At 40.8% G+C, this 204,652-nt stretch overlaps 1 protein-coding gene across 3 annotated transcripts; it reads left to right on the top strand.

Annotated features, from left to right (window-relative positions):
* Positions 1–24,644: 24,644 nt before the first annotated feature.
* Positions 24,645–145,974, top strand: LOC123647634 (cyclic AMP-responsive element-binding protein 5). 3 transcript variants are annotated; one of them, XM_045565246.1, is made up of 8 exons: positions 24,665–24,855; positions 52,600–52,726; positions 58,115–58,225; positions 131,415–131,738; positions 136,001–136,228; positions 144,078–144,186; positions 144,765–144,793; positions 145,095–145,181. In XM_045565246.1, the coding sequence occupies exons 1-7, from the start codon at positions 24,809–24,811 to the stop codon at positions 144,767–144,769; spliced, it is 951 nt and encodes a 316-aa protein (XP_045421202.1). In that variant the 5' UTR covers positions 24,665–24,808; the 3' UTR covers positions 144,770–144,793; positions 145,095–145,181. The 3 variants fall into 3 exon arrangements, with proteins under 3 accessions (XP_045421199.1, XP_045421202.1, XP_045421201.1); XM_045565243.1 differs by lacking the exon at positions 144,765–144,793 and having other exon boundaries at positions 24,645–24,855; positions 145,095–145,974; XM_045565245.1 differs by having other exon boundaries at positions 144,765–145,974.
* Positions 145,975–204,652: the final 58,678 nt, after the last annotated feature.

Below are 204,652 nucleotides of genomic sequence, written 5' to 3' on the forward strand. Positions count from 1 at the left end.
GTTAATACTCATAGTATCCTTGGCAGAAGGAGCTGGAAACCAAGTTATAGAAATATACAACTTTTTGTGACAACATCTTTTGCAATGATTTTTAGTTTTTAAGTGCCTCCTAATTTAAACACACAAGAAATCTGTTTCAGTATAGATTAGATGAAGTTGAATTAAATTTCCAGTGTGATTTTGATACCGCTAGTGAATGATTAGCTTAAAATGCAAAAATGAAGTACAAATACAGTGGTTCAAGAGAGAAGACCAATTTCATATACCTACCCCGCCTCTTTACCTCCCCTTGACATAAGAAATAGAAATAAGAGAAGAAAGCTCAAGGGTCTAAAAAAAATAAGAAAAAATACACACACACATACACATAATACTATAATAGCACTGGGAAATGACCATGGGTGTCATTATTGGATCAGAAACTTTGAGGATTTTCTAGAAGACATGACCAGAACAGTGGAGAGAAAGGTAGAGGAAACTGCTGTCCAAAATACTAGGAGCAAGTGGTTTTTTTTCCCCAGGGCCCTCTCAGCCATATTCCAAATTTCAAGTCAATAATTCAAAGAGCAGGAGTAGCCTTGGAATGAAAATTTATTTAAAAACATCATTCAAATGAGTTGAGATTACTGACATTCCCCCTTTTGCTCTGTAAATGATGTGGGTTTTTTTTGTGTGTGTGTCCTCATGACAATACCAAAAATGTGCTATGCATAGAATAGCATAACTATTATGGCTTATAGCTTATCTATAAAAATAAAAAGAAAATTCTGTAAGTTAAAAAAAAACAAAACAGGTTACCAATAAGAGAATGGAATTCAGAATGGCCTCGAATGTCCCATCAGCAACACTAATTGCTAGAAATCAAAGAACAATTGTCCTCAAAAAACTGAGGGGAAATTATTTTGAACCTAGAATTCTATACCCAGCCAAACTATTATTTATTCATCCAACAATTTTTTTTGAGCACCTACTATGAGTTAGGCATTCTGTTATTCAGAGGAGGTATCATGGTGAACGAAAACAGAGTTAGTCATTACCCTCTCAGGGCTGATAATCTACTTGGGAAAGTAGAGATAAATAATCACCCAAACAAATGCAAAATTACAAACAGAAATAAATTCCACCATCTAGTAGTGCCCACACTGACTTGGAGATAAAATATTATCTTATTAAAAACAGAAATCTTATAGTAAAAAATGCTAGAGAACTTTGTTTAATGTTTCCTAAATTTATTTAAATGTGGGATTGGGCTTCTCCTCTTCTCCTTCTCCCTCTCTTTCTTCTCCTCATTCTTATTCTTACATCAATGTTCTGTGGAACTTGTTCCCCACAACCCACTCTGGGAAGTGCTGGATTCCAGAGGAAAAAGCCATCCTCCTCAGTGCTGCTTCAAGGTTTTTCACCATCTGACCCCAGCTTACATTTTCCCTCTATTCTCCCCACGAACCTTTCCCTTAGCCATTCTCCATGGCTTGCCAGGCCTTGAACATTCCAGACACTTTGGCAATTCCTTGTCGTCTTCAGTTCAGTATTCCCTGTCTGAATACATTTCAGCATTCATTCACTAAGCACTTACTGAGCTCTTTCCCTGGGTGTGGAGGGATGGGGAATGAAAACATGGCCCTTATGTCAAGGATCTCAGTGTCTCCTGTTTCTGGTGTTTTTCTCCATAGCCTCCAAACCCTAGTTCCGATGTTACCTCCTCAGTAAAGCCTTATTCAATTGCTTCCTTCCCCCTAACCCCATTGCCAGTTGCCCTTTCCCGTTACAGCCTACTACACTCCCATAGCATTCATCATATCATGATTATTTATGACTTGTGTGTATCACTCATGCTGGATGCTCAGTGTTTCTTGAATTTATGTAATGACTAGGGATAAAGATTTCTCCATAAATATTCCCTATTTCATTTCCCCACCCACCCTCCCCACCCTTCTGGCTCCCATGGAGCCCAGTCTCCATGTCAACATGTCAAGAGGGAAACTGCTTCTCCCTCTTTCTGCACAAAATCAAAATTTTCTCTACACGTCATCTGTTTTTCTCTGGGCCATTTGCATGTTTGCTAGCATAAATTACTTACTGGGTTTAGAGGCTAAACTTTATAGATAAAGTTCCCTCTCTTTACTGAAAGAGTCACAAAATTCAGGAAAGCTCTGATATTTTCTGAATTTTATTTTTCACTCATGTAAGCAACAGCTGATTGGTTTTTCAGGTTTATTCTGACTGTTTTTTTTAGCCTTACAGGACACTCATTCACTTGAGTGGTGGGGGATGGGCAGGGGAGTCCTTCCCTTGTATTAATGCTTACAAAAAAGTTGAAATCTAATATACATTATTTTCAAGGGGAAGATAATGAGGATTTAATATGAAAGCTGCAGACAACTTGTAAACATTATAAATGACAACTGTTTTTCCTGTAACCATCGGCAAGCGCACCAGCTGTGGAGGAAACTGACAAGCTGTACTTGGGCAGAAACATCATGTCACAGGGAAACGCAGTTCTTTGTTTGGATCTGTTTCCTATGAGTGTGTTTCATATTAGGTCTGAGCATGCCAGCTCCTGGGACAAGGTGGCTGCCCTTAGTGAGCAGCAGAAAAATATGCTGCTCTTCTAGCTGCCTAGACCTGATGATCCAAAGAACTTTGTAAAATCACTGCAAGAGAAGACAAAAGGAAGCAAGCAGAAGAAAAGCCAGGACATTCCTGTGATGATCTAATGGGTTGAAATGGCACTTTACCATCCAGGGTCAGCCACCAACACCTTGATTTAAAAGGTGAGAAAAAAACCTAATGTGGTTTGGACGAGACGTTGAAGGGGCCTGGGCTTTTATGAGGCAGAGGCATCCGAGTCCTTGCGAAGTTCTAACGGTAAGAGACTTCACCAGGTGGCTTCACCCCAGCTCAGGACTGTATTTTATGTTACCGCCAGGAGTTCCAAACGTGATGTGGGTTAAGTGCGCTCTCTCGTGCTTGCCTCGGCAGGAAATGGCGGTGGTTAAACTTGGCCCTCTCAAACCTGTGCAAGCAGGGCTGCTGATTTTTGCTCCTTACAGTAAGTCTTTGAGGGCCAAACCATAAAGCTGACTTGTCATCTCTCTCTGAAAAGTTTGATTTAAGTACCTACCTGCGGATGCTGCACCCCCAACCCCCAACTCCATCTCCCCCCAACACACAGACACCAACACAGCAGCCCTGAGGACACGACTGAGAATATGCTGTGAGATGTCTGAGGGGGCTTATCTAGAGCCTTCTGCCCTGGACAAATTCTGTCTCTGTCTGTGTGTCATTAGGGAGCCTTTGGTTTATGAGTTAGCCATTATCTGCCCATTTCGCTTCACCATCAGGTTCACTATTCAATACTCACTGATGGCGGCAGAGGACAATATATGTGAGGGTGTCGATATAGTTGAAAGATTAAAATTTCTCCTAATACTATTATAAAATCCTCTTCTCAGGTGTGTCAATAGAGTGGATATATTACCTGGAGGACTCTCTCTCCCTTTGTGAGTGAAGGCTGAAGAAGTCTCTAAGGCAAGATGGGACTGTAAATCTCTAGTCTAAGATTCCATTTTTATATTTGCCATTTGGAACCTTCTCTGGTTTCTACACTGAGGTACGAGAGAGACTGAAAGCCTGTTTTCATATGGCCACCTGATTTGTTTCCCCATGTATTTCTAGTATTCGTTTTCCTTCTAGGAATTTAATTGTAGATAGATAGAAAGATGTGTGCTTGTGTTCATTTAGTCTATCCTCTTCTCTTATTTGCTCATAAAAAACGTGTTCTACTACACCTTGACTCGTACTTCTTCATGTGCTTTAGCACTATAGGTACTTCTGTTTTATTGAATGAGGGCTTGATAATTACTATTTCTTCCCAAGTGCGGGCTAAATTCTTTCGAGGGAGAGTGTTTACAAAGTCTCTCAAACTTAGCACACAGAATTACCTGGAAAGCAATTATGCAGATTCCTGGGCCCCACCCTCCCAGAGATTCTGATTTGTAGATCTGGAGTGGGGTCCAGGAATTTGCATTTCTAAAAGCTGATGCTGCTGGTCCCAGGACTTCAACTAAGAGCTGCACAACCCTAGAAAACCATTATACCGGACTTTTCTGCTTACTTAGCTTCTAATATCTGTCCTTCTGTGAGCTATCAACCTAGCCATGAAAAACATGCTGAACCGGTGATCTTGTTCATAGAGGTGGAATTAGCATTCTTGTTTCCCAGCTATGTATCAACTCAAGGAGCATGGAGCTAATTCAGCCCTTCAAGTAAAATTTGATATTTTAGATTCCAAATCTTTTCCAGTTTCAATTCCTTCCAAAACAGTTAAAATAGTGTTTGTCTAAGGGAAGATGAAAAGTACTACCAGTCACTTTTTTCCTTCCTTCTTTCCTTTCCTCCCCCTGACCTCCCTCCACCCCCGCCCCCTTCTTCTTTCCTTCCTTTCTTCCTCCAAGGGCAAGGGTTTGAGTAAAATGACTTTTCCTATTTTATTCTTCTGACTCCTCTTGTGCCTGCCATGTTTCCATCATAGTTCCCATGCTCCTAGGGAAAGGGTAGCAGTTGAGCTGGAAGACATGATGCCTGCGTGTTTAATATTTCCTCAAATGTGATAATTGGTGATTTTCCTGAGGTATGCCACAACAGACTGTTTCAGCATGCAGTTGGTTTTTATATTCCAAACATCCACCAAGATTCGTAAAAGATTAGGAACAGAGCTCTTCTAGTCTGCATTAATGCTTTTCCACAACAAAAATGGACGGCCCTTTCAGGTGGGAGAAGGGAGATTAATACCCTGGAAAAGCACAAAGGGGAGGAAAAGAGTTTTAGAGAGAGTGTATTCTCCCAGGAGTCACAGAACAGGTACACATAATGAGGGTTCTAGAAGGAAGACATACCTAAGTATGTCAGGGAAGTCTGTGATCTCAGGCTGTTAAATGTTACCCATCCCTTTCTGGCTGTCATAATTCAAAACTATGGTGACAATGTGGTAGTTATGAGCCAAGTGGTAATCATGCCTTTGTCCAAAAGGCTAAGAAAAAGACGAAAGCTGGGAAAGATCAGAGAGCGTATTGGGTTGAGACAAGGAGGTTATCTCATTTTTCCATGGAAGCGTCACGAAATACCTAGGTTGGCCTCTGCCGCTGGATAATGAATTTCAGTTAAGGAGAATGGGGCAGGGGCAAGGACGTGTGTGGGGAGGTGCAGGGGTGAAGGAGAGTGGGGACCGGTGGGCAAGGTTGCCTAGCTCTCCTGCAGCCCAGCTAAAAGGGCCACGCAGAGTTACATTAAACCTGATTGGAAAACTCTGCTCAATACATTAAAGAAACAACTTGCAGAAACATCTACCTCCCTTCCTTCCTCCCTCAAACAGTAATGAGTCCAAATTGCTAATAAAACATAAAAACCCAGAGATGTTGTGCATGGGCCATTTTTCTGAGCTGGTTATTTTTTATGTCAGTTTTCCCACAGCTGTGAGCATGCTATAACTATCAACTTACCAAATGCCCTAGTTTAAATGAAACTTAAAAGAATGTATTTAGGAACTTTATAAAGAAAGTGGGGGGGAAACACAGACAGGCAAGATCTATCAATTTTTTTTTCTCTTGGTTAGAAAGAGGAATTTGGAAGGATGGTGGGGGGTGTAGAGGGATGGCTTGAGCCAGTAAGTTTTAGCAAACAGTAGTTGAGAGAATAGATAGAAGATTTATTCATCTTCTTGCAAAGCAAAGCCATTATTAAAAGATCACATTCAGTCTGGATGGAAAGCAAGGCAGAGGTGTCTGGTAGAAACTTATGCACCACATTGGGGACACAAAGTAACATCTGAGGTTAACTTATGCAAGGAGAATTAAGAAGCAAGTCTAAAGCACAAGGAAGAATGAAGAGTGTTTCTGACCCTAAATATGTACAAAATCCCATGTAAAAGTCATTCCACCCATAGTGGATCAAATGGTCTAAAGAATCTACTTTTTGCTGTCTTTTTTCAGTTCATCTCTCAAAAAATAGCAAACATTCTCATTTGAAATATGCGAATGTTAAGTTAGGAGTGATTGCCAAACGTTTGGATAATAAATAAGAAACGCATGTGGTGAAGATGAAACTTGCATGTTATACCCAGAATTAGAAATGGAGTTCCGTCACTCTGTGGCCCGGCAGCGTCAGTCAAGCTACAAAACACCTTGGGGATATTTAGTGTTCTGTGCCCACCCCTTATAAATGTATATGAGTCAATATCCCCAATGAGTAATATGGCTGGCAGCCATACCACCTTCATCTAAGCTCTCATAAGCTGAGCAGGGTTGGGCTGGGTCCGTGTTCTTCTGCGAGACCTCCAAAGAAACCCTGGAGGTGTCAGCGATGATTCAGTGGGTAGTTCCCTGCCTTGAGTCAGTCCCAAATCACTTTCCTTTTCTGGCGTTAACGGGTCCTTTACATATGCAGGTGCAGCTTTTTTGAGAACCAGTCCAAAGCCTGCTTGCTTTGAAAAAAAAAAATTTTTTTTTAATTTAAAATAAAAGGCAAGGGAGGGGTAGCCCAAAGAAAGGGAAGAGGAAAAGGAAGAGTGGAGCAGAAACAGAAGAGAACTGATCCATTGCAGGCCAAATCCCATTGCAACAAACTCAAAACGATTCCCCTAATTATTTGATTATATTGAAGTTTACTTGTCACAAATTTTGCTTGGATTGAATGAGTTATCAGCAACAAGATTTGAGGATCCTATTTTTTTGTGAAGAGTGAAACCAGGACTGATGCTCTTGGAGTCGTGTAGAAAGTTCTGACTTGCCCTTGAACAAACTACTCTAAACAAATCCAAAAGATAGGCCCCTTCAAAAAATTCTCAGATGCATACTGTCCCTGTGTGGGGCTGTCAGTCCCACTGTGAGCACTGGAATGGCAAAATCAGAATTATCAAGGGTACTATTTCTTGCTGTGAGTGTGTTCTTGTAAGTGCTTACTCTTCCTATGTAGTTGCTTGAAACTGCCATCAAGTTTTGTTTTTGACAATTAAAATGCTACTCTGATTCTTTGGAAAGCTGCTGTTTTGAGGGGGTTCCAATTCTTAGAGATATAGAATGTTCTGAGGTTTTGAAATCAAAAGAACTTGTTAATGTGTAAGAGAAACTGTGTGGTATATTTCCTTTCTTCAATGAAACATGTTTAGCCTGCTCATATCCTTTTTAAACCAAGGATATGAATAAATCTGCCCAAATATTTTCTTTGGGATAGGAATCATTCTCTAAGTAGCTCCCATTAGATGACGTTTTCTAAAAAAATGGAAGGAAGAAAAGAAAAAGATGAAACAGTTAAAAAAAACCTTCTTGCTGTTATGTAGAAGAATTTGTTCTGTTTATTTGTAAACTTGCAAAATATTTCTAAGTTTGCAAATAAAATAAACGTTTTTCAATACCACTGTTTTTGAAGTCACATCCAGCCTGGCTCCCTAAAATGACAAAACCCAGGAAACAAAAACAAATATCTGTTCGATGGACTTGAAATTAGTTCACATTTATATTTTTAGTTGAGGCATGTGTTGGACTTATAAAAAACTGCAAGTGGTAAATATTTGGTTCTTACTGACAAATTTTTCTAAACTCTTGCTTTGCCTTTAAAAAAAGAGAATATTTACATTTTATAATATAATTAAGGGTTTGAAAAGTGCATGTCTGCCTTGTAGTCACATTTAGTTAACAATACATTTCTTGCTTAATTTCCCCAGCCTTGAATGCTGCCTGGTCATATACAAAAATCAAACGTTTTCATACAAATGTTTTCCTAAAATGCTCTATAGTCAGGGTGTATCACATTTAAGTCTCTATTAAACTCTGCTTGTTTCACAACTCATTATTGTGAGGATATGTAAAGAAACTTCATGAAGTTTCCCTTCCCAGGTTTAACGCATGATCTCACTTTATCCTGTTCAGTTTTTATTAAATTTCTTTGCTAACTTAATGCTGAAAGATATATAAGAAAACCAATTAAAAAGTATAGCATTTTTTTCAATTGAAGAAAAAAAAAATCAGCACTCTGCATTCAGAATATGAAGGGTCATATATTCTTTTCCATGGTCTGAGTTTTGTAAACATGCCTTGATATGTTGAAGTTTATTTTTCATTTTTTTTTTTTTTTTTGAGACAGAGTCTCACTCTGTTGCCCGGGCTAGAGTGCCATGGTGTCAGCTTAGCTCACAGCAACCTCAAACTCCTGGGCTCAAGCAATCCTACTGCCTTAGCCTCCCGAATAGCTGGGACTACAGGCATGCGCCACCATGCCCGGCTAATTTTTCTATGTATATTTTTAGCTGTCCAGATAATTTCTTTCTATTTTTAGTAGAGACAGGGTCTCGCTCTTGCTCAGGCTGGTCTCGAACTCCTGAGCTCAAACGATCCGCCCGCCTCGGCCTCCCAGAGTGCTAGGATTACAGGCGTGAGCCACTGCACCCGGCCTGTTTTTCATTTTTTAGGAATTATTTTTATTATATCCATTTAACTATATAGAAGTCTATTATAATTATGCAAATGTAAGTGTAGATTTATAAAACTACAAAAGAATTGCTATAGTCAATGATACATATTTCCCCTTAAAGTTTATGCTACAGAGGGGAGGAGAGAAGAAGGGAAGAGAAATTAAAAAAAAAAAGTTTATGCTACAAAAAAAAATGACTGATTTAATCTTTACTGTAGTAAGGGTGGAGGAAATACATACAAATATCAAAACAAAATAAGATTATGATGAGTTAGGTTTTTCTATAAACAGAGTGTGGGTGAAAACAGGTTTTATTCCAGTGAAAGTAATGGGGAATATTACAGGTAGGAAATAACCAACTCTTTTTATATTGTTGACCTGATATGATTTCAGTCTATATCAGGATCAAACTATATCGTGATGCCTTAAGCATTCTATGGCATTGGGTTTTCCAGTGGGTGAGAGTGTGGAGTTTCTTTTCAAATTCCCTGAGATGCTCCATCCAGGGACTGCTGTCTCCTCCCTCCTTCAGAGACCAGGGCCCTCCCGCTGACCCTCCGTCCCATCCCTCGCCCTTTCACTCTGCCCTGATGCCCCAGGTGGTGGTGTCTTTCCCAATATGTCGCACGAGAAATGCACCAATGCTATGCTTCAGAAATTCTTGGGCAAGAAAGCACACATCTGGCTTGTGGAACCAAGAATGCCTTCTCAAAGTAGAAGCATTTCAAGTTGAGGGAGCAGCATGAACGAGGCTGTGGCTGTGGGAAGGTCGGCATACACTGAGAGAAAGCAAACATGTCCATTTTGGCTCTATCCAAACTTTACAGGGTACATGTAGGGGAATAGTGGCAGATGGCTCTAGAAATACAGGATGCGACCAAATAACCGAACAATACTTATGTTGGTTAGAATTGAGAGCTTGTTTTTGAGCAAGGGAATAAAGCGATTAAAACGCCACTCTGTTTGTGTCCTGGACTGGTTCCTAGAATAGAAAAGAAGCTAGTGAAAAAACAAACCTGATAGAATCCAAATAAAGTCTGTAGTTTAGTTCATAGTATTATACCGATGTTAATTTCTTAGTTTTGGTAAATGAACCACGGTTATGTAAGACGTTACCATTAGGGGAAGCTGGTGGAGGACATACAGGAACTCTTTGCAACTCTTCTGAAAATCGGAAGTTATTTCAAAATAAAAAGAAACAACAACAACAAAACGCCACCGTGGGACTCTATCTCCAATGCTGGACCATCACATCAAGGGCATCAGGGGACAGTTTGGCTGGTTTTTACAACGGTGGCGACAAGCCAAGATCGTAGAAGTAAAGCATTTGTTGTTTTACTGTAAGCTCTGGAAGTCTGTTTCCTGTGTCAAGAATCTTTGTTTCTGTAATTTCACCTGCTCCTGGGGTCTGCTTCTTCCTGTGCCTTGCCATGAGGATGTAGCTCTCAACTGGAAGCCAAGGGCTGCTCTGGCTACAGCAAGGGGAGCCCCAGCTACTCTGGGCTTCTTTTCTTGTTTTCTATACTACTTCTCCTGCTATCACCATCCCTCTTGACAGCTTTCTGAATGTTCTCTGCCACATGCAAGAGAAAGTAAAATGCTTTTAAGCCCAGTTGGAACATAATCTGAAAAATGCTTGAGGCAGTCCCTCTTACCCTTGGGGAATATTTTCCAAGACCCCCAGAGGATGCTTGAGACTGTGGATAGTTGGGGACCCTATACAGACTATGTTTTTTCCCATACATACATGCCTGCGATAAAGTTTAACGTATTAGGTATAAATCAGGCACAGTAAGAGATTAACTATAACTATTAATAAAATAGAACAGTTATAGCAATATACTGTAATAACAGTTATGTGAACATGGTCTCTCTCTCTCTCTCAGAATAATCTATGTTATTGTGCTCCCCTATTTTCTGACTGCGCTTGACTGCAGCTAACCGAAACTGCAGAAAGCCAAACCGTGGATGAGGCAGGACGACGGTATTTGAGTTCACTCCCTTTTAGCAGGTGATTTTCAGTTTATCTCTCCATTTAGACCACTTACCTGAATTTGGGATACTGTGTTTCTATCATTAGAAATATATTCTGTAGTCATTAATGCAGACTAAGAGAAGCTGACACTTTACCCCAAAATAATATAAACAAATTTCATCCACGAATACTTACATACAAAGAATAGAGTATAAGGAAATATGCAGCTTATATGAGGTAATTAAGTTTGTTTTTAATTCCGCATATCTCCCATATGCCATCTAAAAAGCCCGAGGCTATAAATCAATTCAAGTCAAAACAACAAAGTTCGCTAATATAAAAGTTTATAGGCGTGTGCACATCTGTACCGTGTGCATGTATTCTTCCCACCCCTCTATAGCAGGAGGCTTGCTGATGAAGTTACAATTACATTTTCCCTGACAATCTATTATCAAAAAGTGTGTACTAAGTTGGTTGAGTTATTTAGTGACATTTATTGTGAAATGAAGTCAGTCACTTCCCATTTATAAATGTGTTTCCTGCTCACTGTGGTCCCTTCTCAGAAAACTGAGGTTCTCTTATGACTTGCTTTAGCATAAGCACGATTTTGGGTGTCTCGGGCCAGTCTTAGATGTTGCTAGTTTCAACATCTAAGCTCAACCAGAAAACAGTGATCCTGATTTTTCAGACTGGGGAGAAGCGAGAGAGTTTTGGCTTTTTTCTCTGTCTCAGATACCTCTTCTAAAATTCTGGTGGGACTTGGGTTACTTAGTTGCCAGTCAACACGCAAAGGTTAAAACCAAATAGAGAAGCCAAGAGAGAAGAATTAAGTCTTTCAGTTCTTACTTGGTTTGTTTAGTGGCATCAAAGAGAAAGCAACAGGGTGTGGTGGATTAGTGTGAACACATCAATCAACTGCCCAAGTTTGTGACTGGACTCTGTTACGTGCCATCTGTGTGACCTTGGGCAAGTTACTTAACCTCTCTGAGCTTTTATTTCCTCATCTGTAAAAGAAAGATAAGAATAGCAGCCAGATTTACTCGTAGAATTTAGTGAGACATTACAGAGTCACTCTTAGCACTTGCTTGTCATTTAGTAAGGACTTACTAATTAGATTTTATCTTTATTGTAATAATTATTATTATACTTTCTTACCTCCAAAGTTTCAACCATGTATGTACTTAATGCCACTGAGCTGTACACCTAAAAGGGTTAAAATGGTAAATGTGCTACGTATACTTTATCACAATGAGTACAAAAAAAATTGTACTAAATCACCTTAGCCAACCAAATACAAAAATCAGGCCAGGTGCGGTGGCTCACGCCGGTAATCCCAGCACCCTGGGAGGGCAAGGCAGGAGGATTGCTTGAGCTCAGAAGTTTGAGACCAGCCTGGAGCAAGAGTGAAACCCTGTCTACTAAAAATAGAAAAAAAAAATAGCTGGGCATGATGGTGCATGCTTATAGTCCCAACTACTCTGTAGGCTGAGGCAGGAGGATTGCTTGAGCCCAGGAGTTTGAGGTTGCAGTGAGCTACAGTGATGCCACTGCACTCTACCTGGGGTGACAGAGGGAGACTCTGTCTCAAAAAAAAAATAATAATAATAAAATAAATAAAAATCACTTTCCAAAATAAAATAACACACATTCAAGAGACCAGACAAGGAGACCAGTTATATTATAGAAAAAAACACTGGGCTAGATATCAAAAAACCTGGGATCTAGTTAATAACTCTGCGTTCTTGACCAAGTCATTACACCTTTCTGACCTCAGCTTTCTCCTTGAGAAAAGTTTTAGGAGAATTAAATGAGGTAACGGATTGCTTTGTAACATGTATAAATTGGTATTACTGTGGCCAGAGTCCCTCTTTATCTGCTTCTAAGAACAGATCCAGGATGTTGTAGAGAACTGCAGAAAAAATGTCCTGTTCATAATGCATTTATTTGGTTACAAAAACATCAGGGCATTTAATAATGTACTATGAAATAGGCTCTGACAAACTCTGATTGACAGAGACTGGCTGTCTTGACCCGGTTAACGGGAAATGCCCTGGGTCCCAGCCCCACAGCTCACAGATTGTGCAGGTTCACAGCTTCTACTGCCAAGAGCCCAAAGCCAAGAATGAATCTGGGGAAATCACCCAGTGAGAGGCTCCCCCACAATCCAGAGATACCAGGCCGCCCAGTGGTGTACTAGAAAGAGCTCTGAAATCGGCATAAGGGGGTCTGGGGTGATTTTGAGTAAGCCCCTTAACTTCTTAGCAATTCAGTACCAGCAAAATGAAAGAATTTAGACTTTAAAATCCTCGTGCTCTAATATTCTGTAAGATTGTGTTAACAAAGTATTTTGAAGATTTGGGGTCGTTTTTCTGTTCTTTCCCCCTAAACTTGAAATAACCGTTGTAGCATTTGGCCCCTTGGATGATCTTGGTCTCCTGAACCCCAGAAACCACCTACCCCCTACCTTACTTCCCTCTGTTGCCCTTTCTAAGTCAGCACAGGCCATCTTCAGAGGAGGGGCAGATTTATTTAGACCCCATGCCACTACTGTTTAGAAAAATTTGGATTTATCCAGAACAAGATAAGGATTTTCATAAGCACCCACAATTTCACTTTTAAATTTCAAAGTTTGTTATTTGACATCTTAAATTTGGGGTGGTGAATTCCTCATATCTCTCCATTTGTTTTTCACCCAGGGCCTCCTGGGTCTAATACAATGGCCAACATCACACATTCCAAAACGACCTCCCCATTTTAAACCTGTCCCGGGGTACCTGTTTTCACAGATGGAGAAAAATCTAGAAAACATCTATTCTTGTTGTCTGCTGGAAAGCAGCTCTTAGGACCTACTGGGCAGCCCACATACCCAAACCACCCTGGGGCCATCTCAAAATGAGACACGTCATAGAAGTTTTAAAATCACATACATTAATAAAGTTTATTGTTTTAAAACCTGCTTTATGATTTTCTTTTTAATTTTACTCTCTTACTAACCTTAGAAACAAAAGAAGGTCTACATCTAATACCCATGGGTAATTTTAATTTTATCATTTTTGCCAAGTCTCAAAAGTAGTAATGAATAAAGCAGAGCCCTTGTTGACATGAAGTTTATCTCTTGCTAATGAAAAGTACGTATATTTATTTGGGCCCCCAAGAACATCGACTGTAAGAGGGAAAGGTGCCCGGGTAGCAGGGTACTTAAAAGCATCTGGCCTCAGGAAAAATGTTTTTAAAGCTCTTTGTCTTTTGTTGCTTGCAAATAAGATCTTCAGATTTTCTGCATTACCAGAGTTTCTTTCTGGATGTTTTCACGGTGGGGGGAAAGGGTGGAGTGTTTGCAAGAAGGTGGGAGGAGAGAGAGCCATTTTCTCTCCCAGCTGAGAGTGAGCTGCCTTTTGATCTTTCTCGGAGGCAGAACAAGCCACAGCAGCCACTGAGTAGGTAATTTCTAACAAATTCGATCTTCTGGTTGATCTGCAGTGACTGCTGTACTTACACTGACTTCCAGGACCCCCTCCTGTCACCCTTCCTGGTCTTTCTCCCATCTCATGGCTAATCCTTCCCTGCCCAGCTCTTACTGTAAGAGTATCCTACATGACTCAGTTCTGAGACTCACCCACTCTATGGCTTTAAAGACAGTCAATCAGAATTGATTCCCACTGGATGTCATTCAGCTTTGACCTCCCTGCTGAGCTTGGGTGTGCCTATCCCTCTGCCCTCCTGATTCCTGCATCTGTACATGCCTCAAATGTATTAATACCATGTCCAGAGCAGAACTCCTGACCCTCCAAAGTCATATGTAATCCCAGTCTTCATCATCACAGTTAATAGCAACAGCATTTACCCACTCAATCAGGTCAAAGATGCAGAGTCATCCTGGAGTCTGCCTTTTCCTAGCTCCATAGTGCTGCTGGCTCTGTCCTCTTCTCGCCCACGTTCTTCTGGTACCAGCCTCCATCACTACTCATCCAGACTATTGCAAAATCTCTGAACTGTTCCCTAAACTTGAATTCTTTCCCTCTGACAATCCGTGGTCCACCATATAGCAGTTAATACAATCTTCTTAAAATAAGAATTGCATTATGCTAGTCCCTTCTTTAGACTTTCCAATGGCTTCTCTCAGCAATTAAAATAAAACAGAGACTCTTTATGGTGTGACTTGCAAGATTCCACCTGCCTCTCCCAGGTTATCTCTTTACCTCCTTCTTCTCCTTCCCTCCACTGCCTTCTGTGGTTCCATGCGTGGAGCGCAGAAATTCCCTTCCTGCTTTTTACGCAGGTTGTCCTCTGGACACACGTCTTCCCCAGATCTACACGTGGCTCCTTCTCACTGGTCAAATCTCAGGTAAAATGTCATCCCTTTGGAGAGGACTTTCCTGAAAACTCTATCTAAAATACTTTGCCACACCCAACACTCCATGTCATCACCACGTTTTATTTTCTTTGCAGCAATTATCACTAACCAAAATTATTTATTTGCTTGTTTGCTTGTTTGTTATCTCTTTCTACCCACTGGAATGTTGGCTCCTTGAGGTCTGAGATCGTATTTGTTTTGTTTTCTGTTGTGTCTCTGAAACCAAGGACTCAGCAGCATCCTTGTGCCAAATTGCTTTCCCTACTATCTTCTGTCCTGGTGTCTCAAAGACCATCATAAGAACTTACGACTTTGGTTTTCCTTGAGTTCTCTGCATATACACTGGGGAAAATTTGCCTTTATCAGTTTAAGTCTTTTGTGAGATGACTTGAAATCAGTAAGAACAAAAGGCAATGTAGAGAGAGGGAAAGGGGGGATGAGAAAGAAACAAAAGGATCTCAATTTTGCTGAGGTTTGGCCGGGCCAAGAGATATCAGGTAACACCAAATAGCCTGTGTTAAAACAACAGAAACTTTAACAAATTAAGACGGAACTGCCTCAGACTGAGTTATAGGGCCTTCTAGGCTCACAACCACCAAACCTTGCAAAATGGTGCTACCCTAGGCAACTGTGCAGCGGGAATACTATTTCAGTTTGTGATAAAGGCACACATGTGCTCATGCACACAACAGCAACACAGATTTGAGATGAGGAGGACTCTGGGTTTGCCTATAAGAAGTTAACACCAGGGACATTTTCCCACCAAATAGAAAAGGCAATTTACTGGCAATTATAGATTATTTATTTCTGAAAGTACCCAGAACTTTAAAGAGGATTACTGCCCCCAAACGATTTCATTCAGAGATTTGTGTCATTAATATTATAATAATCAATATCTTTTCATTCTCCAAATCTTGGAGGCTCTCCTCTTCTGTCAACACAAAGCTTCTCTGAGTAACAGGGATGTAAAAACTGTAACAAATGTCAGAATGAGAGGGGCTTGGTAGCCCTAGGCTAGAAGCGAGTAAGTGACCAAAGAATTGCATAGGAGGCCTGTTTGCTTTTGTTGTAAGCATCATTATTTTTCATGTTCACTGACTGCTGCCTCCTCCCCTGTATCTACACATGGATTAATGCATTATTATTATTATTATTTCCCCGGACATTCAGCACCTACCAAGGTTTTTCGTTTTGTATATTCCCTGGGCTTGTGTGTGGGGTGTCTGTTTCAATAACTGCTTCTGTAATACTGTGACATTATTAATATGACAAAGGGTTGGTCAAACAGAAATTCTATAAGGAGTATCATTGTAATTCAGACACTTAATTCCCACTTAGCAATAGATGCAGCCCTTGATGACTCACGGTCGTGATCCTCATTCTCCTCCATCGCTCACTCTTGTTGTTGGGTCTGTGGATAGACGGGTACTTTCTCCGCCCAAGTACTGCGGCACTTCATAAGGTTAAAAATTAAAGACTTTTGAAAACATTCTTAACATCCTTTGGGAAGCGTGGTGGATAAAGAGCCCCAGAGAAAGAAACCCAGTGCAGAACTCTGTGGCATTCATTAGCATCCAGAGCCAGGACCGCTGTCGATGTTCAACTAAAGTTCAAGAAAATAACCAAGTTATGCCCGAGTTGTGGACTAGTACCCTGCAACAGACCCCTCAGTTACCACTACGATTCCTTCCCCCTCCCCATTGCACTCTCCCTGTGATTGTCACCTTAGGAGACTAGGAATATTGCAAAATAAACATCTGGAAACCTTGATAGTAAACAGAGAAGACAAATGTCTTGCAAAACTAGCCACAGGTCAGGAAACCCTAATCTTATCAGGGGTCCTGGAGCCCACAGTCCCATAGACTGCTCAGATGGTGGTGTTACTGTGAACACGTATGTTTTCTTTCCATCCATTGTAGGCATCCTGTTTTGGAAAAGCCACTCACTATAGCCAATTTTTAAAGGTTTGATCATTTTAGGACAGCTCACTCTATACTTTTTGCCTTAAAAAATAAGTGGTGAAAGGAAAGCACAGCTCCTTTAGAGCACAAACAGCAGAGAAAATATACGTGTATTTATATTTATTTTCATTTACTTCTTCGATTAAATTTATTTATTTCTAAAATTTCTATGGCCATAAGATGACCACCTGGAATTCAGTCTTTCTTGAAGTGTGGCCTGTGGATCACTAGCATCAAAATCTCTAAGGAGTTTTTGCTTAAAAATATATATTCTTGGGCTCTACCTCAACCTGCACGATCTCTAAGGTAATACCTAGAAATGTACATTTTAATCTCTTCCCCAGAGATTTTTAGGCACACCTGTGAGAACCACCATGCGAGAAAAAGGCCTGTGTCTGATGGTTAGAGTGCCAGGCCGTGGGTCAGCCTTCAAGGCATTGAGAAGCTTTTTTTTTAAAGATAAATATTGTAGAAGAGAGATTTATTTCTATGTGCCTGGTTTTCTTTACCTATAAAAGAGCATAGATTGAAGTTCAATACAAAAAAGGACATGCTTTTTCTCTTGGGGGTTTTAATCTGGGGTCCATCATTAAAAGGAGGAGTCACAGTTTTCATTAGATTCTCAAGGAGAATTATTGCCCAAGAAACAGATGTTCCAATACCAGCTTAAAAACATGCTTTCCAGTTTGGGTGTTAAAAGAAAGGAACTGGGCACTGGGATTGGCCCAGACCCTGCTTGAATCTCACTTTCCTTCCCGTTTCTATTAATGAAGGAGGAATTCTCAAGTTTGTGAAGAATGAGGAATTTAGCATCTTTTACTCCCAAATCTAAAGAACCCCTTGGACATCATAATATGTACTTTCCCTCTTATAGGAATAGAGAAGACCAGACTAAGTTATTTATAAATCATATAGTGCTACACTTCTAGAAAGACAGAAACTTATATCAATGCATTTGAAAGAGTCACTATGATCATTTTCTTAAAGTTTAGAGGTAAATTTCAGCATTGGGCAGGATTAACTGCACCTTTCTATCTGGGATTCTGGTGTAAATACAGAAACCACAGTCATGTACGGGCCTGAGAGGGACAGTAGAATGTGGAAGTGGGTTTGGAAACCAAAATATTATGTCAGCAGTTTTCTCTTTCATTTATTCTCCCTTATCAAAACCAACTTTTTAACTCAGGGGCCCGGTTAATAAAAACATAGATAATTTCATTTAGAAGGCCCAAGAGCTTCATGTTTGGGGTTTAAAAAAAAAAAAGAAAGAAAAAACTTCTTCTCATCCCCTCCAGGCAAAAGTGTTGCAGGGCTAATTCTCCTCACAGAAACCCTCTTAATAAACCAGTGCTGGTGAACTTCTCTGCTCAGTGTAAGGGAAGGTCAGTTATTAAACACACACCAAGCTGGAATCTCTGTGAAAAGAAATGAAACCACAAGCACAATTCCCTCATTTAAGCCTGCCTTTTTATTTTTAATACCTTCAAAACCTCTTCGAATTCATTCTTACTTTTGTAGCTTTTTTTTTTTCATGGAAACATGTTTAATAATGCAAACAGCCAGCAGAGTATATTTTCAGGGATATCATTCAGAAAAGTAAGTAATCCTTTTCAGAAGCCCTTTTTGTGCAATTGCAAAGTATTTGCAGGGGTTGAGAAGCGAATAGAAGACACTGTAGTGCTTTGAATTTATAATGTGCAAAGGGACAGCATTTTTCACTGATTATAAAAGTCTCTGTGAACTGCTTTTCTGGATAAAAAGTGATGGTCGGGTTCCGGGAGGCGCACATTTTCCCCCACATGTAATGGGCACACCCGCCGAGAAAGAGGGAGCCTCGGAAACCCGAGGCAGCCGGGGCAGAGCTGTGGGTGTTGACTTGGCAGGGTTGGCTCAGAGTGTGGCCCCAGATGGGACCAGGGTGTGAAGGGGAGGGAGCAAAGGCTGGGTGAGTGGTGTGAGGCCATCTTATGACCCCAGGGAGGGAAGCAACCCTCTGTATTTCCTACTTTTTGATTTCATGCCTCTACGCCAATCTTCATCCCTTGGAAAATCTCTCTGATCAGAATCGTGAAGCTCATAGATGTTCTTCTTCCCACATTTGCCATGTTGATTGCCGGGACCGGGAACATTGCTTGCTTCTGGGCACTTGGATTAATCCAGGTCACGAGGAAAACCTGGATCATAAAAGGTATTAGTGCATGGGTACAAAACAGCAAGGTGAGGTGTTGTGGTCACATCCCTGACTTTGGTATCAGCAGACTTTTAGTTCAAATCTCAGCTCATAGTGGCTAGTGATCATATCACATGCATGTCTTATAATACAAAACAAAGAAAAAATACTACTTTTCATAAATTCTTACAGACAGGATATGGATATAGAAGGCTGTAATCTTGATGTTTCACATAAACAACAACTATAGTGGGGAAAAAAGGAAAAAATAGAATGGAATACTGAAAGACATGCAATTGTGAAGAAGGGAAGATTGATAAAAGGTGGCACTTCCAAGGAAGAGTCCAGTGTGGTGCAGGCATCATCCTCCATGCCCCTACCTGGCCAGGTAGGCCCAGAGCTTCACCTGGTATTATGCTACTAATCCTACCAGTGCTGATGAAGACACAGAGAGTAGTAAGTCACCACTCGCAAGGGCCTGGACTGGGGGGGACAAATGAGACCCCTGTGGCCCAGCAGTTTAGGGGGAGCTCATCTCAGGGTTGGACAATGGCCGAGCTGCCCCTGAGAGTGACAGCCTCCTTAAATTCTGCACCCCACACACCTCACTTGCTTCAACCTGGACTGGCCCGGTCACCACCCTTGGTCTAAGGGGAAAGTGGGAATTTGTCAGGTTACCTTCTTTAACAAGGTTCCCCACATAGCCTGCGAGAAAGGCCGATTTCTGTCTCTTCATCTCTCCCACCGCTCCCAACCACAACTGCTCTGAGCCATCCTGGTCTTGGCTCCACTCAACACCAGAACATGAAGTCAGTGCAGTCCGACAACATCATTGGTTCTGATCCTATATCAATTTCTACCTATAAAACTTTGGACTTCTTGTCCATTGCCATTTTTAATGTTTTTTTTTATTTTAATTTTTTAATTCTTTTTTTTTTAGACCCAGGGTCTTGCTCTGTCACCCAGGCTGGAATGTAGTAGCACCATCATAGCTCACTGCAGCCTTGAACTCCTGAGCCCAAGTGATCCTCCTGCCTCAGCCTGCTGAGTAGCTGGGACTACAGGTGTACACTACCATGCTTGGATAATTTTTCTTTATTGCTTTTCTAGAGATGAGGTTACTCCATGTTGCCCAAGCTGGTCTCCAACTGTTGGCCTCAAATGATCCTCCTCCCTTGGCCTCCCGAGTTGCTGGAATTATAGGTGTGAATCACTGTGCCCAGCCTCAGGCACATTTCTTGAGGACCTACTATGTGTGGGCCAGGTGCTAGGTGCTAAGAGTGTGGAGATCAATAGTCACCGTCTCTGCCCCTTAAGAAGCTAATAGCTACAGTGGGGGACAAGCATGAAAATAAGTATTTTCCATAATTGGCTTATTGCTGGCATAGAATCTGGTCCAGGGTGCTAAGACAGCACAGAGAAATGGGCACTCCTACTCCAGCCTGGCCGATCATGGAAAAGATAATGCCTGAGCTGAGGATTGTATTCATTCATTCTGTCATTCATTTATTCAGTAAATAGTCATTAAGTGTCAACTGCCTTTCAGACATTGTGATAGGTTTGAGTGATACATTAACACCCACATTTTAAGGATGAAGTAGAAGGTAGGGGAAAAAAAAACCCCAACAACTATGAATAGGCAGAGTCGATGATAATATTTTAGTGCTAATCAAAGGGCTCTCATAACCTCATAGTACCTATTCCTAAGGCTTCCTGCTGCCTCCATATTAGAGATTCATTCCTTTGTCTTCAATACATTCGGCACTGCCACATGAGTGAACTGCAAATAGATCTGGACACAGGAAAGGCCAGTGAGATGCCTGAGGGAACAGTGAGGAGCCAGGGTTGGGACATAGGAGTTGCAGTAGGTACAAGACCAAGGACAGACCACTCCCTCGTCTTCTCCCTGGGAATGTGTGGGGCTAAGTTTAGCAGGCCCGACAATCTGAGCCGACTAATCCTGCTTGCACATGGTTCAGGATATATGCTACACCCGGTCACCCAAACAGCCCCTCAGCCTCTGTCCACTGTGAAAACACGGGACACCCAAGTTGAAGGGAATGTTGAATGACACCATGTGGGTGAGCAGTGGTCTGTGACCGGAAGGTTCGCTGGAAGCAATTTGCAAAGGAGGCCTTAGAAAACCACCTGGATGGTTATTGTAAATTAAAAAAGGAAGAGATGCCACTTTTTTTCTGAATAATTCTTAATACTAGGTTTATGGCTGGGTACATGTGATAGTCATTACAGCTTATTTAACTCTGAAATTATCTGGCCCCTCAAACTCCACTGGGACCGTAGGAGTCATGGGTTAAATTTTAAAAACCATGTCTGAAAGAAGATGATATGCTTTTCCTGGAGGAAAATAAATTCAGACTTAAAAATCAGCTCTCTCTAGGAAGGATCGGTATCGTTTCTTATATTTGCTGTGTTTTCCATGATGTGTCTGAGCTCAGAAATTCACCCAGGCACACAAAAAAGTCTCCTCTAGTCAGCCGGTGGGCCCTTCAGTCCCTGCAATCCAAGTCGTGCCTTTTCTATTGGGTTGTTTTGGAGATAATCCAAAAGCATTCCAAACTCTGAGCTCAAATCTCAGAGGTTTCCACTTCTTTGGAGCCGAACATTTCATCAGGAGCTGAGAGTATGTGAGTTACACCAAACATCTGCGAGTACCCACCACCCTCTCCCCAAGGATGACACGCTCCGCGAAGGAGGGTGTTGTAAGCATTCCTGAGCAAGCCAGCTAATCTGGAGGCCTAGCCTATTGGCCGGGGGCTACTTCTAAGAAGGCTCCCACTGGAATTACAGCATCTTACAACTTCTATCTGCAAAGCCCCCTTCTTCAGAGGGGCAGCTAGGACATAGAGGGACGGGGGATGGGGGGTGTGAGGCAACACGAAGGCCAAATGGGTGATAAGGAAGCCCCTGAGTTGGAGGGGAATTTCCTTTTGGGAACAGAATATTCTCTCTCATTAGAGAGAGAAGGGAGGAAATTTAAGTTTTTAAGTCCGAATTTATTTTCCTCCAGGAAAAGCATATCATCTTCTTTCAGACATCGTTTTTAAAATGGAAGGAAAATGGGAAAGCGGGGTTTTTTTCGAGTGGGGAGACACTTAGCAGCCTGTGAAACGCCTGATCTGGAAGTGGCAGAGGGAATACTTATGTTCCAGCCAACAAGTGCAAATGTAAATATTCAGACCCTTGAACTCTGAAATTGATTTCAACTCAGGCCGGCACTCCAAAGAGGTTTTACTGGGATGTCAATGTGTCCTGGCACATCGGTGGCTTAATGGCATCATCATCACCACGAGGTGCAGTCAGACATTCTGGGTCCTTGGAGTCTGTCTGGCTTCTAGAAGCACCAGACCCACTGGCCAGGCCACATCACTCCCTGATCAGAAGCACACATGCCACCTTCGAACCTCTTGGTCCCTTTCTCCTCCAGGCAGGACCGGTGGTGCTGGCATGTCTCCTTGGAGGTCTGTGCCCGGCTTTAGCCAAAGCTATCATCTCCTCTTACCGAGCAAGGAAAGGAAAGCTGCCTTTACATAATCTTTACCTACAGCACAGGGCCTTTTGCCGACCTCACTGAAAAACACCTAGAGCCTGTTATCTCAGGGCTTAACCCAGCCCCTGTGATGTGGTCTAAGAAAAATCCTAGGGAGAGCATTTTCCCATTGAGTTTACAGGAAGATGTAAATTTGGAAAACTCCACCACATATCCATTTTGATATATACCGAACATAAAGAAAACGGCGAAATAGGAAAACTAAGGTTGGGGGAGTTCTGTGGGGAGTGGAGAAGGGAAAGTGAAGGCCCTTAGCTTGATAGTGACCAAGATGGTCAATGGCTCATTTCACAAGGAGAAAGTTTATGCAAAATCTTGTTGACCTGCCTTGAAGTGTAAAGGCTTATAGGAGCTATTGAAAATTTTGTTTCATTTATTCCCTGCGGCAGGAGAAAAATCAATGGCTGCTCGGCGAGTCAGACGTAAATGAGTTATACAGGCCTCTGACATGGCGGACCAAACTTTATAACAACCACATTTGCCGCTGTCAGGCCACGGGCTTCAGTGGCGCCAGCTGTAATTATGGCTGATCACCTCTAATTCAGAGCTGCCTGCCTTGATAAAGGTGTCACTGGGAGGCAGGGTGGCATCAATTGAGGATGTCATGCCAGAGGGCAGCCTGCTGGAGAAAGCTCTCCCCTCCACCATCAGGCATTTTAACTCTTCACCCTGAGTCCGGTGATACTCCCCAAAGCTGTGATTTAAATTCCAGCGGATGCAGATTAACATCCCTGACCTCCAGCAGCAGATATCTTTAAAAGAGATGTCTCCAAAAACAGAGTTTAGAAGTCAAGATCCTCTCTGCTTTGCAACATGCAAAGAGACAGATATTTGTATCATCTACCTGATTCACTGGCCACAGAGCAATTAAGGGCAATCGACTGCAGCAAAAGCTGTGATCATTTCTGAAAAAAAAAAAAAAAATTGCAACCCCATGCCTTTCTTCTGCTTTTGTGGCATTTAAGAAAAAAATCCTAGTGAACTTCCCATTTTTTAAAATTACTTTTTTCTTTTTGAAGGAGACGCGAAGGGTGAGGGGAAATAGAAAAGCGAGAGAAGATGGGGTTAAAAAGTCCTGCTAATAAAGCAGCTGAGTGTCTAGACTGTTCTAGGTAGAGTCCTGCGTAGGGAGGTGTGAAGGGATGGGTAGAATTCAGCAATTACAAGGGCTTCGCTGTCATTTGTGAAGGATAATGTTTGACTGCCCCCACCCACTGCCCCCTCCCCCAGGGGCTGTTTCTCCCAGCTCTGTAATTAACGAACAGACACGCAGGGTTGGTTCTCCCTGTATCCTCTTTAAACTCGCAGACAGCCCCACCCGCACCAGCACGCCCCTCCAGCAAGTTGAGGAAGGGGTAGCCCATCTTTCGTTTTGTGGGGGAACATATTTTTATTCCCTCCTCTTTGGACGGTTCACCTGAGAGCAGGGTGCTAATCTCATCTCGGAAAGGCAAGCTTTGTGTTTTGCGGCCAGGGCCCTTCTCCTTTAGCACAGAAAGGAACGGCCAGCAGGGGCCGGCGGAGAAGTGACTGTGATTTCACAGCCCTTGATGGCTCCAGACACGGGCGCGTGTTTGGACCAGAAGTGGTTTTGCCCTTGCTGACAGGGAGGTCAGATGCGAGAACTCTCTGGAGGGGTGGTGGTTGGCACTCGGCAACAGAAAATCCCATCCAGCTCCAGGAAAAAAGGGCCTTGGGCAATGGAAACCCTGTCACCTGGTTCTGAACGAAAGCCCGGGCTGCTCACCCGTGTTGGTTTTTCAGACTCAGTCCTTCCAACCTGCTCTCTCGCTCCCTGCTCCTCCACCTCTACACGTGTCTCAGCATTATTTCCCGTTCTCCAAACACTTTTTTCTAACCAGCATTTTTTGTCGTTGTTGTTATCAGAACCAGTGGACCCCTGCCTGCAGAAGTCCCTGTCCCTCCCTGAGCTCTCCGGTGGCAGCTGTAGGGCCATCCCCGGCGGCACTGTTTCCCCTTCTGTTTACCCGTTTCTAAGGGCAATTGCACCAGGCAGGCTCCCTGAGCCTGGAACTCGGCCTGGGGCTGTTTTGGTTACATTGAAGTTTTTGCTTCAGTTCTGCCAGATTTAAATGGTGACTTCACTAGCACTGAGCTAAAAAGGAGAAGGGGGAGGAGGGCGAGCCCAGGAGAAAGAGCGATCGAGCCGGAGGGAGAGAGCCAGAGCTGGGCGCAAGAGAAGGGCCAGCACATTACATCATCGCTTGGCCTGGAATCAAATGGGAAGGATATGACTCACTCAAGCTAGTTAAGCTTTGGCTCAAATTCTACACACACTCATTCCAGAGCTCTCATGTTCTGCACCTCAGGAGGGAATTCAGCCTCAGTGATGTCCATGAGGTTTGTTTTTAATTTTATTTTCTTTTTCCTGATTTTATAGACTTTTTTGCCCCTGCTGCCTTCTGCTCTCGAATCTTCGCCTTCCTCCTCCTCCTCTTCCCTTTCTCCCCCTTCTCCCCTTTCTGCCTGTCTTTGTTTCTCCTCTTCTTCCTTCTCCTCTTCCCCCAGCCCCTCCGCTGCTGCTCCTCTTCTTGCCCGAGGAGGCATTTCTTTTCACTTTGGTCAGAGTTTTTGTTCTAGTACAGAGACCTGAAAGAGTTGAACAGAGGCCGGTTGGGCGCAAAAAAAAAAAAAAAAAAGCGGAGCAAACCGAAGCAACAGAAGCAAAAGGGCCACAAATAAAAAGCAAAGCGAGAAGGAGCAAACTCGGGCGAAGTTTCTTAGCTGCGGTGTCGCTCCTAATCGGAGGAGACAGGGAGAGAGTTAAAATGCAGGAACCAATCGCTTGAATGGTGATGTAATGCAAGAACTGCAGGGTAGTTAAGTAATGTGAGAGCCAGGGGGTCAGGGTTGCAAAGCATTTACCTGCTCTCAAGGGGTTTTCAGTTTATTATCAATTGCAGTGACTGTAACTGGCTTCAGACTGCAATCTCTAATTATTCACAGACGCCCCTTTTTTATCTTTTATTATTAAAAGTAAAACTATATTATGGTATTTTAAAATAACATGATATTATCACAGCTGTATATTATTTTCCACCAAGATTCTTTCTCTCTCTTTTTTTAAATGGCTCAAAACGGTTGTCTTTTCATGAAAGGTTGAAGTGATGGTGGGAGTGTGGGTGGGGGGTGGTTTTTGAGTGAATTGCACATGACTGGGAAACTGTGTGTGTGTTGTATGAAGAGTTGTATGAAGAGTTAATGATCGTGCTGTATTATTAAGCATATATACTGTAGGTTTTGAAAGTAATATGTGATCCTGAAAAGTAGTTACAATCTTTCACCCATGATTTCGACTAAGGTAACAGCGGTTGTGCATTTGCTGGAGAATTTTAACTTTCTGTTGTTCTACATAACAATGATTCCAGTGCTACCTTTAAGACTGCCATGTTCTTGAATGGATTTTAAGATCCTGTGTTTCCGTAGTGGAAGCAGTGATAAAAACTTCATGATTGAGTTGTCTTAGAAACGGTTAATAGTTGCGAGTAAGGAATTAATGCTAAAATACACAGAGAGAGGAGCAGATGATGGTGTTCTTAATGTGTATCCAGAGAGAGACAGATTTTTATGCTTTGAAAATTATTACCACATTTCTGCGTGTTTCATAAAGTAGATTTAGGATTGCGATGCACTGCCTGCGTTGAGTGCTTTCTGAAACCGTCCAGCATTATTAGACGACTATAAACCGAAGCCCTGTAGGAGAGGACAAGCCCAGCATCCCCGCACTCTGCGTATTCCAGAACTTCTCTGGGGCTTCCTCTGTCCCTGTCATCGTACAGCTGGATGCAGAGTGAGGCTTGGGGCACATACCAGAAAGGTGTTTATGTTTATTTATTTAACGCATGTTTTGGATGTAATTAATCATGACTTTATGGATTTTCTCTCCTCCCTATTTTTTGGGCAGAAGTCAAAGAGGGAAGGGGTGAGGGGTAGTGATTTTTTGGAGGAAAGAGCATGATGTGGTGGGAAGGCCTGAGTGCTAATCCGGATGCTTGACCTTGGGCAAATCACTTAAACCATCTGGGTTCACTGGAAAGCGAGGGGAAAGACAAGGTGGGCTCTAAGCTCCTCCCCACCACGGGGAATCAATCTCAGATGATCTCAGAAGTCCCTTTCCACTCGAAAGTTCTATGTCTGGGTCTGTGTTCTATACAAAATTTTGCTAAAGGGTATTTGGCATAGCTTTTCAGAGAAAAGTGCATTTTAAATTCAAGATGAATTAGTGCCTGAAAAAAAAAAATGAATGGGGAGGGTGAAGAGAAGCATATCTTTCCTTACTTTGAAGTTTTTTGTTTGTTTGTTTTTGCTTTTTGGCATGAAGATTGCTTATGTGGTGGAATTCTTCGTTTTCAAATGCCACCTGTGAGGAGGCCTCTGTGAGATGTAATTACCTAGGTGAGCCTGTCAGAAACAGTGGCAGAGCAGACGAGGGAGACTTGACCTGTCCAATAAACTTCCCTAAAAGGTCCCGCACGTCCTTCAGATCCACAAAACGCTGCTAAAAAGGCAGGAGGTGTAGATCCTCATGCTTCAGTCGCACGAGTGGTGCAGAACGGTATTTGTACTGAATTTAATTCTTCCAAAAGATGGCATGACTACTTAATATGTTTCTATAATTTTAACATAAACTCAAGTTTTTAAATGAGATTTAAGGCTACATTTTAAAACCTCCAAAGGTCCTGAAAGGCAAAACTGTATGTGCTTGTTAGAAAGATAATTTTCCCAGACAATACTCCTATTCTTCAGCCAAATTCCAGGGTAGTAGCCTTAACATGAGGTATATAGTTATGTACCTGGGGTGGTAGCATTATTGTAAAGTATGTATTTATGTGTTTTGGGGCCCCGCTTAATTGCAATAGGGAAAGACTGTAGCTATGCCTATCTGTGGGGACAAATTACCCAGAGCTGAAACGAAACCAGTGGTGAAGATTATTAGTCATTGTGCATAGTTTGGTGAGTGCCAAGTGTGTGCTTGGGACTCTTCAGGAATAAAGAGGGCATGATTTCTTTTTTTGGAGCATTACAATTTATGTCCGCTTGGCTCCAAGTTGTTCACCCATAATCAGAATTGCCCTGCTTGTGACTGTCAGAGAAAGGCCCAGAGCACGAGCCCGGCTGTGTCCTCTCTGTGCCAGCTGCAATACCAGGTTGCACTTATATGGTCTCAGTGCATCACAGTTACCCAGGATAGTCCAGAGGGGTTAAAATCATTAATTCCACTGTTTGGTGACTATTTTGGTTTTTTTGGGGAGGGGTGTATTTTGATTGTTTTTTATTTGAAATTTTTATTCAGATAATTGTAGATCTGTATGCATTTCTAAGAAATAATATGGAGAGATCCCACATACCCTTTACCCAGTTACCCCCAATGGTAACATCTTGCAAAACTACAGCATGATACCACAACCGGGATATCAACGTGGATACAATCCATTGATCTTATTCAGCCTTCCTCAGTTGTACTTGTCCTCGGCTTGTGTGTGTGTTGTGTTTGTCAGTGTGAAAATTCAGGGTCAGACCTGTCAAAGTGCATACAAGCTCTGGCGCCTTGAGTCTAGCTAACCATCCCTGACAAACTTCCCATCACGGTCATGACTTGATAAAGGAAGGGGCCTAATGCCTTTGCCCGTCCATCGAAGTCACCAAATGCCCAGTTGGGCAATCCTGGTTGACATTGTCTGTGTTTTACATGTCCTTAGGGGCGGCATTGCCTTATGCCGGGGTCCCTGGGGCCATGCTTTGTATGTGAGCAGGTAAAGGACAAGTCATGGCTTTGACAGCTCAGCAGAAGAGGCACAAATCCCTCTGTCTGCCAGGCACAGAGCAGAGTAGTGCCGGCTGACCAGGCCTGAGTGTCACTGTAAGTCAGTGCTGAACTTACATTCTGTGTTTTCTCCCTGCCATGGTTCTTTTGGTGGACACATCTATGACATGAAAGAAGGCCATGACATCAGGGAAACTGGCATCTATTGATCAGAGAAGTAGTGTGAGGTCTCCTGAAAAAAGTGTGGCCTTTGGGGTCAAAAAGGCCTGGGTTCAAGTCACACTTCTACTTACTGGCTGTGTGACTTTGGTAAGCCGCTTCCCCTCTCTGCGCCACGGTTTCTATCTTCTCTGTAAGATGAGGATAACCAGACCTACTGTGCAGCTGTTGTAAGGGGCGGAGGTAGTGTTCTGAGGCCCCTGGCATATAGTGAGGTGACAGGGAAGCAATCTTAGGGCTGCTGTCATTGAGGATGGCAGCACAGGATTCTCCTGGCAGCAGTCACAGCTGCAGGTGCAGCCTCCCTGACTCTAACTGGGCTTCTCGTTCCCAGCTCAAGGCCTCTTCTTTCCCCAGCCTCTCTTCTGGTAACACCTTCATTCTTTTCAGAAAAGTGAGCAGGTCTGAACTCTCATCAGGTACTAGAAAAGGAGAAGTAAAAGGACCATTTTGATCAAAGTGAGGTGAGGACTACTACTGATTAAAATGCCAAATTTCCTGTGGCCTGGGTGGAGGGAAGGATACAAGACAATAGCGTTTGGGAAAAGGACCCTTGAGTGCCTGTTAGTGCCCAACTGGAGCTTTGTGAATGAGGAAATGGAGTGAAGTGGGGGTGAGTGAATTCAGTCATGAGAACTAGAAGTTTCTGTTTGCAATAGCATATGTGTGTAACACACATCTGTAGTTGCATGGAGCTATCTTTTAAACTTACTGCCTCCCTCTTGCATATCTTTTCTCATGGTAAAAAGTGGTGTTTTGGAGACTGAAGAGAAAAGGGACTTCCAAGGTGGCAAGTGGAAGAGTTAGGATGGCAGCTGGTGGAACCATACAACATCGGTGGGGCCCAAGAGGCACATGAAGGGTTCCATGTTGGGATCCCCAAATCTAAGCTGGAAAAGGGCCCAAGGGTGTCTCACGGTATGAGATAAAAGCCTTGTCTCGGGTTTTACTTAGTGAGCATTGGTCAGGAAGGCCAGGTCAACATTAAGAGGCAGAAATTAGTGTAGACTTAGAATGAGCCCTGTCATGTGCCTGGCAGAAAATAAGGTGGGAAAATCTGGAACTGTACTTAAAGAAAGAAAAGCTGTGACGTAAAGCACTGGTTTCTCAATTCTGCTCCCTTTTTGTTTGGTTTTCATGGGGTTCTGACCTTCTAAGGGGACTCCTTGTGCACTGGGCTGCAGAAAGATGTGAGTCCAAGAACCTGAGCAGGCAGTGGCAGCACAGGGATGCGGGGAGTAGCCAAGAGGGAGAAGGACGATGGGGGGCATTGATAAATGTGGCCAGGCCAGTAAACATTCTGTGGTCCAAATTTCAGTTTGTGATTTTTAAACGACTTTGCTGACCTGATTACAATGTATGCTATAAGACTGGGTGCTTTCAGACGCGTGTTATTTCATGAGTTTTGGTTACAATAAGAGCAATTCCTTGATGACTTACACACTTGAAAACTGAAATTGACTTGACTTAGCACTCCAAAGTCCAGTGCATAGTGCACAAACACTTTAAAACAAGTCCATACATCTTTCTTTCCTGTACCTACACTGGCAGGAGAGCTTATTTAATGATTGATGAGGCAACACTGCACCCGAGAAGAATTAATCAATAGTTATTATTATGGAGAGTGGGACGGTAGTTATGCAAGAGCCAAGACCCGTCCAGCTAGCAACAAAGCCTGCCTTTCTCTTCACGTGATACCAAAAATTAAATTTTACCTTATAATTTTTTTCTTTTCCATCTGAATGATTGAAATGGAACTGGATGTGTCCGAAAAATCAGAGCCTAGAAAAAACAATAATAGGGCTCCAAATGAGTGCCAAGGTATCTATTAATACATAGACTCAATCATTCATCTTCATGGGGAAACAGGGCCCAGAGACTATTGTGTAAGCTGGGATGCCTACCATAGAGTTACTGTGTTTTAGGAGCCCAGGAACTTTTTATTTTTTAAAACAAAAATTTTGAATTGAAGTCATGTTAGGCTGAATCCATGCACTGAGATGGCAAAAAGGCCAGCTGGCCCCTCGTGCAGCCTTTTGGACCTGTCTGCCCACTTGGCTCTGCCCCTCTGCCCTCAGTGGAGCCCATATCACTGCTAAAGGAAGGTCTGCAAAACAAGCTGTTTTGCAAGAGGGGGAGTCTAACTACTCGTAATCGATGTGGCCTGATCTGATTGTGCCGTAAGCTAAGTTGCTTCATCTATGAGAGTCTATCATGAGAGTGTAATGTACTCAGCGTAGTAAGTGTTCAGTAAATGCTGATTATTTAATAATGGAACTAGTTGACTGTTTTTGGAAGTCTGAATATATTTGGGGCATCAATAATGTGAGAAATACTGTCATTTAACAGTTCCTTCCAGGAAAGGTAAACTGAGTCACACAATGTAGGTGAGGCCCTGAGCAGGTGGGGAAGTGAAGAGGGAATCATACCACTGGCTGTACATGACCATTTCCTCACTGGTCAGAAAATGAGGTTTAACACCTCACTCTGAATTAATGTAGTTTGTTTCAGCATCAAGAAAAGCCAGGTCTTTTTTTCACTCCTTTTTAGTTAAGTAGTAGATTTTTTTTTTTTAGATGGCATAAAGTAATTTTTCTTTTTTGTCTGCCTCTCCTTGACCTTATTTATCATAATACTTCTGTCGTCTCAGCAACACTTTGCAATAAAGGGCTGATCCCATTTAATTCCTCTGAAATTAATCATAATAACAGCAATTATAATAAACCCATTTAGTATAAATGTAGATGTAAATTGCTCTTGTGTTGCATTTTCGCCTTTAGTTTTGTTCTCACCAGCATCCACACTGATACGGAGTATGCAGTGGCCTCTCTATAGCCAGATTATTTTTCTGAATTCAGATCTTGCCCTAGCTCAGTACATGGCTGCTTTTGCCATTTCCTTCCTCCAAGGGCAAAGAGGAAGCTCCAGTGTACAGGTCACAGGGAACGTCATTTGATCTGGATTTGCTGTCACCATCTGGAACTTCCTTAGCAGTAGAATAATAATCTTATCATTCTTAATGCATTGACAAGGTAGGAACCTTAGAGATCATTCGGCCCAACCCTCTCATCTTATAGATTCAGAAATCAAGGCCACCCCAAAATGTGAAGAGGGTTATTCCATATCATAAAACCACTTGGTGGCAGAGCCTAGACCAAGCTCTAAGGCAGTAAGGAGCACATTTCTGCCCTGCCGGGCCAGTGGGCTTCCTGGTGCCAGGAACTCGTTCTTTTTGCTCAAGCTAGTGCTCCTCAGTCCTCTTTGAAGCTCCGGCTCCTGGGGATAGTGGGGTGGAAAGGGTGAAAAGAGAGATTTAGATGCGCAGGGGCACACAGGAGCTCCCAGCAGGCCTTGGAGAAGCTGGGAGTCATTCAGCTCTGGCTGTGCAAAGACTCCACCGTCTGGTCTGGAGGGAGGGCTTGGGAGGCAGATGGCTTAGCTTGCTCTCTGCTTCCAGCCATAAGCCCCCTGGTGTCTAGTTAGCAGTGGAGCATGCTGTCCCTAGGCCCAGAAGTCCTGGGCCATAAATGCGCCCGGATAACCGTCCTGGAGTCAAGCCCTCTGCTTCCCACCTCTCTCTTCTTTTCTCCCTCTCCCCGCATGAGCCCTAGCTACCCCCAGTGCATGTCCGATGAGGACAGAGCTTGGAAGCTGCCCCAGAACCAGCACCCACCCACCTGCAGGATGTGACCTCTGGGCTCCAAAACGCGCTGCTTCCTCCCTCTTGCTCCCCACCTAGGGAACAGTTTTAGACCACAATTCCCAAACAGCCCCACTTTGCACTTTAATCCCAAAGAGACTCTAGCACTTTGTGACCACAGAAAACTTGTCACTTCATTACATGATTCTGAAAAAAGAGAGCAAAGGGTAATTCATAGTTGTTTCAATGACTTTGCATCCTTCCCATGGAGGCAGCTTTCAGCTGTTAGGCACAAAGGACGCCGGCCTGCTCTGACATCTGACAGTGCCACGGAGCAGCGTTTTTCATAATGCTGTATCACAAGATCCTTCACAGCCAGTTAACCCAATTAATCTTCCCACAGTCGTTACCCAGGTGCCGGACTATTCGGCTTGCTGGGAGTCTCGAAAGCTCTGTTGTGTAGAGATGAACTATTGTGCCTCCCGACCTTGAAAGGATGTTTCTAACTAATTAATGATTGTTAAGTGCTTGGAAAATGCGATTTGGAACTATTCTGTGCTCGTATGTCTGAATCTTCAACTGTGCAGTTGCACTGAACGCAAGTCAGAAATCACTCGTGTCATTTGTAAATCACAGGACAGTGAATATGACCCATTCTTTTGTCAACTACTTATCTGTCCCCCTCCCTCCCACCTCCACTTTTTCTTATCCGTTTCTCTCAAGCCACCCTCGGTGGAACAGGCCACAGTTTTGTGGGATTTCCTCCTGGAGGTGGGAACAGTCATGTTGGGTGTTTCCAGCTGTGTGATATTTAAAAAGGCAAATTGAAAACTGCTATTGGCTGAACTATCAGTAAACAAAACATGGTTTTCTGTATGGTAAAGTAGTTTTGAAACTTTTTTGATATGAGCAACAGTGAAAAATGTATTTTATATTATAGCCCAGCACAAATATGTGTGTGTATATATATGTATACATCATATATATGTACACATATATGTAGTTTTTATGAAACAATACTTAATTTTCACTGTGTATAACATTTCTTGGCTATCTTATTTGTTAGATACCTATTCATTTTTCTAAAATACTGATGACATTAGATTAAACTCATTTCACTAATTTCTCATCAACTGGCCCCCTAATGAATTGCAACCAGACGTCGAAAAGCACTGGTGTAGAGGAAAGGTCGCTGGGATGTTGGGCAGGGGTCAGGAGGCCTGGGTTGTATTCCCAGCTCTGCCCCAACTCCAAGATTCCTTCCCTCGACCTCCACGTCCTCATATAAAATCAAGGTATTTGCTTCAAACTAAATGCACCCTCGGAGTACTTTGCTAAAAGTCCTCGAGTGCAGAAGCCCAGGATGGAAAACATATCTCCTCCCCTAAGTCATCCCCACTGCCACCCAGGGGTTCTTGGAACAAAATCCAGATACTATTGGACTATAGATTTCATGAATCCCTTCTAGTTCTGGCATTTGTTGATCATTTTATTTCCTAGCAATAGATTCATCTAATGAAATGCAACAGGTTTCATTTCTTTTGATTCTGAGCGGGGAATGTCAATGGGAAGCTCCAGAATCAATGGGAATTTTTGCCACAAGGCCATATAGTTCTTTTCTGCCTCAGCCTTATAGTTTGTTCTTAGGCCTCACGGAATTGGCTTCCTCAGGGAAAGAATGAGTTTGAAAGGTCTCTGGTAGATGTGTGAGAAGGCAGAATGAGGACCTTTATTCATGTCATTGTGTCGGCTGTTTTCATGCCCCCTAAATTCAGCAGGTTCCTGATTTTTTACACAGCTCAAATCATTTGGCTTACAGCTGGTAAAATACAATTTTCTGGTTCTCAGAAAGAAAGGCTTTTCAGCCTTATAAAAAGAGAAGCTCATAAGACTTCATGAACATCAAATGGCTCTTACAAAACACCATTTTGATGAGTTAAGTGTAAATGAATCAGAAACATACGGATTAAATTTCCCTTGAAAGACACATGGGTTTAAGAATTAAGAGGGGAAAGTGCTTGGCAAGATGGATTTCAGGTTTGTGCCAAACCTCAAAATGTTTGAAAAATGGTTTGAGACATTTTTACTGAACGCAAAATGCCACGGAGTTCCCCTGTCCCCAGACATAATAGTGAATCTTTTTGACAACAACTATATGACAAGAAAAGAGGCCTGTGGGGCTTAGCCACTTTCTCAGGTCTTTAATACTCCCTGCCCTCAAAAAAAAACACACTTACATGGCTAAGAGAACTGTCTGATGGACAAACTAAAATTTCAAGTCAGGCAATTACCAGAAAATAACCCCACAACTCAAAAATACATGGATCTCCCCACCCCATAGTATCCAGAGTCAATTATACCATTTTTGACTATTTTGTATTATTCATTGTAGAGTGGAATAATACACTCTAGGGATGTGCAGTATTTGATATATTTTATTCATTGGTGTCTAGATCAATGCACGGTTATTCTAGTCATTTGTCTGACATTATAATGCCAACCTCTTTGGAAAAGGAAAAAAAATCTGCTAAAAGCAAACAGATTGGAGAGAAATATTCTTTGTGTTGTTAAAAAAGTCACAGTAGGGAAATGCTGTATATTGTGGAGGCAGGGCATGGACTGAGGTTTTCAAGTTGCTGGGACTGGTCCTGGAAACTCGAATTCTGTTATAGTGTTTCTGTTTAATAAGCTCTATTATTACTCAGCAGCAACATAGTGAGGATCCATGGAGTAATTATCTTATGAACATTGTGCATCGTATGTATTAAATGCCCTCCAATTATTTTTTACTAGCTATTCCTGACAAAAGCAGGCTGACACTTTTATAGCCTCATTTTTCATATGCAAAAGCACAGAAGCGGTGGGTTTTGAGTGAGCTACACACAGTAAGTGAGGGAGAGAGCTGGGCCAGGATGCCTGGGGCTGGGCCATTCACTCTGTGATGCTACCTTGTCTCGTACCCTCACACATTTTCATATTTCAGCCAGGATGGCCAAGGTTTGCTCTCTTCCTTCCTTCCTTCCTTCCTTCCTTCCTTCCTTCCTTCCTTCCTTCCTTCCTTCCTTCCTTCCTTCCTTCCTTCCTTCCTTCTTTTCTTCCTCCCTCCTTCCCTCCCTCTATTTTCCTTTGAAAGAAAGGGTGCATTCAGTGACTGCCAATATTGGTTTAGAAACCAGGGGACGACAATATACTTTATCAAAAGGTTTCAAGTCAAAATAGACTAAAAAAAAATCCGCTATCTTTAAATCTATATGTTTTAACTCTATGCTGGCAGTCATAGGAAAATCTATTTATTCTCTTGTTAGAGCAGAATTCTACACAGAACTTGGAAGTAGGAACTTGCTCTTTAGGAACCAAAATTAATTTGTTGCAAAAGAAGTACCTAAAAGAGAGAGTAAAAGTTACACAAAACTCAGAAAAGTATTTTCAGTACTTCCCGTGAAAACAGTGCATAACAGTGATCGTTCAAACCTACCTCCCCACCCTACCTCATCTTATGCCTGTCTGTATTTATTGAGCTCAAAATGAGAATAAATGAAAACTAGAAATACTGGAGAGAAAAATCAGTTTTACTAACTTTCCGTCCTGGAAAAGGCTTAAGAATCAGAACAAGTAGGGCCAAATTCTGGTCCCATTTTTACCTTGTCCAGAGCAGTCTAATATAGAACAATAGAGCCAAGAAAAGCTCGTTTGATTCTGAAAAATACTGAGTCCTGTGCCCAAGAGCTCCCAGTGCTTCTCTCCCACTTACCCCAATATCTTTTTCTTTGATTTCATTGCTTCCTAATGCAAAAATAATCAAAGTCATGCAGGACAGTTTATCAAATAGTTCTCCTAATTTGTAGCTTAGCCACCTACCTGAAATACTGGAAAATCGGTTTAAAAAATTCTAAATATGTATAGTTCCCAATTTGCCATCTACACGGGGATTGATCACCTGAATGGGATGCACATCAGATAATCTATATTTCTAGAAAGGGTTGTTATCATCCAAAGAGATTGTCTGACAGTAGTTATTTAATAGCTTTGTTAACATACTTTAACAACCTGCCTTGCACCGACAGCTAACTCTGCTTGGAGCCCCTACCACCAACACGGCCCTCCCCACACACGTACACTTGCACGCACACATAGGCGTGCATGTGTGTGCCTGCCATGCGGGGCTCACGTCTCATCTTTCCTGGAACAATCCAGGAGTCTGCTCTTCTAGGACCCCTCCCCTGGAACCTCCAGGGTATTAGATATCACTTTGGGGCGGGGAGTGTCTCCCATTACACCTTGTGCTGACTTCTTTGCCGGTCTGTCTTAAATGGATGATAACTTTCTTAAGGGCAGAAATGATCTTTTATTCACACTGAGCTCCCAGCATAGTTCCTGAAACATAGCGAAGCTGAGTACACGTTTGAAAAAGTAAACTTAAAAAAAAATAATTTTAGTCTTGTTTCTATTGGATCGCATTTTTATTAAAGCCACGAAAAATTAGGTGGGTCTAAAATTGTGCCCCCGCAGGCTGTCTGGGTTCTTAGTCCTCGCAGAAAATGTGAGGAGTAAAACACAGGGGAGTTTGTGCCCAGATGATGAGCTCCCTGCTTGCTTTCAACTTTCTCCCCTAACCTATGTTTATCTTGATGGTCTTATTTATATCTATTTCCTTTCGATAAAAATAGAAGCTCCAAAAAGCGGATTTACCACACGAGGGATGATACTTTTAACTGTGGCCTAAGTTTCACAGATGTAGTTAAGATGTTGCCCTGCGTGTGGGCATCCAGCTAGATGCTCATTTTCTGAGTCATCTGACTCCTGAGTTTTCACTTTTTTAACAGTATAATTAAGATAGGTTCCCAGGGATTAAAAACAAAAAAACAAAAAACCAACCCACCAACCCCGTGAGTAAAGCAGACAGTCTATATGTTGAGACCCATATAAGGAGATCTGCGGGCACCTGCCCAAATTGAGAGAAGCATTAAGAGCTATTCAAAACCTACTGAAATGTCAACACACTTTTGAAAAGGGTCCATTAGGGATGCAAATGTGCGGCTCCCTGATTATGATAAGCGCTGGAAAGAAAACAGTGAAACCCATTAGGAGGTTTTAAGAACTGGGATTTGAAAAGTGGGGAAGACAAGTCTAGTTTCTGCTAGGGCTGGGTTCCATTCCCCAGCCCTTCTCTACCAATAATTCTGATGATTTAAATGCCCCCCCCAAAACCTATTTTGGACAAAGCCAATTAACTCATTTGTAAATGGGCCAACTTTGAAATTCCATCTGTGTCAGATAAAATTCATTTTAATAAGATTCATTCTTTGGGTTACAAATGGTGACTCACTTCTGTAAAGGATCTGATATTAGAGATTCACTTTAGGCTTTTGATGTGTTTGGGTTTGTTCCTGCACTTTTTCTTAAAAAAAGTTCATTCTAATTTAAAATGTATAATTCTTACTACATACTTTTCTACAAATCAGCTCACACTAGGGGCCTATTTCTATTTAATAATCACGTAGGGCTCTTCTGTGAAAAACCATCTACTCGGAAAAACACTTCGAATTCTGGCTGCCTGAGCTGTTCACATGTGACATCAAATGATATTCATAGTAACGGATAAATTGGAGCATAATTTTTGTGTAATCGCTCTAAATATAAAAAAAACGCAATTGATTTTTTTCATTTTGCTTGATCTGGAAGGAATTGTATCAATTTCCAGGACGTCATAAAACAAAATATTTAAAATATGTTTCAGATAATAAAAAAAAGAGAAATACTTAACTTAATAAAGATGTGGAATTCATTTATGAAGACATACACTGGCTGAGGACCAATAGGCCAAGCAGTTTGCCAGAAATTTGCTGTAGACAGTCATTCTTGGACGTTCACCCTCCGCCCCACCACTCTGAAGCCCACTCCATATTAAGCAAATGAATTCTCTCAGCCATACTGGACTTTGAAATCACTGATTTCGTTTACTTTGTTTTTGAGTGAAAAAACAGAAGATCTTTTTTTCCAGTTTTCTTACTTATAAGGCAAGCATTCCCATGGCACTTATAACTATAGCCTCTTTCTGCCTTATTTTAATTAAAGAGCTTTGCACAGCATATATAGTCGATCCTTGGGAACTCTACATAAAAGTTTTGGTTTGTGATCATTCTGGAGAGCTTCAACAATTGAAACCATTGGCAAAAATGGAAAACACTTAACTATCCTAAAAACGGTTGAAATATTTCAGTGCTAACCTAAAGCAGGAATCCTAAGCCCTGGAAAGAACATTTGGCATTTTCACTTTTGTGCTTGTCAAGAGAAATAGCCTCAGGCTTCAGAAAGGCAGATCTATTACCAATAGCATGTAGGCAAACACTGGTGCTCACTTATGTTAGATCAATCCTCTTAACTTCTCGAGACCTTTCCAGCTATATTATGGTGTCTCTTTTTCCCTTCTCCATCCGAATGGAGAAGCATGCTCCACAAAGTAAGCACCCATTTTCCCAATGATCAAAAGAAATCAGAATGACTTTACCTCTGGCAGTCGAAAGATGTATCCCTCTTGCCTTCAGGGAGGTTTGAGTCTAATAGGGGAGATGGACACCAACCAACCAACCATACCTATAGACATATTATTAGAATTAGCATAAGCCGGGCGCAGTGGAGCATGCCTGTAGTCCCAACTACTCAGGAGGCTGAGGCAGGAGGATGGCCTGAGCCCAGGAATTTAAGGTTATGATCACGCCACTGCACTCCAGCCTGGGCAACAGAGCGAAACCCTGTCTCTAAAAAAATAAATTAAATTAAATAAAAGGAGACCTACAGGATGAATGAAAATTGTTCAACAAAAGAGGAGATGGCTAAGCATTCCGGGCAGAGACCAAATGATGTATCAAGGTCCTGGGGTAGGAAAGAGTGTGGCACCTTCTAGGAAATGAATGGAAGCCAGGGTAGGTGGAACATATTAAGCCAGGTAGAAAATAGCACAACAGGCATCAAAGAGGTAGAACATTTAAAAGATGCTTTAAAAAAAAATCCTAAATGCTAAGGAAAGCCATGGAAGAATGTTAAGCAGGAAAATCTCATGACCAGATCTTCGGTTCATGAAGATCATTCTGGCAGCAAGGCAGAGGTTGGCATGGAGAGGAGCACAACTGGAGGCAGAAACTGTTAGAAGAAAACAAGTGAGAGAAGAAAGTATCTTGGACTAGGATCTTGGTAGTGGGGATGGAGCCAAGTGGATAGGTTCCAGGTCTATTTTGGGGGTGGAATGAATAGAACCTGTTGAATGATTAGAAGTACAAAGTGAAGAATCTCAGAGTTAATGCCTGGATTCTACTAATTCACTTCTACCAAATATATTTGAGGAGATATAGGACACTTTCTAGGGAAAAGAATCTAATGACGGAGCACTGTATTAGGGTTCTCCAGGGAAATAGACCAATAGGAAACATATATATGTTTTATTATAAGCAATTGGCTCACTAGATTGTGGAGGCTGGAGACCCAGGTGGTATAAATTCCAGTCAGAGGCTGAAGGCCTGAGAGCCAAGAGCACCAGTGATGTTAGTCCTAGACCAAGGGCAGGAGAAAACCTATGTCCCAGCTCAAGCAATCAGGAAGAGAGAGAGAATTCAACCTTCCTCCACCTTTTTGTTCTATTTGGGCCCTCAGTGGGTTAGATAATGCCTGCCCACATTGAGGAAGACCAACTTCTTTACTCAGTCTGCAAGTCAAATGCGAATCTCTTCCAGGAACACCTTCACAGAAATAATGTTTAACCAGGTATCTGGGCAACCCGTCACCCAGTCAAGTTGACATAAAACTAACCATCGCAGGCACTGTAGACTGACTCATCCACAGAGCTCAACACAGGCACTTAAGGAATGTTATCTCAGCTATTCAGCAGGTAGGGTCAGGTAGTATCTACTACTAAGTAGTGAAAATGTTTTTCCTGGCAGCTCAAAACTTGGGAGGATTTTTGTCATTCTTAAAATGCCCAGTTTAGACCGAGTCCCAATGAGTCTGATGGAACCACAGTGAAAAGACAGAATGGCTTATTGGGAGACCTGTCCTACCTCTCTAAAAGATGTTATTCTGCTTAATAATAAATGACTCACTCTAGTGCACAAGAGAGTGAAAGCTTTATTTCACACTCATTTAAAAGATCATTGTTCGCATGTGAGAAAAAACTACCTCCTCTCCTACCCCTCAGGATTCCAAGATCCTGCCTTAATTTGCTAAACGTTACTTGCACTTGGAGACCACTGGAGCTTTTCTCTCGTTCAAGCAAAGGAATACACAAGAGAGGCCAGTGAGGAATCACTCGTCTGTTTGTGTCTGACTTTGAGGAAATTCTGCTCTTAACTGATGAGTTGCTTCCCCGAAATAAATAGTTCTGGAGTTCTCCATAAGTCTGGCTACCCACTCTTGATCATATCAACTCATCTAACTTTAGGGTTAAAAAGGTCCTTGAAGATCGTTGGTTCAGCCACTTCATTTTACACGTAAAGAATTAGAAACTCAGAGGCATTGAGGACATGGTCCCTTGAGGAGCGGAGGCAGTGGACACTCTTGCTGGGATATTCATGTTCAAAACCATTCCATGAAGGGCTCAGCTACTTCGCTTTATCATTTTATGATCTTCAGGTTGACACATCCTGAGAAAGGACCACTCGGCTTTTTTATTCAGGCAAGCAACTGTTTTTCAGGGTTCTGAGGAGAAACCAAGCTATCATCACAGACCAGTGAAGGGATCTCTTCGGGAACAGTTTCCTCCTGTGAACAAGCACAGTGTGGTGCATGTTCTTTAAATGTACTGCCAGTCACTTTCCATTTCTATTTATATTAGGGACTTACTGTCTATAGCTAAAATTGACATTTACTGTGCCCATAACCCTACCACAAATTAAAATCAGACCCCTCGTCCTTCTGAGGAATATGTCTATTAAGCTGTAGGAAGACATCTGAAATGATACCAAATTACATTTTAAACTTGAAACCCCAAATACCACATTTGTTTGTGAGTAGGAATAGGACTGTCTGGGGAATAATTTGAGAAACTGAGCAAGTCACTCTCTTTCGCAAAATGCAGGGCCACCAGGGAAGGAAAGAGTATGTTAGGAGAAACACTTTATATAAACCCCTGTGTGGCTTTTAACTAATCATTTAAACATAAACAAAATTTTCTTCAGAATGAACTTACAAGACAAATAAGCCCTTTAAAACTTCATTTTAAAGAACAGATACAGACATTTCAATTGTACTTATAAATACCCTGAGAAGAGGGTTGAGAGAAACATCAGAATAAAACAAGCCTATAAAAATGTAAACCTGGGTTCTAAGCTTTGACCCGGCTAATACAGGCAAAAATGTGTTTAGGACCAAAAATCTTAATGTCACTTTTGCCTTTTAGCATGTGGATGTCCGTGGGAGTGTGTGTGTGGTGGCTGCACTTAGGCAAATAGCATAGCCACAATCTCAATCTCAGAACCTAATGATGGAACCAACTCTGTCCACAGGGCAGTGGCTTCTTTGCTTGTGTGCCCTGTCCATGAGGAGCTTGGAACATAGAAAAGCTTGGTTGAAAAGGCCTTTGAGATCCTTGGATGCAAAGTACAAAGTAAATGCCAAGTATCATTATTATGAGCTTTATTGCTACTATTTTACTAAGTGTTTCAGATTCATATCAATTCAGCTTCATGGTAAGTGCTCTTACAGAGTGGGAGAACTTGAAAGGTAGCTCAGGGAAAGTTGCATAAGAGAGGGTGCAGAGTTTCCTAGAAACTCTACCTTTCCCCAGATACTCCTCACTCAAGGCTATGATAAGTTGACTGCCTCTGGAAATCAGGATAGTGTTTCAAGCTATCACACTCCTTAAAAAGGTGCCTGTCATGGATATGTCATGGGATTACAGCTGCCAGGAAATGAAAGACAGTGTATTATGAGGTAACCTCAGTAAGTCATTCAACAAACCTCTATGGGGCTCCTACCGTGTGCCGAGCTCAGTGCTCTCAAATGCTCTCCTCCCTGAGATAGTGGATACACCAGGATTCACAGTAATGGGAGAGACACCCAGACCCCTTGGAGAGCCTGGGTGTTTCTGGGTCTTTCCCCCCAACACTTCCCCCCCAAATTTAGAACAATATAGCTTTACTTACTAGTAATAATTTTATTTTCTACACCAGATTAATCATTTGTCATCTTCCAAGGACCAAGCACACTCAAAATATTCCCCCAAGTCGTCCTCACCCCACACCTGTGATGTGGGTATTACAGCCACGTTGTTTTTGCCAGTGAAAAAACAGAGAAGTTAAATGACTCACACAGATCACACACTCTTGGCGGTGGCAGAGCGAGAGGCCGCCCCAAGCCTGCGCCTTGCCAGCCACACAAGGCTGCTTTATTCGATTTCCTGGTTAATGATGGAAGTCACTATTATCTCTATCATTCCTGTCAGCCACTCTGACTGGAATAAGTGAAAATAATAGACCTAATTTAGGACTCTGAGAGCTCCGGCAGTTCCTCCTCCTCCTCCCACTCCTCTTCCTCCTCCCTAGAAATCAGAATCTGTTTTTTAAGAGCCTAATAAGAGGAAATTCCAAAACCCCAGTTAACCGTTTAATTGTTTTACACGATTCGTTCTCGGGAGATGTTCGTTTCTAACTTAAATCCCATGTGCTGCTGATTTATTGTTGTCCTTGTGCTCCAGTTGGGTTTGAAAGTAACTCGTGACCATTCTCAGCAGATAGTAATTTGGAACCTCGAAGATTATTATCATCTTCTCCCGGCCTTCTCTGTTGTGTCTTCTAAAGGCTAGAGAGTCCTTATCCCCTTCACTTTCCCCCTTAATTCTCCCCTTCTGGCCTTTCAGTATTTTCCTGTACTTCTCTGGAACCTTCTCCAAGCTCTCCACACCTTCCCCTGTCCCTCCCCCATGACATTCAGCCCTGGCCTGACAAGGATCCCTTAGACTCATCCTAGGTTTTGGCTATTTGATTACAGGGGTAATCAGCCTTTTGGCGAAGCTGAAGGGCTTACAGCAGGGGCTGAGATAGATAGAGTTTGTCGCTCTCCGTAAGGATGTAACCCAGTGAGGAGTTTGCTAAGCCTTGCGAGGCAATGCCTTTTCCCTTGTCTGCGTTTCCCTGGAGAACAAGTGATCTCTCAGCACTGCTGTTACTTTATCATTAAGAACAGAACTCGAGAAATCAGGATTTTAGCCGCCTGAGGTTGCATAGTCCGTGCATGTAGTCACAGCTGCTGAAAGCCACTCCCTCTGGACCACTGACACATCCCTCCCCTGCCAGGGTATCTGTGGAGCTAATAAATTCTAGCGCCGCCTTTTAAAGAGCTGAAATAATCCCAGCAAGTGGCTGGGTGGAGGAGCTCATAAATTTAGTCTCCCAGGAGAGATATTTGAAAATTGCCCAAGAGACCCTGCCTCTAGATTCAGGAAGAGGTGAGATAAAAGCATTAGTGAGGGCAATAGCGTGAGGAGCCTTGCAAAAGGCACAGATTGAGCAAGGGCTGCCTGGGTGATCCAATAGATTTTTTTCAAGAGTTCTGTTTTCGCTGAAGTCTCTTTGCGGCTGGAGCTGTCATCGTTCAGCTGCAAGATTCAGTTGTCTATTTGGAATGTAGGTATCGGAGGATGGTGCTATGCTAGGTATGATTCCACCACAAATGATTTGTTAAAAGGTGATAACTGACACGCTGGATGAAAAGCCAGGAGAAACCCAAACAGAATTGCTGACTTAGAGCTTGGGGTGGGGGTGGGGCTCCCCACTCGGCTGTCAGCTCAGGGATTTCTCTGCCTCCACTGAATACCCAGGCAAGGGCCTTCGTGAATGTTTTCATGAATTATTCATTTATGGTGAATGAATGCAAGCAGCAGTCGCATGTAAATGACAAGGCTCGTAATCAGAGGGCTACTTATTTGTCCTTAAGAGGCAGGAGGAAGCTTATTAACAACTCACAACAGGAAGAAATTTTACTTAGGGTTATGTCTCTATAATGATATTTTTTTTCCCCAGCCAGTCAGATATACAGCATTTATTTGAGCTGCATTCAAAATCATCTTTTCTTTTATCTTTTGATCTGCATTTACTTGCCTTTTCTAAATGTAACTTTATGAATAATTGATATAACTGAGAAGTTATTGGTTGATTGAAAACCCATCTCTTCATGTCTGTAAGTCTGACCCATGGCTAAAGCCAAACTGTTCAAGCATTTAGGGTCTTTTATAAAAGATCTTTAAAAAGAGCCTTTAGCTCTTTACAAGGAAAAAAAATATCAGATTTTGAAAACAGATTTTTTTTTTCTGATGATAGTGCATCAGAAACCAATTCAACTATGTTTTTGGTTAACAAATGAATCGGGCTGACTGCATGACTAATTCAGATTAATGATGCAGAAATCAGTCATTAAAGAAGCCAAAAAATTAAAGGTTGATTTAATGGTCTTAACAGAATGATCATAAATTTGGATCTCCCCTCCCATTACTGCTCTCTCTGTGTAAAACAGTTGAAAGCACTAGTAAACATCCCCTCCGCCTAAGTAGATGCAGCATATATGCTATAAAACCGAGCAAAGGCTCCAGAAGGATGCAGATCTGTTAGCCATATTACATTTTATTACTACTGTTGGCTTTCTCAAACCCAGGCTTTCATTTAAAGAAAAAGAAGTTATCATTTCTAACATATCAGACACTATATCTAATAAAATAAAGGCATCAGTAGTACAAAATTGATAAAAAGGAGGCCCAAATTTACCTTGTGTGGTAAATTTAATTTCCGACACCCCTGGTGATAATGATTCCAAAGTGCCCTTGTCAATATCAATAAGTCTGTGCAAAGCAGAAATGAGATGTTTAGTTGACCATGGTGTGGGTGTAACTGGTATCTCCTAGCGCAGAGCTCTGAGCATTGTAAAGTACAACCTTATTGCAGGGCAGACATCCAATTTTTAAAACATTAAATAGATTGGAGACAGATGAGTGTTCTTGAATTATTCTTGGCCTTTTCCTATGAAATGTCTAAAATATAATTTCAAAGGGAAATTAATTTAATTGATGCAAAAACAAATGGGTCTAGAACTCATCTGAAAGCTTGAGTTTAATTTAAGGAGCACTGATAAAAAGTACACATTACCTTAGGGGTAACCATTTATGCCTTTCAAGAACAGAAATGAGTTGTGTTAGGCTGTTAATGTAAATTGGAGTTTTACTTATGGCTTGTAAATCAATTAATTTCTTCTCATTAGTTAATGAATATAATCTAAACATGACTCTTGGAATGTCCATCGTCAGTAGAAGAGATCCTTGACATCTATGTTTTCATTAATTCAAGAAATATTTATTAAACACCTATTAGGTATCATGTACTCTCTAAAATTTCAATGTAGGCAGTACAAGGCAGACACAATCTCTGACTTATGAAGTTTATTGTCTAGTTGGGAGGAGAGACATTTAAAAATATTACTCAAAAATCACTGATGCATTGCTGGACTCTGTGGCAAGCACCTATATGCCCAGCTACTCTGGAGGCTGAGATGGGAGGATGGCTCAGAAGTTCAAGGCCAACCTGGACAACTTGCGAGACCCCATCTCTAAAAAAAACAAATCACTGATGAATTACAATCAGGAAGCTGATATGGTAAACTCCAAGAGACTATAGAACACATTTATTTTGTTTATCATTATATCCTCACCAACTGAAAATTTATAAATGAATTATTAATATTATACAAACAATCTAACTGGCCAAACTGGTTTTCCCTTCTAAAATGAGAGTGCAGGGAGCCTGACACATATTAGGTGTCTAATTGATCTTTGATGAGTGATTGATTGATTCATTGAATAATTAGTGATAAATGTTACTAGGGAAAAGTGTAGGGTATACTCAAAGCCCTCTGCAAAATCCCCAAGCTAGTGTGGTTGCCCAGAAAAGGTGGTGAGGATTACTTTCGTCAAGGCTCTGTGGCAGGAAGGAAGAGGATGCTTCCATGAAGGTGCAAGAATGTGCCAGGCCGTGGAGCTCTGTCCTGCTCTATCCCGGGGAGATGGCCTTACGGGTGTCGCTGATGGGCTGTAGCATTTGCTATTGGCACTAGCTTTTTAGAACAGAATGAGGGCTAGGGATGGGGCAGAGACATAGATACAAAGGCAAAACTCTCTTTCTGGACACCCCAAATGTCTGTGTCACCAAAGAAAATCAGGTGGGGAACAATTCTTGCAGGGAAATCCTGCCATCCCTTGAGCCTAAGAAAGCTTTGAAAGGGAGAATACACATTTTAACTAAATCTACTGGTATTTCCGCACCTTTTCTAGGGCTGTTTCTACTTCTTTGTCTCATTTGTTAAAAGGGAAAATATTGTCTTTGGCCCCCTGTCTTTAGGAGGTTGGCAGTAAGACTCCGTGCAGAGCGTGAGCTCATTCACAAAAACGACACAGGTAATGTGATGTCTTTAAATATGGGCCAGATAGCTTTCCTATTTTCCCAAGTATTACTTCTGTTGGATTTCTGTCATTGTTTTCAGGAAAAACAAGATACTGAGGACTGATTTCTGGGAACTAGTTTGGTTCCATTTTGAGGAAATATTTTCAAGGGGCTTTTCTGAGAAATAATTTTGAAATTCTGTAAAGTTGTGGGTGAGAGAAGTCCATATGCCCCTGTAGGAGGGTTTGGGAGTCTCAAGTTGATGGATTTTTAAAAAAATATCTTATGTATGCAGGGAGTGATGGACATTTTATATTTGTTAGGTTTTGGTTCTTTAATTAAAACTAAAGACTGGTGTTTAAGAGCAAGCTATAATTTCTTGACTGTAGTATGGTGATTAATCTGTTGTTTGATCACCATTTTAGAATAGTAATAATAACAAAGACAATAACAACTAATTTTTATTAGCATATTCAACATATTTAACATGGCCATTTTACAATTGAGTAAATGGAGACACAGAGATGCCAAGTAACTTGCCCAAGGTCACACAGCTAGGAAGTGGCAGAACTCAGATTCCAACCTAGGCAGTCAGCTCCTGAGCCCATGTTCTTCATTACTCCATTGTACAACGTAACTATTACCTGTGGAAGAAACTAAGTATATTGTCTTTCCATTTCACATTCTACTTGATTACCCTGACAATTTGCTTTCTTTACAAAAATACAAATTTTAAAATTTCACATCAGAGAAGAATGAGTAAATAAGCATTTTGCGTTAGAAATTGCTTTCTCTTAAGATTTAAGAGTTTATGTTTCTCTCTTTAGCATTTCAGTCTCCTCCTCCCAGACAAAAACTAGTTTGCCAAGATAGACCACAACACTTCATTTGAGAAGGTCCCAAGGAAGTACACGTTTCTTTTCATAAACAAATACAAGCACAGCGAGCAATGCTCTTTTTCTAATCTGTGTGAAAATACGCTGCATTTAAGTGAGAAAGAAGTGTGGGCCCCATGGAATGTAAAGTCTTTTTAATCAACTTCTCTTGCTTTTTAGGAACACCTTATATTTAGGGGTTAGTCATGTTTCAAATGTAGTCTTGATGTTAAGAGCTAAATGCTAGACTGGCTCAATTTCATTGAGTGTAGACGCTGAGCACCTACTGTGTGCCAGGTGCTGGGTTGAGTACTGTGGATGCTTCAGTGTGCAGTGAATGACACCCTTTATCATGGTGGAATTTATAGTCTACTTATATTAAGAACATCTCTTTTTTGAGTCCTAGAATCTGCATTTTAGAGCCTCAAGGGCTTTTGAGATAGCCTGTAGTCCGATCTGTTCATTAGACAGATGATGCAAAGGAGAATCCAAAAGTTAGTAAGGTCTTTTCTCCAGAGCCAGCAACTCTAATAGCAATGGCATCTGGATCTCCTGCTCCCTGAAGCTTTTCAGTTTTTTATTTTATTTTATTTTATTTTATTTTATTTTATTTTATTTTATTTTTTGAGACAGAGTCTCGTTTTGTTGCCCTGGCTAGAGTGAGTGCCGTGGCATCAGCCAGCTCACAGCAACCTCAAACTCCTGGGCTTAAGCGATCCTACTGCCTCAGCTTCCCAAGTAGCTGGGACTACATGCGCCACCATGCCCGGCTAATTTTTTCTATATATATTTTTTAGTTGGCCAGATAATTTCTTTCTATTTTTAGTAGAGACGGGGTCTCGCTCTTGCTCAGGCTGGTCTCGAACTCCTGACCTCGAGGGATCCATCTGCCTCGGCCTCCCAGAGTGCTAGGATTACAGGCGTGAGCCACTGCGCCCGGCCACTTTTCAGTTTTTTAAATTCTGTTCCCCATCAAGTCCTTATGTTAGTATTTTTTATCTTCTTCAGATTTCTTCAGTGTTTATGGTCTGCTTTCAATGCTAACATTGATCTTCCAATTTTCTTTTTTTCCTTTGGCAAATGAACTCTCCATTCAAACTCAGATCTTCTAATTTTCTAACCTAAGTTTTTCATCCTTGGCCTGATCGCATATGTGGCCGATCTGTCTGTCCTGAGAGTTTAGTGGATGATCCTGGGGTGCTGCAGATCTTCTGAAGCCCTGGGAGAGAAGAGCAGTGTGCAGAGACCCTCCTCAAACCTTCCAAACCGAAGCACTGGCCAGAAGATAGGCTTGCCCAGGGCCAAGGAAGACCCGCAGACACCGTTCAGGCTTTTCAGACACCCCTAGACTGGAAAACATCCTTTGGGAGGAAAAATGAGGGCATGAAATCGCTTGCTGTGGTACCTATCACTCTGTTAAGGACAGTGAAAACAGTCTGTCATCCTTGACATTTTAATTGAAAGAAAAGCTTACATAGATTTCAACCATAAGCAGTATGTTTATACAAGTGTATAAAGAGGAATAATCTGTCAAGTTGGAAAACTCTTAATGCTGCAGGACTCAGTGTAGTAATTGAACAATCCAACATGAGCTCACACATCTTACCTTGTTCCATGCCTCAATAATTTTTAGTAGAAATACTTTACCTAGAGGCATATGGTTATTAAAAAGGAGGCTTGGCTTGCTCAAAGTCTGGAATTATTAGCTCATGGCAACAAGCCTGCACTGGAGAAAGACTGTTGGGTCTTTGTTTTCACAACTTTACTGCAATTTGCCATCTTATTTTCAGAGTCTAACTGATGTGTTGTTTGGGAAATTTTGTTTTGTTCTCTTTTGAAGGAAGAAAACGTAATTTCACGTGGATGAGTGAATTCTCATGTTAGCAGTATTACAGTAATTTACTACTGCATACAAAGTCCAGGGAACATTGTGACCATCAAAGGAAATGAACTGTGAATTTATTTCAGCACAAAAAATCAATAGTAACGTAGTTAGGGGACCCATCAAGGTGTGATGGGGGAAGCCCTGTGTTGCAAGTTGAGTATAAGCCCTGTTCCCTGTCGTGACCCATGTGACCTTGGGCAAACTTAAATGTTTCTGAATTCAGCCTACTCCTGAGTAAAATGGGAATAATAGGACCTTCCTACCATATTGCATTGTTTCAAGTCACATAAAATTAGGGATGTAAATATACTTTGAATATATTAAATAATAATAATTCTTATTTCAATATACACAAAAGGAATTAGCCAATGCAATTATTCCAATACCAGTCTCGCTCCAATGATATGAATATGCTGGACAAATGATTTTTTCTTACACCTCACTATATCGATAATCACCTCAGTCTAGTCTTTTATATACCTAATGATGGGTAGATATAGTCATTTTACTTTTTACAGTTTTTGTAGTTTTAATGGTTCAAGCAAAAAGTTAAAAAACTCCATCAGTTTGGGGAAATAATTTGCAGAATCTGTGTAAAACAAACACCTCAAAATTATTCAGAATCCAAACATATATATCTCAAATGATCATTTTTCCCTCCAAGTATACATTGCTAATTAGTCTGATTGGTATCATTAGGAAATTATTGTTATAATCCCAAGGGAATTCAGTACTCAGAAAGGCTATCTTAGTGAGGGAATATTTGGTATTTTAAAATCTGATAGATCTATATAAGGTGTAGAAATAACTTAGCTAATAAGAGCATTGAATTACACGAAACATACCATTCCCAAAACTATGCTAAACAACTGGGAGTTTTCCATAGTTCTGGGAGGAATGAGAATTCATATTTTTGCATCTCCATTTGCATCACATTAAGTTGTTTAGTTGATTTTTTTTAAAAAAAGAATAGTTCAATAAAAACTGATAACCAAGATTATTTTTAACATGTCAGGTTAAAAGAGACTGAATGAAAATGATGATAACATATTGCCCTTTGTCCATCAGTATGATACCGCAAACCAACATAATAAAAAGAAATGTTTTTAGTTATCTTTTCCATAATAGTTTTTGCTTGTCCCTAACTGTCTATACTCAAAGCATTCCCGCTGGTGACTAGGGAAACAGGCATATGATAAAAAGCTGTATGTATGTATGTTTGTACATCTATTGAGCTTAGGTGATTACCTATATGTCGGGGTGCTCTCAGTGAATCTTCCTCAATATGAAACTAGGGAGTTCAGATTATTAATCTTGGATTTAGAGGAACTATTATTAAACTCTATATGCTTTGATATACAACTATTTTCTTTTCAATAAAGTTCCTAAACAAGACATTAAGACTGGAGGACATAAGCCAACATTGTCTGCTGGTTAAGCCCCATCCTATACCTATCTGACTCGAGTTACCCACCTCTGAAAGAGACCTTAAGACCCAGGGAAGTCACAACCTGCCATAGTATTTTGGAGCAATTGAAATCAGCAGTCTCCTGGAACTATAAAAAGCTAAAGGGCTTTCCGAGGTCCTGCTAGTCCTTATGGTCAATCCATACTCCTCTTGAGGTCACAGGAGCACATGCCAAGGAATACCCATAGTGCTTCATTTGCTTATCTGAAAACACTCATTTCATTGCTGTAAGCTACTTATATTAGCCTAGCTATGTATCTCCTCATACGCACGTCCTATTACTAGAACTGAGTGTCATTTGTGTGCACCCACGTCACCTCTGTGGAAAGGCTGTATATTTTTTTATATTTTCATATATACACCCTCCAGAGCTGATCATAAATCTTCACTGACTTTATGACTAATCCTATGATGTGTGACTGTGGGGTTAGCTCTATTTCTCCAGAAGAGCTCTGGGGCAAAAAGAGTGGAAAACTTCATCTTCTTGGGAATTCTAACAGCCATGCAAAGGAAGAACATGGCATTCTGTCTTCACATCAGTCCCCTACTTCTCCATAGGAGCCAAAGGAACTCCAAAGAAGCGGCTCCTTCTGCTACTCTGGTGGGGATCTAGACAGGGCTGTCCTTCCCTGGAGCTGGGGAAGGTGTTGGCTCGCACTGAGTGTCTCTGTCTGCAACCTCTGCCCAGCACTTAGCACGAGGGAGTCAAACTCACGCACGTGCTCCCTCTCTTTTTTAAGAAAATGCATTAATTCTGCAAGCACTAGTTTCTAGCATGACATGCAGGGTAAGGTTGTTGTAACGTGGAAGACTCATAGGTCCTTAGAGGTTTTTGTTTGTTTGTTCTGTTTTATTTGTTTGTTGTTAAGTCCTGAATTTAATGGTTTGACATTTATACAGCTCCCCAGAGCAAAAGCATCAGGAGACTGAGAATTTAGCTGGGGAGGTCATTTGTTTGCCATTTTTAATAAACACAAATAATTCCCTTCTTCCCTCAGCCCCACATTCCCTGGCTCATTAAGTCAATTTAAGGCCCTTAAATTTTTTTTTTTTTCTGCAAATTGAAGCAAAAGCTCAAACTCCGTACAGTACTCCCCCGAGGAGCGCTTACCCAAGTCCTACAGGTCAAGCCCAAATCAGTTTCTGTCAAACAGCCTAACACCTCGAGTTATTATGAAATGAGCCGTTGGTAATTGGAGGCTGAGCTCTGGACTTGCCCTGAGAAAGGCCAGCTGTGCCGCCGCCCTGAGATCCGGCTGCTTTGGTTTGTGTCCTGTCTTTGGTTTTTTTCCACTCATAGTGGAGAACTATGAAAAAAATCAAAAGGGATTTCTGTCGGGAATTCATGAATGAAGTTTACTCTGCAAATCCAGAGAGTGAAAGTGTACCCAGAGCAAAGCCAGGCAGGCTTCCAGGAAGAGGTGTTGGAGAGTGTGGCTAAAATAAATGTGCACAGCTCCCAGGCTCTAAGACACTCCAGAGGGCTGAGACTTCCAAGTAAACACAGGATTTCGCCATGAAGTCCCTTTCCTAAGATGTGGGGCTTGTAGGAGATCTACTGGCTTGTTTCTGTTGAACATCAGTTAGATAACAGAGGTCAGGAAATGAAGTGGAATTTGATGTATTAACTAGGAAGCAGCAAAGGAAGCCAGGCTGGTGTTTTATTTGTTATTATTTCCCTAATATCCTCAATTATGTGGCTCTCCCATCAGTGGATCCGATCTGCTGCACATGTGACAGTGTTGTCCTTGCTGTTCTGGACACTGGTGAAACAGACCCAGGGCATTAGGAATAATGTTTGTTTTCTTTTTCTTTGTCCCAGGCCTGTCCCAGGCTCTCTATCTTCTCTGCTACAGCTCCACAACAGACAGAGACAGCCCATGCCAGCCTCCATGCCCGGGACCCTGCCCAACCCTACCATGCCAGGATCTTCCGCTGTCCTGATGCCAGTAAGTGTATCTGTGTGTCTCTTAGTAACCTGCCACTTGCACTGAAGTCTGCCCTCTTGAAAGATGAAAGGAAGAGCTGAGATCTAAACTGAGAGAAGGCGAGTGCTTCTGCATGGAGGGCGGAGCTGTGCCGGTTTGCTTTGAGGGCCCCGTTGCCCATCCCTAGGTGCCTTGCTGGCTTTCCTGCCCTTCAGTGCTTTGCTGTGAGATAGGGTCCCATCTTCTTGCTGATGACAAGTGGGCCTGTGACACCCAGGAAATGGAATTAATTCAGGGAAACAGTGTTTTATAAGCACTCCAAAGTCTACAACTTGGGCTACATATAGATTGTCCCTAAATTGCCTGTGAGTGGTCTAGCCAGGACTCAGAGCAATAATTATAACAATAACCATACATAACAGCTGCTAACATGTATTCGTGTGTATCAGGTTCTATCAATCACGCTAGCAGCACTTACTGAGTGCTTTCCACATGCTGGTCACTTTCCAAGTGCTCTGTCAACACGTGAAACTATCCTACAAGGTAGGTCTACTGCTACCCCAATTTTTTGAACGAGGAAACTAAGGGAAGTCACTTGCTCGGCTGAGAAGCAAAGCAGCTGAGTTTTGAACCCAGGAATTCTGGCTCCAGAGTCCACTCTCTGAACCACGACATTACATTGCATTTTCTCCCTTCACTCTCACACCAAACCTGTGAGGTAGGGCACTGTTATACCCATTTTACAGATGAGAAAACTGAGGCACAGTGGTGGAGTAACTGAACTAAGATTACAGAGCTAGTAGGTGATAGAGTCAGGGTTTAAATCCAGAAAGTCTGACTCCTGCGTCTCCACTTATTATATAATGATAAACAATAAAAAACAGGAGATAAACGTAGAGGGGAGGTACAGACCATTCCAGAGGAAACCTTCCTCACCTTCCACAAGATCTTCTCCCTGCACTCTTCTCTGTCCTCCTTGACGTTGTGCTTGGCTGGGGTTATTATTCACAGGGCCACAGGAGTTCTCAAAAGCCCTTGAGGCAATGTGACAACTCAATTAAAATCCCCCCACAACAATATTAACAGTGTCTTGCAGAGCATTTTAGCATTTTAAGGAGTTGTCTATGTTGTTATTTCATTTTATCCTCACAGCAATCCTGCAGGGATACGGTAGCAGTAATTACTGATGTATTCATTTTACAGATTAAAAGCTAAAGAATAAGACATTGAAGGGAGTTGTCTCATGTCACACGGCTTGTGAGTGAAGAGTTGGGGCTGGAACCCACATCTCAACTCACACCAAGCAGCGCATGCATTGAGCGATTTGCTCCTTTATCTAAGTGTAGGCAGGGAAAAGAAGACACACACTTGGCTGACTCAGTTTAGAGAAGTGGACTTGTTTCCAAGTTAGAAACTGACTTGGCAACATTAGGCCAGAGGACAGATTGAGCTGATGGACTTTACCTGCCTTGTCTCCTTAGAGCCCTTTAGATGAAGGAGAAACAACACCATCAATGCAATTATCCCAGGTTTTATTCACCCCAACTGATTGCATGAAGACTTCCACCACAAGCTATCTTCGTTTAGGCTTTAAATTCCTCTTGTCCAAAATTAGTTTCTTTCAGAACTTCTATGCATTGTCTGGAAAAATACAACCCTTTTTTCCATTTGGCTAAACTGTGTACCATTCCCAAGGACAAAAATGAGACACTTGGGCTGAATGAGCCATCTCGTCGTACAGCTTGAGCTCTGTCAATGCCTCAGAGTAGAAACCAAGGTTCAGGTTCATGGTCTAGCACCGCCTCCACGGGAGTTCCCTAACCTACGTCAGTGCCATGTGTGGCTGCCACGACAGTAGGTGTCAGTCTGGAGCAGTGGCTCCCAACTGGGGCTGATTTTGTCCCCCCCGAGGAGATCTGGCAATATCTGGAGACACTGTTGGTTGTGACAACTAGGATGGGGGGTGGGTTCCAGTGTCTAGTGGGTAGAAGCAAGAGATGTTGCTACCCATCCTACAATGCACAGAGTAGCCCCCCGCAACGGAGGATTGTTTGGCCCAATATGTCAATATGGTGCCAATATGTGCTGAGATTGAGAATCCCCGGTCTTGAGTGACATGAATACAACTAACAATGATTAATACAAGATCTCTAAAAAGTATATCCTAAAAGTTCCAGGCTGTAGAAACCTGGGCCTTTTCTTCCTTATTGTCATGTCACCATCTCCCTTGCTATAACTTTGGCATTTCAGGCCTGGTCACAGGAGAGCCTCTTCCCCTAGAGTTCCTACCCTGGGAGACCAGGATTCCCTGGGTATGAAAGATAAGTCTATCTCTTTAGGGGAAGGTGAGATTCTTAACTGATTTGTAATGTATGCAGCCAGGCCACACATTTCACAAAGTCTAGATCTGAAACAAAATGATGTGTGGATTCATTCATCCATTCCAAAATTTTCTTGAGCACCTTCTATGTGCCAAGTACACTTCACCTAGGTTCTGGGGACATGCTGAAGAACATGGCAGGCCCTGCCTTCAAGGAGGTCACTAGGTTGTGATGTCTTATCTTGAAAGTCAAATACTTTGATAATTCGGGAATATGAGCACCCATTGATAATTACAAAAGTTCAGTGAACTACACACTCTCTAGCTTCTGTTTTCCAGTGTGTGAAAAAGATGAAAGCCTGTTGTTCTCCCTGCAATGCTAAATGTCCAGTATTCAGGCAGCCACTCCCAACTCGTAAAGCTGTGCTCATGGCGCAGACAGAGGCTTCCTCATGCAGAGCACCAAATAGTTGTTTTGAAGAGGCTCTTGCTGACACTCTGTGTCTATAAGCCAACAATCATTAAGATGAAAATGCAATTTTTTTTTTATGGATAGAGAAATCAGCCTGTTTAAAACCAGTATTTTGTGAGCCCAAAAAGTGGGAAGCGTTGCTGACACCAGATCCAGAAGCCGTGAGCAGGCTACTCTCATCTCTTTGTATAACTAGTAGCTTAGAAGACTCTGGACAATCATTTGTACTTCTGAAAGATCCTTTTTTGGAAAACTGAAAGCAAAAGCTCTTTGGCGCTTTGACTTCCCCTTCTGAGAGGGTCACCAATTGGAATAAGGGGTCAATCACCTCTCCTACCTACGGGGCTCTGGAAGCAGGGGTTATAAGGAATATGCATTTTTTTAGAGCAATGAAACTGTTAAATTCTTCATAACTTAACAATTAGAGTACCTGAATGTATTTAATGACAGTGAACTTAATGTACTTAATTTACAAATGGTTAAAATGAGCCGGGCATGCTGATGTGCATCTGTAGTCCCAGCTATTCAGGAGGCTGAGGTAGGAGGATTAGGCCCAGCGGTTGGCAGCTGCAGTGCGCTGTAATCATGTCTGGGAACAGCCACTGCTTTCCAGCCTGGGCAACATAGTGAGACCCCCATCTTGGAAAAAAAAAGTTAAAATGGTAAATTTTGTATTATGTATATTTTACCACCATTTAAAAAATAATTTAAGAAAGTTAGAGAGCCTAGGCTGTCTGGAGGTATAAGGGATACGTGGGAGTGAACATTTTATTTTGCTGACTTGGTAAGGCCTCAAAAAGTTGTACTGAAATACTCTGGAATGTACAGAAAATTGGCCTTCATTAGCTCCTCTGGAAACGGTTTCACACGTCCCCAGGCCTCATATGTCCCCAGGCCACCAGATGCTCAGCTAATTCAGGCCAGGGTGTGGCTGACAGTTCTTCACTGTCACAGGGAATATCCACCACTCAATGAAGAAGAAGACCTTAGTTAGCATCTCTACTAACCCGCAGATTAATGTCCTAATCACACCTCTGCCCCTGGGGCAGACACAACAGGAATTGCAGTCACAGAGTGTCAACAACGGAAGGGACCTTTAAGGGTCATTCAGTTCAGCTGTGACTCTCCAGCTTCACTCCTGTTTGTGAGATTTCTGCCCTCCACTCTTTGGACACCTCCAGTGACAAGGAACGCCATATGTTCCTTGACTCCCTAGGCTAACTTTGAGCAGAAACCTGGTTCCCTAAAATCTCCAACCATTGTTTTCATTTCCATCCTTTGGTAAATGGAAACACATTTGCATTAAAGAATCTATTTTTCTCCCCTGAGGAAAGTCTAATTATTTTTTTCTGTGTGATTTTAGTATTAAGTGTACTTGATTTAGTCTCCTTCTTTGAAAAGTGTTAATTTTCCACTAAATGGAAAATATTATTAATCAGGCACACCCTTCCTGGACCGAAGTAGAAATTTGGCTATATTTACTTCCTAATGGGATACCCTGGAGATGAAAATGTCAGAACTCAGTTCAGGTATCGGAATGATGTTCCTTCGAGACACGGTGGCAGGCCAGGGGAGGACACTGTGGGACCAAGTCAGTCGTTGGTGTGTCATATAAAATCCTTGGCTGTCGACTGCACCTGCCCAGAGGCCTCGTCCTGCTGCGAGGGGAGACTGGGAACTCCAGCCATGTAGAATCTCCACTAGGTTAACCAGGAAGAGATGTGCTGAATGTTGGCTCAAATACACAGCTGGAGCATTCTGATTATGGTTACAAGCTAGAGCCCCAGGAAGACCTGCCATATTTGAGAACATTGCTTTTAAAACTAATGTTGTTTGTTTTTTCTTACTACCCAAAAGAGTCATGTATATTGTATAAAATTTAGAGAGGAAAAAAAGTCATAGCCTGAGTTAATCATTTGGCATATTATATGTCCTTTCAGTATTTTTCTATGTATATATTACTATGCATATTTATTGCCTTAAAATGTGCATGATTAGTGGCAGTTGGAGTGTTTGCAAAAGTGGAAGAATTGGGTAATTTGGTTTGGAAATGATCTACCATGACAATGTAGTTCTCCTTGGCCTGGAACATCTTTCTCTTTTTTTCTTTTTTTTGAGACAAGAGTCTCACTCTGTCACCCCAACTACAGCGCAGTGGCATCATCATAGCTCACTGCAGCCTCAAACTCCTGAGCTCAAGCAATCCTCCTGCCTCAGACTCCTGAGTAGCTGGGACAACAAGCATGTGCCACCATGCCTGCCTAATTTTTTCTATTTTTATTAGAGACAGGGTCTCGCTCTGATCAGGTTGGTCTCCAACTCGTGACCTCAAGCGATCCTCCTGCTTTGGCCTCCCAGAGTGTTAGGATTACAGGCACGAGCCGCCGTGCAGGGCCCTGGAACATCTATAGAAGGCACAGCTTTGGATGACTCTTTGGTATGCTTGAGTTCAAGGCCCCGGAGTACATTGCTTACCATGCACCAAACCACAGACTTTTGAAATCAGTAGTTCTTCAAAGAAATGCTAAACAATCCACTTGAAAGAGAAGTGCAGCTTTGTCTATGACTTAGACTGCCGTTTTCAGACTTCTAATTCTGTTGCTTTCCTTTCTTTTAGATGGAGAGACAAATGTCAGTGAACTCCAGCATCATGGGGATGCAAGGTCCAAATCTCAGTAACCCCTGTGCTTCTCCCCAAGTCCAGCCAATGCACTCAGAAGCCAAAATGGTAAATAACAGTTATAATCATCCTTTCATTATTGCATGACTTTTTCTTTTGACTTCTACTCTGACTCCAGCATTTTGGTTAAGCCCAGTGGAGGGCTCTGTCTTTGCCTTGGTGAATAGGTCTTTCTGTAAAAAGGCAGTACAGAGATTGGCTCTCTCTTTGAGGATATTTGTTATAGACCCTTGGCGTCGGATAATCATGTAACAAGCATTGGATCATTGTGTGGTGTTAATAAAAGGGACATTTAGAAGTTTTAGGAGATCCATAGGAGGTGGGGTAAGATATGCCCAAGTATGTGTGAATATTTATTCATCATGTGAAACAACAAAAATAATCCAGAGCTTCTTTTTCTTCAAGGTAGTTTCAACGCTACTCTTCCTGTCCCCATAGCCATTAAAACAGATATTTGATTCTTAAGTACACACTGTTATGAAAATACTTTGTGTTTTTTGTTATATTTGTCAGATGTGATGTTGATTTGAAAGGATGAGAGCCTTATTTTCTTGCAACCCTTATTGAAATGCACAGCTTCAGGTGACAACCTTCAGTGACTTTTAACATATGATATCTGTGTGCAGTAAGGTCAGTCTTTCCAATCACAGTGATAGATTTATGCATATGTATTTTACTAAACATTAGTAAAAGCAATACATGCCTGCCTTTACAACATAAAGTTAACTTGCTGGTTATATTTAGTGGAGTTGCTTGAAGTAGGTCACTCAGTTTTCATACAGTTAAATTCTGACACCACAATTAGTAAGGTATCAGATGACTGCAGAGTGTACTACAGCACATTTCTTAGCATCTGATACTGGATAAGGATGGCTTTTGCTAGAAGTTGGAGATTCATCTGTTCTGCTGACTGGCTGCATTAGAGACTGTGTCTGATGGTTGGTATGAGGATGTTGTTGACAGTTCTGAAAGTTAGCCATCAATTCCTGTGCAGGGGTGGAGTCAGACCCAGTGACTTCCTTTTCAATGTCAGCAAGAGGTTTTTTTTTTTTTTTTGATGCCTGCTTTGGTCACTTTCTCTTGGAAACTTCACTCATTTGACTTGCAGTTTCTTGACTCAACGAATCAACTGAACTCCCAGTGTTGGCTACCTTGGGCAAATAAAATCTGTGGTCAAGAGAGTTCTCTTTGCTGTGCCACAATCCCTGTGACGTGCCAAATGGCACCAGCAGCTGCAGCAAAGCTCGTTAAATCTTTTTGGAATCAGCTAATATTTTTGCAACTCAAGCTCTGCAGAGCCAAACCAAATACTTGCTGGCAGAATAAAGTTCAAACTGGCATCTGTTTTGGAGACCAAAGTAATGCCATTTACCTTTTTTTTTTTAAAAAAAAAAGAAAGAAAGAAAAAGGAAAAGAAAAAAATGAACTGTGAAGGCACTTAAGAAAAAAACAAAATTAAGTTCTTCGTGTATACGAATAAATGCTCGGGTCTGGATCTGAGATAGTCCCTCAGATGGATTACTTCTGAATCTTATTTGTTTGAGAGTCCGTACCCTTTTGAGAGATCTTTCAGATAAATGTTAAGTGGATTCTAAAACATCATTCCAAGTCAAATTTTTCTGCCAATTGATTTTCGCTGGATTTTCTGCCACCACTTGACTCAGAAGTGTCCTATCTCTTTTCTTGGTGGCAAAGAAGGAAAATGCATCCAAAGGTAGTACAGGTTTATAAGCATTTATATGCATGCAATAAATCATATGATATGGTAAATTAATTGTGAATAATGTTAGCTGGAAACAAAGGGAGATGGTCTGAACTTATAAAAATCGTTTTACCCCCCAGAATGTTTGTTGAGTTAAATTTACTGAGCAGGCACATCCCTCTGCTGACTCATGTTCTAAGGGAATGACGATTTCCAGGCCTGTGGTGTCTGCACTAATGAACTCCATCACAGACTCGGGGCTCAGGAAATACAGCTATCCTCTCTGCCCCGAGCTCTCACCCCATCCCTGATATTGCCAATATGTTAATCCAAAGGGGAAAATGGTAGGAGTATTGGCCACTCACGTCTGGAAGAATAGCATTTAGCTTGGAAAAGCGTTAAGTAAGTGAATTTGAGCATGTCACTCAGCATCTCTGTTCTTATTCCACTTACTTTATTTACTGGAGAAACCAGTCCTTGCTTCTACTAACCATACAGTATTTTCTAGCAGCTTTGGGCTGCTCAGATGAAAAGTTTTTGTAAAATACAACGTAGTGAAGGGAGAAAAAAAAAACAAAAAGAAACCCTTCCCTGATTTTAATGTCAGCCAGAGCCTCCCCAGGTTTCTCTGAACTATGGGCTTTGTTGTTCTATGCCTAATTTTCTTCCTGTGTAAGACTGGAATGGATTCCAGATTTCAACTCAGACTCTTGTTTCACTGTTTTCAAGGACTTTTCCAAAGGTCACACACGGGCTATTGTGATGAATGCACTCTGCAGGGTGTGTTCTCAGAGCACACAAGTAACCAGAGAGCTACAAGGGAGGTGTTGCCCACACCAAAACACTGCAGACTTATTCTCCTGGGGACAGTGGTGTCAGAGTGTCCATTTCAAACTCCCTATTGGCCACTGACAAAAGCCGTCATCCTGAATCTCTGGTGAAACTTGGAGGTCTTGGAAGTGGACAAAAGCTTAAGACAGGATTGCTTTAAATGTGCAACATTGTTAGAAACTCTCTGACTAGTGACTGCCCATTAGAATGCGTCCTTTTACTTGCCCCAGATGGGTAATTTCTACTGTGGGAGAGAGCAAAATGGGTGTCCTTACCCAGCTCTGCAGTCCATTAATCTGGAACATCCTAAATCAAGAAGCACATGTGCTAATCTTTTGATTTAATGTATATTAGTATCAATGAACTGTAGCCACATCTGTCTAAGCTAGTTTTATCATAATCCTGACTGATTATAATTTAGTTTTCTGGATTCTTTTTCTGAAGAACTAAGCCAACAGACATATGGTTTCACGATTATACAAGTGCACATGCACATATTGGGTTTCGTTTGGAGGGGGTCGAAGCGGACTCAGAGCCCTGAGAGCCTTCCATCTTTCTAACCACCCGAAATAGTAGGCCCTTCCTTCCAGATTCCTGAGATCAGTGTGTGTCTTGGACGAAAGTGGGGTCTGCTAGAAAGAAATTCACTGGATACCTGGTGGACGTTGTTAACATTCACGGGGAAAGGGAGCAAAGGAGGGAGAAAGGGAGACTGAAATGGGAAAAGGGAGAAAGAAGGAGACAGAGGGCAGGGAAAGTGCAGGCTGCACTGGGCCACACGGCCAGTCTCTGCAGCATGCGGTGACTCTGTAGTGATGTGGTCATGGTGTTCTCAGACTTATGTAGATTTGTCTTCATTTCTATTTGTGGGAATGAGACCAATTCTATCTAGCTTTGAAAGAAGTTTCTGTTTGGGTTTAGAAGCTAAATAAGTGGCTGGGGACTTGTCCATACACCTGTCTAGTGTCTCACTAAGATGCAGTGGCTACTGCTATAAAGAAACTATTAAAATGAAAGATGGCATAGAAACAATTACTCGGGCAGGGCTCTGGCCGCTCCGCTCAGATTTCACCTTATGTTTGGACAGGGTTAGTGGAGGCTAGGGAGTATTGATACTAGGAAGAAGGTATGTACTGCTGTGACCTGATTTTGTCCTCAGGACAGCACTGTGATAGAGGTATCGTCCCCATTTTATAGCTGAGGCAACTGAGGCTACGAGAGGTTAAAAACTCACCCAGTGACATATCACTTAGCAAAGACTCTTTTAGACTCCAATGACAAAGCTTTTTGATGATAACATTGATGCTTTGGATAAAAAATATTATGTGGTTACCAGATGTCAGTAACCAGCAGATTAAGTCAAATTCTTTTGTGTTAATTGATATTTACATGCAAATGCGAGACAGGGATGGCAATGATAGTTTAGACCTCCAGATAACCTGGAAAAGAGGTGGAGTAGTTGGTAGTATTCCCTTTTGGTTTAACTTGAGCTCTGTAATCTCACGAACTGGTCCAGCCTCACTGCCTCTTTATCCAAACACATTTTCGTCTTGACCTTTCTTATGTTACATGTGTGTCTCCCTTACTTGATTAATTGGAAGCTCCTTGAAGATAATCCATGCATCTTGTAAGCTCCTTGTACTGCGAGAGGCCCCATGAGTGAGAACTGAATTTAATTGAGTTGAATTGAAATAACGGGAAGGAACCGAACCCTAGTAATGGAGACGAGGGTGGGACGGAATGTGTGGGAGCAAAGGTGGGGCTGAGAAGGAGAGAATAAAACCAGTCAAATCAGCCTGGAAAGAGTGGCTGAGTATATTCGATTTCTTGAAAAGATACCTAGAAACAACATCCATCATATTTTTTCCTTGACACAAAAAGCAGTATGTCTGTTCCTGAGAAAATAGAAGTTGGAGTATCATTGCCTTCCTTGGAACTAAAAATAATCAATACTAAATGCTGTTTCTTCCACGGTGACAAACTAGTCATGCTGTATTTTGGTCATTGATTGCCAATGCCTTGTCTATAGTTACGTCTGCAGTTCATTGAATAGATATATAACTATATGCACTAATGAATGAATGAATGAATGAATGAAGGCCTTTTAGAAATGGAGGCTACTTAGTGAATACCTTGTCCAAATCCCTGTTTTCACAAGTGAGGACATCAAGGCCCACTAAAGACTTAGGGGGATCAAGGCATCATTTCAACACAAAGCTGGGCCTTGAACTTGGGCCTTCACATTTCGACTCAGAGTTGTACTTTTCCTGGCAGCTGTCCTGGTACGTTCCTAACAGTGCTGCTGCCGCCTCACCGCTTCCTCCTCACAGACCGGCAGACAAGAGCTAGGGAGGTATAGTGAGCAATCCTTGGTTACGTATCCACTTTGTTTTGAATGTCAACCTGGGTGTGTTTGTGTTTGCCTTTCCCCTCCCTAATTATCGAGCTGGATAACTGTTTGCCTGCGGTGCCCCTTGGCCACCCACTGTCCTCTGTGATAAATCACAGAGGAGCCTGGCTCTGTGTGGAGTTGCCTAGAAAGTTCGTACACATGAAAGGACAGTCTCCAGGTAACATCTCTCTGGCACTCTTGAGACAGGCAGTGCTTCGATTTGCCTATTTGCTTAAATCATGCCCATTTTCACTTCCCAAAAGCCCAGGAATAAAAAGCAGTAAATGAGTAGCTGTCTGCTGCTCAGAAGCTTTGTGGCCAGCAAACGCTGTTGACTTTAAACGAGTGCTCATTAACTTTTGCATCGTGCCAGCAGCCACGTGCCTCTGTAGCCAGTGATCAAAACACGACAATGGACTGAATTAAGGTGACCAACTTTTTCAGAATCCTCCTCCCTCGCTGCTGTGAAAACCACTGTCCAATATGCAGATGAATAGGAATTGCGTAAGGTTCCATGACAACAGGAGCAACAATAACAATCTGCACTCTCTCTGACATGGATGACGCGTCTCATTTTAAAGGCAATTTGCCTTCTTAACAGACAATGGTAGAAAATAGTAATTGTCAACATGAATTAAGCACTTATGAGTGTGGTAGGAGCACCTTGCGATATATTCTCAATTAATCTTCGCAACAATCTGATGAAGTAGATACTAGTCTTCATCTTGTTTTACAAATGAATAAACTGAGAGGTTGGGTACCTTGTGGAAGAACACACAGCTGGTAAACTACGGTGTGAGATATGAACCCAGGCATTGGGCCCTTAACCATAGTGTTTCGCCCACAGTAAGAATGATCATCCTGAGTTTATATTAATAGAGCACTTTACAGATTGGAAAATGCTGCCATATGCATTGTCTCGTTGTAGCGTCATAGTAACCCCGTAGGGTCCACAGGAAAATATTACTATCCTCATTTTATAGACCCAGAGAAGTTAAGTGACTTTTCCAGCATCACTCAGTGGCATAAGTAGGCCCTGGGCCCAGGTCTTCTTTGATTTTTGTCCTGTTTCTACTGCATTATATGCTGTTGCTGGTGTTCCCATGGTAACTTACTCTGAATAAAAGCAGCCCTTTATAAAAACAAAGCTCAGTGGCATAAAGTAAGATGAGACTCAAATTAATAGCTCAGACCCAGCCACCTCTTGGCTTATACCTATTAAATTCTCTAGGCCTCATCAACTAAATACCAGAGAGAAGCTTTCTCTATATTTCTTTCTGGCCAAGTGCTGAATTTGAGTTAGCTATTACTAAGGCAACAACTTTGAGACTGGCACTTTGAGAGCTAATAGAAGCCCCAGCTCTTTTCTGTCGGCTGGAAGTATGACCTTTCAAATGCCATCCCCACGTTGCCCATTTAAACTGTAGAAAGTTTAATTTAGGAATATATCATGTCATTTTTAATAAAATGTAAATGACTAGATTATGAGATCATTGATAAGACCAACCATTTATTTATATTTCTACAGAAAAGAATAAGTTCCTACAGAGCTTATATTCCATGTGCTGATCAGAACCCCAAATACATGAGATTATATATTTGATTATATTCACCTTAGAAACAACAATTTGGAGAGTATCAATTGCCTATGAATCACCAAATTCCAAAGCAGGAAAGGAATGCAGGGATGATTGTAGCAAAATCCTTTCCTTGGAGAAGTTCAAGTTAATAGCTTGTCTAAGATCACAAAGCTAATGAGTAGAAGAAGGAGGATGAGAACTCGGATTCCTGATTTTCAAATGTGTTGCCCTTCACTCTCCATGTGCCAGTTGGGATGTGACAGGGAAAGCCATCAGCCAGTTGCTGTGACAGTGAACTGTTGAGGGGGTATCTCTTCAAGCATCTTCTGCCGAGTTTGGTTATGGAGGCAAAGTATATGCGAGTAAAGGGGGCCAGTTAGCTTTTCCTTTCTATGTCAACTGGGAATTGAAGCTAACCATCAGATTGCCCAAAGGACTGGGCCCAATTCTCTCTGATTCTTCCTGAGACTTGGTGGTCTTGACATGAGACCTCCAAGCTATTTTTGTGTGCCAGCCAGTGTATAAGTACATGCCAAGTATTTCATCCCTTGGCACCTAGTACTAACTGCCTTGATTTTTTTGCCTGCCACCAACCAAAATTCCCATGTCCCATCACTGTTTTCTCTGGGCCCTCGTCGATCTTACTTGCGCTTTCAGAGCTCTGTGTGGTGCCGGGTGTGGAGTGGTGACCGAGTCCCCTGCTCACATGGGCAAAGGGGGATTGAAATGCCTCTTTCCATTTGATCTCTTCTCTGGGCTCTACCCTCTCCACCCTCACAACTGGCTCCTCGTACACACACTCACACACTCTCCTAGGACTCATTGTCTTCCCAGTTGTCTTGCTTTCTCCTTCTGCCTGTATCCACCCTGTTTTGGTAACTATGGCAATAGGTGAAATACGATCCCAGTATTTGCTCACTGCCTCTGTCATCCAGCCCAGCACGCGCATTGTTGGGTCTTGTTTTTATGTTTGTTTAATGATCCCAAGCCTGAAGTCTAAGACGCATCTGCGCAAGGAAACTGCACATGGTCTGGGGCAGAACACCCCCCCCAATGAAGTTTTCAGGCATGTCTTTCTTATGTATTTGTGTACGTGTGTGTACACGTGTAGCCCTATCTGCTTTGGAACATTGTGCAAATAAGTTCAGCTATGTCAGAAAAGCCAGGAAAAAAAAAGGAAATTTAACAATCTTGTTACAGGGCAGTTTTGCTTTGCAGAGATATATTTTGGTCTTTTTCTTGGAATCTATGTAGCTTACACTTTCCAAGATTTTTGCCAGCACAGCTAATAACGAAAGTTTGCTTTGCACTTTGGGTTGATGACTGTGCCTTGATTTAGCTTTTTATGTGGGAAGTACAGAAGATCTGTGAGAAAATTCAAGCCTTGAGGGGCATAGAAGGTGGGGCATTTGGGTACACAGAGGAAGCAAAGTTTTCCTAAAGGTTTAGGCTTTTCCTAAAAAAATAAAAGAGAGAATTCAATCTTCAAGTCTAAAAGTAACAGAGAGTACATTTTCCCTGTTGATATCCTTCTAAAATTGCCTTTTTATCACCTATTAGCTTGAAAACTAACACCATCTAGCTGGATAGTGCTGTATGATTATTGTATTGCCTTAATATGAGTAAGAGGAATCATTAGATTCTCAGAATAGTTAAGTCCCAGACAATAAAGGCATACAGCAATTATTTTTATTTTGAAACTGTATATGCAGTCACCAGAACAGAAGACCTGTTCACAGAGGATGGGACTTTCATCTAACCGTGGCCTTGCGTTCCAGAGATTAAAAGTGCAACCAGAAAGGCAAGTCAGTAGCCTTGACTTCAGTATACAGCCAGGATCTGCAGTGTAAGGAGCTCACCTGGATAGAATTCAGGGTTGGCAAAGTGTTTCATTTGTATCCTTTCCTGGACCATCCTTCTCCCTTTCACCCCCACCACCCCTGCTCCCCCAACAGGAACATGCCACATCCGTATTTCTGGCCTTAGTCTGGTCCCAAGTCCCTTCCAGCCTGTTCTCCACTCATCTCTGCACACCATGATCACTCTCCAGAAGCCCCTCCCAGGAACCTAACATTTTTCTGAGCTTCTTGCAGTCTCTGGCTGCCTATCCCATCCAATTGCCTTTGCATACATCCCCCTTTGCCTCTGCAAACTCCATTCCTCCTTTTTGCAAGACTCAGCTCAAATGCACCTTCCTGTGAAGTCTTCTCACCTTCCCCAGGTGGACGGGAGCCACAGCTTCTGCTGGGGTCAACTCCACTTGCACCTTGTTTGTCTCTTCCTCATCGAGCTTCACTGTGTTGTCATTGCCTATGTACCTGCCTCCCTGCCAGCCAGGGGACTCCTTGAGAGCAGAGGCCAGTTTGATTCAGCTCCATCCGTGTCCCCAGTTTGGCATCTCTCCAGTGAGCGCTGGGTGCCAACGAAATGTTTGTTGATAGAATGAAGGGAGAAGTCTGATAAACTAATTTAGATGGAGCTGTTACTGTGATTTAATATGTCATCCCACGTTGTGGGCTGTTTGTTTTTTTTAAGTTCTAGGGAGACGATAAGACTTAAGTTAAATGATTTATTCACTAATGGTAGAATATAAGGACCCACGATATGTGGGTGGGAGAGAGATGTTTGAGCAGGTGTAAATTCTTCCCACAATTTCCCAGATCTCTGCATTGGTACCTGGGAGCTCTGCCAGCCATGGTCAAGTGCAGCTCTGCAGAGAAGTGCTGCATGAGACCGTGGAGCCCTCTGGGCCTGAAATGTGGCACCACCTGAAGGTGAGGTGGCCTTTTATCAGATGCTTTGACACTTCAGTATTGAAATCCTCTTGCTGCAGGCCCAAGACTTTAGTACTTCAAAAAAAAAAAAATAATACATAAGTTCATGGATTCCAATGCAGTTTTGGTTATAATTTATAGCAGCAAACTTTTGGGGCTATCTTAAAAGGAAAATTTTCTTTGTCTTTTTTCTCTGTTTATATATGTAATATATCAAAATTGGGTTCATACTAAATATAGTGTTTATATCCTGCTTTTTAAATTTTCATATTATACCGTGAGCATTTTCTCCTACCATTGTATTTTAATAATTGTATTAATATAATTTATCCTGTGGGTATCACATAAAAATCTAACTATTCCCTTATTTCTATTTCTGGATATTCAATTTTTTTTCCACTAGAAATAGCCGTTTGGTTATAAAAATAAAACAGACCAAAAAACTGATCTGAAACTATTTAATTACATCTTTAATTATTTCCTTAGGATAGATTTTAAGAATTAGAATTAAAAGACCAAAGGGAATAAATGCTTTAAAGATTTGGTATATATACTGCCAAATTTCTTAAAATTCATACTAAATTTTATTCATTCCTGTAATATAGGATGTTCATCTTACAGATTTTCAAAAGTATTAAGCATTATCATTTTTTAACAGAATCTCTGCCAATTTTTATTTGCGTTTCATACATTAGGAGCACTGTTGAACATCTTTTTCTGTATTTGCTGGCCTCTTGATTTTCTTCTTTGATAAATCTCTGTGTTTTAAGGCAACTTTTCTCAATTGGAGTTAGTACCAGAACCCAGGGCACTAATAATAAGGCAGATTGTCCTCCCTCTACTGCATTTTTCAAATTCTTAATTAATCAGCTCTGCCACCTTACTTTACTAATTATACTTTTGTTCTCTAAGACTAAATGCATACCTTAAAACATGGTTAGTAGTTTTTCTGTTTTTTTGTGGATTTGTTTGTTTGTTTGTTTTACATCACTTTTGCTTGGAAGCAGTGTTTTAAGTTTTTTTTTTCCCCTAACCTTAAGCTTTCTGATTTTTATAGTTATTTAATTTATTTATTACAAAAATATTGGCTTCCCTAGGAATATTAATATGGCTCTTCTACATTTTCTATGTTTACCTAACCAAACCTTTGTTTATTTAAGTATCTACCTAAGTATCTTAAATAAACCAAAGGTATGTGTTTGTGTCATTTACAATTTTCTGAGGTAGAATTATATGGATCCTACTCTTATCCTGTTTATAACACACTAACTTCTGACCATTTTCATTTCACTAATCTCTGTGTAAGTATATGGATTTATATTGGCTAAATGTTATCATCATTACTGGATGGTTAACTGTTGCTGATTCCATTCTCAAGCAAGAAAATTAAACAGAAAATATAAGCAGTTTAAGTCCCACAGGGTGATATTAATGGAACAGTAATTTAAAGTTGAGTGAGTCCTCTGACAACCAGATTATAACCTCCTTACTAGTGCCTAGGCTTCCTGAGGGGAGGGATCTGAAGGGCACGTCATTGCTACAAAATATCTATTTGTCAAATGAATGAATATGAGTAATTAATTATGTAATAATATCAAACATGCATTGAGAGCTGATCATGGGCCATGTTAGCGTGTGCTTACTGGGTGACCAAGGATTTGAACCTGGCTCTGGTTTCAGAGCCACATTCCTAGTGACTCTAAAGGAGGATCTGACCCTCACATGCTGGGTCTCTGCACTGGTCCCCTAAAAACAGCATGGTGACTAGATTCCAGTTGGGGTGGAAGCATGGCCACAGTGGCAATTACTCAGCCAACATTAATTATCAGTGTCAACTATGTACTTAGCCTCTTTTTCTTTTTGCAACAGTAAAAGGGTTTTTCCTGGCACTGTTGTGAATCCCCAAACCCATGCAGGTAACACACCATTCCCCTGCACCCAGGTGGACAAGCAGAGAGCAAAACCACATTGTAACCCTGGCCCTGGATGGAGGGCCAGACTGCCCCCCGCCCTGGTCCCTTGCAAAGCTTTGTAGCAAATGCAGCTCAAATCTGTACCCCAATAGAAGTTCAAGTTACTACAGGTCATGAAATTTGGGGATCATTTTTTAATATTTGAAACCATGAGTGTCAAACTGGAAACTATCAAGTCTCTGTATCCTTAATGATAATGTTAATAGTGACCACCAACTCGTATTTTAAGATCTACAGAACATTTTCACACCTTTCACCTAGACAACCAGGCTAGCCTCTTAGGGGAACCACAGCCTTAGACTGGAATTAAGAATAAGGTTGTTTATTGTTGCTGTTGTTGTTTTTTACTTTTTCTCTGTTTGAGAAACAGGGTAACACATTGATTGAAAACAAAAACATAGACTCAAACTGCCTGGCTTAAGATCTTAACTGCATGACCTTGTTGCTTCATCTCTCTGTTCCTCACTTAGCCATCTATAAAACGGGGACAATTTTTGAAGAGTAAATGAGGTAACACAGAGAGACCATTTAGCACATAGTAATTTCTCTCTATATATATTTTTCTTTCCTTTTTCCCCCCTGCTTTAAAGGATACTTCTCTTTCTTTTACTGGTTTAATTCATGTTGCCTAAAACATTCTTATACAAGGTTCATAATCTCAGAGAGGAGAAAATCGAAACTGAGAGATTAAATAACTTACTTTTGATCATTCAGCAAAGATATGGTAAAAATCTGTTCTAGAATTCAACTGCTAGTTTTGATTAATGGACTTAGTTATTGTGCCCTTTATAGAGACTTGGGTATAGAAACCCATGGGAGTTATACAGCTGTTATTTTGAATTCACCAATTAATTGAAATACATAAAGGTAAACACGACTCATAATTTTTTAGATAGTTAAAAACTTATTTTAGAAAACAAAGTTTAGTGCAGTGTATTTTCAAATTTTAAATACATGTTATTGTTTTGTGGCTTGTTAGTTCACAAACATATGCATACAAAAATGTATATAACATTAAATATTTTAATGTTGAAATATTAGGGCTAAAATTACACAGAAGACTAAGAGCTCACCAAGAAATATACATTAAATTCCATTACCTAAAATAGACTTTTACTGTGTCTGTACAAATTACTTTAAATTACACAAATATTTGGAATATGTCTAGCCCTGAGACTTAACTATCTATGTACCCTTAAATGACGTAAATAGTGCCATGCCAACTTTGGCATTTATTTTTTTCCAAAACACCTAGGATCATTTTTGGTTTGAATGAGAGCTTATGCTCTGCAAGTGTATTTGGGAGAAATGCTAGCAAAAGAGATAGAGTTCCCAGTATCTTGGGTGGAGGTGTATGGATCTCTGGGACGTGGTTAAATAGGCTCTTTGCCAACACACCCTTTGGAACAACCGTATCCATGATAACAGAGTGTGAAAACTTGATTATTTTCAAATCTGATGAATGAGTCCAGCTGTTCTGTAGACCAGTATGGGGTATGTGAGAACATGGGATCATAGTAAAAAGCACGTTTATCTCACTCCATCATTGCAATGAACTTTATCTCCTGGGAATTTCCTTAACAAGTGAATCTGGATAAAGTCATGGCTTAATGACCAGGGGGTCTACAACTGAGTTGTCCCTAAGTTCTGGTGAAGCAGAAGACAGGGTCTGAGTTTTTGAGGAAAGATAAGTTGCAAACCTGCCTATACTCCTTAGACACAGATCATTTATCACATCACCACCATTCATTTTTTAGTTCCCAGCTTCCTTTGTTCCAAGAGATCTGTTTTGTAAATTTATTGAATATGAAGAAATGTCTCAAGCAGTCCACTGAGCAATCAGTTCATTCATTCATCAAAAATCTTCATTGAGGACCTTCAAAATGCCAAAATTATACTCAGTTCTTGGAGATACACCTGTGAATAAGACATAACATAAGCCTTAGGAAATTACAGTCCAATGGGGAAATCAAGTAAATAAATAGACACCTAAGTATGCTGTGATGAATGTTATGATAAAGTCAAGTAAGAGCTAAGTGCCTAATCCTTCTTCATACCTATGGCAATGAGATCTCCAGAGTGGCTCTCCAGGAAGACTTCTCAGATGAGTCAAGGTCCTGGGCTCTCCAAAACAAAAGCCACTAGCCACATGTGGCTATTTAAATTTTAAATTTGTTAAAGTAAAAATAGAATTTAAAATTCAGTTCTGAGTCCCACTACCCACATTTCGAGTGCTCAGTAGGTCCATGTGGCTGCCATATTGGACAGCACAGATGAGAAACATGTCCATCAGCACAGAAATTTCTATTCAATAGCACTAGTTCAAGCCGATCTGAATGGTGGGAGGGGAAGGTTTTCCAGGGAAAAGAAACAGAATGAGGTGAAGCCTGGAGATAGTAGGAGAAAATAGCATGAGAATGTTATCTATAAAAGTTATTTTTTAAAATGTGTATTTATTTATTCAAGAAGCATTTTTTGATATATGCTACAGCTTATCCTTAGGCAGTGAGTTTTACAAAGATGCATAAGACACAGTCCTAGCTTATAAATAACGTGCATATATATGTGCAAGGTAGGGGTCATGACCAAAAAGGTATATGTGAGTTTAGAGGACAGACTGGTTACTTCAAGCATGAAGCAGAGACTCTGTGGAGAAGGAGAATTTGGAGGCAGCATCAGGCCAGTCTTCAGTCTCCATCAAGTTGTTGCTTGTGATCTGGGTCTCCCGAAGAACTACAAGGATTCAGACAGGGAGGTGGAGTTAAATTCTTTACCTTGGTTAAAAACAAAAATTCAAGTTTCCCAAAGTTCTTGCAGCATTAGGGTCCAGCAAGCAACTGGGAAGCTGAGGCTCTCCCCACTGGCATATTCATTAATGTCTTTCTACTAAGACTCCCCTTTATACAATAGAGATCTTATTCGGCTGTGCCAACTTACACGGAATAGTCTCTCTTCTAAATGGTGTTAGATGGATTAGTTTAGGGAAGCTTGAGCCAGATCTTGTTTGCATTAGGTGGCTGAAGAAAGGATTGGGGGTGGGGGTGTTAAGGATTATGCAAATCACTGGCTGATATGTAGGTTGGAGGCTGGAGACGTCTATAAAAGCAGCTTTTGTGCACCAAAAGGTGAAGGAACTAGGAAGCAGTTCTAGGTGAGTTATGGGGCAGATAACAGGCAGATCAGATGAAAATATCAGGAAACAACTGTGGACATATATAAATTGTATTCTCTGAATGGTAAAGTTCCAGGCAGATTTCTCAGTAGCAGAACTCTGTTTGGTGACCACTTTCCTTTTCTGTTTAATGTTTTTCCTCTCCTGGGAGTGTCTGCAAAGTGCAATTGAGGTCTTGCTTAGCACAAAAGCCACTTGGTCTTCCATTGCTAGGGTTATGATGTTCTTTGTTGTTTGGGAAAACTCAGTCACAGAAATCCTTTTTGAAGGAATTCTCCCAGTCATCCAGGAAGAGAAGGATTTAAAAGAATGACAGAGAAATATCTTCTTAACAAAAACTATGGTAATGTGTGCTGAGACTGAGGTTGACACTAGATACTTAGAAATTTGCAAATTCAAAAGAACATGTTTTATCTGAATACTATGTTTTTAGCTTTTCAGGACCCAAGAACCCGTTATGAACATATAAACATTATGGCCATGCAGGGATTTTTTTTTTTTTTTTAACACACTTGTTAAATTCACTGATTTAGTATAATAATTTAGTCTGCTGGACTGAAGGTTGTTGAGTTACCAAAAAGGTTGTGGACTTGAGTGTTGTTTAAAAGGTTTACAATGTTTACCCTAGAACTCCAAGGTAGATCGTCTGCAAACAATTCTATTAAAGGCAGTCCCGGACTCTCCCTCATGGGTGGTGTTCCCAAAGTGTGTTTAAAAGTCAGTCATTCAGAACTCAAAACACGGGTTTTCTCACAAGAAATGTCAGAGATGGTTACTTTCCCAGGGCTGCCCACAAAAGCCTTTTATTCCATAATATATCTGAAGGAGTCTCTACATGTGCTGACAGAAGAATGGAGTAGTATGGGACAGACATCCACCCCCCATCCCCATCCTACCATCCCCAAGGACAATGTTTTTTATTGGCTGTGGAAGCAGCCACCTGGAATTCAGGGATAAGGAAAGGAAACACATTTCTCTCTGAGGGGATTCTGTCCCTGAAACTATCCCTGGAACAGCCTTTTGTAGAATGAACATTCATCAGTCAAGATGCATTACTTTTAAGATAGCTCAATACCACTGGATTTAAGTGCATTTTGAACTTTCTCCTCTTTTATTCCTGTGAGCTCCATTATGGCTGTTCCCGCACCATTGCTGGATTTAGAAACCAGAAATGATGATCATGTGAGAGTAGAAATCAGGGTCCTGGGGATTCCTTGTTAGCAAGGGCCTGCATCTCCCACCAGCTTAAGATATGAACATTTCCATAGCCCTTAAAAATCACCACAGTGTGCTATTCTCATATTTAATCGCTACATTATAACTCTTTCATGTTTGAACAATTGATTCTTTTTAGCAGGGAACCCAGAGATAGGAATGAGGGAGATGATCTGTAGAAGGATTAAATGTACCCCCTGCAAGGGCTGAACTGATTGAAGCAATTCTCTATGCTTCATACTAGAAGGAGGGCAAGGCCTTCATCTCATGCTCATCACTAATAATGCCCACAGTGTCTGACATTTGTGCCTACCTCCAAACTGTATCTACAGTTCCTTAAAACATAAGTTATTACACACCAATCCTCATTCACCTACCATTCTATGCTTGGGAATTTTCCAACCAGTGCCACAGACTGTTGCTTTTGTGGTTTGTTTTGCTTTCTGTAAACGAGAGTTGAGACTTGGATGACAGTGTAGCCCGTGAGGTGTTATGTATGGCTCATTGTCCATAGTGATTCAAGGCTATTTTTGAAAAAAAGAAGAGGGAGAAGCCCTGGGGAAGTAGACTTTAGAAAACTTAGGAAACTATTAATTTATGTCTGTCTTGGTTTGTTAGAGCTACCATAACAAAGTACTGCAGACTGCCTGGCTTCAACAACAGAAATTTATTGTCTTGTAATTCTGGAAGTTGGAAGTCCACGATCAAGGTGTCAGCAGGGCTGGTTTCTTTGGAAGACTGAGGGGGAAGCATCTGTTCCAGGCCTCTCCCCCTGGCTTGTGGACAGCTGCCTTCTCCCTGGGTCTTCACAGCGTCTTCCCTCCGTGTGTGCCTGTGTCCTAATCTCCTCTTCTTAGGGGACATCAGTCATATTGGATGAGGACCCACCCTAATGACCTCACTTTACCTTAGTTGCCCCTTTGAAGGCCGTATCTCCAACTATAGTCACATTCTGACGTCCTGGGGGTTATGACTTCAACATAGGAATTTGGGTGGGGGGGAGGGGAGGAACATAATTCAGCACATAGCAGCTTTCTAAAGTAAATCTGAAGATTACTTAAATCTTAAAATCTTAAACAAAAAACCTGACCAGGACCCTATGATTTGCCTTTGCATAAGCCATTGGAAGTGCTGTGAGAATCTTTAAAGCCTGGCTGTGCTGGGTTGGCCTTCCCAATGAAGAGCTCTCCCTTCACAAATATAGTCGCTTGCAGATTGGTTCATTTCTGACACTGAAAGCAGGCAAGAGAGGTACCCAGGGTACAAGTTTAAGAAAGCTCTCACTCTCAGGGCTGGATGAATGCTGACTTTGCCCTTGACTCTCACAGTGAATATCTCCTTAGATCCTGTGCCCTGGGCATCTCTCTTGCTCCACCCTGATCCCAGCACTTCTGCAGAGGAAGGCGAAAGGTGTCCACATGTCAGTCCCATCATTCCTGCAACCACATTATGGCAAACACCTAGGACTCAAGTGTTCTCGCAAGTGGACTGAGTGTGATTGTTAACAGTGTTTGGGGGAAGGAATATAGGTCCTGAGGCATCATCTTGTTATTAGTGACAGTCACTGAACCAGGAATAGATTTTGAGGTCCTTGTGCCATATCTTTACATTTGTGGCTCAATGGGATGCTTGCTCTTATTGGGCCATATTCTCAGCCTTGGTGCTAGGTGATGCTAGATGACGACCTAGAGAATAGCCCAGAATTTGGGCAGGGGTCTCATGCCCTTCTTTGTAAGGCAGGCTCAGAATATGCTGCGGTCTTTGGTATTGTGTCAGTGCTGTGATCCTATTAGAAGTATCCAGCTGTTTTCTGAGAACTGAGCAGGCACAGGCATTCCTTACTGCAGCCGGTGGCTGTGGCCGTGAACTTTAGAAACCCGCTTCTGCCATAGCAGAGTGGATGATCCGCACCCCTGGAGCATGCTGCTGCTCTAGCAATGGGCTGGGGCTGTCTAGACAGGAGCGAGATTTCCTTCTTACCCCCTGCAGTGCAATACTGATATTTTCCTTCAAGAAGTGGCCTGAATAGAGGCAGGGAATGTTGCTGTTTTTTAAGAGACCAGCTAGAACAGCTGGCTTCAGGATTAACACTTTAGTGCTACATAGGACACTCTTGCTCCTTCCATTTGCCTAAGAACATGTGCTTCCTCCAAGAGCCTTCTCAATCCCTCTTGTAGGAAGTCCAGCTGGGTGTTTCTACTCACTATCCTCAGCTCAGCACCTTGGTGTGAATTTGCGGAGCCTGGCTAAACTTTTCCTCATTCTCAGGGGAAGATAAAAGCCATCTCTACTCTTCCATCTGACTATTAAAAATGTGGGGGCCAGGTGTGGTGGCTCACACCTGTAATCCTAGCACTCTGGGAGGCCAAAGCTCCAGGAGGATCACTTGAGGTTAGGAGTTCAAGACCAGCCTGAACAAGAGCGCGACCTTGTTTCTACCAAAAATAGAAAAATTAGCCAGGCATAGTGGTGCATGTCTATAGTGCCAGTTACTCAGGGGGCTGAGGCAGGAGGATCACCTGAGCCCAGGAGTTTGAGGCTGCAGTGAGCTACAATGACAACACTGTACTCTACCCAGGGTGACAAAGTGAGACTCTGTCTCAAAAAAAAAAAAAAAAGATTTCCTTTATAAGTTGATCTCCAAGGAGATCCAAAGCTAATTTTGCAAGGGGCCCCCTTTTTAGTGTTATATGAAAGGTTCATCATTAATATTAGCAAAAATAGATTCTATAATGACACGAGGGGAAAGAAATTTTGGTTCCAAGAGCAGCCTGCATGTAATTTTCTCATTCTCTCACTCCATGTAGAGCAACAAGAAAAATTACGTTCAACATGGCATCAGTCAATAGTGGCCAGTTTGAACACCATGCAGGGTACTTGCAGCTAAATTAAGTAATCTAAGACCTTGCTGCCGAAAGTGGGGTCCCTGGACCTGCAGCACCACCTGGAAGCTTGTCAGAAATGCAGAATCTCCAGCCCCAGCTCACACTTGCATTTTACAAAGACCCTCAGATGGTTCGTAGGTGCGTTAGATTGTGAGAAGCGCTGATCTTACGAACTGTTGAACCTGAGGAAGTTCTGGCCTAGGACAGGAATATTTGAATTACCTTCTCTATCCAAAAGCTGGTAACTAACTTTAGCTGTTGTCATCGAAGGTGGTCTTTCCTATCAAGTCCTTTTGCAGATGGTACCTGACTTATCCATTCTGTTGGAGACCCCTTCGGTTTCTAATGAAGCTTAATTGATTAGCTCTATTTGTGAAAAGCCCGGACCCTAATAAGCACACTCCCACTGGGCACACAACTAAATAGTTTATGAGGTAATTTGTATTTTAATGTCCTTCCTAATGAGCCCTTTCAGTAATGAAATCCCCTGAGAAAATGTTATTGGTTCACAGACATTTCTTAGGCTACCAGGGCAGGAAGGCTGATGGAGGTGGAAACATTAGGCTCTAGTATAGAAAATAGTTTTCATTTCAAAACAATTCACGTTCTTTTCTTTTTTTTTTCTTAAAAAAAAAAATATTTCAAATAAGGCTTCTTGTACCTTATTTTCTATACTCCTATCTTCTCAATTGTTGTCCATATTAGAGCCAAAACAGTCTCTAAGAGATTATTCAATTTAGTGGCAAGTGCTCTTCATGGTGTTCAAACTGACCTCTCCGGACTGATGCCACATTGAACATAATTTTTCTTGTGGCTGTACATGGAGTGAGGGGAGATGAGGCAGTTCTGGAACTCCTCAGCTCTGCAGGAGGTAAACCATATGAGGGCAGCCAATGTGTATACTCTTACAGGATCAAGAAAGGTGGTGAGGAAGAGAAAAAGGGCAACACAAATGCGTACACACAGCACCTGACTCGCCGTCCTTTCAAAGTCTCTATTTTAGATCTTCTCGGCAGCATCACTTCTGTGCTAGTTGATGGATGCATCCATCACTTCTCATTAAGGCTAAAGCCAAAAAGAATCCCGTAATGAGAAAACAGCATTTAGAACTGCAAAGTGGCTGAGCGACAAGACAGTCATCTGTAGCATGGCAGGATTCTGTCCGAAGGGAGTTCAGGCTAATTCCCTTTAAGTAAGGGAGGAAGCAGTGTCGTAGGGGTTTGCTGGCAGCTGTCTGGAACCCGTAATGATGAAAAGACTCACTTTTCTGCACCCAGGGCTGAGCAGAGTGTAGACACATGCATTCTTGAACCCTAATTTGAAGCCAGACAGTCAGGCAAGGAAGACCAGTCCCATTGTGTTTTTTCCAGTCTCTCCCTCTGAGGAAGCTGCAGACTGTGGGCTGGGCTGGCCAGGCTGACGCTGTGCCTGGGGCCCGTCCTGTAGATGATGGAGAGGCAGAGCTTGACCCTACTTTGCATAACACAAAGATCAAAGCCTTACAGCATGTACCAGATGATGAAAAACAGCCTTTGTTTACCAGTTTTGCCCTTTAATTTGTTAATGGCGCCCCTTCCCAGAAGGAGCACACTTTCTCTGCTGGGTGCAGGAGATGGAGCAGAATCCTGGAAAGAAGTCCTTGAGAAGCCCCTCTCCAGTCGCTGCTCATGGTGGTGTCTCTGTTCCCGTAGGAGAAAAGCCAGAGCGAAATGCCAGAGTCAATGAATGTATTCCAACCGGGCCTGTGGCCATGTGGCTGGCTTCACATTATGGTTTGTTACCTGATGGCTTTGGATAAGCAGGATAAATTGGCTTAATAGGCCATGAGTTTTAATAATATGTCTGTGGGTCACTAGGACCAGAGACAGTGTAAAGCTCAAGTGTAGTGTTTTTGTTTTCTTACAGGCAGGTCTGAGTTGTCTTCATGGTAGTCCGTGCAAGTCAGAATCTATACAAGCCAAATTTAGTGGCAAACCCCTTGATCTGTGGGCCTCTCAGGTTTTTATGAATGAGACAGGCAAATAAACATGCAGGACTCCTTTGAAATGCAGGTTGTAACTCTAGCTGTCATCCAGAGAAAGAACAACGCGTGTGAGCAGGGGAAAAGCTCTTTACTCAAAGCCAGAGTTAGTGACCTTGGGGACGGAGACTGCATTCTGAGTGTGACCCTCATAAAACTAGAGAGAATATGTCTAAGCCAAGGAGGATGAGTTACTAGAGCTCAGTGTTATGAAATGAGAAGAATCCCAGAGTTCCAGAGAGGAGTTTTCAAATGTTCTGGGCAGGCTTTGCAGGGACACCTTCGTCCTTGAGAAGTAAGACTTTAGTGTCCACGGAACCACTGACGCTGGAACGTGGCATTGGAGCATGACGCTGAGCAAGGAAGCCTCTACTCAGACTTGAGTTACCTGGTGCGTCCGTGTGAAGAGCAGCCCGAGTGGGCCCCAGCGTGCGATCAGGAATTTAGAGTGGTTTGTAGGTCTTGCCCGGCAGACAGTGAGCTTGTGTGCCGCTGTGAGATTCTACCTGGAAGGGCACTAAATGCAAGAGAGCAGGAAAATCTCTACGAGGCTTTAATTCCTGTGAGAGCTCCCAATGCCACAGCTGCTTTTGTGCAGAAACAAACAAAGCAACCAGAGAGCGGGTGGCTGTGATTTATTTATTTGATTTTCTTACTTAACAATCGATGAGGATTTAATGCTCTTGAAAAAGTTCAGCCTCCTAGTGAAGTTACCCTGAGCCAGTTGTAACTTTCCTAGTGGAAGAAAATTGGGAGGTGGGGGATTTGTAAGCAGAGCCCCAGCCTGGCCTTCTAAGGCACATACTCTAACCACTTATTCTCTGGGTGTTTTGGCGTCTATGAAAGCAGAGGCCTCAAAACAGGGTGGTAATTTCAGCAACTTCTCCAAACAACGTTCTGGGTGAGACAAGTCAGCTCCTTCCCATTTACTTATGAGTTAATTGGTGTTTAAACATGAGTCTCCGGGCCGGTGATTTATTTTAATAATATGTTAGCCCCTTGGCAGGCCCATGACTTCATGACTGCAGCAGTGGAGAAAGGGCACACCGCCCTGATGGATGTCTCCGTGCTACATGTGGCTGATTTACAAGGCGCTCCTGTGATCTGAGTCACTCTTGCCTCCTCTGCTGCAAGCCCACTGAGTGGCACCCAGCTGTCGGAGCGTCCACTGGCTTAAAGTGGCAGTTAAAAGAAGTGGGTGGGTTGAACACAACTAACTTACATGAAAGTATTCTTGAACAAGAAATTATTGGATACTGCAGATTGTGAGGCAGTTGTAGATTGGCCAAATCTGATCGGTTTCCATATGTTCATTGTCTGTTACCTTTATTAAAACAAAAGACTATGGATGCTGGTATTAAATCAGTCATCTGCATTTTATAGGTCTCACTACAACCATGTCCATAATGATGGAATCAGCTGACTTTTCAAGACAATCTTTAAGGTTATTTTGTGTTTATTGGGTTGCTAGGGGTACCTAATACATCAGTATGAACAGAAGAAGTGTTTAATGCAGTTGCCAGATTTTTGTGCAAGATAAATAGTTTTACATGTCTTAGAAGTAGATTCCAATTGGCCAAGAAGTTGGCCAAGAGCTGAAATTTGACATCATTCTTGGCAACTAATAGCTTTTTTAAAAAATATGCACAATATAAAAAAGTACACTATATCTTTTCTAGATGTAATATTAGGCTGCATATATAACTTTTAATAATAAATCAACGTAGGCAAATGATAAAATATATTTCCTGACTGTTGGTCTTAGCAATGGACAGCACTTCCAGTGGAAATAGACATTTTTTTCCTTTAGTTTTTTTTGGAAATATATGTGGTATGTATGTATGTTACAAAGCACAGCAATAGAACCAATAGCTGTGAACCCAGCACCCAGCCCTGGCACGAGAACATCAGCAGTCATTTCTGGATAAGTACCTCTCGCTAACCGATGGCACTGCTGGAGCTCCATCATCGGCCGTCATGCCTAACTACCTAAGTCTCCTTCCACAGTCCCTCCTCCTGCCCCACCCGTTAGGTCACCACTATCCCAAAATTTGTGTTTGTCATTCCTGGGCATCTAAAAAATAGTTTTATCACACATGTATGCATGTCTTAACAATATATAGTTTAATTTTGCTTGTTTTTGAGCTTTATATGAAGTGGCATATAGCATGGAGCTGTCTGGACTTGCTTTTTCCCTCAACATTATGAATTTCTTTTCTTTTCTTTTTTTTTTTTGGACAGAGTCTGGCTTTGTTGCCCAGGCTAGAGTGAGTGCCGTGGCGTCAGCCTAGCTCACAGCAACCTCAAACTCCTGGGCTTAAGCAATCCTCCTGCCTCAGCCTCCCGAGTAGCTGGGACTACAGGCATGCACCATCATGCCCAGCTAATTTTTTTTGTGTATACATTTTTAGTTGTCCAGATAATTTATTTCTATTTTTAGTAGAGACGGGGTCTCACTCTTGCTCAGGCTGGTCTCGAACTCCTGAGCTCAAACAATCCACCCGCCTCGGCCTCCCAGAGTGCTAGGATTACAGGCGTGAGCCACCGTGCCCGGCCAACATTATGAATTTGTAACAAGAAAATTTGGGGATCTCATTTTGAAGGCGAGGAGGGCTGTACACTAACCATCGTTAACCTGTACTATCGATACTTGATACACAAGAAATTTAAGAAATACATGTTGAGACTTAATGTGAGATATGTAATTCTTTTTTTATTAGAGTTAGCGGTGCTTGCAGTTTTGATACCTATTATAGTTTAATTAGTAAAAGAGGGTTAAAACATATGAATTAAGCCTTATTTTGATGTTTTTGTAATGTGATTAATTAAACCCAGAGAAGATATATTTTCTATGATACATTTACACCTAATTAGCATGTAATAATTGTCAAATTAGATATATATTAAATACTCATTTTAAACATGTAATTGAAGTGTCATGGGTAAAATCTAATTTTTATGGGATGAATTTATCAGGTAATGAAATTTCAGGTTTCCATCAGCTTTCAGAACTCTACTAAACATAGCCCTAATTGTCCCTGTGGAATCTTCCAATTATCTGTCTGGTTGAGCACAGATTCTGAAAAATTTTGAGGTTAGAAAGAGAATGTTTGATACTGTTATCAGGAATTAAACACCATATCCCTGGATGAAAGGTTTTGGGTTAGATTCCCTAAGCTTCTTCCAAACAAATATCAAGGCAGTTTTTTCCCTTCCTCATTAACCAACAAATGCAGCAATGTGGTTGTCCACAAGCCCGGGAAGCAGCAGGTAGCACAAGGCAACTGAGCATGGGCCAGTGGGGAGGGGGTGGAGAGGGACAGGTGGGCCTTCCTGTCTGTGTGTCTTTATTAACTCAGATGCCATTCCCAACATTCCAAGGAAGCCATAACTCTGCTTGAAGGGACTGCCACTATTATCATTTTGTCAGAAAAGGGAAACTGACACATTTGGGATTTACATGTTGGCCGTGTGAAGATATGATGGATTTTGTCTATGACATTCTCAGATTTCAGCAAAGACAGGTTAAATTAGCCATTTCAGAACTGAGTGGTTTTCTACTCAGGTATGGAGTTACCTGTGGTTTGCAAACATCTAGGAGGATCCAGTACCTTCCAAATAGGACTTGCCTCCCTAGTTATGCAGAATTTTTGTATATTATAGATGTATCTTATTTTTTCTTTTAATTACTAACGTAATTTTTTATTATTAACTTTTAGTTTAAAATAACTTTAGATTTAGAAAAGTTGCAAAAATAGTACAGAGTTCCCATGTACCCCAACTTTTCCCTAATATTAACATCTTATGCAGCCACGATTCAATTATCAAAAGCAGGAAATTAGCATTGGGGCAATGCCATTAACTAAAGTATAGACTTTATTCATATTTCCCCATTTTTTTCCACTGATGTTTTTTTCTGTGCCAGAACCCAGCACCACATTGCATTTTGTTGTCACGTCTCCTTAGTCTCTTCCAATCCATGACAGTTTCTCAGTCTTTTCTTGTCTTTTATGGTCTTGACATTTTTTAAGAGTACTAGGCAGTTGTTTTGTAGAATAGCCTCTAATTTGTGTTTATCTGATGTTTTCTTATGATTTAATGAGGTTATGTATGTTTTCAAAGGATGCTTCAGGGGTGATGTTGTACCCTTTTTAGTGCCTCATGTCACAGGTACATGATGATGGTAAATCTTACCACTGGCAATATTGACCCTGATCACTCAGTTGAGGGTATCTGTCAGTTTTCTCCACTGTGATGTTACTATCTTTCTCCTTGTAATCAATACATACCTCAGGAGAACATTTGAGATGAAGGAACATCTTGTTTTAAGCAAAATATTCACATAGAGATCTGAATTTGTGAAATAAATACTGATGTGATTTCTTGCCTTAACAAAGGAATGCTTCACTTTTCCAAAGGATTCACCCTAGGGTTTGATTTTAAATTGCAATCTCAGTTCTGGTACATTTAAAATATGGCTTGTCTAATAAATGTTGAAAGTCAACACTTTTTGAGACAATGGCTACTACAGTGTCCTCTTTGAGGATAATGTCTGTCTTCTCAAATATTGCGTGAATAGGTTATCCCCATATGTAATTAGAAAATAACATTAGAATTTCTCATACCTGGCAGGGCACTGAAAGAAGAAACTAGAGCTTATTTTCTACTCTTTATTCTTTTCTGAAAGGAATTATTTTACTGTCAAAAATAGCTAAAAGTTTAGGAAAATATACTTTTTTTTTGTGGAGAGAAATGTTTTAAGAGATGCTATTGTATAACATCATACCAAAGGATGGATTAAGAGAATATAAATTACATGCCATACATATGATTCTACTTTCTAGAAAAGAATTTGGCAAGATGTGCCAAGCACCTTGAGGGGGTTAGTCTTGAGGATATCTTATCCTTCATTTCTACCTGAAAGAATCTGTCCTAAGAAAATAATCACAGACCCTAGCAGAGATTAATGTGCAAGGATATTTACTGCAGTGCTATTATTAAGTATTGGGGAAATGATCTGGGAAATTGGCAATAATACAAATGCCCAATAATTAGGAAATAGTGAAATGTGCAACAATTAAAATTACGTTTTCAAAAAACAAATAATGCCATGAGAAAATGCTCAAGTGATCACAATAATATACTATATGGGAAAAGTGGAAATAATATGGTCTATGGAATACGTCCCTAATATCTCTCTCTTACACACACACACACACACACACACACACACACACGTGCACACAATTGATAGGAAAACTACAGATAAGAAAGTCATCTGCAGGTATTAGAATCATGACTGGTATTTATTTTCTTCTTTATGCTTATTTGTTTTCCAATTCTTTTAATATGGACTTCATTTATTAACAAGAAAAAAATATTTTTGAGAATTTAAGATTAGCAGTGATTTCTCAGGTGCCCTTTGGGGAGATGGATTCTTTGAAACCTCTTTCTAACTCCCCTTTTGAACACTGTGGAGATTATAAATTTGAAACAACTAAATGGCTTTTTAGTTTTTACCCTAAATATTTACTCCAAATATTGATGTGTATATGTATGTGTATGCACACACATTCAGAGAGAGCCATTATAAACTGCTGGTTAAGTAAAATAAGTAAAATTTTAAAAATTAGATCTATATTTGGAGAAAAATTAGATCTATATTTAGATCTATATTTAGATCAATATCTGGATTTTCCATGGTTGACTTTCTAAAATTAAATAGAAAATGTATAGAATCTAAGGATTGTGATACAAGAAAAGATGAGAGAAGGCTAACCCTACCAGGAAATATAGTTTTTCGGGGGAAAAAAAAAGGAGGGGGATATTTTTTCTATTATTCTTTCCAAGGTTAGTCTTTAAAATTAAACTTAAAAAAAAAAAGCCCTCCTCAACCCCATCAAATTGCAGAAAGCCAAATATCTAGCTTTCATTTTTAATCAAACAGGCTAAATATTCATGTTTATGTGCCTAAATGAAACTTTTGTATGCAGTGTTCCACTCCATCTGCATGAATGGTGGCATTGTGGCCGGGTGAGGTCACTGCAGAAGGGAGAGTGAGGTAAGAACACAGCTGAAGCTACAGGCTTTTCTCTGCTGCATGGTGCACCCACTCTTTCTTAAAGCCACAGAACGGCCATTCTCACACCAAAGGCCCTCGGTTTGTTTGTGCCGGGCTGTGGCCCCGCTTGCCTGTGTGTCGTGACGGCACTGTGTGTCATGAATAATTCAAGTGCTCCAAGAGCGAGCCAGAACTGCGCGAAGTAGCATGTGGCCAGAACTCCAGCAGTCTGTCGTTTCTGCTCCTTTAAACATCCACGTTGGCCACCTGCTCCCAAAGGATAAGACGGTACCTTCGGTTTCCTACTGCCCTGTTGCAAGATCCACGAGGGATCGAGGGATCGCGGCTGTGATGATGGGACCCAACAGGGGTGTGCTGCCCTCCCAAGCAGTGGCAGGCTAAGTCAGCAGAAGCATAGTTAAAGACGCATGTCAGTTCATATTTTACCTCCCTTTCCTACTCACTTAGACAGAGGAATAAGTCAGTTGCCAAGAGCATGCTGGCAAGTAGCCCCCAGCCAACACCATCCTTATTAGAGCTGTGAGAACATGAAAAAAAATTCACTACTGTTTTTCCCCCAACAAGCTTTCCAAGCCTTTTACTCCTGTTTTACAATGGAGAGGGATCTTTTACTCTCCACTCAGCAGCAAGCAGTATCCAATTTAAATAATAAGATATTTTCAAGATACAGAAACTATGCCTTTGCTTTTATCTGCCTTCGTGGGTGCCATGATACCAGGAATAACAACAGCTTTTGAAAGGCCTAAGATTTATACGATCTGAAGAGAAACCAGACTAGAGCAACAGCTTTCAAATTTTTTCCTGGAAAACTATCACACCTGGGGCCTGAGCATGTAAACCCCCATTACATAAAAAGGTGGTCCTCCCTGAATCTAAACTGCAAGAAGGAGTAAGGTTGACACTTTAAAATTACTGAATCCTACAGATCGCATCTTGGGGATTAGTACTGGAGATAAATGAGAGCTTAAGAGTGATAGAGCAGGCATTATGGGGTTATATGATCCATGCCCTTGAAGTTTCTAGCCAAGAGGAAGTGCTATGAAAGTTCAGGGGAGGAAGACCTGCATCTCTACTGGGTGGACTTGGAGAGAAAGCTTGGTAAAGGACGCAGGAAATGAGCAGATCATTGAAGGAGGAACAGGCTTTGGCATCTCCAGCTGAGGAAAATGGTGTGAAGAGAAGGGTGGTGGTGCCTTATTTATAACTGCTGCTCAAGATACAAACTCTGGAATGGATCCATCTACTGACTGACAACCAACTCTCTCTGTTCCGGGATCAACAGTAGACCTATTGGGTTGAGAGATCAATTCATAGGGGAGAGGCTGGAGGTCTAGTTGGCAAGGCCCCTGGGTTCTAGCCGGGGAGGCTCTGGAATGCCAGCCTAAGGAAATGGTCATTATCTTTTAGGCAATAATGAGTCACTGGAGGATTATGAGTAGGGAGGGACACGATGAAATCAGTTTTTCTGGAAGATGAATCTGGCTGTGATGTGCAAGAAGTACATATCAGCTAATAAGAAGAAAAAAAACCTCGCTAAGCTAGGAATATTACACGTTCCACTTTGGGCAGCGTTAAGCAATGATTATGATGGACACTGCTCATTTCTGCTGAAGGCTGTGGAACATTGATCCTGACAGCTGCTTACTATGGAAAGAATGACGTGAATGCTGTCAGCCAAAGACCCAACTCAGGCAGCCCCTAAAATCTTTAAGTGCTAGAGGGCAAAGTGTATTTCTGAAGCGTTTCAGAGATCTTCAAGTTCATTCATTCATTCATTCATTCAGCAAATGGATTCAAACCTACTATGTGCCAGGCATCATGACAGTCCCTGGGGTGTATAAAGAGGAAAAATATATATTCTATTTTCTCAAAAAACTTGTATTTTATTGCTGTTGATTTTTTTATACAGAACATAGGAACATACAGAAGCGCAGAATTTACAGCATATATACTACTACTGTATACAAACCTGCCTACCTCAGGGGTTTATCTACCTGCTGGAACTCACTTATGGGCCTTGCTGAGGGTCAGTGAGTCCATGGCCCTGCATATGAGAGAAGTATAGAAGGGTCTGGCCACAGCCAGAGGAAGGGCCTGCCAGCTCCCTTTCTCACTCAGTAAAAGTAAACTGCGTCTAAGTACCCCTTGCATTGCAGTGGGGTAGAGTCCTGTTTATTTTGCGCTTAGATAGGAATCTTTTCCAGAAGTTTTAATTGAGGACCTGAAATACTACCACTGGTGCCTTCCATAGGAGCCTTCTCCTCAAGCACCACATTGGTTATTAGTATCAGCCACAACTGTATACTCTGAACTGTGCAAATGCTTTAACTGATGTTCAAAGACAGTTGTTGGAAGTGAACAGCAGTTTTCAGAGAGAGAGAGAGAGAGAGAGAGAGAATGATCAACTGACTATCCTTGCATGGTGTTTAAATTGCTGGTTACAGCAGTTCAATGGTTTTGTGGGTAATTGGTTCAGGCACTCACGTTTCTAAGATTATATAATCAACCATTAATAAATTAATTTTGACAATCTGCAACATGTTGTTTATAGGTACCAAGTTAAACACGGTTACTGCCCATCATGTTGCATTATTGCCAGTTATCAGTTACCCAATGCTAATTTTTTTAGCATACTGTTGCATAGTGTTTTCCCCGAGCCAAGCACTGTTCTAAATGCTTCATAAATACTAGCATAGTGAATGTCTATAGCAATCTTATGAGGTATTTACTAATACCATCCTTATTTTACAGAGGAAGAAACTGAGATGCGGAAAGATTAAATAATTTACCCTAAGTCACACAGTTAGGAACTAGCAGAGGTGACATTTAAACTAAGCAGTCTCACTTCTAGAGTTCATGCCCTTCACTATTCTGCCACCGTAACAATAGACAGCAGCATGAGGAAAGGCATACCGAGAGTAATAACATTCATTGTGGTAGCAGTGGTGATGGTGGTACATGTCGAGTATCTCTTATCCAAAATGCTGGGGACCAGAAGAGTTTCAGATTTTGGATTTTTTCAGATTTTTGGAACATTTACATTATACCAGTTGAGCATTCCAAATCTGAAATCTGAAATGCTTCAATGAGCATTTCCTTTGAGCATGATGTCAACTTCAAAAATTTTTGGATTCTGGAGCATTTCTTATTTTGGATTTTCAAGGGATGCTCAACCTGTAATACTGGTAAGCACTACTATCATAGCAGTGGTAGTTGCATCGTAGTAAGATTAGTTTTGTAGTTTCAGTGTAGCAACAACAGCAGCAGTAGTAGCAGTAGTAGTGGTAGTTTTGTAGTAGTGTTGTAATAGTAGTTCAGTAGTAGTATAGCAGCAACAGTAGTAATAATACTAGTAATGGTAGTAGTGGTATGATAGTAGCATTGTAATTAATAGTAGTGTGGTAGTAGTGTAACAGTAGCAACAGTAGCAGCAGTAGTAGTAATACTAGTAATAGTGGTAGTGTTATTATAGTAGTATTGTAGTAGTAGTGCAGTAGTAGTATAGCAGCAGCAGTGGTGGAAGTACTAGTAATACTAGTAATAGTGGTAGTATAGTAGTAGTGGTAGCTATGATTCTCTCTGTTGCCCTTGTCATTGTACTGTCCTTTCAGAAGTAAGGATATTGGGCTTGGAGAGACCTAATAACTAGTGAGTGACAGACAGGACTTGTGCCCACATGTACCTGAGTCCTTTGCTATCTCCTAATAAGTGCTTATAAGAAGACAATGGCTGTTTCTGTAGCCTGAAGAAAGTGCTGCGCAGATGCTTTGGCCATTGGTTGGCAATGCTACCATTAACCGTGCCGCTTGAATGGTTTGTAGTTGTTGTTCTTATCCTTGGCTGAGTCTCTGCCATGTTCAAGCCACCAGTTAGCTGGGGTGTAGGTGGGCACTGTGAGGGCTGATATGTGAATAGAGGGAGGTCCATCGGGAAAAATCAGTCAAATTAGTTGTGACTGAACTAGCTTGTCAATGCAGTGGGACAGATCAAACCGTAGCACCATGCAGACACTGCTGGGGTCTGTGCCACAAGTCAGCAGGTCACTGAGTCGTGCCCCTGTGAAATCCCCCAGCCACTTAGAGCAGTAAAGACTGATTAAACATGTTTATACGTAATTTGAAAATGGTTCTTTCAGGAAACGTGTGGATCTTTAAAGTCATTTTAAAACGTGAGATTTTACTTCAGTTTATTTATATTCTAGCCAAAAAGAGCCCAAAGTCGAGCACAAAGTCCCATGATGTATGGAGTCCTCCAGGAGAATTGTCAGAGCTGGTTTATATATTTTTACTCTATCAATATGGCCTTTCACAGTTCCTAATTAGTTTTGTTAGTTGACTTACAGAAAAGTGTATTTAAAGTGAGACGTCAGTAATTCCACCGAGGGAATAGCATTAATGAAAAACACACACTGTCAGGAGGCCAATGGAAGAGCCAGTGGTTCAGTCCTGAGCACCCCTAATTTGTACTGGGGTGATTAACTCAACTGCTTCTCTTGTTAGAAAACGCTTAGGTAGAAAACCCTGGAGATTATTCAGGCGATGGATATGTTTTGTGTGCATGCAGGTATGGGCGCACACACATACACGTATGTGTTGTTTCTAAAGCAAGTAAATACAGATTAATTGAGCTTTTGGAATACTTACCCAGTGTACTTCTGTTAACATATATGTCACAGAGATTGTATTGGAAACTCAACTGAGTTGGGGCTAAGGTATTATATTGTGCCAAGCAGAAAGGAAATAGCTCCAAAATAAAGAGAACAAGCAGTACAATATAAATTTACCCAATTTTGACATTTACTTTTGCCAGATATGTGAAGTCTGACTTCGGTTATTTATACTTACATGGGATTTCTAGAAAAATGTATTTGAAGAACGCTGTCTCAGAATTTCAATAGTCAGAGCAGATGTGCAATGTGCTTTGTGGGTTTTACAGTAGATACGTGCAGTCTACCGGAAATTATAGATGCACAATTAGATTTTTACAATGTACACATTCATGCAGATCAAACCATGTTCCTTAAATGAGGGCTTAGTTTTCTTTATTTCTTGCTGAGTTTACCAAGTGGAGCGTTGGCTGCCAGCGTTTCTAGCTAAGTAAGTTTGCTGCAAAACCATTCCCATTCATTTGTGCTCAGGCGAGGATGGAGGGTCACTTGCCTTTGTATAGAGAATGCAAAACAGGAGGGTCTTGTGTTATCACTCCAGCTTGTCTCTGCTCCCGAAACTCTGGCAGTGGGAACTGTTTGGAATTTACATACCACGCAACTTTTCAGAATGTGTGACATGCTCAGGTTTATGTTTGTCTGTGGTATGCCGTGGTTGTTTATTATGTGGAAGAAATGGAAAGCTTGCCAATCCACATCACTAATGCAAGTTTGACTAATGACATCAGCAGTAAACTAGAATTTCACTTCTAAACACATACAAATGGGTCTCAGGCTGCTGGTTATGCCATGATGTCAGTTCGGATGCCCCCTTCATTAGCTGATGTGCTCCTTAAAGGTGGATGCCAAGAGAAAGAATTTGGTTTTGTTTTCCTAATGCACAAAACATGTTTTGAACAATAGCAATACTTCTCTATCAACAGTTTTCTGGCTTGTTGATTTCCCAACTCTGTTAATTACGCCCTCTGAGTCTGTATTTCCAGGTCTTTATTAGAACACAACATTACCTACAGGAGAGTTGATTTCTAAATCAGATTGAGTTTCCACATACACCTCTCTCCTCTCCCTGGAGACTCCACTGGGTGTCTACATGTGGCAGCAAAACCAGACCAACCAAATTATTCTGCTGTTCTGATGCATCACGGCAGGTTAAGACAGTAGCCTAACCAGTGGGGAAAGATGTTTACAAGGTCCTACTGATGATACCACCTCGAAGATCCGAGGGAATGATTCAGAACCGCCAAAGTTTCTGCTTCAACCAATGCTGCCTGTGCATGTTTGTGTTCATCTGATGGGCAGTCTTACCATAGCTTATGTAGGGCATATATTATCATTTGTGGCCGTCTCTTTATGAATCAGCATTTACCTTGTTAGTAGACTGTTTTGCCACACACAAAAACCTATTCATTAAAAAGTATTTCACTCCAAAATGTAACATTGACTTATGAATATGTGCCCAGGCAGGGAAGATCTGTGTCTAGAGACAAGAAGAAGCAATGAAAGAATAGGGTCAAAAAGAAGAAGAAAAAGAAAGAGGTAAAACCTACCTATGACTGGCTTTCATGGTAACGTCTCCTACGCAGTTATTTTCTTGGCACAGAAGCAAATACAAATGAAATTGTTGCTGAATATATAAGAAAAATTTAATTAGGTGTAATAATGGCACTTTTCATTTTCAAAGCACTTTGAAAATGCTAACTAATTAATCTTCCATAATATTTCCAAGTGGTAGGAACATATATTCTCCTACTTGTACCAAAAGTAGCACGTGTAGGGAGCTCACCTCACAGGAAGACCCTTGGAGACTTGGTCTACATACCCCGTGTCCTGCTACCCACACATTTAAATCAAAGTGAATATTGTCAGGAGGGGAACCATGACATGGCACACAACAGCGTGAGACCCACAGGGTTAGAAAGAAAGACACAGGAAAGGGATTCAAGTATTCAGAAATTTTAAATAAATCAGCATATGCCCGATGATCCCAAGTTCATGGGGAGAATAAATAAAGGTGGAAAGAAATATACTTTTATATGTAGTTGTTTACTTAAGTATGAAATATGTTCCTTGGAGCAGAGAGGAACTGGATGAGACGCTGTATGAGGTTCCACATTTGCTGTCAGCCAGTGCTGGGCTCTTGGGCAAGATATTCACTGCTCTGGACTTCTGTTTCCTCCCCTATAAATTATGGGTGTTGGAGGAGAAGGTCCCTAAGGTCCCTTTTGTCCTAAAATTCATTCACAGGTTTCTGCTCAGGGCAAATGGTTAGTCAATGAGCAAAGCTTCAACCCTCAGAAGGGTCTCAGCCCAGCGTTTTCTGAGTGAAGTTGCTGAGAGAAATACGGCATAAATCCCTACGCAGTGCATTTATCCAGTGAGATTTAAACTCAAGCCTTAATTAAAGATTTCTCTTTCATGGCACTGTACCAATATCACAAATGCAAATAGGATAGGGGCTTTTTCAGCTGGAACAAGTCATATAGCTAACATTTTGTGTGACTGGGAGAAAGTCCAATTTTTTTTTCTGTGTAGTCACTTTAAATGATGTGAGGGTGTGTGTGTGTGTGTGTGTGTATTTATCATTTGTCTTATGGAAATATTTTTGTGTGAGGGGGTAATATTTTGTGTGATAATTCAGGAAAATAAGCAAATTATATATGCCAAAACTTGAGACGATTTCAGTGATTCCTTAAATATTTAAATCATTTTTTAAAATAGTGTGATCCTTGTTTTTGGAAGTAGCATGACTTCTGGGAAATGAATTTGTGACATGAAGATAAAATAGTATGGAAGCATCTGAATTTAAACTGTAACATAACTGGTCGAGGATAAAACTGATCTCATTCTGAAACTTCTAGAACAAGAAAATTTGTAGTGGGGAGAAAGGAAAACTTGCCAGCCAAGTCATTTAAATCAAGCTTTACAGATTTTCCCAAATATCCTTGCAGCATTGCAATAACACAACCCATATTTATTTGTTTTTTAAATACGGTTACCACATTTCGCATAAACTATAATTTTGGTTGTCAATTTGGGTCAAATAACTTAAAAACCCCATATTTCAAAGTAAATCTCAAGATAAAATAGAGTTATTTTATTAAAAAAAATTTTGTATGATTAGAATATTTAAGATTTAGCTGTCAAAATGATGTGCCCACATTTTCAGGTCACATAGGTTACATTACTTGTAAAACAATTTTTAATATATTGTGTTTGGTGGTTTCAATTTTCTGGCAAACATTTATTAAGTAACTTTACTATTTGTTGTTGTTGTTAATGTGACAAAGAGTTGAAATCTTATATACAACATTTAAATGCAAATATCCCACCACAACACAACTAATTCTATAGAATTTTAAGCAAAATAATGCTGTGATGTAATTTTAGTGACCATTTGATAATTGTTTGCATTTCCATATCACTGTGCACCCAGAACCTTCTGTGCCTTGAACTTTCCCTCCTACCTAACACAAAAGAAAATAAAACAAAAACCTGGTAAACATAAATGGATTTATCTTTTCTTTAGCAAAATAGTCATATGTCCTAAACGTAAACTCTTGGCTGGTTGTTTTTTTTTTTCATTATGAGACTCTCAGATGACCTTGATACAGTATGAAACTGAGAGCCCATTTCTTTTCATTCATTTATTTCCTCACCCATCTTCAATGCTTCATTTTGCTTTATAGCCGAGACACGTAACAAATCCATTAAAGACTCTTGGCTTTAATCATTGATTAGTATAAATACAGGTCCCGAAGGATCTTATTATAAAAGTGTTCAACTTAAGTGTGAGCCTTGTTCTTAACTTCCAGAGTTTATCTAGACAAGACACAAATTGCTAGGAGCTTTCAAAAAGTGGGAATGGTGACAGAAAGAGGTTGAACCTTGCTTAAAGCATAACTTGCTCATCTTCATTGGCCCCAGACCATCTTGAGGGTGATAAGATTAGAAGTTCCTTTGTCTTTCCCATGAGGTTTTCTTGATTATTCCACTCTTTGATATAAAAACATGCTTCCATATCAAATATGAAAATCATTTACATGTCCTCTGCATGCTTAGTATTAACGGGTTTCAAGTTCTGAGGTGTATATACATTATACAAATGTGCCTATTTCTTTTCGGGGGTGCTATGCATGCTATTTCAAAGGGAGGCTCCCTTTTTTTCTGTAATTTGCTTTTAAGGACGGGCAACTGTTTCTTAGGAGCTTGAGATGTGAAGAAAATTTTAGTCTTCAGGAATAGAAAAACCCGGGGCTTGTTGCTTTAATATTGTCAAGCAATCTGGGAAGTTCCCCATGCAGTTAAATACCTTTACCCTCAACCTTCGATTAATTACCCTACCACACCTTAGCCTTTAAAAGCTAGTCCTGCCACAACACAGGACTGTTCCTCTGTGCCTTGCCACTTTATCACGTAGACGTGAAAATAAGAAGCACCCTTGAATATATTTTCAAGTGGATTCTCAGTATTCCTATAAATCATCCTGCTTTTATACTGGGGTTTTGGTGATTTAGAACAGATTTTTTTCATTAGAAATATTCCCTTACTTTCTTTTTTCTTATTCATGAGATTTGCAAGTATGATGTAATCAGAGGTTGGGAATATTGCTCATTGGCGATAGTGTACAGATTCGTGGTGCTGGAGAAGTTTCCTTCAAGGACTGCTCGGTGGACATAAAAAACATTTTTTGTTGACCTGAATTCACATCTAAGTTCTCTAACATTCTCTTATTCATTATTTTTAAAAATTTTCAACCAAAATATAAATTCTATAATGTTAACATTATAACAGATCACACAGTGTTACACATATACCACAGCTGAGACGTAGGAAAGGCTCTCATTCTCCTGTAAAAAAAAACTGACCAAAAGTTTACACTTTTAACCTACCATTAGCCGTTTGGGTTTTGGATGGCAAACACAACACTCTGCCAAGCTATAAAATTCATGATGTTTAAGAGAAGGATCAAAACTAAAACGAGAGAGTTTATTTGTACCAATATTTGCTTAGTGCAAATATTCCTGTTGGATGGTCTTAGACTATTTGATTCCGGTGTGTGAAAAGAAAGTCTGAGCTATAATTTATTTGTTTTCTATTTTTATATTATGCTTTTCCACTTTTTAAAACTCTTTGCAAATATTATTGATTTGTAAAACTACTGTCTTCCCTGTGAGAAATAAAAGTCCCTCTCCAAGGATTGACTATTAGATCTTTTTTTAACTTGGGTCAGTTTTCAGAAGTAATTGAGAATTTAATTTTTTCCCTAGAGTCTAAATATAAATGTTGGTAATAATTTCTGTTTCTGTTGTTGGCAAGGATTTATTTCTGAGGATAATGAGATTTAAAAGGGTCATTTACACTTTGTTGCTGTCTCATAAATTATCTTTAGTTACTTCAGTGTCTTATATGACTAGAGTTTTGCCTTCTTTCACCATCTTTCATAGATGTATATATTATCAAGTTTATAGTCAAATTCTCTGCTTAAACAGCCACGAAATATCTAGAATATTGATCATCAAAGTAGTAGCAAAGATGAACTGTTTATCTCACTGTTATTTATGTAAGTGATATATTTATTATTTTGAATTATAATACATTTGAAAGAATCCAAAAGCAGACTTTATTATGAAGTAGCCTTTGGATATTTCATCTGTTGTGGTCCTGTGTGTCATGACAGAAGCTGTGTATAGGGTGACAGTAATGTTGGACATATTTACATTGCCCACAGTCTGGTGAGATTTTCTTGAATACAATCTAAGTTTTTGTTAAAGCTCAGAAACATAAGAGTCTGTATTTCCTAGATATTTTACCCTTGTACAAATCCAGCACTTTAAAATGTGAAAATATTCATTCAAGATTCTTTATCAACATTTCATTCCAAGAAACGTGGATGTGTTTTAGGTGTGTGGTGAAATATTTAGTTGTCATTGTTCCTTCTTTTGGTATTCCTCTCTCAAGTGGAGCAAATGCCACAAAATCACATTTGCATTATCCATAGTTTTTGTATACATCTATTATTTTCTCTCCAGTGGAGCCATGACATAGGTAGACAGGAAAGGAGAAAGAAAAAAATGGAAGGAGGGTTGTTAGCATTAGCAATAAAAAGAGAAGAAAATATTGGTAGAGACATGAATGGCTGAAGAGGAGGAATCTCTTTTCTGCCTATTGGTATTTACAGCAGAAAATCTGTTTCTCATACGTTGCACCGGATCTCAAACCCAGCAGTATTTATGATGGGCACACAGGAATGTGCCTTTAGAGAGAAAGAGGGTTAAAAGAACATTTTTCCAAACTTGGGCCACCACCCTGCTTCAGGCCACTTCTCTCTACCCAGTGGTAGCAGAGAGCTGAAGCTAACAATCGTGTGCAAGACAGTTTGAGAATTCACCTCAAATCATCACTGACTCTAATCTCAAAAGTTTTCTTTGGTTGGTACAGCAGGAAAAAGCGAGGGCTTTGAAATCAGACTAGCGTGAGTTTAACACCTTGGACAAGTTACCTAGACCTCTTGGAGCTACAGTTTTCCAGAGTGTAAAACGGAAGTCCTAATACACACCAAATAAAAAAATAAATGAGATAATATTTATATATTCCTTAGCACATACCTAGTGCATAATGGGAATTCATTACATATGTATTAGATTAGCCACGATGCTTATTTTCTTTATGTTATACACCATCTCTTCAAACTTACTTAAAAACCATTTGGCTAGATAAATAAGACAAAAAATAGTATGGGGAAAAAGAAGAAAAAGTCATACTTCATATCCCAGGATTTTTGTTAAATTCCCCCCAGGTTCTTGGTAAGGAATTTAAACAGACCTCTCAAACCCTGTCTAATTGTTATCTAGCTTCCTAGGGAAAGGGCAGGAAAAGTTGAATGAATTAGTGCATGGCCAACACCAGAGCACCCAGGGGTGGGAATGTCAAGTTTTCTGCCGCAGGTTAAAGACTGCCCTTCCAGAATGGCCTTTGTGGATAAGCCTGAAGTAATCTCGAGGAAAACACCCTCAGGTTTCCCGGTCAGCCAGACTTGGTAAACTTTCCTGACTTCCTGGGCCCTTCACCCACTAGTCTCCACTGGATGATGTAGGGACGACCCCATCTCTTCAGCAGAGAGATTCTATTTACAAGATAACTCTTGGAGACCGGATGATACACTTTGAACTTCTGTAAAATAAGACATAAGTACAAGTCATCTGCACTTCAGTTCAAACACAGAACTGCGCACTAAACATTATTTCTATACTATTGTCAAGTTCTGCTTCTTTTGTTTGTGTGCTTGTTTTGACAAAGAGTAGTAATAAGCACGTAAGTTTTAAACTGCATCCTAGGAGAAAAATTCTGGAAGGAGAATCGCTCAGCACTCTGTGTTTTGTCTTCATGTCATGACTTAATTTTTGCAAAATCAAAATGACTTCATTCACAATTTATGTACCCAAATAACTTAGTCCATGTTTTATTCTTGCTGCCCCAAGCTGTGTATGCATTTATTTTTATTTTTTACTTATTTTCATTGTGATTCTGTGTACCAGACTGGGCTACAGGCAGAGAGTCACTGACAAGTCAGAAAGCACATCTAAGAGAGAGAGAGAAAGAGGGAAAGAATTGTGAGATGGGTTAGCCAGCCCCTCTTGGGTTGATATATTTATGACATTATTTTCTTTGCTTGAGCTTTTGCACTGTCCTTTCAGGAATCTTCCTATTAGTAAATATCTTAATAAACCCGGGTTTATTTTGAACTTGGCAGTGGTTCTGATTAGAGATGTTGCAAAATAACCATTCAGCCCAACATGGCCCTAAAGACTCATAGTTTCCAAGATGAATCAGGGCAGATATTGGCGTGGACTGATGAGCGTTTTTAACCTTTAACATGGGGTGGGGGTGGGGCAGGAGAAGCACATTGAGAATTGGCATACACCCTTTCTACCACCCTCAATTTTATTTCTGTGGCTTTTTCCACATAAAAGAAAGTTACTTTCAAAATTATTAAGTCGTAAAGCATCTGTATCCATCCAGCCTCTGCTTCCAAGACTCAAACTAGAGGGAAAAAAGCAGCCTGTTTGCCTAAAGCCTCTTCAACCTAAAAGTAGTTCCCTAACAATCAATCCTTCCCATGACCCACCTAAAATTGAATCTCTGCGTAGGGGATTTTGTGTCCATTCTTCAGATCCTACAAATACAATAAAGTTTTAATTTCATGGTAAAAAAAAAAAACACAAAACATTAAAATTTGAAGCAAGGTCTGTTTGGAAAAACAGTTCAAAACTCCTTATAGTCTGAGGGGGCATATTCCAGACTGGGGGTGGGGGGTGGGGGGCGGCAGGGAGGGGATGAAGTTCCATGTGGGAGCCAGGGACCTTCTTCCCTTTCCTCAGGATGGAGAGAGGTGTGGCTAGTGAACAAAGAGATTCTTGTGGGAAGTAAGAGGGTTTGCAGACAGAGAAGTTTCAAGGAGGTGACAGTGGTCATCGAAGACACGTACATCCAGTGCCTGAGTCTTCTCATGAATGTAGAAGTGAGATGAAGTTCTTGGGGGAAATTTTTTCTTTATCCCAAAATGAGTAAAGAATCTGGAAACCATGCTGCATGAAGAAGGGGTGAAGGAACCCCAATATCTAATCTGAGGTGAAATAAATGTCTTCACACATTTGAAAATCTGCAGTGTAGGAAAGGAGGTAGCACCTCAGAAAAACAGATCCTGCCTCAGGGTAGAGTGAGTTGCTGTATAGTCCATGAACTTTCCCTTTCTGCATCAGAGGGTAAAATGGCAGCCTATGAGGATATTGCGCATGTGTTTGGGAGAGAGGAATTCTTGCATAGGTTCTCTAGTTCTAGTTCTGGTTCTAGGAATAAGTTGAGGTTTTAAGCACTCACTTCCTGACAAGTGTCAGGAGGATCCCACACACTGAAATTTGGTCATGAGTCTAATCTAGCCACACCGTTGATGGTGCCACATAGAGAAATTCCTCCTACCCAAATGTGTTAACGATGTTGGCCATCTTCCCAGAAGGTGGTAGTTTCAACCAGTGATAAGATCTAAGTTGAGCAGCTTTCACTGAAGGTAGCTTTCCTTCAGTCTCAGCTCTTTCCTCAGGCAGCCCCTTGGGCAAAGCAGGACCTTTCTCATTCTTCAGGAGAAGACTCTATCCTACAGATGAGTGAGCACGGAATGAGTCCTTAAATGTAAATTCAGTCCTCTGCTACACTAAAGAGAACACATCTACTTTGAGTCTGAATGATAAAGCATTAATATGCAAAGAGTTGGGGAAATAGTAAAAAGATGACATTTGTCTTCTTTTTTTCTTTTTCTTTTACTGTAACTCAATTGGATAAATTAGTCACATTTTGACCAGGCTTGCAGCTGTAGCTCATTGAGTGGATACCTTGTTTGGTTATGAACCTCCTGTGCATGTAAAAAACACGTCATAGACAATATTCTGTCATGCTATCAGGTGACTATAATAAACACTTTATTATATATTTTCAAATAGCTTGAACAGTGGATTTTGAATTTTCTCAAAACAAAGAAATGATAAATGTTTGAAGTAAGGGACATGCTAATTACCCTGATTTGATTACACATTGTATACACATATTGAAATATTATACTGTATCCCATAAATACATACAATTATTATGTGTCAACTAAAAATAATAATAAAATAATTTTTAAAATTAAATTTTTTTAATAAAAACATGTGTCTTGCTGAAGCTATGAAACAGTTTAGTTGACTGTACATTTAAGTGGATAGAATCAGGATTCAGAGTTAACTCCTTATTAAGAAGGACCAGGGAAGGCTCCTTGGGTAACTGATTGAAATGTAATTTCTTGTCCTCATGGGGACATTTGGCATATGACCATGGCCAAAATGAAGAGATCCATTATTTGATTCAGTAGGACCATCCGGGAAGCTGGAAATTGAGATGAGATTTAAAAGATGAGTAGGGTCATTGGAGCATTCTTGGAAGTATGCCCCTTAGTTCTGTACAACCATGTCCAGAGTGAGCTGATAGAGCTTGGTCTGTTCTGCCTTCCAGAGCAGAACTGTGGCTACTTTGCCGCAAGCTCATTGTGAGCGTCTTTGGGCGTCTATGGAAACCTGTTGTACCAGAGCATCTGCTTCTAGTTACTGGTAAGTTTAATCCCACCACCAAAGTTGGGGTAGGAAAAGAGAAACAACAAAACCCAGAGCATTTACACATTCTCTTGTAGTCCTGCCTAAGAACATTTTTTTTTCATTAGCCAACCCTCCTGAATAAAGTACAAGAAGGAGAAAAAATGGAACTTTTTTATGAGTAGGCACATTTGGATCTGACATCGTGATTCATTTTTCATTCATCAGTACAGCTACTGTTTTGGTTTTCATGACCAGGAAGATAAGTAAGGAAAAGGAAAGAAAACCCAATTATGGTAAAGATAGTCACATAAATGATGAGGCTTTGAATTGATAATCTACTGATGGTTTTTGCCAGTGAACAAAATAATGAGGGTGTTCTTTAAATTTTTTGTAGTAACATCAGCATTAATTTTTTTTTTTTTTTTTTGCTTACTAACTCAGGTGTTCTTTCTTATGTTAAAAAAAATTATGTGCTGGTTACTAGGGTCAAGGGGGTGGGGAAATAGAGAAGATGTTGGTCAAAGTGTACAAACCTCCAGCTATGAGATGAATAAATTCAGGAGATCTCATATATAGTATGGTGACTATAGTTAATAATACTCAATTGTATACTTGAAATTGGCTTAAATGTTCTCATCACGAAATAAAACAAAACAGAAAAAGGGTAACTAGGTAAGGTGGTAGATGTGTTAACTAAGTTGATTATGGTAATCATTTTATAAAATATATGTATATCAAATCATCATGTACACTGTAAAATCATACAATTTTATTTGTCAATTATACCTCAATAAAGCTGGAAAAAAAATTTTTTAAAGTATGGCATAGTAGTAGGACCAAAAGAAAGAGCTTTGCCGCCCATTAGTTTCTATCGAATAAATCATCCTACATCTCAATGCCTCAGTTTCCTTCTTTGCTCTGGATGGGGTTTGGATGAACTGATCTCTGAAGCCCCAGTGGTTCTGTAAGCAGAAAGAAAAAATGACTCTCTTGTTAGGGGAGAAATACTAAACTTAAAATTCCATGGTCATATTCCTAGGACTTTTCAAGGGAAAAATTCAGAGTAGGTTTTATGTTCCTTTGTCAAGGAAGTTGCCTTAGAAAAGGGAGATTTTATCAAACGTGTTTCATAGTTGTCTTCTGGACTCTGCCTGAGGCAGGTATGGGGCTCACAGGTGAGCCTGGGTGAGTTCTTCCTTTTGTTGGGGCTCCTCTTCATCTTTAATAAGAAGATACTGACACCTACCTCAGAGAGTTGTGGGAATACATGAAATGGTTCTTATCAGGCTCCCAGTACCTGTGAGGAGCAGGGAAGCCCTTCTCATATCATGCACTCTCTGTGTGGACATATTGTTTATATCCCTATACCTTCCAGAAACTTCTAAGTGTATTTTTAAATGGTGAGTGCCTAAAACAAAAAGGTATCTGTATTGAGGCCCGGACCTGGCACTTCATAATGTTTAAAGCGTTGGCTGCCAATTTGCTGTGCCTGTAATATCTAATTTATAGTTCCCTGTGGGTGGGTGAGAGGGTGGGGCCCCATCTCTCAGGAGAAGACATTTTTCTTGTTTGTAACTTTTTTCTTTGGTCATTTACAAAAAGGTTTAGTAAATGTGCTCCATGGAGTCAGAGAGCAACCCAGCCCTCCTCTGCATGGCTGGTGTGTGAGTCTCTATTTTCCCCTGGCAATAAATTTCTCATGAGGGGAAAGTCACCTTCTTCCTCCTGGCCTGGTAAAAACTAGACAGCAATGAGCAGTTGTCATTCTCTGACATGTGCCCACTTTCTCGGGCAGCCACCTACCTTGGCTGCCCGGCCCAGACGTTAAGGGACATAGGATAGTTTCACTTACAAAATCCACTTCCTCAAAGAGCAGACACTGGTGGCATTTCCTGAGTTTGGCAGAGTTTGTCTTTAAAGAGACCCCACTTCAGACGGCTAGACACTTGGGAACTCTGGGCTCACGTTTAAAGAATGTTCAGGTAGTAGCCAAAAAGTGTTGGGAGCTGGGGCTGAAGAGCAAAGAGGGCCGCAGTGTGACCCAGCAGACTGCGGGGCGACTGACTGCTCAGGGCAAAACTGAGAGTGGAGGGGCAGGGTGCCCACGAGGGCCAGAGAAATGGGGAGCCCAACACCCCAAAAAATGTGAGCTGAGGGGTCTCGGAAACCTCACCACCTCCTCGGGGGCAACACAATGGCAAGAGAGGTGGGGGCAGGTGTGCCCACCAGAGAACTTCCTCCCCCACGGAGCTACTGATTCATTCTGCCAAAGACTTGCAAAGAAATGAGCTAGAATTGTTATGACAAGGGAAATACAGGAAGGTAAATTCTCTTTTAAAGACATTTTCAAGCTAAATATAGTAAAATTCTCAATGATAGGTTTCACAGAGCAAAGCAGTAAAGCCTTTCGAGAACACTAGCACTCTCTTGTTGATAACTGATACCCAGAGAGACTTGCCCACACTCACTCAGGGTTAGGATAGGGAAGCTCAGCTTTCCTGAGCAAGTCCTCCTTCTCTCATCCACCTTATTACAGGGGGTGGGGGGTGGAGCATGGGAAGTGTTTGGAATTAAGGTGACACTTGTGCTCTGGCACTAGTCTACCACTTTGCTAGTCAGCGATCATAGGGAGCTTTCTTAACTTTCTTGATCTCAAGTTCATTGTTATAAAATGGGCTGCATAGTATCTAATGCCTGGGTTACCATAAGGATTAAATGAGCTATTATAAGGCACTGTTTTTAAAAGCTTTAGAAATTGTTACTATTATCTTCAAGTGTGTAAATTCCCCCTTTAAGCACCCATTCAACATTTCCTATTTAATACTTATTTTTAAATTAATACTTTCTTAAATAGCTTGGTTTCGAAAAAGAAATCACCTTAGGACAGTTGAATATATTGGACTCTATATACTTCTACTGTCAGGTTCTTTCATGCAGGGCAAAAAAAAAAAAACTGTGAGGACTGAATACATAACATATATTTACCCTTCATTAGGAATGCAAAATAACCATTCAGAACCCAAGGAGGTAAGTTTCAGCCCTAAAGCTTAAGCATAATTACCTAAAAGTTGTGTCCAGTTAGAGAGCTGTTCTTATAAATTATAACTTTAAAGTTTTTAACAACTGAAGCTGTTCCAGATAAATGGTATGTTAAAGTAGAAGTGGGCAAACTTTTTCTGAAAAGGGCCAGATAATCAATATTTTAGGTTTTGTGGGTCATACGGTGTCTGTAACAATTCCCAAGTCTACCATTGTATCGCAAAAGCAGCCATACATGGGCACCTGAATGAATGGGCATGGCTGTGTTCCAATAAAACCTTATTTACAAAAACAGACAGCTGGCTGGATTTAGCCCAAAGCCATAGTTTGCCAGCCCCTTCTTAAAGAAATCCGTGTCTTTCCTTGATTTTTCTATATGGAGTGATTTTGATTGTCACTCCTGTTTCCCAGGTTCACACAATTTCAGGCCAGCCCCCACTATGGCTCCAACCAGGTGAGTGACTCAAAGGACTTAGGGAACACTTAAATTCAGGGCTAATTTTTAATGAGGGAAGTCGGCCAGTAAGAGCCTTAGTCACCTAATCTTTTCCTAGCATCTTTCATTTCAGTTCCCATGCCAGGGCTTTACAATGTCGAGGGGGATGGAAGGTTGTTTTCCAACATGAAGATTTAAGCTGGCATATTGCCCAGGTCATTTTTCTCATATTTCCCTCTATGTAGAGGTTGTTCATTAACTGATAGACTTATAGAGGAGAGTTTCGTATTCTTGACTACTGAGCAGTTCTTTCATCTTTTTTTTTTTTTCCCCTTTTTGAACCAAAAGGTCACCACTATGAGTTGTTTCTTATGTTGACCTAGCTTCTATTTTGTAGTTGCTGTTAAGACTTGGAGAGTTTTCTGTTTTCTATCAATAAGTTGCTTTCACATTTCCAGGATTTCAATTGGTGGGTAAAACCAATGGCTACTGCAGGTAGGAGTCTAGACCGAGCAGAAACAATAAATAACTCAAGTCTTGTCCCTTTTTCCCCATTCATTTGTCAGGGCCAGGCCACTTCACTCACTCCGGCTTTCATTTCCTGGGCTATAAACAGTATTATCAAAGGCCAAATATCATTCACAAAGTTGTCTCTGAGTCCTTTTAAAAGGCAAACTTTTCCTCGGCTTCTCTTCAAAGACCCTTCATGCTCTTCCCAGAATTCTACATTTACAATATGGACATTTGTTATTCTGGGACTTACTGTTGCCATATGGTATTACATAATTATTTTCCCTTTAGGTATAATTACAGAATTGCCAACCCTTCGACTCTGTTTTGCATTATTTCACACGTATTTTCTAGTTTTGATTTAGGTCTCTGCATGGTATGCCATAAATCAGCAGAGTGGGGGTGGGTAATGAAAGGACATCAAAACACAGCCCCCACTGCTATAGAATGTTACTCAAGTGACACTCCATAATTCAAATACTGCAAACCACGGGGTAGCCAAAGCAGGGCACTGCGACAGTATGAGTTGTTTTTGTTAATAGAGATGAAATTATGGGTGTAACTAGCTGGCAGTCCTCAAACGGACTTCAGCAAACTGTTTACTCAGCTGTCCTCAGGCAACAACTTAATACTTGTGGATAAAATTATTCTCCCGCCATCTCCCAAGTGGTATATTCCAGGGATCCCAATTTGTTCTCACTATTAAAAAGAAGAAACAAGTTTGCAACTCTCCAAACTCAGTTTGAGATTCTGGTTAAGTTTTGTTTTCAATGTATCAGGCTTTCGGCACTATGATTCATAAAAATTTCCTCGTCCTTTGGGTTTGCATGTCAGAAATCTATAAGAAGCTGAAACCTAAAATGCTTTGTGTGTTTTAAAGAAACCCTGTGGTCCCTAATGCTAAAACCTTGCTGTTTTTTCTTTGCTTATACTATTCCTTTCACCCACAATACCTTCCCCTTCCTTTCTGCCTGTTGAAATCTTGAGTTTTTTAGGCTTAGTTCAGACATGTCCTCCTAGAAATCTTCCCTTATCCCCCACCTCACCCAACAGAAATTTGACCTATGAATTTTTCCCTAATCCAGTTTTTTAAAATTATCATGCAGTGTTTAAGACATATAAAATTATATAAGAAATAATGCAATTAACATGCATCTACCCACCACTGATAGTACACAAGCCCCCTGAAGACTAGGCGATCACTATCTGCTTTTGGTATTTATCATTCCTGTCCTATCATAATATATTATGATATATCTATATATCCCTTAACAATATAGAGTGTTTTGTCATATTTTAAGCTTTCTATAAATGGTTTTATGTTGTGTGTAGTCTCCCAAAACTTGAGTGATATTTTTTTGGCTCACGTTTATGCTTTTATCAGATTTATTGTGCTAATTTTTGTTAGTGCATTCATTCTCACTGCTATATTAAAATTTATTGATCATTCTCTTGATGCACAATTAAGGTGTTTTCATTTGGTCTCATATAATGTTTAAATCATTGTTATGACGCTTCCTACATTGTATCATAGATAGATCATTTGCCAATATATTTTTTACCCTCTGTCTATTACAGTCCATGATTCCAGTAGGTTTCCCATACACCTTTGTTCTTTTGAATTAAATCCCTGCGAGAGAATAAGCAAGTATTATCACCTTTTTGCAAATGGGGAAACTGATGCTGTATAATTGTCCCATGAGCACAGCAAATCAACATCTGATATAGAATTAGATTTTGTGGTTCCTTTGACTAGGAAGTTAAGCGGTGCAATTTTTTTTAAAGCAGTGCTACGTTAAAACCATTCTCACTTACTAGAGAGGACCAGAATTTTTTTTTAATCTCTGTATTTTTACCAAAACATATTCATAAAACTTGGAATTTTTTAGTCCAGGTTTTAGTCCAAAATTTATAAATCATATAATTTCTGCTTTTCATTTAGAGGAACTATATCTTGTAAGATAAGGCAATAGTAGAATTTAAAAAAAATTTTTTTAATAACTGAACTATAATTCACATACCATAAAACTCACTCTTTTAAAGTGCACAATTCAGTGGTTTTCATTATGTTTACAGAGTTGTGCCACCATCAACACCATCCAATTTCAGAACATTTTCATCACCCCTTAAAAGAAATCCCTTATCTGTGAGCAGTCACACGTCCTGCCCCCCTTGCCAGTCCCCTGGCAACCACTAATCTACTTTCTGTCCCTATGGATTGTCTATTCTGGACATTTCATGTAAATGGAATCGTATCATATGTGGCCTTTTGTGACTGGCTTTTTTACTTACATAATGTTTTCAAGGTTCATTCATGTTGTAACATGTCAGTACTTCATTCCTTTTTATTGTCAAGTAATATTCCATTGTATGGTTGTGCCACACTTTATCCATTCATCAATTGATGGACATTTGGCTTGCTTCCACTTTTTGATTGTTATGAATAATTCTGCTATAAACCTTTGTGCACAAGTATTGATGTGGACAGTGTTTTAATTCTATTTGGTATATGTCTAGGAGTAAAATTACTGGGTCATCTGGTAACTATGTTTAATTTTTTCAAGGACCTGCCAAATTGTTTTTCAAAGTGGTTGTACCACTTTATGTAGTAGATTTTTATAAGTAACTCAACACTCCAAAGACATTTCTAGCTTAATTGTCATTATTGTAGTCCCTAATTTAATGTTTTGAATTTTAAAATAATTTCTGGACTCACTTTGTTGTTCCCTAATGTGCCACTATATAGTACCTATATTTCTCTAACAATTTCTTACTTGCCCTTTCATTTTGTGAACGAAATAGCCTTATTCCAGGTTTCATTTATACATTAACCTCAGTTTGGTATGGTTTCATTGTAAGGAAAATCCTTATAGTAATTTCCATCCCAAGTTTATTTTATCTACCAAATTGAAATGGCTCTGGTATAAAAAGATTTGTAGAAAATACCACCTTGTTTAAAAACATAGAACTTTTATGTAACCACATTGCAATAACAAGATAGCTGGTTCATATTTGAATTAAAAGAAAAAATAAGACAGTGGGAAGTCCTGCAAACACCACTGTGAAACAATCAGAGCAAGAATAAATGAATCTGCCGTCCAGATGTTTGCCCATCAAAAGTTTGGGACTTGTGAATCATCACTGTTTTGGAGGCTTCTTTTTAATTGCATAAATATAAACCTTCACAATATTTCCTTTGAATTTTTTGGTGTTTGATGAATTTTAAAAATTATAATATTTATTTTTTTCTGATTGAAAGACATATGTTAATCACAAAAACAATTTTTAGGAAATACCTTAAAAAGATAAAATAAAAATAAATAAAAGTAAGTAACCCATAACCCAGTTACTCAGAGATGACCATTGTTGATAGAATATTTTCTTTTGGTCTTTAGTCTAGGCGTAAATATTCTTTGAAAACATGATTTCTCTGGTTGAATGACATGTCATCATATGAATATACTGTGATTTATGGGACAATCCCCTGATATAGAACTGTTTATTGACATTTTCCATATTGTTTGTTGATGTTTCCATACTGTTTTCACATTATGGTGTGAAAAATGGCACAGACATACAGAACCTACCTGAGCTTCCCATGGAAAGAATAGGAAACAACAAAATTCATAAGAAAATACTAAAAACCTGTAGTAACTTGCAAAACATCTTCATGTACACAGAATTTTCTAGTTGTACTTTGTAATTTAATGCACAATTAATAAAAAGTGTAATGTCAGGTCCACCAGTGATAAGGCAATAGCATTTGATTTAAAAGCAGAGGATCACTTGTGCATAGAAAGAGACCAAATAACACTTTAAGGACTTTTGGCACATCATATAGGTAGGGGTGAGAAACTACCCCTCACACCTCCATTTTGAGATCTGATTCAATTATCATCAGAACCGATTACTGTTATAAATCTGTGATTCCTGATTATGTTGGAGATATGACACTAGTTAGAGCTAATAATAATCTTAATGCCTTTCTTCAAGAAATTCATTTATAGATACAAGGGCTGTTTCCATAGGGCATATAAATAAGGAGAGCGAGTATGAAATAAATTCAAATTACTTTTATTATCATTTTCAGAAACTCCTTAAGGGATTAAAAAATGTCCCAGTGTATTGCCAAAAACAAAAAAAAAAATGAGTGTAGAGGGTAAAGATCACCATTATAATTAATTAATATAATCCAGATTATTAGCTATTATTTGGATAATTAAATAAGACTGAAAAAGAAAGTTAAAGTAAACTTATTTCAAAATGGTGGCTATTACTCCCCCTTCAATTCTTCCTCATGAGCCAGATCTATCAAATGTATTTCAACTTTATGTTAGGATTTAATAGCATATTTTTATAGATTTTAGGACTCATTCATTTTAAACTGAAGAAATTGATCATTTTTACCGTTGTTGTGAAATATCGGCCATGCCAAGACAGATTTCTTCCTTCTTGATGCATTTGCAATCTTATAAAGAGCTTCTGGTGACTCAGAAAATCCCATGCATCAATTTTCCAAATAGGATTTTATGTGATTAAAAATAAATTTAAATCAAACAGAGACTTTGGTGTGCTTCTGAAAATTCCCATGTCAAGAGTTGGCATGTATCAACCATGTGTAGGTGTATATGTGCTCACTAATACTGTATGAGCATTTAGGACCTTATTTGAAAAGTTCTTTCCTGGAAGAAGAGTAAAGGGTACTGTCTTGGAACACAGCCTGCCAAGTCCAGCTCTGTTTCAGAGGAAAGGAAAGCAGGGTGGGTAGATAAAAAGGAAGTCCACAGTTTAAAAATTAAAGAGAAGGGAACACTGGACTTGTTATCCTGGGATATTTATTAACTGGAACTATTAATATTTGTTTCTGCTTAGCCCTTCTTTGATAAAGGAGGAGGGAGGAAAATGAGTATTCTTATAGCACAAATAATGTTTTTTTCTAAATTATGCTGACTCCCTTGTCCAGGCCTGGCTACCCTGACTGCTGTCAATTGGTGGCAGTGACCATGGTTTTCTTTTTACAGATGAAATTGATCAAACAAATCCATGCCCTGCTTTTGGTTAGAAAGGCAGACCTAGATAGGCAATAAACACTCAGGGTCACTTTTAGTAAATAGTGAATCTTGCAATGAACAGAGGAAGAGAAGAAAGGGACATCTTCCAAGAAGCTCTCTTTGTCATCTAGACTAGGTCTCTGAGCCTCGTTAGCAACTTGTAATGTGTCCTCCTCAAACTCTCTGGTAAGACCAGCTGAAAACCACCTGTCTAAGACTTGCCTTTCTGGACACCCAAGATGCTGTCAGACTCTGTCTCCTCCGACACCCACTTTTTGTCCTTTCCACTAATTTGGGACTCATGCAACTTTGATGATTAAGCTGTAGTGCATATAATTTTTATTCCTCCAACTAGACAGTCAATTTTTTGAGGGTAGGAGCCAGATCTTCTGCTTCTCTCCACTCCCTGTTATGTCCCACACAATGTCAACCCTACTTGGTTAGTTCCTGTGGCTTAGGCAAGTAAACTGCAGTCAGAAGCATAGGGCTTATGCCCTTGTACTAAGGAGGTGAAGAAGCTGAATGTCATTAGAACTACTCAAACAGTCTCCTGCCAAAGCTGATGTGCTCTGTACCAGAGAAAACACAACTGCCCCACTCTTGATGGAGGAACTAGCCCTTCATTAAAAGAAAAGGCATTCCACAATTCAAAACATAATTAATGCTGTAGTAAAATAATTCAAAATCAGATCTTGTTGGATCACCTGTACTTTGATTGTAGTGGTTCTTGAAATGTACTGAGCCTATACCCAACACACAAGACAATGATTTTTTTCTTTTGAAGCTGCAGCCTATTTTTCCTCTTTTGCACTGTAGTTTATATTTATGATGGCAGCAAAGTAAAATCTGTTCAAACTGTCATAGCCAAAATAATGCTAGATTCTGAATGCATATTAAATTGGAACTTGAGGTATAGATTTATGTTATTCTGTAATGTTGAACTCTGAGGGAGGGAATATTCATTCTTGTTAGTGGGTTTCCAAGCATTTTACATCTTAAAGGAGGTGTGGATTGGATCAGCTGTGTTATAACATATATTGGAGCTCGAACTGTAGCTGAGTTGACCCTCTACGGGGCAGATGCCCTGGAAGATCCAGAGACAGTAATGAATGAAGCCATTTGGAGAGATCAGTGCCCTTTGATTATCCTGCATTCAACAAAGCAGATGGGATTCCCATTCTCTAGGGAAAAGATCAAGAGAAATCTTGAAAAATCCCTAGTGTACCTGATTTATAGCGAAATTATAAGTCTTATTTGCACAGAGTTGTTTGATAGGCTGTAGTAGTAAAATTAAGAACTTATAAAATGTTGATGTGTGATCTTAAGGAATCTACATGAATGCAATTACCTGGTAATGGTTCCATTTCCAAAGGAATCCAACTTGAAATGTAAAATTTATGTTCAGTCATAAGAATCTTCTGGAAACAAACCCCAGAAGTCAATCTGAGAAATATTTTTTTGTGAAAATCAAGCATTGCTCAGGGGTAAATCACCCACAGCATTTCCAACTTCGGAAGCCAGACTTCCACTCCTAAGGTGGTTTCCACTCTATGCAAGAATATTTCCCTCACTTTAAAAAAATGTAACTTCTCATTAGAAATAAATTTAGAGGTTGGACAAGATAGTTAAAAGAAAAGCTATGAATCCTTCCATGAAGTTTCCTATCAATCAAGTAGACTATTGTTTGTTACAAGAATATATTTTTTTTCTGGAAATATTTTACACAGGGCAGAGGGTTTGGACTTTTCCACAATTTTAAAAACTGAAAATGAACTTTACTAGAGATGTTGTTGAATCTAAAAATTCATTAGGCTTCAACAATGTGAATTTCAAATTGAGCAGTTTTTCCTACATGTGAATAAACCTCTCAACCATAAATAAATATACTTGAATGCATACATATCTGCTTGTCCCTTTGGTGGAAATACAGTAAGAGTGTTTTTGACCCAAGACTGCTGGAGAAATTTTTTTTAAGTTTAACAAAACATCTTTTATGATATAAAAGGTTAAGGAAATGTTAGAATAAATGATTATATTGTCATTGTCATCTCCAGATATAATTGTCACACAAAATTTTTAAAGTCCCACGTTGATACATTGTCAGTGGCAGAAATTGAAAACAGCACAGTTAACTAGAGAACTTGAACTCACATGAAAAATAGAATACCCCAAATGAGGTAAAATATGTCAGTTTTAAAGTTAATTATTTTGCTTAATTTGCTCTGAAAATAAAAAGAAGAAATGAAAGAACTACGGGTGCAATCGCCACCTAAAATTTCCTTCCCATTTTTGAAAGCAGAAGCTGCCCACCAGTTGCAACTAATGTGGCAAAAGATGTTACTAGGAAGATGGGAGTTAATCCCACTTGATTTCATTCAACTCAAAGGATATTTTTTAGGTATTAGAAGGCAAGTGTTGGAAATATTATTTAAAAGAGCTAATGTTAAGGATTTGGTACTTCTTGAGGACATTTTAGAAATTAGCAAATCGTCAAGGGAGAAGCTAAGTTCGGCAACCAAAGAGCCAAAAACTGAGTTGGCAAATGACAGTGGAAAAGGGACAACATAGGCTCTTTCATAGGCCATACGAGGCAGACACACCAAGGAGTCCCAGCAAGGTGACACTGCTGTGAGCTTTTCCACACACAGTCGTCTGTGCATCAGAGGTTTTGTTTCATTCTCGTACGTGGTACTGTGTGCGTGGAAGATATATGGAGAGAAGGAAGGAAGGGAGGGAGGAAAGGAAGACGATGATTGAAGGCATTTCCAGAAGTTGAGAAAAACCTTTGCCCCCATACCATTAGTGATTGATGTGGAACAATGAAGAGGTTCTGACTCGTAGCATGGTATAGAGAAGCTAGCATAATAAACCTCCAGAATACTAACATTCAATAAAATGCTCATATACCTCCCTCCTCTCACCCGAGACCGGGCCCTGCAGTAGGCTCAAAAATTACATTTCCCCTTAATAAGCAACATCCCCACTAAAGTTACTAGCATGGCCTTGTCATTGGTGCCACTTTTATGTCACCTATGCTGCTTGATTAACAAGCCAGTGAACCAGAAAATGTATCATAGTCTTAGATTCCTCTCTCACCATTTATCCATAATATCACTTAATTCTAAATTATGTGTGAAAAGGAGTCTGTTTAGATATTTGTCCCGAATTTGTCTTCCTTCAAGTTTGTAAAGCACTTTATTTGTAAGGCTCATGAGGAGAATGGTTATATTATGAATAAAAACAAAATCAAATGTAGACATTATAACCATTTGCTTACAGTTAGGTTGTTCTGAAATGAAAAAATAAAACTGTAAACATCCCGTCCTTTCTTTTCTTCGTTTCTTCTTGCCGTCTCAGGGTCTGCAGAGGTGTGTGGTCCAGGGTCACCCACAGCCGCAGTGGAATGAGGAGGGCCTAGGGGAGGGCCTTGGGGAAGGGTACATGGATTCAAATTTCGGCCTTACGTAGCTCACTGGTAAAATGGGCCCACATCCCACCCACCTCAGGAGAATTAACTATAACCAGCAACCTCAGTAAAAGTACTGCAATCAGAGCTTAGCACAAAGCAGCCCCTTGATGCACCGTTCATGAATTTTCTTAAATAAGCCACTTACTGAATGAATGATTTCCCTAATCCTGGGCACCGTTGGCCGGGACAGACTGCAGCTATGCTGCAGCCTTGTGTATAAATTCCCACCGACAAGTGGGAAAAAAGCAATGGCAACAAGCAATGTGAGTCCAGAAAGGACATAGCATTGTGTCTGAAAGTGGCCCCCAAAAGCGTAAGAAACACTAATGACTTTGTCCTGTTTTGAGCATCTTCCCACCCTGGTATTGCATTACAGTTGATGGGCTTCCTCGGGGCACTCCAAGCGTTCAGGGTAAACACAGGTAGTGGGACACTTCAAGTCCTGGGGCTGAGAATGTGCTGCGTCCCCACTTGCCTGCAGGGCCTGCGAGAGACAGCTTGACACGGGCATCCTGTGGCTTCACGCACCACCCCCGCTGACCCGGCCCTGATAAATAAGCCAGCTAATTGAATTAATAAACAACTCTTTCTTATTTTTTTTTTTTACAGCCAGCTGGCGTGCAATCAAAATGTGTGATAAATTATCTGTCACTGCTTTAACCACAGCAGGAGGAAAGTGGAAAAATTAGCCACTTGAACCCTTTCTCGCTGCTCCCCACCCTCCTGCTAAGTATAGGATTTTTTTTTTCCCTCCTGGTCTTCTCTCTCTGGCTGGGGGCCAGGACGGAGTCTCTGCAAGTGGAGAAGCGGATCTGGCTGCCCTGATGATGGATTCTTAAGCCCCAGCATGGCGGTGGGATGCTGAGATTCCACGCCAGTCTGTGGGAAAGCAAGATCTGTCTGCTGCCCTAGCAGGAAAGGCTCGGATATGAGCCTGTGGTTTGAGCCCACACGATTCCTGTTAAGGGAGGGGGGTGTGATGTGGTTCAGGAGCGAAGGGTTACGGACGCCTGCTTTCTCTCTCTCCACGTCTAATGCCAAACAGCTTTTGGGCCCTTCTGGAGCGAGTGCAAAGGGGTCACCAGAATCTTCGGGAATCTGAGAGGCCGCCTGCTGCACTGTTCCACTTTTCACCCATTTTTGCACCTTAGCAATTGTCTCCAGTTTCTCCTTCTACCCTCTTTCCTCTGTATCCTAAGGCTTCATTTTAGGTCACCATCATTAAACGTATTGATTTTTTACAAGCTATTCTTCAGGACTGTTCAGTAGCATCTTGTAACCTATACGTGGCTCGGTACCGTTTCAGGAGGCTTTTCTTCATTCGTTTTTCTGATGGTCTCCAGTGCAGTTTCTCAAAGTTAGACAAATAAACAGTCGCCGTCAGGCTACATTCACATGTAGACATCATTAGCCTTTTCTGTATAGACTCCCTCTGTGGTGTGGAGACCTCCCGGGGTTCGCTCGAGTTGGGAAGCATCTGGGCTTGTGTGTCCCAGTTTAAAGCCATAATTCTCTTAGAGGTGCTTGCATTTTAGGATGTCACCTTGTGTAATAATATACAAACCATCCGCATGGAACGGTCTGGAACTGGCAACAGATGTAGGCTGGGTGAATGCAGGGTTGTTGATCTGTTTGGTTCATGGGCTTCCAAACACTTACGCTTCGAAGGAGCTCTTTTCCAGAGCGTACGTGCTTCACTACCTACAGGGCACAGAACTTTAACCCACTGTCCATGAGTGGGATAAAGTGATGACTGTTCTCTCCACCCCCAGGAAAGCAGAGCTCTTTGGGCAAACTTCGTATAATTGCTCAAGTCAAACCTCGACCATTATCAGGCAAAAATTGGGACCACACTTCTTGTTCATGTTCGATTATATTCTTATACTAGAATGTTTACTGCAGTGTTTCTGTGCTTTCATCGGCACTTTTAGTTCTGGCTATGTTAGGCCTCTCTGCAGATGAGGCTTCTTAATGGCGGTGGGGGTGGGGCAGTGTAGAGAGAAATTAAAGTAATTCTGAACCAACAATGTGAAGTATTGTGCCTGTGAAACTCCAGGACATTCACACCTCTGCGGAACTGTAACTGGCTGCCCTGAAGAATGCACTTGAACTCCACGGCACAGAATCCAAAATTTCCGACAAAGATCCTGTTTAAAGGTCCATAGGAAAATCTCAGAGCAGACTTCTACATTATATCTAGAACCTGGTCATGTGTCTTCATACCTTCTTCCTCCCTGTTGCCTCCTCTTCATCCTATGCACACTCGTGCACACATGCACACACACACACACACAGAGGCCTCATACTTTCTTCCACTTCCTTGGTCATGAGGCAGATCCAGTGGTAGCAGGGAGACAGATGGTGACAGTTTCAAGGAGAACATCAGTGATAGTGTCAGAAGGCTGAAACAAGAGACAGCCAACATGTATTCAGCTTCATGATCACCCATTTGACATGCCCTTCTCTCAATTCTTTCAAAGAAAATGAGCGACACAAAACAGAAAATATAAACTTAAAATCTGCTTTGACATGCCCTGTATTTTACAGAAGATCTAAGAAGAGAAAGAACGTAAGGGGAAGTTGCTTAGATACTTATATTTGAATATTTCTCTCTTAAAATTCTTTATAGGCGTGAGTGAGAGTGGGAGGGAAGTCCTCCTCCCCACCCTTATTGGCTAAGAAAATGTTGAGTCTGTCTACTAAAAAGGTTTATGAGAATGTTTTTGGAATCTCTGGATTTTGGTTGATTATTTGAAAATAGAAGAAGTGTTAAATTCACTACATAATTCAGAGCCCGCTGTCACAACTTACCTGTAGATGAGTGGAGTATATACCTCTTCTCCTGCCCTGCTGGCCAAAGTCCACGTGCCAATCTAATAATTCAATGAGAAGAGAATGTCAGGACTTTATGTAATTCCCTTCAATGAACTTCACAGGGCTGGAATTATTTAAAAGATAACAGAATATAATCCAATAACCATTTTAGGAAGGCAGCTGAGACAAGTGCCCCAGCTGCCGTTGGTGAGGGAGAACATGCTGATGCCCTTGCTAACCCTCTCGAGAAGGTGTTGAGACCTGCTTTAGCTCCTGAACAGGTGAGCAGGTTGGCAGATCCTGCCAGCAGAGCACCTATGTCTCCAGAGGAGGAGATGCACCTGCCGTGGGTTTAACAAACTCTGCCCTTCTGCTGCCAGTGGCACAGTGGCTGACACTGTCCCCATGGCTCCTGACAAGACATAGCCCAGCCTCAAAACACATAGACTCAATGCCATGGAAAATACACAGCACATGGGCTGTTAGCATTTTTGTATGTCGTCTCTGCTTCTTATTTAATATTCAAGATTCAGCTGAGGGCCAGACTAGTCCCTAGGGTGGCAGGGAAAGCCTGGGCTGGTGTTCAGGAGGCATGGATTCTAATATAACTTCAACCTTGAACTTGTCATGTGATCACAATGGCCTTTAGCCTCACTGACCCTCAGTTTTTTCATATGTGAAATAGAATAGTCTTGGGCCAGGTGGGCTCCAAAACTCTTTCAGTTATTAGAGCCTGTGGTTATAGAAAACTAAACTTTAATGTTGCTATCATCATTCTTGAATCACAGAGTGGTTTGATGAACTTCGTTAAAGACAGAGGGGAAATGTCACAAGGAAGATATTTTGTTATTTAGTTGAATTTTGATACCAGTCGATTTTAATACCACATTACAGTGGTCCTATGGTGTCTCCTTCAAAGTCATAAAATAAATAAGCTATTGATAAATGTTATTTAGTCATGGTTTAGTTAGCCTGGCTGTCAGGTTAAGGCAGGGTTTCTCAGCTGTGGCACTGTTGACATTTTGGGCTAGATAATTTGTTGTTGTGGGGGACTATCTTGTGCATTGTTTAATGTTTAGCAGCATCCCTGGCTTCTACTCACCAGATGCTGGTAGCACCCTGCCCATCCTGCCGCAAGCTGTGACAATGAAAAATGTTTCCAGGTACTGGCAAATGTCCCCCTGGAGGCCAAAATTGCCCTCAGTTGAGAACCACTGGATTAAGCCATGATTAAAAATCCCAGTTTAGGCCAGAGTTAACTACATAGATTTGATATGTTGCAGTCTAAAAATGCTAGTTAGCTAACTAGCTCCAGCACTATTTATTTAATTCAGGCTAGAGAAATCTAACCTTGATCTAAAATCTCAGTAGAAACAACCCTTTTAACCTACAATGTCACAGCACTTCACAGGCAATGGATCCACTACATTTCGAGTTTTTTGGAAATGGGCAGTATCGTCTTTGTGTTGGTGTTACTTACTATGCACAGAGCGAATGCTCAGTAAATGTGTGTTGAAAGAATGAACAACTTCCCCCCCAAACACCAGGGAAGTGCAGAATGAGGAGCTGCCATGCTCAGCCAGTCATTCTTCATGATCCTTACTCTGTAGGAGGAAACGAAGCAAGTGTTTGTCAATTGGAAGGGCAGAAGGAATCTTTGGGAGGGAGGCTGCCATTGCCCTAGCTGAATTGGAGCCAGGTTAAAACCCTCTTCTGGTTAAAAAAAAAAAAAGTCATGGAACATTTAATGACCAGCCTTAGTACATCAGAGCCCAAGCTGTACATCACCCACGCTCCCCAAGAACATGTAAGAGTGAAAGGTTCAGTTACTTTGAGTCTTCTGTATTCCTACATTGGCATATATTTTGGCAGCACAGAAATATGGAATCTCAGATGTGCATCTGACATGTTAATCTCCCTCAAATGGTAGTCTTACTGTTTTTCCTAGAGTACTTGAAGAGTATGACTTTAACTTGCATTTGAAATGTTTCATTCAGTTGTCCTAACAACCTTCTTTTCTCAGAATAAACAGAGCCCACCTATCTCTGTCACTGTAGACACTAGTACTGCAATGAGTTTGTTTCCTTGTTAGTTGTTTTATAGGTATTCTTTGAACCAGCCTTGAAACTCAGAACCATGTTAAATGTAAATTCAGGAATCACTTAATGCAGTCGTTAGCTCTGATTCATGAGATTTGTGGATTTCATCTGATATTATTTCGTAACTGTTAAGTTCTGAGATGATCACAGTAGACTAATCCTGAGGGTGTTCACCTCTTAACCTGGGTAGTTACTGTCATTTAGGAGGAAATCAACCAGACTGATGCTGCACTGTATCTTTTAGCCCACCTCCACGTCCCTTTTGGGGGTATCTTGGTTTTAAAGGAGGTCAGTCTTCCCAGCAGGTCCATTCATTGAGTTTGAATGGCATGTGCTTTGGAAACACCACAGCTTACCAGCACTGAGTAAAACATTCTGTGCTGTAGTATCCTTTTGATAACACACTTAATTGACAACTGATGTTACAGAGATCTGAATTCTATCTGAGATCAAAGCTAAGCAAACAGCAGTGGAATGGAAAGAGAATGCACTTGGAGGGCTTATGATCTCTGCACACAAAACCAGGGCCCCAAATTAGGATTCAAAGAGACGTGTAACTATTATTTCAGAAGACAGATTAATATAGTAATAAGAATTGGTGTCATCAGCATGGGTCATGAATACACATTCTTAGAGTCCTGTATTTTTATCCAGTGGTACACTATCTTTAAATGAAAAACTGAGAAGAGTTAAAAATTTTAAAACCTGGTGTGATAGACAAAAGAGGCTTAAAAGAATGAGGACATGCTTCTGTTTCCATTCACCTTCCCTCTGTCTATGTCTCCACAATCTTCCAACCAAGAACACCAAGGGAATCGTTGTGTACACAGATTGAATTCAAGATTTTTTTAAATTTCAAAATATTAAGGGGGTACAAATGTTTTAGGTTACATGGATCATTTTTGTAATGCTTAACTCCTGGCTATAGGTGTGCCCATCACCCAAATAGTGTTCATTCTTCATTAGGTTGGTTTATTCCCCCTTCCCTTCTCCTCCCTCTCCCCCAGTTGCTTTCCACTGAGTTTCACTTCCTTCTGTGCACTTGTGTGCTCATCTCTCTGAATGTAAGATTTTTGAATAGAATGAACAAAAGCACTTAGATGCATTTTTCTCTTGTTGGAATCTGATTTTTATTTTAATTTTTTTTTTTTTTTTTGCTTGGGAGAAAGAGTTAGGGTGGATGTTAGAAGAGTATAATATTTCTTTCTTTCTTTGTTTACAAGATTGAATTTTAGTACATATCCCTCCTAAAGGATTTTGAGCTTCTAAATAATACAAATCAATTCTGTTCATTTATTGTAAAAAGTAGTCCTACTCATAGCAAATGTTATCCAACCATAATAAGTTGAGTATTTGACTATTGACTGTTATCCTCCTTGGCAAAACATACAGTATGTGATGTCCCACCAAGAAAGCTTAATGATGATATACTTCCCGTAGTGAATGGGTTTTGGAAGAAAATAAAAGGATACTTTTGAGCAGAAAACAAAAAAAAAGTAAGGGAAAAAATGGCAGGCACTGAAATGGGACCAAGAAAAACAATCCATCTAATATTTAAAAAAAAAGATTCCCACTCAGATGGGCTTGGTCCCATCAGTTAGCCCAGAACCAAGCGGTGAGCTCACTTCATGTGGACATGTTGGAGAAAATGTTTCAATGCATACCCAGAGCAGTAACATCTGCCTAGCAGGAGAAGCAGTCCATCCATGCAGAAGGCCCTTCCCCTGGTGAGCTGGGCTTCACCTGTGTGAGCTCTGCAGACCCGAATATGCTCTTTACACACTATGCCATTCTAAAAATCAGGCTGGGGCTGCTGGTTGGAATGTGTCACAGAAATGGGAGAACAACTCCCCATTGCTAGAACTGCCATCACCATCTCCACGTGGCTTAGTGGTTGACACATTTGGTTAACCATTTTGTTAGCCTCTGGTTAACCACTCAGGGTTTGAAAACCTGACAGGAGTGGGCACATGTCTGTATATGATGTTATTCATATAAAAACAACCTTACAGGAGTCAGTTCCTCTGCCACACCAGATCCAGACTCTCTCTTGCTGGCATAGGGTGAAGAGAAGAAACCACTCGCTAATGTCCCTTTAGTGATTAATTTATCTGGAAACTAGGGTGGAGTGGACAATTCTCCAAAAAAAGGAATTGAGCTTGTTTTGAGTTTGGAATGTTTTGACTCAATCTTGCATTCACTTCTCTTTTACAATGATTCTGCCTTATCATTGTAAATTAATGAATATCAGAGCCCTCAAATAGTCTATGTTTTACATCTTCAGCGAGAGTTGACTTGCTTTTACTCCTGCTACTCTCCCCAGGTCCTCTGTCCTTCCCTCTGTCCTTGCTTTTTCCTTCCTTCTTGCCTTCTCCACCTTACTCTTTGTTATCTGCCATCTTTCTTCCACCCAGAAAGCTGTCAATCCAAGTAGCCTGCACCACCAAGAACAACACCAGCTTCAAATTCCTTCACTGTACTGACTCCTAAGCAGGTGACTTGACATTTCTTCCAAGGAATTTTCTATTATCTCCAAAAGGTGGAGAATTATCTTTGTCTCCTGCTTCACAGGCTTAATGTCTGCAAAGAGCTTTGCTCTCTCTAGGAGGAAGGTACTGATTTAGGGCAAGCTACTATATTATTGTCAGTCCCTGGTGAGCAGTTGCTTAAGAGAAATTTGGAGTCAGAGAAGAAATAGCCTGAGATGGAAAAGAAGACAGATCATGAAAATGATATCTTAAGCTTGTTAGAAGATAAATTCTTAGAGAGGCCATTTTCAATTAATAAATCAACCAGAAAGCTTTCTATTTGGCATTTTTAGAATGGTACTCAGTTGTGACAATGTGATTTAAAGAGATGGTTTCACACTGCCCACCCCACCACCCCATTACTTGTGTTGTAGGCAGTAAAATAGTAGATTTAGATCTCTGGTTCATTGAACTGTACGTCATGGAGACAATAGAAAAGGAGATCTAAAAAGATAGCTCAGCAAGGGCCTGCGATTCCACTGTCAAAAATATGCCAAATAGTTCACGGATTCTGATCATCATACCACTTGAAAGAAAAAAACCCCACAAAACTAGAGAAAACTCGGAAACTAGAAAAAAGCATAGAATACTCAATATTTTCCAATACCCAATTAGTAATGTTATTTTTTAAATGTAGGAGAGAACCAGCATGATTTGGATGCATATCAGCTCAGAAAATAAGTTATTTCTCATTTTTGGTTGGAAATGCTTTGCACTTTCATCTTCTTAGGCATAAGTCAAAAGCTCTCCTTAAGTGTAACTTTCTATACACACACATGTGGCCAGATTCTTCATAAATTATGAATGGTTCCTCTTTGAAATGCCTTAAATGTAGACATGCAGGGGGAAAAGGAAAGATTTTGTGTTTTGTTCTGGCTTCCTCAAGCACAACTTTATTCTCCCTGATGTGATTGGACTAAAATACTCAAGATTATACTGCGATGGAAGCTCTTACTAGTGATGATTGGCCTTGACCCTGAGTCTCCTAGAGGTTTCTACAAGTCCTCCCGGCTCAGGGAGACCAGGTGGTTCACAAGTGGCATCATGGATTCTCAATGTGCTCAGCACCCAGGGGCTATTTAAAGGTGTGCTGTTTGTGTCATCAAATGACTGCTGAGATGAGCACTGTATACTCCAGCCCACTCACAGGCAGGCCTGGAACTCTTCTTCAACAGGATGATAGAACCATAATAGCAAGTTGATTCAGCTATTGGTCCAGTGACTTTGGGCCACTAACACAAAGTCCAAGAAGGAAATTAAGTGGGTGCTTAAGAATCAAGATTATTACAATCTCTCTCCCCACCACCCTCCTCCCATTTCAGTGGTGAGTACTGGGGGCCCTACACTTTGGGGCCCTCAGGCAAGGGTCAGATCCAGAGGCAAAGCATAGCATGGAGGACCCAAATATACCATCACCATTTTCCCAAGAAGAAAGCAGCACTGGACACACATAGAACGTGTTAGATAGACTTGGATACAGATACCAAGGGACAAGACAACCTAAACTTCCATACAGTCAACTACCCCATAATGAGAGAAACACCTGGAGACTTCTTACTACAGTTAAGTTTGAGGCCCCCTTGGCCATAACACCAAATGACTCCAACAGGGGCTCAATGGCACACATCTTGCCATCTCCCAGCAACTAGAATGAAGCCAGAAGACAGCAATAGAGAACAGCTGTCTTGGACAACTGTCCCAAGGGATACACAAAGGTATGCTTAGAGAAGCCTCATTCTCCAGTCCCTTAAGGGCTTTTTAGTTAAACTTTCAAATTCAAAATTTCAGTATTAGAGTTATTGAAATGCCCTCTGGGGATAGCACTGGGGCAGTTCCCACTGGACGCAGCTGCCCCCACAAGGGTTTGGGGAGGGATCTGCTGGGAACTGGGTCATGTCATGGCAACAGGCTGTTCCCCTGAGCAGCACACGGCCAAGTCCTGCACCTCCTGCACCAGGCGCTACGGTGGGATTGCTGTCACGATGGGCACCGAGCACGTTCCCAAGGACTGCTGTGCATTAAAAAGGGTGCAATTTAGTAGCTAAAGTTGCTCCCTATTCATCTTGCTTGGGATTATGAGAAGCGTAGCACTGAGGAGAAATCCTTTCCATCACTCTTCATGGCACCACTTTTTGCCAAATAATTAGATCACCCACTCAGGAAAGGCCCTGTGATGCACATGTGGAGTGAAGCTTGCTGTGGGAACTTGAACTCTGAGTTTCCTGACTTCTGTGCAATTAAAATCCCAAACTTAAGCTGCATTAGCATGAATTTTCCATAGTCAGTTATAAATGCAAAGTCCTGTGCTTCATATGTATTTTTCTAACATATGTTACTGCCTATGTTTCTGATTAAAAGCTCGTCCAAAATAAAATAACAAGGGATTACTTTTTTCCAATAGAACTTTCTTCTATAAAAGCTGGAAATAAGCCCTCACCTAAAGTTACCAGGTTTGCAGGTGCTGGGTTTTTAGGGGTGAGTAGTGCTTGCTAGCAAGACAAAGGGCATTATTCTCCCTGCAATCACCACCAGAAAGTGTTCTTTCTGTGGAGAAAATTATAGGCCAGTGCTTCAAAGACATTACATGGTTAGGCACCACTCCTGGAGACTTTCGGGCAGCGGGCAGGCTGGCAATTGACAAATATTTATTCTACCTTCACTGTGTATTCACCACCTTTAAAGTTCCCAGGGAAACCAGTATATAATGTCTTCTAGGGCCAAATTAGTACCTGAGGTCATCCCATAATGCTTAAGGCCAGAAAGGAGCAGAGGATCTAGAATATCTCACGGAGTATGGGGATATTGACAGAATAAAAAAAATGAGATCCAACAAAAGGCTCTTTAAAGCTGAACCTGTCAGGTGCCCCCCATCCCTTCCCTTAAATCTCCTTTCACGGACACCAGCCCCATTCCCTACACACGGACACACACACACACACACACACACACACACACACACACACTACTGTCGCCACCACCACTGTCTCAGCTCAGAAATTGAACCCAACTGGGTGGATCAATTCATCAGATTTTTTTTTTTTTAAATAGTGAACACTTTTAAGAAATAGTCAAGCAAACATGCCCATGCCCAGATGTGTAAATACGGGATGTTCATAACAGTGCTAGAGAGGAGAAAAACGGGAACAGCATGCATGCTCATCAAATGAGAATTGAGATGCTCCCCTCGAGGAAAATCTGACACCTATTAGGTGTGATTGTCAGATCTTTGGTGGGGGCAGACATGTGAGGGGACACAGGCTTGTACGGTGTACATTGTGGCCTGGGCAGAGAAGAATAGGACTCATTCTTGCATTAAGTTCTCTAATCTAGTTTTATTGATGCAGCTGAACAATCACAGCTGTTTAGACATCTGCATTCCATAATGATGCTTTTAGAAAGTCAAATAAAATCCCTGCATCCTTCTGTTATAGATATGTTAGTGCCAAGCTACATCTTCCCTAAGCTACTTTGGATAGTAGGTGCTTTTTCTTTTTGTTGTTGTTGTTGTTTTAGTTTTTTGGTTTTTTGGTTTGTTTTGTTTTTGTTAACCAAGAGTAAGATGTTACACTGATTATTGTTAGATTTCTCTTATCAGACAAGATCTTTGTGGATGCTGATTCTTCATGCAGTGTGTTGAACACTCTCTACCAGCTTTGTATCATACACAGTTGATGGCTCTAGCTTCTGAATTTCTCCTTTCTAAGCCAGCTAGATGATATAGTTGTAAGAAAAGGCAAGTACCAGTATCTTGCAGAGGAGTCAAAGTTTCTGAGACAAATACTAAAAACCTGGCATTGACTGTAGTCATTCTAAGGCAACATATCTTGTTGGCCTTTATCATTTCCTAATACAGTGTTTCACTGAAGATGATATCATAATAATATTAGTAAGTCTCAGATGAAGTCAAGAGTTTGTATCAGTACCCACTTAGAAGAAAAGAGATTCTGATTTTATTTTTAAATTGAAGTAAAATCCACATAAAATTAACCATTTTAAGATATACATTTCAGTGGTGTTTAGCACATTCAACATGTTGTACACCATTACCTCCCATTCCAGAATATTTTCACTATCTCAAAAGGAAACCCTAGGACCATTAAACAGTCCCTTAACCCTCCCCTTACGCCCTGGCAACAGCTTATCTGTTTTCTGTCTCTATGGTTTTACCTATTCTAGGTATTTCATATAAATCAAATCATACAAAGTGTGGCCTTTTGTGTCTGGCTTCTTTCATTTAGCATAATGCTTTTGAGATTCATCCATGTCATAGCATGTATCAGTGCCTCATTCCTTTTTATGGATGAATAATATTCCATTGTGCTTTATTTTTTATAGAAAGCTGGTATTAACCTTACCCTCACCCCCACCCCACCCCCACCCTTCATCCACAAAACAACTCTACTGTGTCCCACTGGTTACTATGGCCGTCGTTAGGGTTATACAGGCTCTCCTCTCATTGTGTGTTTCCATTTTATAGAAGATAAATTTGAAGCTCAAGGTGACCACCCAAGGTCATGGAGCCAGACTTTAAAACCAAGAATTCTCACTCCTAAATCTTCTGTTCTTTTTCTAAATTTCTCCACAGTGACGCTTTTCTTTCTTTATTTTAGACATTCATCCAACTCACTTCTCTAATAGATTTCTGTCACTTAGCAAACATCAACTCAGATCCTCTCTCTGATGGAATAAGGAGCTAAGGATCCTGCCCTCTTTTGTTAGGTAGCTTAAGGCACGTGGAGCTAAGTGAGTTACTTATCCAAGGATAAGTAAAGCTGTCTTATAGGAAAGCTAAGACTAGCTCTGGCTCTCACAGTAGCAGTTTGTTCTGAAATTCACTAAAATGGACAGCCTCTTAGAATGCTCCCCATCCTGCTGAATTATAAAAGACAACCACCGAGTCCAAGAGATGCAGGGAAATGGTATCTGAAATAAAATAATTTTATAAATGTGCATTCATTAATTTCTCCATTTAACAAGAACAAATGGAGGGCTCACTCTTGCAGAACTGTAATTAATATAGGATTTAGATATTAATATGAAAAAGGCTGGCAGGGAAATTGCTAAGATTTGTCTCTGGGGTTTGTTTGGCTTTTTAACCCTCAAAATTCAATGTATCCCCTAACACTGAGGTCTCATCAAGCACGGAATTCTTTTTATCGCTTACAGTGGAACTGCTGAAGTTCCACTTTTCTCAAGTACCATCCTTATTTTCAAGATTTCCTTGTGCCATTTTCCATTGGACTAGAATGTTGATTTACAATACAGCTTCTTTGTGTTTTTTTTACTAATTATATCATTTTTAATATCTTCAGAATTAATAAGTTTTAATGATATAACATGACAGAGTATGAATATTTTTTCCTAGGTATTTTTCTAGGTCTTTCTCTTCCTGGGTAATGTCTCCTTCCAACCTGGTAGGATTTTTTGAAATTTTATTACCAAAGCAAAATCTAAAGCAGAATATTGCTTACGTTCTGAAACCATCAAAGCCAAGTTACCTATGAAAACTTTAAAAGGGACATTTATTCCAAGTGATTGCATCAAGTATTATTTTAGTTAATTATCTTAATGGTGATCCTGGAATGTTTGTGGACTTTGAGGTCCACTGTGCTATCAGGGACATACACTCATTCTCAGTGGACATCCTGACGCCCAAGTGTGATCTGGGCATTAGAACTATTTCTGCTTTAGTAAATGAAGCTTGCAGTTTATGTAACTGTCCCATGGATGGCGTGGGACAGTTTTCTTTCTGTCTTTTCCTACCTCTCATGTTTGGAAGCATTTTGGAATCTAAACGGGCCACTTATACTTACTAAATTCAGCAGACCAATATCAGCTGTTTTTTTTAAAAAAACTAATTCAGAGACAATATCAGAAATCCTTGCTACCTAGAGGAAGTCAGTAATCATTGATATTAAAAGCACACACCCAGCAAAGAGTTTTGGCTTCACACCACTGACTAGACCGTTCAGAAGCCTGTGTGGACTCCTCCCTCTGTGGAAGAAAGAAAAAAATTGCATTTCACAGCAATGCTTTGGGGAGGCGAGTGATTGATGGCAAGTATTTTGTGTTCAATAGGAAATATGAACACAGGTTTTGTCATATTTGTATGGAGACAGCCTCTTCCTTGTGGTCCACCCAGAAACGCTACATTTTGACGTTATCACCTTCTTTGCTGAAACAAAACCCAACAGCTGTTTATAATTAAAACCTTTCTAGAAAGAATGCTCTAAACTTCCTCACCCTCACCCAAGTGAATTTCAAATAACGTTTAATAATTCGGCTTGGCTTTCAGAGTCTATAAAGCACAAGCAATCGGCTCGCTGAAGATGAAGAAGAAATGTTGTCACAGTTCCACAAATGTTTCTAATTGGCATGAGTGAGTTGCTAATGGGAGATAAATTGCCTGGCGTGGGTGTGGGTGGGTGTGTTGTGTGTGTGCGTAGTCACCAGGCACACACGCATGCACGCTTGTGGTGGCAATGACGTGTGTGTGTGTACCTGGGCTTCACACGACATGCCATGGTGCTAAACTGAGCTAAGGGAAAATTAAAGAGGGGCCGGGGCTGGGCCGTGATGGCAGTGGCCACGCTGGGAGGGGACGAGGTGGACAGCTGGTCCCTGAGCAGGACTCAGATCCCGGGCAGCTGGCCCACCCTCCCTTCGGGAACAGTGAACTAGGAGCTTGTAAAATACACAGGCCGAACGAAAATGACCCCTCCTGACTGAAACCAGCTGCGTGTCGGGCTTCTCACTGCCTCTCCCAATTTGCTCTCTCAAATAAATGAACATGGTAGAAGACGATAGGAAGTCGACACAATCATTTTTCCTTTCTTGCAGTCGTACCTCAGTAATAACCCTGGTTTTTATGGCTGAAAAATATAAGTTTATTTGCTCATTAATTTCCCTCCCTCTCCCTTGCCTTTTCTTGGCATTAAGCAGAATGCTATTTAAAACAAGACACAGTTCAGCTTCAAAAAGAAAAATCATTCTGCAAAATCCAGCTTGGACTCATTTACTGGCCATTCATCATCCCTAAGAGAGTGGGGTACAAATACCTATATTTGGCATATTTTAATGACTTACAGTGCAATTGCTCTTGTTGGCACCAGGATTCAGGGAAGCGGTAGGCTCCTTAGGACTTTGAGAAGTGTCCCAAACTATTTTGAAATGACATGGACAATATTAAATGTGGCATATGCACTGCAGGTTGATAAGCATTTATCTTCACTGTTTTCCTTCAAATATGATGTAGGCTGATGCGGGGAGGGTAGGCTTAACCCAGGAGCCTCAAATTTTCTGAGGGATGATTGAAAGTCTACAATTCCACCTTTAAATGTATATTTTTTTTCTTTCCAATGCTTTTAAAAAGTTTTGGTTTTATGTGTCTCTCATTTCCTTCAGATAGTGGGCAAATAAGGATGTGCCTAGCATCGTGCCTGGCACATAGTCTAAGCCCAATAAATATTTGTTGAGTAAATAAATAGTTAAATGGAATGTTACAAGCATTGCTAGTATTATTGTCTTGGCATGAAACATGCAAGAATAGACCCGAGGCAATCAAGCAATTTCCGTTAACAGTACAAGCTAATTATTTGAGAGATGAAGATCTGGTGCATAGTATTTCTTTGTCAAGCTTCATTTGCTCCTAATTAAGAGTGGAAAAGTTGTTTGTAGCATCGAAGGAACAACACGATGACCCCCTCCTACACGACTTTTCGATATTCCTTGCCACAATTTCAGGGAAAACATATTAAGATAAAGTTAACGTGCATGCCTCTTGTTTATGTTTTCTTTTCTGTGTTATCATTTTCTAGAGGGCAGTCAGGGTGTGGAGCGGGGAGCTGTTTTGACTGTGCTTTCACAGCCCATCTGTCTACATGACTTCTGTAGTCAATTCTGCTAACCTTGGTTGACTAATAAAATCATCCTCCATATAAATACCACCTGCAGTGATCCAAGATAAAAATGCTGCACCCTCGTCATTAGCTTCAGAAAGTTTCATTCATGCACTAATTCATTCATTCATACATTCATTCCAAACATATGAATTCAGTCTATAATATGTATCAGGCCTGTGCTAAAGCTGTGACTTTCACACTGAGCAAAATCCGACATGGAACTTACAGTCTGGGACAGTTGATGAATACTAATTGAATAATCATACTAAAAATTATATAACTACAAACTGTTTGTTTTAATTAAAAAGGAATATGGTTTTGCTGGAATCACATACCAACAGAAATTGATATAGACCAGGAGACCAGGAAGAATTTTACTAAGGAAGAGGCTGGAGCTGAGAGCTATAGAATGTCTGAAGAAAGGGAAAGAGCGTTCCAGGCAAGAGGAGTATCAAATGCAAGGCCTTGTGCATGCAAGGGACCACGGTACACCCTCCAGGGCCTAGAAGTAGGCCAGTGTCGCTGGGTGGGAAAAGCAAGGGCTGATGGGACTTTGCCCTTCATCTCCTGAGTATTAGAAGACTTACAGAAGGGTTATACCCAAGGGTCAGGAAGTAGGGGCAGGGAGAAGGGACTCGTGAACCTTAATATACCCATGCTTTGGGATGGGGGGAAATGTAAGTATCAGTTCTTCACAAATACAACAAGAGAGGTGAAGCTGCTGGGCCCTAGATGACCCCTTGCTGCAGGTGAGCTTGCTGGAAATTCTTGCCATCCACCAAAGTGCATCTGGATCTCCAGTTGTATGCCAAGTAACAGACACACATGGCCACTGCTGGACTGTGCAGCAATGACATCTCCCCTTGTCAACTCTTCTAGCCCCCTGTCTTTCTTTCTGCCTTTCCTCTTGATGATGGGGAGGTGGCATAACACAGTTCATTCCTGGTTTTGGCAAAATGTAAATGGCATGCCTTCTGGCACCCTCTCTCCTGGTTTAGAGAAGATACATTGTGAAAGTGACCAAAAACAGGGTATAAAACTATATATCATAAAAAGGGCTTGCACATATTCTTACAAATGCTAAGCACATGTCTGAGAATACATGGTGGCTACATCTGAGAACTGGGACTGGGGCTCAGGGCGAGAAGGTTAGGCAGGTGGCTTTTACTTTTTCACCTAATATTCCTGTAGGAGTTGATTTTTTTTTTTTACTATGCAGCTATGTACTTTTATAATAATAAAATTACAAGGAATAGTTTAGAAAGCCCATTAATACTGTCCAATATGTCAATTTTAGAAAAGCCATAATGATTTTAACATAATCTTTTTTTATACTTTTTTTTCATCCTTAAGTTTGGAGATACTCAGAAGCTTTTCTTCGGGTAAAGAAATACGTATCTGAAGCTTGGCAATTCACTGAATTTTCACTTCTTCACTATCCCATGGTCAAATAAAAGTTTTTTAAATTACATGCTATTGTGATTCCACTGTTAAGAAATTATTCTGGCTGTTCTTCCATCTATACATATGCCTATATAGTGTTGTCTGGAATGCTGCTCACCCACCAAATATAAACAACACATCTGGCTCACTTGTTGCTGACTTCATTGCACTTTTAAGCATTGCTTAAATTTTTCATAATGAGCATTTTTATAAAAACAATGAAATCATTTCTAAAAATTGAAGATGAGAAGTGTTAGTTTACTTTTGGTTTCTAGTGGTAAACACAATGCCCAGCATCTAATCTTTCCCAGAGACTCAGGGAACTTGACCCCTTCAGAATTATTATCATGAAGGTCAGGAGCTGTGGGGCAGTAGCTGTTGCTTGTGAAAGAGGAGGCAAGTGGGGTACACGTGGACATGCAGAGTGAAATAGACACTGGAGACTCTAAAAAGTGGGAGAGTGGGAGGGGGATGAAGGATGAAAAATTACCTGTTGGGCACAATGTATACTATTCAGGTGACAGGTACACTAAAAGCCCAGACATCACCACCACACAACATATCCATGTAACAAAATTTATAAAAATTTTTTAAAAGTAGGAGACAAGTGGACAAAATGGTTATTGAATCAGGATGTCAAAAATACTTTAAATGATTATCTGATATTAACTTATAGTCTGCCATCCTCTTTCTTTTTTAAAAAACAAGTAAAGGCTCTTTAATTAAAGATTTTGATGAATTGAATTGGTGTTTTTCAATAGTTTAACTGGTTGAGAATCATTAATATTGTACAAGGGGTAGAGCATGGTGGCTTTGATCATTTCAGTACAGCTCTTCCTTTGCCCAGTGATTACACACCACTATCATCAATCAGATAAGAACACAAACCAGGAGACAACTTTGAGTCCCTTAGTAAATACTTCATGAAGCTCATGTGAGTTTGCCAATTAGACTGTCATCTCTGCATAAGACACATTTGTGAGAGCACCCGCATTATACAGTACTTAGCACATTGTGCCCCTCAGGATATGATGATAATTGCCTGTGTCGAAGGAAAAACAATTGTGAAGAAACTGGGACTAAACTGATTACCAACTGACTCTTTTGAACAGGGTTAGCAAACTATGGCCTGTGGGCCAACTGGCCTGCTATCTAATTTTGTATAGCGCATGAGCTAAGAATGGTTTTCTCATTTTAAATGATTGCGGAAAAAAAATCAAAAGTAGAGTAAAATTTCATGACATGTGAAAATTATATGAAGCTCAGATTTCCTGTCCCTAAATAAAATGGTATTAGAATAGAACCCAGCATGTTCATCATTCACATATTGTCTACAGCTGGTTTTCTGCCCCAACAGCGCAGTTGAGTAGTTATGACAGAGACCAGAAGGCATGCAATGACAAAAATGTTTACTATCTGACTCTTTATGGAAAAAATTCACTGACCCCTGCTTTACCTTCAGGGAGAAGGTGTTTGTGTGCATGTCTGCTTGTTAATGGATAATGCTTTCTGTTAGAAATATATCTGGCCCGTTGATGTGGCCATCAAAAAAGGCACAATAGTCCATATTCTTCTGCTTTCCTTATGCCCTTCTCAAAGTCAGAAGAAAGTTACTGAGTGAGAAAAATTAGATTATCAGGCGGGACAGTGAGAAATATCATGGTAACAAATGAAAAAGACCTACACATTGCCTCCAAATTTATAGATTACTAATGCTCACTTGAAGCCCTAAAATGATATTAGTGCTCTTCCTACATTTTAAAATTTGAAGTCAATTCTTCTTTATGTCTGAAAAACCTTTTGAGAGGCAAAGCTTTTTATGCTCATGACTCTTAAAAAACACAGTGCCATATCGGGGCCTTTGTTCAGTGGCCTTATCATAGCAAATGGTTCTATTTGGTTTATACTTGCATTCAGCTGTAAATATGATAGGACGGATGACAGGCTAGTAGGCAATACCGTCTAGTACTGTGCTCCCCAGGCCCCAGGCTGTGGACCAGTACTGGTCTGCGGCCTTTGAGGAATCGGGCTGCAGAGTTCTGCCACCCAATGGGCCTCCCCAATGCATCCGTGGAAAAATTGTCTTCCATGAAACTTAGGAACTGGGGGGGCCACACAGCAGGCGGTGGGTGGTGGGCAGCTGAGCGAAGCTTCAGTTGTATTCACAGCCACTCTGCGTCACTTGTGTCCCCACCTGAGCTCCACCTGTCCCCCCCCAATGTTCGTGCAAAAATTGTCTTCCATGAAACCGGTCTGGTGCCAAAAAGGTTGGAGAATGTTTATATCTTGGTGGGATATACTGCTCATTTGAGGTGGCAGTTGAATTAACATACTGACCCTCCTACCTACCATAATATGTAAGAAAATATGAAATTAACACAAGAGTTATCTTGATACCAGGAGAAAAATGTTAACGACTGTATGACTCTACTATAAAATATTATAGAATTGAAAATATGACTCATTTTGCTTCAAAATCCCTGTCATGTACATGAGTGACCTCAGTTGTCCCCTCTTGTTTTGTTCCATTTCAGAGGTTGAAGGCCGCTTTGACTCACCACCCTGCTGCCATGTCCAATGGGAATATGAACACCATGGGACACATGATGGAAATGATGGGCTCCCGGCAGGACCAGACGCCGCACCATCACATGCACTCACACCCGCATCAGCACCAGACACTGCCACCCCATCACCCCTATCCGCACCAGCACCAGCACCCAGCACACCATCCTCACCCTCAACCCCATCACCAGCAGAACCACCCACACCATCACTCCCACTCCCACCTCCATGCACACCCAGCACATCACCAGACCTCGCCACACCCGCCCCTGCACACCGGCAACCAAGCACAGGTAAACCTTTTCCATGATCTCTTTCCTCCTCCTCCTCTTCCTCCTCCTCCTCCTCCTCTTTCCTCCTCCTCCTCCTTCTTTCTTCTTCTCCTCCTCCTCCTCCTTCATCCTCCTCCTCCTTCTTTCTTCTTTCATCTTCTTCTTCTCCTTCTCCTTCTCCTTCTCCTTCTCCTCCTCCACCACCTCCTCCTTCTCCTTCTCCTTCTTCTTCTTCCTTTGTCTTCTTTCTTCTTCACAGTGCAAGTTCTAATGCTGGAGTCATTTGCAGCATCTGGGTTTGACAAGCCCAGGTGTTCTAGCCGACATTCTGGGGAGCTCTGTTTATTTCCAAGGAGGTAATGCTTACCCAGAAGACCCTACTAGATCATAACATCTATAAATAATATAGTCAATACCAGGTCCAATCTCTAGGGGCAGATGTAAACTTTAAGTTCTCCAAAATCTACTTTGGCAGTGTGTTACAAAGCCCCCAAAAGAGCAATATGAATGGAAGGTTTGGGAAGAATTTAAGCTTATGAAGACAGATGTGAAAGAAGAGTGAGAAAAATAAGTTAATTCTAACCCAGTTGCCATATTTTGTGACATCATAGAGACTCAATCTGGTCACCTGTAAAATGGAAGTGAAATACAATGGGCAATCTTCTGGGTGACAGGAAATGTTAAAAATCTAAAAAGTAACAATTCAAGGCAGGCAGAGAAGCTTGGTAGTGGATGCTAGGGCGTAAGGTGCTGTGTGAATAGTGAAGAGAGGTGACTCACCCCACCGAATGTGAAACGCGTTGGAGGGAGCAGAGACCGAGCCAAGCCCTGTAGATGATCAGACCAAGAGAAAGGCCAAATCCCAGGGGCGGAGAGTCACCAGGAGTGGCTGGAAAGAAAGCCAGCATTTAGACTAAACTGAAAGAGGGTTGGGGGACCGGGCAGACGTTATGTCACCCAAGGCCAAGAAGAGAGGCGAGTCCATGTACCAGAGTGAACGTTAGTAAGTGGAGGGAGGGCATGTCCAGGAGCATGGCTGGCCCTAGACACTTTGGATCTTCACGCAGGATGACTTTCTTCTGTCCCCTCCACCCAGTCCACACTGCCAGCTTCCAACCAGCTGGGGCAGAATGGTGTTGGAAGCTTGGGACCGCCAAATAACAGTTATTCACCGTCTCCTCTGACGTCTGTCAGACTTATTCACTTGTCTCCGACTTATTCACTTATGTCTTCCGATGTCTGTCTCTGGAGACAACACCTCACGCCAGGCAGTTTTTGAGCCCTTGCATCTGGCTCCCCTAACATAGACTGAACCTGGACAGCCATCCACAAAATGGGTCAGCCACAGGCAACTCCCTAGTCTGATCATTAGACAAACTCACTTTTGCAAAGGCGCTTAGGGGTGTTCTATATAGTGAATGAGTTGAGATTTAGAGTGAGGAAACTTGAATTCTTTTCCCACCTTACTTGCTTTGTGACTGTGAAAAGAAATGATTAACCTCCCTAAACCTCAGTTTCCCCAGCTGTAAAATAAGAGTAATAATAGATACACTCATAGGCTCTTATGAATATTAAATAAAGTAATCTCTGTAAAGTCTTTGGCACAGTTTTCAAAACATGTTAGCCATGATTAATTCCAAACCAAAGTAGTTCCAAAACAAAGTAATCGAAGTTTAGCAAATATTAATAATTTAGTAATAAAATGTTGTCAAGAGCACAGTCACATTTTTAGTCTAATGCTATACTGGGACATGTATTGAGAAGGGGAAAAAATCCTACAAAGTCAATGATAAGCCAATTGATTCATACGTGTGCTTGTATTTTAAGGGAAAGGAGAATATCAAGGTTTGGTTACCTTCGTGTGCAAGTTATTTCACAGATGAGTTTGACAATCTTTGAATATAAAAGCCATTCATTAGCTAATTACCAATTAGCCAATTGCCCTCTGTTTCAAATCAGTAAATTGCCAATTGTATATGCAATTAGTTAATTGCTATTATAATTAGCTGCTCACACAGTTGCATTTTTAAATCTTATACTAAAAAGAAAAAGTCCAGGTTGGTCTTGCTAAAATTTGAACCAGATCATTTAGACAGTAGTCTACAAAATCACTCTTAAATTGTGTTAATTTGGCTGATTACTGAGATCTTACGTTATTCAGCGTTTCTTAAGGTCCTTCCAACTCTGAGATTTTAAGATGATTTGGAATAAATTCTATCTTTTCAAAATCACAATTCTGTTTTTTTAATCAAAATTTTTAAAACATCTATGCCAAGAGAATTCCATTTTAAAAATGAAATAAGCAACAGTAATTATCAGGGACACAAATTCTAGTCTCAGGGCTGCATTTACGATTTCTCCCAGCTTATTGCATTCCTCCCGCATGTGAAGACGTGACTTTAGAGTCCTGATTTCACTTCATGGCCACCAGGAATTTCTCTTAACTAGCCCACACCTTAAAGCCTGGACCTGCACTGCACCTGAAATCTCTACATCATTTATCCCTGTGGGTAAAGGCACAGGAAGAGTGTCATGGGTTAAAGGTTGACTGAAGTTAGGGTAGGAAGATACAGAATTGAAAAAGAGGTCTCTGCAATGGAGATTAAAAACCAGTTTTGCCTACTTGAGTTTCTTCTCTGGGGCTGCCAATAAGAGATCATAATTCACAAAAATAAACAGTAAACGCAAAAATAGCCGAGCGGTTAGCACATTCCCTTCCAATGCTTTTCTTTGCAGTGGTTAGTTTAGGAGTTAGCATCTGAAATGACAAGTGCTAAATCTTTGCCAATAACAAGGATTACGTCTTCACCAGCCACTCTGGTGAGTAAGACCTTAGACAATTAATCTATTTTGTTATTCCTCTATGATCGGGAGGAAAGGAATCACCAGTAAAGTTTTAGAAAATGTCTTTGCTTTAAGTAAAATTACTGAGATGGAGTCCAACCTCAATCCTGAGCCTGTTTCTATCTGGTTTGATAAGAGTTTAGGATTTAAAATATATCACCATCAGTCCATGGATGTCAACCAGTAGCCGCTATTAGTGCAATTACAGACATTCTGATTGATTTCAATCACATGGTTGGAATGTGGTACAAAAGGTTGTTGGGCTTCATTTTTAAAACTTTTTGCCTGTTATTTCTGCAGGTTAAATGTCTTCTGTAAAACACCTTTATAGGTATTACAGCCATAAACCTGAGTGACTGAGAAATGGGAGAAGTTAAAAAAAAAAAAAAAGCACCCTTTATTGAGAATGAGGAAGGAGGAAGGAGTGAAGTGCATTAGGGAAAGGGTTAGGTGTCCAGACATATAAAGAGTCAGTCGTAGAAATTTCACAAGGTGCCGTGTGTCTACCTCATGAAGGGGAATAAAGCTATATGTGTGGGGGTCTCCAAAGCCTTCGATGTTGCTGAGTCCCACGTAGACCTTGCAAGGAATCCACAAGCATAGTAAAATTTTTAACAAAGTGCTTTGCCACTCTTGGCATTTGCTTATGATGTAAGTGTATGGCAGTGCACAGCCATTCCTCCCGGCCTCACGCATGCCGCGTGCATCAGGCTCAGGGCAGCCTAGGGCGCTGATTTGCTTCCCAATCCTCGACAGCTCTCCTGGAACCTGCTTCACTGTAGTGCGAGCTCCCAGGAGCAGCAGACCCATCTGGAGTGTGCAGGTCCAGCTAGTCCTCAGCACTGAGAACTGGGAAATAGTGAAAATAGGATTTCAACTGCTTTCCCACTTCACAGGGTTCTTTTGGTAGGACGCACAGTGGCGACGATGTCCCAGAGGTGTGTTCTGGGAACACAGTTTTAACACCATTAGAATGAAAGGAGCCCACAACCTGCCCAGAGGTTTTCTGCAGATGACAGATGACTCATCAAGATTGTGACAGTAGCCCTGACCTTTCCATTTTCACTTGTAGCCATACATTGGCTACTTTAAAGTTTTTAAATACACCTTAAATAAAACATTTTTTATACCTGAAAGAAGAGGGAAAAATAAATGTCTCCTCTACTGTAATTCAGCCAAAGGCCCGTCGGGAAAAAATCCATCTGACTACATCTTTTCACGAGTCATTCCGGTATTTGGCCAACATAACAAAGAATATAATTCAGTGATGCTTTTTATTTTCTTTTGTGAGTGTGACTTCATCGTTTATTTCATTCACAGAAAACAAGTTTGATACGCTGACTTTCTGTGCTTTGCATTTTAACACTGCCCTGGGTTTCTTCCCTTACCCAACACGTCCTTCCCTGTCCCCGTCACTTCCTCCCTCTCCGTCCCAGCAGGTTTCACCAGCAACGCAACAGATGCAGCCAACACAGACTATACAGCCGCCTCAGCCCACAGGGGGGCGCCGGCGAAGGGTGGTGGATGAGGATCCCGACGAGAGGCGGCGGAAATTTCTGGAACGGAACCGGGCAGCTGCCACCCGCTGCAGACAGAAGAGGAAGGTCTGGGTGATGTCACTGGAAAAGAAAGCAGAAGAACTCACCCAGACAAACATGCAGCTTCAGGTGCAGCCCACTGTCTCTCTCCCCAGGGCTCAAAGGCCCGGTGCACACTTGGCATTTCCTGCCCCCGCGGGCACTTGTTGACCTATGCAGTAACGCCACACACTTAGCCCACAGAGGAACTGCAGGCCTACAAAACAAAACAAACCATTCGGTTTTCAATCAATCTTTCTACCAAGCTCTGAGGCGGGAGGCTCTACCCAGCTAAGTCTAGGGCTGGGAGCACAGGCTTTGTGCAGAGAGAGATGCAAACTCCGGTTCAGCAATTAACTTGCTGCATTTAACCTCTCTGACTCTGTTTCCTCATCCATAAAATGGGAATAATAACTTCACAGAGTTGTTAGGAGGAATAAATGAACTAACATCTACAAAGCAGTTAGCACAGTGCCTGGCACGTAATAAATGTTAAACTGGAAAGCAGCTGTGTACTCACTAGATGAGGGGTTGTTCTGACTTATATTTGATTATATTTTTGTTTAATGGAAGAAAAGAAAGTTTATAGTTATTATTTTGCTCTGAAAGAAAATGCATGTTTCCATCTCATTTTCCAACTCAGAAAGATTTGAATCTTGCATAATATTTGCTTTTTATGGTTGGCTTAACTGGGGACATTTTATAATGAGGCCACTTCTAGGAGTATCTGAGAGAAAAGGAAGAAAGTGTAGTACCCAGGGCTTCTCCAGCAGACTTCATGGCATACAAATGATGCCGTTCAGGGCATTTGTTCTAACATGAAAAAGGTGTGCACTATTACCAGCAGGAAAGAACACACCTGAACAGATGTGATAAACAGTCCAGAAATAGCAGTAAGAGTTGTAGATTCTAGATCAGTGCTTCCCCGATCTCAGAGAATGGCCAAAGAGAAAAGAGTGGGGAGGAAAGTGCCCAGAGTGGGGTGACTCTGCACCTTAATAGCTCATAGGTCACCTTTGTCCTCCCCCGCCCCCTGCACATGGTTCTCTGTGCATCCTTAGAGAGGAACAATTAGGGACCAAACCCCCAAAGCCTTTGCATATTCAATTCCATTAAATGAAAATGGCTTGAGGCAGCCAGTGTATACATTGAAAGTACTCAAGGAAAGTTTGGGCTGTATGTAGGCTGAATTTTATAAATTATGGATGTTTACTTTTTCTCCTAAATGTATCATTCTTTTTGTGATAGATGTGAGCAAGGAACTGGGAAACATGCAGCAGATGTGGAAGGAAATAACATAATGATTCTTCCACTAGCTGTGTGCTAAAGGAAGATTGGGACTGGCTCTTACTACTCCCTCCGCCCACTATCTATCCACTGTGTCTAGTATAATGTCTATACCCAGTAACTATCCGTTGAATAAATGAATGAGTTTCCCATCACTGGAGTGTCCAAGAATTGGCTGCCTGACCACTTGGCAAGGATGTGATTGCAGGGAGTCAAGCCACAGAGGAATGGCTGGACTCAAACTCCTTTAAAGCCACTTCTGCAATCTGGCAGGCAGAGTAGTATGTGAGAAACTTTTGGGTAGAACATAGATAAGCACTTTTAGTATTAATGGTCATGTTTTTATTTTTATGTGTATTGAAAGTGTAATTAGAACATCATATCTGCAGTTTCATAGATATTGGTCAGGACAAGGATAAATTATTAAAAATTGGGTTAATTTGCTTACTTAACAAACATGTTAAGTAGTAAAAGTTCTTATATATGTGGACCTAGCAAATATTACAACAGTGATTCTGCAATGACTGAAGTGGGGGGAACCCGAGGAATTTGCTATCCGTTCTGAGGTCTGCAGGACGACAGTGAAAACACGTAGGTTTTCTCAATCTTGGCATTATTGACTTTTGTTATGCCCTGTGCATTGTAGGATATTTGGCACCGTTCTTGGCCTTTAGCCACTATATGTCAGGAGGACACTGTCCAGTTGGGACAACCAAAAAGTCTCCAAATGTCTCCTGGGTTGGGGAGTGGGTGCAAAATTGGCCCTGGTTCACACCCACTGCCTTCAGAGAAGTAGCCTTGAATAGGCAGCTGACACACATCAGATGCCAACAAGTCCGTTAAAATCAGTTATAACTAAAATGAGTCCTTGCCAAATTATTCCAGTATTTTAACTATGATCCTAGAGCATGAAAACATGGAGGGATCATAACAGAGAGATGGCTGACTTTGAGGTCAGAGGTGTTCATGACTTGGCACACGCATATTTATGATTGCTTTTGCAAAACACATAAGGCAGATGTTTGCTGGATGCTAATCCATTGATTTTTTACATTTCTTTAAACCAAATGGCTAAGGAAAAGAGATACTAGAACTCTAGCTCTCAGAAACCAGAAAAAAAAAAATCTTACTGAGTCCATGTAACAGACACCAGTATCTTTTGGTTGTTAAAGCAGTGCCCAGGGCAGGGACAGTCTGTGAAAAGACTAAATTGTCAATATTTTCCACTGCTTTGCTTCAGAGGGCCAGAAGCTACAAGTGTTCAGTGTTCTCTGCGATGCTGCGTGCTCTGCATCAGGCCCTGTGGCGCGGGAGAGGAAGCTGCAGATTCTGCTACCTTTGAATGACCTTTTCCCTCTCTCTGGGCATTTGTCAAAAGAAAAAGGTGTCTCTCTTGAGACTAGTCCAATGGGCCAAATTTTAAGTAAATAGAAATGGAAGGTGCTAAGCAAACAAACTCCAGCCAAATGGAATATCCATGGTCTGGGTGGCCAGCTGCCACTTTTGAGTTGTTTTTCAGCGTAGAACCTTCTAGTTTAGGCTGCAGAGTTTCAGACCGGAAAAACCAAACCTAAGAAAACAAAATCAAACTCCCAGACTTCGTTTCCTAGTCTCACAACAAATCTCTGTCCAAGAGGTCAACACAGGTATAGGACTGGGAGAAACGTTAGAAACCACCCAATGTGATATTTTATAGAGAGAGAAACTGAGGTTCAGGGAAATGAGGAGTCTTCTTGAATATCACACAACCAGTAAGTAGCAGCATGAGGACTCAAGCAAGTCTCCCATTGACCTAACCCACTGCTTTGTTTGTGATCTTTCATTCTAGAAAGTCCTTAGGCTAAAGGAATCCGCATTCTCTTTTCTGATACAGAGTGACTAAGATCAACTCTAAATTCATCAGCTGCTCAGTAGATCATTTGTGTTTGGTAGAGGATATGGAAATCATCTGGTCACCCATGGAAATAATTGCTTTTCTTTTTTAGTGCAAAGACACATGGTCTAAGTTGCTGCTGAAATTTTAGACACATGAGCACAGGTCTGGGACTTGGCAAGAGAATAGGCCAGATGGGAACTGTTGCTTGACAAATTGAAAGTCCTTTGTTTCAGCGTGAACCAAACTTGGTCTCAGCTAATCTACAAAAATGGGAGGAGGAGTTGCATTTTGTAGGGCCCATTTTGATAATTATTTTTTTGGCACAAACTACTGTTTACACCAAAAAGCATTCTAGATTTATCATATAACTAAATGACATCCCCAAAGCCAAAAACAGCAAATGTAGCTATTAGGGACTCCTTGGAGTGCTTGTTTAAAGTATGTTATTGCAGTATTGAATATCTCTGTGGAGCGCTACTTCATCCCCAGGCAAATCTGTGGGTTTAAAAATAGATCAATTCAACTGGATCCGTCCTCTTACAAGTGTCTATTTAAATGGCTAACTGCTTCAGAGTAGCAAACCCAAATTAGTTTGGAAAAATGAAAAAAGAAAGGTTGATTTCTGCATGAGAATCAATACATGTTGTTAGTACTTTTTTCCATGAAGTACTTTTATATTAAGACCTAAAACTATTGTTGTAACCTACATAGAGGAATAAAAAAATTAGTGACTTTCCTCAATTTATGAACCAAGCAAGGTAATTCAGAGTAAGAAAATGGCTCCAGAAGTCCTGGCTTTTATTTCCCTACTCAACTTGCAGGCCACATTTGATTTCCTTTATGCCTCTCAACACGTGCTATCTAGTTCTCTTCCAAAATGAATTCAAGGTGATTCTACATACGTCACCTTGAAAAGGATTTTTACTTAAAATATAGTCTAGTATTTGTGCATTTCCTACATTAATCAGTCTTTCAATATGGAACCTTTAAGATGATTATGCATGTGCATAGCACACAACTCATTCTCCTTTCTCTAGGGCAGTGATTCTTGACCTTTCTTAAGCCAAAGGCCTCTTATGGAATCTGACGAAGGCTCCATAGGCTCTCTGTCAACGATAGGGACACATACGTGGACTTACAACATTTTGCTCTAGGATGAAACTATGGGTGTTGCTTTGAAATCTACCCTGATAAGGAGCACAAAAGGTCCTAAAACTGGCTCCCTGATGAAATATAAGATCTGAAATATAAGCATATTTGAGAATATCAAAAGTACTTAACTAATGAATAAAAATCAAGATTGAATCCTTCATTAGCTAATTGGGTAATTAGCTTTCTCAACAGAAGGCAACACAGAATCACTCATAGAATAAAACACTATCTTTCTAGAAAGAACTTAGAGAATTAGTCCAACCATCTTGTTTTACACTCACTTGGTGTGACAATTTGGGAACTCAAACCTCATGATTCTCAACCCCTAGTTGAGAGTTCCTTTTCCTGCCGGATGTTTCCCCATGAATTTCTGTTGCTTCTGTGGCTATTAGGCCTTTATTTAGTCCTTACATAAGTATCATATTATTTTTTTTTTTACCTTTGGTGGTGTTTTTTTTATTATTATTATTTCAGCATATCATGGGGGTACAAATGTTTAGGTTATGTATGTTGCCTTTGCCCCACCGAGTCAGAGCTTCAAGCCTGTCCATCCCCTCCTCCCGACTCACACCTGCCAGACACCTGAGGAATGTTACTACTATATGTGCACATAAGTGTTGATCAGTTAATACCAATTTGATAGTGAGTAAATACAGTGCTTGTTTTTCCATTCTTGAGATACTTCACTTAGTAGAATGGGTTCCAGCTCCATCCAGGATAGTACAAGAGGTGCTAGATCACCATTGTTTTTTGTGGCTGAATAGAACTCCATGGTATACATATATCACATTTTATTAATCCACTCATGTATTAATGGGCATTTGGGTTGTTTCCACATCTTTGCAATTGTGAATTTTGCTGCTATAAACATTCTAGTGCAGATGGCTTTTTTATAGAATGTCTTTTTTTCCTTTGGGTAGATGCTTGTTACTCATTTTTTCAACCATACCATGGCTAAGTAACATAATTACTAGCACATTCCATTAAGAAATATGTCCATACTCACATATAACTGTAAGTGGTGGACAGTTATCACAGTATTCTCTGGGTTCTTCATTTTTACAGATCACAACTCTCAGGGCCTTGGTTTCTATGGTTACGACATACTGGTTTATTAAGAAAGTATTTTGCCGCTCATAGACAAAATGCCACTGAAGTCATATACTTTGTATGAGACTTTGGTGATAGGGCAGGATATCACGTATGCTGATCAGAGCTGCGATTGGTGCTGTTTTGTAGTAAAACACCCTGATGGATGCAAAAGGTTTATTGTGAAACAGTTTGGGGCATGCCAGGTATCATAAGCAATAAGCTCCTTGCTAACTGTAGAAACCCATAATGGAATTCAGAGTGTTTTCATAAGGAAGGAGCGATGGACACTTTGTGCCTGGGAGACTGAATGCTCCCTAGATGAGGTTTGACTGCCCAGGACACAGTGAGGGAAGAAATGGAGCCTAAATTCAGCCTCTCCAAGACATTCCCCAGACAGGATTTGGGTTTTTTTTGTTCCAGAAGTATAAGAAAGCAAGAGAACCAGTTTTGGTTTTAGTACTTTTCCTGTTTGTTGTTTTCTAGGTCACAGTAGAAACGTGTGAACTTGATTCCATTTTCTAAGATCCAGTGTCTACATTATCTGCAGCTGAGAGCTTCTACTCAGGGTGGGGGTGTCCGGCAGTTGTGATTTCAGTGTTGTGTCTGTAGCCCAAATGCAAATAATATGACAGTCTATTCTGAGGCAAATATACATATTAACACATTTTTGTTTCCTTTTCTGTTTTGTTTCTCATTTGTTTTGTTTTGAACCAGGGATTAAAATGGTCTAAATTGACTTTCTTTTATATATACTATTTTATGCACAAGAGAAACTAAGAAAAACAAGGAAGGCTGTCTGATTTTAGATAGGCATAAGATCAGAAAGAAAAAAATTAGTGTTTAAGACTAAAATAATTTGTACTATAAATAAAATTGTCCCACTGACCCTGGAATTGACAGGGTCACTTTTGGGTTTGACATAGCCTCTTATCAATCATACTCATTTGGGGGCGGGGAGTACAATTCACCTTCATGAATGTTCTCAGATTTAAGAGCAATTTTCCTGTGTAATTAAGTGATTGTATTCATCATTAAGGATAATTTCCAAAATAGGCATTTTTACTTTGTAAAGTTTGGAGGAGTAAGGGAAAAGCTTTTGTAGATGAGCTTTTTATGACTTTGTTATTAAAGTTACTCAATATGTGGTTGCTTATAATGTATTTTACAAAGGAATTTGGAAATGGGAGATATCCTTTAAAACAAGTTTGAATTTTTTTTTTAAGTAGGTTCTAGAATCCCAAACTTACTTTCCTAGGTGATAAGTACATGCCTGAAAAGCCAAGTTCATATTGCAAGTGTAGATATAACTTAATGACAGCAATGTTAAACGCCCTTTTCTGAGTGCATGCTTTTTCAAAGTTTCCGACATGTGAAGGAAAATGCCTGGCAGCCACAAATGAACCTTGGCCAGAGAGAGGGTATTATTTGTCACAATTTTAAAATGGCTTATTCAAGATAGCCCTATGTTTATAGTTTACTTTTATCAAGTGGAAGCACCTTGGAGCCAACCATCTGCTCTACATTTATATTTGTGGACAATGGGTGCCAAGTACATTATTCTACAAAGCTCTGAGCATGCCTTTGTGAATTACTACATAATACAGAGATTTGAGGCATTTATCTGAGTAAATAAGGAAAAGGAAAAAAAAAAAACCCGCCATCCACAACATCCTGATATTGAGGAGGAAAAGAGTTTATAAACTGAAATTAGCCAAACTAATTAATGAATTTATCAAATTAAGTCAGTCATGGCCCAGAATGTCACTGCCTCTTGCCTGCCTGGGCTGATGTCATTGCACCAGTAGACAATGAACATTCGCATCACGCCTTCCATGCCTCCTGCTACACGGGCATCAGGCAGGGGGACACGCTCTGCTGAACAGTAGCCCACGTGGGACGCCTTTTGGGAAATCTGATGGTAGATCAGTCGGCTTATTCTGATTGCTTTCACCTTGAAGCCACTCATCCTGCCACGTAATTCTTCCCAATGCGTGCCTCACATGCACGTTTGCCTCATATTGAATGTCAGCCCACGCTGGTGACAGTGATGACAGCCAAATTTATTGAGTGCTTAGTACCTGCGGAGCATTATTGTGTTTTACGTCTATTACTTCATTTAATCGTCACACTAACCTAAAGAACTCCGTACCGTCTTTATCCGCATCTTATAAATGAGGCTGCTGGAGCTGAGTTGGGCTCTATTTCCTGCCTAGTGTCATACAGCAAGTGTGGAGTGGGGATTTTCATCTCTGCAACCTGGCCCCAGAGCCCCTTACCTAAGGGTGTGGCCTGGCCTTTTCATGGAGTTCAGCTCTTAAGTTAAAGCCTTATCTCTTCAGAAAGCCCCAGTACATGTGAGGGCCAAATTGAAGGCAAGCTACAAAAATTTTCAGATGAACCCCCCTAAATAATATTCGTAATGCCTTTCACACGTAACAGAAGAGTTTGCCGATTTCATTGTTGAAAGCGTACAGGGCTTCGGGTTTGTATTTTCCGGTCTTCTCAACATGGCTTTACTGCGTCTCTTTCCAGAATGAAGTGTCTATGTTGAAAAACGAGGTGGCCCAGCTGAAACAGTTGCTGTTAACACATAAAGACTGCCCAATAACAGCCATGCAGAAAGAATCGCAGGGATATCTAAGTAAGTCACCAACTTTTTTTGCTTGTTTTAGTGTCCACGTTTTTGCCACTATTTTTGCACTGAATTTTTTTGAAAGAGCAAAAGTGAAGTGTAGATTGTACTCCCAGACAGATGTACTAGAATCCTTGGGTGGCCGCCAGACTGTTCTCCCAGGGTGATCCCTCTTTCCTGATCCCTCTCCAGCACCGTGCCCACAACCTCCTGGTAATTTCTGGCTACACCTTCCCTGGCATTTCAAGTTGTAAAATCCTACCAAATTCCAATTTTGTAGCCGGTAAGAAAATAGCCTGCTGGAGCCCAGTTGTAAGTGGCCAAGCAGTCTTCTGGAGAAATCCATGGGCTAGGAAATAAATCACATGAATCCCATTCCGTGTCTCAGGATATACCGCATATCACTCACTGGGCTGAAAAGCTAATGACCTGGTCTCAATTTACCAATAAGTACAGTGCACCCCTTCTTCTAGACCCTGATTTTTGCAGCTGGAATTGCAATAGGTTAAAAGCTAGTTGAGTAGGGGATGGTGGGAGGAGCAGGGATTCATGGCTGAAGGTCAATTTATTTTCAAATAATTTTTTAGATTGAGCAACACAGATTCTCCCACCACATGTGAGTATTTTTCCACATTTGATATATGGATGGCTATTTGAAAATACGAGACGGGGAAGTTCACATACCAGGATTCAAACACATCAGAATCATTTCGCTGATCTAGAAAGCATGGCTTTGCTCGTAGCTGTAAACTGGGAAGGCATAGCTTTGTGATAACAGTTGGAAATAAAGCTTGGAAGTAAACTTCCGGAAGAAAACGTGTGAAACTCTTCTATTTCAAGTAAACGTCAAGTACTATGTTTCCAAGAAGTCCACACAAGCTATACTGGGGTGTGTGTGTGTGTGTGTTTTTTCCTAGGTCCGGAGAGCAGCCCTCCTGCAAGCCCTGTTCCAGCTTGCTCCCAGCAACAAGTCATCCAGCATAACACCATCACCACTTCCTCGTCGGTCAGCGAGGTCGTAGGAAGCTCCACCCTCAGTCAGCTCACCACTCACAGAACAGACCTGAACCCGATTCTTTAAAATGCACGGTCAGACCTGACCTCCAAGAAGAGCTGTAGCATCCCATGGGTCCTTTCTTTCAAGGGCATTTTTAGAATTAACTCAGACCTGGAAGACTCCTCAGCCCTTCAAAGACTGGCTTTCATTTTTATAGTTACTATGGAAATGTCTTTTATACTTAGTTATATAAGAAAAAAGGGAGTTATGCAATTAATATCTATTGGCTTGGAAAATGCTTTGGTGCTTTTCTCCAATTTTCTGGTACCAGTTACTTGTTTATAAACTGAACCTTTTCTGTATATAGTCATGGTTTCATTCTTACCAGTCCAATCCTCTCCCTGAAACATTGAATCTTGCTAAACCACAGCTTTCAGCCAAATGAGGCATACCTAGATGTCAAGTAAGACCGACCCAAGGTAACTGGGTAGGAAATCTGATGACATCATAACTCATGTTGAGTTTGCGCTGTGATGTCACCAGAATCCCAGATAAACATATAGCCTTCTCCACAACATTTTTTTCCTCCTACTATAAAAAATCATAAGATCCACCGATGTCCAAATAAAACCACCAAGCATCTCGCCACCTCTCCTATTCCTCTTGGTCCACTTGCTCGAATCCCCAGTTTTCCTCTCCATTTCCACTTTTTCTTGGGCTCCCTGTTTACTCGTCATTTTGACTTTCTTCTGTGTTGTTTCCCTTTAGCATTGCATGTGAAGAAGAAAATAATGTTTAAAGAAAAAAAAAAAAAGTAAACCTCAAAAATGTGGACCTAGCCATGGCCTCGCCAATCTGTCACCCACAGCCAAAGTTCATTCAACTCTTGCTTCTCACAAAGTAGTAACTGGGAGATGTTTAATGTGCCTGATTTAAAGTTTTTAATAATCAGAGTAAATAAAAGGTGGTTTAGTAATAGGCAAAGCACTGTTGAATGCCAGCTGGGGAGACACTAGGGAAGGGAGCTTTGTAAGCCTTGGCTGTGAACGTCCAAATTATGACACGGGGCTATAACATCACACCCTTGAATTACAACTGGTTGTATATGGCCTGTCTATAATGTTGAAAATCCATGTACTATATAATAATTCAGAAGGGCTGTATTCACTACACAGATTACATTGTTCAATCATCAGCTGCTAATAGCCTAAGATTTATTATTTTTTTTTTTTCTTAAGCCTATGGAACCAGCTTTGCTATTCTGGTGGGTGAAAGTAGACTAACTACTGGAGAAACAAAGAGAGAAAGAAAACCCAATGTTTGCATAGGGGCACTTTCTGCCCTCCCACAACAGTGAAAGTGCTCTTTGGCTGCTGAAGGAATCCCATGGATGTAGCACAGGCTACTCTACTCTTCTGAATAATTCTGATTTATATTTTCAACAACTCACATGAACTTGCCCATTATAAAAAGCAGACAGTCCCTGAACCACAGTCGTGCCTCCTTGAAACAAGCCATTCTACTGTGCTAATGTTTTAATATTGCATCTCACAAATAACAGGGGCTAATGTTTCTCTGTAGTAGTTTAGGCAGGTGCTGGTGTTTCATCTCCATTTGAATGCTTGACCTCAACTGGTGTGTGTGTGTGTGTGTATGTGTGTGTGTGTGTGTGTGTGTGTGTGTGTGTGTGTGTGTGTGTGGGTGGGTGAGTGGGTGTATGTGGGTGTGGGTGTGTGGGTGTGTTGATGGGTTTTAAAAGAACAGTATTTTACAAAAGGTGTAGCTTTTTTAAGAGTTCAGAAAAGGGAAGGATGTGTTTTGTTTTTTCTCTCACTATAGTGTAAGAATCTATTTTGGAGAAAAAAAGAAAATATGAGGGTTGTGAAGCATGATTTTTATATAATTAGTTTCATTTTTATCTAATAACTTACTTTTTAAATCAATATTTGTCAACAATCTTTTCCATATATGGAGTGCTTTCAAAAGATGGTTGTGAGTGTCCAGTGAAACTTAATGACTTGGATATATGGTCAAAGAATCAAAACAAAAGCCAAAAAAAAAAAAAAAAAAAAGCAAAAAAGGAAGAAGAAAAGAAAAAATGCAAATGAAAAGAATTTTCTATTATATTTTAGACAAACATATCATTTTCAAGTATTTTAAATACTGAATTGATAGTTGTTTTTTAATTCCAGCAGTAGCAGCTGAATGGTTTAACCTGACTGGCTTCCTAAGAAATGTTTAGGACGTAGCTTTAAAAAGAAGTTAACATTCTTATCTCTGTTTTGAAATCAAAAACAATTTTTCAGAATTTCTGCCTAGGACCATCTATGTGTCCCCTCCAACCCCTCAAAAAGGAAAAAGAATGCATTAAAATGTTTGGGTTTTAAAATATTTTTATTTTTGTTTTATGTTTTGCTTTGTTTTAAGTAAACAAAAACTTTTCTTTACTGCATGCATAGCACTTAATGAAATGGATTTTTTAAAAATCCACTAGTAATATCAGAATGTCCAGGGAGTGACCTGTCACTAAAATTATGGTTTAGTTTACTTCTGTTCCACTTCTTGATTGAAATATACAGTTGCTAAACTGAAAGCCTCTGCAGTTAAGAACTTGCCTGAGTTTTCTTAATTCAGCAACTTGACAGTTTGACTGATGTGCATTATATATAGCTCAATTATGTCTGTTTTTTATGCTAAGTAGGCAAACCAACCACACACGTTAGCAAACCGGCCTCAACATATAATTAGAATAAACTGTCTTCTTGTTAGACCCAGGGCCTTTAGGTGTGTTCATTCACAGGATGGAAATACAGTAAGTGAAAGATTCCAGCTAGTTGTCAGTGCTTCTTGAAATCCCAAACAGAAAGATTCACCGGTCAAAACCAACACTTGGCTTACCAATGTTAAATCTTTCACCTAAAGGGCCAGCCTTCACCACACCACAAAATAATCAGTCTGCCTGAAAACCCCTGTTCCTTGACCTACACTTTTTGCCAATGTGAGAGAACATCTTTCTACTCCATTCTCTTCTTCCAGCCAATTACTGGGTCACGCATCCATGTTTTCATGAATCAGGTATAATGGCCTTCAGAGCGCAGGCTAAGGAAGGAAAATCCCTGAAGCACTGCCTCTCTTCATTTGTGTTTGGTTTTCCTTATTGTCAGGATCTGCCTCTGAAGTCACTGCTAGCCTACCTGGGAACGTCTATAGTGCCTCCCCTGCCTCATGTGAGGGAAGTTAACAACTTAGATAGGTACACCTGAGAGCATTTCTGCCAGGTGACTCATCACGTAAATTGAGGTGTCTATATCTTAGTTGTTTCTCCTTGATACATTTCTCAATGTATGATGCCAGGACAGGTATAGTGAAAATCCTAGCCATGGGTGAATGTACTAATTTTAAAGCCCAGTGTTAAGTCATATGTTTTCTTTTTACACTCCTACTCATCCTTCTTCTACCCCACATCAATGTATGCAAGCCACAGTCTTAACACAGCCTGTGGGAGACAGCAGGCAGTTTGTGTGCTGTCACGGTATACATTATAATTAGGGTGACTTACTAGGCGCAAATGCTCTTCAGAGCCTATGGAGTCATTGAAACAAAATGCAGAGCTATTCTGATAGTGGGGTGTCAATGGTGAATGTTACGGTGGTTGTTGCCCGTTCGGTAAATTTTAGTGTGTTAGTTGAGTTTGTCATTAAAATCATAAATCAGCTTCTGTAAAAGATCAGCTTTTGGCTGGGCGATTTCAGCATCAGTAACTGCTATAAAACTAGCCATTGCAGTTAGGATAGAATGTGCTTCTTTTTGGTTAAAAAAAAAAACCATCTGAGAAAATATATATGTATGTATGTGTGTATACAGTGGAATTCAAGGACCAAAGCAAAATTCGAACAGGAATCTATTCATTTAGAATTTTATAAGATATTTATTAATAAATGTTATTTTTAAACATTCCATTTGAACAGTATTCTTCTCTAGGATCTACTTGTTTTTAGAGTATTAGTCCATAATAAACTACTATAGTCACATATATTTTCATTTTTCAGGGTTTCAAGTGGCTATTGTCCATCATTTGGTGGAAATGTTTGCTTAGATCTCTGTGCATAGAATTTCAAGGATTTTTACTGCTCTGTGAATTATTTTTTAGCCGACATTCTGAACAGTTTTTTTTTTTAACATTTATCTCTTTTTTTTTTCATTTTTAAAGTAAACTCTTTCATTTAAAAAGCAGAGTTTAGCTAAAGGGAATCAGTAACTATAACTGGAACAGCTTTCTTGTCAAAGTGTTAAAAACAACTTCATTTCTGCCTCTCTCCACCCTACCCCAATTTCCCAGAATGCCTTGCACTATTCAGCTTCCTCAGTGCTTTGTGTCCCTTCCCAAATAATATGCAGTAGCTTTAAGCCATTCAAACTCCATTATGCAGTATATCTGAGAAGGGAAAGGAAACAACTCATTTAAATTTGAAAAAAAAAAAAAACTGTGCCTATGTGAACAGTAGCAATTTAGAATCTCTTTTCTGCTTTTGAAATAATTTATATGTTAAAATTGCACTTTAGCTTTTTGATCCCTTTCCAGTTCTCCAGTTCTCGTTCTCACCTCTCCCCCAGCCTCAAGCTCACCTTTGCTCTCCCTTTTATAACTCCTCTAAGGCTCTGAGCTACATCATTTAAAATACTTTACAGAATATTTGCACCAGGTACATTTGTGTGCGTTCATTAGTAGCACAGCTGAGATTTGCTTCTCACATCAGCCTAGATGAAGCCTGCTACGGGAATGCCAAGAAGAGTCAGTACACTATATGGTTTATACTCTATCCCCTTATCCATAGCTTGTTTTAAAAAAAAAAAATGTTATATTATGCAACAGATGTGAGGCAGCAGCTAAGCTACACTTAAGAATTTTCTATCTCATCCTCCAAACCAAAGTGTCCTGAATAAGCCAGGAGACTTATTCTTTCGTGCATCCTGGTGCACATCCGACTGTTGTCCTAGCCATAGTCTCTCTGAGGTCACTGAAATAACAGTGGCCCTACCAATTTCATTCCTAGGTCTCAAAAATACAATGTTGCCTTGTAACATAATCTAGGGAATAGCACCTCTATTTCCCAATTATAATCTAAGGACAGATAAAACAACACAGGAGCAATAAACTTACAAGTAAAATCCAGTACCAAAACAAACACACAGATAGAGTTATAAAACAAAAAAACTAGCTCATCATGTTGTGAAAATGAAAAAGTATACGTCCATTCAAAATATTTTACTATTTCTTGTGGAGTTTTTCAGTGATGTGATGCTTGTAGCCAAATTGCTTAAAGAGTGTTTATATATTTTTTTCCTCATAAATTGTCTATTTTTTAGGAAAAAAAAAACTATGTAACCACAAGCTGAAGAGGGGGGTAAGGCCAAATTGCCAGCATTTGTTAAAAGATTAATACTCTGAAGTGGCACTCTGATACTTTTCCGAGCTTATTTTCACAAAGGAATCAATAATTACCAACTGTTATATTTAGACCAACTTATAATATTTAGCTTGGTAGAAGCCAGGATCTAGAAAGCTCTTTCTAAGCCACTTAAGATTTTCTTACATTGAGCTTCGTATTATAGAACTTTATAGGATTGGAGTTTTTTTTTCACAATAGAATCATTTAGCCTCAGGACTAAGAATGTGGAACCTGAATAAATTAGCTTTAAATACATCATTAAAATCTTATGCACAATAAGCTCATTAGATTCTAGTTTGCTCCTTTAGAATACCAATGCTACAGACACTACCAGAGATCATGAAAGGTATCAGTAGTGCTGAAATGGAACGGCATTTAAAAGAAAAGACCCTTCCCAACCAGCCAGCCAGTAGAAAAGATCTACTCACCCTTTTTTCTTCTATGTTCTGCTAAATCACATCTGCCTCATAGAGAGAGGAGTGCTGCCTTTGAGAAATGTCTTAGAGAAAAGATAAGCTTGAAATGTTCTCCCTAGAGAGGACATAGGGTTTGGGATCTTCTGAAAAGGCCCAGAAAAAAAAAAGATGGCTCAGTTAAAACACAATGTTCTAGGACAGTTGGAATATAAATATTGTCCAAAAATATAATTAAAAGAAAAAAGTTTAGAACTGTGTAACCTATTAACTGAGGAAGTCCCAAAAAAGGTGCTGTCACTTTAATTTCTGGACTTGGGGTTGTTTGTAATTGTAAACAGCAAAGCATTTGTGTTTGTTTGTCTTTGTAAAGCAACCACCTTCCTTATTGGAAGGAGAAAAAAAATTGGGGGTACATACGTGTAAATACTTGCTGCAGCATTTAATGTGTTTAATTTTATGTTAAGCTTTTTGTTGCATCATGAACACATTTATTGTTACCAATGGACAATGAGTTCATTAAGACTGTTCAACCAGGTCAGATTTTTACATCTCTTTCTAGCAAGAAGAGACAAGATTTTGTGCATTTGTACAAATGTTAATATCACTGCAATTCCAATATAATAAAGCACTCAAATGCAAATAATACATGTAACCTTTGTATGGTGAAATTTGGGGTTGGGGATAATGACATCTGTTTATCACAGAGTCTCATTCATGCGTTGTAAACCAAAGCTTACCCTTGCAGAGTCACCATTATCTAGGGACAAAAGGAGGTCAGGTTTTCTCCTTCCTAGACCATCACTGCACCCCCACTTCCTCTTCATCCAACTTCCCAACAGAGGCCACTAGACAACTAGACTAGCATTCTCGGTGGGTTGGCCACGCAATTTAACTTCACCGTAAGCAAGTTTGGGATTAGTAGATTTTAAGTCAAGAAACACAGCCAGTCTAAGTTCATGCTCCAGATACATCTAGGAACAAAGAATCACATGCTGGCCACTCAATCCAATCCTGGAGTTCTTTACTTGACCTTGAGAGAAGTCCTAAAGTAGCCTTAGCCCCTTTATGTGTTCTAGATATCTCCTTCCCTTCCTCCTCTTGCTTTTATTCCTTTAATGTTGTTTTTTTTTTTAAGTCACTCTCCTTTTTCCCTCACACGCAATAGCTGATCCATCAGCAAGATCAGAATGCAACCATCATTTAGCACCAATTCTACTGTTAGGGCTGTCTAAACCATCAACATCTCTCACCTGGATTATTTTGATCATGTCCTACCTGGCAGCCAGAGGGACTCTTTGAAAATGAAAGCCAGACCATGTCCCTCCACTGCTCAGATCTCTACAAGGACTTCTCACCTCATTCAGAGCAAAAGCAAAAGTCCTTACCACCACCCACGTTAAGTTCTATAAAAGCCCCACATGACCCGCGCCGCCCCACTAATTCCCTGAGCTCATCTCCTACCATTTCCCTTTCCTCTCCCACCTCTCCGATTTCACAAAGTTAATATCTTTGAGGTTCCACAGACATCCCAAACACCGTCTGCCTGAGAGCCTTTTTACAACCTGTTCATTCCCTCTACCTAGAATATTCTTTGCTCAAATATCAGCATAGCTCATTTCCTATCAGAGAAGCCTTTTCTGACCATCCTATACAAAATTACATGACTCTCACTCTTCATTCTTGTCTGGCTTGCCCAGACTATCTTTTCTATGGCATTTACCACGATTTGACATAATTTATATTTAGTTGTTATTTTTACCATCTGTTTCCCCCAAGTAGAAGGTAAGCTCCACAAGAGCAAGGGCGTTTTCTATCTTGTTCAACCTTGTGACTCAAGAGCTAGAACAGTGGACACACAATTGGCACACAACAAACGGGTGTGGAATGAATGACCTGTCCTTCCCATTCTGTCTTCCTCCTTATTCTCGGAACACTCAACTTATCCACCTGGCCCTGTGGCCACAGCAGCGATACTGTAAAACTAAGTACCAGGACATGCCATCTATTCACACATAGCCTGATGGTGTGAGAGGATATTTGAAATTGGGACAGAAACAACAGTTTGGGGGAAATGATTGCTGTTCTAATGGCAATCCCATCTGTTATTTTTACATTTAGACCACTCAGTATTCTCACAGCTCCCAAGAGAGTCTTTCTAATGCCCATTCCACACTCATTTGCAATTTCAAAAGCCATTACTATTGGTTAAAAAAATTGTTATGATCCCACATTTGTACTTTGAATGTAGCCAACTCTAATCTGTATTCTATCTTCCATCCCTGGGTGTCTCTAGAGCTTCATAATGTTCTCCATCTGATACTTGCTATTGAGGTTGGTTATTGGTTAGTTACTGGATCACATTTTACCTTTGTGTTACATATTTTCTTCTCTAACAAAAATAGCTGTTGTTTTTTTTTTTAATCAAGTCAACCTGCCTTGTGTTTTGGGGCCTAAATATGTTTGTTAAGTGATCACAAAACTTTGGAGCAGGATGGGCCCTCTTTTGGAAGTAACTGAAAACAAGCCACTGTGTGAGAACGGCTCCAATGGCAGCAACGCTGACTTTCTCAAAACTGTCGTGAAAATTAGGCTGCAAAAGAGAAAAAAAAGACTAATTTTAAATATATAAAAAGTCTTTAAATATATAAAGAGTCTGAATTTAGACTTGCACACTTCAGAAGCTACTTCTTTTTGGTAAGTGTAGAAGATGGCTTTTCAAAATGGCTGAAAGGATGGATAAATTATAACACCTGAAAAACAATTGTCTATTAGCCAGTAGGCCTAGCAAAACATTATTATTATGATTGAAAATGGTTATATTTAAACCTGGAAATAAAGCTATGAAGCTTTTAGTAGCTGTGAAGTTACATCAAATAATGTACCTTAGATCATATCATATTTCCTTGTACAAGTTGGAGGTTGAATCGTAGCAATTGTTAGCCATCTTCCATAAATCTCTTGAAGCCACTATTACTCCAGCATAGACCTAGTGTGCTATAAAAGGTCTTCCATAAGTCATTCGTACTTGTACTTTCTCAGAAGGAGAGCTGCCTACATGTTCCTTTAAATGAATCTGATAGGAAGACTCTCGTTCACTCCTAACACATTCTTATTCCTCCATAATTTTATAGCAAGAAAATTATTCTGAGTATCTAAAATTGATTGTTTGTATTGTGTTTACACAGGACAAGTCCTTGATCCACTATTACTACATTCCAGTTATCTTATATAGAGCAGTCTGCATTTAAATTTGGCCTGCCAACTTTGATCTTGATTGATTCACCTCCTAGTCAGAGTGAATTTGCTTAAAGAAAGAGAAATCTTGTTAAGTAGGCTAAAGGGATAGAGGATTTCTTATAAAGATATGAGGGGAAGCTCATGGGGCCCAACCAGGTACTATAGCAATTATCATAAAGGGGCCTCTGGAAAGTCACTAAATTGCTAATCTCTCTGGCTTGTTTCTGAGGCTACACGATTTCTCATTCTGCTCTGTCTGCTTCTCTCTCTCTCTCTCTCTCTCTCTCCAGCCTCTCCCTCTCTCTGTAAATTGGTTTGTATACTCATTCAACTGCTTCTATGTGGCCCGTCATTTCTGCTTCAAAATGATAGCCTTACCCCCCCTAGTGTATCTATGGTCTTCCAATTTAAGCATCCAACACCAACTCATAACGTCTCCATCTTTCTATTCCAATTTCCCAGGACAGAGAACTTCATTGACCATATCAGGTCAGGCTTTTTTCCCTAGTCCAATCAGCTGTCTGGGGAAGCAGGGTTACATGTATTTAAAGCTCTTCTGGAGACGGTGCAGAATTTCCAAAAAGGAAGTGAGGAGAAAATGATTGCTAAAGAGAAGTAGTTGGTAGTTCTACAGCTACCTCATAGAAATCTAGTCATGTACCTTTAAAACACACCAAATGATGCAAGTACAATAAGAACACTAGCACAAAGTTAGTCACATAGTAGATTTTAACAAATACTTATTGAATGAATGAATGAATGGTTAACGAATTCTTGCTTTATCGAAAGCTTGGAATTGAAATAAACAGAATACTCATTAAAGATTAGATAAGTAATTTTACAAAGCTAGAAATTCTCTAGGTGTTATGGCTCAGCTTATAGCACATAAAATCCAAAATATAAAAATTAATCATCAGCAAGAATAAGATTTTATTTTGTCATGTTTATAATCATTTCCCACTCTCTTGCTTTATAATGATTTTATACATACACTTTCCAAGAAAGATTATAGCTATGTTTTCCTCATAATCTCATAGGTGATTCCAGCATGTTTATGTTTGTAAGGATGTTGGCATAATGTCTCTTCAGAATGGGGTTAAGAAACACTCTTGTCCCCGAATTCCCTCTGGGTATTATAGTAACTGTCTTAAGAAGTCTTTGTGACCAGGAAACAGGACAGTTCTTTGATAAGAACTCCAAGAAAACAATGAGAATTGCTACAAAGAAAAGTAGAGCAAGAGTTTGCCAAAGACTGTAACAACTTGGAGTAAGGATTAATAGTCCTGCATTAGAATACCAAATTGTCTATTGACTTCCTATATGACTTTAAACAAACACAGATCTTTGTTCCTTATTTGTCTCCTTTGTCAGTATAACCATACTCACAGTGAAGTGGGAATAATTTCTGTGCTATGGAACTCTGCCCAACGCCACTACCACTTTTTTCCTAGAGAATTTCTCCTCTCCTAACTCTATCCATTTGGCTCCTGTAAGAGATTCCATGACCCATACCTCCAGCCACAGGTTCTTAGTCTAATACTTTGCACTTAGCTCAAAATGATACAAAGAGTCCCAGCAACTGGATATTGGGACAGGGAACCTAGAGTTAGACTCTGTCTCTGGTAGCCGAATATAAAAGATATAAAACTGGGGAGCTACCAGAAGCCATGTTTCTGCCAGGCAAAGGAATTCAGTCTGTTGCAAGAGAGAGAAATAAAGTCAACACAGCAGATGAAGAAGCAAGAAAAAGGAGATAGGATCGAGATGGCCAACTAGACACAGGTAGTATGTGCCTTCTCCGCAGAAAGCAACCAGACTAGTGAGTAGATTCTCACATGTTGAACAGATCATCTAGGAGAGAACACTGTTCACCAGAGAAGCAATGGGAAGCACCAAACGTGGGTCTCAGGCCTAATATAGGCAGATGCTTGGAGACTGCACAGAGATGTTGCTCCAGAAAGGGAGCCCATGCAGAATCCCACAGGCATCCAAGCCTAGAGCAGCTTGAGCTGGGTGCCATTCCGAGAGCCTGACATCAGGGAATTGCAAGTGGGCCTGCAGTCCCTGCATGGCTCCAATGAGGGACAGAGGAACCTAGGCACTTCCACGTACCCCTGGGAAGGTCCCCACTGCCATGCTACAGGTGGTTGTTGAGACTAGGATGTGAGCAGACAGCATGTTCTTGTCCACATCGTTTGCCTGGCTGGGGCCCCAGCCTTTCTGGTCACAGGTCCAAGGCATCATTGTGAGAATTTGACACTAGGCTATGCCCCGCCCTTGGGCAGAGTTCAGGCTGACAGGGCTGCAGTCTCCACCTGGCTAGGGACTGGGAAACCAGGCTTTCCAGTACCCATCTAGAATTATGCCCACCACCCTGCAGCTGTCTGCTATGGGTCTGAGTCTAGAACAAACTGCACTCCCCAGTTTCCTGCCAGTGCAGTCTGCCTGAGAAGGGCCCCACCCTCTCTGGTCAGAGGCCCAAGGTGTCATTTTGGGATTTTAAAGTCAGGCAGTGCTCCACCCTCAAGCCGAGTTCCAGCTAACCCAGCTGCAGCCCCACCCAGCTGAGGAGAGATAGGGGAGCCCAAGCTCTCCTGTGTATACCTAGGACAATTCCCACCGCCCTGCTATGGATTCCTCTGAAACTGAGATGTGGGTGGACTGCACTCCCCACAGTTTCTTATCCATGCCACTTGCCTGAAAGGGGCCCTGCACCCTATGATTGCAAGCACACAGCCACCACCATTTTTCAAGTTTACTGCTGGGCCCTGCCCTGCACTCAGGCTGAGTACAAGGTGACATGGCTGTAGCTGCCACCCAGCCTGGGAAGGTCAGGGAAGGCCAAGCACACTGTCCTAAGCACACTGAGGACAATACCCACTGCCCTGTTACAGGCAGCTGTGGGACTGGAGACTAACCTGTCCATTTCATTGCAGCTACCAGTACCACCAACTTGGTCTACTTGGGTCCTAGTGGGTGGCTGCACCACTGCTACCACCACCTCCCACATCACACCAGCTGCTCAGGGACCTGAGAATCCACCCATACACCTAGCCTTATGCTCCATCTACTAGTTTCTGAGCAAGCTAACTGAAGGTGCAAGAATTGGCCCCCCAGGACACACTAACAGCACTGTCAGTGTAAGCTGCTCTAAGGCATAAAATAAGGCATATTCAGCCCACTGCTTCCACCACTGGGGCCCAAAGACTGGCTAAGTTGGCATTCAAGTCTCCAGTAAATTTCACAACAGCCTTGATAATAACTGTTCCCTAAGCCACCAAAGAAGTCATAGATATCACTGACCCTGGGCACTGCCTAAGACATCGTACAAAGATCACACTATTGCAGGCACCCAAAGTCAAAGCCAAAGTGTCCTACTCAACCAACAACATATATACATCTTCAGGAAAAAATACTCCCACTAAAAAGCAATTTCAAAAAATCAGAACAAGTAACTGGTACATCAGATCAACAGATATCAATAGAAGGACATAATAAAAAAGAAAAAAACAGAAAATATTATACCGCCAAAGGAGGTCCCAATTAAGATGAATTCCTCATAATGCCAGGTAGTGAATTCCAAATATTAATTCTAAAGAAGCTCAATGAGATGCAAGAGAAATCTGAAAACCAGTACAAAGAAATCAGAAAATCAATTCAGGATATGAACGGGAAATTTACCAAGGAGATAGATATCTTTAGAAAGAAAACATAAATTCTGGAGCTGAAAAATGTATTGAAGGAAATACAAAAAACAATCAAAAGCTTCAAAAACACACTCAACTAAGCCAAAGAATCTATCTTCAGAACTTGAAGATAGGTCATCTGAAATAATCCAGTCTCACAAAAATAACAAAAAAAGAATAAAAAAGAATGAGCAAAGCCTTAGAGATGTCTGGGACCACATAAGCAATTGAACTTAGGAATTATCAGTATTCCCGAGGAGGAGAGAAATCAAAAGTTTAGAAAGCCTATTTAAGGAAATAATTGATTAAAACTTCTCAGGACTAGCAAGAGAGTTAGACATTCAGATACAGAAGGCCCAAAGATCCCTAGGCAAATACATTGCAAAAAGGATTTCACCACAGCATATTATAATCAGAATGACTAAAGTCAAAGTGAAAGAGAGAATTTTAAAATTAGCAAGAGAAAAACATCTAGTCACCTATAAAGCAAACCCCATAAGACTAACAGCAGACCTCTCAGCAGAAACCTTACAGCCTAGAGGAGAATGGAATGGCATTTCCAAAGTGCTGAAAGAAAAAACTGGCAGACAAAAATTTTATATCCTGCCAGAAAAAAATTCATAAATTAAGGAGAAATAAAGTTTTGCCCAGACAAGCAAACACTGACAGAATTTGTCACCACTACACTGGCCCTACAGAAAATGCTCAAAGGAGTCTTAAACATGGAAATGAAACATCAATATTTACCATCACAAAAACAAAATCTTAAAGGTCTTATAAAACAATCACACAAAGGAGAAAGAGAAAAAAATTTAATGGCAACATGACAGAAGATCAGTGAACCACAAAGATAAAAAGATAGAGAAAAAATAGAATTTATAAGACAACTAGATATCAACCTACAATATGACAAGAACAAAGCATCACATATCAACATTAATCTTGAATGTAAGTGAATGAAATGCTCCACTTAAAAAATATAGATTGGCAGAATGGATTAAAAAAACCTGATCCAATTACATACTGCTTACAAGAAACTCACCTTTCCCATAAAGACACATATAGACAAAGTAAAGGGGTGGAAAAAGGTATTTCATACAAATGGAAACCAAAACTGAGCAGGAGTAATTATACTTATATCAGATAAAACAGACCTTAAATCAAAAACAATTAAAAAAAAGACAAAGTCATCATATAATGATAAAGGGATTAATTCAGCAGAGAATATAACAATCCTAAATATATATACATATATATGTGTGTGTGTGTGTGCGTGTGTGTATATATATATGCCCACACACCCAACATTGGTTCACCCAGATTCACAAAACAATTATTAAAAGACCTAAAGAAAGAGATAGACAGCAACACAATAAGAGTGGGGGACTTCAACACCCCAATCACAGAACTAGAGAGATCATCAATATAGAAAATCAACAAAGAAACATTGGACTTAAATTGGACTTTAGACCAAATGATATTAACATATTTGTGGAACATTATACCCAACAACTACAGAATATACATTCTTTTCATCAGCACATAGAACATTATCCAAGATAGACCATGTCTATCTTAACAGATTTTTAAACATCTAAATCACATCAGGTATCTTCTCAGACCACAGTGGGATAAAGCTAGAAATCAATATAAAGAGGAACTTCAGAAACCATTCAAATACATGAAAATTAAACAACATGTTCTTGAATGATTACTGAATCAATGAAGAAATAAAGACAGCAGTTAAAAATTTTTTTGAAATGAATGAAAACAAAAACACGACATACTAAATCCTATGGAGTATAACAAAAGCTGTTTTAAGAGGGAAATTTATAACATTAAATGCCTACATGAAAAAAGCAATAAAGGAGACAGATCAGAAATTAACAACCTAATATTGTATACCTCAAGGAACTAGAAAAATAAGAACAAACCAAAACCAAACTTAGCAGAAGAAAAGAAATAACAAAGATCAGAGAAGAAATAAATGAAATAGAAACCAATAAAAAATACAAAGATCAATGAACTGAAAAGTTGGTTCTTTGAAAAGATAAACAAGTCTACAGTCATATCACCCTGAACATGCCTGATCTTATCTGAAAAGATAAACAAAATTGATAGATCCAAGGTTGAATCAGGAAGAAACAGAATTCCTGAATAGACCAGTAATAACTGGTGAGATGGAATCAGTAATAAAAAAAACTAACAACAACAACAACAACAAAAAAAAAAAAAAAGCTCAGGACCAGGTGGATTAACAGCCAAATTCTACCAGATGTACAAAGAACTGGGGCCAATCCTACTGCAACTATTCCAAAAGATCAAGAAGGAGGGAATCCTCCCTAACTTATTCTATGAAGCCAGTATCACCCTGACACCAAAGCCAGGGAAGTATGCAACAATAAAAAAAAAAAAAAGAAAACTACAGACCAATATTTCTGATGAACATAGATGCAAAATTCTCAACAAAATATTAGCAAACCAAATCTAAGAGCACATAAAAAGGATAATTCACCACAATCAAGTGTGTTTCATACTAGAGATGCAAGAATGGTTCAGCATATGCATGTCAATAAATGTGATTCACCACATAAACAGAATTAAAAACAAAAACCATATCATCATCTCAGTAGACACAGAAAAAGCATTTGACAAAATTCAGCATCCCTAAAAATACCCTAAAAAAACTCAGCATAGAAGGAACATACTTCAAAATAATAAAAACCATATATGACAAACTCACAGTCAACATCATACTATATGGAGAAAAGTTGAAAGCATTCCCCCTAAGAACTGGAACAAGACAAGGGTGCACACTTTCACCACTTCTATTCAATGTAGTACTGGAAGTCCTAGCCAGATCAATCAGGCAAGAGAAAGAAATAAAGGGCATCCAAATTGGAAAAGAGGCTGTCAAATTATCTTTGCTTGCTTATAATATGATTTTATACTAGAAAACCCTAAGGACTCTTCCAAAAGACTCCTAGATTTGTGTAAATGAATTCAGCGAAGTCTTGGGTTATAAAATCACAGTACAAAAATCAATAACATTTCTATACACCACCAACAACAGAGCTGAGAATGAAATCCAGAATTCAATCCCTTTTATGATAGCAGCAAAAATAAAAATAAAATACTTAGAAATTAATTTAATCAAGTCAGTGGAAGATCTCTACAAAGAGAACTATAAATCACTGATGAAAGAAATCATAGATGACACAAATGGAAAAATATATCATGTTCATGGATCAGAAGCATCTATATTGTTAAAATGACCATGCTTCCCAAAGCTATCCACAGATTTAGTGCAATTCCTATCAAAATACCAGTGTCATTTTTCAGAGAATTAGAAAAAAACTATTCTAAAATTCATATGGAACCAAAAAAGAGCCCAAACAACCAAAGCAATCCTAAGCAAAAAGAACAAAACTGGAGGCATCACATTACCTGACTTCAAATTATATTACAAGAATACAGTAACCAAACCTTGGTATTGGCATAAAAATAGACATACAGATCAATGGAACAGAATAGAGAATCCAGAAATAAAACCACATGCCTACAACCAAATGATTGCCAACAAAGCAGATTAAAAACATGCACTGGAGAAAAGGCACACTATTCAATAAATGGTGCTTACTTTTTTCAAAAAAGGATATACATAGGACAAACAAACATGAAAAAATGCTCAACATCACTAATTATCAGGAAAATGCAAATTAAAACCACAGTGAGACACCATCTTACTCCAATTAGAATGGCCATTATTAAAAAGTCAAAAAACAATAGATATTGGTGCAGATGTGGTAAAAAGGACACACTTAATGCTGTTGGTGGGAATGTAAATTAGTACAACCTCTATGGAGATCAGTACAGAGATCTCTCAAAGAGCTAAAAGTAGATCTACCATCCAATCCTGCAATCCCACTACTGGGTATCTACCCAGAGGAAAAGAAATTATTATGTCAAAAAGACATCTGCTCCCTTATGTTTATCGCAGCACAATTCACAATCACAAAGATAAGGAATCATCCTAAGTACCCATCAACTGAGGAGTGGATAAAGAAAATGTGGTATATATAAACCATGGAGTACTACTCAATGATAAGAAAGAATGAAATAATGTCTTTGGCAGCAACTTGGATGGGACTGGAGGCCATTATCCTAAGTGAAGTAACTCACGAACAGAAAAATAAATGCCACATGTTCTCACTTATAAGTGGGAGCTAAACTGTGGCTCACAAGGGCAGACAGAGTGGTATAATGGACATTGGAGACTCACAATGGGGGAGGCTGGGAGGAGGTGAGGGATGAAGATTTACCTATGGGGCACAGTACACTACTCGAGTGATGGGTACACCAAAAGCCTAGACTCCACCACTATACAATATATACATGCAACAGAATTCAACTTGTACCCCCTAAATCTATTAAAATTTAAAAAAAGAATGCTTTCTCCAAAAATAAAGAAGGAAGAAACAGAAAGAGAGCTCTGGAAATGGTATTTCCTGTTTAAAAAGTTCTTAAAGGCTCACCATACCCACAATCCTCCTTCTAGAATGGTTTTACCATAAGATAGCCCAAGATCCTTCTGATAAATGTCTCCTTTTGCTTAAGCTATTTTAGATGGGTTTCTATCACTTGAAAGCAATAGAGGTCTATGCTAACGCTACCATGAGAAGCCACTTGAAGACCTTCTTCAGCCCTTTGAGTCTGTATCATACTGATATAGGAAAGTAGGCATAATGTTGCCCAATCAATGCTCACTCTCATTCCATACGTCAGGCCATTATCACACTTGAAGAGAACATCCATTAGAGGTGACTCTCTAGATCAACAAGCTCTATGTGTTGTGGAATATCCATATCTACTTCACAGATAACTACTCAAGTTTAAGTTATTCTTCTTAAGAAATGTTTGCAGAACTAGCATTATACTTGTCTAGAATGGAACTGTTTTAAAGTATATTTTGCTGAATGGATAAAGAACTCTAATGTTTTTCATACCCCATGTGTCCTTAGGTACATAATAAAATAAATGTATAAGTGATTCTTCTGACTGCAAATAACAGACAACCCAATTTTCAGTGGCTTAAATAGATAGTTTGTTTTTCTTACATAATAGGGCCTTTGGCATTAATTGGGAAACCTAATGTTAATACCAGCAGCTGCTCCCCCCACAACCCTATTAGCCTCTCCCTGATACTTGTCACCTTGTGGTCATAAGATGGCTGCTGAAGCTCTACAGCACATCCCCAGTCAAGGCAGAAAGGAGGAAGAAGGATCAGTACCAGGCATATCCTCTTTTGTCTTCCTTTATTAGGAAAACAATCTCTTTCCCAGAACTACTCCCACCCCTGGCCAACTTAGCTGGGTTTCACTGCCCAGAACTAGGTAATTGGGCCACTCTTACCTTTAAAAGAGGCTAGAATAGTGGGGAAGAGGCTTATCATGCTTGCTTAGACTCACGATTCCCAACTAGTGTGCTGTGCTGGGTAAGGCATACTGGGTTACATTTATTCTGTGTACAATTGATCCTGTCATTTCCTGGTATGGCTGGAGCCATCTGGCTTGTTGTTTATGGCTATAAGCACACCCTTCCAGAGCTCCTTAGAAGGTGGCCTAAGCATGGTATTCAATGACATGCTCTACGGTCCCTTCAGATAACGAGCACGGGGAGAAACATCTGGTACTTTCTGGCAACGTGGGAGCATGCCCCACCTGGGCACGCATTGGAGCAGCCAGCTGCCAAGCCTGCAATGTTGCGTGGGGACAAGTGGCTTATGGTGTTGCTGAAGAGGTTTCTATATAGGTGTCCAAGCAGGAGATTGCACTGCCCAAGGTGTGCTAGTTAGGAATTAGGGATTAGGGAAGTCAAATGGGAGTTCCTGGTAGCTCCAACTATGGTTGACCACCCTCAATTTCAACCTTCACCTGTGGCAGAAACTTCTGCCCACGTATAAGTGATGTGCCATGTCAGTAGCATCCAGTCTCCCTGCAGGCTGCCAACACATGCTGCAATTAGAACTTCATCATGATTTTTAAACATTTGATTTGAAAAGTTTGACTGGATTTGAAACACACTCACATTATCACATGAAACTTTAATATTATATTGTGAAAGAAATGTTAGATATTTTAAAAATAACTTCAACTGCTACAAATTTGGAATGATTATAAATATGGTTCTAATTTTTTAGCCACTTAATTTGTGTGAGGAAAATTACGATGACTATCAAGAATTTGAAGAAATCATCATAAAGAATCTGGATGAGAAATTATGTTTAACCATTTCAAGCCTAAAATCTGATACTATAATTTAGGTTTCTGGAAACAAGCCTGAGTTTTTCATCTTAAAAATTAGAAAATATTTTATTTGGAAACTTTATCCAAATTTAATAATTCATATCTTTCAAAATATTTGTATTTTATTTTTCTTATCATAATTATGTAATACGAAGATACATAACATAGTAGTTTTTTTTTTTTTTCTCCAAGCCTCATGTTGATGCCTCCAAATCTCCCCCAGGTTAGCACAGTGTAGTATGAAAATATTATCATTTTCTATGTGGGAAGTCATGAAAAAAGTTTGGAAACACTGGCTGAACCATCTACCATCCATCCCTAGAGGCTAAGCATGTCACCATGCCAAACACTTTGAGGTTATTTTGGCAAAGAAGAGTTGAAGAATGGATAACAGCCCAACAGCATCTGTCACAATGGGTTATAAGTTCCCATTGCACTGAATTTAGGGCATTGATTAATTATGTATGCTTTTTTCTTTAGCTCCCATTGAAAGTATGCTAAGACTAGACCCCCTATACAAGGCAATTCAATGGAGCCTCTCCTAGCCCCTTCCACTGGGGATATGTCTTGGAGAATGGCCCAATTAGCTTCATAACAATATTACAAAATAACTCCATTTCGAACAGAATTCTTTGCCAACCATAAGCCAAGCATTCTGGCTGAACTAGGAGGGCCACACTGTTTCCTGTTGTTTCTTTGCCATGTTTGAGCCTCTAAGAACAAACAGAGAGTTGCAAGAGAAAAATGCCTTGTGCGAAGCCATTCTACCTGCTTCTCATGGGGAAAGCTGAGTCTGCTTTGATCATCCTAAATTTTGTATTATCTGTGGCACTCACTTTTCTGCCTTTGACTTAAATTGCCAAGCAGTTATTTAGCACTTATTGTGTGCTAGTACCTACTGAGGGGTTACAAAGGTCATTTAGACCTAGTGCTGATCTAGGATATAGTGAAATGATGCACTGAAACTGAATAGACAAAAGGCCAAGAATATTGGGGTCTTATTCTGAAAGGTGACTTGTCCAGTGTGGCAGGGCACGAGAAAGAGTGAAGAAGGGAACTGAAGCAAGATGGTGAAGATCTAAAGAACTTAAACTTTATGCTGTAGACAATAGGAAACCATCAAAGATTTTAAGGCTGGGTGTGGTTTGAGAAAGCAACATGTCGTGTTACAACGGTTTCCAATTTACAAAGTGCTTTCACACATTCCCTTTCATGCGTTCCTCAGTTTTCAGCAAATTAATTATGAGCAGGTACCAAGAAAGATACAGCTAGATGACCTTTTCCTCCAGCCAGGCACATGCTTTCAAAGCAGCAAGTAAGCAGGAAGTGTGGGCTCTGGCTTCCAACCAACTGAATTTGTAGCTTGGCTCCACCACTTTCTAGTGTCTGAACCTGGACAAGGTACTTTAAACTCTCTGTGCCTCAGTTTCCTAACATGCAAAATGAAGGTCTACTTTATAGATTTGCTGTAAGGATTAAATGAAAAATATATGAAAATACATATATATATCCCTTAGAATGACAATTGGTGTGTGGTAAGTTCTCAACATTTTATTATTACCTTGTGATATTTTTAATTTCAGAGTTAACATACATATTTTGAAGATATATTACATATATACATATTCATGTATGTATATACCCACACACATGTGCATATATACATGCACACAAGCCACACAATTTCTCCCACTGGAATGAAGAGCCACATAATCTCTCCCACTAGAATTAATACCCATAAGAAGAAAGTAGTCTGCCATACTCCAGTGCCAACTATAGTACTTGGCATATAGTAGCCACTCAATGAACATTTGTTGCATGAATGAATGAACTGTGGCTGAGGCAATGTTATTCAGTCACCAAACCTTTTTGTTTTCCTCCTCGCTAATCACAGGCCCACTGACTTTCCTAGGACCACTTTGTCTAGGTGGAGCCAAAATGTGCTCTGGCCCCTAAACCTCTGCAAGATCACCTAGACTCACTTCACTCCTCTGACAAGGATCATGCAGAGGGCTCTGAGGACCTGAAAGAGCACAAAGGAGCACCAGATGAAAGGCACCTGGATCCCTGAGTCATCGCACATAGGAGAGGTGCCCAGAAGAGCTGACTGACGTGTTAGAGTTTGTAGAAGCAGGAAATTAACTTCCGTTTTGTTAACCCATCGAGTTTTGTTTTTTATTACATAGCTGTTAACCTAGTTTGACTAATGCAGAAAAAAGGAAGAAAGGGACCTTTACTTTCATGCATTTGTCTAGGAGGAATAAGCAATAATAGCAAAGTAGGACTTAGAACTGGAAGAAACCTTCAGAGAACAGATAGTGCAAATTTCTCATTCTACAGTGAGGAATCAGAGGCCCAATGTGGTTAACTGACTCAGTCAAGGTCACACAACTGAAACTGGACACCAGGCCTCCTGATTTCTAGGCCGATGTTTTGTTTTGTTTTGTTTTGTTTTTTCTATTGGCCCTAGGAATTAAATATATTATTGTCCTTTAAAAATAAGGAAATTCTCTTTTAAAATAAAACCAGAAAGGGAGAGAACATGACATATAACTAAACCTCAAAGGCAAATTAAAATTGGTTGCACACTAATTTTTTAATTCATTCAAATGATAATCTGCCAACATCGTCCCAGTTTCTCGGCCTAATTTGTGTGTGTAGGTGAGCAGCCTGCCTCTCAAATCCAGACACTTCAGACTGGAGGTCCGGTTCCTGTGACAATAGTCTCTAGATCCAAACACTGTGCCTTAAACATTAATGATGGAATAATGATACTTATTCCATTGTGCCTGGGCCACTTCTTGACTAAATCAAAATAGCATTAACTATTAAGAGATTAAAATATTTAGATTCAAATTAGAGAGTTTCCAAAACCAATCTCCCAAAGCTGCTTAGTTTTATTTATTTTTTAAACACTTTTAAAGTTCTTCTAGACAGTAAAGTACAGCACAAATCCATCAGGGACAATAAAAATAAAAATTGCAGATGAACAATGCATTAAGGAACATTCTTCTTTAAATCCCATGGGTCAGTAGAAAGTATAATAGACCTAAACTCAGGACTTCTAGGCCTGAATATCAGTTCTGTCATTGGGTGTTTAACCTGCAGATTAATCTCTCAAGGTGTCTGTTGCTGCATCTGTAAAATCAGGACAACAGTACATATCCCATGAGGTATCTATGAGACATTACATGAATGCCAACACAGCGCTTAGAAAATGTTAGTTTTGCAAAAGTGAGGAAAAGCCTACAGACTAAGAAACTTGAACTTCTCCCATATTAGCTATAAAACATAATCACTGAGTATGTGGAGTGTAGGACAAGTTCAGGAAATTTGCCAATTTCTTGAAAGTAGCCAGGGCTGTCTTTGGCTAACATGGATGCTGAAAACCCAGGTTGGAGGGATTTGGAATGGACCAGGAAGAAACCTTACCTAGCAATTCCGATTCCAGCAGGGCGATTGTCATTACAGGCGCACAACTTCCTCCCTTGCTGAATCACTACTCTGTAGAGCACTCTAATTTAGTCTTCACATAAATGAATTTCTCTTCTGTTCAAGTCTTTCTCTTGGGTTATAACCAATTTGGGAACCTAGACTGGTATCCTCACGGGTGCCTTAATTACATTACAGAAGGTACTCCACAACTTAACTGTCCTACCCAGAAACTCTCTGGGGTTGAATACACATCAGGCATTGAAAAGGATTGAAATTACGCAAATGAAGACAGCTGGCATAATCATGTAAAAACAATCATCAGATATCCTCCATTCCCTGGGCTGGGAGCTACCTCTCCACCGAGGCACCCGTGATTCAAAGGAAGCCCTGGGCATCACTGATTGCTTTTCCCTGTTCATCTTTGTGGCCCAGAGGCAAGCAGAGAGTCCAGAAAACTATAGTTGACTTCAAAGCTCACCCCAACCAGTTAATGTGATTCATTTGAAAATGAAGACAGACTAAAAATTCAGCACAGAAGAAAGATACCTGTCTCAAAGAGAGATTTGAAAGATAGCAAAGGAGAATATTTGCTATATAACCTCCAGATACAAACTAGACAGTATCAGGATCACTTAGATCAAGGGGAGAGAAACATAAAACCCCTGGCTTAGCATGTGGCAGCAGTTATGCAAGCCGACCAAACATTTGATGGCGTGGCTGGAAGAGAAGAGGATAAAGCAATAATCAGAAGGCAGTGGGATGCTCTGGGGCCTCACCCTGTGTGACTGCACTGGTACATGCCCGGGAAGCTGGCCCTGGGGATCAGGGACCAGCGGCACTGGCATCCCCTGGAAGCTGGTCAGATATGCAGAGTCTGAGGCCCAGCCTCAGACCTAATGTCCCAGAGTCTGCATTTTAATAAAAACCCCAGGTCATGATGAGCACCTTAAAGTCTGATGTCCTTTAGATAGAGCTTCTCCATCAGATGGCCTTGGTTTGGAGACATTAGTCACGCAAAAGAAGTAGCAGGAACAGAACCAAAAGGTCTAAGAAGACCACAGACATACACTGGTGCAGGTACAGGTTTCATTCACTTATAAACACACTGCCTCTGCTGCTAATTTCTAATTCAGCCTGTTTCTGCTCGTTTTTCACTCCCTACCCCAACACTTCCTTTCACCCAATAACCCCGCTGGGTTCTCACTTAGGCCTCCAGTCTCCATCAAGGAGAAATATTATCCATATTGAATGCCTAATTTAAATTTTTTATGAAGTAGCAACTCATTCTGCTGATAAAGCCCATAAACAGAAATTTCAACAGTCGATCCACCCTTTTCTTGGGAATAGAATTCAGCATTTAAAGTTGCATTACTCTATCACTTACTCTAAATAAATACATCTAGGAATGTCATAAAAAGTCTACTTTGTGGTGGAAATCAGGTAGTTTTCTGATTAACAGAAAATCAGAGGAGCTTGCTTTTCCTCCCTCCCTCCCTCTTTCTTTCTTTTCCCTTTCTTTCTTTCGTTCCTTCTTTCTTTCTTTCCTTCCTTCCTTCCTTCCTTCCTTCCTTCCTTCCTTCCTTCCTTCCTTCCTTCCTTCCTTCCTTCTTTCTTTCTCTCTCTCTCTCTCTCTCTCTCTCTCCCCCCCCTCCTCTTCTCTCCTCTCCTCTCTTTCTCTCCTTCTTTCTTTCTTTTCCAGTTGTTTAGCTCCCATGAGAGAAAAGCTTCCATTAAGTTCATCAGATTGTTTGGAGTAGCTAAGGGATCTCAGTAATCACTGAATTCAGTGGTTCTCAAAGTGTGGTCCTTGGACTAACAGCAGCAGCCCCTGGGAACCTGTAAGAAACTCAAAATCTCTGGACCCACCTCACACTTTTTAAACCAGAAACAGCTAGGAATGAGACCCAACAAGCTGTTTTCACAAGTCCTCCAGGTGACTCAAATTTGAAAACTACTGATTTAAGATAAGAACTGGTTGACCCATCAGGGAGATAGGAGCAAGGGAGCCAAGGAGCTTTCATAGAAAAAACTAAAACGTATTTACTGCAAATGTTTCTGGCTAGGATCATGGTTGTCATCTTAAGAGCCTGTCTAGTCAAAGACAAAACTGAAATGTTTGTACCCCCAAACTATCCTGAATTAAAAAAAAAAACCTTGAAGCATTCCATTGTTTAAAGATTCAGGTAGAAGGCCGGGCGCAGTGGCTCACGCCTGTAATCCTAGCACTCTGGGAGGCCAAGGCGGGTGGATTGCTCGAGGTCAGGAGTTCGAGACCAGCAAGAGCGAGACCCCATCTCTACTAAAAAAATAGAAAGAAATTATCTGGACAACTAAAAATATATATAGAAAAAATTAGCCAGGCATGGTGGTGCATGCCTGTAGTCCCAGCTACTCGGGAGGCTGAGGCAGTAGGATCGCTTAAGCCCAGGAGTTTGAGGTTGCTGTGAGCTAGGCTGACGCCACGGCACTCACTCTAGCCCGGGCAACAGAGTGAGACTCTGTCTCAAAAAAAAAAAAAAAAAAAAAGATTCAGGTAGAAATATTTGTTTCCTAGCATGATTTTAACATTTGTTAGGAAACACTGAAATATTTATGTATATGAAAATGTTTTCAAAGCACACACTGTTTTATAAATAGGCTAGCAGACTAGGAAATATCTAAAAGGATTCTGGAAATTTCTCAGTGTAGCCACAAGTCGTGTTGCTTTTCTTGTTTTAAGGTTTAAGAAAAATGTTCTGCTTCTGGGTCATTTCATTTTATTCTTGTTAACTTGCAGTTTCAGGTTAACAAAACACTTAATAATCAAATAGAGTGGTTCTTCTACATCCTATAGTGTGTTCAGCTTTTTCAGCTACTGGATAAATTTCCACTCTCCTTCCAAGTGTTCACTTATAAGTAACATTTGAACTTCACTTTGGTATGCAAACAGCCAAATCATGCAATTAGACCAGGCCAGGTTCTGCAGAACAAGGGGGCAACATAAACACAGGTCAGGACTATGCAATTTTTATGTTCGGGAATCCATTATACCAGCTAAGGAAGATGCACTTAAGTAAATCACACTATGCTTTAATAGGTGTCTTTGCCATGGGGGGAAAACCAGCATCTTAATACCCACCTGCAGTCTTGTTATCAAGTTAATCAAATTTTTAATATCAGAGTGTATATTAAAGGTATGGTGCTTAGTACAGGCCAAGACCCCTCTTTCTCCTTCCTAGTCTGTTCTGCAGGCCACACAATGCCATGTTATGAAAACTACCCTCTAAACCTGATAAAATATTGAAGACATGTGTCCTGATAGTGTTATGTAAGCAAATACGAAGAAAAGTCCAGCCATTAATGAACCTGAGCAGGCCAGTCTCCAAGGACTGGGAAAGCAATCCGACAATGGCTGCAGTGCTGACACGGAGATCAGAAAGGGGTGAACTACCACAAGCTCATAGCCCCACATATCCCAATACACTTCTTGAAAAGCGATTCTCCAATTTAACTGGCTCATCACTTTAACTAGGTTCAAGAGAAATTGCACCTAGGTGAATTTCATTTAAGAAAGATTAAATATTTGTGCCTCATGCATTGCAATCATGGGAAAAGGCAAAGAATAGGTGATCTTGTAGGGTTAGGATGCTTTACCCACTTCAGATATCCTTCAGGAACCAAACGACTGTATGTACGTATGTATGTATATACACACTGATTTTTCTCCTTAGTGGGAGAAACAACTGCTCTCTCTTTCTTAGTGCTCTTTTTCTGAGCAAAACCTGTAAGTCATGCTAAATATAACTTTGAGGATGAGGGGATCAGATAATTTTGTATGACCTTCATCCCACAGATGAACTTCCTCCTTGATGAGGCATTCAGTCCCCTGGATTTACGGATCTTTCTTCTAGAAGAACAACTCCACATTTGTAACTTGGAACCTAATTATTCTCAGGATTTCCTGACCCCAAATCCCCCAGTGCTCTTGGAGCGCCCGAGCTGTGTTAGTCTTCAGTTGAATCCCAGTCTCTGATTCAGCGCCGGCAACATGCTCAATAATCATTTGCCACATGAATTAATGAATAGATACATGGATACGCAAACTTATTCTTCCTTCTCACTCCCCATCTCAGACATGGCAAGACTATGTCAGTTTGGTGCCCGGAGCCCCCATCCACATTTCCCGCGCCCTCACTCCAAGTTCTGATTAGTCAGCCAACCCTGGCAATTTCGCTTTCTTGTTAAAACTTGAACTCACCTCCTCTTTACCATGTCCACTTCCTTTATAAAGAATCTCATTAGCTGTGAGCTGGACCACTTCAGTGGCCAAACCGGCCTCCCTGGCTTCCATTCATGTCCTTGTATCTGCCAAACTACCAGCCCAGTTCCTTTTAAAGCACAGATCTCCTCTGTCTTTCTCTCTCCCCATCTTCTCTTTCTCTCTGACATGCACACAAATACACACACACACCACACATGCCACATATATGCATACACACACAGATACATACACAGGCACGTGCCTGCTCAAACATGTATGCTCCTACCCTAACTCATACACCTTTGACGGCTCCTCATTGTGTACCAAGCAAAGCCCAGCTTCAGTAACTCAGTGCATCCAGACATGATTCTGCAGTATCACCCCAAACTACCTTTCCCCTCTATCCTTCTACATCCTCTATAGCTACAGTCCCCAAGCCCCAGGACCAGTCTGTGGACTATTAGGAACTGGGCCGCACAGCAGGAGGCGAGTGGCAGGTGAGCAAGCGAAGCTTCGTCTGTATTTACAGCTGCTCCCCATGGCCGGCATCACCGCCTGAGCTCCGCCTCCTGTCAGATCAGTGGTGGCATTAGATTCTGCACTATGGTGAGTTGTGTAATTATTTCATTATATATTACAATGTAATAATAATAGAAATAAAGTGCACAATAAATGTAATGTGCTTGAATCATCTCAAAACCATCTGCACCCACTACCCCGGTCTGTGGAAAAATCGTCTTCCATGAAACGGGTCCTTGGGGCCAAAAATGTTGGGGACTGCTGCTCTATAGTCTGTTCCCCACCTTCACACTCTGCCCCCAGCATCCCAATGATGCCTTTCCCCACGTCAGACCTGCACCTTCTCCCTCGATGGCTTTGTTCACACAGCTCCGCCTTCCAGGAGTCCTCCACTATCCCTCCACCCCAATCACTACCTGCCAAGCTCCAGCATCCTCCAAGCCCAGGCTCACTGCTCGTCCTTCCACAAAGTCTTTCCAAGATATTGCCAATTAGAATGTTCTCCATCCACCTACTCTCACAGTGCTTCAATCATATCTTTATCATGGCATTATCCCAATATGCTTCATATCAATATTTATATGTGTTTCTCTCTCTCTCTCCTTCCCACTAGACTATAGCATCTGTGGGATTGGTGCTGGAGCTTACTCATTTCTATAACCCCATATGGCATCTAGTACAGAGCTTGGCACTGCAAAAGGGCTTAGAAATGTGTTTGAATATATGCCATTAACTTCTATGGTAATGTCAGAGATAGGCACATTCTATCATCTATCTGTCTGTCTGTCTCTGCCTACTATCTGTCTATTATCTCTATCCACTGCACACACATACACACACACACACACAATTGACCCCAACAAAATAAAAGTATAAAAATCCTATTTAAAGGCTCTGATATCCACATGTAAGAATATTTTGTCCAGAGATGCACACACTGTGGCCTTCACTTACGTAACTCCTTCAGGCAGTGAGTGTAATAGTCGTGTTATGAACATGGAACTTGCAGGCTCCCTGGAAGGCACGCGTGGACGGAAATGCACGCGCAGCTCCTGGCCGTCTCTCTGCCGATACACAGGGACTTCACCTGAGAAGACCCATTTGTCCAGGAGTTCAGCAGAGCACTTCACCCTGAAACCACGAGAACGTGCTTGTCAGGCAGTCACCTTGGGCCCCACACCCTGGCGTGCATTCAGCCCGAAAAGGTGCTACTGTCCCTTTGATCCAGTGGGTCCCCTTCACCCAAATCAGCCATTTCCTGACCTCATACCCAATAGCTGGCCTCAGTGCGAACAATTTTTACCAGATAAACGTGTTAAATGTTGCTGAAGTGGGGAGGGGCTTTCTAAGTTTCCTGCTGGATTAGACCTCTTGTGACCTCACAGCCCCCAGCTGCAGGACCTTCTGCTCAGAAGAGATCACCAGCTTAACCTCTCCATCTGGGCACTGCAATCTGCTCCCCAACTGGGCAAGCACAGACTTGTCTACCTTTTCCTCAGTGTCGCAAATAACCTCTTCATTCTAGACAGTAGGTGAAGCTCCAAGGTGATAAACTGCAGAAATTATGTTAATATCTTCTGAGCAAAAATGACATATTTGGCTTAAGGGAAGAAATAAGACACTGGAGAGCTGAATATAATATTTTAAAATTGCTAAACCTAAGACCAAAAATATTTGTTTCCATATTTTCCTTACTCCTATTTCAAGGTAGAGAAAATGATCTTTCTTCCAGATAATTTCCTCCTGAAAAGCCTAACTTGGCAGCCAGAGCAGTCCTAATTCTTTGATGGATAAGACCCATTGAAGAGAATGTTTAATTAAAGCATTTTTTTCTCTAAATAAATAAGCTATCCTCAGCTCCTCAACTTCTCTCTCCCCGGTGGTATTATCAGTTGAAGGACACGTGGGTTCATTTCACCTCCCCCACATCCAAGTAGGAAAAGCTTTCCTGGACTTATCCTCGGTTTTTCTTTTATTGGAAAAATGTATATGGAGATAATTAGCTAAGTAAAATGCCTATAATATCACCTAGATTTGAGAAGTATTAGAGAAATTCCATTTTTTAACTTCCCTGCAACAAAGCTGTAATGTTGATCAATAATAATAATACTATCCAAGTCATGTTTTAAGCAGCTTCTCTCTCTCTAGATAGACAGACACAGATAAATACCCAGATAGGCATGTGTGCGTGCGTCTGCCTGTGCCAGTGGTCTGAACATCAGCAGCAGCCCATCCTGACCTGCAGCCATATTCATGTCAGAGCTTTCGCCAGAGAGTCAGCATGGTAAGAATGGCAGTGAAGAGGGACCGCTAATGCTGGCTCTCCCAGATTCTATAACTTCCTTATCCCTACCCTACCTTTGCATTTGAAAATATGTGTTCTCTGTGCCACTTCTACAGAATCAAATTCTCACACCACCGGCCAGCATTTCATTTCCAGTTTACACTCTCACATCTGCACCAACGTGAATGAACCTATAGGGCCAACCTCCCTGGAATCAGGGTGATAATTTATTCATTTATTCAGTCAGTTAGTGTAAGTTAACTGAGCATAAGAAAGGAAAAGAAAAACTGAATTAAAAGTTATAGAGGACACAGCTCTTGCCTTGACTTGCAATCCAGGGTGGATGGGGAACACCAGACAGGTGATGTCAGAGAGGTGACCCTGGGCCGGTGGCCGAGAGCATGGCTGATGGATTTGCCCGGTGGGCTTCACAGAGGAGGGGGTGCTTGAGTGGAAGTGATTCTTGTGGCAGTTCCCAGTGGGCACAGACTCCTCTGAGGGAGTAGGATTTATAATAGAAATGCAACCCTTGATATCTGAGTGGAAAATGGAGACTTTATAGATTATGTCTTAACAACAGCAACAATAAAAAGCTTTCTTAAGCACAGCTTTTAGGTTTTTGTTTCTTCCTGTGACAGATTATAGTTTCTAAAAATGACCACAACAATACTTCCCATCCCCCATGTCTACAGAGCTTGAATGTAGGTGTGCCCTATGACTGTGCTCACCAACAGAATTCAGCGAAATTCACACTGTGCTTGTTCTGGGCATGGCCCTTAACCAGCTTGGCTGCTTTCAATTCCTGCCTCTTAGAAACCAGCCCCCGTGTACAAAGTGCACCCACCCTGAGACCACCACCTTGTGAAAAGGCCAAGGCACATGCAGAGGTCTTGGAGGGTAAGATGTCATATGGGGAGGGAGAGAGAGAGATGGAGAGGGAGGAGGAGGAAGACGAGGAGGAGAAAGGGAGAGGCCAAGGAGCACAGAGGCCCCAGACACGTGAGTGAAGAAGAAGCCATCTTGGAAGGGATCCTACAGTCCCCCCAGCCCCAGCTAATATCACATGGATCAGAGATGAACTGCCCAGCTGAGCCCTTCCTGAATGTCTGACCTACACAACTGTGAGCAAAATAAAATGGCTGGTTTAAGTCACTTAAGTTGTAGGATAGTTTGTGCAATGAAACATTTACCAAAACACAGAAGTCCTAAAGTAGGTACATAATGCTAAGGGAAATAGAGTCCTAACATGACTTAGGATGTTAGCCTTTTAGGCCATGAATATCAAGCTAAAAGAATAATCTAAGTCCCTTTGTGTTCTCTTCTACGTTGTGTACTTCCACTCCACTTCTGAGACTGCTCTTCTCCTTTTATGTAGATCAAAGGCAAACACTATAGCAATTCATAATATTCCTTCTTAGATCTCTTGTGCAATCTATGGAAGCTAGTAGGGTGTTGTCTTTCCTGTGCCCTGACCTCTAAGAAAGGAGCTGTTTAAGTATTAGCTTGTTAAATAATGGAGAAAACATTTTTTGTTCATTATCCATCTCTGCTACAAACTCTAAAGGTATATTCTCTCACACAGAGTAATAGAGACTTATGTCTTCATCACTCATCTGATCTCAAGAGCTTGATTACTTGCTTTGAAGGCTTTTAAAGTCATGTCCCACTACCCTGTCTTAGAGCAGACTAGGCTACAGTCACGTACTATATGACTACGGGTCTACCCCATCCCACCCAAACCTAAGCTGCCCCTCAGAGCTCTCCAAAAGGCAATTCATTTGCCCAGTCCATTATAAATGCGTTAAGGGATACTAAATAATTCAGCCTTATTCTCCCTTTGCCTGCCCCTCTCCATCCCCGGCCCTAGCTTGGTCTACGGTTTACAGACTCTGATTTTATTCCACTTGGAAACTAGCAAATGGTGAGACTGACCAAGAAACTTGTCATCAAACAGGACTTTTGTGAAACGGCTGTCTAATTAGCCATTTCATATTTTTGTTATTTCTTTCTCGATTCATGTTAAAAATATGTTCCATGGATGCCAGCCTGCTAGGATGCAAGGAGCCCTTGTCACTCAGCAGTAATTCCGTGAAATAATAAATACCTGCATCAGTAGCTCCACCACCCGCCTCAGCCTTTCCCTGACATCCCTCTGGGCCATGTGGCTAGGCTCCCACACCAGTCACCGAGCTCTGCAGGGACGCCAAGTGTCACCACAAACAGCAAGGGGATTTGCCCGCCCAGAAGACTCCTCTGCAGAGGTTTTACTTGCTGTCCCTATGTCTCCCGTTTCTGAGGTCACCCAAGGACTGGGTGTGAAGGGCCGTCCCAGGCAGCCTATCTCCTGAGTGACATCTCAGGAATGGAGGTTGCTAAGGGAAAGATGCCATTTCATCCGCTGAGCCGCATCAGCTGGAGCTGGGAGGCAACCGGCTTCCATCTGCGGAACAGCTTGGACCAGAACCGTGTGTTCTGTCAGCTTTTAGGTGGGGTCCACTCTCAGGCGCTCGCCAAGATTTCAGCCGGGTCCTCCCTGCTCCCCGCCCTGGCCTTGCCGAGCATCTCAGGAAAGAAACAGTAACTTCCCCTCAGAGGCTCACCCTTCCTCATCTGCGTTAGAAAAACAGTAGGGAACCATCAAAATATGACAGAGGAAGATGTTGTTCAGGCAGCCCTGGGCTACAGTCACCCTCGTCATGAACAAGCCCAATGCGGCCTTACTCACAGACCATGGCGGGTAGAGCGCAGTGCCGTCCCCACCCCACAGCAAGGCTGCGTTTTCCTTTAGGAACAAGGGTTTCAATCCACCCTGTAACGGGAGCTTTCAAAGCAATAAGAACTCCATAGCAGCTTTAGCATCACCCCAGATCTAGCTTCACTCAGGGACACTCAGAAGTACTCCTGTTCTTTCTAGAACTTTCTGTGCACAATGAACAGAGCTCTGGTTAGAGACCCCATTTTCTTTTGTACCTTCCTTAGTGCACACTCCCCAGAGAGAGGGTCTTGGGTGTTTTTTACTTCACAGCCTTCTAGAAAATGTCAATCTCTTGATCTAGCAGCCACAGGTAAATGACAATGGAGATCGCCAATGAAAAATCACATCTCATGTGACAGAAATGAGCAGAAAGAGTAGAGCTGAGGCAAACAGTTCTGCTATTCCTTCAAGGCCCTGTGGGGTCAGAGAAATGTTGTAGTCATTTTTTTTCTTTCTTGACTTTTTAAGCAATAATTTTGTGATTTGAACACCGACAAAACAATAATCATTAAAGTCCTGTGTTTCTATTGCCTGTCGTTTCCAAAGAATTGAAGTATTTTACAAATAGGTTTTTCTTAAACTTCATCAGTGCTGCCTGCGTAATGAGGTGATTGATTTTAGAAATAGATTCTCTCAGAGCAATATGAGGATTCATTGAAATCTTAAATTTAGTCAGTGCTTTCTGATAACTGGTGCAAGTTTGCGGAATAATATGTTGTCTCCACTTGCAGAATGTCTTATTCCCAAACTCCTAAGTAATGAGAGGCGAATCCATGTGTTCCACAATTTCTTTTCCTGACACTCCAAACATTGGCTAAAGAAACCAAATTTCCTTTAGAACTATACATCTTGGGGAGAAGATCCTTGAAACAATCTAGCGAAGCAGAATAATGATCTGACCACAAATGGGTTCTTGAGTGTTTGCAAGGAGTTTTTTTAACTGGTCCTTGCTGGAGAGAGATGAAGCACTCTTCATTATTTTTAAATTGTGATTTTATACCAAAGCAAAACAAAACAAAGATGGCTAATTATAGCAAGTTGATTAAACTAATTTTTATATCTATACATAGTGCAATGCTCTAAGGCCTTTTAAAATGAAGATATGTATTTATTGATGTCAAAATATGCTCTTGATACATTGTTAAGTGGAAAAGTAGTTTCGACTGTATAGTATAAATGCATATTTTAAAAGGTGTGTGTATAACCATAGGAAAATGTCTGGATAAATATATGTCAAGATGTTAACAGTGGTTAGGCCTAAATGTTGGGCAGAATTGGGAGGGAATATTTCTTTTATTCTTTACACTTTGCTTTATGGTATGACTTTAATTTTAATTCAGAATTATCCATTACTTTGTATTAAGAATATTTTCAGTTAAAATTTTTCCCTTAAGATGTGGATTTTTTTTTTTTTGCACTTTTCTAAAATGTGTTAGTTCATTCTTTCATCCAACACTGAAGATTCTGGAATGGCTAGAATGATCTCTGTCCTCAAAGACACTTCCCCAGGAGAAGAGAGTGCAAAAAAATTTGTGTAGGTGATAAAGATACAGAGTGGCAATGAAGAGTGAACGAACCACATATCCAGGATGTTTTAAAATTCTGAACCTAAACAGTTTTTGGAAATGTTGTAGAAACATGGTATTATTTCAAACCTCTCACATTCAGAATTTGTAAAGTCTTTTGGTGCTAAGTGAAAATTATCTTTTGAAAGTTAGTAATTAAGAAAGATTTATTAAACAAGTACATTGGATTCCATGGCAACTTGTTTAAGTTTCCTAAGAAAGCCACCGGACTATACTTTCTAGGGGACGGATTGATCCTTCTTATTCTCCATGTGAAACCATTCTGGGCAGTGCCAGGCACATCACAGATTCTTAATAAAAGACGTTTTATGATTATTATTACTATGAATGATAATAGTGCACAGCTTATATGCAAATGAGGCTACTTCCTACAAATGGAAGTTATAAATAGTCATTCAGTCAAACCCATTTGGAAATAACACTGTGAAAAGGGCTCTTTTCACACCTAAAAGTAAAACATCTTCATTATACTCAGGCTTTCAACTACATTTTTTCTTTTGATTAGCCTACAAGATTAACATGTTGTATAATTTTAGATTTAATTAATAAAATCAAAACTCGTACCAGAATATTAGATGAGCAGTAATCAAATACATTTCATCTGAAAACTGAAATTCCTTTACATATTTTGCTTCTATTGACTGCTTACTATTTTATTTGACTACATTAACATTTTCTTTTCATCACAATCAAATCAAACAATTTTAACATGAAATGTCATTTCTCTGCAAAGTATTTTTAAGGTATAACATTCTTTTCATACATGGCATTGTCATTAGTATTGTTTGCCACTGTCATTGAATCACATTCATTATATAGAGGTATTAATTTTGCAAAAGAAAAAAAAACATTGGGAAGCAACAAAGAATGAGGTGTTCTTCACATTTTCATTGTCAGTCAACAGTGATGAGATTCAAAGAGAAAGTGAAAACAATGGTGTATGTAGAAATTTCTCTCTGAACTTTTGCAGGGTGTTCACTCTGTGAGTGGGTATCACATGCAGAGCAAGCCACACATCACATACATTGCCTTGTTCAGACATTACCTCTGCACACTGATGAAACAGAACAGTCTCCTCCAACTGCCACCAATTCTGAAAAGAAGGAGGGATTTACTTCCCATATAATATTCCCCTTCTTTCAATTCATTGTGAATCGGATAATAGAAAAGAAGAACATGTAATATTCCAGGGCAGAGGCTTCTGCATCCTCAATTCCTCTCCCGCCCTTTTTCATGCTGCTCTGCCCTCTCTGTCCCCCTTCCTATCATCCGGGTACACACGTGCACACATGCACGCACGCGCACGCACGCGCACACACACACACACACACACACACACAAAGATCACTGTGGTTGCTAGGAATTTACCAAGGCTTAACAATAGTAATAAACATGAAAATATTCACAGCACTTAACTCACTCTAAGAATAGGCTGAAATTATATACCAGAAAAATCTAGATCCAGACCTCTGACTCCAGTACACGGGACTCTTCCATGCTGTATGTGAAGTCAGAGGTTGGCCATCTATGAGACACAGAACTCTGACTTGTTAAATATGACACAGCTGGTAGTGTAACTACTTCTGTCTTGATTCCAGATTCAAACACACACTTGAAGAGAAATGTATCCCTTCCTGAATTGGAGAATCATAAATGGGAAAAGGGGAACCAAAGTTCCCTTTAAAACCTGTGTCTTAGTTTTACTTTTGTTATTAACTAAGTCCAAAATGATAGCTAAACAGGATAAAGAGGCACTTAAACAATTCTGAAAATTGAAAATTCTTATATTTTATTTTGTTTAAAAGTACTAACTTTTTTATTTTATTTTATTTTTTGGAGTGGGGTCAGTTACTTAACTATGGCCAAGTCAAGTGATTTCAGCATAAACGGTCTTCTGTCTGAAACATTTCATTAGGATAAAACACCCTTTCTTTGTATTTGAGTTTGCTTTTTTTTTGATTCAAGAAGAAAGGGTAAGATGCTGACGTAGGAAAATGGCATTGCCTCATAGATGCTATCTGCCACGCTTTGGTGCAGTTTATTTTATAACGTACATGGGAGAGGATTTCTAGACTCTACCTTTCCACACCTAATAATTCACCCTTTAAGCCCCCATGCACATATTTATCAAGGTTGGGGACTTTTTTTTCCCCGATTATTTGAAAGTCGTCATTGCAGTTACTTCCTCTGAAACAGACCACCTCTTTCATTAGGAATATTTATGGGAAATAATATATTTGTACAGTTGAAAGCATCACCTGTTTTGCTAAGTCAGTTCTTGTCTGAATGCAAATATGCTGTTAGAGGATTTACTCAACAACACTCGCTAATGGAAAGTACTAATCAAAACTTTTCTACGGCAGTAAATTTTTATATTTTTTAACCACTGGATTCCAATTAAATGTATTCAATATAGCAAGCTTAGATTAAACAAATTTTTTAAAAGAGATTATGTATACAGCCCCATGGAAAACAAGGCAGGTCAGGTATGCAGGCACTTGTATATTCTTAATAGAAGTCTTTACCTGAAGGTAAAACCCAATAAAGTGTACCCTATAATGTGCTAGGCACTCTATGTTGATTTACCTGTGTTATACTATCAGCAGAAATCAACTTTACCAGGTACACACCATGCTTATATATTTAATGCATATAAAAATGCATATAAAAGATCCTTTTTTCTTTTTATAAAGAATTACTGAATTTCATTAGGCCACATTTTTCCTCTAAAAAGTTCTTTGTTAACCACGGGATATACTGATTGCAAATAAAGGAAGTTACAGCGCTGTGCCGATGTTTATAAAGGGAGGAAAAATCCTTAATGTAGGCTTGCAATTTCAATGAAAAAAAAAAAACATCATAAATACAAGGTTTGGCCTTACTCTAATATGCATTAGCAAGATCTTTCAAAGAATCTCCTTGCTTTCACTCATTGATATATAAATATTTTCCTAAATGATTCAACAAAAAGATGTTATGTTATTTAATTGAAGTCTACGAAGAGAGGTCTGGGAATAGATGGCTGAAAATCATTTGGGTTTTTTGCAAAAAAAAAAAAAAATACCATTTTTCCCTCATTTGAAGATATTTAAACACAAGATCTTTGCACATTTCCCGTAAAAATTTCACAGACCTTTCATATATGGGATCCCCCCCGCCCCCATATTTAAGTTTCAGGATTAGTTGCAGCCTTAGAAAAATATTTAATTCTCTTTGCTCTGTGACATGGCTTAATGAGTCTAGGTTGAGTTTCTTTAGGAAATATAAGAAGCTTCTTGACAACTGAGAAGTCTCCCAGACACTCATTCCTGTCAGAGTTTTCCAAAACCACACATAAGCTGAGGCCACGAGGTGCCTACATCAGACGGGAAAAGAAGAACACCGGCTTCCCTCCCTGACCTGTTATGTTTGAGTGAGAAATGTGTTTATTGCTCAGTCTCCCTGAGTGTTTAACTGTTCCGATTGTGCAGATTATGAGTGCAGAAGTCCTTCTTTATAATTTCCAACTGTCTGGCCTCCTCTATTTGTTCTTGTCCACCCTCCCCTTAGAGGATTGCAAAAAGCCATGCCAGTTATTTTTTTTTAAATAATACCATTGCATTTAAACCTCGATTGAAGTCCTCTAGTGATTTTTCTTTGCGTCAAAATTTACATTGCTTTTGAAAGCATTTCATTAAGATTCTGCATGTTGAAGGGAGAGAAGAGAAAGGAGAGATGGATCACATTAGTCAACTGAGGCAGACGTCCTTTTTAATCCCTGGATTTTAAACACGCTACAGAAAAGACCTGCTTCCTTTTCCCGGGCCCCTGACTCGTTAGCGGGCAGGGGCCGCTGCTGAGGGGGCGGCGGAGCGGGAGGGAAGCGCAGATCCCGAGGCACTCTCTGCGGCAGCCCGGATCTGGGCGCCGAGCGGTGGCACCGGGCCTGCGCGCTGGTGGCGCCGTGCGCGCCCGTGGGGGACCTCGGGGAGGCGGCCGCCAGCACTGGGAGCGGACGCCGGGTTCTCTGGGACAGCGGGCCTTCCCCGAAACCCCGAGCCCGGAAAAAGTTGCCTACGGGTTTCAAGAGCGAGAGGAAGGAGCCGAGAGCGTCGGCGAGTGAGGCACTAAATGTCCCCGTGCCCGGGGCGCCACCTTCCTCCCCAGCAACCACCCCTCCCGCCTTTCGCAAAGGAAAGCGGATCCACAAGCTCTTTGCTCCCCGGAGTCCGTCCGCCTGTCCCTGAAACGTGCAGGGAAAGGAGGTAGCCGTGGGAGCCGGGGAAGATGAAGGACCGGTGCCGGGGGTAGGGACCCGGTCCGTGTCCCCGAGTCCCGGGCGTCGCAGCACCTGCTGGGCTCCGCCGGGAGTCCCGCGGCGGCGGTTTCGTCAGCTCGGGCGCCCTCTGGCGCCGGGATGGGGAAACTCCCCCGGTGCCGGGAGCCCTGGAGGACAGACCCTGCCGGGCAGCCTGGCCCGCGGCGTGCTTTGCTCCCGAGGGGCTGTCGCTCTAACACACAGACTGGGCTCTGCCGGGAAACCAGGTTCTTACCTCAGTGTGTCAAGGTTGCAGAACCTCAGGTCATGGTTTCCCTGGGCAACGCATCAGACACCAGTGACCTTCCCTAGACGGAATTTCTTGAGACCTCAGTTTCTTTTCATTTGTTTATTTTTGTTTAATTTCAGAATATTACCAGGGGACAAACGTTTTGGTTACACGAATTACTTTTGTGCAGTTTGAGTCAAGGTTGTAAGTGTGTCTGTTGTACAGATACTGTGTGTCGTACCTGTTAGGTGTGAATTTACTCACCCCCTCTTAGCCCTCCCATCTGCTTGACTTCCATTAAATTTTACCACCATATGTGCACATGAGTGTTGATCCTTCAGTTCCAATTTAATAGTGAGTACATGTGGTGTTTGTTTTTCCATTCTCCCCGTACTTCACTTAGGAGGATGGTCTCCAGTTCCATCCAGGTGGTTACAAAGAGACCTCGGATTCAAAAGGAAGAATAAAGGAGGGTCCCACAACTCCCAGTGCTCACTCGTGCTGTCCCTCTCCCTCTCTACATGCACACCCCACCTGTTCTTTTCTTTACCTACCCACAGGGTCTCAACTCCATGTGATGACTTTTTTTTTTTTTTTTTTTTTTGAGACAGAGTCTCGCTTTGTTGCCCGGGCTAGAGTGAGTGCCGTGGCGTCAGCCTAGCTCACAGCAACCTCAAACTCCTGGGCTTAAGCGATCCTACTGCCTCAGCCTCCCGAGTAGCTGGGACTACAGGCATGCACCACCATGCCCGGCTAATTTTTTCTATATATATATTTTAGTTGGCCAGATAATTTCTTTCTATTTTTAGTAGAGACGGGGTCTCACTCTTGCTCAGGCTGGTCTCGAACTCCTGAGCTCAAACAATCCACCCACCTCGGCCTCCCAGAGTGCTAGGATTACAGGCGTGAGCCACCGCGCCCGGCCTTGTGATGGCTTTTTTGATATGCCAGCTTGACTAAGCTAAAGTCCCCAGTTAGTCCATCAGATACTAATCTAGCTGTTACTGTGGAGGGGTTTGGCAATGTCATTAAAACCACTAATCACTTGACTTGACTTTAGTTAAGGAAGATTATACGAGATAATGTGGGTGGGCCTGCCCTAATCAGTTGGAAGCCCTCAAAAGCAGGGCTGAGACTTCCCAGAGAGAAACAGTGACAGAGAGAAGGTTCCACATGTGGACAACAGTTTCTGCTGTGTCCATAGAGTTCTACTCTGCTTGTGGTCTTCCATTCCTGACGGCCCGTCCTGTGCATTGTGGACTTGCTTAGCCAGCTCGCACAACAGTGCAAGCCACTTCCTAGTAATAAATCTTTTAATGTACATAGAGTCCTCTGGTTGGACTCTAGCTGATACAAGACACACAGCCAAAATCAGAAAAAGTATTAAGAAAATGCAGAGCACCAGAAAATTTCACCCTATTCCTCCCAACTGTCAGTCAGTAGATACGTTCTGAATGCCTGTTGGTGGTAGGTACGAGGCACTGTACTCTGGAGATGCCTCCAAGGAGAAGGAAGGTTGAATTTCTTCCCTTATTTGGGCTTTAGTACCTGCTGCTAAGTTAGGTGGGTGAATGAGAGAGGCAAGGGCTGTAATGGTTTGTGAAGCTCACATACACTCACGTGCACACACACAGCTCCACAAGACTACTTTGGAATTTTCAAACCTGGACCAGAAGTCAGCTTTACTTAATGGTTTGTTGTGGGTACTGGTGGCATGCTTGGAGCAACACAAAAATATAGTAGGAGGAGGACGCCGATGAGGAGAAGCAGATATCCGTCTTTGCCTTGAGGGCCCTCACTCTATCACTACTCAAGGTAAAATGCTTGTTTATGCCACTGCCAAGCATTCTGAGTCATCCACCTCCACAGTACGTTTTCTTTGCCCTTACTGTTTCTATATATGGCAAAGGGGTGACACTTACTGAGAATGGATCAGAGATGTCGAATGCCAGAAAAAGTGAACTCAACCAGGCTGGGAAGAGTGAGCCTCCCCTCTAGGCTGATCAGCAGGACCACTGATCCTAGGCCAAACTGGGAGGTCCAATGAACACCTCATCCCTTCTGTAACATCCCTACCCCTGCCCCGAGGCTCAAGGCCTATTCCATGATGGCAGTAACCCAGAGCATTCAAATCCAACAAGTGTATAGTGAGTACCTACCATGCTACAAGTCTGCCTTTTACAATCTGGTGTCCTGAAATAGCTTTTGTAATTACCATGGGCCTGCAAACAGATTGCTATAATCAGTGATAACTTCTGGGGTATCCTATTGGTTTCTCCATGGGTTTTTACTTTTGGGGCTATTCACACCTTCTCCTGGACTTAGTCACAACTCTTTCCTGATTTTTACTTCCTGTGAGTCTGTTTATTTCTTTTCAGCTCTCTTTGGAAGGATTTTCTTTTCACCCCAGTCCTCATGATTTTAAAGTCAGTGTCTTCAGGGTTTTGTATTGGCCACCTTCCTGCATGAATCTATTCCCTCTTCTTGAAATATAAACCATACTCGGATGAGGCCCATATCTGTGTCTCTGGTTCAGAACTCTCTCCTGAATCCATGCATTTCCTTGCCGTGGACACTTGAGTGTATTCTGAGAAGCACAAACGTAACACTTCATCAAAAACACTCATCGTCTCCTTTCCCTGTTGTCATCTGAAAAGCCTGGGCTGAGTCAGGGATGCCAGAAACTGTTTTCCCAAAAGCTTATGCCAGAACTCAGGAGGCTGTCTGGACTGCTTCTTGCTCAGCTCCCGCATCCAGTTGGAACCCGAGGTTTATGGGCTCACTGTGGAGTGTCTCCAGTCTCTCTTCCCCCTCTGATCCCCAGGCAGGCTGAGGCCTTCACAGATCTCATCTCAGGGGCAAATGGTCTTCTAATGGTGTCTTTGCCTCCGTATCTCTGCTCCCTCCCCTTCATCTTCCCAAAATCCACATCTCCCTGTGACATCTTTCTACTTTAAAAGTGTCAATGACAGAACTTCCTTCCTGTTTAAGCTTGAATAGTATTCCATTGTGTATATATGACATGTTTCCTGTCATTTGCAACAGCGTGGATGAATCTAGAGGACATCATGTTGAGTGAAATAAGCCAGGCACAGAAAGACAGATGCCGAATGATCTCCTTATATGTGGACTCTCAAAGAGTCAAACTTACAGAAGCATAGAGTAGAGTGGTAATTGCCAGAGGCCAGGGTGGGGGTGGTGAGGGAAGAGGGAGATGTTGGTTAAAAGGTACAAAGTTCAGTTAGACAGGTGCAGTATCATAAGTTCTGGTGATATATTGCACAACAAGGTGACTATAGTCATTATTATTATAGTTAATATAATGTCTCGCATATTTCAAAATTACTAAAAGTAAATTTCAAATGTTTTCACCACAAAGAAATAGTAAGTATTTGAGGTGATGGGCATGTTAATTAGCCTGATTGAATCATTTCATGATGTATACATGGATCATAATATCACATTATAACCCGTAAATATATACAATTAGTATTTGCCAATTAAAAATAAATCTTTTAAAAGTGCCAGTGGTCTTGCAAGCTTTCCCTGACCCTCTGCCCTTTGTTCCTGTCACATCCTGAGCTTATCCCTGCCATCACACAGTGCAGCATTTCCTTCTTTAGTAAAATATTTCAGACAAACATGAATGTGCCCCCCCAAAACCCAATATAACCAATACCCACATACCTACCGCCCAAACTAAACAAATATTTGATATACTGATTTTAGAGCATCTTTTTAAAAGAAATTCATATAGTAAGAATAGCTGAGAGCCCTCTGTGGTCCGTCTTTCATTGAAGCTGCTGCTGCTCAAGTTCATGGTTGATTTCCTTGCCTCACTCTTGCACTAGACCAGAGCTCCTCGAGAATAGTTTCTCTTCCTTGTTCATCTCTGAATCCCCAGAACTTGCCAGATCACTTGGCACATAAAAGGTTCAAGTGGGATATTCTTCACCGTATGAGAACAAAATCTTTTAAAATTTTGCCTGATAAATGTAATATGCTTTTAGAGGTATTTGATTCTAACAAGTTGCCCCTGGTCTCCAGAAGCGTTACCTTCAACTGGCAGTTCTCTGCCTTGAATGCACATTGGAATCGCCTGGGGAGATTAGAGTACAACTATCTAGATTCTATGCCCAGAAAATTCTGATGTAATGGGAGAGGTGCCTCCTAGGCAATGGGTTGTTAAGTGCCCCCCGGGTGTCCGTAATGTGCAGCCAACGCTGAGAACCTCAGTTCCTTCCTCCATGACATCATCATTATCATCATCATCATCATCACCACCACCAATGGCCATTGATGAGCATGGACCACATATTATTTAGGTACATGATCTTGTTTACTTCTCATCACAACCTAAGTGTTTTTATTACCCCATTTTCCAGATGAACAAAGTGACAACCAGAGTAGTCAGATAACTAAGTGGTAGGGGGAGAATTCGACAAAGTTTTTCTTTCTTTTTTTCTTTTTTTAAAACCACATTGACTTCCCCGGAGAAGCACAACTACCTTCCTAACCCAGAGCTCGGAGAACTTAGGCTCTGAAGACAGACAGCCTCTGGGCCCTGCTTTTCTAACAACACGGCCAGTTCCCACCTGACTGCTGTCCTGTCCCCTAACTTGGCTGTGGCTCTGTCGAAGCCTGGAATGAGTAGAATTTCATTCTTCCCAGCGCTGAGACCCTGTGCTTCAGTGGAGCCAATCTGCTTCTGTTTTGAGTCATTCACTGAAACTTGCCATAAACTCCTCGCCTGGATGGCTGCTAGAGACTCGGAAAGGTGGAGTCGGCCTTGACTTTGCCAACCACACCCTCTTTGACCACAGCAATGAGTCCTGGTCACTCCATTATTTGGCACTCTCTTCCTCCCTCCCTTCTCACAGTGGAAGGCTTTTTCCCTTGATCTCTCTTTCTTCTTTTACTGGATCAACATGGTACCATTACACCCAAAATATGACAGACTTACAACTTGAGATCACACAATCGCTTTTTTTTTTGCTGTGTGAATAATCTAATTCCATGTTAAGTTAAAAAATATATTTAAACACATTTGTATAGCTGTGCTTAGAACAAAGACTGGAAACACATACATCGAATTTAGCAATGGTTATATGCGGGTGGTAACGGTATGTGTGATGTATCTCACTTTGCTTTCATGTATTTCACACTGTGGCCTCTTTTCTCTCCTGCTCTTTTTAAGCAAGCAAAGGAGGAAATCACACATCATAGACTGACTTCTTTATGGGTGTAATGTGCACCCCTTCAACAATAGTGTTCAAGCAACAGGATTTTACTGTAGGAGAAATCAAATGCATCATCTTGAAATCATAGATCATTATAGCTTAAAGAGATCTTGGAGATCTCTAATCCAGGAATGCTGCCGTAACGAAAGAACTCAAAATTGAAATACAGGGCACTGTCTCAGTGGTTGGGTAGTGGGCAGTGAGGAAACTAATGTCAAATTTTGGAAAAATGGCACTCCGTCATATTCAGTCTATTGCTTGCCATAACATAGCAGACATTCATGCAGGACATTGCAGGAGCAGGGAGCCTACAGCTCCAGGAGAAGAGGTTGCTAAAGACTATGTGTGTCAGGGTGTTAGAAGATGCAGATGAGCTCAAGAAAGAAATGGCTGTTTTCCAACCAAAAAAAAAAAAAATACATTCCAGAAGTTCAAGACCTGCCAAAAGTGGTCAAGGGCCCACTTCTTGATTCCTAATAGTACTAAGAACAAATTGAGGCAATAAGACCCAAAGAAAATCAGGACAAAAATCAGACTAATGGAGTAGTGCCTAAGAAAACCTTTCTGTCGGATAAAAAGACTCAGGGCACAGTCCTATGAAAGGAGTAGCTTCCCCACCAAGCAGACAGAATGATCAAGGTCGGACATAGAGCATCATGGAGGTAAAGAAGCAAAGAAATTAAGATTAGGCCATTTCCCTGAAAGCACAGTGTGTGGTTGAGGTTGCTGGCTCATAGAATTGACTGGGAGCAAATAGATAAGAAGACTACTGTTGGTTTGAAAGAGACTATTTGAGACTTTAAATGACACTTGGCCCCATGTCCTGCAAGCAGAAGATGGGCCGACAAAACCATGCAACTCTGTAGCGGGGCATGTTTCCCCACACTCATATTTGACCAAGAAAATAATAAAAAAGGGAGAAACTACTAGAGGGTGGAACCAAAGTCTCTGGGCCCTCTTACTGACTACAGATTGCTGTGTGTCTCACAATCTTCTCTTTTCCAGGAGGGAGCAGATTTTGTGGTTGTCTATCCCTGTACCACTGTCATATGCTGGGTGTGGGTGGGTAGGGGAAGATAACTCTTCATTTGGGTGCATAGGTCTCTGGTCCACAAGGAGCCTCACCCTTTCCTGATGAACACATCACCTGACATCCTGGACTGGGTGCAATGACCAGATGGAACTTTAGATCATCACTCTGGAGAAGTGTTAGTTTTTTACGCGTGTTCAAGGGTGGACTGTTGCGGAGACATTTTCTACTCATCAAATAAATATTAATTTATTCCCCCATATTACAAGCCCCCTTGCAATTTATCAGGGTCTTGTGGCTAGTTCTGGCCAATGGGCTGTGATCAGAAATAGTGTTTGTCACTTCTGGGCCAAAGCACGTAGAAGCTGGGGTGTGAACTGCCAGTTCTCTCTCCCCACTGCTGGGAAAGCAGGAAGCCACTCGCTGTGATGGTAACATCATATCTAAACTGTCTCCATTGTTGAGTTGCCACATGGTGAAGAGGTGCCCTAGGGAGTGACCCAGCCTGCCATGGAGTTTGTGTGAGCAAAAACCTCTATTGCATTAAGCCACTGAGGCTTCGTGTGTCATTTGTCACTGCAGCCTTGCCTAAGATTGCCTCACCTACCGAATATACTGGCTTTGACTTGTGGTCTGCCGTTCTGTTACCTACATTGCTGTGGGCCCAGGAGCTGTGGCTGGCCACCTTATGAATCTCACCAGAGAGCAGATCCAAAAATGGGCTAACCCTGGAATGCCACTCTGAAAACCATGAAACAAGCAATAGAAATGAATTTTCATCACTACTGAGGACCCAACACATAAATATTAGGTGAGCGCTCTTTCATTCCTTCGCTCAACAATAGTTGCTGAGCTTCTACCATGTACCAAACATTTACAGGCACTGGAGGGGCAGTGCCCAGGAGAGACATGGTCCTGGGCCTCATGAAGCTGACGTTCTAGATGGGATAATCAGGAAACAAATAAGATAACTTCAGACAGTGGACAAGTGCTACTAATAAAATCATCAAGGGCAATGTAGAGAGTGAGTGGGCCGTGAGGAGAGGTCTCTGGGAGGAGGTGACAGTTAGGCAGAGATCTTAATACAGGGCCCAGTCATGCACAGATCTGGAGGTGGGACTTCCAGACAGCGGGAACAGCAGCTGCAAAGCCCTGAGGTGGACAAGTTATTATCTGGTGGGTAATTTGACAGAAGTCTGGATTGGCCGAAATGTTGTAAGTGAAGAATAAAAAGAATAAACTCAGAGAAGTAGATGAAGATCATTTAGGGCCTCTTAAGCCATCACAAGGTGGTTGGATTTTATTTCAAAGGCAATGCAAAGCCATTAGATGATTTTAAGGAGAGAAGTTATAAGATTTGTTTGGAGACTGATAATTAGGAAGTTGTAGCAGCAGCCCAGGTGAGAAAGAACGAGGCTTCCAAGGAGGTGGATGATCATGGATACATTTTGGAGAAACAGCGTTTGCAAATGGTTTGGATGTCGCAAGTGAGAACAAAAGAAAAAGGAAACGAGACCGACCTTTAGGTTTTCAGCTTGAGTGCTGGATAGTAGCAGTATCATCGACTGAGAGGCGAAGGCTTGGAGAGGCCTGGACTCGGGGCCTTGGGGAGGACGCAGTACCAAGAATTCTAAGTCTGCGATGCCTAGTGGACGTTCACGTGACTGTGGAAGGGAAGCAGGTGGGGTTTCAGGGCAAGGTTAGACCTAGAGATATAAATTTGGGGCCCATCAGTTTATAAACGTTATTTAAAGCCGTAGAACTGAATGAGATCACTTAGGAGAGAGTGTAAATACAGAAGAGGTTTCGAGATGGGGTCCTTGGATCCAACATCGATCCAGAGGTCAGGGAGAGGAGGAGGCATTCTTCCAGAATACGGAGACCTTTTCCACTCTAAAGGGCGGTCTGCTTTTCTAAAGATGTCCTGAGACATATAGATTTTTCCACATATCTTAGTAATAAATGTTACAGCAGGGTCTCCTGTGAGTGCTAAGTCACTTGTGTCACCGTGGGGAAGCTCAGCATGGAAAATGCATGCAGCTGAGGGTCAGAAAGCCCTGGACACTTTCAACTGCTTTGCGGCTCACTGCTGGTGTGACGAGAGTGAGTCACAGCCGCACCAGGCCTTGCCTTGCTCCTCTGCTGAGCAGAAGGAACGACGCCTCCACGCCGGGTTGCCCTCGGCATCAAAGGAGGCAAATGGATGTGAACAGATTTGCACTCCATGGCCACAGTGTCCCGTTAGTAGCCACTCGCCTCTGTGGCCATTTAAATTAAAATGAAGTCCAGTGAAATATTCAGTTCTTCAAAACTAAGGAGACATGATGGCTACGTGCAATGTGGGGTCCTGGACTGGATCCTGGAACAGAAAAAAGTGACCATAGTGGAAAAACTGGGGAAATCTGCACAAAGTTTATAGATCAGTTAACAGTATTGTGCCACGGTTAATGTCTGCATGTGGACAAATGGAACAGGGTTCTGGAAGATGCTCACATGAGAAGATGCCAGATGAAGGGTGCACAATAAAAGTTTCCTTAGTCGCACTCGTCGCTTTTCAAGTGCCCACTGGCCACAGGGACAGTGCTGAGATGGATTATTTCCATCATGACAGAAAGTTCTCTATCAGACAGTGTCATCCACAGGATTAAACTGATGCGTGATTTTACCAGGTAAAGCACTGACCACTGCATCATGCCTCAAAATTATTTCCATGGGACAAATTCAGTGGCTCCAATGAAAGGATGGAAGTCGCATCTAGAAATAAAACTCCAGTCTCCTCTCACACACCCAAACTAGTCATGTTATTTTAGACTAGACATTACTTCTTTTCGGCCTCTGTTCTCTCTTGCAAATGACAAGATTAAGCCAAATGATCTTGAAAGGACTGTTTACAACTAACATTCTATGGATCTGGATCAAATAACACTGGGAGGAAATGGCTCATTATCCCATTAGCCCGTGGAGAGGTATTCTGGAGTCAAAATTTAAGTGCACTGCCGTGGGGCAGGGAGCAGCATTGCCCCACACTTCAGGGTCTGCCTGGTGCCAGGCCATTCGGCCCCAATACCCACGCTGACGATGAAGGGAGGACCTAAAAACACACTTTCTCTATCAGTGAGAGGCTGCACACACAGGGCTTTAAAGAGTAGACCATGGAAAAGAATAAATAGGAAGTAGCCTTTTAAAACATTAAAGCGTCCTATTTTACGCTAACATTTTTGTTCACGATTCCCAATTTTAAAAAGTGAAATAATTCAAGCCAGACTACACAGGGATTTAGAAAACGCTATTGACCTGGGAAGTTGGTCACTATTGATTTTTCTCCCCTTCATACTCCAATGAGCAGTTAAGTGTTAATAATAATCTGCTGTCCTAACAAAGTACTTTCTATCCAAGACGTTTAAGACGAAGCACCAACATTAACCCATTTATTTCCACTATGTTCGTTTACATTAACATAGGTTCTTTTCCTATCTGCTATTTACAGAGAGGAAACTAAAGAATGTCTCATTGTGGATAGGAAGACAAGTTGGTCCCTAAGTAGAAATCGCCTAAATGGAAGATTCCTTTCCCACTGGATCAACCTGGACTATATACACCACAATTAATTGTTTAGTCTTTCATCAGGTAAATGGTTATTAAGTATATCTGAAATTCTGATCACTGTTTACTTCTTTTCCTTGTTCTTCATAAAGTGTACATTAGTTAGGATTCTTGGTTAAACGCTTAAAAACCCTTTTTCTGGCAAACTTAAGACAAAGGGATTCTTGCCCACCCAACCTCCTGGGAGGCTTGCCCTGAAATGCTGTAATTCCCCCAAAGAAAATCAGAGTGTGGAGAAGAAAGGGCAGCCACAAATGAGGAAATGCCTGCCACAGAGTTCAATTTATCTATATTTTGATTTTTTTTATGCATAGTCATTCATTTTTTATATTAGAGTCATCATAATCTTAATGCATAAATGTGGAACTTTTATTACTTAAATTACTGGCATACTTTTTTTCTGTGCTGTGTGTGTTTATCAGAAAGGGAATATGTAGTGACTGATATTTATCATTACCCTGGAGTTAAACAGCAAATAAAGATCACATAAAAGGCCCTCAATCTCTAAACACTATATTTTAAATAGGACAAATTAGATATATGAACAAAGGAATGGAAGTCAGTATAAGGTATCATTTGGCAAGGCTTAATCAATAATGTTTTGATGTCTTAGTAAGTCTTATAAAAGAAACTACAGTTCAAATAACCAACTATTAGGTTGAACAAATAAGTGTCAAAAGAGGCACTTTCTACCAACAACTTAATGATCAATAACCATGGAATACATACCATTGCTACTAGAAAGACCACAAGAATATTCTATTGTTCTCAACTGCACTCTTGCAGCCTGGGTATATCTGGAATCTAAGTTTCTGTTTGAAATTTAATAGCTGATGCTTATAAAGTGGATCGTGTAATAACCCTTTGGGGTTTAAAAGAATTCCTTCTGTTCTATCTGAGCTTAGAGGGCAGCAATATTATTTCTCTTTGTTACAATATTTGAGTTTATTTTAACAACATGTTAGGGCAATAATAAAAAAACAGTGACTTTGTAACTTTCTCCAACTCCACCAGGGCTACAAAAAATCCTTTCCACCACCCCTTAGAAATGAGTAGTTGCATTTGTTAAAAGCCAAACTACCATGGAGCTGCATGTTATTTTATGTCTCTTGAGATTAACAGTGTCTTCCTAAAAAAAAATGCAAACATTCATTGCATTCCAGAAGAAAGACAGAAACTGGCTGATGAGATTCCAAGACTGTCACTGAGCATTTTTATATACTTCTGAGTGAGAGGGTGCTGTTGTTGGTATTCCACGCCCTTTGCCATAGGTATTTCATCCAAAAAGGACCCAGGGAGCCATCATCACCATGAATTCCCTCTCCCATGAGATAACGGGACTGTTAGTCAGGTTCAATGTTCTAATGTAGAGACCATATCAGGGGTGTGACTTAAACATGCTAAGCAGAGACAATCCCCTCCCTGTATTAAAATATCTTCTACATCCATTGAAGAAGCATGCCTTAGGGTTTGAGAATTTGAAAATTACTTGGTATTTTTGACATTGAAATTTCTGGAGGGCTAACACTCTAAGTTTATGGGATAACACCTTGGCAACAATTGCTAATGGCTAACCCATGCTGGCTCTGCCCCAGGAACCTAACAAAGTCTGAAGAAGCACCCCTGGAAAACCTGATCCCAGGTCAGTCAACCTAACAGCCCTAGGTGCTTGTCACAGTCAAGAGAAGGCAGGGGCACTGCTGGCAGTCATGCATGGAGGGCAAGAGGAGAACAATCCAGAGCAAGGCAGATGGCTAATAAGGTCAAGACAGAATCAGGTGCAAGGCCACCAGAGCTCTTGGTTGCTGGGTTCCTTTACAAAGCATATTAAGGTTCCTCATGGCTTGAAGGAGCAGAGCCTTCCCTGACCAGGCGTAAGAGAACTTACCCAGAGAAGGCAGAATGAGAGACCAATGGGTGAGTGCTAAGCATGAAAAACCCCACACCTGGAGAAGACATTGGCGTTTCTCTCCAACTGTTCCTCTACCAAGCACACTGCTGCCTCAAGGCCTTTGTACTTGCTCTTCCTTCAGCCTGGAACACTGTTGCCCCAGGACCCACCAGGCTCCTCCCTGGCTGGCCTCGTTCAGGTTTCTGCCCCACGTCACCTTATCAAAGAGGCTTTTCCTGACCACCCTATATAAAATAGTACCTTCTACACACTCGTCCTCTCATCCTACTTGATTTTTCTGCATAGTTCTATGCCAGTTTATATATTAAATATTTATTTGCAAACATGAAACTCAAGCTCCCTTCAAACAGCAGCTTAGTCTGCTTTGTTCATTGCTCTGCCCTGGTGGGTGCTTAAGAAATAGTTTTTTCAATGAATGAACCAAGACATTGTCCCTGCATCTCTCCACAGGTTGCATTTACATTGTGCAATTGTCTTGTGTTTGGGTTGTCATTACATAAGACTTCTTTGTTCTTATAGAGTATTTAGATATCCTTATAGTCCCTGTCTCTCTGCTTTTCCCATACGACCTTCCATTTTCTTCCTCTCCCCCACCCACCCACTCCCAGACCTGGCCATTAATAAGACATTTTTGCATCATGTATTCACGCATCCATTCCACAAACATTTATTGGACACTCACTATGTACCAGGCACACCAGTAGGTGCTGGGGATTTAATGACAAAGCAAGAACAAAGAAACTGTCTCTGCCACCAGGAAAGTTATGGTCTAGTGAGGAGCCAGGAACTAGTTTGTTAAAATTCACAAATAGATGTAAAATTGCCGCTGGAGGGGGCTGCCAAAAGAGGTGCAAATACCTGTGGGTGCCACTCGCTGGGGGAGGAGCTCAGGGAGGACTTCCATGAGGACATCATGAGTCCCCACCTTGGGGATGGGGAGTTGATGGGGTCAGGGTGGCTGCAGAAGGGGGTAGAGGCAGATCACCCAGGGCCATGAAAGCACCGCTGATGGCTTTAGCCATTGTCCTGAGATCTGAACCTCCCGGAATCCACTGGAGGGTTGTGGTGAGTTACCTGGAGCAGGAGAAGGAGAGGGTATGAGAGAGAAACACCATCACACTGGGTGGAAATTCAGGCATGACCAGCTTACACACTGGAATAGGTTTTTGTAAAAGATACAGAGATAAATGATCTCTCTGTCTTCAAAGACTTTAATCCAGAATGCCCAGTTTGCTAGATATGAAAACTTACCCAATACAAACATAAATGATTCCTGGCCAAAGGCACCAAAAGAATACAGCTTATTCACAAAATAGCCTTGGTGAGCTCTTTCTGAGCAAGATCAGCAGATCCCAGGAAGATTCAGAACAACCTATTGAATTGTGCTCCAGCCACGTACCACGTAAGGACATCTCTGTCAATGACAAACCACATAAACCACGGTGGTCCCATAAGATTATAATGGAGCTAAAAAATCCCTATTGCCTAGTGACATCTTGATGATCCTGACACTGTGTAGGCCTACGCTAATGTGTGTGCTTGTGTCTTGGTTCTTAATAAAAATGTTTAAAAAGTAAAAAAATAAAATAAAATTTTTTAAAATAGAAAAAAAGCTTATGGAATAGGGATATAAAGAAAGAAAATACTTCTATTCAGCTGTACAATGTGTTCGTGTTTTAAGCATGGTTATGACAAAAGAGTCAGAAAGTTAAAAACATTTAAAGTTTATAAAGTAAAAAAGTTATAGTAAGCTAAGGCTAGTTTATTATTGAAGAAAGAAAATTTTTTTATAAATTCATGTAGCCTAAGTGAACAGCACTTTCAAAGTCTACAGTAGTGGACAGTAATGTCCTAGGCCTTCACATCCACTCACTACCCACTCACTGACTCATCGAATCACTCACAGCAACTTCAGTCCTGCAAGCTCCATTCATGGCAAGGGCTCTATACTTTTATGCTGTATTTCTACTGTACCTTTTCCGTGTTTATATATGTTTAGATACACAAATACTTACATTGTGTTACAATTGCCTACAGTATCCAGTACAGTAACATGCTGTACAGACTTGCAGCCTGGGAGCAATAGGCTATACCATACAGCCTAGGTGTGTAGTAGGCTCTACCATCTAGGTCTCGGTAAGTACATTCTTATAATGTTTGCACAACAACAAAATCACCTAATGATGCATTTCTCAGAATGTATCTCAGTCGTTAAGTGACTGGAGTCTCAATTAATAAATATTTTCTTCAAAGATTACAATTTAAGTTTTCTGTAATTCTAATATTGTTGATGAGGAAGAAACTTACCTGCCTTTTGCCCCTTACAGGTGTCGAGTGAGGTTTTATAATGGAAGGCTCTGAGTTTGCTTGATCTGTACAAAATCACTGGCCAAGTTCATTGCTAGTACTAACGGTAGTAAACGAAACCATCAGTTTTACTACAGAAGTCTGAAGGCACCGAGTGCTTTCTGCGTGAGGGATGTTATTCCTCTCTGAAATACCTTGGGAAAATAAAAAATGTTATTTTGCATCAGACTCATTTACTGTGTACTTGTTTATTTGACTTTAAATCTCTTTGAAGGATAAAAGGGCCCATCATTAAGTTTCCTCCAGCACTGGTGGAATATTACTAAATAAATCTGGAAGAGAGAACAGGCGTGGAGGAGAAGGAGGAAAAATTAAGAAGTGAAAAAAAGGAAGGACTGTGGCTCACTAATAGCACCTAAAAACAGGTTTCCCCAATGCACTCTCAGAGGAGCCCATTGTTTACGCGCCTATGGTTTTATTTCTCCAGGAAGAAGAAATGATCTGAGCGTAGAGCTGTGAATGAATGGGGAAAAGGGGATGAAACACACACTCTTCCCATTTGGGGATGTCTCTCGCTGCCTCTTTATACAAATTGCAGATATAGGGAGCACAAAAACCACAATCCCATCCATCCCTACAGTGTGTTTTCTGTGATGTTTGATTTCATTTTAGTTAGTATTTAATATTTTCTTACTCTGAGCTGCCTTTTATCTGACATCCTGGAACAATTCCCTCTCTCTTTATTATTTCCTTCCCTGCTAATGATGTTTCTGGAACAGAAGTATGCTCTCGAAATGGGTTTTTTTTCATTAACTGAGGGAACACTGGGTTTGATTTATCTGCAAAACCCCTGGGATGACTCTTGTGCTTAGATGTCAAAGAAATTCTCCATCTCCTTCTAAACCATTAATTTTATCATTATGGAAATAGCTTCCACAATTGATAAAACATTGTCAACTGAGTTTGACAGACTATTAAAACACTTCTGAAGATTTGTAATCTCAAGCTCCTGCCTCTTGGGACTTACTTAAAACACACACCCCCATATTTATTATATGTTCTCTCTTAAATGTCAATGGAAAAAAGTCTTCATGATAAGGTCATTATAATGTACACAGACAGTGATCAAGAATCATTTCCCTCTGGTCTTGGCCAAGTCATGTTATTATTAATAAAATAGGATAAGCCATTCATCTTTTCCTACTAGCTGAGATAGTTGAAGCTTTGCCATAAATGGGGAGAGGACCACCCTGTAAAAGGAACAGCTTGTTGTGAAGTCTGGAATATCTCTTTTTTTTAAAATCAAATGTCTTTATTTTGAGATAGTTGTAGATTCACATACATTTGTAAGAAATAATAGAGATCCCACATGCCCTGTACCCAGTTACCCCCAATGGTAACACCTTGGAAAAATGACAGAACAATAATTCAACCAGATAATTGACATTAGTACACTATATCAATCTTATTCAGATTTCCCATCCTACTTGCACTCATTTGTGTGTGTGTGTGTGTGTGTATTAAGTTCCACGCAATTTTATCACGTGTAGATGTGCGTATTCACCGCCACAGCCAGGATACAGAGCAGTTCCAACACCACTAGGATCTCTTCTGTTGCTCTTTGATAACCACACCCACCTCCCTCCTCTTTCTCCTCCCCTTGGGGTATCTATTTTTCTTTGAGTTTTTCTGAACTTTCATGCATAATGAAGAGAATAGAATTATGAAAATTACTTGCACTCAAGGAAAAGCATTCAAGGTTTTAAAACAAAGCATCCCCTTGTAGTGGATGGAGCCCAGTGGCAGATACAGTCAGAGCTTGATTTCTGAACATAGGACTAGATTCCAATCTCCATTCACCTCCCCGGCTTTGTGCAGATCACAACCTACCGTGGCTTTGCATTCAAGGCAACAACAGTGATAAGAGAAGACACATTATAATGTTAGTAAACTTCATTGCTTTGGAAAATTCAGTTGACAATATTTCATTGACATGATGAATTTTTAGATAAATCAAGAAGTTGCTCCCAATTTCAGAGGTGTCTTGGAAAATCATGAGTGATAACATAAAAGATTCACAATTAGCTCCTAATTGGGACTAGGGTGGTATCATTCTCTGGAGTAGCTGATTTTGTACTCAGCTGAATATGAACCACGAGAATGTCCAAACTTCTTTTTTAAAAAACATAGCAAGTTAGCTCCAGTTTCTACCCTTTATTGTAAGCCGAGATTTTTTAAAAATACATAAACTCCTAGGCTGACACTTCCCATCTGCTACTGTAGGCATTTTTGCCCATCTGATATCAAATGCCAGCAAGTAAGTCCTCCAAGCCAGCCCAATGGCTCAATAAAATATGGTCTTCTTGTCACCTTTAGTGCTTAAATCATTTGTTGTCAAACTGGGTGGCTTTCAGAGTTGACATTTACTGCTGTTTGCTGCAAAAGAGATTATAGCCTCATGGAGAGGGCCAGAACTGTCATTAGCACTGCCAACTATGAGAACAAAGGCCTTGGTTAATTTTTTTGTGATTCTGTTGCTGTCCTACAGTTCTTAAGACAGATGGTTTTTAAGTGATGGATTTTTAACAAGACACACTCATGAAGTGGTCCCTACAGCCTCATGCATACACAGACACTCAAAGCCATATACACAAAGAGACCTCAAAAGATCCTTTACCTTCCCTCTCCCAAAGCCCCACCTCTTGCTTTCTTTCACTTATTTCTCTTTCCAAAGTGTCTAGGTTAGATTCAATGTGGATATGCCCTCTATACATGGGGAATTCATATCAATAGCAGGAATGAATTTACAGCTTTCAAATATTCAATTCAACAAAGATGTATCAAGTGTCATATGTTTATGGCACTATGCCAGTTCCTTTAGGGGGCACCAAAATGAGTCTTGTCCCTCAAAAGGGAGGAAACTAATATTTGTGGAGCACACCTATGAGCCAAACGTTTTGTATTTGTCATTTGCTGCTATTCTAACGATGACTCTGTGAACTGGTTTTCCACATCAGGAAACAGAAGCCCTGCTAGGTTAAGTGTTTTGCCCTAGGCTCAACATAGTAGTAAGAGGTAAAGTTGAGATTCATACCAGGTATATCTGACTCTGAATCATGCTCTTTCCATACCACATCCTTTAAGAAGCATACAAAGAAAGGGATAATAGAATTATGGAAATGTGATATACCTAAAACTGTAACACGAAGCAGATTACAGTTAATCATGCAAGTAATGTCGAATCAAAGGATTATAAAAAAATTTAACATATAGTTGATGTGGTGGATGCTGTGATTGATAATCACGTTTCAATGAAGTTCTCATCCCAGCTTCTGGGAATGCTGGGGACACACACCTTTAGCTGTCCACCCCTTCAGGGATTGTTCCATCTGCAGAGAGTCCCCTTGTCCAAGGTCATGCTCCTTCCTGAGAAGCCCACATGCACTGACTGATTGATACAGAAGTAAAAAGCTTGATCACCTTGGCTCACTCAGGATGCCTCCTAAGGGCCATTCTGACTCCAGAGCTCCCATGTGTTGGCTGAGTCTGTTGTTCATTGCAGCTCCTGCTTTCTGCCCTTCCCTTCCATGGGCATTGACCCAGGGGCACCCCTGAATGCTAAACTCTGGCTAAGAGATTGCTTCCCAGAGAACCCAACTCATGACAGCTGGGTAGACCAGAAAATTCCTCACAGGAAAGGTGGCACATAAAGTAGGTCTTGGGGACAAGTAGGATTTCAACACAACTGCCTGTTAGTTATTTTTGGAAAAGCAATTTTGATTGAGTGGAAGGTCTTGAAGACTAGAAAAGAAGTCTGTACCCAGTTGAGAAATTGAGTCCTATTGAAGGCCTTGAGCAGAGACATCACATGAAGCAGGCTGTGCCTTAGAAAAATGGTGAGGTCATACAACAAGGTTGAATGTTGAGTATGGAAGCAAAAGACTGGTAGGCCATTGAGGAGATAGTGGTCTAAAATAGATTCCAGGGACAGAGTGTTAGATTTTGTGGCAGAAAACTTAGGTTTAAATCCTGGCTCTACCATTTACTATCTGAGGGGCTTTGGGGAGTCATTTACTCCCTCCAAACCTCAGTTTCTTCTTCTGCCAAATAATACTTATAAGTGCGGAATGTCTGGGAGGTGGCAAAGCATTACACATATACACAAATACACACACACACATAGACCTGCAAATCCCTAAACAAATGCAAGTTCTAGCTGTGGTGATAGAGGAGGTTGGCTCAGAGCAGTGGCTGGTAAATTCAGTCAACCTGTTTTTTGCCAATAAAATTCTATCAGCACACAGCCACGCCCATTCATTTAGATGTTGTCCACAGCTGCTTTCTACAATGGCAGAGATGGGTAGTTGCAATAGAGACCATATGGCCCCTCAAAACCTAAATTATCTGCTATATGGCCCTTTATATTAAGAGTTTGCCACCTCCTCACCCTGAGTATCATGAGAGAAGTAAAAAGAGGTGACTGATACAAAGCATGGGACAGAGGTAAAATCTATAAGACCTAGTGACTGTTTGGGCTTAGGAAGACAGAGTGACAAGACAAAGGACCCAAAACCCTGAGATTTCCAGCTCAGATCCCAGTGAAACTGCTGTTGTCATTAACGGCACTGAAGAAATTAGGAAAAATAGTTACACTTAACGATTAGTTTAATTTTGGGCATTTTGAGTCTGAGGTGCTGGGAAAAATGTTCAGTGGGTGGATAAAAATGTGAATCTGGCCAAAGAGCTCAAAGGTAAAGTGTTGATTTTTGAAACAGTGTGCATTGACATGAGAAAATGAAGGAAAATGGATTATTCCGAAGTCAGTATGATTTTTATTTTAATCTCCCGCTTTTAAATGGATCAAGTTCTATCTTATATTTGAGAAGTTATCCAAAGGTTTAATGCTTAAAATTAGAGACTTAAAGTAAGGCTTTGCTGATTATTATCATACTAATCAGAAAATGAGAAAAGGATAGTAGAGTGTTACTGTTGCTGGAAAGGAAATATTTCAGAACCAGCAAGGACCCCTGCAGTGGAGGATGCTTGACTAAGTTGCAGATCACTAAGCAACATTTGAAAACCAGTGCTCAATGGCTGTACACTAGCATGTCCCAAGTGACACGGTCCCATGAAATATTACATTGTTTGAGCAATTTTGGAGAAAATCAGATTAAAGAAATTTAAAGCTGTCTTTATCATAGAAGGCTTCCGATCCTTTAGCATGTTAATAAGCACTGGGAAGGGGTAGACAAGGTAAGTAGAAAAGAAAACTAAGGCTTAGCCGGGCGCGGTGGCTCACGCCTGTAATCCTAGCTGGAGGCCGAGGCGAGACGATTGAGCTCAGGAGTTTGAGACCAGCCTGAGCAAGAGCAAGACCCCGTCTCTACTAAAAATAGAAAGAAATTATGTGGACAGCTAAATATATATGTATATAGAAAAAATTAGCTGGGCATGGTGGCACATGCCTGTAGTCCCAGCTACTCGGGAGGCTGAGGCAGGAGGATTACTCGAGCCCAGGAGTTTGAGATTGCTGTGAGCTAGGCTGATGCCACGGCACTCCAGCCTGGGCAAGTCTCACTCTCTCTAGAGTGAGATTCTGTCTCAAAAAAAAAAAAAAAACAAACAAAAAAACCTAAGGCTTAAAACAGTACCTTACCCAGGTACTATGTTAAGTTATTAAGAAGCAGAGCCAGCAGTCAAATTTAGATACAGTGAGTATCACTTCGGAGTTCTCAGCAATGACACTTTCCCCTTTCCCACCTCCCCCCCAGCTTTATTGAGGTATAATTGGCAAAAAAAATTGCATATATTTAAAGTGTACAGTGTGTTGTTTTGATATATGTATATGCTGTGATTACCATAATAAAGCTACTTAACATATCCATCACCTCCTAGAGTTACCTTTAAGATCTACTCTTAGAGAATTTTAAGTAAAAAGTCCACCATTATTAACTATAGTTACCATGCTGTATATTTGATCTCCATAAATTATTCATCTTATAACTGAAAGTCTATACCCTTTGACCAAAAAGTTTGTACCCTTTGACACTTTCCTAATAATTTTGGTGATAAGGGATGGTCGTGGTGATGGTGATAAAAACTGTCATCACTGCCAAGCAGTCCTTGTGGTGCTTGATGTTCTGTGAAAAGCTGTGTCATTCTTAGACCAGTGTTATCAGTTACCTAGTGGCACAATAACACTTTTTCAACCACTCCAAACTCAGTGGTATACAATAATAGGCATTTATTTGATCAAAAGCACCTGCAGGTTGGCTGATATGGCTTTGCTCATTTCATCTGGGTTCAGCTCCAGGCTGCAGGTTCAAATCAGGTCTACACTGTGGAGCTCTCATTTGTCTGGGACCAGCAGGCTCCCGTGGGCGGAGCCCTCACGTGGTGGAGGCATAATGACTGCAATTACATCACACTTGCTAAGTATCCATTGGCCAAAGCAAGTCACATATCTGGATGCAAGTCAAGAAGCAGCCATGTCCACTCCACCTCTAGTGAGAAGAACTACACAGCTGTGGATCCAGTGAAGAAATGGAGCCCATTATTCAATCTACCATGATCCATGTGTAAAACTCGAGGTGGGAACTTGCAGTAAAAAGTTTGATCTGTTATGTTGAAATAATTCACAGAACCCTGGCACTGTGAATTCAAGTTCAGTCAATACAATGCGTGACAATAAAATTTTATTAATCTCATCCCTACTTATTCAGAATCTGCCCAAGCCTGAGCTAAACAAGGCATGTACTCTTGGAACATAGCTCTAAGGGTTAACTTAATAAATTAGTAAATAGTTGACAAGTCCTTTTGGCCCAAGCACCAGAATTGTTCACCTGGCCTCTCTGCTAATGCTTCTCTGGGTCTCTGGCTGCCACGCTTGGAGCCTACTGTTCAACCATCCACTTCCAAGCCAGCAAGACTTGAGGTTCGAACCCAGG

The sequence above is a fragment of the Lemur catta genome, chromosome 11 (assembly GCF_020740605.2).
Source record: "Lemur catta isolate mLemCat1 chromosome 11, mLemCat1.pri, whole genome shotgun sequence".
NCBI lineage: Eukaryota > Metazoa > Chordata > Mammalia > Primates > Lemuridae > Lemur > Lemur catta.

Bases quoted from the DNA above. Each gene is read 5' to 3' on its own strand.
- LOC123647634 (XM_045565243.1), top strand. From the start codon at position 24,809: ATGTTCTGCACCTCAGGAGGGAATTCAGCCTCAGTGATGTCCATGAG. The intron at 58,226-131,414 runs GTAAATAACAGT...GTTCCATTTCAG, and splicing joins TGCACTCAGAAGCCAAAATG to AGGTTGAAGGCCGCTTTGAC. The intron at 131,739-136,000 runs GTAAACCTTTTC...CCGTCCCAGCAG, and splicing joins ACACCGGCAACCAAGCACAG to GTTTCACCAGCAACGCAACA.